Source organism: Corythoichthys intestinalis, chromosome 13 (assembly GCF_030265065.1).
Source record: "Corythoichthys intestinalis isolate RoL2023-P3 chromosome 13, ASM3026506v1, whole genome shotgun sequence".
In the NCBI taxonomy this organism is placed as follows: Eukaryota; Metazoa; Chordata; class Actinopteri; order Syngnathiformes; family Syngnathidae; genus Corythoichthys; species Corythoichthys intestinalis.
The window spans coordinates 16,953,542-17,205,627 of record NC_080407.1 but is presented as its reverse complement, the minus strand read 5'-3'; the positions used below and the strand labels follow the sequence as shown (position 1 = coordinate 17,205,627).

The 252,086-nt window shown below is 39.2% G+C and overlaps 3 protein-coding genes across 10 annotated transcripts; 1 reads left to right on the top strand and 2 right to left on the bottom strand.

Annotated features, from left to right (window-relative positions):
* Positions 1 to 14,116: 14,116 nt before the first annotated feature.
* LOC130927950 (trichohyalin-like) lies at positions 14,117 to 15,707 on the top strand. Its single transcript, XM_057854099.1, has 4 exons — positions 14,117 to 14,225; positions 14,300 to 14,375; positions 14,423 to 14,450; positions 14,550 to 15,707. Exons 1-4 carry the CDS (start codon positions 14,117 to 14,119, stop codon positions 15,705 to 15,707), a joined length of 1,371 nt encoding a protein of 456 aa, XP_057710082.1.
* Positions 15,708 to 16,308: 601 nt separating this feature from the next.
* LOC130928441 (plexin-C1-like) lies at positions 16,309 to 34,444 on the bottom strand. 3 transcript variants are annotated; one of them, XM_057855038.1, is made up of 6 exons: positions 24,932 to 29,910; positions 22,632 to 22,907; positions 18,161 to 18,308; positions 17,960 to 18,100; positions 17,819 to 17,893; positions 16,309 to 16,859 (listed from the first exon to the last, which is right to left on the bottom strand). In XM_057855038.1, exons 3-6 carry the CDS (start codon positions 18,251 to 18,253, stop codon positions 16,749 to 16,751), a joined length of 420 nt encoding a protein of 139 aa, XP_057711021.1. In that variant the 5' UTR covers positions 18,254 to 18,308; positions 22,632 to 22,907; positions 24,932 to 29,910; the 3' UTR covers positions 16,309 to 16,748. The 3 variants fall into 3 exon arrangements, 1 of the variants encoding a protein (XP_057711021.1); XR_009066686.1 differs by lacking the exons at positions 16,309 to 16,859; positions 17,819 to 17,893; positions 17,960 to 18,100; positions 18,161 to 18,308 and adding exons at positions 33,568 to 33,629; positions 33,699 to 33,902; positions 33,962 to 34,098; positions 34,194 to 34,444 and having other exon boundaries at positions 22,645 to 22,907; positions 24,932 to 30,236; XR_009066687.1 differs by lacking the exons at positions 16,309 to 16,859; positions 17,819 to 17,893; positions 17,960 to 18,100; positions 18,161 to 18,308 and adding exons at positions 33,568 to 33,629; positions 33,699 to 33,902; positions 33,962 to 34,094; positions 34,194 to 34,336 and having other exon boundaries at positions 22,645 to 22,907; positions 24,932 to 30,236.
* A 1,029-nt stretch (positions 34,445 to 35,473) lies between these two features.
* cald1a (caldesmon 1a) lies at positions 35,474 to 148,304 on the bottom strand. Of its 6 annotated transcripts, XR_009066685.1 has the most exons (16): positions 148,179 to 148,304; positions 90,321 to 90,406; positions 76,363 to 76,500; positions 72,730 to 73,099; positions 72,434 to 72,625; positions 67,731 to 67,864; positions 64,835 to 65,111; positions 61,440 to 61,577; positions 52,144 to 52,187; positions 51,922 to 51,997; positions 49,146 to 49,289; positions 48,967 to 49,062; positions 43,507 to 43,575; positions 43,329 to 43,379; positions 40,342 to 40,378; positions 35,474 to 36,664 (listed from the first exon to the last, which is right to left on the bottom strand). XR_009066685.1 is itself a non-coding variant. In XM_057855033.1 (15 exons), exons 1-15 carry the CDS (start codon positions 148,197 to 148,199, stop codon positions 36,651 to 36,653), a joined length of 1,836 nt encoding a protein of 611 aa, XP_057711016.1. In that variant the 5' UTR covers positions 148,200 to 148,304; the 3' UTR covers positions 35,474 to 36,650. The 6 variants fall into 6 exon arrangements, 5 of the variants coding, with proteins under 5 accessions (XP_057711016.1, XP_057711017.1, XP_057711018.1 ...); XM_057855033.1 differs by lacking the exon at positions 43,329 to 43,379; XM_057855034.1 differs by lacking the exon at positions 43,329 to 43,379 and having other exon boundaries at positions 64,835 to 65,108.
* Positions 148,305 to 252,086: the final 103,782 nt, after the last annotated feature.

Genomic DNA, 252,086 nt, shown 5'->3' with positions numbered 1-252,086 from the left:
TAAGCTTTCAGTTGTCAATTAAAAGCAAAAACAAAAATCACAAGGTTAATGAAATGTACTAGTACTACTGCATAATCTATGTCAGGGTTCACTAAATCCAGACCTCGGAGCCAGTTTTCCTGTCGTGTTTTCCATGTCTCCCTCCTCCAACACACCTGAATCAAATAATCGGGATCATTATCAGGCTTCTGGAGAGGTTGCTGATGAAATAATTTGATTCAGGTGTGTTAGGGGAGAGATGTAGAAAACACGACAGCATTGATGGCATCAAGCTCCAGATTTGGTGAACCCTGCTCTATATGCATTAAATTAGCCGCTTTGTTTTCTTAAAATTGGTGGGTGGGAAGAGATCATGTGTTGATTGCATTATAAAATGGAAAATGATGTATATCGTGAACGGTCAGGTTTAGGTGCCATTGACAAAGACATCCGATCAGTTTTAACCAGGAGGGTTTCTGGCCAGTCCTCCCGGTCAAATGGATCGGACGTCTTTTGCCGTCAATGGCATATTTGACAAAATATTAAAGCTGTTGGAATATACATATACTGCATATATTTTTGCCGTCAACGGCAGATTTTACAAAAGTGCTTGGTAGTGATTTTATACTGTTGACAGTGACAAAGTGTATAATCAAGTGTTAATAATGATAATAAATGCATGTGTTTCCAGGAGTTTTGGCCCAAGAGCAGATAGAGCACATCCAAGCAGAAGAAGCGAGCTTCAGTCTTCAACGACAGTGTGACGACTGCATCAATCCAGGGAATGTCACTTTAAATTGTCATTTTAAATAAGAAAAATAACAAGGCTAATTATATGCAGTAGTACTACTGCAACTGCTTAATCGGTGCATTAAATTAGCTTTGTTTTCTTACAATTGGTTGGTTGGGGGAAAAAGTGTTAATTGCATTATAAAATACAAACTGATGTCTAGTGAACAGTCCTGTTACAGGGCAATTGACAAACATTGGATCAGTTTTAACCAGGAGGGTTTCTGGCCAGTCCTCCCGGTCAAATGGATCTGACGTCTTTTGCTGTCAGTGGCAGATTTGACAAAATATTAAAGCTGTTGGAATATACAGAACATATATTTTTGCCGTCAACGGCAGATTTTACAAAAGCACTTGGAAGTGATTTTGTACTGTTGACAGTGTATAATCAAGTGTTAATAATAATAAATGCGTATGTGTTTGCAGGAGTTTTGGCCCAAGAGCAGATAGAGCACATCCACGCAGAAGCGAGCGTCAGTCTAAAACGACAGTGTGACGACTGCAGCAATCCAGGGAATGTCACTTTCATTTGTCATTTTAAATAAGAAAAATAACAAGGCTAATTAAATGCAGTACTACTGCAACTGCTTAATCAGTGCATTAAATTAGCTTTGTTTTCTTACAATTGGTTGGTTTGGGGGGAAAAGTGTTAATTGCATTATAAAATACAAAATGATGTCTAGTGAACAGTCCTGTTACAGGGCAATTGACAGACATTCGATCAGTTTTAACCAGGAGGGTTTCTGGCCAGTCCTCCCGGTCAAATGGATCGGACGTCATTTGCCGTCAATGGCAGATTTGACAAAATATTAAAGCTGTTTGAGTATACAGAATATACATTTATATATTTTTGCCGTCAACGGCAGATTTTACAAAAGCGATTGGTAGTGATTTTGTACTGTTGACAGTGACAAAGTATATAATCAAGTGTTAATAATAATAATAATAATTAATAAATGCATATGTGTTTGCAGGAGTTTTGGCCCAAGAGCAGATAGAGCACATCCACGCAGAAGAAGCGAGCGTCAGTCTTCAACGATAGTGACGACTGCAGTAATCCAGGGAATGTTACATTCAGTTGTCATTTTAAATAAGAAAAATAACAAGGCTAATTATATGCAGTAGTACTACTGCAACTGCTTAATCGGTGCATTAAATTAGCTTTGTTTTCTTACAGTTGGTTGGGGGGAGTAACATGTTAATTGCATTATAAAATACAAAATGATGTCTAGTGAACAGTCCTGTTGCAGGGCAATTGACAAACATTGGATCAGTTTTAACCAGGAGGGTTTCTGGCCAGTCCTCCTGGTCAAATGGATCGGATGTTTTTTGCAGTCAACGGCAGGTTTTACAAAAGCTCTTAGTAGGGATTTTTACTGTTGACGGTGACAAAGTGCAAATTTAACCAATTAGCAATTGTTCATAAGATAATAATAATGCATATGTTTCCAGGAGTGTTGGCCCAAGAGCAGATTGAGCAAGTCCAAGCTGTCAGCCTCAAGCAGGAGACGCGAGCGTCCGTCTCAAGTGTGTGACGACACTGCAACAATCCAGGAAATGTTAAGCTTTCAGTTGTCATTTAAAAGCAAAAAAATCACAAGGTTAAATGTACTAGTACTACTGCATTTGCTTAATACTGCTTAATCCATACTTTTCCTTACAATTGGTTGGGGGGGGGGGCAGTGTTAGTTGCATTCTAAAATGATGTACCATATTTTCTGCACTATAAGGTGCACCTAAAAGCCTTAAGCTGACAGTGCGCCTTATATATGAATCAATATTGAGCTGCAACATTTTTTTGACAGATTTATACAAATGTGAAAACAAAAACAGGCTTACTAAATTGCACCATTATAATAAAACCAAAAATGACATTCTCCATCATAACATACCCATCTAACACAAAAAGGGTGACTGGAAAAGAAGTTACCTCCACTATGTGGTATAAATGTTGCAATAGATGCTTTACCTTGCTGTTTTGTTTACATTTAGCGCAGCACCGTCTAATGGATGCATAAAATAACCCCAGCCTCAACTGTAGTGTTTTATGTCTTATATTGCGATGCGCCTGATGTATGGAACAAGTTTTAAAATGTCATTCATTTATAGTGCGGAAAATGTGGTATATAGTGAACAGTCTGGTTTCAGTGCCATTGACAAAGACATCTGATCAGTTTTAACCAGGAGGGTTTCTGGCCAGTCCTCCTGGTCAAATGGATCGGACATTTTTTGCTGTCAATGGCAGATTTTACAAAAAACTATTAGAAGGGATTTTTGTACTGTTGACAGTGACGAAGTGTATATTTCACCAATTAACAAGTGTAAATAATAATGCATCTGTTTCCAGGAGTTGGCCTCAGATTTGACATGTCTAAGCAGGAGAGGCGAGCGTCTCTCCAATGACTCTGAGCGTGACGACATTGCAGCAATTCAGGGAGTATTAAACTTTCAGTTGTCCTCCCGGTCGAAGGGATTGGACGTCTTTTTGCAAAAGTTGTTAAAATAAGTTTGACTTGTGACAGTGGCCGAACAATTGTTAGTCTCCTGAGTATATATACATAACGTTTGTAAAATACAATGTATGTATTGCATGAATATGGCAAAATATAACTAGATTTATACCAGGAGGGTTTCTGGCCAGTCCTCCCGGTCAAATGGATCGGATGTTTTTTGCTGTCAACAGCAGAGTTCACAAAAGCTCTTGGTAGGGATTTTGTACTGTTGACAGTGACTAAGTGTATATATAACCAATTAACAGTTGTTAATAAGATATCATAATACATGTGTTTCCAGGAGTGTTGGCCCAAGAGCAGATTGAGGAAGTCCAAACAGTCGGCCTCAAGGAGACTCGAGCGACCGTCCCAAACGACAGTGGGAGGACACTGCAGCAATCCAGGGAATGTTAAGCTTTCAGTTGTCATTTAAAAGCAAAAAAAAAAAAATCACAAGGTTAATGAAATGTACTAGTACTACTGCATAATCTATGCCAGGGTTCACTAAATCCGGACCTTGGAGCCACTTTTCCTGTCATGTTTTCCAGGTCTCCCTCCTCCAACACACCTGAATAAAATAATCGTCAAATAATTGGGATCATTATCAGGCTTCTGGAGAGGTTGCTGATGAAGTAATCATTTGATTCAGGTATGTTCGGGGAGAGATGTAGAAAATACGACAGGATTGATGGCATTGAGGTCCAGATTTGGTGAACCCTGCTCTATGCATTAAATTAGCCGCTTTGTTTTCTTAGAATTTGTGGGTGGGAAGAGATGATGTGTTGATTGCATTATAAAATGATGTATATCGTGAACGGTCAGGTTTAGGTGCCATTGACAAAGACATCCGATCAGTTTTAACCAGGAGGGTTTCTGGCCAGTCCTCCCGGTCAAATGGATTTGATGTCTTTTGCCGTCAATGGCAGATTTGACAAAATATCAAAGGCAGATTTTACAAAAGCGCTTGGTAGTGATTTTGTACTGTTGACAGTGACAAAGTGTATAATCAAGTGTCAATAATAATTAATAAATGCATGTTTCTCCAGGAGTTTTGGCCCAAGAGCAGATAGAGCACATCCACGCAGAAGCGAGCTTCAGTCTTCAATGACAGTGTGACGACTGCATCAATCCAGGGAATGTTACTTTCAGTTGTCATTTTAAATAAGAAAAATAACAAGGCTAATTATATGCAGTAGTACTACTGCAACTGCTTAATCGGTGCATTAAATTAGCTTTGTTTTCTTACAATTGGTTGGTTGGGGGGGGAAAGTGTTAATTGCATTATAAAATACAAACTGATGTCTAGTGAACAGTCCTGTTACAGGGCAATTGACAAACATTGGATCAGTTTTAACCAGGAGGGTTTCTGGCCAGTCCTCCTGGTCAAATGGATCAGATGTTTTTTGCAGTCAACGGCAGGTTTTACAAAAGCTCTTAGTAGGGATTTTTACTATTGACGGTGTCAAAGTGCAAATTTAACCAATTAACAATTGTTCATAAGATAACAATAATGCATATGTTTCCAGGAGTGTTGGCCCAAGAGCAGATTGAGCAAGTCCAAGCAGGAGACGCGAGCATCGGTCTCAAACGACAGAGTGCAAGGACACTGCAACAATCCAGGAAATGTTAAGCTTTCATTTAAAAGCAATAAAAATCACAAGGTTAAATGTACTAGTACTACTGCTATGGTTTAATACTGCATAATCTATGCATTGAATTAGCTTTTTCTTAAAATTGGTTGGGAAAGAAAAATGTCTTCATTGCATTATAAAATGCAAAATGTCTACAGTGAACAGTCCTGTTTCAGTGCCATTGACGGACAAAAATATCCGATCAGTTTTAACCAGGAGGGTTTCTGGCCAGTCCTCCCGGTCAAATGGATCGGACGTCATTTGCTGTCAACGGCAGATTGGTTATACGAAAGCTGTTAGAATAATTAGTGCTTTTTTACTATTGACAGTGACAACAAAGTGTATATGTATTCGATTTACAAGTGGTAATATCTTGTACATACATAACCAGTGTTAATAACAGCGTTATAATATAACGGCGTTATTTTTTTTCCAGTAGAGTAATCTAAATTTTCTCATCTTGGCAACATCGTTACTGAGGCGGGAAAGGCGTGCGTTACTATGCGTTACGACTTGAATGACGCGAGAAAAGTCACTCAGGGAGACGAGAGCAGAGGAGACTAGATGTGACGGTTGCAAACGCGAAGCATGGTGGCTCTAATAATACCTGACTGTAGCCGATAGCCTTCAAACAACGCCCACATCATGCTACGGTAGATATCACATAGAACTAGATGTAAATTTATGGCAAACACGGACGCATTAGCAACATGTATAAAGAACTGGATGCGTTGGTAAACAGCCGCCATCTTAAAGCAGTAGACCTCTCAGGAAGGCTCTGTTGTAGAGAACATTCCTAGCAAACCTAATTAACTTATCTAAAATGCTCCTAAATCGGCAAAATCTTGACTTAAATCTATAAATGATGAAACAGTTTTTAAACTTACACATGTTGAAGGTAGACAGAGGGGAACTAATGCAATAACGGGAGCAATTTTAACATTTATCAGTTGATTCACAACATAAAATGACTTCCACACATAGCAAAGGTTACTATCTAGTTCAGTTTAGGGTAAAGAATTGGGCTCGGGTCAATTGTCCCATAAACACTTAACAGGTCACACAATGTGAAGTTTTTTTTTTTTTTTGAGGGGGGGGAAACATGAAAATGATTACAAGTTACTTAGCCAAGTAACTAATTACTCTTAGAGTAGGATTAACAACACTCTACATAACGGTTGTAAAATACAATGTGTATACATTGCACAAATAAGGGAAAATTTAACAAGATTCACATGTGGTTTCAGGACTTGGCCAAAGAGCAGATTGAAGATGTTCAAGCAGAAGTGGGCATCAGTCTCAAACAGAGCGTGACTGCACTGCAGCAATCCAGGGAATGTTAAGTTTTCTTTTGTTATTTAAAAGAAAAATCACTAGTATGAATGCTTAATCTACCCATTAAATTAGCTTTGTTTTCTTATAATTGGTTGGGGGAAGGGATAATATATTAAATGCATTAAATAATACAAAACCTATTGGATGATGCAGTTTCAGTGCCATTGATGCAGTCTGCTCCAATTTGACTTGGAGGGTTTCTGGCCAGTCTTCCCGGTCAAATGGATCGTTTTGATTATTTTGTGGGCAGATTTATTTACCAAATAACATGAATTACATGGGTTTAAATGATGAATAAAATACAAAGTACCACAAAAACAAATTGATGCATACTTTTCCAGGAGCGTCAGTCTCCAACGATGCTGAACGCAACGGCGGGAATCAGTCTAACCCGCCCAGCTGCCGTCGATCTGGTCTGCCTCACCCCTCTGCAAGGGAACAACTTCACTCATATCAAGTTTCCTTTTCCAACTCCGCTGGTTAGTCATCTCAAAATATCCTGATTCCCGCCTTTTTTTTTTATTTTTTTTTTATGCATCTTAACTTTGTTTTCAGGAGAATCTAGTGACGAGAGCTTCGGTCCAGGTTGGATGGACAGCATCAACGGGTCTGTCAAAATAAGCTTGTTACTAAAAAAAGGTATAATTCACTGAGTTGATGAAATGTATTTGTGTGACTACAACCACCTAATAATCAGTACGTTAAATTAGCTGGTGTATTTTCCTACAGTTGGTCAATAAAATAACATACGATAGTGTTAATTGCATTATAAAATCTACACAGTGAACGGTCTTGTTTCAGTGCCATTGACTTAAAAAGACAGCCAATCTGTTTTAACCAGGAGGGTTTCTGGACAGGTCAAATGCATCGGACATTTTTAAAAAAAAAAAAAAATTTTTTTATTGCAGTCAACGGCAGATTTTGCTAAAGCTGTTAGAATAAGTAGGGATTTTGTATTGTTGAAAGCAGTGTTTTTGGCGGCCCTTTTTATGTTCGTCTTAGTCTTTTGGACAGTAATACTTATTAGTCTTAGTCATATTTTAGCCATCTTAAAATATTTTTTTTTGACAAACGCTAGACTAATTTTGTCTAGTTTGTCGGCGTTTTAATGTTCGTCTGTAAAATTTTGATTTATACCCACCTGGACGCCATGAACTATGGCTAACAAGTTGTCCGAGAGTTTGCGAGGACGTTGCCGTTAGCAATAGCCTGATGGTAATGCGAACACGAATGCTATGCTCTCTTGCCAAGATAATAAGACAAATCTCAGGGTGTGTGTCTCAAAATAAGCGATGGGGAGACTGGAGAGAACACTGGGGGGGGGGGGGGGGGGGGTTCGCACGTCACATGAGTGATACAACCACACACTGCTACGATGCAGGCTAACTACACATAAAATATCACACAATGTGAACGTGACAAACTAATTTTCGTCTTGTTCTCGTCTAGTCAGACGAAAACTGGCATTCGTGTTGTTACGTTTTAGTCTCCCAAGACACGTGTTTAGCTGTTATCGTCATGAAAAAAATTCGTAGACGAAATATTTTCGTTACTCATTGTTGACGAAAATACTGGTTGAACGTGACTGTGTATATTTAACAAGTTTTGATAAAATATGATAATGCATATGTGTTGGCCGCAGAGCAGATTTGGCACGTCCAAGCCGTCGACCTGAAGCAGGAGAAGCGAGCGTCCATCTCCGACGACGGTGTGACGACACTGCAGCAATCCAGGGAAAGTAAAGTTTTCAGTTGTCATTTTAAAAAAAAAATCAAAAGGCTAATGAAATGTACTAGTACTACAGCTATGACTTAGTACTGCATAATCTATGCATTAAACTAGCGGGTTTGTTTTCTTACAATTGGTGGGGGAATAAAGTGTTATTTACATTATAAAATGGAAAATGATGTATATAGTGAATGGTCCTGTTTCAGTGCCATTGACGTTGAAAGACATCCGATCAGTTTTAACCAGGAGGGTTTCAGCCCAGTCCTCCCGGTTAAATGGATTGGTTGGTTTTAGCCCGATTTGACAAAAGCTGTTAGAATAAGTAGGCCTTTTATTTATTATTTATTTATTTATTTATTTTAGTGAAGAGTGTATATTTAACCAATTAATAGTATCCAGAGTCTATACCTAACTGCTGTAAAATACAATGTGTATATATATATATAGCATGAATATGGCAAAATATAATGAGATTCATTTGTGGTTCCAGGAGTGTTGGCGCAAGAGATTGAGCATGTCCAAGCAGAAGCGTGCATTCGTATCCAACGACGCAGAGCGTGACACTACAGCAATCCAGGGAATGTTACTTTCAGTTGTCATTTAATATAAAAATCACTAGGCTAATTAAATGTACTAATGCAACGGCTTAATCTATGCATTAAATTATTGCTTTGTTTTCTTAGAATTGGTTGAGAAAAAAAAAAAAAAACGTATAAATTGCATTATAAAATACAAAACTTATATAGTGGACAATCCCGTTTCAGTGCCATTGACAGACTGCAGTCCGATCCAATTTAACAGGGAGGAGTCTGGCCAGTCCTCCCTGTCAAATGGATTGGACGGCAGATTGATTTTGCAAGAGCTTATAGGATAACTTTTGAAAATGACGTAATGAAGTGTATACTCAACCAATTAAGTGTTAATCTGAGTGTGATCGTAAAATAGAATGTATGTATTGCAGGAATATGGCAAAATATAACTAGATTAATGTTTCCAGAGTGTTGGTGCAAGAGCAGATTGAGGACGTCCCAGCCTCAAGCAGGAGAAGCGAGCGTCAATCTCCAACGACTGTGACGACACTACAGCAATCCAGGGAATGTTAAGCTTTCACTTGCCAATTAAGAGAAATTTCTAAACTAATGAAATGTACTAGTACTATTGCACTTGCTTAATCTAGGCCAGGGGTCAGCAACCCGTGGCTCTAGAGCCAAATGCAGTTCTTTAGTACTGCTCTAATGGCTCCCTGGAGCCTTTTCAAAAATGTTTGGAAATGGAAAAATATTGAGTCAAATATCTTTTGTTTTAATATGGTTCCTGTAAAAAGACATAAAGACCCTCAAGGGACATCGACAGAAATTCAAGCAATCTGGTGCGCACCAGATTGCTTAAATTGTTTTTGTTGTATACAATTGTTGTAAACATTTAGCATTAAAAAAGTGTTTAAACTAGTGGACATTTGCTGTGCAAGTTAGCCAAATGTAAACATCAGCATTACAGTATCTAGCATTTAAGCTAGTGGACTTTTGATACGAAAGTTAGCGAATTGTTGTAAACATTAGCATTATACAGCACTTAAGCTAGCGGACTTTAGCTCTGCAAGTTAGCCAATTGTTGCAATTGGCTAACTTGCATGGCAAACGTCCATTAGCTTTATTTATTTTCCCTTCAGGCATGATTCAACCCGAAAAGAAAAGGGCTGACGTGAGAAGCCGAAGCTTATTGAAACCCGTTCCCAGTATACCATATAGGACGCAGAAAATGTCGAATATCAATTTTTGACATTCAGATTTCGTAGTGATTACAAAGTTTAATTTTTATTTTTTTTAATTGTAACTATCCCCTCTGATTGTTCATTTTCCCAGTAGTCCATTGTCGATCGTGGTAATGTTCTCGTTATGTTGATTAGATCCAGTAGATCATGATTCAGTAGTTATTCAGTTGATTCGATCCAGAAGATGGGGAATAGCTGAGGACTGATGGTAGGCAGTGTCCGCCACCCTCCTTTTGTCTACTTAAATTCTGACTTCCGACGAACATTCATCTCAAGGTTGCGCAGCTTCGTAGTAGGTTGCAGCGCACCAAAAGGAAACATCCTCGATATCGTTCTACTTCGATTGTGGTCACACAGCGGCCGCCATCTACCCCAGCTATCCTCCACAATATCCAGACTTTGACTTAGCTTAAATGATATATAATGCTTATGTTTATCAGATAGTTACTGGTGCGCATCAGATAGCTTAAATTTATTTTCTGTCGACGTCCCCATATAGGCCTAGGGCGCCGTACGAACATGACACATTCTTCCAATTCATGATACTGTAATGAAGTTAGTCACGTGTTGCATCATTCTCCATAGGTCGGCTGCAGGTAAAATATTTAATCATGAAGGCTCATTATGTATCTGTAGCCAACCTAGTCATTTTGATAGTAGGCTAATATAAATAGTTTGTGTTGCCTTCATTATTGGGTTTTTAATGTTTGCGGCTCCGGACTTTTTTTTATTTTTTTTTTATTTATTTTTTTTATTATGATATGGCTCTTTCAACATTTTGGGTTGCTGACCCCTGATCTAGGCATTAAATTAGCTGGTTTTCTTCAATTGGTTGGGGGCGGGGGATAACATCTTAATTGCCTGATAAAATACAAAATGTTTATAGTGACTGGTGCGGTTTCGGTGCCTTTGACGGGGAAAGACATCGATCAAATTTAACCTGGAGGGTTTCTGGCCAGTCCTCCTGGTCAAATGGATTGGACGTCTTTTGCCGTCAAAGGCAGATTTGACAAAAACTTTGAATAAGTAGGGATTTTGTACTGGTGAGACACAGAACCAAGTGTATATTTAACCAATTGGCGAGTGATAAATGATGATGCGTATGTTTCCAGGAGTGTTGGCCCAAAAGCAGATTGAGCACATCCAAGCTGCCAGCCTCAAGCCGGACAAGTGACAGACCGTCTGTCAGTCTCCAATGACTCAAAGCGCGATGTCACGGCAGCAATCCAGGAAATGTTGAGCTTGTAGTTTGATCAACACGTCTATACAGTATATGCGTAATTGACATTGTTGTTTCAATAGGACTGGTGATACTTTGCAGAGACACGAAGATCAGCAATTCCTTGCAAAGCATAAAAAGTGGATGTTTTCTGCAGTCGACCTGAGTGACATTAGATGTTGGGAGACCAGAGGAGTCGCTGAAAGCACATCCTGACTGTAAATGTTGGTGTTTTAGATTGAGTATTCAAAAGCCTTACTCTCAATAAAATGAATTTTGTCAAATATAAAGTCTTTCCATTTTGATTGGAAAAATAGAACTGCTAAAAAGCCTTTGGCACTCCTGGTCCTTCATAGTTAATCAATGTTAAATAAATGGAAAACGTCATTAGAATGTTCATTTTTGAATATTTTATTCCAATATTGTCCCATCTTAAAAAGACTAGGATTTTTTTTTGTTCCCCAAAAATGGCATTTAAAAAAAAAAAATATTTACCTATTTGTTTGCCAGGAGGAATGAGATTCTCAGTAGGTGGTAATTTTTCAACTTATTGACTTGATCAATGACGCTGCAGTGAAATCTCAAAAAGCAGAAATAAATACTTGGCTATGGAAATATAGAAATGATACAATACAAATGAATGTAGGAATATAAAATGTATACAAAATGAAACCTTGAGCGATGAAAATCAGTTTTTTTTTATTTTTTTTTTTTTTCTGTAGTTGTGCATTTTTGAAAATGCTACTCCGGGTCCTCATAAATTGACAAATCTGATTCATTTGAGCTTGTACGGCTTTTGAATATCTTTCAGGGCTATTGACGGGGCTTGATATCCAATCAGTTTAGCATCATTTGGTGCCATTCTCATGTTTGTTTAACTGCATTATTAAATGCACATTGAGCATGTCGTCAAACCACGTATACAAGTCATTGACGAGGATGGGAAATGTCATGGCACGCATAGCATGTTTTAGTGCACTTGACAACGATGGACATCCAAGCTGTTTTGACCAGGAGGCGACTGGCCAGGCCTCCCAGTCAAGGAGTTGGATGTCTTTAGTTGTCAGTGGCAGCTAATAGATTAATCATACACAAGGGTGTAGGTTTGCATAGGGACAGTAGGGACATAACACCACCGACTTTTAAGGATGCTCAAATTGTCCCCACCAACCTTATTTGCATTATGAGTTCAGTTATATATTAGATAGGTAATTTAAATTGTCTACCCATAAGTTGTAAGGGTAGAAATATTATGTTCAGGCTTACATTTACCCCTTTTCATTTGCTGAATGTGCTGGTCCATCCCCCCCCCTTCAAACCCACGTTTGATCGGCTGATGACTGGAACCCCCACATTCACACAATCCCGAAAGAGCTACATGTCGACATGCCTACGCTTCCTTTGAAGAGGAGGAATGTAAGGTTTTTTTTGGCCAGCAGCAGCCACTTTAATGTAAAAAGACGTTAGTTGCGAAGGTGGGGAACACACCCATAATTTTGCAACTAAGTCCAACCTGCATCCGAGTTGACATAACATAAAATTGTTTGAACTTGCTAACCTGTAAAACTACAGGAAGACCCATCTCCAAGCAGATTTCTACTAATCTTTCTACTGTTAACGTTGATTCAACTGTGCATTTTGTACATTTATTCCCTAATTAAAATGCATTTTCTACATTTAAAAACAATTATTTGCAGCTGATGCATTTTTTTTTTTTTTTTTTTAAATGACCTTCTCCCATGAAAATTTTACTGTAACTTTTTTCATTTTTGGTTGATTTTAGGTATGACGATGGCCAAAAGCAGTAGTTTTATCCTTGACTGACTTCCATTGATCCTTGACTGTTTTCCATGGGAACCAGCGAGCGCACTTGCGCAGTGTCATAAAATTATGATCTCCCAGTTGCCTGCAGATGGATTTGACCTCAATCCAGCAGCTGTGTAAAGGATGAATAGTAAAAAAAAGTACAGTGATACCTCAGCTCACGAACATAATTGGTTCCCAGAAAGTGTGTGTAAGGCGAAAAGTTAGTCTTCCGAACATTTCCCATAAGAAACCATTAAAATGAGTATAATCCGTTCCCAGGTCCCCATAAAAAATAATTTTCTATTAAATAAGCCTTAAAACTACGCAAAAATATACCTTATTTTCTTTAATGTCTTAGGCTTAACACTAGCCTGTGGTGGGGTCTTTTTTTGGTCCCATAATAGCAAAAGTACACTCAATATGGTCCAAAATGTCTATCAAACACAAACCACGTCCGCACTCAACGAAAGGGAGAGGATGAACTGGGACGCTGTGAGCGTGTGCGTCAGCTTCTCGTGGCGCTGTTCGACCACGTGGTTTGGTTCGTCCGCCGAAAACTAGTTCAGCAGCAGAGACTATATGCTCGTGAATTTAATGTTCTTGAGGTGAAAAGTTTGTGAGCTCAGGTATCACTGTAATGCTATTGTTTGGCCACAACTGAATTCATATGACGGTTAGCAACTGTCTGGCTTAGCGTGGTTCACTCCCTACCTGAAATGTTCACGAAACTATGTAACTGAGAATTTCTGTGATCACTGATGGCTGTTAATGTGACCCAATAAACTGATCAAGGTGTGGTTTATTTTCCAATGCACTGCCAGCATTGGAAAATCTATGAACTATTGCCTTAAATGCATGGGCTGATATGAGATTCCAATGGCATGCTCCTCATGAGTATCAGAGCTTGTTAAGGGGTTAAGAACCTAAAAGTTGGGAAAGCTCCTGTACAAAAATTTGGCTAAGTTTACCTGTTTGGATGTGAATGTTGTTGCAACACTAGACGTGGCTGCCATTTTATTAATTGTTGGCCTGTGCCTATATCGTTTTGAAACATTAGTGACCATTGAAACGTACGTATCTGTTGAATTTTGTCAAATGTCTATATGAGGCATGTTTGTCACAAATATGTTTAAAAATGAGGCAAAACCCAAAGTGAGCATGTTCACTTATGGTTTTCTTGTCCCTGTAGTCTAAACCTGGGGTATCTGAGTAGGTTCTTAAGGGTATATCAATTTAGTACAGGCAATTCAATGACGTTCCTGCTAAACAAAAATTACAGAAGCAGCACCTGCCTGCCAATTGATTACACCGAATTGGTGAAAAGATGTTTTGTTGGACTGAAAGCCAGCACCCACTGTGGAATTGGATGGGCGCCACTAGTCTTGATGCGGCTGTTTTAGCAGTATCTCGGAGCAAGTGCCTGGCAGAAGCATCTCAGCCTGGTACAGTCGTAGGACATTGGACTATCCCCCAGAGTGAGCTGGTTCAAATCACATCTTCTCAGAATGTACTTTTCCTGGTGTAATACTCCATTCTGTGGTTTAAATAGTGGACATAGAGGTTCTGAGCAGTGATTCTCACTGGCTGGTTGGTCCAGGGGTAGTTTCACTGGACTTGAATCCAGAGTCAGTGGGTTCAAACATTGTGTCTGCTTTTGTTTTCCTGGTTTTAGAACAGAGGACAAATACAAGTTCCAAAGAGTGAATTCCAACAGCTGGATGGAGCAGTGATAGCACAGAAGGCTTGAAAGCAATAGTGACTGGGTTCAAGTATAACCATGAACAACTGGGCTTGAACAGAATATCCGCAAGGAGCGCAAGGAGCGCAAGGAGCGCAAGGAGCGCAAGGAGCGCAAGGAGCGCAAGGAGCGCAAGGAGCGCAAGGAGCGCAAGGAGCGCAAGGAGCGCAAGGAGCGCAAGGAGCGCAAGGAGCGCAAGGAGCGCAAGGAGCGCAAGGAGCGCAAGGAGCGCAAGGAGCGCAAGGAGCGCAAGGAGCGCAAGGAGCGCAAGGAGCGCAAGGAGCGCAAGGAGCGCAAGGAGCGCAAGGAGCGCAAGGAGCGCAAGGAGCGCAAGGAGCGCAAGGAGCGCAAGGAGCGCAAGGAGCGCAAGGAGCGCAAGGAGCGCAAGGAGCGCAAGGAGCGCAAGGAGCGCAAGGAGCGCAAGGAGCGCAAGGAGCGCAAGGAGCGCAAGGAGCGCAAGGAGCGCAAGGAGCGCAAGGAGCGCAAGGAGCGCAAGGAGCGCAAGGAGCGCAAGGAGCGCAAGGAGCGCAAGGAGCGCAAGGAGCGCAAGGAGCGCAAGGAGCGCAAGGAGCGCAAGGAGCGCAAGGAGCGCAAGGAGCGCAAGGAGCGCAAGGAGCGCAAGGAGCGCAAGGAGCGCAAGGAGCGCAAGGAGCGCAAGGAGCGCAAGGAGCGCAAGGAGCGCAAGGAGCGCAAGGAGCGCAAGGAGCGCAAGGAGCGCAAGGAGCGCAAGGAGCGCAAGGAGCGCAAGGAGCGCAAGGAGCGCAAGGAGCGCAAGGAGCGCAAGGAGCGCAAGGAGCGCAAGGAGCGCAAGGAGCGCAAGGAGCGCAAGGAGCGCAAGGAGCGCAAGGAGCGCAAGGAGCGCAAGGAGCGCAAGGAGCGCAAGGAGCGCAAGGAGCGCAAGGAGCGCAAGGAGCGCAAGGAGCGCAAGGAGCGCAAGGAGCGCAAGGAGCGCAAGGAGCGCAAGGAGCGCAAGGAGCGCAAGGAGCGCAAGGAGCGCAAGGAGCGCAAGGAGCGCAAGGAGCGCAAGGAGCGCAAGGAGCGCAAGGAGCGCAAGGAGCGCAAGGAGCGCAAGGAGCGCAAGGAGCGCAAGGAGCGCAAGGAGCGCAAGGAGCGCAAGGAGCGCAAGGAGCGCAAGGAGCGCAAGGAGCGCAAGGAGCGCAAGGAGCGCATTCCCCAGGTTCAAGTCCAGTTAGGTTTGGCAATTGTCTCACCCAAATAATAACGTAGGCTGGCTGATTGCAGTTTGCATTTAAAAAAAAAAAGTGTGTGTGTGTGTGTGTATATATATAAATATATATATATATATGTGTACCACTGGCAAACAAACACCCAGAGTTAAGAGTTAAGAGTTAAGAGCTACCTAAATTTCATAGTAGAGAAGCACTCAACTCTGCTTTTGTCTTTTATACAAGCAGCACAGACCTTCATTTTTGATGTCACGAGGAAAACGTAAATTTAGGCGTAAATAGTACTACCTGATACATTTTACTTTACCAAATTTATGTTTAAAAAAAAAAAGATATTAAAACCAGTGCTTCATGTAGGTTACCCAAGCCCAATTTCAATACATTTTATAAGGAGCAAGATGTAAGAGGTGCGCTTGCATTATTGACTAGCTTGCAAGCTATTAGTCTTCGTCTAGGTTGCGGCAGCTGTCGGCTAGGGTAAAGATACTCAATGATTTTTTTTATCTTGGTGCACCAACTCGAAACCGTTAAAGACTAGCTTCCAATACTTATGTAGTATAAGTGGGTCGTGGATGAAAAAAAATATGCACATGATCATAGCAAAAGTATTTTATTTGTCAGTCTTTTCTGATTGAAACGCAACACAGCATGATTCACATTTGAAAAGTTTTTTTTTTAAATCCTGGTGGCCACCAGTCCGTACTATTTTTGCACAGGGGTAACATGCCGTCACAGTCACTTAAACACCACCAAAACCTGAGAGTATTTTCCAACACTGGCTGCGCGTTGGAAAGAAACACTCACTCCTTAATCAGTTTATTTGGCCACATTGGTGGTAGAGCACACAGAAACATCCAAAGTGACATCATGGCAAAACACACAACTCTGAGTGAACAGTTATACTGGTGAGCAATATATATTTACATCAGTTGCCCGCCGTTTGTCAACAGTGTTTACATTCTTTAGCATTGAATGTCAACTGCACCTGCACCATCCAAGTTGAACAAACATTTTACAAGCATTTTGTATTTATCTTGGCCAGAGAAATAGGAGTCATCCCATTTTGTCTTGAGTTACAACACTCCTTCTGTACTCCAGGGGCAGCTCTTCATCCCCTCGAAGAGGTCCCTCCCCTTCCTTAGCCCCTCCCCCAGGAGGCCAATATGCTCCAGCTCCGCCTCCACCTGCAACGAAAGAATAAAGGGTGGGTCAAGACACCGCAATCTGAGAGACAGCAAGAACCAAAAGTGGTATTTGGTATGTGGCAAAATAGATTTTGTCCTGTTGCATATTCTTCCCATGCGGCAAAATGGATTTTGCCATGTGGCATTTTTTTCCCCATGTGTCAAAATTAGATTTTACTATGTGGCAAAATGGATTTTGCCATATGGCATTTTTTTTGCGATGTAGGAAAATTTTACCTCATATGAAAATCAATTTTGCCACATGGCTAATAAAAAAATGCCACATGCCAAAATCAATTTTGCCACATAACCCCAAAAATGCCACATGGGTAAAAAACAAATGCCACATGCCAAAATCAATTATGCCACATGGCTAATAAAAAAATGCCACATAACCCCAAAAATGCCACATGGGTAAAAAAAAATGCCACATGGAAAAACCAATTTTGCCAAATGGCGAACAAAATGCCACATGGAAAAAGAAACGCCACGTGCCAAAATCAATTGTGCCACGTGGGTAAAAATAAAACAAACTAAAAAAGCCACATGCCAAAATCACCACATGGCTAAAAAAAAAAAAGGCCACATAGCAAAAAAAAAAAAAAGCCACATGCCAAAATCAATTTTTCCATATGGCTAAAATAAAATAATGCCACATGGAAAAACCAATTTTGCCACATGGCTAAAAAAAGAAATGCCGCATGCCATAAACAATTGTGCCACATAACCCCAAAAATGCCACATGGAAAAAAAAATGCCACATGCCAAAATCAATTGTGCCATATGGCTAAAAAAATAATGCCACATGGCAAAATCAATTTTGCCACATGGCCCAAAAAAAATATGCCACATGGCAAAATTCATTTTGCCACATGGCAAATACCACTTTTCGTTCTCGACCCTGCTGCTCTAATGAATGCTTAATTTGTGGTGCGAAAAGCTATTGCAACAATATTGACCTCTGGAAAGTATCGCTGGATTATCTTGTAGCGTTCCTTCAGCGCCGCTCCTTCATTGAACTCGGTCTCGTGCTTCTAAAAGATGAAAACACCCATAAGTTCACTCGGATGTCCTTGAAACATAGTCTCGTATCCAATGACCTTTGACTCTTCGCGGAAGAAGTCCTCAAACTCGGCGCGCGTGATGGCCGGCTGCTCCGCGACCAGCCGGTAGTACTCTTTGACTTCCTGCTTGTACTTTGGAATGTCTTTGGCGTACAGCAGCTTGTTGGTGGGCGTGTGCTAGGCAGAGAAACCAGTGTGAGGAGGCGGGCGCCCGAGCCGAATGGGAATGAACCTTACCTTGCCCAGCTGCGTGTCGCTGAGGAAGAAGGAGTCCATGAAGGCCTGAGCGATAACAGACAAGCTGCCATCCAGGTGCGGACTTTTGTCCATGTCGAAGACAAACTGAGGATTCTTCAGGATGTTTACCCAGAAGCGCAGTGGTTAGCTGCAAATAGGAAAAAAACAGAAGACTTGTTATCCATGGTTATATATGGTCTTTTTACAGCCTGATATTAATGTTCATTATTTACTAGACATGGTCATTATTTATTATACATGGTATGAAACTACACCCTGCTATGAATGATGATTGTTTTGTCTTGCTAGACATAGTTATTGTTTACTATACATGGTGTAAAATTATACCTTACTTTAAATAATCATTATTTACTAGGGCTGCAGCTATCGAATATTTTAGCAATCGAGTATTTGACTGAAAATTCAATTGAGTAATCGAGTAATTGGATAAAACAATTTAAGGTAAGGAGCAATTCTGAATATACACGAGAAAAGACATTTCATCTAATATTGAACCATTTTCAGTCAATCAATTTCTTTATTTTCGATGTAAATTGTTAAAAACAGCCAACAATTACATCTCAGAAATGACTACAAAAAAAAATTTTTTTTTTTTTTTTTTTTTTTTTTACTGTTTTCACTCAAAAACTTCTAGATCTTATGGGGAAAAAAAATCTTATTTCTTACCTAAAAAACTCATTACGCTTGATAACACCCTAGGGCTGCAGCTATCGATTATTTTAGTAGTTGATTAATAGAGGAACTAGTTAGTTCGAATAATCAAGTACTCGGATAAACATGAAAAAATTTAAATACCTGAGCTGGGCCTCAAATGATATGGAAAAAAATAAGGATCTACATATGTACATCTAAAGAACAATTGGCTAACCTACATAGCAAAAGTCCACTAACTTAAATGCAATAAAATACTTTTTTTTTTTTTTTTTTTTTTTACAATGCTCTTAAATGGTTCAGACACAACATTAGCTCAAACAAAAACCTAGCTTATGTTGGTCTTAACAGGGAGCAGCTGGATTTGGCCATGTAAAATGAGGCAGACTAGAGGGCAGTGTATCCACCCAAATCAATGAAACTAAATGCAAACACTTTCAAAAACAAACCATGACAATGCCACTTTAATTAAACGACTACTCGAAGCAGCAAAATTTAATTTGAATCTTTTTTTCCTAATCGAATACTCGAGTTCATCTAATAATCGTTGCAGCAAGCACTATTATTTATACATGGTGTAAACTTATACCTCACTATACGTGGTCATTATTTTGTGCCTTGGTCATTATTTACTATCAATGGTGTAAAATTATGCCTTGTTATACATGTCGTTATTTATTATACATGGTGTAAAATTATACCCTAATATAAATAGTCATTATTTTGTGCCTTATATACATGGTTATTGTTTACTATTCATTGGGTAAAATTATGCCTGAATATGCATGTTTTTTTTAATATTCATTATGTAAAATTATACCTTACTATACTATACATGTTCATTACTTAATATACATGGTATAAAACTACACTCTGCTATTAATGGTCATTTTGTGCCTTACTATACATGGTTATTATTTACTATACAAAGTGTAAAATTATGCCTTGTTGTACATGGCCATTTCTCACTCTGCATGGTGTAAAATTATACCTTCGTATACTATACTATACTATACCATACTATACTATAAAGAGTCATTATTTTGTGCTTCGCTATACATAGTTATTTTTTACTATTCATGGTGTAAAATTATACTTTACTATACATGGTCATTACTTATTATACATGGTATAAAACTACACCCAGCTGTAAATATTCATTATTTTGTGCCTTGCTATACATGGTCATTATTTACTGTACAAAGTGTAAAATTATGCCTTGCTATAAAAGGTCATTATTTCTTAAACGGTGTAAAATTATGCCTTACTGTGAATGGTCATTATTTTGTGCCTTGCTATACATGGTTATTGTTTACTATTCATGGTGTAAAATTATACCTTACCATACTATACATGGTCATTACTTTCTACACATGGCATAGAATTATTTTCATTCTTGTATGCCTTGTTATAATTCGACAAATTAATCAATTTTTAATACATGTTGTTTAATAACATGACACTTGGATATCCAATTTTGCCTTTTTATAATTTAACAAATAGTCATCATGGGTCTTATTTAATACTTTGTTATACTATTGTAATATTCGGGCTTGTTATACGTGGTCATTAAAAAAAAAAAAAAAGACACTCAATATATGGCGGAAAACACTTAAAGCCAAAAGAACTATTGTGTTTGATAGAACGATATGTCTAAATGCTGCCATGGCAGATTCATGGCGTATTAAGTCCCCAAACTATTTTTAATTTGTCCGTTTTACCCGTTTACAGACGTCGCGCAACCGCTTTTGTTTCAACCTAGCCATAAAAACAAGGTATATAATCGTATTTATTATTCAAAATGTATGTCATTTTTAGCTTAGAATCATGAATTGATGTTTAATGTTTATAAAAAAAAAAGAAACGACTTTAAAAATTATTCACTTGCGTATTTTAAACAAATTACGTCACAATGAAAAAATTAGCGTCTGTAAAAAGTCACAGATATCTACCTCATAACAATCACTTTATTTTTTTTTTCGTTCGTGTCGCATTTTCCCCAATATTTTAGATAATAAATAACTGATCCAAAATAATTTTGGAAAAAAAAAAAAAAAAAACATTTTAAAGGGTAAATACATAAAAATGAATATCTCGACCACTCCTTGATGTCTGCAAATTCTGCATCGCGACCCTTGTTATATTATAGGGTTTTGCTGTTTATATAAAAAAAAAAAAAAAAAAAAAAAAAAAAAAAAAAAGCCCTCCTGTTAAAACCCCTTAATGCCTAAATTTATTTCCAATAATAAAAAAAATGTTTTGGGTGTGTTTTTACCTTCAAATAGATGCTAAATTAAGTTGAAAGTGATAATTTGAATATAGCCCATAAAATAGGCATACATTTAGGTATGATGCCAATTAGCGACAACAGGCAATTAAGTAAAACAAATGGCAAAAACGGCACATGTTCCCATCTCAGGTCTGAACACACTTTTATTGATACATCTTTTTTCACTGCTAGTGAAATTATTGTTTCTGTTTAAGCACAGATGTACATTGCACTTTTCACATTTGAAAACGCTCGCTCTGCCCCTTACAATTTGGGAGTTTGCAACGTTGCTGCACATTTTGGGCATTCGGCACCAGTGTTGTTAATCTTACTGAAAAAAGTAATTAATTATAGTTACAAATTACTTCTCCCAAAAAGTAATTGCCTTAGTAACTCAATTACCTGAATATAAGAGTAATTAGTTACTTGGCAAAGTAATTGGTGATAATTACTTTTTTTTTTTCCCCTCAAAAAAAAAACAACAAAAAAACAAAAAAAAAAACAACAAAAAAAAAACATTGGCTACACTATGTGAAGTTTTTTGTGAAGGTTTTTGGTACAATTGGCCCGAGCCCAATTCTTTACCCTAATTTACCCTTTACCCTGAATCAACTGTTAAAAGTTGTTAAAATTGCTCCAATTATTGCATTAGTTCCCTTCTCTCTACTTTCGACATATGAAAGTTTTAAAACTGTTTCATCATTTAAAGATATTCAAGCCAAGATTTTGCCGATTTAGATGTATTTTAGATAAAAAGTTACTTAGGTTCGCTAGGAAGGTTCTCTACAACAGAGCCGTCCTAAAAAGTCTACTGCTTTAAGATGGCGGCTGTCTACTAACTCATTTAGTGCCACGTCTGTCATTTTGCATCTAGTTATATCTATGTACAGTACATGTGATATCTACCATGTCTACCATAACATGCGGGCGTAGTTTGTAGGCTATCAGCTACAACATGTATTATTGGAGCTACCTAGCATCGCGTTTGCTCGGCGTCACAACTTTCTTGCCTCCTCCCTACTCCTGCTCTGCTCTGTCGTCTCGGAGAGTCCGTCTCCCTCAGACTTTTCGACCAATATAGTAACGCATGCCTTTCCGTCTTCAGTAACTGTAACGGCGTTGCCAAGATGTGAAAAGGAATTAATTAGATTACCCACTACTGAAAAAAATAACGCCGTTAGTAACGCCGTTATATTGTAACGCCGTTATTAACAACACTGTTTGGCACAATGTTACCACTGGCTCCTATGTCTGGTTGGCTCAGTATCGGATCTATTTTCCCTGTGAATACATCAAATGAGTGCACCAGACCTCTTGTGTTGCAAAGCACAAAAATATCTGTATCCCCATTTGTATGGCTTTTAGGGGATGTATTGTTTTCAGCTCAATCTGACCTTGAACCATTTGTTCATCTACACACAACATTTGGGAGAGCTTGAAATTTGGGGAGAAGTGTGTCAATTAGTAATCTAATTTTGTAAATCTTTGTTGGGTGCCATGTTGTCACATAAATGAAGTGTTATTTCTTACCATCTGTCTCGGGTCATGGCATCTGCTACTATCGGAATTCGAGTTACACTGGACCAGTACAGCATGAACAAGTTTTGCAGAGTTCTGCTGTTTTTCAGTTCTCCAAGGTATCCTGTTTCTTTTTGATGTAGTAGCTCTTGCAGGTGCAGCACTGGTGGTTGGAGGTGGATGAGGCGGCCCATCAGCATCTGCCCTTTCACTGAGAGCACTCTCATCATCAGTTTTGGTCAGATGTGCTTGCTTAGCGTAAAAAAGCCGCTGCATTCATTTGTATTTCTGCAGAACAATAAGGAACAGAAATTACGGTTATAATTTCAATATAAAATGTGTTGAAAACCATCAACTAGGCCTGTCGCGATAACAAATTTTAGTGTGCGATAATTTCATAAATTATTGCGATATGCGATATTATTGCACCCCCCCAATTAGAATTTTTTTTTTACAACAACACTGTGAGAATACAGTATATATTAATAGATCATGTACACCCATTTAAATGCAATAAATGTTTACTCTTAAATAGAGCTGTCCCGACTAGTCGACATAGTCGACGTCATTGATGACGTAAATCCGTCGACGAGCACAACATCCCGTCGACGGTTGATGAAGGGTTAAAAAAATATATGCGCGGAAAGTTCAGAATGTCAGATGCTCTGTATGCAAGTGGGGAAAGCGGCACAAAGCCAAAAAAGCGCACCAGAGTGTCCAAAACATTGACTTATTTCAAAGAAACAAAGGAGCGTACACTCTTCCGTCCTGTCTCTTCAATGCCAAGCTTGGCTGCACGCAGGCCGTGAATAAACACCTCAAGCGCCGTAACCCAGTTTTTTTTTTCTTTTCATTTTTTGTACACCAGAGGGTGCTGTCGCCTTACTAAATAATAATGTTTCATTGACAATGGGCCTATAAGTGCTATTAGTATTGTTCTTAATGCTAACTGAAAGGTTTATTTCATGTTATGGTTTATTTTATGGTATAGAAAATTATATAAGGTTAAAAGGTCATAAATATATACAGTACATACAGTGATTGCACTTAAGGGAGAGATTGTTAATTGGTAATAAATTAAGGTAAAGGCAATTCATATAGGCAATTTATTGATATATAAATAAGGTTTAAAAGGAAAAAGGTGAAAAGTTTTCGTTAATTTCTAATTGTGTTGTTTTATTTGTGTGCACCGTAGCTTTTACAGTGTGATTACATCAAGGATGGAATAAAAGTTGTAAACCATCAGTTTAAGAGACCATCTTTTCAATCGGGATGATACACTAGTTAATTCTATCAGCATTTGAACTCATTGTTTATTTGTGATTTATTATTGTTATTTACGAGTTTATTTGTACTTTAATAAATAATTTAAGTGTTCCAATATGTTTTTTTGTGAATTGATAAGCGTCAACAAAAATTTCATTGCTAAATTAGAAAACAAAAAACAAAAAAATATATTTTTTTTAATTATTAGATTAGTCGACTAATCATAAAAATAGTCGGCTGACTAATCGGGAGAAAATTAGTCGTTTGGGACAGCCCTACTTCATTTCAATGGTAAGCGTCACCTTTTTTTTTTTCTTTCTCCACCTGCACTAAACTTAAACTGCACTAAACCAAAAACAGAACTAAAATGCATTTTGCGTAGTTAGTAACAAGGAAGCCGAACTTTTAAAAGCACGTCAGCAGCACACGGGCACGCAGGTGCACGCGAGGCGATAAATCGCAGCTGAAAAATTTTCGCCTTCATTTTTAATTACCGTGCGATAAATGGAATTATTGCATATTGCGACAGGCTTACCATCAACATACGTATACTTCTGTTTGATAGTTAGCAGCACATGCTGTGTTCATTTTTCATTAGAGAAATAAATCAATAGCAATTACATTGTTTATGCAACACGTTATGTTTGTTATGTCTACAAATGATATAAAACGTGAAAGAAATAAAACGTGTCTAAAAGCACACGTGACGTGTGCACCGTTGCATACAAAGGATGCGTTCATTTTTTTGTTCTTTAGAAAAATAATCACTACAAATGCCCTTTTTTATGCAACACGTTACTTTTGTAATGTTTACAGATGATAACGAGAGTGATAGTTTATAGATAAAACGCGTGCGAGTGTTGCAGACCGGCGACAAACAACGCATTTACGTTTGCGGGGTGGCGGGAACACCGGCTGTGGCGAAAACGCTACAAACCAAAATCGTCATAGAGCTTCAAAAATACTCATCAAAGAAACTATCTCATCGTGTTAGCAACACAAGTACACAATAAGACGGTACATATTTTTTATTTCAGCTGACTTACCATGAATTGGACGAATTAGTCAAGTTGGTGCGCAGGAGTTCGACGTAACTTTCATCTTGAATGTCGCGGTGCGGAAAAGGAAGTGGTGTTGTTTCTGGTCGGACCCGACTGAAACTAATGCTTGAAAAAGGTTCCCAGGCATGTGTTTGCAATTAATCTACCGGCAGTGAACAAAGGCAGACGATATTTTGGCCGCTTTCAAAGCGGGAACGGTATGATGCCGAATCGCCACATACGGCGTTAAGGGGTTGTTAAAAATCTTTCTTCCCCCAGAAAATTGAGATTTTAAACTGTCCAGTGATGCATCACACATGCATATAGGACAATTTTCAAATTTGGCCAAATTGGTGATACTTTTCCAGCCGTTCTTCACATTCTAGTTGGGCAAACTACGATACAAGGAAATATATTTATTGATATATATATTTAAAAAGGCGACAAAACAATAGATATCTTACGTAAAACTAGATTTCTAATACGCGCATTCAGCCAGTGGGAATAAATGTCATCTCATAAATGTTGCCCTTGTCGGCCATTTTGCGTCAGAAATGTTCGATAAGTATTACTCAAGTGTACATACTTTATAATAGACTTTAGTTACTCAGTTTTCGAACAATTCTTAAAACAATTTTTATTTCAGGCTTTTTTTTTTTTTTTTCTTTGACAGTAAGAGTTGCTCCGGTCCATTTGACTGGGAGGGCAGCCCAGCCCCCTGCCGTTCAAAATGGTTCGGACGTCCATAGTTTACAATGTACAGTGGGGCAAATAAGTATTTAGTCAACCACTAATTGTGCAAGTTCTCCCACTTGCAAATATTAGAGAGGCCTGTAATTGTCAACATGGGTAAACCTCAACCATAAGAGACAGAATGTGGGGAACCCCCCCCCAGAAAATCATATTGTTTGATTTTTAAAGAATTTTTTGGGCAAATCATGGTGGAAAATACGTATTTGGTCAATACCAAAAGTTCATCTCAATATTTTGTTAATTACCCTTTGTTAGCAATAACGGAGGTCAAACGTTTTCACAAGCTTTTCACACACTTTTGCTGGTATTTTGGCCCATTCCTCCATGCAGATCTCTACAGCAGTGATGTTTTGGGGCTGTCGTTGGGCAACACGGACTTTCAACTCCCTCCACAGATCCTCTATGGGGTTGAGATCTGGAGACTGGCTAGGCCACTCCAGGACCTTGAAATGCTTCTTACGAAGCCACTCCTTTGTTGCCCTGGCTGTATGTTTGGGCTCATTGTCATGCTGAAAGACCCAGCCACGTCTCATCTTCAATGCCCTTGCTGATGGAAGGAGATTTTCACTCAAAATCTCTCGATACATGGCCCCATTCATTCTTTCCTTTACACAGATCAGTCGTCCAGGTCCCTTTGCAGAAAAACAGCCCCAAAGCATGACGTTTCCACCCCCTGCTTCACAGTGGGTATGGTGTTCTTCGGATGCAATTCAGTATTCTTTCTCCTCCAAACACGAGAACCTGTGTTTCTACCAAAAAGTTCTATTTTGGTTTCATCTGACCATAACACATTCTCCCAGTCCTCTTCTGGATCATCCATATGCTCTCTAGCGAACCGCAGACGGGCCTGGACGTGTACTTTCTTCAGCAGGGGGACACGTCTGGCAGTGCAGGATTTGAGTCCCTGGCGGCGCTTTGTGTTAGTGATAGTAGCTTTTGTTACTGTGGTCCCAGCTCTCTGTAGGTCATTCACTAGGTCCCCCCCGTGTGGTTCTGGGATTTTTGCTCACCGTTTTGATGCCAAGAGGTGAGATCGAGGGAGATTATCAGTAGTCTTGTATGTCTTCCATTTTCTAATAATTGCTCCCACAGTTGATTTCTTTACACCAAGCTTTTTATCAATTGCAGATTCAGTCTTCCCAGCCTGGTGCAGGTCTACAATTTTGTGTCTCGACAGCTCTTTGGTCTTGGCCATAGTGGAGTTTGGAGTGTGACTAACTGAAGTTGTGGACAGGTGTTTTTTATACCGATAATGAGTTAAAACAAGTTCCATTAATACAGGTAACGAGTAGAGCTTCGTTACACCTCTTTGACAGTCAGAAATCTTGCTTGTTTGTGTAGGTGACCAAATACTTATTTTCCACTCTAATTTGGAAATAAATTACTTCAAAATCCATTTGATTTTCTGTTTTTTTCCCCCACATTCTGTCTGTCATGGTTGAGGTTTACCCATGTTGACAATTACAGGTCTAGTAGTAGAACTTGCACAATTGGTGGTTGACTAAATACTTACCGTAGATATGCTTTTTAGGAGAAATCAACAGTCAAAGGCAGCCCTTAACTAAATGGATGCCTAAAAATAAAAATTGACTGCTTTACGCATGTGTACATGAGATTATATTTTAACAAATATTTTGTACTGTCGTTTATTTGAAGCAACACTAGGTAACTTTTCAGTTCTGATCAGTGGACAAAAAGTTGCAGTGTTTTTGCTTTAAGAAAGACAGTTTCCCCATTAGGACAAGCACACACCCGCATGGTGTTGTGAAATCATGGTCGCCTGCAGATGGATTCAATGACATTTCTGTTTCCAGCGGCTGTGTGAATGATGAAGAGTAAAAAGGTAATGAATCCAGTTGTGGCTAAACAATAGCATACGACAGTTAGCAACCATGTGTGTGGGTGCTCCGCCATCGAGTGAAAGCCGGATCTAAGTCGCAGTAAATTTGTTTTTTGTTTTACATAAAAGCAACAAGTTTTATTTTTACATACCTGTTATTGTTGGTGCTTTCCCAGTCCTTCGTTAATCTCGCGTTGGGCAAAACTAATATTACACACCTAGAAAACCAAAAAATACTTTGGTCCGACAAGGAAAAAAAAACAAAAACAGTAAATCTCATAGATGAAACTACATTCTGATATACACTTTGACCTATTCGGACCTTGTCAGCCATTTTGCGCCAGAGAGGTTTCAGACAGTATTAATATTGTCGTTAATGGAGTTCAACTAAATAGCAACTACATCCTTAAAATTTGTCATAAATTCAGGCTTCAGCTTAGCAAAGTGCCACCTTCGACAGTCTTTGGAAAAAAAAAAAAAAAAGATGTCCAACCCATTTGACTGTCAAGGCTGGCCAGCCCCCTCCCGGTCCAAACGGATCAGACGTCTATCGCTGCCAGTATAAAAATGTTGCTTCTAATGTGACCCCTGACACACTAAAACATGATCATTCAATATATACTGTGGTATTAAAACTTATCTGAACCTTTTGAAATTTCTCACATTTCTGCATAAATTCACCGTCAAATAAGATCTGGTCTTTGTCAAAATCACACAGATGGAAAAAACAGTCTGCTTCAACTAAAACCACCCAAACATCTATAGGTTTTCATATTTTAATGATAGCATGCAAACAATGACAGACAGGGGAAAAATAAGCGAACCCTCTGCCTAAGAAGACTTAAAGAGCAATTGAAACCAATTTTTACCAAACAATTTAAGTCCAGTGCCAATCCCCGGTGAGTGGTTCAAAGCATTATAAAACACACACCTAGTAAGATTTGTCCTAAAGAGAAGCATTGTCTGATGTGAATCGCGGCTCCGTCAAAAGAGCTGTCTGAAGACCTGCCATCAAGGACTGTGGATTCGTATAAAGCTGGGAAAGGATACAAAACCATCTCTAAAAGTCTGGATGTTCATCAATCGACAGTCAAAGAAGTTGTCTACAATGGAGAGTTTGGCATTGTTGCTTCTCTCCAAAGGAGTGGCCGTCCACCAAAGATGACGCCAAGAGTTCAGCGCAGAATACTCAGATAAAAAAAGAACTCGTGCGTGCCTGCTTAACACTTACAGAAATCACTGGCACAGTCTGATATCTATATGCACACATCAACTATACGTAAAACTGGCCAAGAATTGTCTTCATGGGAGGACTCCACGGAGGAAGCCACTGCTGTCTAAAAAATGTTGGTCGTTTAATGCTCGCGAAAAGGCACTTGGACACTCCACAGAAGTTTTTGGCAAAATATTTTGTGCACCGATGAAACCAAAGTTGAATTATTTGGGAGTAATACACAACATCATGTGTGGAGGAAAAATGGAACAGCTCACCAACATCAACACCTCATCCCCACCGTGAAGCATGGTGGAGGGAGCATGATGATTTGTGGCTATTTTGCTAGTTCAGGGCCTGGACACCTTGGAATCATTAATGGAAGAATGATTTCAAAAGTATCAGGATGTTTTGCAGGAAAACCTGAGTTTGTCTGTCGGGCAGTTAAACTTAACAAGAGGATGGATGCTCCAACAAGACAATGATCCAAAACGAAGTAAATCAACTTCAGAATGGTTTCAGAAAAACAAAATACACGTTCTGGAGTGGCCAAGTCAAAGTCCAAACTTGAACCCCATTGAGATGCTGTGGCATCACCTAAAGACAGCGATTCATGCCAGACATCCGAGGAATCTGACTGAACTAAAGAAGTTTTGTCAAGAAGAATGGGCCAAGATCATTCCTGATCGATGTGCTAGACTGATCTGCAGCTACAGGAAGCGTCTGGTTGAAGTTATTGCTGCCAAAAGGGAGGGACACTAAATATTAAACGTGTTGGTTCACTTATTTTTCACCTCCTTCTGTCATTGTTTGCATACTATCCTCATTAAAATATGAAAACCTATGAATATTTGGGTGGTTTTACTTAACACATTTTTTTCATCTGTGTGATTTTAACAAAGTCAGACAACATTTGATGATTTTATGCAGAAATGTGAGAAATTCCGAACGGTTCAGATACTTTGTCATACCACTGCACATTGGATGTTAAATGTTAGTCCAAATAGACAGTGATGGTCACAAATTTTAGTGGACTAAATAATTCCCCTTACAGCCGCTGCAATAGAAATCTTGATGCAAGACTCCATAAACTTTCGCAAAGTACTCATGTTTGTTGTAACTGTTCACTGACTTCCTGCATTTATCATTTTGGATATTAGATAGTGGTAATCTTGCTTATTGACTGTACACATGGTCGGGCACGGTAGTGATCTTTGAAGGCGTTCTGGCGGCGAGGCGGTGCCGTCTTCCAGCTGATGCTAACTTGCGTCCAGCGGACAGGGGTAACTTGCGTCGGGCGCTTCTGCAGAAGGCTCTGGATTTCGCCGATGGCTCGCGGGCAAACGAACGCAGGGCTGCGGCGATCTTAGATGGATCGCCTTCAATTTTTTTAAAGGCCTTCACTGCAGCCTGGGCCGAGGCGGTGAAGGACTTGTCGCTTTTGACTAGAGCAGACAGCTTCTGGCACATGGTATTAAATTCAAATGCGGCGGCTTGATGCGACGCTGGAAATAAACACCCGCTAATATTAGTCATCAGATCTTTGAGTTAAATGTGCAGGGGTGTAACGGTACACAAAAATCTCGGTTCGGTACGTACCTCGGTTTTGAGGTCACGGTTCGGTTCATTTTCGGTACATTAAGAAAAGGAAAATGTAGGGTTGTTCCGATCATGTTTTTTTTTCTCCCGATCCGATCGTTTCAGTATCTGCCGATCCCGATATTCCCCGATCCGATTATTTTTTTTTTGCTCCCGATTCAATTCCAATCATTCCCGATAATTTTTCCCGATCATATACATTTTGGCAATGCATTAAGAAAAAAATGAATAAAACTCGGACGAATATATATGTATTCAACATACAGTACATAAGTACTGTATTTGTTTATTATGACAATAAATCCTCAAGATGGCATTTACATTATTAACATTCTTTCTGTGAGAGGGATCCACGGATAGAAAGACTTGTGACTTTGTATATTGTGACTAAATATTGCCATCTAGTGTATTTGTTGAGCTTTCAGTAAATGATACTGTAGCCATGGCCAAATGCATGATGGGAAGTGGAACCATGACTGTGCATTAGTGCTACCAATTGATATATCTTCTCTGCATTGGGAAATAACATAAGGTGTTAAGAAAAAGATCAATTGCTACCTTGCTTCCCATGATATTTCTAATCGTAGGGAGAGGGATTGTAAGGCTTTAGCCAATTAAAAAAAGGCTCCAAATGCTGCCAAAATTCACTCTACTCATTTTACGCTGCCTTTTATCTCTATATAGGTAAATCGGCGCCATTACAGGTTGAGCGCGACAATGCGTGAGTGGGTCGTGCAGTGCATGCATTAATTATATTAAATATTTTAACGTGATGCATTTTAAAAAGAATGAATTACCGCCGTTATCGGGATACATTTGATAACCCTACCTTAAGCCTACACTAAAGCCTCTGGATGAGTGTATCATATTATGTCTGTAACGTTAAATACAATTAGAAAACGATTTAATTAAAATATATATATATATTAAAAAAAGGCATGACCGATAATTTTTTGCCAATTCCGATACTTTGAAAATGACATGATCGGACCCGATCGACTAGTTGTTGATTACACAACTTTGTGCTTTCAACAATAAGAACATTAGCCTACACCAGTGCTTCTCAATTATTTTCTGTTACGTCCCCCCGAAGACGTAAACCTTCCGCGCCCCCCCCAATTCTCTGCCACCACTGTAAGTATACTGTAGTATCATTTGTATATAAAATTCATATTATTAAAAGTACAACTCTGCATAACATTGTGTTCTTTCTAATATTAAAGTAAAATGTAATATAGATCAACTTAGAATGCATAACATTGTGTTCTTTTCTTATATTAAATTAAAATGTAATATAGATCAACTAACAATAAAGGGAAAAAAAACATCCATTCTGTAAAAATTAGGGCCGTCAAAAATATCGCGTTAACGGGCGGTAATTAATTTTTAAAAATTAATCACGTGAAAATATTTGACGCAATTAACGCACATGCCCCACGCAAACAGATTAAAATGACAGCACAGTGCAATGCCAACTTGTTGTGTTTTTTGGAGTTTTGTCGCCCTCTGCTGGCGCTTGGGTGCGACTGATTTTATGGGCTTAAGCACCCATGAGCATTGTGTAATTATTGACATCAACAATGGTGGGCTACCCGTTTATTTTTTGATTGAAAATTTTACAAATTTTATTCAAACGTAAACATTAAGAGGGGTTTTAATATAAAATTTCTGTAACTTGTACTGACATTTATCTTAAGTACAAGTCTTTCTATCCATGGATCGCTTTAAGAGAATTTTAATGTAAATGCCATCTTGTTTTTTTGTTATAATAAACAAATACAGTACTTATGTACCGTATGTTGAATGTATATATCCGTCTTGTGTCTTCTTTCCATTCCCAGAAAAATTTACAGAAAAATATGTCATATTTTATAGATGGTTTGAATTGGGATTAATTACGATTAAATAATTTTTAAGCTGAAATTAAATCGATTAAAAATTTGAATCGCTTGATAGCCCAAATAAAAATACACTCGATACATTTTTTGACTGTTTGATGCTGAAAAATAAAATTTAATAAAATCAATAAATAATAATAAATTCAAATTGATCAGCAATATTAACTCATTAGGACAATCAGTCAAACAATTAGACCGAAAAAAACAAAAATTAACACAACAAAAGGACAGTGTCATTGGAGAGAGGGACAGTATTTATTTTTGCTGCATGCAGTATTAGCGCCTTTGCTATGGTGTGGGGTTATTTTGCACTGAGCAGCTTGGTATGCCACCTTATATGATGCTGACAGTGCTCGCTGGTTTACCAATGTAACACTTACAAAGCGGGAGAACTGTTGGCAATATTTGGCACTCGCTGAAAAAAATAATTCCTGCTCTCCGCTGCAAAAGTAAACAGTCTGGTCTTTCCTCATCTCCCACTGTATTAAAAGTCAAAGCCAAAAGCTAAATGCTACATATGCTTCGTCATATTTCCTTGTCTAATCTTTTCATATCTCCAGAGCTCTTTGCTGTGTGCTCGTTTTGTTCAAAAATACTGCGCACACACTAAAAATTAGTGGCACTGCCACCCACTGAGTGGATGTGACATTACACTTGATGTAGTATTCATTTATATTGTATATTTTATGTTGTATAACTTTAGTTCCTACATGTTTTGTTGTGGTAGGAGGGTTTTGTATTGAACACGGGGCCGTGTTGGTTATTATTATAGCAGAGAAGACAACAGTAAATCAACAAAGACAAGTCAACTGTGCCCCAATCTACAACTGAAGAGATCTGATGGACTCAAAAAGTGGGTTACGATTGCATATTAGTTTGAAAATCGACCGGATCCACCGTATTTTTACACGAGTGACTTCCGGTCTGCCCGATCCTAGCTACCGGTAGTAGTATTGACGCAGGAGGGTCGCGTCTCGCGTCAAATAATAAACTCTGCCGTTCTTTTCGCGTGCGTCGCGCTTCTGGGACGCGTTTAACACGTACCTGATTGGTGGATTGACTTTAACGCCCGCCTTTCACGGCGGCCATGTTTTCGCGCCGTTGACGTTTCTGGTTATACTGTCCTACCGTGTTGGTCCTCATTATAGTAGAGAAGACGGAGTAAATATAATCTACACAAAGAAACTGTAACCCGATCGACTCACAGCCTTGAAAAGTAAGGGTTACATTACGTCAGAAACTGGTTCGGTACACCTCTGTTCCGAACCGAGCACCACGTACCGAAACGATTCAATACAAATACATGTACCGTTACACCCTTAGTGAATGTTGTAATTACCTTCTGGAGGATCCTGATTCACTTCTTCTACCGCTACCTCCAAACCTGGTTCTTCTGGCCAACTGTCATTGGTCAGACAAATTAATTTAAAATCTAAAAATTCACCCGCATTTGCAAGAATCTCAAATTACCTGGAATAGCACTCGATAGTCGGGCAGCAGTCTGTTGCGGCGTACACATAACCGTCCCCGTCTCCAGTCACGAGACCGTATTTGACCACATTCAAATGTAAACCAGGCGTAGGTCCCGCTTCACGGGTTGCGTGGAGGATGTGGTTATGCTCGTTGCAGATGCTCACCATTGTCGGGAATGTGGGCAGATGACCGTCCGCGCTTCTGAGATGGACAAAAATGTTAGTGACTCTTTTAAATCATTTTGGCATCATGATACTCACAGACTCTGCCTGCCTCGGCTCACTTGAGTACGAAGCAGCGTCACGTTCATTTTGGCGGGACAGTCTGTGTTTCTGCTATTGCCAGGCACTTTTTCAGGGCCTCGTGGCCTTGTGTTAAAATGGCACCTGTAGTCTACCTTAAAAGACAATACAAAGTGCTCTATAGGCCTGGCGGGCCGCCACTTTTTGTATAACTAAAGTATACTTCCTGTACATACATGGCCGACGTTACCTTAAAAATAACTTTCTGACCCTTAGTTGGGTACGTTCGGTCCACCCTCCAGGTGACAGAGTGCAATTTCAGCCAACGCTGAATGTCGTCTTTCGATGACAAGACCATCCGAAAAGTGGCCTTAAAGTCGACGTGATCTTCAGACTTTCCGATGGTGTCGAAATCACAGACGTGATAATCGTAGTTACCTGGCAAATAGGCCTATGAAACACGAGCAGGTTAACATGACCACTTTTAATCGGACTATAAAGACAAGCAGAGGAAAAAGGGAACCTTTAATGCAGGAAACTCGGAAATATTCTTGCTTATACTGTTGCAAGTAAATCTCTTCATCTTCTCACAGGATCTGCTTGTTTAAAACCACACAAACATTTGTCAACTTCACATGGGAAAACTACATTCATAAAATACTAGTTCACGTACGCTACGTAAAAGTGGGATTCGCTGTCACATGAAGGCCAAATACAAAGCTAGCTAACAAGACAAACGTTGCATGTCCAATGATGCTAGCACCATAAAACCATTCTCAGGGGAAAACTATATTCATAAAATATTCATAAACTACCAGTTCGCGTAGGTTAACATAAAAGCGGGATTCGCTGTCATATGAAGGCTAAAAACAAAGCTTGCTAACAAGGAAAACAGCATTTCAAATGATTCCCGCTGCTCCTTCTCCCAAGCTAGCATCATTAATGTTGAAATCAGCGATAAACCATTTTAACTTACCTGTGAAAGGTATTTCCTCCGAATCTACGCATGATTTTTTGGCGATTTGGAGAAAGCGGTTGCTCATTTTGCAGCTGCGGCATGTCGTCAGGGCTCGAGATAACGGAAATAGCACTTTTTACAGCCCGGCTTACTCCGCGTCGACGTGGCGGCCATGTTGGAGGGGGCAACACTCCCAATTAAAGCTATGGACTCACGTTGAAAATACATCAGAACTTGTTAATTTCTCGACACGTAGCTCATATAACTTCATTTTACAACTCATATAACTCCATTTTACAATCACAATTCATTATTTAATGTCAATAAAAACATTTTAATCAAGCAAACGCTGCCCTCATGTGGTCAAATACACATTTTCATCAACCAAACGCTAAAAGCTGCCCTCAAGTGGTAAAATTAATGAACTGATTTACATTAATTTCATTTAAAAAAAAATCTTTCATATGAACGCTTGCGCACTGACCTGCTCCGAGGATATTCTGCCGTTGGCACTGTGGAACTTTGTCGACACCTAGTGGACATAAGCGTAAACTGATTTCAACAACCCAACGTCAAATCTCAATGTTTTTATTTCCGTTGTTGTGTGAGTGGTACAATGCTTGGAAAACATTCATCCACTTGGAAGCGTGCTCAACATTGGGAATGTTCTTCACAGAGACTAACATATAACAAAGTGTTCGTGTGTGTTGAAGCATTATGTCGCTGACACAAAGTTTAGGGTTAAACATGGAAATCAAACAGACAATAGGTAAAAAAAAAAAAAAAAACGTACATAAAATAGAAAACATTTTGGTCGAGGCCCCTCCTGCTCTTTTTCAGGGGCCGTGGAATGTGATTGTCTGCCGTCGGGAGCAGGAACAAATCAATTAACAGACATCCTCATTCAAAATCTTGCTGCGAGGCGTTCGCGGACGCCGCCTCGGCGGTCGTTCGGCTTCTCGTTGCAATCCTAAGGCCTGATAAAGTACATAGTGGCTCGTCCTTGGACTAGCGGAGGCACCCTGATTTCTACTAGAGCTTGCGTAAAAGCATAAAAGAAGATATAAAACGGCGGCTTGGCTTTTGTCTCTACATTGAAGGCATCACGTGCACCGGCTTAAAAGAGGAATGTCCGAAGCGACAAAAAACAAACATAAATAGGAAGAAAAAGTCATAATGGCCTTTCGTATAGTCAACACTGCCTGTTGATGGAATGTTCATGGATACAAAAAAAAAAATATAAAGCAAAAAATAGTTTTCGTTAAGAGTATATGTTAGATAAGATACTGTATGATGACCATATATTGTTGCTGTGCTATTGTAAGACATAATAATTGTGACTTGAGCTAAATTCTACAAGTGCTTATATTTCTATCCTGGAGTGGTTGGAATAAAATAAGTGATTTTGCTTTAAATATAAATATAAAAAAAAAAAAGACAATGATTTTTATGAGCGATGTCACCCTGGGAAAATCTGTCAATCTGCTCTCTCGACTTTACTTGAATTTCAGTCATAATATCCAATTTTCACAGCATTTGGTTTCTTTTCGAAAGCAAATAGTAACGTGCAAAGGCACCGAAAGTGGCCACTGTACAAAAACAAAGTGATGTTTGTTCAATGCGGAGATGTGTCCCTCGTTTTTTTTTTTTCTTTTCTTTTGTTCCTGGGGTCCCTCTTTGGGATTGTGGTCGTTATTTGGTCATCAAGCCAAAGTCTGGGAGTGTCGTGGCCCGGACTCCTTCAGCACATTAGTGGCCCATACCTTTGGGGTGGAACAGAGACATCAATGGTTATCGTGAAATGTGAAAAAGTCGACTCTCTTCTTCCACTAGAAAGCAAAAAAAAAAAAATACAAAAAAACTTTCTTTTGGAATTCTGAAAAAAGATTTTTGAAAAAAATGCAGCAGTTTCTCCCACTAAAACTAGAATGGTTAACGTAACTCACTCACTTTTCGTGAATGATTTAGCACTTTTATTTGAAATGTTCTGCCATATTCATGAAATATGCTTTAACATACACTTAATAATATATTGATGTGACACATTCCCCATTCACTGCGTCACGCCGTCCCACACTCCGCTTCATTTATTAGCAGCAACCTATATATTTTGGGTGGTTTTAGTCAAAGGAGACAGTTTTTTCATCTGTGTGATTTTGATAAAGATCAGATCACATTTGATGGTGATTTTATGCAGAAATGTGAGAAATTTCAAAAGGTTCAGATACTTTTTCATACCACTGTATAACACGGTTATACCAAACAAAAATTGGTATCTGTGTAAAAACTCATTTTTACACTGTATTTTGTATCGCTTAGCTTAGTTTAACCCTTTAACACCGAACGTGTCGGCAGCGACGCGTTTACACATATCGTCTTCGTCACGCTGTAATTATGTCACCCACGTGCCGCTGGCTAGTCTCATTTGAAAGTGCGGAAGATGATGTCCACACCAGTTTTTATTTGAAGTCAATCGACCAAGAAAAATGGGAGATAATGTCATTTGAGTTTTATAGTTTTATTGCACTCATAAATATGCATCAAAACGCTGCATGGACCATGTATCTATGTTCATATATCCATCATTTCTTGTCCTTTTTTAAAACCGAAAGCAGCACAAAAGACTACATATCCCAAGAGCCGTTCTGATGTCAAGAAGGATGAACTGAATGTGATCATTTTTAATAAATTTCCGAGCGAGGCGCCAACTAATAAAAGGGAGGCATGCCAAGCAAGCAACGGCCGGTTGGTTTGAGCGAGTGACTTTGAAACGTGCAGAATGAATCTAAAACTACATTTAGCGCAAGCTAATGCATTATTTCATTAACTCAAGGAAGATGATGAGCTGTATTTGTCATTGTTTTCTTTGGATCAGTTGGCATCTCGGCGAGTAGAAGTGACAGCAGCGCGCAAACGGCGAAAGAGTAGGCTGTGTGACGTTGTGTGTGACACAGCTCCTTGAGCTGTTCAAGAAGAAGCTTTATTGAGTGCGCCAAAAAAAAACTCTATTGGGTCGCATGCCTGAAAAATTTGAATTGAACTGAACTACTTGTCAATATTTTTTAAAATACTTTTTTTCAATGTTATATATATTTTTTTCTTCACTATAATCTTTTCAATTTTTATGTATTCGAGAAGCTTGATTGCATGTATGTATATACTTTTGATAAGGTGATGGATACAACATCTAACTTCACAAAGAGATATCCTCCAAACCCTTTTAGTGTTAGATGATATATATATTTTTTCCTCACTATTTTGCACTGTATATAACCTGTTTTGACCAGCCAAAAACGCCTATGACCATATCAGCTGTTTGTGTTGAATTGTCAAACATAAAACTATTCAATCTTATTTTTTTCGATTGAATGTTTATCTTAACAAGTCAAATAAATATTATCAAGCTTCAAAACGGTTGGTCAAGCATGTTTGGTTGTCAATGGGACATCAACATTACAAATGTTGAAAAAAGATTTTGGGATTTTTTTTGTCTTTTTGGGTCCAAAATGTGGATTATAATTGGTCAGTGAAGAAAACAACAGTTTGGACGTGAAATTCAAGGTGTCCTGAAAAAAGGGACCCGACTTGGCCATTGTAAACAATTTTTTCTTTGAAATATAAAGGCAACATCAAATATATGCAAATTCAGCCAAAATAGGCTTAGGTGTTAAAGGGTTAACTGCAATCAATGACATTGCTGTACACACAGTCCTATACCAGATGAAAAAGTGCTTTTATTTGCTGCTATATCAAAGAAATCGTCATTTACAGTGGGGCAAATAAGTGTTTAGTCAACCACCAATTGTGCAAGTTCTCCTACTTGAAAAGATTAGAGAGGCCTGTAATTGTCAACATGGGTAAACCTCAACCATGAGAGACAGAATGTGGAAAAAAAAACAAAAAAACAAAACAGAAAATCACATTGTTTGATTTTTAAAGAATTTATTTCCAAATTAGAGTGGAAAACAAGCAAGATTTCTCGCTGTCAAAGAGGTCTAACTTCTTCTAATGAGGTCTAACGAGGCTCCACTCGTTACCTTTATTATTGGCACCTGTTTTAACTCATTATCGGTATAAAAGACAACTGTCCACAACCTCAGTCAGTCACACTCCAAACCCCACTGTGGCCAAGACCAAAGAGCTGTTGAAGGACACCAGAGACAAAATTGTAGACCTGCACCAGGCTGGGAAGAATCAACTTTGGGAGAAATTATTACTAAATGGAAGACATACAGGACCACTGATAATTTCCCTCGATCTGGAGCTCCATGCAAGATCTCACCTAGTGGCATCAAAATGATAACAAGAACGATGAGCAAAAATCCCAGAACCACACGGGGGGGACCTAGTGAATGACCTAGAGAGAGCTGGGACCACAGTAACAAAGGCTACTATCAGTAACGCAATGCGCCGCCATGGACTCAAACAATGCACTGCCAGACGTGTCCCCCTGCTGAAGAAAGTACAAGTCCAGGCCAGTTTACGGTTCGCTAGAGAGCATTTGGATGATCCAGAAGAGGACTGGGAGAATGTGTTATGGCCAGATGAAACCAAAATAGAACTTTTTGGTAGAAACACAGGTTCTCGTGTTTGGAGGAGAAAAAATACTGAATTGCATCCGAAGAACACCATACCCACTGTGAAGCATGGGGGTGGAAACATCATGCTTTGCGGCTGTTTTTGTGCAAAGGGACCAGGACGACTGATCTGTGTAAAGGAAAGAATGAATAATGCCATGTATCAAGAGATTTTGAGTGAAAATCTCCTTCCATCAGCAAGGGCATTGAAGATGAGACGTGGCTGGGTCTTTCAGTATGACAATGATCCCAAACACACAGCCAGGTCAACAAAGGAGTGGCTTCGTAAGAAGCATTTCAAGGTCCTGGCGTGGCCTAGCCAGTCTCCAGATCTCAATCCCATAGAAAATCTGTGGAGGGAGTTGAAAGTCCGTGTTGCCCAACGACAGCCCCAAAACAGCACTGCTCTAGAGGAGATCTGCATGGAGGAATGGGCCAAAATACCAGCAACAGTGTGTGAAAAGCTTGTGAAGAGTTACAGAAAACGTTTGGCCTCCGTTATAGCCAACAAAGGGTACATAACAAAGTATTGAGATGAACGTTTGGCATTGACCAAATACTTATTTTCCACCATGATTTGCAAATAAATTCTTTAAAAATCAAACAATATGATTTTCTGTTTTTTTTCCCACATTCTGTGTCTCATGGTTGAGGTTCACCCATGTTGACAATTACAGGCCTCTCTAGTATTTTCAAGTGGGAGAACTTGCACAATTAGTGGTTGACTAAATACTTATTTGCCCCACTGTATACATTATAGGAACTCATTGAGAATGAGTTAATGCACAGTTAGAAGAACTGACCTTGTTAATCTATGAGTTAACTTGCTGAATGATTCTATCTTTGTTTAGAATGGTACTCACCGTTCGTGAATGATTTGGTCTCGCTTCTTCCCGCCACCTGCCAAACAACCAAAACAAGCAATGATTGCATTCGTCGATCTTAAGTACAGCGATGACCAAGTGAGCCCAGAAACCAGGAAGGAAGGAAAGGTGACCCAAACGTGTACTTTAAAGGAACCTCTGAGTACCTCACGATGTTAGGTGAATGCTCTCAGAGTGTAGGGAAAGTTCAGCTTCCCCCAAAAGTGATTTTTGGAAGATTTGTCAGGGGCTCTTTTTGGTTAAGAGCGAAATGAGCGAATCGATGGTCTTGTTGTATTAAAATCCGCTGGAGGCATTTTCTCATTTTCATTTCGTTGTTCCGAGTTGAACCTGAGACTTTCCTAATCATCCTATCGACACTTGCTTTGTTAAAAATTGAGCTCATCTCTGGTGTTTTTTTCCCTATTTTAGCTGCTTGTGTTTGGAGACCTACTTCTGGCACTCTAGTTTCTTTCCCTACCGAGCAGCGGGTGCCGCTGAGCCCCTGCGCTGTCGCAAAGCACTCACAGGCGGACAAGTTTTGAGCTTTCCCTAAATGAAAGACCAACAGCCGCCACTGCTCACGATACGATTGGCGATACAGCAATTATCGGAGTCAGAAAATGATTTTACGGTACTTTACAATACAACTAATAAACAGAAATACGAGCTATTTTGATCCTTCTGCTCTGAGTTTATCACATCAATGGCAGCAATAGAGTTGATTTTGGGGCAGTTCAGGTCATTTCATCTTGATTTTGGCGCATGTACGGGTCACGTCCTTTTGATTTTTTTGGTAGTTAAACAGGGAATATCCCAAAATGAATAGGAAATACCCTGAGAATATTCCAAAAACAATAGGAAGTGACCCGTGAATGCCATAAAATGAACAATAATTAAGCTGTAAATGCCCCCAAAACCGGGAAGACTGGCCGAAAAATGCTCATCTTTCATTATCGTTGACGGCAGTAAACGTCGAAATGGCAGCCAATGAGTTCACGTAGACGCTATTTTAGTGGCAATTAAAAAAAAATGGTGACACCTCTTAAAAATGTAAGATTTATTCTTTACATAAGAGCATATCGACATATCACGCATAGTATATTTGCGTCGCGTGACATACACTGCTGGGCAAAAGTATTGGCACCCCTGCAATTCTGTCAGATAATTCTCAATTTCTACCAGAAAAGGATTGCAATTACAAATGCTTTGGTTGTAATATCTTCATTTATTTTGCTTGCAATGACAAAAGAGAATGGAAAAAAATAAATCGATATAATTTTACACAAAACTCCAAAAATGGGCTGGACAAAACTATTGGCACCCTCTCTTATGTGTGGAATTAACAGCACCTGTTACTTACCTGTGGCACATAACAGGTGGTGGCAATACCTAAATCACACTTGCAGCAAGTTAAAATGGATTAAAGTTGACTCAACCTCTGTCCTATGTCCATGTATGTACCACATTGAGCATGGAGAAAAGAAAGTAGACCAAAGAACTGTCTGAGGACTTGAGAAGCAAAATTGTGAGGAAGCATGGACAATCTCCAAAGACCTGAATGTTCCTGTGTCTACCGTGCGCAATGTCATCAATAAGTGTAAAGCCCATGGCACTGTGGCTAAACTCCCAAGAGTTCAACGAAAGATTGTGCAGATGGTGGATAAAAAACCTCGACTAACACCCAAACAAGTTCAAGCTGTCCTGCAGTCCGAGGGTACAACAGTGTCAACCCGTACTATCTGTCGGCGTCTGAATGAAAAGGGACTCCATGGTAGGATACCCAGGAAGACCCTACTTCTGACCTAGACATAAAAAAGCCAGGCTGGAGTTTGCCAAAACCTACCTGAGAAATCCAAAAACCTTTTGGAAGAATGTTCTCTGGTCAGATGAGACAAAAGTATAACTTCAACAGGCATCAATATAGAGTTTACAGGAAAAAAACAAAGCCTTCAAAGAAAAGAACACGGTCCCCACAGTCAAACATGTCGGAGGATCCCTGATGTTTTGGGGTTGCTTTGCTGCCTCTGGCACTGGACTGCTTGACCGTGTGCATGGAATTATGAAATCTGAAGACTACCAACACATTTTGCAGCATAATGTAGGTCCCAGTGTGAGAAAGCTGGGTCTCCATCAGAGGTCATGGGTCTTCCAACTGTGACAATGACCCAAAAAACACTAGAAAATGGTTTGAGAGAAAGCACTGGAGACTTCTAAAGTGGCCAGCAACGAGTCCAGACATGAACCCCATAGAACACCTGTGGAGAGATCTGAAAATGGCAGTTTGGAGAAGGCACCCTACAAATCTCAGAGACCTGGAGCAGTTGGCCAAAGAAGAATGCTCTAAAATTCCGGCAGAGCATTGCAAGAAAGTCAGTGATGGATACTGGAAGCGGTTGTTCGCAGTTATTTTTTCTAAAGGTTGTGTCACCAAGTATTAGGATGAGGGTGCCAATACTTTTGTCCGGCCCATTTTTGGAGTTTTTTGTAAAATTATAATGATTTAATTTTTTCCCATCGTCTTTTGTGTTTTTTAATTTCAAGCAAAATTACCACCAGCGTTTGTAATTGCAATCATTTTCTGGGAGAAATTGAGCATTATCTGACATAAATGCAGGGGAGCCAATACCTTTGGCCAGCGGTGTATTTGCAAACGCGAGGTAATGCTAGCAACCCAAAGTGCAAATTAGTCACAAAGGAAGCAGACGTTGTAAAGAACGGCTCCATTAAGGCAATAAAAAGTGAAAGAGTGCAAGATTTGTGCTTCAAAAAAGGCCAACGTGTGAAAAGGTGAAAAGCCCGCAGTTGCACAAACTCGAAATTAAACTGTTCAAATTGACAGGATTTACACAAAGCTGGTTTTACGGCATTAATGGAATTATTTCAAACAACTGCGCACTTCAGCGATAGAAAGAAGTCTTCCTTGAGTGCAAAACGGGTAAGGAGAAAGTGCAAAAAAACTAAAAACGAAAACTATTTTGTTTTACCTTGCCAGGATTTTTCCAGATTGTAAAGTTGATATCAACTAGCTATGACTTCTTTTGGGGGAAAAACAAGCACATACTGATGTACAGTGTGATTAAAAATATCCCAGACTTGATGCAACGTACCCCAAAATATGGTTAGTTCATTTATAACAGACTTGGATATTGGCGGGAAAGTTACCTTCGCTGCAGAAGAGCCTTTGTTTTCCCATAAACTCCTCTTGTTGGTTACATCCACAGGTTTCAGGTCCTGGAGAAAAAAAAACTAGGGCTGTCAAACGTTTAAAAATTTTAATGGAGTTAATCACAGCTTAAAAATTAATTAATCATAATTAATCACAATTCAAACTATCTATAAAATATGCCATATTTTTCTGTAAATTATTGTTGGAATGGAAAGATCAGACACAAGACGGATATATACATTCAACATACATATGTACTGTATTTGTTTATTGTAACAATAAATCAACAAGATGGCATTGACATTATTACATTGTGTTAAAGCGATCCATGGATAGAAAGACTTGTAGTTCTTAAAAGATAAATGTTAGTACAAGTTATAGAAATTTTATATTAAAACCCTCTTAATGTTTTCGTTTTAATAAAGTTTGTAAAATTTTCAAACAAAAAATAAACTAGTAGTTCGCCATTGTTGATGTCAATAATAATTATGGTGCTGAAACCCATAAAATCAGTCGCACCCAAGCGCCAGCAGAGGGTGACAAAACACCAAAAAACACAAGTAACAAGTGGAAATGACACTTTGCTGTAATTTTAATTAGGGTTGTTCCGATCATGTTTTTTTGCTCCCGATCCGATCATTTTAGTTTGAGTATCTGCCGATTCCGATATTTCCCGATCCAATTCCAATCATTCCCGATAATTTTTCCCGATCATATACATTTTGGCAATGTTTTAAGAAAAAAATGAATAAAACTCGGACGAATATATACATTCAACATACAGTACATAAGTACTGTATTTGTTTATTATGACAATAAATCTTCAAGATGGCATTTACATTATTAACATTCTTTCTGTGAGAGGGATCCACGGACAGAAAGACTTGTGACTTGTATACTGTGACTAAATATTGCCATCTAGTGTATTTGATGAGCTTTCAGTAAATGATACTGTAGCCATGTCCAAATGCATGATGGGATGTGGAACCATGACTGTGCGTAGTGCTACCAATTGATACATCTTCTCTGCGTTGGGAAATAACATAAGATGTTAAGAAAAAAAAACAATTGCTACCTTGCTTCTCCACATTGCTTCCCATGATATTTCTAATCATAGGGAGAGGGATTGTAAGACTTTAGCCAATTTAAAAAAGGCTCCAAAGGCTGCCAAAATTCACTCTACTCATTTTACGCTGCCTTTTGTCTCTCTATATAGGTAAAACGGCGCCATTACAGATTGAGCGCGACAATGCTTGAGTGGGTCGTGCAGCGCATGCATTAATTGCGTTAAATATTGTAACGTGATACATTTTTTAAAAAATTAATTACCGCCGTTATCGGGATAAATTTGATAACCCTACCTTAAGCCTAAACTAAAGACTCTGGATGAGTGTAACATATTATGTCTGTAACGTTAAATACAATTAGAAAACGATTTAATTAAAAAATATATACAGTATACATTAAAAAAAGGCATGGCCGATATTTTTTTGCCGATTCCGATACTTTGAAAATGACGTGATCGGACCCGATAGATCGGCATCCCGAATAATTTTAATAATTTTTCTAATTTTAATCTGTTTGAGCGGGGCATGTACGTTAATTGCGTCAAATATTTTGACAGGATTAATTAAAAAAATGAATTAACGTCCGTTAACGCGATCATTTTGACAGCCCTAAAAAAAAAAAAAATTAAGTTGGACTATGATTACAACTATTATTGTAAAAAGGTAAAAAAGTTCCATTTCAATAAGGATTAAAAAAAAAAAAATGACAGTACTTTTCGGACTATAAGGCCCACCTGACTATAAGCCGCTACCCACCAAATTTGAAGAGAAAACGGCATTTGTTCATAGATTCATGTTCTGTGCTAATTATTGCTTCAGTTACTGTTCCAGTTGTTTCATGAATTGCTAGTTATGGTATTTGGTATCACTTTAATTGACAGTCGTGCCATAAGACTGTCATAAGACCATCTTAAGTATGACATGACACTACCATGAGCGAATGCTTATGACAGATGTCATTTTGTGTCATTCGGCAAATTATCTCACTTTTGATTGGATGCAAAAGATCCGAGCTGGACATAAATGACATAATTTGCCAGATGACACTTCATGATATCTGTAATAAGCATTCATAATGCCCATGATAGTGTCATGTCATAAATATGACCGTCTTATGACAGTCTTATGATGCCACTGTCAAATAAAGTGTTACCAAATACCATAACAAGCAATGAATGAAACAAATGGAACAGTAACTGAAGAAATAATTAGCACAGAAGATGAATTATGATTGTTATTTACATCTGTAGCACCACAAAGCATGCTAGGAGGCATGTGTTGCCTATGAACCTCAACAAATAAGCCGCACTGGACTAAAATGAAGGAAAAAAGCAGCGGCTTATAGTTCAAAAATTAATAATCGCATTGTCATACACACAATAGAGCATAGCGCAATAAAGGATGATTTCGCACTTTTATTTGAAATATTCTCCCATCTTAATGAAATATGCTTTAATTTTATGAACTCACGAGTAATGAGTTGACTCGAGTTAAGTTGCCAGCTTCAATTAAAAAAAAAAAAAAGTGGTATCGGAACATTAGGACTTTTATTTTATATTTGCTGCCGTAGTAAAGAAATATTCATGTCATTCTTATTTGGAATGAGGTAATGTCTAGTTAGAATAACTGACATTGTTAATTTGTGAACTCAGAGTTGCTTGCCGAGCTTTATTTATTTATTTATTTTTAAAACGTGGGATTGGTCCTTTATCGGTGTAAATACTTTTTTACAATGTGTCCGTATGGCTTGCTGTCAGAGGACCAGGAAATCCAAACATTGTGTACCGTTTACAATCTTGAATGGATGTAAAAGATCCGAGCTGGACGTAAATGGATTTAGTGACATAATATGCCATATGACACTTAATGACATCTGTCATTAGCATTGATTATGCCAATGATAGTGTCATGTCATAATTATGACGGTCTTATGCCAGTCTTATGATGCCGCTGTCTAATAAAATGTTACCTATTAACCCAAATAAATCCACAAATAAGCTGTACTAGACTTAAAGCAACAGGATTCAAAATGAGGGAAAAAAGTAGTGGCTTATAGTTCGAAAATTATGGTACTGTTTTCTCCTATGATACTTTTATTCTATTTTTCGACGACAAGTCACTCGGGAGTTTAAGTCGCATTTTTAGGGGAGATTTAATAAAATTCAATACCAAGAACAGACGTGTCATCTTGAAAGACAATTTAAAATACAAATAGAATGGAGTACAACAGGCTGAATAAGTGTACAGTATGCTAACGCGACATGACGCATAAACAACAACCTGAGAATGTGCCGAGATTTTCACGTAACATAGCTATTAAGAGATTTTCAGATAACTAGAAACTGCAATTTCTGGAGAAATTACTCTGGGTGTTTCCTGTGTGGAGATACAGATCTTAACCCCGCCCAGGGTGGTTTGTGGACATTTCGGGGACAATATTAGCTCACTTCCTGTTGATTTGGGGACATTTGGTGGGCGTGGCCTGGTCATATCAGGTCATTTTGGGACAATTATGGGGGCGTGGCCTGGTCATCTCAGGTCATTTGGATAAATTTGGGGGCGTGGCCTAACCATATCAGGTCATTTGGGACATGTATGGGGTGTGGCCTGGTCATATCAGGTCAGCTGGGGACATTTGGGGGGGTGTGGCCATGACGTGGTCAGGTCATTAGGGGGCGTGTCATATTGATATCTGGTCATTTTCTGTTGATTTGGGGACATTGGGGTTTTTTTGCCATTGAAAATGAATGGGAAAAAATTCAGATAACTAAACCATAATGAACACAGTGCCTTTAGCGCCCTCTTGCGGTTGTGAAGTGAGATAATAATGTGCTCATAATTTCACACATCAGTCGTCCCACAGAATAAACCACTCTCTCCGTTCAAACTATGAAAAATAAAATTGCGACACATAAAAGTACGTTAATTTCTGTCTTTTTAGTGAGGGAATAAAAAAAAAATTGAGATCTTAAAACAATTATAATAAAAATAAAATTTAAAAAAATCAAAAGAAGTCAATGAAATGGTGACTATCAGTGTTCCTATTTTATAATTTAAAAAAAAAGTTATTATAATGTAAAAAAATGTAAAAATACTAATAAATTGTAAAATGGTTAATATATATACATGTATACATACATACATATATGTAATGTAATAAATGTAAACTTATACATTTACAAAAAAAAAAAAAAACTTTTCTCCCATTATTTTAATTATTATTTTGGGGTGGGAGGGCATTTTAAGGAAAAGATAATAAAATATTTCCTTTTTGCCTTTGAAAAACAAATAAAAACCAAAATTGTAAGTATGTATCATTCTTTCTATTTTATACATTCATAAATGTTTAAAAATAATTATGGGGAAAAAAATACTGTTTTTTTAATTTTATATAATTCGGCTTTTTAAAAAAAAAAATTATTTTATTTTTAATTTTCACCTTAATCATAAAACTGACTCACTTTTTTCCTATTTTATGATTACAAAAAAGCCTAAAAGTTGAACAAAACTACAAAGTTTTAAAACAACAATAAAAATGGGTTGAATAATAAACTTAACTTTCCATAATTTTCCTTTCATTTCTAAATTGCAAAATTAAAGAAAAAAAAATCTAAATTAAAAAAGTAAAATGAGCTAATGTCTTCAAAAATTGCTAGCCAAAAAAATAAAACAACCATCTCTATCATACATTTTTTAAATACAATTACAAATTGCTAGAATAAAATACATAACATATTATTTGTTATCATGAGATATATATATATATATATATATATACACACCTAATTTTCACTGAAATTTACTTTAGAACCCTCCAAAAATGAACAAACTTGAACAAAAAGAATCATATTAACAGCTCAAAAAGAGGATATTAACCTTTTTGAGGTCAACGATGTCGATTATCAAAAGTTTGTGATTAATCTTTCAAGATCAATTGATCAAAAAATGTATGTAGCCAATATTGTAAATATTTACTGAATGAAAGTCATAAATCTGGAGAGGCAGCGAGAACCAAAAGTGGTATTTGCAATTTGTCAAACCAATTTATTTTTTGCCACATGGCAAAAAAAAAAAAAAAAAATGCCACATGTCAAAAACCACTTTTGGTTTTGGGCCTGCTGTAAATCTGATGCACATTATCAAAACAGCCAGCAGGTGTCAGCAAAGAACACCAAACAATACTGACAAGAAACTATACTGTATGGACAATATTCACTAAAATGACAAGGTGACTCAATTTATAAGCCCAAAAAATAAAGATATGATATTGCGCAAGATGAAAGCTTTGACGCTTTTACGCTTCTTCGAACTTGACATATTGAGCTGCTGCGATATGAAGAAAAATGACGGCAGAAAGGCAATTTAAGCGTTGTCGTGGAGACGACCTACCGATGGCCTTCCTCCCGACGACTTGGCGCTCTCAGGGGTTTTATTCAGCCAGTCGTTGATGCGGCCCGCCACGCCTGGGTTTATCACAGTTGCTTCCTGTTCGGACAGGTCGAAGGTGAGGATTGCGGCACTGAAATAAAATAAGAAAAACAAAAAAAACCCCCGGAACCGTTCACTACCTTGAAAGCGCTGCTGCCGCTGTTTCCCGGCGCGCTGAAGACACTGCCTTTCTCCCACATGCTCTTGATGTTTCGTATGCTGTCGGTCGCCGCCGGGATGTCCACGGCCGCCGAGCGAGGGCATCGCAAGTCCTTGGTCTCTCGCTGCGGCGACATTTTTGAATGGATATTTTAGTTAATATATATGAAATGACAAGGCTGGGTAATGAGTACACCTTTTAATTGCGATTAATCACATTGTGCTGGCTAGAGTCCCCAGTGCTTAGAGGTAGTTGACATTTTACAGTACGTTACTGCCACCTTGCCACATATCCACATCCACGTATACGTACATGTACAGTGGGGCAAATAAGTATTTAGACAACCACCAATTGCGCAAGTTCTCCTACTTGAAAAGATTAGAGAGGCCTGTAATTGTCAATATGGCGAAACCTCAACCATGAGAGATAGAATGTGGAAAAAAAACAGAAAATCACAATGTTCGATTTTTAAAGAATTTATTCCAAATTAGAGTGGAAAATAAGTATTTGGTCACCTACAAACAAGCAAGATTTCTGGCTGTCAAAGAGGTCTCACTTCTAATGAGGTCTAATGAGGCTCCACTCGTATTAATGGCACCTGTTTTAACTCATTATCGGTATAAAAGACAACTGTCCACAACCTCAGTCAGTCACACTCCAAACTCCACTATGGCCAAGACCAAAGAGCCAGACACCAGAGACTGGCTGGGAAGACTGAATCTGCAATAGGTAAAACGCTTGGTGTGGAGAAATCAACTGTGGGAGCAAATATTAGAAAATGGAAGACATACAAGACCACTGATAATTTCCCTCGATCTGGGGCTCCATGCAAGATCTCACCCCGTGGCGTCAAAACGATAACAAGAATGGTGAGCAAAAATCCCAGAACCACACAAGTGGTTCACATAGTGAATGACCTAGAGAGCTGGGACCGCAGTAACAAGGGCTACTATCAGTAACACAATGCGTCGCCAGGGACTCAAATCCTGCACTGCCAGATGTGTCCCCCTGCTGAAGAAAGGAAACGTCCAGGCCCGTCTGCATTTCGCTAGAGAGCATTAGGATAATCCAGAAGAGGACTGGGAGAATGTGTTATGGTCAGATGAAACCAAAATAGAACTTTTTGGTCGAAACACAGGTTCTCATGTTTGGAGGAGAAAGAAGACTGAATTGCATCCTAAGAACACCATACTCTCTGTGAAGCATGGGGTGGGACCAGGACGACTGATCTGTGTAAAGGAAAGAATGGATGGGGCCATGTATCAAGAGATTTTGAGTGAAAATCTCCTTCCATCAAGATGAAAAATGGCTGGGTCTTTCAGCATGACAATGATCCCAAACACACAGCCATGGCAACAAAGGAGTGGCTTCGTAAGAAGAATTTCAAGGTCCTGCAGTGGCCTAGCCAGTCTCCAGATCTCAACCCCATAGAAAATCTGCGGAGGGAGTTGAAAGTCCGTGTTACCCAACGACAGCCCCAAACCATCACTGCTCTATAGGAGATCTGCATGGAGGAATGAGGCCAAAATACCAGCAACAGTGTGTGAAAAGCTTGTGAAGAGTTACAGAAAACGTTTGGCTTCCATTATTGCCAACAAAGGGGACATTGAAAGTATTGAGATGAACTTTTGGTATTGACCAAAGACTTATTTTCCACCATTATTTGCAAATAAATTCTTTAAAAATCAAACAATGTGATTTTCTGTTTTTTTTCCCCACATTCTGTCTCCCATGGTTGAGGTTGACCGATGTTGAGAATTACAGGCCTCTCTAGTATTTTCAAGTGGTATTTTCAACTTGCACAATAAGTGGTCGAAAAAAATTTGATTACTGACACCACATGCGATGACAAAAAGCTTTTTTTGTGGATTGTAAAGCTTACGGTTAGCGGTTTAGCGAATGTACTTTCGTTGAACATTTCAAAATAAAAGCACGTCATGTTCGGCATATAAATAACGATTTCTGGAGTGAATCCCACCCACTTCAGGATTCAGATTCTACACTAAGAGTAGCTTTAAAATGACACCCTTTATGAAAAATCTGATTGGCAATGAATAATTATTATACAACTATTATTTATAGTAGTATACTACAATATTATTGCAAGATCTTTTTTTAAGAATTGTTTTGAATCATGTTGGAAAGGCGAAGTCAGTGTTCTGAATCTGTTTACATTCCATTTTTTTGCACTAGTTAATGGTATTACCATTTGATCTCATTGTTTACTTGCGATTTATTGTTGTAATTTACGTGTTTATTTGTACTTTAATGAAGAATTTAAGTGTTCCAAAATGTTTTTGTGAATTAATAAGCATCTTTAAAAAATGTCATTGCTAAATTAGTAAACAAAAGGAGGGGGGGATTATTAGATTAGTCGACCAATCGTAATCGGCTGACTAATCGGGAGAAAATCGTCGTTTGGGACAGCGTACAGTGTACCGGAACATATTTCCTCGACACTCTTCTCACCTTTTTTACCCCTGACCCATTTTCATGCCTGGTTAATGCATAGTTTGAATAACTGACTGTGTAAATTTGTGAGTTAACTCAGAGTTGCTTGCCGAGCTTTAATTTTTTTTAAAAACGTGGTATTGGTCCTGTCTCGGTGTGAACACTCATTTTTACACTGTATCTGTATGGCTTGCTGTCAGATGACCAGCAAATCCATACATTTTGTACCGTTTACAGTAGAGCTTAACAAAAATCCACCTCCAATAAGAAGTGTTTCTTTCATTTGGATTCATAAAAAAGCTCACCTGAGCTGCAGAGGTGTACTGCTCCAGTCTGTTGTCAATCTTGGACACCACATGGGATGGGGACGCCTTTGCTGTGCTGTAGTATTTAGGGCGGATGAGAATACAAAATAATGAGAACTTGTTTGAAAATTTTACACCTTGCCGACGGGCATTTAAATTCCTTTCTAGCCAAAAAGCGAATAAAAGCTTGTTTATTGATCTGAGCCGTTTGATTAGTTCTACCTTTTCTGTGCCGACTTGTTGAGAAACTCGGCCCGCTCGCCAATCTGGAAGGAAAATGCGACAGGTAAATATTCCGGCTGTGTTTTATTCTGATGATACAACAGATGCCTTATAAGTACACAACCGATTTTTCCCAGCGAGTATCGATTCGAAGACACGCACAGAAAAAACAGCAGGCGTTTCCCTATTGCTGCTGGACTGTGAGAATCTCCGTGGAGAGTTTATGAGGCTAATAATACAAATATAACCTAAGAGACAACTTGTGTGAATGTGGGAGTTCCCGAGATCCTCCCTGACAGGAAATTCCCCATTCTCCCGACGCATTTTTCGAACAGCTGCGGCCATGCGAACGGCGTTACAGTAATCCTGTTAACCCTAATCGCTTTCCTGCATCCTCGTGTCCCGACAATACGTGTTATCTTTCGCGCACGGAGCACGTCAGGCAGCCGGGCTTGTGCTGTTTAAATGCAGATAATGTGCACAAAACCTCAAGGGACTGTGTTTATACCAGTGGGAGATGACAGGAGCTAGTGATACATATTCTTTAGGGTTCTAAAAAGTACAGAAGAGTCGAGTATGCAACATTAATTGCAGAAACTGAGCCGTGATCCTGTAAATAATTAGTAGTTGAAACCTAAGGAAGGAAAATGGAGGTTATGCATTTTAATGAGAATAATTAGCATCAGAGGTGGGTAGAGTAGCCAAAAATTTTACTCAAGTAAAAGAAATCATTCAAAAAATGTACTCAAGTACAAGTAAAAAAAGTACTCGTTAAAAAGAACACTCTTCATGAGTAATATTGTGAATAACTGCTAAAAAAACTGCAAAAAAAAGTCCGATTTACGCATCTACGGTATATGAACTGCTAATTAGAGATGTCCCGATCGATCGGGTCCGATCACGTCATTTTCAAAGTATCCGAATCGGCAAAAAAATATCGGCCATGCCTTTTTTTAATCTACAGCATATATATCAGAGGTTGTGCTAGACTTTTGCGTTGTCTGTCATTTTGACTGAGTGTCATAAAAATCCGGTCATAATCTATTTTTACCCGTCACTTACATTTTTAAAATGATAATAATGACATATTCAATAGTATTTAGTTTTCATTCATTTTTAATTAATATTCTGTCCGAACAAGCTTAACAACAGGCAAACAGACAGCGGAGTGCACCAATCAGCGACAGGCAGACGTGCCGTTAGCAAAGCGACGAGGGCAGGACGAGGGACTTGCGCGCGGAAGTAAACATACGAGGAGAACGGAGTTTATTCAACATGGCTCGCGCGAGACAGACTGTTGTCAATGACTCGTGTCGATGTGTTTTAGCTCATTTAAAACTGAATTTACCGTGAATTGGAACATATTCTCGGCTCTCCCGTTCGCCATCCGTGTTGTTGTAGAGACAACTTTCGGCGCGCAAGAGTGACGTTGCTCGTGAAGAACACGTCACGCAAATAAACAAATCTGATTTGTCGATTGATTTTGTACCTACTCGAGAGGCTGGTTCCCAGACTTTTCTCTCAGTGTTTGAAAAATACAGGGAGAACAGTCTGGCCGTGCCAGGCAAACACTCAGTTGCCTTGACATTTTTCCGAGTAAGGCCAACGACGTCATGCATCAAGAGAGACAATCGCTAATTAATATGCTCACTCGCCACCTTGTGGTCTGGGGTGTGAATTGCAACCTGTCAAAATGACAGCTGGACTTCAGTTTTTTCCGTCACCGTTTTAAAAAACCGGTCAACGACGGAAAATATTCGGTTAACGCGACCCCTAATATATATATATATGTATATATATGTATTTTAAAATTAAATCGTTTTCTAATTGTATCTAACGTTACCGACATAATATGTTACACTCACCCAGAGTCTTTAGTTTTGACTTAAGGTAGGTTTATCAAATTTATCCCAATAACGGCAGTAATTAATATTTTTAAAAATGTATCACGTTAAAATATTTAACGCAATTAATGCATGCGCTGCACGACCTCCCCATGCATTGTCGCGCTCAATCTGTAAAGCCGCCGTTTTACCTATATAGGGAGATAAAAGGCAGCGTAAAATAAGTAGAGTGATATTTGGCAGCCTTTGGAGCATTTTTTTAATTGGCTAAAGCCTTACAATCCCTCTCCCTACGATTACAAATATCATTGGAAGCAATGTGGGGAAGCAAGGTGGCACTTGATCTTTTTCTTAACACCTTATGTTATTTCCCATCGCAGAGAAGATGTATCAATTGGTAGCACTACGCACAGTCATGGTTCCACTTCCCATCATGCATTTGGCCATGGCTACAGTATCATTTACTGAAAGCTCAACAAATACACTAGATGGCAATATTTAGTCACAATATACAAAGTCACAAGTCTTTCTATCCGTGGATCCCTCTCACAGAAAGAATGTTAATAATGTAAATGCCATCTTGAGGATTTATTGTCATAATAAACAAATACAGTACTTATGTACTGTATGTTGAATGTATATATTCGTCCGAGTTTTATTCATTTTTTTCTTAATGCATTGCCAAAATGTATATGATTGGGAAAAATTATCGGGAATGAATGGAATTGAAAAGTGAGCAAAAAAATCAATCGGATCGGGATCGGCAGATACTCAAACTAAAACGATCGGGATCGGATCGGGAGCAAAAAAACATGATTGGAACAACCCTACTGTTAATATTACAGTACAGTATACCCAGTACTCCGCAAATAGTGGGGGACTCAGAGCTATGGGGGTGGCGCATGTGACCTCGGGAACATACTTTTTTGCCTTAATAGACCCAATGTAATTCCACATCCACTCAGTGGGTGGCAGTGGTGCTCTCATTTTCAGAGTGTGCAGTACTTTTAAACCAAACAAGAGCACACAGCAAAGAGCACTGGAGATATGAAGAGCTAAGACGAGGAAATATGACAAAGCGTATGCAGCGTTTGGCTTTTGCTTTGACTTTTAATACAGTGGGAGACGAAGAAAGACCATTCTGTTTACTGTGTCTAAAAAAAGGTTCGCAGCAGACAGCCAAATCAATTATTAAAGACATTAAACCCTGTACCAAAAAAATTGATTATTAGATGCATCGCGATTCAACACGTGACGATTCGATTACGATTTATAAATGTTCAAAAACGATGATTTTCCCTCATAACTTTATGACAGCCGCTAGTAGCGGAACGAAATTCAAGACATGCCTTGAAAATAAATTTGTGTATGAGACAGGCAGGAACCCTGCGGTCACGCTTCTGTGCGAAAGTTATTTTTTAGAGCGAGAGGGAAACAGATAGTTCGTTGCTCCTTGTCTTGAGTTGTAGCAGTAGGATCAAGTCGTGTTAATTGGAAAATGTCCCGAGTGTGTTGCTAAGTCTCATGTGAGTCATGTGAGTATAAGAGGTGAGTACATGAACCCTCTTGTAATGTTTAGCCATTATTGTTGTTTTTGAGATGTTACTAGTTAGCGCCGACCGCTATGCTAATTAGCGACTTCGCTAACATGTATTTCCATGTCAAGTTGTGCGTTGTTTGGTGGTGTACAAAAGTTATTCCAGATGCAGAACGTTTAAAATCAGGATTCAGTACAGCGGTAACACTACAAACATGCGAAATAGTACAGAAATCTGTGAAAACAAAGTACACTGGTCATATTTGGAGAGACACTTTGTTTCCAGAAAATGTGGAATTCATTCCACCAGTGTAAATTCTATTGTATTGTTGAGTGAAATAAGTAATGCCTTTGAAACAACTAATGTTTTTGCACCTTCTTGTGAAAAAGAGCATTTCGAGGTCAACTGTGTGTTGTATCGGCATGTTGAGAAATAAGTACTGCCTTTAAAATGTTTTCTTGTTTTCGCACTTTTCTTGTAAAAAAAAATGGGCATGTTACCATCGTTCCTGTTGAATCACTAGGATACTTTAAATAAATAATGGACATAAATTTGTGTGGCTACTTTATTAATTAGCAATGTACGATGCGTCGATAATCGTGATAACCACGACCATCGACAATACTATGATCGGCACTCAATAATCGAATCGTAGCACCTTGAATCGGGATCGAATCGACTCGTGGGGTGCCTAAGATGGCACACCCCTGTGCCAGAGCTATGGGGGTGGCGCATGTGACCTCGAAGAACATAAAGTGGGGCAAATAAGTATTGAGTCAACCACCAATTGTGCAAGTTCTCCTACTTGAAAAGATTAGAGAGGCCTGTAATTGTCAACATGGGTAAACCTCAACCATGAGAGACAGAATGTGGAAACCCCCCCCCCCCCCCCCAGAAAATCACATTTTTGATTTTCAAAGAATTTATTTCCAAATTAGAGTGGAAAATAAGTATTTGGTCACCTAAAAACAAGCAAGATTTCTGGCTGTCAAAGAGGTCTAACTTTTTCTAACGAGGTCTAACGAGGGTCCACTCGTTACCTGTATTAATAGCATCTGTTTTAACTCATTGTCGGTATAAAAGACACCTGTCCACAATGTCAGTCAGTCACACTCCAAACTCCACTATGGCCAAGACCAAAGAGATGTCGAAGGACACCAGAGACAAAATTGTAGATTGGGAAGACTGAATCTGCAATAGGTAAAATGCTTGGTGTAAAGATATCAACTGTGGGAGCAATTATTAGAAAATGGAAGACATACAAAACCACTGATAATCTCCCTCGATCTGGGGCTCCATGCAAGATCTCACCCCGTGGCGTCAAAATGATAACAAGAACGGTGAGCAAAAATCCCAGAACCACACAAGGGGACCTAGTGAATGACCTACAGAGAGCTGGGACCACAGTAACAAAGGCTACTATCAGGAAGACAATGCGCCGGCAGGGACTCAAATCCTGCACTGCCAGACGTGTCCCCCTGCTGAAGAAAGTACATGTCCAGGCCCGTCTGCGGCTCGCTAGAGAGGATTTGGAGGATCCAGAAGAGGACTGGGAGAATGTGTTATGGTCAAATGAAACCAAAATAGAACTTTTTGGTAGAAACACAGGTTCTCGTGTTTGGAGGAGAAAGAATACTGAAAAGCATCCGAAAAACACCATACCCACTGTGCAGCATGGGGGTGGAAACATCATGCTTTGGGGCTGTTTTTCTGCAAAGGGACAAGACACTGATCTGTGTAAAGAAAATCGAGAGATTTTGAGTGAAAATCTCCTTCCATCAGCAAGGGCATTGAAGATGAGACATGGCTGGGTCTTTCAGCATGACAATGATCCCAAACACACAGCAAGGGCAACAAAGGAGTGGCTTTGTAAGAAGCATTTCAAGGTTCCGGAGTGGGCTAGCCAGTCTCCAGATCTCAACCCCATAGAAAATCTGTGGAGGGAGTTGAAACTCCTTGTTGCCCAATGACAGCCCCAAAACATCACTGCTGTAGAGGAGATCTGCATGGAGGAATGGGCCAAAATACCAGCAACATTGTGTGAAAAGCTTGTGAAGAGTTCCAGAAAATGTTTGGCCTCCGTTATTGCCAACAAAGGGTATATAACAAAGTATTGAGATGAACTTTTGGTATTGACCAAATACTTATTTTCCACCATGATTTGCAAATAAATTCTTTAAAAATCAAACAATGTCATTTTCTGTTTTTTTTTTTCACATTCTGTCTCTCATGGTTGAGGTTTACCCATGTTTACAATTACAGGCCCTCATATTTTCAAATGGGAGAACTTGCACAATTAGTGGTTGACTAAATACCTATTTGCCCCACTGTACTTTTTTGCCATACTAGAATAAAGTGTAAATTCACATCCACTCAGTGAGTGGCAGTGGTGCTCTCATTTTCAGAGTGCGTGCAGTATTTTTGAACCAAACAAGTGCGCACAGCAAACAGCACTGGAGTTATGAAGAGCTAAAACGAAGAAAAAAAATCATTTATCTAAAATCAATCTAAAAATCGTCGCAGGCGACAGTGGGAAGCCAAATAAATTAAGATGACACTTAAAGGCATCAAACCCCAATCACATCGATAGCCGGTTGATTTTTTTCCCTAGCGAAAACGTGCGAAATATCGCCAAAAATTGTCCTGCTTTGTCAATGTTACATCAGTAAACCAGCAAGCACTGTTAGTATCATATAAGGTGGCATACCAAGTTGCCCAGTGATGAATGATTCTATAGTGGCGGCAGATGGGGGTGCGGGAAGTTTAAAATTTACGTGTTCTTGGAGGTGGGGGGTGCGTAACAGAAAATAATTGAGAAGCACTGCTATAACCTATTACACAACCAAATTAGCCCCACCCCCCCGTCCCCCCCCAAAAATAGACGAAAACATAGAATTTAAAACCTAAACCCAAAAACTGCCAAATACAAACTGGGAGAAACATGCAAACATGCGCTTTCGAGTTGTGTTAACTGTCAAATAGTTATATTCTTACGGCGCTTTAAAGACGCCACGTGATTGAACAGGCCGCTGTGATCATATGACTTCTGACTGCAAAGCTGTCTGGTCATGGGACTGCATTGTTACGTCAAGAAGAAGGTATAATTGGGTCATGTGATTATCGTTGCGACATCTCAATAGTGAAACTGGTAGTCAAAGCCGGCATCTCTGGCACAATATGAAGTCAGATTTAATATGTAGAATAAAGAGTAAAAACGGAATGACTCCTGTGTAGCGCAAAGTTGCGTTTTATATTTATAAATACACTCAAGTAAAAAATATGGCGTAGGAATACTACTCTTCAAAGTACATTTTTCTCAAAAACTTACTCGACTAAATGTAATATGCTTTACTACCCATCTCTGATTACAATAAAAAAAATTAACAATACATTTGACTGCATGGAAGAATATGAGATTAATCTTGTGATGAAAAATTGTGATTAAACTAATTTTCACATAACCCATTGATAAATATGACTGCGTATACAACTCAATAAATTGACTGTATGTATAAAAATCAGAGTAATCGCCTCACTTTACCTGCGATTAATCTTATTCAATCGAATAATAAATTTGAGTGCACGTATGAACGAGATTAATTGCGATTATTCCCATTTTTACACCGACAATTGAATAATTTGATTGTGATGAAAATTAAGATTAATCATGTGAGATTGTGATTAATGTCATTTTTCACATAAACTACTCAAATAAATTTGACTGCATGCATGAACATGAGCTTAATCATAATTTCATTTTCACATGCGGTAAAACAACACTTAAAAGTACATGTTTCACAAAAGCTTACTCAAGTAAATATAACATGTTACTACCCATCTCTGATCACCATTAAACCAAAAAATTAACAATACATTTGACTGCATGGATGAATATGAGATTAATCTTGTGATGAAAAATTGCGATTAATCTCATTTTCATATAACCCATTGATAAATATGACTGCGTATACAACTCAATAAATTGACTGTATGTATGAAAATCAGAGTAATCGCCTAGCTTTACCTGCGATTAATCTCATTCAATCGAATAATAAATCTGAGTGCATGTATGAACATGAGATTAATTGCGATTATTCCCATTTTTACACCGACAATCGAATAATTTGATTGTGATGAAAATTAAGATTAATCATGTGAGATTGTGATTAATGTCATTTTTCACATGAACTACTCAAATAAATTTGACTGCATGCATGAACATGAGCTTAATCGTAATTTCATTTTCACATGCGGTAAAACAACACTTAAAAGTACGTTTCACAAAAGCTTACTCAAGTAAATATAACATGTTACGACCCATCTCTGATCACCATTAAACCAAAAAATTAACAATACATTTGACTGCATGGATGAATATGAGATTAATCTTGTGATGAAAAATTGCGATTAATCTCATTTTCATATAACCCATTGATAAATATGACTGCGTATACAACTCAATAAATTGACTGTATGTATGAAAATCAGAATAATTGCCTAAATTTACCTGCAATTAATCTAATTTTTTTTATTTAGACAAGCTAATAATAAATTTGACTGCATGTATGAAGATAAATTTGATTGTGATTAACCTCATTTTCATACTGACAATCGAATACTTTGATTGTGGGTATGAAAATGAGATTATCATGACAGAATCACTGCAATTAATCTAATTTTTCGCACAAACTAACCAATAATAAATTTAATTGCGATTAATCTCACGTTCATAAACACAATTCAATGATGAATTTGACTTTTTGTCTGAACATGAGATTAATTGCGATTCATCTCATTTTCATACTGACAACCGAATAATTTGTGGGTATGAAAATGAGATTATCATAACAGATTAAATGCAGTTAATCTCATTTTTCGCACAAACTGACCAATGATAAATTTGACAACATGCATGAACATGACTTTATCGCGCTTAATCTCATTTTCATGCACACAAATCAATTATGAATTTGACAGTGTATGAACCCGAAATTGCGCTTGATATAAATTTCATACAGAAAATCCAATAATAAATTTGATTGCGTGTGTGAATATAGATTAATCGCTGGAATTTACCTGCGATTATCTCATTTCATTCAGATGATCCAATAATACATTTGACTGCATGTATGAACATGAGATTAATTGTGATTAATCTCATTTTCATACAGACAATCCAGGTTTAGTTTACCTGCAATTAATCTCATTTGTTTTCATTCAGAAAATCCAATGATAAATTTGAATGTGTGTATGAACATGAAATAATTGGGTGAGATCAACTGCGATTAATCTCATTTTAATGCACATTCCCAAAAAATCCTTTTGTAGTACTATTTGACACAGATTAACTTGATGGCGTGTATGAACACCGACATTAATTGGTATTAATCTATTTTCATACAGACAATCCAGGTTTAGTTTACCTGCAATTAATCTCATTTGTTTTCATTCAGACAATTCAATGATAAACTTGAATGCGTGTATGAACATGAGATTAATCGGGTGAGATTAACTGCGATTAATCTCAGATTCATGCACATTCCCAAAAAATCCTTTTGTAGTAATATTTGACACAAGTGCATTTGAAACAGTCATATTAATGAAATATGAATTTATTTTAATTCATTGGCTGCCATTGTGGTGATAGACCTCCAATCCATTCGAACTGAGAGAGGCTGGCAGCGAATGATCGCTTCCAGCCCTCCCAGTTCATTTACAAGTGCAGCCATTTTGTCACATCACTTATACCAATACACATTATTTATACAACAAAGCAACAACCACAAACACCCTTTTACCTACAGTGAACACGATGCCAAAATAACGCTGCGTCTAGGGCGTCCAAAAGGGGGAGAAACCAGATGAGTGATGTGACACGCGCCTATGAACCGACACAGGCGGGAAATCAACTGACCTTGAGGGGGGAGCCGCGAGGGCTGACGCATTTGAAGGGCTTGCCTTCGTCGTCCACGGGCTCCTCGACTTTCTGCCGCCTCTCGGCCGCCTCGGCCCTCCTCCTCTCAATCTCCTCTTTCATCTTTCTCTTCTCCTCCTGAACAACACACACAGGGCAAAAAATTACTGTTATACTGTCAGGCTACGGTTAGCGCTTTTTTTTTTGGTGATGAATGGGGATTCACTGCACAGCAACAGTGGTCTTCAGTTAATGTGCCCGCTATGAACTGCCCTTTCAAATTATTGGCGTATGCACCATTTGTACATGTACGCGGAAAGGATAGCGCTTGGTGGCGCGTCGCCCGTCTCCGAGCGGCCTCGTCTTGCTTAATTAGTCTCTCTATCCCCGGGCCCTCTTTTAATTACAAATCAAAAGGCCTCATTATCATGACACAAGACGAGGAGGATGGGGCGGAAGGAAGGGCCACCTCGTACGCGGCCAAGACCAACAAAGATGAGCGGTCGGGCTAACGAGGAAAATGTGGAGCTGAGAGTGATTGTGGGAATGAGAAACAATGTAGCATGCTAATTGATGGCCAAAATGGAGAATAAAAAAATAGAAATGAAAGGCTAGAAGACTCCACAATATAATGAGAACATATAGACTCATTCAGAGCATGCTGCCTGGATACAACGGATAGACTAGTAAATATGCTACCTCGCTATAAATATCATTACAAGCTCATAACTTCATTTAGAGGAGACACCATGTACGTTTTTTTTTTCAGTTTGGCCTGGGGTGCGACTTATTCTCCGAGTGTACAATTATTACCACATTATTGTATCATTTCTAGGGCTGTCAAACGATCAAAAATTTTAATCGAGTTAATCACAGCTTGAAAATTAATTAATCGTAATTGATCGCAATTCAAACCATCTCTAAAATATGCCATATTTTTCTGTAAATTATTGTTGGAATGGAAAGATAAGAAACAAGATGGACGTAAACATTCAACCTACTGTACATAAGTAACGTATTTGTTTATTATAACAAGAAATCCACAAGATGGCATTAAACTTATTCAAATTCTTTCTGTTAAAGGGATCCACGGATAGAAAGACTTGTAGTTCTTAAAAGATAAATGTGAATACAAGTTATAGTAATTTTATATTGTAACACCTCTTAATGTTTTCGTTTTAATAAAATTTGAAAAACTTTCAATCAAAAAATAAACTAATAGCTCGCCATTGTTGACGTCGCCGAGCCGGATGTCACATGGGCTCTTCTACTTCTTTCTTCCACAGTGTCTTTAACTACGTAAGGTAGTGACTGAAATACACCACAAGGTGTCAATGGCGAGTTTTAAATTAGAGATCTAGCCAAGGCAAAGTCTGAGTAAGTTTTATGTGTATTTTGCATAGCTATTTTGATTGGGAATGCCAGTTCTCTGTGCACTGAGTGCTTTTCGTTTTGTGAACATTATTATTTTTTTAAAGATAGGAATATACAGTGGGGCAAATAAGTATTTAGTCAACCACTAACTCCCACTTGAAAATATTAGAGACCTGTATTTGTCAACATGGTTAAACCTCAACCATGAGACAGAATGTGGGGAACCCCCCCAACCCCCAGAAAATTATATTGTTTGATTTTTAAATAATTTATTTGCAAATCTAGGTGGAAAATACGTAAGTATTTGGTGAATCTCAATACTTTGTTATGTACCCTTTGTTGGCAATAACGGAGGCCAAACGTTTTCTGTAACTCTCCACAAGCTTTTCACACACTGTTGCTGGTATTTTGGCCCATTCCTCCATGCAGATCTCCTCTAGAACAGTGATGTTTTGGGGCTGTCGTTGGGCAACACGGACTTTCAACTCCCTCCGCAGATTTTCTATGGGGTTGAGACCTGGAGACTGGCTAGGCCACTCCAGGACGTTGAAATGCTTCTTACGAAGCCACTCCTTTGTTGCCCTGGCTGTGTGTTTGGGATCATTGTCATGCTGAAAGACCCAGCCACGTCTCATCTTCAATGCCCTTGCTGATGGAAGGAGATTTTCACTCAAAATCTCTCGATACATGGCCCCATTCATTCTTTCCTTTACACAGATCAGTCGTCCTGGTCCCTTTGCAGAAAAACAGCCCCAAAGCATGATGTTTCCACCCCCATGCTTCACAGTGGGTATGGTGTTCTTCGGATCCAATTCAGTATTCTTTCTCCTCCAAACACGAGAACCTGGGTTTCTACCAATAAGTTCTATTTTGGTTTCATCTGACCATAACACATTCTCCCAGTCCTCTTCTGGATCATCCAAATGCTCTGTAGCGAACCGCAGACGGGCCTGGACATGTGCTTTCTTCAGCAGGGGGACACGTCTGGCAGTGCAGGATTTGAGTCCCTGGCGGCGCATTGTGTTACTGATAAGTAGCCTTTGTTACTGTAGTCCCAGCTCTCTGTAAGTCATTCACTAGGTCCCCCCGTGTGGTTCTGGGATTTTTGCTCCTCGTTCTTGTTATCTTTTTGATGCCACGGGGTGAGGAGTTGAAAATCCGTGTTGCCCAATGACAGCCCCAAAACATCATTGCTGTAGAGGAGATCTGCATGGAGGAATGGGCCAAAATACCAGGAACAGTGTGTGAAAAGCTTGTGAAGAGTTACAGAAAACGTTTGGCCTCAGTTATTGCCAATAAAGGGTACATAACAAAGTATTGAGATGAACTTTTGTTATTGAACAAATACTTATTTTCCACCATGGTTTGCAAATAGATTCATTAAAAATCAAACAATTAGATTTTCTGTCTTTTTTCTCCACGTTCTGACTTTCATGGTTGAGGTTTACCCATGTTGACAATTACAGGCCTTTCTAATATTTTCCAGTGGGAGAACTTGTACAATTACTGTTTGACTAAATGCTGTAAGTACGCAATAATATCTCGTTAAAATCATGGTATCTTTAATTATGCTCTCATGCTCTCACCTCGAGTTAGGGTTCAGGGGTTTAAAATTATTAACTTTTTTAAAAACGCCATCCTGTTCAAAAAAATTTTCCCTCTGAAAATTGAGATTTTAAGTTTTTCAATGATGTACCACACATGAAAATAGAAAACATTTTGAAATTTGTCCAAATTGGGGGTCTCAGAGCGGAACTGTTTTTTCCGCCACTTACCATTCACAACCATTTTGATAAAAGGTCCACACATCTCGGAAACTCGGGTTATCATAATAAAATCCCAATTATCCAGTCGAAAATTCGATTTGAAAATTTTTGACCCCATGATTGGTATTCACGTGAAGGCAGCATTATAACCAATAGGACTGGAAGAGGGAAGTCAGGACAGATTTGTGTATGACTATTACTACTTTTGAGTTTATTATGATGACAAGCTATCAATCGCGATTTAATTTTGAATACCTCCTCTCTGGCTCTCCTCTCGACCTCCTCTTGCTTCCTCTGCCTCTCCTCCTCCTCCAGCACCTTCTTCCTCTCCTCCCTCTTCCTTTTCAGCTCCTCCAGCTGCGCCTCGGCCTCCTGCTGCTTCTGCCGCATGCGCTCGAACTCCTCGCTTTCGGCGTTGTCGCGTCGGCGCTTCAGCTCCTCCAGCTTGAGGTCGGCCTCCAGGCGGACGGCGGTGTCCTCGTCCCGCTCGTCGCCGAACGACGCCTCGGGGGAGCGCGCGTTGCTTCGACTGCTGCAAAATGTTTGACACCTGATATAACCTGAATTTTTCAACGCGCACTTCAAGGATTTGGAGCGTCAACGGCAAACACCTTTCAAGATAACGTTACCGCTAATCTCTGGTTTCACGCTTGAGGCGTCAGCTTTTTCTCCTCCATTTAGTTGCTTAAAATCTGATTTCAATCGTCCTTTTAATTATTTTGTTGATGCCGTTGGCAACGCTTAATGGCAGTTTTTATTTTTAGGTTTATTTTGGAAGATAATTTTAGTTTAAGTAATCGGTTGGTCTGACCTTTAAGGAGATTACAGCAGCATTTTCCCACAACTGATGAGGTACATTAATCACGCACTACTTTATCAGCTTTTCAACGTCACAATTTCTCACAGCATTTAGATTTTTTTTTTTTTTTTGCACTGGGTTCAACTACATGTTATGCATATTTAATTGGGATCCATATTTGGTAGTGGGAGTTGACATATCTACTTTTGTAGTCTTATTGCTTTAGTTTTTGTTTAAATACTGACTCATAACTGCAGGAATATTGGTTTTCAGAAGCATATTTCAAAATATTTGGAGAATATGTGTCCAAAACATGCATGAAACCCTGTTAGCATAACCGTTTTAGCATAGCAGAAGAAACGCTAGACGAGTACTCAGGGGTGAAAGTGGGCCAGAACGGTCAGGAACGAAGTTCCGGTATGAGATTCAGGGCCGGAATGCTGTTCTGGTACATGGCGCTTTGATTCCGAAAAATATGACAGAAACGCTAGACGAGTACTCAGGGGTGAAAGTGGGCCAGAACGGTCAGGAACGAAGTTCCGGTATGAGATTCAGGGCTGGAATGCTGTTCTGGTACACGGCGCTTTGATTCCGAAAAATATGACAGCAACTGTCAAAACGCTATGTAAAAAAAGAAAAAAAAAAAAAAAAAAAAATATATATATATATATATATATGCTAAGCTGCCACACATGCATTTTATCTCCAAGAAGAAAACAATCTAGCAACATCAGATTTACATACACAAGTGTTAACAACAAGCATAATAAAGTGCGCAATCTTCAAAATATATTCCATTTCACTCCGCGTAATAGAAGTCATTTGTACTTATTTTTCTGAATGTATGTTACTTACATCTTTATTATTATTTAAAAAAATGTTTATATGAACTTCAGTTTTATTATAAATCCTATGTTCTCAATTAGTTAAAATTTAGATTTGGCATTTAGTATGTGAGAAAATGAGGGAAAATAAAAATTAGGAGATGGAGGTGGGGGTTATTTCTGTTTTTGTCAGCTTTTATTTTGCAAATCATTGAAAAAATACAATTTTGAATAAAAATCAGTTGTTGTATGTGTTATAGAAATAACTGTGCTAAAACAGTTTTCTTTGCATTTCAGTAGCTTAGGAGGTTTGACCCTCCCACCCCCCTAAAATGAAAGAAAATAAATAAATTAGGGCTGTCAAACGATTAAAATTTTTAATCGAGTTAACTACAGCTTAAAAATTAATTAATCGTAATTAATCGCAATGAATCGCAATTCAAACCATCTATAAAATATGCCATATTTTTCTGTAAATTATTGTTGGAATGTAAAGATAAGACACAAGATGGATATATACATTCAACATACGATACATATGGACTGTATTTGTTTATTATAACAAGATGGCATTAACATTATTAACATTGTTAAAGCGATCCATGGAAAGAAAGATCTGTAGTTCTTAAAAGATAAATGTTAGGACAAGTTATAGAAATTTTATATTAAAACCCCTCTTAATGTTTTCGTTTTAATAAAATTTGTAAAATTTTCAAACAAAAAATAAACTAGTAGCCCGCCATTGTTGATGTCAATAATTACTTACACAATGCTAATGGGTGCTGAAACCTATAAAATCAGTTGCACCCATACGCCAGCAGAGGGCGGCAAAACTCCATAAAACACAATTAACAAGTGGGTATTTCACTATACTGTCATTTAAATCTGTCTGAGCGGGGCATGTGCGTTAATTGCGTCAAATATTTTAACGTGATTAATTTAAAAAATGAATTACCGGCCGTTAACGCGATAATTTTGACAGCCCTAAAATAAATAAATACATAAATCAATCAATCAATCAATCAATCAATAAAATTTCTGGACCTTCACGTCGGGGAGTTCCGGCAAGAAATTCTAACCACTTTCACCCCTGCGAGTACTGCAAAAAAGGCTAACATTGCAAGCTGTCATCATTATTTGAAAATAAGGGGTGTAACAATCACTTCCTATTCATTTCGGGAACATTCTTGAGTCACTTCCTTTTCAGTGACCCAAAATAAACCTGTAAGTGCCCCGAAATCAACAGGAAGTGACCTGTAAATGTCCTAAAATTAAAAGGACGGGATGGAAAATCAACAGGAACATTTTGTGAAATGCCCGAATGTCCTAGTGATAAACTTTTGTAGAATAACCTAGAATGATTTCCTGGCCCATATATCAACAATTTTTACATCGCTATATCATGAGCCTTGTATTGCAAATCGTGTCGTAAGGTACCTAGAGGTTCCCACCCATATTTGTAAACAAATAAATAATGCGACACTATGTTAACATTGATCTATAACCTGTACAATCTACATGCTAGTACCTTGACATTCTCTCATATTTCCTGTGCAGCATGGTGGTAGCTTCTTCTTGCTCTTGTTCCTCTCCCTGCTGCTCATCATCGTACAGGCTTCCGTTTTGCTTCCTCTCGTTCCTGCTAAAGCTTTGCTCATTCATCTGCGCCCGCGCACACACAAGCACCAGATAGATTCGGTCAATCTCGAGCAAGGAGCACCAAACAGGTAATAACATCACACGTGAATGAGTATTGTAATTTTCGGACTAGAAGGCACACCTGACTATAAGCCGCCACCCACCAAATTTGACACGAAAGCAGCTTTTGTTATAAAAGCTATAAGCTGCAACTGTCCTAACAAGTTAAGATATTATCAAGCAACACTTTATTTGACAGCGGCATCATACGACTGTCATAAGACCAAATGAACTACCATGAAGCTTTGAAGCAATTGGCTGCAAAGCTTCATTGCTTCAAAAAGTTTCATTTGGCCATCAATGCTCCCTTAAGGGCGGCAGTCAACTTCTGTTGCCACCTGCTGACGTCCAACATGCCTTCTAGAACGCATTGCAGCGCTACAGATGTAAATAACAATTAAAATTAATGTTTTATGCTTATTGTTTTATTAATTGCTAGTTATTTGGTAAAACTTTATTTGACAGTGGTGCCATAAGACTGTCATTAGACAATCAGAATTATGACATGACACTGTCATGAGTATTTATGAATACTTACAACACATGTCATTTCGTGTTATCCTGCAAATAATCCCACTTTCAAATAGATGTAAAAGATCCAAGCTGGACATAAATGGAGTTAGTGACATAATTTACCGGATGACACTTAATGACATCTGTCATAAGTAGGGCTGTCAAACGATAAAATTTTTTAATCGAGTTAATTACAGCTTAAAAATTAATTAATCATAAATCATCGCAATCCAAACCATGTCTAAAATGCGATATTTTTCTGTAAATTATTATTAGAATGGAAAGATAAGACACAAGACGGATATATACATTCAACATACGGTACATAAGTACTGTATTAGTTTATTATAACAATAAATCAAGAAGATGGCATTAACATTATTAACATTCTCTTAAAGCGATCCATGGATATAAAGACTTCTAGCTCTTAAAAGATAAATGTTAGTACAAGTTATAGAATATTAAAACCCCTCTTAATGTTTTCGTTTTATTAACATTTGTAAAAATTTCAATCAAAAACTAACTAATAGCTCGCCATTGTTGAGGTCAATAATTACACCATGCTCACTCATGGTGCTGAAAGCCATAAAATCAGTTGGACCTAAGCGCCAGCAGAGGGCGCCAAACACCAAAAAACAAGTAACAAGCGGACATTACCCTCTGCTGTCATTTTAATCTGTTTTTAGTGGGGCATGTGCGTTAATTGCGTCAAATATTTTAACGTGATTAATTTAAAAAAATAATTACCGCCCGTTAACGCGATAATTTTGACAGCCCTAGTCATAAGCATTGAGTAATGCCTATGATAGTGTCATGTCATAATGATGATTGTGTAATGACAGTCTTATGGCGCCGCTGTCAAATAAAGTGTGACCAAACACCATAACTAGCAATTAATGAAACAACTGGAACAGTAACTGAATAAATAATTAGCACAGAACATGAATTTTGATTGCTATTTACATTTGTAGCGAAGCCATGACTGCTCCCTTGGGGGAGACAGTCAACCTCTGAGGTTAGCTGCTGTCAACACTAGAGGCGTGTGAAATTTCTGATTCTTAGATTATTCGCGATTCGGCCGTGGAAGATTCGAGAACGATTCACAAACATCCAAATTCCGATTATTGAATTATACCAGGGAAAACAGAAGTAAAACACAGTCAGCGCGGTCTTTGGGACGCAGTGAGGAACGGACCGAGAGTAAATATCATGTTCAACTCATGCCACTAGATTAGGGCTGCAGCTATCGAATATTTTAGTAATCGAGTAATCAACTGAAAATTCTATCGATTAATCGAGTAATCGGATAAAACAAATATATTTTTAGGTGAAGAGCAATTAGGAATATACACGAGAAAACAAGACATTTCACCCAATCTTGAACCATTTTCAGTCAGTCAATGTCTTTATTTTCGATGTATATTGTTGAAAACAGCCAACAATTGCATCTCAGATGTAACTAGAATAAAAAAAAGACTAATTCACTGCTTTCACTCAAAAAACCTTTAGATCTTATGTATATACCTATCTGTGTCAAGCCATTTTTAAGTTCTAGTTAAGTTTTAAGTTAGTCTACACTGTAAGTCCTGATAGGATTTTGAGTTTTTGCAGTGTTCAAAATAAATGTATGATATAGGCTGTATTAGAGCACATTAGGGACCAGTGCTACTTGGTGTTTTATCCAGCAATGGCTACGGAGCTAAAATTGATAGTTAGCATTGTTGAGTTTTTATTTTACACCCTCATCACTCCACAACACTATGTTATGTTAAAGCCTGTATGTAAGACACGTTAGCCACGCATCGACAGTCGTCATAATTAATAGAAACCTAGCCCTCCGCAGGGCTAACGTTACCTGAGCTCGTGACAGTAACATTAATCTTATTTATTAGCGCTTAGCGCTCTTTAGTAGCGCTTAGTGCTCTACTGCTTTAAGATGGCGGCTGTTGACTAACGCTGCCCAGACGCGGCCGAGTCTGTCATTTCGCATCTAGTTCAACATACATGTGATCTCTATGAGACTCATCAGACGTTACCTGCTATCAACGTAGCATCCTTCGGGCTAGTATTTAGCAACGTCGGCGTTGTTTGTAGCGGCTGTCGGCTGATCTAAGTTTTTATTTTTTGCTTCTTCCTATACGCACGTGACATCAGCGCGTTGTACCGCATTAAAAGTAGTCCGAGCAAAACGTGATGCTTAGAGCTGTCAAAACAAACGATTACTCGAGGCGAATAAAATTACTCGGATCAGTTTTTAAACTCGAGTTGCTCGAGTATTCGTTTCAGCTCTACACTAGATAAAAAAAAACAATCATACCAGACTGCGGCCGACAGCCGCTACAAACAACGCCCAGTTGCTACAAACATACGGCTCTAGTAGATATCATATATATGTAGAACTAGACGCAAAATGACAAACGACGGCGGTGTTAGAACATGTATTATTGAACAGAGATGCAAAATGATAGACTTTCTGGCGTGAGTAGACAGCCGCCATCTTAAAGCAGTACTAAAGCAGTGACTTCTCTAAAAGGCTCTGTTGCAGCGAACCTAATTAACTTTTTATCTAAAATACTCCTACATCGGCAGAATCTTGTCTTGAATCTATCTTTCAATTTGAAATAGTTTTAAAACATTGACAAAAGTAGACAGAAGGGAAATTGTGGAATAACGGGAGCAATTTTAACAACTGTAACAGTTGATTCACAACATTAAATTAATTGAATGTAGTTTATAGCTGCTGATACAGAATAGGGACTGAAGTATTTTATTTACTGTTATTTATGTGTATTTGTTTACTGTTATATGTTAACTTGAAACTGAAATAGTAGTTTGGTTTAGCCTGAGAGGATTTTTGAACAATTTTGGAACAAAGGTAAAAAAAAAAAAAAAAAAAAATTAATTGTAATTGTAATCAAATCGTTAGTTGCCCAACGATTCCCAGCTCTAGTCAACACTATTGTCGTCAAACATGCCTCCTAGCAGGCATTGCAGCACTACAGTTGTTAATAACAATCAAGATTCATTTTCTGTCCTAATAATTTCTTCGGTTACTCTTCCAGTTGTTTCATTAATTGCTATTTATGGTATTTGGTAACACTTTATTTGACAGTGGCGCTATAAGACTGTCATAAGACCATCATAATTATGACATGACACTGTCATGAGCAAATTATCTCACTTTTGAATGGATGTAAAAGATCAAGCTGGCCATAAATAAAATTGGTGACATAATTTGCTGGATGACACTTAATGACATCTGTCATATGCATTAATTAATGTCCTTGATAGTGTCATGTCATAGCTATGACGGTCTTATGACGGTCTTATGACAGTCTTATGACTACCCTGTCAAATTAAGTGTTTGCTATTAATAAATCAACAAATAAGACACAATGGACCATAAACCACAGGATTTAAATAGGGGGAAAAGTAGTGGCTTATAGTCCGAAAATTACGGTACATTAAGTGCATGTGACAGGAGTGCACTTTCTGCAGTGAAGACATGCAAGCCAAAATATAAAAAATAAATAAATAAATAAATAATAACAAGAGTGACCAATACGTGAAGCGTCGCATGAACCTTGACGCCAAGCATCTGGCTAATTTCAACATCTGGCACCAGAGTTGAACAAATACTTCAGTAAACCCTGCAGTTAAACTTGCCACTTAGTGTAAATAATAACGTTGAACTCAATTTTAGATTATTTGTAGATATAAACACCAAAATATCCCACTAAGGCGTATAACGCTAACAAATGTTGCCTAGCTTCATGCTAACAAGCAATGCAAGCCCATAGAAATGATCACTGATGACAAAAAAATATAAGCTGTACAATCGAACAATGTTCGACCCGAACAAAAGTAAGCTAACTTAAAGCTAACGCACTGCTAGTTTAAGTTGCACACAAATAAACTGTGCTACACCTTCACAGTATTAACTGGCTAAGATGCAACTAAAATTTCCTAAAGTGACTTGGCGTGCTCGTGTTCAGACACCTCTACTCAAACTCGTCTTACCGCGTCAGATACCTCTTTGTCCTCTGAGTACAGCATCTCAAACACCTCAATGTCCGCTGCATTGTCATTTCTCAGAACCCTACATGTTCTGAAGTCTAGAAAAGCGGTCTCGGTTGCCTCTTCAGCCACTATATCTGCTGACTCAGCCTCATATCTATTGACTACTGAATGAGTTGCTTCTTCTGCTTGCTCCTATGAAAAAGGGCCATCATCACACTTGTGGTCTATTGTTACGTTGGTTTACCATCCTAGCAATTCCAGCAGTCAAATCCTTAAAACAAGACGAACAACCTCACCTCTTCTATGAAGTAAGACCTCCTTGGCTTCTCCTCCTCCACTTTCTCCACCACGGGAGCAGGTTCCTCTTCCTGTCTGACCTCTTCCTCTTCCTTCTCTTCTCTTTCCAGGCTATACATCTTCTCCCGACGCCAGGAGGAGTACTGAGGCCTCTGCTCTTCTTCTCCGTACTCCTGCACCGGCTTGCTCTTTTCCACGCTGCTCACATCCTGGCCTTCCGTCTCATCCGACTGCTTCTGTCGTTCCAGCGCCTCCTTCAGGCGACGCTGCCTACGTTCCTCACGCTTGGCCATGCGCTCCAGAAGTGCTTGGTCTTCGTCCTCGCAGTTGCCGCCGTAAGAGCTGCTTAGCGAGACGCTTTCTGTGACGCTGTCAGGAGACACAGTGATGCGACAGTGTATAAGTCCCAGATTCAACATAACTAGGAAAGAACAGTGCAGTTTATATTGCCTTGACATGTGTGAGATCTAGGTTAAGCTGTTAAAAATTGCTACATACGCTCAAGTAATAACAGCTTTTTAAAACAATGCTTGTCCAGGTTGATGTGAAAAGAAGTGCTGTTAAAGAAATCATAGAAATCACAGACATTTCTGTGGCGCGGACCTGTCCTTTCCAGCCAAACGTTGACAATTTGGCACCATTGACAGGTCCTCGCCACAGAAATGCTTGAAAATATATCCACGGCTCTGGCCGAAAATAAATCTCAAGTTAAGGACGGAAAGCATGAATAGCTGTATTCTCCAAGATAGCCACGAGCCACCGTATCTTTTCAGAAGAAGACCACAACAGCTGGTCGGGTGAGGTACTCTCTTGGCGTCGCACTTTTGTTGTTCTGCTATATAACTACATCCTGCACTAAAGCAGCCTCCACGATGACAAAATGAGATTCATCATCTACATCATTCAGTGGTGCTTTTTTTTTTGCTATGGCATAAATCTGAAGGAGTGACACTATATTGCGAGTCACAGCATCTAACAACACCTTCAAGAAATTCTCCATTCAATCTTATGGACTCCAGTTGGACCGACAAACACAAACTAAACATATATTGAAAAATCAAAATCAAAAGGAATTGACCTTAAATCAAGAGGTGACCAGGAAATGCCCTCAAAGAAACCGGAAGTGACATGAAAACTAAATGAAACCAATAAACAGGACGTGGCGTGGAAATGCCCAAATCAACAGGAAGAGATCCACAAATGTCCCTCAGCACTAGAACTACCAAGGGTGGATCAGTTGATACAAATCCATTTAGTATCCAGACAAAGGTCATCTGACCCTACTCAGCATATCTTTTGTGAGCATTGAGGTCCTCATCAGTCATTCCCATTCACACTCGCGAAACCACAGGGCTGGATTGCTCCAATTAGCATCTTGAGTATTTGCAGGGCAGGGCTGCCTTGGCTTTGTCGGACAGTGGACTGCTCCGGCAGGCAATTGGGCGGACAACCTTTTTACATCTTCCAAAAGCTGCAGTTTGCCTACATACAAGGGACGGTTAATAAATAACAAAAAGCATTTTTATGTGGTGACATGACACTTCGCTCTTTCCCCGGGGCTAGATGTTGGAGTTTGTTGCCGAAGCTATTTTTCCTTCTGCGCCTTCTTTGCTCTCACATGAGAGTGAGCCAATTTCTTTGAAAGACCCACCAAGAAGTCCACCCGTCTCTCTTGCCTTCCGGTGCATGCCTGATACACATATGCATTGAGTGCTGCCATGTCAGTCATACGGCGACTGGCCATCTCAGAGTTCCTCCGTGTTTGACAAAGCCAAGGGAGTCCCGGATTTGTGAATATTCAAGATGCTAATTGCAGCTATCCAGAGTGAAACCTCCCCTTCACACCTAGGCAGCGACTCCACAGGAGTGTGCAAGCGGGGTTGTCTGCTTGATTGCTTATTTCAGTGGTCTATGGATTGACGCCTTTCTGGTCTTTATTTTTCGCCAATAAAAACCCTGGGACTTCCAGTACTAAACAGGAAGTGACCTAAAATCAGGGCGCGACCTCAACTTATCACCCAAATCAATACAAAGGGACTTGCCTCAAAATCAACAGGAACTGACCTGAAATTAAAAGTGACCTGGAAATGTCAAAATCAACAGAGAGTGATCCACAAATGTCCCCAAACCACAAAGTGAATTAAAATCAAGCGGAAACTATCTGAACTTATACCCCCTAAATCAAGACAAAGTGACCTGGAATTGCCTCAAAATCAACATGAATTGAGCTTAAATAAACAAGACGTGACTTGGAAATGTCCAAATCCACAAGAAGAGATCCACAAATGTCCCTAAACTGGAAAGTGACCCAAAATTCCAGGCAATAGGAAGTAAGCTGAAATAAACAGGAAGTTGCCTGGTAATGCCCAAATCAACAGGAAGAGATCCACAAACGTCCCATAACCAGAAAGTGAATCAAATCAACAGGGAACGATCTGGACGTATACCCCCAAATCAATACAAAGTTACCTGACTTGCCTCAAAATCAGTAAGAATTGCCCTGTAATTAACAGGACGTGACCCGAAATGCCCAAATCAATGGGAAAAGATCCACAAATGTCCCAAAACCAGGAAGTGAATCAAAATCAACAGGGAACGATCTGAATTTATACCTCCAAATGAATAATACAGCTGGAGAAGTCTGAAATGAGCAGGGTGCAATGTGGAAATGCCCAAATCAACATGCAGTGACCTGGAATTGCCCCCAGATTAACTAGAATTTACTCAAAAATCAACAAGTGTCCCAGAAATGTCCACATCAACAGGATGAGATCCAGAAAGTGACCCAAAATCCACAGGGAGCGACCTGAATTTATCCTCCAAATACATACAAAATGACTTGGAATTGCCCAGAATTGCCACAAATATCAATAAATACTGACATGGAAATGCCTCAAAGTCAACAAGAATTGACCTTAAATAAACAGGACGTGACCCAGAAACGTCCAAATCAAAAGGAAGCGATCCACAAAAGTCCCGAAACCAGAAAGTGACCTAAAATCAACAGGGAGGGACCTGAACCTACCCCCCAAATAAATACAAAGTGACTTGGCATTTCCTCAGAATCAACAAGAGGAGATCCACAAATGTCACTAAACCGGAAAGTGACCCTAAATCAGCAGGGAGTGACCTGGAATTGCTTCAAAATCAACAGGACGTGACCTGGAAATGTCCAAATCAACAAGAAGAGTTCCACAAATGTCCCTCAAAAGTGACCCCCAAAAAAGCAGGGAGTGACCTGGATATGCCTCAAAATAAACAGGAGAAGCCTGAAATGAACAGGACATGACGCGGAGATGCCAAAATCAACAGGAAGTGACCTGGAATTGCTCCCAAATCAACAGAAAGTAAACTGGAATCGCCCCAGACTTAAATAGATTTGACTCAAAATTAGCAAGTGAGCCGGAAGTGATCCAAAAATCAACAGAAAGCGACCCAGAAATACCCGAAACAGTATTTGACATGGTATTGACCCAAGCAGAACTTAAGGACAGACACTTAGGGATGTCCTATTACTTTATTAGCCTGGCGGGTAACCAGGCTTTTTTTGCTTTCTATCCTTATTTGATCTATTTATGATAGATCAGTGGCTAATAGGTGTGCTAGTTTATCTTTTTGTAGTACTTGTTCACCTGTAACAGTTGGTGACCACCGGACATTCGGGCTGCGCGGCGGCTTCTTCAAGCTCCCTGGCCCTCATTCTCTCCTGGCGAGCCCGGCGCCTCCTCTCACGAGCCGCCTCCTCCTCGTCATCGTCGTTCTTAGACATCCTGGCAAGAGGTAAGGAAGAAACGTCAATAAAAGCCAGTATTTCCTAAAAGGAAGATATCACACATTGGATTAGAAAGCGAATTAGGTTTTTTTTCCCCAAGCCACCTGACATCCGCGAAGTTGGCTCGGCGCTTGATCTGCGCGGCTACCTAACATCACACGGGTGCCTTTGAGCCCGGGCGGCCGAGCGTGCCGTTACATGTTAATTGCAACATGTGTGGTGAGCCGCGCCAAAGCCGCTTTGGGTTTATGTGAGGTTTCGCGGCTGGTTGACAAGTTTCTCATCGTCGAATGTGGTCAAAACAGAGCAGATGTGCGCGACCGGAGGGACGGTCGCATCGTGAGCATTAATTAAAAAGTATTCTTACAGTTTTTAGGGGTGAAATAGTTTTGGGAATGGATTTTCTGGGAGTACAAGTCCAGTTTTGAGTTGTGCGACGTCAGTGTGGGCATTGCACAACTAGAAAAAATTACCTAACACAAACCAGAGTATTATGTGTTTATTTATATAATTACTAGGGCTGTCAAAATTATCACGTTAACGGGCGGTAATTTTTTTTTTTCATTAATCACGTTAAAATATTTGACGCAATTGTCATGTCCACTTGTTACTTGTGTTTTTGTCTCCCTCTGCTGGTGCTTGGGTGCGACTGATTTTATGCACCATGAGCATTGCGAAATAATTGACATCAACAATGGCGAGCTACTAGTTTATTTTTTTATTTTTTTCAATCATCATTATGACATGACACTATCATAGGCATTACTCAATGCTTATGACTAGGGCTGTCAAAATTATCGCGTTAACGGGCGGTAATTGATTTTTAAAATTAATCACGTTAAAATATTTGACGCAATGAACGCACATGCCCCGCTCAAACAGATTAAAATGTCAGCAGAGTGTAATGTCCGCTTGTTACTTGTTTTTTTGGTGTTTGGCGCCCTCTGCTGGCGCTTGGGTCCAACTGATTTTATGGCTTTCAGCACCATGAGTGAGCATGGTGTAATTATTGACATCAACAATGGTGAGCTATTAGTTTTTTTGATTGAAAATTTTACAAATTTTATTAAAACGAAAACATTAAGAGGGGTTTTAATATAAAATTTCTTATAACTTGTACTAAAATTTATTTTTTAAGAACTACTAGTCTTTCTATCCATGGATCGCTTAAACAGAATGTTAATGTTAATGCCATCTTGATTTATTGTTATAATAAACAAATACAGTACAGTATATATCCGTCTCGTGTCTTATCTTTCCATTCCAACAATAATTTACCGAAAAATAAGGCATATTTTATAGATTGTTTGAATTGCGATTAATTACGATTAATTAATTTTGAAGCTATGATTAACTCGATTAAAAATTGTAATCGTTTGACAGCCCTAATAATTACTATTATTATTAAAATGATCTATACATTCATGAAATAGTATTCATATTTTGAAATTGATGTTTAAATATGGACAAGTATTGATATTATTTATATTATATGAGTACTGTAGTTCTACAAATGCAATGTAAATAAAAAACATGTTATTTGTTAAAAAACTGATACTTTAAAAGTATTTCTTGAATACCAAAAAATATCTCCAGTTCTTTATTAACTAAACAAATGTGAACAAATAAAAACCCCCAATCATTAAAAAAGTATACATAATTTCTATTAATCATATTTATTCATATTTTGTGCTTTAAATGTATTTTTTTATTTTCCTAATTATGTAAAAAATCACTTAGAAAAATAACCCTGACCATTAATTTTTTAATAAATAAAAAAAGGTTTTGCTTTTTTAACTCGCGCATTCGTACGTACGTAAAAAATATTTAGTGCTTTTTTTTTAGTTTTTTTTTTTTTTTTTTTTTAAACTTTGTAATTTATAAAAATAAAATATTTTCATTTTTCCATTTTTTAAATGACAAAAATATTGTTAAATAATTCAATTTAAATGTGTACCGTAATTTTCGGACTATAAACCGCTACTTTTTTCCTTAATTTTGAATCCGGCGTCTTACAGTCAAGTGCAGCTTATTTTTTTGACTTAAAGTTGGGTTAACAGGTAACACTTGCTTCCAAGCATGCATTGCAGCTAATTATTCAGTTACTGTTCCAGTTGTTTCATTAATTAAAACTAGTTACGGTGTTTGGTAACACTTATTTGACACCGGCGCCATAAGCGTGTCATTAGACAATCATAATTATGACATGACACGATCATGGGCATTACTCAATACTTATGACAGATGTCATTAAGTGTCATCCGGTAAATTATGTCATTAACTCCATTTATGTCCAGCTTGAGTCTTTTACATCGATTTGAAAGTGAGATAATTTGCAAGATAATGCTACATGACATGTGGTATAAGCATTAATTAATGCTCATGAGTGTCATGTCATAATTCTGATTGTCTAATGACAGTCTTACGGCTCCACTGTCAAATAAAGTGATACCAAATACCATAACTAGCAATTAATGAAACAACTGGAACAGTAACTGAGGAATTAGTACAGAACATGAATTTTGATTGTTATTTACATCTGTAGCGCTGCAATGCACGCTAGGAGGCATGGTGGACGACAAAGGTGTTGACAGCAGGTGGCAGCAAAGGTTGACTGTCTCCCCCAAGGGAGCAGTGATGGCCAAATGAAGCTTCTTGAAGCAATGAAACTTTGCAGCCAATTGGTTCAAAGCTTCATGGCGGCTCATTGAGTCTTATGACAGTCATATGACGTCATAAGATGATGTCTGGTAAATATCTTTTGGTGTAAATATCCCATAACGCAATGAGGACAGCTGCAGTTTATAGTCCAGTGCGGCTTATCTATGAACAAATGTCATTTTCATGTCACATTTGTCAGGTGGCGGCTTATAGTCAGGTGCGCCTCATAGTGCGAACATTTTGGTACATAAAAAAATTCATGAAAAAAAAAAACGTTCAAAATTAAAGATAAACATTTCAGATATATACACACAATACAAGTTAAAATTCAAGACTTTTGACGAACCCTGAAAACAACGCTGTAATCCTAACCCCCCTTCAACTCCCCCTTCAAAGTACAAAGAACATAATTAAAACGCCACTATGTCGTCTCCCCACGCACGCACGCACACACAGCAAAAACATGACGCCACCACTGCCTAAACTCCCGCAGGACTTTGCCGTCCCAGAAAACTGCAGCAAATGTCATGAGAACCAAGACGACAACAGCTAAAAATGGCATAAAAGAGTCCCGGGGTTCAAGATTCCTCGGTAGGAGAGGAGAACAAACTCCGAAAAGCTGAATTAGCATTCCTGTCAATCACCAAAGCCCTGCTTTAATATCCTCTTTTCCCTCGCTTAGGCCCCTTTATGCAGAGAAATGAAAAACGGCAAAGGTTAGAGGTGAGCGGAATCGACCGATTTCATCACAGGCGACAGAAAACACGGTTTACAGCAGGGCGCTAAAAAGGAATGTGCTGAAGTATGGAGGATGAAGTATGTCTAAATATTTTCCTTTACAGCGACACATTGCCTCCCAAAGCCTGGGAGAAAAGACTTCTTCACCCCTACTTGGTGAAAAGAGGGAAAAAATGAACATGCGGAGGAGGAGGGAAAGAAGGGGGCGGAGTTTCCCACGATTTTCTGGTAGAATCCCCCTCGATGAAGTTTCACCGATAGTAGTATCGGTCCGGCGCTAAAATGACAACATGATTGAGTTTATCACGAGTCTATTTGAAGCGGAAGCCATCCCTCCCACTAAAATGGATTGGACATTTAGCACCGTCAAGGCAGGCAATGAGTTAAGCAGTGTCTGACCAAGCCATGATAGCAATTACAGTCATACAGCAATAATTTGAGAATATATTTTTTTCTAAAAGGCATTTTAATCGCATGAGATTAACCACGATTAATCGCATTGTCATTTACACAATCTGCTCATGAACTGAAACGTAGCATCAAGCTAAACAGTCAAGTGACTTTGTCGAAATTTAGCATTAAAAGAAGAAAATGTATTTTTCTGATCATACTACATTTTAACCGCGATTAATCGCATTGTCATTCACACAATCCGATGATAAACTCAAACGTAGCATTCAGCGAAACAGTCGAGTTTGTAGTAATTTAGTATTAAAAAAAGTGTAATTTTTCGGATGAAGCATTTTAATCACGAGATTAACCACGATTAATCGCATTCTAATTCATGTAATCAGACCATGAACTCAAACGTAGCGTTAAAATAAACAGTCGAGTATGTAGTGTTTTAGCATTCAAATTTTTTTTTCTGATGAGGCATTTTAATCGTGCGAGATTAACCGCGATTAATCGCGTTCTCATTCACATATGATCATGAACTCAAAAGTAACATTAAGACAAACAATCAACCATGTACTAATTCAATATTGAAAGAAAAAAATGTATATTTTTTCCTAATGAGGCATTTTAATCGTGCGAGATTAACCGCGATTAATCGCATTCTCATTCACATATGATCATGAACTCAAAAGTAACATTAAGACAAACAATCAACCATGTACTAATTCAATATTGAAAGAAAATAATGTATATTTTTTCTGATGAGGCATTTTAATCGTGTGAGATTAACCGCGATTAATCACATTCTCTACTCACACAATCTGAGCATGAACTGAAAAGTAACATTAAGCTAAACAGTCAAGTCGAGTATGGAGTAAGGGTTAGGGTTAGTGTTCATTTTTAAAAGAATAAAAGTGTAATTTTTCTGATGAAGCATTTTAAACACGAAAGGATTAACCGCAATTAATCGCATTCTCATTCACGTGATCTGGTCATGAACTCGAACGTGGCATTAAAATAAACAGTCGAGTATGTAATAATTTAATATTAAAAGGAAAAAAATATATATATATATCTATTTTTTCACACATTTTAATCACGTGACATTAACCGCGATTAATCGCATTGTTATAGACACAATCCAATCATGAACTCCAATGTAGCATGAAGCTAAACAGTCAAGTTGAGTAGGTAGTAACTTATTCTTCAAAGAAAAAAGTAAAATTTTTCTGATGAAGCATTTTAATCGCGAGAGATTCACCGCGATTAATCGCATTCTTATTCACATAATCTGATTATGCACTCAAATGTAGCATTAAGATAAATAGCTGAGTATGTATCAATTTAGTATTAAAAAAAGTGTCATTTTTGTGACGAAGCATTTTAATCGCAAGAGATTAACCACGATTAATCGCATTCTAATTCGCGTAATCTGACCATGAACTCAAACCAAGGGCGTAAATTTGGTCTCGAAATTGGTAGGGACGATATAACAGCATGACCTGCATGTACACTTTTTGTTGGGGACGGGACGGGGGTCAGGGCTACACTTCTCACCAGTATGAACCTAATTAATTGATAGGCTAAATGATCAATGCAAAATAAACCTGTTTTGACATATACTAACTTTCATGTGTATTGCTTCAGGTGATACACCGTTCGATTCAAACCTTGGTTTTCAAAAACTACTAAAGAAACATTTTGAAAACTTCCAGAATAAATGTCTGGATTTTGTTCGCAAATTTCAATTGCAATATTTAAACACAAATTATATTAACATACACAACTACTGTATCTATGAGGTAATCCTTAGTTCACTACATTTCGTACAGTTTAATTAACGTTAACAGTAGAAAACATGCAAGAGGATATTTCTCAACACAGCTTCCTCCTCGAGTTCGAGAAATTCTGATGGAGGTCGGACTTTCAATCGCAAAATTAGTGGTGTGTTCCCCACCTCCACAACATTGACGTCTTTTTGCTGGCGGGAAAAAAAACTTCTAATATCCCTCATCTTCGAAGGGGGCGGAGGAGGCGGCATGTTGTATTTCTATCGGGCTATGAATGTGTGTGTGTGGAGGGTGGGTTCAGGTCATCAGCCTATCAAACGTGCGTTTGAGGGAGAAAAATGGACTGGCACATTCAGCAAGTGAAAAGGGGTCAATGTAAGTCTTAACATAATGAAAGTACTGTAGTTCAGTTAATAATGGTCGGGTCAGTTCTATTCTTAAAACATATGGGAAGACAATCTAAATAACCTATATCACTGAAGCCATATATAATGCAAATAAGGTTGCTTAAAAGTTGGTGGGGACAATTTCAGCATCCTCAAAAGTCGGTAGTGTTATGTCCCCACCCTCCCTATGCAGACATACGCCCTTGACTCAAACATAACATTAAGATAAAAAGTCAAATCGAGTATGTATTAATGTAGTATTAAAAGAACAATAATGTATATTTTATTCTGATTAAGCATCTTAACCGCGTGACATTAACAGCGAAAGAGTGCATTGTCATTCACACAATCCAATAATGAACTGAAATGTAGCATTAAGCTATACAGTCAAGTGAGTTTGTACTAATTCATTATTAAAAGGAAAAAGCTGGTAGTCCGACGTCTCGGAATGATTAATAATTATCAAAATAGTTGTCAATTATTTTGATAACCGCTACACCTCCCATGTCGCCATAGGCAGAGTTTGACTTTTGGGGCAGGGGGGGGCACAACATGTTGATGACCCCGAAATGCAGTGTCAGCAATAAAATGAACTTACAAGAATATTTATAATAATAAGTTGACAATGAGCGTATTTTGTTTCCCATCATTCTTGAGGGGGATTCTAAATCAGGCTGCTTCGGCAATTTTTTTCACCAAGATTTTCATCCATTGAATAGGGTACGCTTGCCGGTGTCGTGCCAATGTAGTTACCACAGTCAAAAATTGTATCCCCTGGGCGGAGCCATATGGAGGTAGATTTGTGTCTTTATTATTCAACCCACAAAAAAGTTTCTTCAATCAGAATATATATTTTCAATCAAAAAAAGTCGCTTCAATCAAAAAAATGTGTTTCATTGCAAAAATAAATTTGAAACTCAAAAAAAAAAGCATGTGGAAGCTATTTTTCCTTGATTTTTTTTTTTTTTTTTTTTTGATTGGAATCACGTTTTTTTTTTTTTTTTTTTTTGAAGCAACTTTTTTGATTGAAGCAATGTTGATATGTGTTTGGGCCACATTTTGGCTTGGACTTTTTTGTCTTTATGATTCAATAAAAAAATAAGTTGCTTAAAAAATAAAAAAAAAATTTCAAAAAGAAAAATCACTTCAATCAAAAAAAAGAAAAATTTCAAGTTTTTGAGTGAGAAAAAATATTTGAGATTGAAAAATTTGCATTTGAACACATAATTTTTGATTGAAAAGGTTTTTCTATGATTGAAGCAATCCTTTTTGTGTTAGGGCCATTTATGGGTAGGACATTTGTGTCGAAATCATTCAATCCCCCCCCAAAGTTGCTTCAATCAAAAAAAAAAAAAAAAAAAAAAAAAAAAAGTATTTTTAATCAAGAAAAAAAAATCATTTGGAAAAATAAAATTGCCCTCCCCTAATTTAATTTTTTAAATTTTATGCAAGGCAAATGACCATCTAAGGTGTTAGTGACATGATCTGTTTGAAAAGTAATTTTGACCCATTATTAAAATATATTTTTGTTCATTTCATTCATTTTTGTTGCAGTTTTATTGCTTTACAACTTTGATATACCCGTAATTTTCGGATTATAAGCCGCTACTTTTTACCTCCATTTTTATACCTGTGGCTTATAGTCCAGTGTGGCTTATTTGTTGATTTTTTTAGCTAACACTTTATTTGACAGCGGTGTCATAAGACTGTCATAAGATCATAAAAATTATGACATGATACTATCATGGACATTACTCAATGCTTATGTCATTAAGTGTCATTTGGCAAATTATGTCACTAACTCAATTTATGTCCATCTTGGATCTTTTGCATCCATTCAAAAGTGAGATCATTTGCCGGATAACACTTAATGACATCTGTTATAAGCATTCATGAATGCTCAGAACAGAGACATGTCATAATAATGATTGTGTAATGACAATCTTATGACACCACTGTCAAATAAAGAGTTAGCAAATACCATAACTAGCAATTGATGAAACAATTGGAACAGTAACTGAAGAAATATTTAGCACAGAACACGATTTTTGATTGTTATTTACATCTGTAGTGCTGCAATGCATGCTAAGAGGCATGTTGGATGACAACAGTCAACAGCAGGTGGCAGCAGAGGTTGACTGTCTCCCCTAAGGGAGCAGTGATGGCCAAATGAAGCTTCTTGAAGCAATAAAGCTTTGCACTAATTGGTTCAAGTTTAATAATCATGGTTCATTTGGTCTTATGACAGTCGGTCGTATGATGCCGCTGTCAAATAAGGTTGTACCCGTTAACATCTTTTGGTGTAAATATCCCATGATACAGTGAGGACAGCTGCGGCTTATAGTCCAGTGCGGCTTATCTATGAACAAATGCCGTTTTGGTGGGCTGCGGCTTATAGTCAGGTGCACCTTATAGTGCGAAAATTAGGGTATATAAGTCAAATTTCATGCAATGACTGTTTTCGTCCACCCTGCCTCCCCCTTAAAATCCCTTTATGCATATCGCCCATATTTGGAAGCCCCCCACGTGGTGAGGGTCATTCACAAAAGGATGGGTGTTACTTCCTCAACCCTTCCTGTATCGCACAGGTGGAAGGGCAGCGGTCTTGTAAAACAAGAGGAAGAGGAAAGGAGTGGACACAAATTGACAGGACTTTGCAGGATGACTTCCAACCGGAGCAAAACTTTGGCTCCATCAAAACGAATGTTCTTCGTCAAGCCTCCAACATTCGATCCAAACACACTCGGCGGTTAATTGAATGGCTGCAATAGAGCTAAGGCAGTGACATGTGGTTTCGACTAGGAGGTTGTGTAAATATATGTTTTGCTATCTTGGCAGAAAGGGAAGCAATGCGTGGATGTCATCTTTTTAGATTTTTCTTGATCAATAGCAGGAGCGGGATGTCACCTGCCAGCTCGGTTATAAGAGGAGCGCAGCCCGCCAAGTTGAATTTTTGATGTGTACTATGATCCAAACCATCCCATTTGGTGTCTGACAACGTGCCTAACCTCAACTTCAATCAAATCAGAAAATACAGCGCTGATTTACAATATATTTGCCGTTTTAAAATACGATACAAGCAATACGTGTTGCATGACAAGTATTTTTCGGTGCTGCTGACAGCAATAGGAATCCAAGAGAGGAGGACAGGAAAGACTATAGTATGACAGGGCAAGGGTGAGTGTAATCCATTTCGACAATCTCCGAATACCTTATAATGCGATGACTGGCTCAAGATAATGATCTCACAATATGGTGTAATAACAATAATCAATACACGAGTCAGGAAATAAACAAAATTTTACGATACAACTACAGTAATAAACAAATTGAAAAGAAACAAGCTCTTTTCATGCTTCTGCTGTCAATTGAATTGCTTTTAGACATCTATAGAGGTCGATGGCAACCATTGAGTTTAATTTTGGGGCATTTCAGGTCGTTGATTTTTTAATTACCGTAATTTTCGCACTATAAGAAGCACCTGACTATGAGTCACCAGCCACCAAATTTGACACTTCGCACTGGACGATAAGCCACAGTTGTCCTCACTGTATTATGGGATTTTTACACCAAAAGATATTAACCGGCAACACTCAATTTGACAGTGGCATCATACGACAGAATGAACCACCATTAAGCTTTGAACCAATTGACTACAAGCTTCATTGCTTCATAAAGCTTCATTTGGCCATCACTGCTGCCTTAGGGGAGACAGTCAACATCTGCTGCCACCTGCTGCCAAACCTGTTGGTGTCCAACATGCCTCCTAGCATGCATTGCAGTGTTGATGTAAATTACAATCAAAATTCATGTTATGTGCTAATTATTTCCTCAGTTACTGTTCTAGTTGTTTCATTAATTGGTATTTATAATATTTAATAACATTTTATTACACAGTGGACAGTGGACTGTCATTAGACAAACATTTATGACATGTCACTGTCACGAGCATGAATGAATACTTCTAAGCGATGTCATTTAGTGTTATCAGGCAAATTAGCTCACTTTTGAATGGATAAAAAAGATCCGAGCTGGATTTAAACCGAGTTAGTGACATAATTTGCTGGATGACACCTCATGACATCTGTCATAAGCATTCAGTAACGCCCATGATAGTGTCATGTCACAATTATGACGGTCCTATGACGCCGCTGTTAAATAAAGTGTTACCTATTAACCCAAATAAATAAACAATTAAGCCGCACTGACTGGAATATAAGATACAGGATTCAAAATAAAGGAAAAAAGTAGCAGCATATAGTCCGAAAATTATGGTACTTACTGTTGATTTTGGGGCATTTTTGGGTCACTTTGTTGATTTTTGGGCAACGGAACAGGAATTGACCTGTGAATCTGAACTGGGAGAGTAGCAACGAATTCGTTGCCATCCCTCCCTCTTCAAACGGATAGGTTTCCATCTATGAGTTAATTTTGGGGCATTTCACGTCATTTCCTGTTGATTTTCGGTCACTTCCTTTTCCTTTTGGGGCATTTGCGGGTCACTTCCTATTGATTTTGGGGGTTACTGAGAAGGAGAGGACTCGAGAACTACACCAATTCAATGGTAAGTGACCCAAAATCAACATGAAGTAGCCTGTAAATGCCCGAAAATGAACGGGAAGTGACCTTTCTATGCCCACAAGACATGCTCTGGTTTCAGTGCCATTGACGGCGTCAGACGTCCAATCCAGTCTAAATGGATTGGATGCGTGGCGCCATCAATGGTAGTTAACGACCTAACACTGTTCTAGTGGAAGATTTTGGAAGTAACTTGTTGGTTCCTTTTTTTTTTTTTTTTTTTTTTTAAAAACAGTGACACCTTTTTAAAACAATATATCAATTCCGTGCTGGCTAACTTGCTAACTTGCATTGCAAAATTCCGCTAACTTAAATGCGATAAAATGCTAACTGTTTTTTTTTTTTTTTTTTACAAAACTCTTCACAAATTGTTCAAACACACATTCCCACAAACAAACAGCTAAATATACCTATAAACTAAATTATGAAAGTATTAAAATAACATATTATCTCAAACAAAAACTTACAACCTTGTGTTGGTCTTAACAGGGAGTGGCTGGATCCAGTCATGCTGGATGAGTTATGTAACATTGACTGTTGCCACGTGAGGGCAGTGTATCCACCCAAATCAATAACACTAAATGCAAAAACTTTTAAAATAACCATTATTAGCCATCATTACCCACTCCTAATTAAACGAATACTCGAAGCAGCAAAATTTGAATGACCGTAATTTTCGCACTATAAGGCCACCAAATGTGACACGAAAATGGGATTCGATCAAATATAAGACGCAGCTATCCTCCTTGTATTTCGCTTTATTTGACAGCGGCATCGAACCACTGTCATGAGACCCAATGAACCACCATGAAGCTTTGAACCAATTGGCTACAAAGCTTAATTGCTTCAAGAAGCTTCATTCGGCCATTTCTGCTCCCTTGGGGAGACAGTCAACCTCTGCTGCCACCTGCTGTCAACACTGTTGCTGTCCAACATGCCTCCTAGCATGCATTGCGGCACTACAATTAAAAATAACAATCATAATTCATGTTCTGTGCTCATTATTTCTTCAGTTACTGTTCCAGTTGTTTCATTAATTGCTAGGTATGGTATTTGGTAACACTTTATTTGACAGTGGCGCCATAAGACTGCCATAAAACCCTCGTAATTATGACATGACACTGTCATGAGCATTAATGACTGCTGTTGTGTCATCCGGCAAATTATCTCACTTTTGAATGGATGTAAAAGATCCGAGCTGAACATAAACGGAGTTGGTGACATAACTTGCCGGATGACACTGATGCTAGGTTCATACTACAGCTCTTAATGCACAAATCTGATTTTTTGCCATATCTGTTTTTTTGGCATGCCCGTTCAAACTGCCTTTGTCCATTGAGGCCGTTCAAGTATCACGCATGCGCACTAATTCGCAGTCCGAGATGCGCTTAGCAAAGAGACCCGCATGTGCAGAAGCATCAAAACAAATTACACATGCTAGCTATGTGTCATTCCAGAGAGATCATATTTTGATTTCCAAAAAGAGGACACAAATAACGACATTAATAATCCCCGTTTAGTCTTATATTCAAAGTTTATATGGACTGACAGAACGCATACACACACACACACATAAGCCTTGACGTGTGTGCGTGAAGTGACGTGGGTGCGTCAGTTTGCCCCGACACCGCCATGTGTGCAATAATGAAATATTGCTCATTCGGCGCACAGAATCAAAATCGAAACTTGTACGGCTCATTCTTTTCTTCATTTTATTTTTTTATGACTGTGGTCAAGCCCGCTTCGTGCTTAAAAGCAGAGTTCATGCTAGGCGCTAATGCCTCCATGGCTGCTGTCCTCTATGCCCCTTGCTCTTTGCTGACATAATTGCTGCATGAATTCCGATTTGGAGTCTTGACAGCTCAGACCGCCAGTCACGTTCTGAAAAAATGTGGCCCAGATCGGATTTGTACCACATACGAAAGTGACTCGGATCGGATTTGAAATACTCCACTTCTATGCGACTTGTCTCGTTCAGAACGTCAAGTTAATGCCTGACTCGAGTCGGAAAAACACGAAAAAATCGGATTCGTGCATTAAGACCTGTAGTATGAACCTAGCCTGAATGACATCTGTCATAAGCATTCGTGATGCCCATGATAGTGTCATGTCATAAATATGACCCATCTTATTACAGTCTTATGACGCCACTGTCAAATACAGTGTTGCCACATACCATAACAAGCGATTAATGAAACAACTAGGACAGCAACTGACTACATGATTATGAAAGAACTTGGATTTTGATTGTAATTTAACATCCGTAGCACTGCAATGCATGCTAGGAGGCATGTGTTGCCCACTAACCCAAATAAATCAACAAATAAGTCGCACTGGACTATAAGCCGCAGGATTCAAAATGACGGGAAAAATTATAGTCTGAAAATTACCGGACTCGAGTTAATCGATTAATCGTTGCAGCACGACAGTTTATATCACCATTTCAATGTTTAGTCACACCCCCACCTCTAATCGTCAGGAAGTTACCTGATATCATCAGGAAGTGACGAAGAAAAGCATGAAAGCATGAGTTAATTTTAGAATCGTCAAATTAACATCATAATTAACAAAGTTAAAGCTTATTTTTCTTTAATTACTTGCCTTATACAGGTTTCAATGAGTTCACTTCATGTGGTTTGATATAGTGAGACACTTCTCTGAGATAGAGGAGAGGACTGACCTTGGCTGTTATTTCCATCCTTATCAAACTCTTCCTAAGTGGTCTAATGCTGCCGCATTGATGAGGAAACTTTTGTTAAAAAAAAAAAGGAAGGAAAGGCTTGGCACATTGTTCTATTATATAAGAAAAAAAAAAACCTTTTCGTACAATCTTTTATGCCTGCGCTTGGCACGTTACCACTCAATCACTTGTTGGAATGGGCTTTAGTTTAATCAATTTGGTCTATTGAATCACAGGGAAGTTCAGAGGGCCTGAGATATAATTGAAAGGAAGAGCGGGAGGGCATGATTGAGCGTTCCCACTTAAAGGTCATCAAAATGCTTATCTGATTGCTTATCAACCTTTTTTTTTTTTTTTTTTTTTTTTTTTTTTAAATTATTCTCCTCCTGTTTGCCAAAATATGCTTTTAAAAAGCGCTCAAGGAGGCCTTGAGCATTTTTAATACAACACTGGCATCTCGTCCAAATTGGCATCCACATCAGACGAGCAGTTTCGCTCCACTGAGTTCTCTCGAGTGGGATGATTTTAAATGGTAACTGGGATTCAGGTGATCACTTTTGGGGAAAGGGTGACAACAGTGGGGGCTTACCGTTCAGCTTCCAGGCGCATCTCCTCCCGCTTCTGCCTTCTCAGCTCCCGGCGGCGCTCAAAGTCCATTTCATCCATGGTTGTACCCTGGGAGGTGACAGGAAAAAAAGGTTGTAAAAAATGTATAAGCCAAAATAGGGCTGCACGACTAGCTGATTAATAGATAACTATCCGACTATTGTTATACTTTTTTAAGGCTCCTAATAATATATTTCAGACATATTTGACAAATATTTTTTTTTTAAATAACCAACTTTATTATGCTTAAAATTTTTTTTTCAAACACATCATTTCTTAAATGTTTATAGTCATATATTTATTTTTACCATTTTCTTATATCTTGAATGTTTATATTCATATATTTATTATTTTTACCATTTTCTTATCTTTATTGTTTTTAAGAAAAAAATCCTAAAAATATTTTCTAAATATGGGAAAACAATCATTTAAAAATGAGATAAGTGTATGGTAAGGTAAGACAAATTTTTAATCGTGGAAAAAAAAATCTATTTTGGAAATATATACTTTATATTTTTTATCCTTTAACTTTAAAAAGTTAAAAAAAAAAAGAAAAAAAAAAGAAAAAAAACTTTTAAAAAACGTTTTTTCCATATATTTTTAAAATTTGTTTCATTTCTGTATGTACAGTAGTTTTTGATACATATATATTTTAAATATGTTAAGTCATTTAAAAAAAAAAATATTTTTTTTTTATTTGAATTTTTTAAAAATGGGAAAAAAAGGAAAACGATAAAATATATACAGTACTTTAAATTTAGTATTTCTTTATTCTAAATTTTTTAAGTTTTTAAAAATAAAAACATTACAAAAAACTAACCCATTTCTTATACGTTTTTATTCATATATATATCCTATTATTTTAATTTTTTTCTTGATAGCTTTAAATAAAAACAAAAAAAAATATCCTAATTATAAAAATATTTTTTCATGTTATTTAAAATTTCATACTTATAATTTTTATTTAAACTTTTTGAGATCAAGCAAAAATTCTACTTATGAAATCGATACTTTAAATCAAAGATGTTTTTTATCCTTAAATTTTAAAAAAGATTTTTTAAAGTGAAAAACGAGAAAAACGCATTCACTTCTTGTTTTGTTCACATTTATTATTTATATCATTTGCTTGATAGTTTTAATTAAAATAGGTAAAATGAAATATCTTTTTAGAAATAATTATATAAAATACTTTTAATTTTTACATATATTAAAACAAAATCATTAAAAAAGTATTAACTCTATTTTATTCTATTTTTTAAAAATATGCTGAAAAAACATTTTAAAATTATTACGACTGCAATTTCATATATCTTCAATTGATTTTTTTAAATATTGTTTTAATAAAATGTATGCATTTTTTTGGATATAGTATGTATTAAATAGATAAATGTAAAAAAAAAAACTTTATAATATTAAAAAGATATTCAGAAAAAAAAAAACAGTAGATTAAGTATATACAGTGGGGAGAACAAGTATTTGATACACTGCCAATGGGAAAACCCATTGGCAGTGTATCAAATACTTGTTCTCCCCACTGTATGTACACACACATATATATATATATACTGTAGATATGTGGATACATACAACATACAAATACGAGTTGATAAGTCAATTGATTCGTCGATAATCAAAATAATAGTTTGCGTCAACTGTAAATCAAACATCTTAGCCCAACCCGTGTTGGAAACTGTGCCAACACTGAACGGAGCGCCGACCGGACAGAATAAGCGGAAGGACAAGTCACCGCAGGACGTTAAAAGCATTCTCCTGAAAAATACCCACTGAGGGGGGGGGGGGGGGGGGGGGGTACGTGTGCGGCCGGGCGGGGAGACCACCCAGGAGCCGCCGGGCTGAGCGTCATCCGTCTGTGATCTCTGCTCAACCACCGGTAGAATAAAACAAACTCTAATTAAGCACTCGAAAAGAAGACAACGGAGTGGCATAAATACAGTGCCGTTTCTCCAAAAGTACAATGTGATGGTGCAGAACAAAAAGGATCAGATAATACCTTCAAAAAGCGAGCCAACAAGAGTCTTTTCCTTTACGCAACTGACATAACAGCTACGTTTTCTCCCACAGAGCCGTCTACAAAAATTCCTGCCCCCTTCCCCTCCTAGTTTCTTGTCCCTCCTTCTATCCCTCAGTGACCTCCTTCCTTCTCCCCCTCTATCGGTGCAGCTTATGCTTCCTGTGTTGTTTACCCAGAAAAACGCTCTCTGAGGACATGACTTGGCTCTTCAGCCTAACTTCCGGCGCCTTCTTTTCTGCCTGGCTAGCTAGCAAGCTAGTTTGTACTCATGTGTTCAAGATTAGAACAGGATTATTATCGAAACTTGCAGTGTATGTTTAATTTGAGACAAAAGGCAATTTGGGGTTCATAAGGTCAAAAGTCACAGGGGTCAGAAATAGGGCTGCAGCTATAGATTATTTCAGGAGTCGATTAATCTATTAACTAGTTGAATCATATGCAGGCACTAAAGATGTCCCGATCGATCGGCATCAGATCACGTCATTTTCAAAGTATCGGAATCAGCAAAAAAATATCGGACATGCCTTTTTTTAATATATATATACTTTTAAATTAAATCGTTTTCTAATTGTATTTAACGTTACAGTAGGGTTATTACATTTATCGCGTTAACGACAGTAATTATTATTATTTTTTTAATTAATCACGTTAAAATATTTAACGCAATTAACGCATGCGATGCACGACCCACTAACGCATTGTCGTGTTCAATCTATAATGGCGCCGTTTAATCTATATATAGAGCTAAATGGCAGCGTACAATGAGTAGAGAGAATTTTGGCTGCCTTTGGAGCCTTTTTTTAATTAGCTAAAGCCTTACAATTTCCCTCTCCACAATTGGAAATATTGTGGGAAGCAATGTGGGGAAGAAAGGTAGTAGTTGATCTTTTTCTTAACACCCTAAGTTATTTCCCAAAGCAGAGAAGATATATCAATTGGTACCACTACGCACAGTCATGGTTGCACTTCCCATCATGCATTTGGGCAGAACAGTTAAATGGCTACAGTATCATTTACTGAAAGCTCAACAAATACACTAGATGGCAATATTTAGTCACAATATACAAAGTCACATTTATCCTTTAAGAATTACAAGTCTTTCTATCCGTGGATCCCTCTCACAGAAAGAATGTTAATAATGTAAATGCCATCTTGAGGATTTATTGTCATAATAAACAAATACAGTACTTATGTACTGTATGTTGAATGTATATATTCGTCCGAGTTTTATTCATTTTTTTCTTAATGCATTGCCAAAATGTATATGATCGGGAAAAATTATCGGGAATGATTGGAATTGAATCGGGAGCAAAAAAAGCAATCGGATCGGGAAATATCGGGATCGGCAGATACTCAAACTAAAATGATCGGATCGGGAGCAAAAAAACATGATCGGAACAACCCTAATTGGCACCCTTGCAATTTATGTCAGATAATGCTAAATTTCTCCCAAAAATGGTTGCAATTACAAATGCTTTGGTCGTAATATCTTCAGTTATTTTGCTTGCAATGAAAATATACAAAAGAAAATCATTTATTTTTTAAAATCATTATCATTTTACACAAAACAAAAAATGGGCTGGACAAAAGTATTGCCACCCTTAGCCAAGTACTTAGTAACACAACTTTTAGACAAAATAACTGCAAAAAACCGCTTCTGGTATCCATCAATGAGTTTCTTACAATGCTCTGCTGGAATTTTGGACTGTTCATCTTTGGCCAATTGCTCCAGGTCTGAGATTTGAAGGGTGCCTTCTCCAAACTGCTATTTTCAGATCTCTCTACAGGTGTTCTATGGGATTCAGGTCTGGACTCATTGCTGGTCACTTTAGAAGTCTCCAGTGCTTTATCTCAAACCATTTTCTAGTGCTTTTTGAAGTGTTTTGGGTCCTCCTGGAAGACCTATGACCTTTGAGGGAGGCCCAGCTTTTTCATACTGGGCCCTAAATTATGCTGCAAAATTTGTTGGGAGTCTTCAGACTTCATATTGCCATGCACACGGTCAAGCAGTCCAGTGCCAGAGGTAGCAAAGCAACCCCAAAACATCAGGGCACCTCCAGCAAGTTTGACTGTGGGGACCGTGTTCTTTTCTTTTAAGGCCTCGTTTTTCCCCCTGTAAACTATGTTGAAGACTTTTACCAAAAAGCTCTACTTTTGTCTCATCTGAGCAGAGAACATTCTTCCAAAACTTTTTTGGGTTTCCAAGGTAAGTTTTGGCAAACTCCAGCCTGGCTTTTTTATGTCTCTGGGTATCCTACCATAGAGTCCAGTCCATTTCATTCAGACGCCGACGGAGAGTACAGGTTGACACTGTTGTACCCTCGGACTGTGGGACAGCTTAAACTTGTTGGGATGTTGGTTGAGTTTCTTTATCCACCATCCGCACAACTTTTCATTGAAATCTCTCGTCAATTTTTCTCTTCGGTCCACATCTAGGGAGGTTAGCCACAGTGCCATGGGCTTTACACTTATTGATGACACTGCGCACGGTAGATACTTGAACATTCAGCTCTTTGGAGATGGACCTGTAACCTGAGATTGCCCATGCTTACTCACAATTTCGCTTCTCATGACCTCAGACTGTTCTTCGGTCTTCTTTCTTTTCTCCATGCTCAATGTGGTACACACAAGGACACAGGACAGAGGTTCAGTCAACTTTAATCCATTTTAACTGGCTGCAAGTGTGATTTAGTTATTGCCACCACCTGTCATGTGCCACTGGCAACAGGTGCTGTTAATTACACAAATTAGAGAAGCATCACATGATTTTTCAAAGGGTGCCAATACTTTTTGTCCGGCCCATTTTTGTGTAAAATGATAATGATTAAAAAAATTTTCATTCTTTTTTTGTGTTTTTTCATTGCAAGCAAAATAACTGAAGATATTACTACCAAAGCATTCGTAATTGCAATCATTTTGGGAGAAATTGAGCATTATCTGACAGAATTGCAAGGGTGCCAATAGTTTTGGGCACCACTGTAACTGAAATCATGATATCATGCAAATAACGTTGCTTAAAAGTTGGTGGGGACAGTTTGAGCATCCTGAAAATTTGGTAGTGTTGTATCGCTACTTTTCCTATGCAAACCCTTACGCCCTTGATATATTTGTACATGAGTGTTTTAAATTATGTTTTTAAATGGCCAAGTTTTCCAAAATAGCACTTTTAAGTTTGAAACAGATATTTTTGCTCAAGGTTACCATACGGTGAGAAACTGAGCTGTAGGCTAGCGTTCCCCTTTATTTAAAATACCACTGACAAAACATACAAGAGAACTTTATTCTAACTGGTCATTGCCGACTGGTAATTTAAAAGCTAAAGAAGAAGCGTACGCATTCCTAGAATCGCTACGCGAACATCATGTCAAATGAAGAGGTAAGTTAGCACAATTAGTGTAAGGGTTTTAGTCGGGGAAAAATACACATATAATGTATTTTAATTCCTGATGCATTCATTCATTTGGAGGTCAAATTGCATTGCTTATTCTACTCCAAGGCTTATCATTCATTATCACTGTGTGCCATTCTAATGGCTTTCGGAAAATGATTCTATGCCAGCGAAATCACGTTTTGCTAAATCTGTCACAGGATGAGAATGGTAGGGACGATGGATGGGAGCCGATTTCAATGCTAGCTGACAGGAAGGGAGTGGCTGGGGGAAAAAAAAAAACGTCACCAACTTTGCACTTTAGGTTGCTCAAGACTATGAAATGTGTTCCTTTTCTCTCTCTCATTCCGACTGTTATTATTTGCAAAAAATGTGGGTGGTCTCTAGTGCTATACACATCATTTCATGCAAGCCAGAGGCCTCCCTCTGGGTTCTTTACTTTAGCGTTTTCCATTTAAAAGCCCTAAATTCTCCTGATATTGCATTTATTCAATAAAACCTATTTAACGTATCATTAGTTACAGCCACAGCTGGAGTATATCTCCTTTTCTTGTTAAGTCTTGCTATATGATCCGTATGTGTTGGTTCTGTTGATCAACCTTATCTTTTAGTCGTTACATTCACGAGCATATTTTTTTTTCAAGAGACAGTCTGGAGTAACTAATGTACTGTGTCTCCCTTGGCGTACCCCGTATAGTGTGTGATTAGACTGGTGCTGTTTGGAGGCCTTGTCACTTGTGCTTAGTGTTCTCGGCTCGTTTTAATTACAGTTGCATGCGTAGCCAGCGCTAATTGGCCCTTGCCCACAGTCACAGACAACGCTATCTTAACATCCAAATATAGAGATAGTGAATTACTGCAGTGTTGAGAAATCTAGCTCATTATTCTGTCACAGTGGTTGTGCAACGGTTAGATCAGCCTGTACTTAATGTGGTTGGTTATGGATGCATCTCCTATTTACTGAATTCAAACACTAGGCAACACTGTTTATCACTCATCACTGTACAGTGGGGCAATAAGTATTTAGTCAACCACTAATTGTGCAAGTTCTCCCACTTGAAAATATTAGAGAGGCCTGTAATTGTCAACATGAGTAAACCTCAACCATGAGAGACAGAATGTGGGGAAAAAAAACAAAACAGAAAATCGCATTGTTTGATTTTTAAACAATCAAACAATTTTTGGGGCCATCTTATCTCACCGATGCTCTGGTTCCATACTGCCCCAACAGACCACTCCGCTCTCAGAATGCAGGTCTACTGGCAGGTCCCAGGGTTTCTAAAAGTACTGTCGGAGCTAGAGCCTTTAGCCACCAACCCCCTGTTTTATGGAATCAGCTTCCAGCTAATATTAAAGAAGCCGAGACAGTCTGCACATTTAAGATTAGATTAAAAACGTTCCTATTCGACAAAGCTTATGGTCAGGCTAGTTGAAGTCGGAGTAGACTCACAGTTTAGTCTAAGCTGCACTAGAAGCTATAATGCTGGCGGAAGTACAGCCACTCCTTTTTCTCACTCTACCTACCACTTGTCTTACTTTATTTCTATTTTCCAATGTTAATATCTAGTTGTCTAGTCTCTTCATCACTAGTCACCTGGGGAGGGGCTATTTTTCAGCTGCAGCCTCCTGACTGTCCGGACCCCTGGCTGGATGGACGTCCTCGTTGCTACCCCCATCTCATCTGGCTAGATGGACCGCTTCTTGTTCCTTTACTTCACTGCATCTTTACGGACTGTAACTTCGCCTGCTAATTCCCATTTGCAGTCCTGGTGCTTCATGTCTATCCGTCCTGGGAGTGGATCTCTCCTGACTGTGGTACTCCCCAAGGTTTCTCATTTTCTCCCAAAGACTCTGGAGTTTTTGGAGTTTTTCCTTGCCGACATGGAGGGTCTAAGGATGGGGGATGCCCAGGACTTGAACTTTATTTATTCATCTTTGTTGCTTCATTTGCCGTTTCTGATTGTGTATCATATTGCCTCTGCAAAGCACTTTGAGACAACCTTGGTGTGATTTAGGGCTATACAAATAAATTGAATTGAATTGAATTAAATTCATTTCCAAATTAGAGTGGAAAAGAAGTATTTGGTCACCTACAAACGAGCAAGATTTCTGGCTGTCAAAGAGGTCTCACTTCTAATGAGGTCTAACGAGGCTCCACTCGTTGCCTGTATTAATGGCACTTGTTTTAACTCATTATCAGTAAAAAAGACACCTGTCCACAATCTCAGTCAGTCACACTCTAAACTCCACTACGGCCAAGGCCAAAGAGCTGTTGAAGGACACCAGAGACAAAATTGAAGACCTGCACCAGGCTAGGAAGACTGAATCTGCAATAGGTAAAACGCTTGGTGTAAAGAAATCAACTGTGGGAGCAATTATTAGAAAATGGAAGACATACAAGACCACTTTGATAATCTCCCTCGATCTAGGGCTCCATGCAAGATCTTACCCTGTGGTGTGAAAATGATAACAAGAACGGTCAACAAAAATCCCAGAACCACACGGGGGGGACCTAGTGAATGACCTACAGAGAGCTGGGACCACAGTAACAAGGGCTACTATCAGTAGCACAATGCACTGCCAGGGACTCAAATCCTGCACTGCCAGACGTGTCCCCCTGCTGAAGAAAGTACACGTCCAGGCCCGTCTACGGTTCGCTAGAGAGCATTTGGATGACCCAGAAGAGGACTGGGAGAATGTGCTATGGTCAGATGAAACCAAAACCAGGTTCTCGTGTTTGGAGGAGAAAGAATACTGTATTCCATCCAAAGAACACCATACCCACTGTGAAGCATGGGGGTGGAAACATCATGCTTTGGGGCTGTTTTTCCTGCAAAGGGACCAGGACGACTGATCTGTGTAAAGGAAAGAATGAATGGGGCCATGTATCGAGAGATTTTGAGTGAAAATCTCCTTCCACCAGCAAGGGCATTGAAGATGAGACGTGGCTGGGTCTTTTAGCATGACAATGATCCAAAACACACAGCCAGGGCAACAAAGGAGTGGGTTTGTAAGAAGCATTTCAAGGTCCTGGAGTGGCCTAGCCAGATTCCAGCTCTCAACCCCATAAAAAAAATCTGTGGAGGGAGTCGAAAGTCTGTGTTGCCCAACGACAGCCCCAAAACATCACTGCTCTAGAGGAGATCTGCATGGAGGAACGGGCCAAAACACCAGCAACAGTGTGTGAAAAGCTTGTAAAGAGTTACAGAAAACGTTTGGCTTCCGTTATTGCCAACAGAGGGTACGTAACAAAGTATTCAGATGAACTTTTGGTATTGACCAAATACTTATTTTCCACCATGATTTGCAAATAAATTCTTTAAAAATCAAACAATGTGATTTTTCTGTTTTTTTCCCCCACATTCTGTCTGTCATGGTTGAGGTTAACCCATGTTAACAATTACAGGCCTCAAATATTTTCAAGTGGGAGAACTTGCACAATTAGTAGTTGACTAAATACTTATTTGCCCCTCTCTATGTGTAGCTGTACCATGTACAATCACAATAAAGGCTTTCTACTGTATTCTAGTATTATATTCTAAGACTAGTTTTCTATAGAATATCTATGGAGTCATAGCTGTGCAGGTGTCCAGGTGAAGACAGGCATTCAGGCTATGTGAAATGCAAGCAAACGCGCTAGCACAAAGCCCGTCTTTCAGTCCGTGAAGACATTTCGCTGTGGTAAATGACAGGCCCCGTGACCTGATCCCAAAGGGTAGCCGACCAAGCGTGTCCAATGGAGGTTTACGGGCTGAGATATCGCGGTAATGCACAGTATTTAATCATTAGTTCATGATAATAAGACGATCTTACAGACGATAAGGCTGGTGCAGTAAGAGAGGAAGAGAAAGAGGGAATAAAGACAGCAATAGGCCTAATGCATGCCTGTAGGCGCTGAAGATGAACAGCTGTTTTGGCAGAGGCTCATGAGACAGTTTGAGTTGTGTAAACGTTTTCTGCGGGCGAAGTAGTCTCCTGACAGTAGAGCAGAGAAAGATAACAAAACAAAACTGCACTTAAGGGTGTCTGTGCTTCATTTATTACACCAATTAGTGACAAATTTACATTTTTACGACGCTTAAAGTGATACCGCTAGTAACAACGATACAACGAGGGTCCATGTCTGGCCCGCGGTCCTTAAGTTTGACACCTGTCGAGTGTATTACGGACTCGAGGGGATTAGATTGGAAGGGAGTGCACATGTGTGATTTCCATCAGTGCCCACAGTGGTCTGGCTTGGAACGCGGGCCGAGTGGTTGCGGTCGTTTTTGCTATGCACCTTCGGCAGCATAAACACTTTGACGCTGATCTGGGAGAAGAGCATTCATGAACTCGCTGGAGGTTTTTGGGCGGCCCGGCCAAGATATTGCGTTCTTTCCATTTCTGCCTGTGCCTCTCCGGGCTTCATTTGTCATCGGCTTTTCTCCGCCTCCCACTTAAAGGACGACCTATACATCGACGGGATGATTTATTAGCTAATCTGATTGTGCCTTAGCATATCTGTGGTTGGCTTGGGACAAAATGGTGGGATTTTGCCCCTAGAATTTGAGTTTACAGGCTCGGGCTAGCACAAAAAAAAAAAAAAAACAATGTTTAGTAAAGATGTCCCGATCCATCGGCATCCCGATCGATCGGGTCCGATCACGTCATTTTCAAAGTATCAGAATCGGCAAAAAAATATCGGACATGCCTTTTTAAATATATATATATATATATATATGTATATTATATTTATATTTTATATTTTTAAAATGTGTTTTATTTATATACATATATATATATATTTTTGAATGAAATCGTTTTCTAATTGTATTTAACGTTACAGACAAAATGTCTTACACTCATCCAGAGTCTTTAGTTTTGGCTTAAAGTAGGGCTATCAAATTTATCGCGTTAACGGCAGTAATAACTTTAAAATATTTAACACAATTAACGCATGCGCTGCACTACCCACTCATGCATTGTCGCGTTCAATCTATAATGGCACCGTTTTACGTATACATAGAGCCAAAACGCAACGTAAAATGAGTAAAGAGAATTTTGGCAGACTTTGAAGCCTTTTTTTAATTGGCTAAAGCCTTACAACCCTTCCCTCAACAATTAGAAATTTCGGGGGAAGAAATGTGGGGAAGAAAGGTAGTAGTTGATCTTTTTCTTAACACTATGTTATTTCCCAACGCAGAGAAGATATATCAATTGGTACCACTACGCACAGTCATGGTTGCACTTCCCATCATGCATTTGGGCAGAAGTTAAATGGCTGCAGTATCATTTACTGAAAGCTCAACAAATACACTAGATGGCAACATTTAGTCACAATATACAAAGTCACATTTATCCTTTAATTACAAGTCTTTCCATCCGTGGATCCCTCTCACAGAAAGAATCTTAATAATGTAAATGCCATCTTGAGGATTTATTGTCATAATAAACAAATACAGTACTTATGTACTGTATGTTGAATGTATACTGTATATTCGTCCGAGTTTTATTCATGTTTTTCTTAATGCATTGCCAAAATGTATATGATCGGGAAAAATTATCGGGAATGATTGGAATTGAATCGGGAGCAAAAAAAAAAAAAGCAATCGGATCGGGAAATATCGGGATCGGCAGATACTCAAACTAAAACGATCAGGAGGAAAAAAACATGATCGGAACAACCCTAATGTTAAGCTCAGTTTTTATGTGCAGAGTGTCCAATTTGAATACTTAAACTGAACTCCTATTTACTTAGAATGATGCGTTGGAATTCTTTACATATATTTCCATTATATAGTTGTTATGTTTTGCTATGACAATCATAAAAATCCAGACTATACAGTCCGAGCACATTTTCTGTCTCCCTTCAGTGTGTCCTGGCACAGAGTGCGGAAGGCTATCCAGTTACGGTATATGATTATGCAGCTAAAATATGAAGAGAAATTGAATTTTTTTTAGTCTGGATAATATTGCGCGCATCGGGGATTCAAAAGATTCTTTCTTCTTCATCGGTCTATGTAGGACCGCCACGGCGTGAAAATCAACCACAATAGCTTCTGTTGTCAACGCCACGTCCAGACGGCTCGGCTCGATCTCAATACCATCTGCTTCCTGCTTGCGTTGGCTTCCAAGCGTCCCGAAAAGCGAGGCTTCAACCCCGATGAGGACACGTCGAAATTCGCCCGAACGAGATGCCATTTGGGATTTAACGGGAGCTGACCGCACGCACCGAAATCACCCTAAACTACCCCGACTAATCCGACGGAATTGAGGAAAAATGAAGTTGGGGAGATGTAAATTTTCCACTGAGTGAGGAAAAATGAGGTTCCTGCATTCCTAGACTATGTTTCACATTCTATAAGGCCTGTCTGTGTGATAGTGAATCACACACACATACACAGACTAGCGAAAATCTCAATGGAATACCTTGGATGCATTGTACTTTAAGGGCTACAGGCTGTGTGATGCGCCAAGGGATTAGCAGAGCGCACGCGTCATCGCTGAATCAGTCAGGCGAAATATTACGTTTCGAAAATCAAAGTGGCAATTAAATTGCATCGAAACAGCAAATCTGAATACTCTGACATATAAGGGTCAATATTTTTTGGACTATGCAACAATTATTAAAGTGTGACTTATACACCACAAAATACAGTTTGAAGTGAATAGTACCCATTCCAATATTTACTGTTTGATTGTTTGTATGACTCAAACACACCCAATACAAAAAATAAATCGCAATTATATCATAGTTTAAGAAAAACAAGCAGAATGTATTTGGTATTATGAATAGTTGGACTTGATTGGAATTTGCAGCGTCAAGGCAACGGGCAGATAAGGGCATAACGGATACAGGACGCCTTGTGACCATGGAAGCCAAACGCGCGTGTCATGTAGCTGACTGAGCAAGACTGACGCTGCCAAGCAGGTAATAGGCAAGATAAAAATCCATAACTGTCTATACAGTGGGGCAAATAACTATTTAGTCAACCACTAATTGTGCAAGTTCTCCCACTTGAAAATATTTATATACTGTATGTATGTATATATATATATATATATATATATATATATATATACACTGTATATATATATTTATACATATTAATTATTTATTAAGTTCATCTCAATACTTATTTATGTCCCTTTGTTGGCAATAGTGGAGGCCAAACGTTTTCTGTAACTCTTCACAAGCTGTTCACACACTGTCACTGGTATTTTGGCCCATTCCTCCATGCAGATCTCCTCTAAAGCAGTGATGTTTTGGGGCTGTCGTTGGGCAACACGAACTTTCAACTCCCTCCACAGATTTTCTATGGGGTTGAGATCTGGAGACTGGCTAGGCCACTCCAGGACCTTGAAATGCTTCTTACAAACCCACTCCTTTGTTGCCCTGGCTGTGTGTTTTGGATCATTGCCATGCTGAAAGACCCAGCCACGTCTCATCTTCAATGCCCTTGCTGATGGAAGGAGATTTTCACTCAAAATCTCTCGATACATGGCCCCATTCATTCTTTCCTTTACACAGATCAGTCTTCCAAAGCATGATGTTTCCACCCCCATGCTTCACAGGGGGTATGGTCCAATTCAGTATTGTTTTTCCTCCAAACAAGAGAACCTGTATTTCCACCAAAAAGTTCTATTTTGGTTTCATCTGACCATAACACACTCTCCCAGTCCTCTTCTGGATCATCCAAATGCTCTCTAGGAACTGCAGACGGGCCTTGACGTGTACTGGCTTCAGCAGGGGGACATGTCTGGCAGTGCAGGATTTGAGTCCCTGGCGGTGCCTTTGTTACTGTGGTCCCAGCTCTCTGTAGGTCATTCACTAGGTCCCCCCATGTGGTTCTGGGATTTTTGCTCACTGTTCTTGTTAACATTTTGATGCCACGGGGTGAGATCTTGAATGGAGCCCCAGATCAAGGAAGATTATCAGTGGTTTTGTATGTCTTCCATTTTCTTCTTTACACCAAGCGTTTTACCTATTCCAGATTCAGTCTTCCCAGCCTGGTGCAGGTCTACAATTTTTTCTCTGGTGTTCTTCGACAGCTCTTTGGTCTTGGCCATAGAGGAGTTTGGACTGTGACTGACTGAGGTTGTGGACAGGTGTCTTTTATACCGATAATGAGTTAAAACAGGTGCCATTAATATAGGTAACGAGTGGAGCCTCGTTAGACCTCTTTGACAGCCAGAAATCTTGCTTGTTTGTAGGTGACCAAATACTTATTTTCCACTCTAATTTGGAAATAAATTCTTTAAAAATCAAACAATGTGATTTTCTGTTTTTTTTCCCCACAGTCTGTCTCTCATGGCTGAGGTTTACCCATGTTGACAATTACAGGCCTCTCTAATCTTTTCAAGTAGGAGAACTTGCACAATTGGTGGTTGACTAAATACTTATTTGCCCCACTGTATATTTCAATCTATTTGCTTTCTTTTCCTCTTGTGCTTCATCTCCATTGCTGATTTCAATTATTATTCGTAATAGTAGTATTTTATTAATTTTTAAAAATTTATTCTTTTCATGATTAAATGTGATTTTTAAGTACAATTCTATTTCCTGTTCCGATTGTATTTGTTTTTATGTGCTCTTGATTTAATGTGATTTTTATGACCTTCATGTGATGTAAAGAACTTTGAATTCCCTTGCGTTGAATTGTGTTATATAAATAAATTTGCCTTGCCTTGCCTACAATCCCACTTCTGCCAATTCCTGCAATCAGCTCTTCTGGACAGTCCAGAAGAAATGGCGGGACATCCTGTTTTGCCACAAGGAAGGCCTGACAACCAGAAGACTCCATGGCTGAGAATTTGAACACTCAGCGCTAAGGCTGACAAAATCTCCAACTCCAGTTGCCTTGGCAACAGTGACGCACAGACTAATCAGCCCAACCTGCAACGGAAAATTACCCTAAACAACGCCCAAACACACCCTTCTTCCGGACTACAGCACGCCCCACCAGAGTCTTCAAAACACTGAAATCGTAAGCTAGCGTTGTCTTTTCTCGGGAAAATCTTTTGTTGACTTGTGATATGGTGACCCTTAGAGGTGGGAATCTTTGGGCACCTAACAATTCGATTATGATTACGATTCAGAGGCTATGATTCGATTATAAATCGATTATTGATGACACCCTCCCCCCCCCCCCCCCCCCGCTATTAGCTGCTTTTAATGTTTTGTACATTAGTTACAAAAACTGTAAAAACAAAAAAAAGCCTTGTAGGCTTAAATAAACGACTATATCAGTATCAAGTTAACAGTTGAAAACAATAGATAATATACTCAAATCCCCATTCTGTATCAGCAGCTTTAAACTAAATTCAATTAATTTAATGTTGTGAATCAACTGTTAAAGTTGTTAAAATTGCTCCCGTTATTCCATAATTTCCCTTTTGTCTACTTTCAACATGTGAAAGTTTTTAAACTATTTTAAGGATAGATTCAAGTCAATATTTCACCGATTTAGGAGTATTTTAGATAAAAAGTTAATTAGGTTCGCTTGGAAGGTTTGCTACAACAGCCTTGCAGGGAAGTCGACTGCTTTAAGATGGCGGCCGTTTACTGACGCCCGTACCTAGCTTTCTCTACATGTGCTGCTAACGCAACCGAGTCTATATTTCATCTAGTCCTATATAAATATATCTACCGTAACATTATGTGGACGTACTTTGTAGCAGCTGTCGGCAGCTTTCAGGTATGTTGTTTTTTTTATCTCGCGGCATGAGTTGAGCTAGAGCCGTGAGTTGAGCATTGGCATTACCCGAGGGGCCGGGTAATGACAAGCATGATGTTTAGCTACTCTCGCTCCGTTCCTCATTGTGTCACGAAGACCGCGCGGCGCGCTGAGTGTGTTTTAATTCCGCTATACTTGACATATTTCAATAATCGGAATTTGGATGTTTGTGAATTATTCTCGTATCTTCCACGGCCGAATCGCGAATAATCTAAGAATCGGAAATTTCGCACAGCTCTAGTGACCCTGGAGCCAGCGTGCCTGCTCGTCTGGGTCTGATTGCTGTCGATTTGGACTAAATTGTGTTTCGAAGCCTTTTTCCAGCCTTTAAAATGGAGTCAGTACAAGTGAAGATTGGCCTGTTGGCCGGGTTGTTGGATTGCGCTAGCATGGTTCTGGTGAATCGGCTGGTGTGATTCCGGCACCGTAGCTAAAAGGTCAACTTCCAAAAAGTGTATAGTTTTAACTTAAACGTTTTTTTACCCCGATCCATTTAATTCGGAATTAATGTGATCACTTCCTGCAGGTTTATTTTCCACCAATCTCCCTCATTCGTCACTCATTCTGTCGATGTTCTTGTAAAATCGCTTAGCGCGTGAGGCGCTGCTGTTGTTAAACATCTGAAGGCGGCTCGAAACACCTGCGCTGGCTTGGAGTGACTGTTTATATAGTCTCCAACAGCACGCTTGGAGCTAAGTCACACTTAAATTGCAGTGAAAACAGTGCGCCAACACGGCGTATCCATCACCTCCCATCACGCGGCCCTCAAACAGAACATTTCAAATGCAAATATTTGGTCCCTTAAAAAAAAAAAAAAAAAATCTAATTAATTCCAGCTGCACTGTTTCACAATGAAGCGCTACGGTGAATCAGCCAGGACGATAAATCTCAAAGGTCAACTGCTAATCCAATTCCCCAAATTAAAGTGCAGTCCAAAAAGAGCAGAATGGCTTTTAAACTCTTCTCTTTTAAAAAGGGACAATTTGTATTACAGGTCGCATCTCGACTTCTCATATCATAAATCTTCCGCTTTGGACTTTTTTCAAAATGGCATCCAAATCCCCTCGCAAACTCTGTTGCAGGCGCATCAAAAGACTGCTCGCTGCTGGTGCTGGTCCATATGACCAAATATGGAAGGAAAAAATGCTGCCTTTCCCGTAACCAAACAGGGCGAGGGACGGAAAAAAAGGTTTCTTGCATGCTGTGTGCATAGCGCGATAGGAGCGCTCTCACACTCACGACGCAGTGGCTGGAGTTGGCTCCCACTCAATACTGCGTGACTGATGGCATTGCCGGACCCGCTGTGACACACATGCACACTCTACGACTAACACACTGATTATTTCACCGCGTAGACATTTCATCTACAAACACGCAGTCTCGATACTGCAGTCTCAGCCTTGCTATTTGAATCCCGGCACTGTAGTAGGCAACATTCCACTCAATTGAAAAAGTTAGGAACTCTGCACCTCACAAGCTTGGATCGAATAAGCTAACACACCAGTGGTGCAACCACATAAAATAGGGGTGTCAAACCCATTTTGGTTCAAGGGCCGGACTATTTCTTTTTTTAGCCAAATCATTAACTGGCTGACATTGACTGCACTAGACGTCCAATAGCGTACCGCATGATTTTTAGACCATGACGTTGCCATCGTAATGCAGACGTGGGACATTAGAGACACGCTCTCGCATACAACCCATGTTATTTCTGCTTGTTTTCTCTGGTAATCTTTCAAAAAAGAACATACCGATCAAACACTGCTGCTATGAAACTTGTAGAAATGACTCTAGATGTTACGGTATATGAAGGATGTTTTCTTCATACGTTTCCCGAAACCAAAAACTCAAAGGAAACAATGTGAAGAATGGATTGACTCGCGCGGACGTCCAAAAGACCAGAGTAACGCGAGCAAGGTGAAGTCATTCACGTTTCATATGTAGTAAACATTTTGTTGGAGGTCATGAAATTTACACTTATACCAGGGACATCTTTTTCAGACAGAATTGGTAGGTTTAGCTCAGTTCAGTAAACATCTTATTTAGGGTTGTCCCAATCCGATATTTGGATCGGATTAACCGCTGATATGCGCAAAAAAATGCACATCGGTAATGCATGTCGGTCGGATCGGCCGACATGGAAAAATTCCGATCCAGTTTTTTTGAAAATCTGGTCCGGGTTTTCCACCGCACCGATTTACATAATCCATTCCAGTTTTTGCTTTGGTTTCCCTAAAATCCGGTCCGCATTTTACGGCACACCTTCAGCACACTAGCATTACAGTCTCCCAATTTACTGCCGTGGCATCTCCTACATTATGACTGCAATGTAAATTTAAAGTTTATCAGCTGTCACCTGAGCATCTTGAAATGCTTGCCTTTGTCAAAAAAAAGTCTCCCCATAATGCTGGGACTGCATCCAGGGCAAACAGCTAAAGGGAGTGTGTAGAATAGATGGAGATGGAGCAACAAAGTGTGGAGAAGATTGGAAAGTAGGAGCCATTTTTGGTTTAAAATAGTATTATTTGCACTGATTTTTTTTTTTTAAAGCCTTGGTACATTTGTTCAAGAGCAGAGAACTGATGCTGAGTTAACAGTTTATTTTCCACTTAGGTTGTTCGTGTGTTTTGCTTTTTTTAAGACAGTTTACAATATTATTTACACGTTTTACTGACTGAAAATGCCATTTCTGTTTGTTATTTATAATGTTTTGTTTATCACAGGTGAGTTTCTTGTTACCAACCATTGTGCGTTATTCAAACTCACCTAATTAAGCTGGCTAGTTGTTATCAAGAGTACTAAAACCCTTTTCAATATGAGTCTGACAACTAAGTAAAGAGGCTAAATAACTTTAAACTTAAATTCATGCTCAGATAGGGGGTATCGGCCAGTATCGGTATCGGATCGGAAGTGCAAAACAATATCGGGATCGGATCGGAAGTGCAAAACCCTGGATCGGGACATCTCTAATCTTGTTAGGATACTATACTTATTTTTTAGCATGGCGTTTTGCCGTGCTGCTTCTGTCTGACAATGAATGACCTGAAAAAAATTAAAATGATACCTGACTGCCACTGTCACCTTTTCTGTTGTAAAAAAAACTTTAGTCAGAGGGAAGAATAAATAATTATAGAATTAAGATTTGTTGTTGATGAAACAGTTAAAAGTGTTCGTTGGCTGTCACTGAGTAGCATTTGCGATCACTACACAAAAATAGCTATGAAAATTAACCCCAAGACAGACAGGGCATATGGTATTAAAGGATAGATTGTTGAAATGGGAGACTTTCATTGTCAGTTACGTTAGGCAATGCACACAACAAAAAGGTGTCGATACAAAAGCTAACTCTGGATCAGGTCGGCTCTTTTCCCAGTCTTTTTCAACCCTTGACAATCAAGCCATCTCTTTAACTGAAAATTTGTATGTTCTTCCACATCTTTACCAGTGAATTTGGCACCAAAGACATCATTTTGGGACAGAATTGGTAGGTTTAACTCAGTAAACATCTCGTTGGTACACAATTTCCATTCATTTACGATTAGGAACAAACGGGAGGTTGACCCGCCTAGCAACAACTGCTAACGTCATGAATATTAATGAGCTAAATTGACATGTTGATTGCGGTACGCCATTCATTTTGAATGGGCGGCAGGCAGCGTCGTGGTTGAACGCGCAAAGGAGTTCCACACGGCTCAATCTTAGAACCCCTTTTGGTCATATTTATCTATCACCATTAATGCTCATGTTAATGTCCATTCACCCTGCCCAGTCAAAATGGATTGGGCATCGAGCGCTGTAAATGGCACTTAAAGATGAGCATTCACAAACAGTCCTTCCAGTTTACGTGAATTGGACGTCTGTAGTTGTCAAAGGCAGGGCAATGAGTTAGTTTTGCGTCACTTTCATGTAATTTAAGATACTTACGGTATAGGTGACTGTAATTGACACGAAAGCAAGCAGTAGTGCACGCATTCAATCACACAAATCACAAATTTACGGTTTTATGGCGCTACTGTCAAAATAAAAGCATCTGATTTTGTATGTAAAGTATGAATGAACGACAACATACCTGTCAGGCAGAACAACACCGCAGGCCGTATGTTTGACACCTCTGTCATAAACAATACATGTTTTCCTGACATTGAATTTCATCATTCATCTCCATGTGCTGCAAATTTTAGCATTAGCCTGAACGGCAGTTAGCCAAGAATAAAAATGTATTTATCCTGCCTACGCTCGCTGCATTAAAAGGTCCTCAGTGTTAACGACTTATAAAACTATGAATGAGTCATTTTTCATGAACAAAACATGTTAAACTCTTAGTCTTAGCATGCTAGCAGTTAGCCATGTTAGACAGAAAAGTCCACAATTCTCCAAGCTATTCAATTGAAAACTTAAACACTACTCACAAAAAGGTAGGGGTATTCAGGACTCAGGTGGAATGTCTGGATGAACCTAAAAAGTGAATTTCTGTCCAACTGTTCAGCTTTTCATTGCTGAACAATGCGGTGTGCTGCCGAAAAGCATCATTCCCGTGAAAAATAATCGATCCAATTTCAGCCACCCTCCCAATCTCTCTGTATCGCTGATGCGACCCGCTGATGACACTCTGTGACAAGTGGTCACCTCCCTCTGACATCGTCTTTGAAACCTCATAATGGCGAGGTAATCAACTGTTATGTGTCATCTGGGTCTCATGATGTTACAATGTGGAAAGATGGAGAATATCAGTACTAATGTAACCATTTATTAATGAGTAGTTTGATTTTACTTGGATTTCTGCTTGCTTGAAATGTCAGAATCTTCATCAAAAAATATTTTGTATACTGAGAGCTCCTGAAGATGTAAGATGATCTATACAGCAGGGGTCCCCAACCTATTCCACAGAGGCCCGCTGTGGGTGCAGGATTTTATTCTAACCAAACAAGATGACGACACATTTTCACCAATCTGGTGTTTTCCAAGTGCAATCAGTTAATTGCAGTCAGGTGTGGCTTGTTTTAGCAGAAGCCTCATTGGTTCAACTGTCCGTGCTGTTTCGGCTGGAATAAAAACCAGGACCTATCAGGCCTTGAGGACTGGGTTGGAGACCCCTGCCGAAGAGGGTTTGTATATGGCAAAATTCAAACACGTTTTAAGGACTTTCAAGACCAGTCTTCGTTTTTCCAGTACCTTTTAAACAATATCCCAATGTTCATTTTTTTACGATTACTCGAAAATAAAATAAACAGTGGGGTAAATAAGTACTTAGTCAACCACTAATTGTTTAAGTTCTCCCACTTGAAAATATTAGAGAGGCCTGTAATTGTCAACCATGAGAGACAGAATGTGGAAAAAAAGAACAGGAAATCACATTGTTTGATTTTTAAAGAATTTATTTGCAAATCATGGTGGAAAATGAGTATTTGGTCAATACCAACAGTTCATCTCAATACTTTGTTATGTACCCTTTGTTGGCAATAACAGAGCCCAAACGTTTTCTGTAACTCTTCACAAGCTTTTCACACACTGTTGCTGGTATTTTGGCCCATTCCTCTATGTAGATCTCCTCTAGAGCAGTGATGTTTTGGGGCTGTCGTTGGGCAACACGGACTTTCAACTCCCTCCTCACCCCGTGGTGTCAAAATGATAACAAGAACGGTGAGCAAAAATCCCAGAACCACACAGGGCGACCTAGTGAATGACCTACAGAGAGCTGGGACCTCAGTAACAAAGGTTACTATCAGTAACACAATGCACCGCCAGGGACTCAAATCCTGCACTGCCAGACATGTCCCCCTTCTGAAGAAAGTACACGTCCAGGCCGGTCTGCGGTTCGCTAGAGAGCATTTGGATGATCCAGAAGAAGACTGGGAGAATGCGTTATGGTCAGATGAAACATGGTTTGGGGCTGTTTTTCTGCATAGGAACAAGGACGACTGATCTGTGTAACGGAAAGAATGAATGGGGCCATGTATTGAGAGATTTTGAGTGAAAATCTCCTTCCATCAGCAAGGGCATTGGAGATGAGACGTGGCTGGGTCTTTCAGCATGACAATGATCCCAAACACACAGCCAGGGCAACAAAGGAGTGGCTTCGTAAGAAGCATTTCAAGGTCCTGGAGTGGCCTAGCTGGTCTCCAGAGCTCAACCCCATAGAAAATCTGTGGAGGGAGTTGAAAGTCCGTGTTGCCCAACGACAGCCTCAAAACATCACTGCTCCAGAGGAAATCTGCATGGAGGAATGGGTCAAAATACCAGCAACATTGTGTGAAAAGTTTGTGAAGAGTTACAGAAAACGTTTGGGCTCCGTTATTGCCAACAAAAGGTACATAGCAAAGTATTGAGATGAACTTTTGGTATTGACCAAATACTTATTTTCCACCATGATTTGCAAATAAATTCTTTACAAATCAAACAATGTGATTTTCTGTTCTTTTTTTCCACATTCTGTCTCTCATGGTTGAGGTTTACCCATGTTGACAATTACAGGCTTCTCTAATATTTTCAAGTGGGAGAACTTGCACAATTAGTGGCTGACTAAATACTTATTTACCCCACTGTATGTGTTTTACATAAAATCAGTTTTATATTACATGGGTTCTTGTTCTAATGTTGAGCAACTTGAGCTGTGGCTGTGGCTTTAGTCTATCAGTCAGTTCTATTTATTTCATTTTTTTTTGTTATTCCATTTATTTATTCTAACATATTCATGTTGATGTTACATGTCAATGTACATTTGTGTGGAACTGTAGTTCACAACAACAAAAAACTACTAAGTTCTCGCCGAAACTAGTAAAGCTTTTTCGAAGACTATTACAATCTCTCCTACTGCTTAAAATAAGTTGCTGTTTTCTTGTGTAACAAGGTTAGGCCATAGACTTCATAATATATTGACGTGGCACGGGGCCAATAAATAGGAGGTCTGAATTGTCAAAGCTGTCCGAGTGGAATCACAGACAAAGCTTTTTTTCGTTGAAAATTCTTGTGAACAAATGCTTACGGTAAATCCCCGAATTCTTTATAGATACGGACATAAAACAGTCTCGATTCTTGGTAAAAAGAAAAAAAAAACGTTCAGTTAGCATTTATTTTACGTAAATATGGCGTAGTACAATGCTAGTCTTTTAGTAAATGTAGCTAGCGGCAGCCTTATTTTAAAAGAGATTTTCCGCCCAAATTCTTAATCGATATGGACGTAAAACAGTCTTGATTCTTGTGTAAAAGCAACAAAAAGTGCAGTTAGCATTTATTTTACGTAAATATGTCGAAGTACAATGCTAGTCTGTTAGTGAATGAATGAAGCTAGCGGCTAGATATGGACGTAAAACAGTCTCGATTCTTGGTTAAAAGCAAATTTAAAAAAAAACATGCCGTTAGTATTTATTTTACGTAAATATTGCGATCTATGATGCCAATGCAGTAGCGGCTAATTTCTCCCATTTATTTTTTTCACAACGTTTCAAAATGAATGCATGGTATGAAAAATATAATTACCTTGAATCCTCGAATAAATCACTCCTGAGACAATCCTTACTGTTTGTATGCGGTACAGCTTTCGTACTTTTTCAACAGAAATCAGCCATTAGATCGCTGCGTGCGTGTTTGTGAATCGCTCCTCTTGATTTGGGCGGCCCACTTGAAGGCGAGGCACAGTGCATGACCGATCTGACCCGTAATACCATTATGAAGTTTATGGTTAGGCGATCGAGAACCAGGCGAGTCCTAGCGGCGACAAAGTGTCTCCCGGGCGGATTAAACGGCTGTTCGTGGGATAAAAAGTATTGTACTAGACTAAGGCAAATACACTGGTATGCATTAAAATACTAATTTTTTTTGGATAATGTTTTGCGAGCATGTAGCAGCAATGAAGAAAATCTATTTTCCTTCATTTCTTTCATACTATATGGAGACAGGGTGCAGAGAAATATTGTTTGCCTAACACTTCCAAGCATTTTTAAAGATTTCAAGGACCCGTGCAAAACCTGATCAAAGCATTGTAGAGTCGTTCTAGTAGTAATCAACTCCTGACACTCTTGTAAACAACATCGTAAATAAGTAACGCTGCACCAAAGAAGCTCTTAATGCAGGGATGTTAAAACGAAATTCCAAACTGCTGTGAGCAGTTAAAAAAAAAAAAACTTCATCCCTTCTGTGGTTTTTGCTGGCTTCCTTTTGACACCTGCCTTGTGTCAGAATAAATGAGACCCTGCCAGGAGTCTGCGTCTCCTCAATGGGACATTAATCTGCTACTAGTGAGTGGGCCGCGGACGCCGGTGTAACCAGGCACTGATATATGGTCGGTTTTAAACCCGTCGCTGCTACTGCCAATGGACGATGGGAGTTTGTCCAGCCGACGACAATATAAAACGGAATCCAATGGAAAAAAATAAAATTCGAATGGAACCAGACAACCTTCCGCTACGGCTAAGTTGCTTTGTTTGGTCTCATAACCAGGCAACTAAAAAGTATCCTAAGAACGAACGCAAGCCACAAAGATAGCTAATACAGGGGGGTAAATAAGGATTTAGTCAAACACTAATTGTGCAAGTTCTCCCACTTGAAAATATTAGAGACGCCTGTAATTGTCAACATGGGTAAACCTCAACCATGAGACACAGAATGTGGAAAAAAAACCCAGAAAATCACAGTTTGATTTTTAAATAATTTATTTGCAAATCAAGGTGGAAAATAAGTATTTGGTCAATACCAAAAGTTCATCTTAATACTTTGTTATGTACCCTTTGTTGGCAATAACGGAGGCCAAACGTTTTCTGTAACTCTTCACAAGCTTTTCACACACTGTTGCTGGTATTTTGGCCCATTCCTCCATGCAGATCTCCTCTAGAGCAGTGATGTTTTGGGGCTGTCGTTGGGCAACACACTTTCAACTCTGTGACGGCCCCTGAGACTCTTCCAGTCAGCTGATTGTCGCTTCCACCAGCTGGCTGCTTCCCCTCCCACTGTGACGAAAGCTGATCGACGCCGGACGGACCGACGACGTCACCACTGCTGATTGGCCACGAAAAAAGGCGCCAGGCTTCAAAAACCTGCCGCTGTCAAGGCTCTGGGAGGTCGCATTTGACAGCATTCTGCCGCGGTCCTCCTCGCCAGCTGTTTGCTCGCCATTCACTCTCGTTTGCATTTGATCGCTAGTTTGATACACTCACGCTTTTTCGGTGAGGTCTATTGTGTTTATTCGTTATTGGATCGTTTTTGTTCGCCATTTCTGTTTAACCCATTTTCTCCTGTTTTGTTTAGCGTAGGAAGCTAGGTTAGTGGCTGTCTTTTCTTTGTTCTTTTTCATGATCAGGGTTTAGTTAGCGGGTGGGGTTTAACTGTAGATTCCTTTTTGTTGTTTTGGCCTGGGCTTACCCTGAAGCCGCGCTTCATCCACATTTTGTACATATTCATTGCGAGTTTGATTGTTGTGTAAATAAATTTGTGTCCACTTGTAAATTTGTGTGGCTCGTTTTATGTTACGCCGTTAGCGAGCCGTCCGTGGGACGTAACAAACTCCCTCCACAGATTTTCTCTGGGGTTGAGATCTGAAGACTGGCTAGGCCACTCCAGGACCTTGAAATACTTCTTACGAAGGAGTGGTCCTTTGTTGCCCTGGCTGTGTGTTTGGCATCATTGTCATGCTGAAAGACCCAGCCACGTCTCATCTTCAATGCCCTTGCTGATGGAAGGAGATTTTCACTCAAAATCTCTCGATACATGACCCCATTCATTCTTTCCTTTACACAAATCAGTCGTCCTGGTCCCTATTCAGAAAAACAGCCCAAAGCATGATGTTTCCAAGCCCATGCTTCCCAGTGGGTTTGGTGTTCTTCGGATGCAATTCAGTATTCTTTCTCCTCCAAACAGGAGAACCTGTGTTTCTACCAAAAAGTTCTTTTTTGGTTATTCTGACCATAATACAATCTCCCAGTCAACTTCTGGATCATCCAAATGCTCTCTAGTGAACCGCAGACGGGCCTGGACGTGTACTTTCTTCAGCAGGGGGACACGTCTGGCAGTGCAGGATTTGAGTCCCTGGCGGCGCATTGTGTTACTAATAGTAGCCTTTGTTACTGTGGTCCCAGCTCTCTGTAGGTCATTCACAAGGTCCCCCCGTGTGGTTCTGGGATTTTTGCTCACCGTTCTTGTTATCATTTTGATGCCACGTGGTGAGATCTTGCATGGAGCCCCAGATCGAGGGAGATTATCAGTGGTCTTGTATGTCTTCCATTTTCTAACAATTGCTCCCACAGTTGATTTCTTTACACCAAGCGTTTTACCTGTTGCAGTTTCAGTCTTCCCACCCTGGTGCAGGTCTACAATTTTGTCTCTGGTGTCCTTCGACAGCTCTTTGTTCTTGACCATAGTGGAGTTTTGAGTGTGACTGACTGAGATTTGGACAGATGTCTTTTATACCGATAATGAGTTAAAACAGGTGCCATTAATACAGGTAACGAGTGGAGCCTCGTTAGACCTCATTAGAAGTTAGACCTCTTTGACAGCCAGAAATCTTGCTTGTTTGTGGGTGACCAAATACTTATTTTTCACTCTAATTTGGAAGTAAATTCTTTAAAAATCAAACAATGTGATTTTCTGTTTATTTTTCTTTACCCATGGTTTACCCATGTTGACAATTACAGGCCTCTCTAATCTTTTCAAGTAGGAGAACTTGCACAATTGGTGTGACTAAACACTTATTTGCCCCACTGTACGATTTGAAGAGTAGTTTAAAGAAATGCAGTAAAAGTGAAGCTTCTCCGACAATTTTTGTGACGTACTTCCCATCGACAAAAAAAAAAGTCATTTGCACAGAGGACGTATTTGTTGAAATCTCGCCGAAACGTGATAAATCTTCATCGGGCTTGTCTTGTTTGCGCACACGTCGCTAAATCACATAGCGGAATGCCATTTTTTTTTTCCCGTCCCGTTTTTGTGCTGCGAGGCTGCTTTTCAAGGGTATTACATGACAAGGTATTTTTCAAAATAAGGTGCTGCATTCCATGAGAGAGATAGGAGGGGATTAAGAGGCGGTTTGGGCCCAGGAAGGGTGGTGGCAGCGTGCGAGACGACTGGACCGAGAGACTCTATTACTCACAGTAGATGTAGAGTGATCCCATGACGCTGTTTGGAGTTTGCTTGGATAGCAGCAGAGAGATTGGAGGGTTTCCCGAGAGGGAAAAAGACATGGTAATGTTCATATACTGTACGTATATAAGATGGTAGGCACCATTATATAAACTACCAGCTAAAAAAATAACATCAAAACCAAGTCAACAAATCATGAAAAGAATCAAGTTTGGAAAATACAGGGGTGGAAAAAAACTATATGCTACATTGCTATCGGTAGCATTACGATCTCATCACGACTTCATTAAAAGAAGATACACATATAGTAACTGATAGAACACAAAGACGGAAGGCAGGACAGATTTGTGTATGACTAATACTCAATTTATCACTTTCTCTGTGCGATTAATTGAGATTCCATTTTTAAAATGTTGCCCAGAAGAGAGGCCTCTTGATCAGCTAGGTTTTTAGCTAGCTTCTACTGAGAAACATCTAATAACTGCCCAAGCCTAATCATAGGTCATCAAAAGTATTGACACAAGTGCTTCAATGATTAATCGATTAACTCGAGTAATTCGATTAGAAAAAAGATTCGATTTGCTACTTCGAGTATTCGTTTAACTAAAGTGGCGTTGTAATGGTTTCTTTTGAAAGTGTTTGCATTTAGTTTCACTGATTTGGGTGGATACACTCCCCTCTGGTGGCATCAGTGAATATGACATAACTCATTTCGCATGGCTGAATCCAGCAGCTCCCTGTTAAGACCAACATAAAATTTTGTTTAAGCTAATGTTTTTTAAATTTGGATTCGTTATGTGGTTTATAGGTATATTTAGCCGTTTTTTGGTGGGCATATGTGTTTGAGACGTTTGGTAACTCATTTACTCCCAAAATGTATAAATACGTTCTATTTTTAATTGTTTCAGTGTCCCAAAGACATATTTATACGTCTTTTACGGTTTGCGGAGACATCTCTGGGTTCTGATTCAACTTAACTTCGAAGCACAAAGCTGAAAATCCAAAGCAATAAAACTGGCCACTGGAGGGCAGTAACGCATTTGTTAAGACCCGCAACCCGATTCAATGGAACAAACGGCCGGGCCGCATGGCCGGGGCGCCGGAGGAAGTAATAAACTTTGTAAAATTTTCAATCAAAAAATAAACTAGTAGCTCGCCATTGTTGATGTCAATAATTACACAACGCTCATGTGGTGTTGAAACCCATAAAATCAGTCGCACCCAAGCACCAGCAGAGGGCGAAAAAACACCAAAAAAGACAAGTAACAAGTGGACATTACAATGTGCTGTCATTTTAATCTGTTTGAGCGGGGCATGTGCGTTAAATACGTCAAATATTTTAATGTGATTAATTTAAAAAATTAATTACCGCCCGTTGACGCGATAATTTTGACAGCCTTAATATATATATATACACAGTATATACACACACAGTGCTGGCCAAAAGTATTGGCAGCCCTGCAATTCTGTCAGAAAATGCTCAATTTCTAACAGAAAATGATTGCAATTACAAATGCTTTGGTAGTAATATCTTCATTTATTTGGCTTGCAATGAAAAAACACAAAAGAGAATTAAAAAAAAAAAAATTAATCATTATGATTTTACACAAAACTCCAAAAATGGGCCGGACAAAATTATTGGCACCCTCAGCCCAATACTTGGTAGCACAACCAATCCATCAATGAGATTCTTACAATGCTCTGCTGGAATTTTAGACTATTCTTCTTCGGCCAACTGCTCCAGGTCTCTATGATTTGAAGGATGCCTTCTCCAAACTGCCATTTCAGATCTCTCCACAGGTGTTCTATGGGATTCACGTCTGGGACTCATTGCTGGCCACGCTAGAAGTCTCCAGTGTTTTCTCTCAAAACATTTTCTAATGCTTTTTGAAGTGTGTTTCAGGTCATTGTCCTGCTGGAAGATCCATGACCTCTGTGGGAGACCCAGCTTTCTCACACTAGGCCCTACATGCAAAATTTGTTGGTAGTCTTCAGACTCATAATGCCATGCACACAGACAAGCAGTTCAGTGCCAGAGGCAGCAAAGCAACCCCAAAACATCCGGGAACTGCCGCCATGTTTGACTGTGGGGACTGTGTTCTTTTTTTTTGAAGGCCTCGTTTTTTCCCGTTAACTCTATGTTGATGCCTTTTCCCAAAAAGCTCTACTTTTGGCTCATCTGACCAGAGAACATTTTTCCAAAACGTTTTTGGCTTCCACAGGTAAGTTTTGGCAAACTCCAGCCTGGCTTTTTTATATCTCTGGGTCATAAGTGGGGGTCTTCCTGGGTATCCTACCACAGAGTCCCTTTTCATTCAGACGCCGACGGACTACAGGGCAGCTTGAACTTGTTTGGATGTTAGTCGAGGTTCTTTATCTACCATCCACACAATCTTTCGTCAATTTTTCTTTTCCGTCCACATCTAGCGAGGTTAGCCACAGTGCCATGGGCTTTACACTTATTGATGACACTGTGCAAATTCGACGCAGGAACATTCAGGTCTTTGGAGATGGACTATAGCCTTGAGATTGCCCATGCTTCCTCACAATGTTGCTTCTCAAATCCTAAGACATTTTTGTCTTTCTTTTCTCCATGCTCAATGTGGTACACACAAGGACACAGGACAGAGGTTCAGTCAACTTTAATCCATTTTAACTGGCTGCAAGAGTGATTAAGTTATTGTCACCACCTGCTTTGTGCCACAGGTGTTGTTAATTACACAAATTAGAGAAGCATCACATGATTTTTTTCAAAGGTTGCCAATACTTTTGCCCAGCCCATTTTTGGAGTTTTGTGTAAAATGATAATAACTTAATTTTTTCCCCCATTCTCTTTTATGTTTTTTCATTGCAAGCAAAATAAATGAAGATATTACTCTCAAAGCATTTGTAATTGCAATCTGGGAGAAATTGAGCATTATCTGACAGGATTGCAGGGGTGCCAATACTTTTGTGTATATGTATATATATATATATATATGTACTGTATATATATTAGAGCTGAAACGAATACTCGAGCAACTCGAGTTTAAAAACTGATTCGAGTAATTTTATTCACCTCGAGTAATCGTTTATTTTGACAGCTCTAAGCATCACGTTTTGCTCAGACTACTTTTAATGCGGGACAACGCGCTGATGTCACGTGTGTAGAGGAAGAAGTAAAAAAAAAAAAAAAAAAATTTACTGGAGCCGACAGCAGCTACAAACGACACCGACGTTGCTAAATACTAGCCCGCACGATGCTACGTTGGTAGCAGATAGCGTCTGATGCGTCTCATAGAGATCACATGTATGTTGAACTAGATGCGAAATGACAGACAGCGGCGTTAGTAAACAGCCGCCATCTTTAAGCAGTAGACCGCTAAGCGCTAATAAAGAGTGCTAAGCGCTAATAAATAAGATAAACGTTACTGTCACTAGCTCACGTAACGTTAGCCCTGCGGAGGGCTAGTTTTCTATTCATTATGACTACTGTCGATGCGTGGCTAACATGTCTTACATACAGGCTTTAACATAACATAGCGTTGTGGAGTGATGAGGGTGTAAAATAAAAACTTAATAATGCTAACTATCAATTTTAGCTCAGTAGTCATTGCTGGATATAACACCAAGAAGCACTGGTCCCTAATGTGTCCAATACAGCAGTTATCATACATTATTTTGAACACTGCAAAAACTCAAAATCCTATCAGGACTTACAGTTTAGGCTAACTTAAAACTTAACTAGAACTTAAAAATGGCTTCACACAAATAGAAATTCAATTGAAACACGTGGGAAAAAATCCTAACTTTTAAGTGATGTTATCAGCGTAACGGCATTTTTAGGTAAGATATATATATATATATATATATATATTAGGGCTGTCAAACGATTAAAATTTTTAATCGAGTTAATTACAGCTTAAAAATTAATTAACCACAATTAATCGCAATTAATCGCAATTCAAACCATCTATAAAATATGCCATATTTTTCTGTAAATTATTGTTGGAATGGAAAGATAAGACACAAGATGGATATATACATTCAACATACGGTACATAAGGACTATTTGTTTATTATAACAATAAATCAGCAAGATGGCATTAACATGATTAACATTCTGTTAAAGCGATCCATGGATAGAAAGACTTGTAGTTCTTAAAAGAAAAATGTTAGTACAAGTTAGAGAAATGTTATATTAAAACCCCTCTTAATGTTTTCGTTTTAATAAAATTTGTAAAATTTTCAATAAAAAAATAAACTAGTAGTCCGCCATTGTTGATGTCAATAATTACTTACACAATGCTCATGGATGCTGAAGCCTATAAAATCAGTTGCACCCAAGCGACAGCAGATGGTGGCAAAACTCCATAAAACACAACAAGTGAGCGTTTCACTGTGTACTGTCATTTCAATATCTCTGAGCGGGGCATCTGCGTTAATTGCGTCAAATATTTTAACGTGATTAATTTAAAAAATTAATTAACGCCTGTTAACGCGATAATTTTGACAGCCTTAATATTATATTTTAATAAGATCTAAAAGTTTTTTGAGTGAAAGCAGTGAATTAGTCTTTTTAAAAAAATTTTAGTTACATCTGAGATGCAATTGTTGGCTGTTTTCAACAATATACATCGAAAATAAAGACATTGATTGACTGAAAATGGTTCAAAATTAGATGAAATGGCTTGTTTTCCCATGTATATTTATAATTGCTCTTCACCTAAACATATATTTGTTTTATCCGATTACTCGATTAATCGATAGAATTTTCAGTCGATTACTCGATTACTAAAATATTCGATAGCTGCAGCCCTAATATACACACATATAAATTAATGTTTACCAACTGGTTATTTATTATTGATTATTGTAGGTATACATATACAACGCTATACAAAAAAATAAAAATAACAAGATCGAGTCTGTGCCAGATCAAGATATGTACCAAACTATAGCTGTTGGCAATCGCCCCACCCCCAATTCATAGTTACACACACACAAATGCAGAACTAAATAACATCTTCACCACCACATCCCTCGTTTGCATCCTGACTCGTGATGCATGCCATTCCCATCTATTCCCGTCATAGCACAATAGACACTATCTAGTGAAAACAGAGCGCAGCCTGAAATGAATTGAATTGGCCGATAAGTTCTTTGAATGACATTGAACTGCAATGAACTACGTGACTTGTGTGCCGCACGACAGTGAGTCAGTAAAAATGGCAGCGGCACATTCCGGGGAAGAAGGAACGTAATAGCAAAGTGTCAGTTTTTAATGGGAATACTGCACAAGTCAGCAGAAAAATTCCGGGGTGGAAGCTAACCCACCCTGGTTGACAGTGTGAAGCAAAAATGACACACCTTTGTTGAAAAAGCACATTTTGTCTTCGTGAGACCAGAACTTTTTCATCCAGAAAACACATTCCAGTCATGTCCTAGCTAAGGATTTTTTTCTCGGCGAAGGTGGCATCTATTGTGCATAGTTCTTATTAGCATGGCAGCTAGCCAACGTGTTTCAAAAGTGGTCAATGTTAACTATTCCTCTGCATCTAGGGTCTTTATTTGTAGATGTCACCCTATACCGCAGGTGTGTGCTCATTGTTCCGGACAGTTTCGGGGACAAAATGACCACCAGTGCAAGGACTGGAGACCCTCATATCTGCCCTACCGTGGTGAAATTCCGCGAGAAGTAACAAAGCTCTCTTTTACTGGACTGTCTGATAACTGAGGCCACAGAGTTCATTTAATTCACCGGGAAATTGACTGGTGCCGTTTCTTCGCTAACATTGCGTGCGCTAATTTTAGACTACAGCCTATTAAGAGTACGGAATGCCCAATCATCTTTGAATTCCATTAGCATGATGTGGTATTTACCATTAAATTGAGGATAAAATTCAGCTTTAGAGGTTAATATATGTGCGGTATTTAAGCCTACTAATTCCTAAATTTATTGGAATAACACATATCTCAGACAGCCATGAAATTGTAAATAATTGAGCGGCGCTCTTCGGAGGCTGCTTGCTCCGCCGAGGTTGTTGCTGGAGCTTTTTTAGCTGATGGCATAACTGGAAATGAGATTTGGTTCACAAAGCAGCAGTGCTAAATGGGAATAAATCCAAAAGTGCAGTTATCCCCCCTCCTAGCGCTATCCACAGGGGGTTAGCCAATCTGGTTTCTAGCATCTAAACTGTCACATTAGTCAACGAAGAGTGATTTTAAACACATACCGTAATTTTCAGACTATAAGCCTCAGCTGTCCTTACTATTATGGGTTATTTACACCAAAACGATATTAACCGGGAACACTTTATTTGACAGCGGCATCATAAAACTGTCAAAAGACAAAATGAACCACCATGAATTCAATGCAAGAAGCGTCATTTGGTCATCACTGCTCCCTTGGGGTAGACAGTCAACCAATGCTGCCACCTGCTGTCAACACTGTTGCCGTCCAACATGCCTCCTAGCATGCATTGCAGTGCGACAGATGTAAATTGTAATCAAAATTCATGTTCTGTGCTAATTATTTCCTTAGTTACTGTTCCAGTTGTTTCATTAATTAATAATAATAATTAGAGATGCCGGGATGCCGATCGATCAGGTCCGATCACGTCATTTTCAAAGTATCGGAATCGGCAAAAAAATATCGGCCATGCCTTTTTTGAATATATATAAATATATATATATTTTTTTAATTAAATCGTTTTCTAATTGTATTTAACGTTACAGACATATGTTTCACTCTTCCAGAGTCTTTAGTTTAGGCTTAAGGTAGGGTTATCAAATTTATCCCAATAACGGCAGTAATTAATTTTTTAAAAAAATGTATCACGTTAAAATATTTAACGCAATTAATGGATGTGCTGCACGACCCACTCACGCATTGTCGCGCTCAATCTGTAATGGCGCCGTTGTAAAATGGTAGAGTGAATTTTGGCAGCCTTTGGAGCCTTTTTTTAATTGGCTAAAACCTTATAATCCCTCTCCCTACGATTAGAAATCTCATGGGAAGCAATGTGGGGAAGCAACATAGCAATTCATCTTTATCTTAACACCTTATTTTATTTGCCAACGCAAAGATATATCAATTGGTAGCACTACGCACAGTCATGGTTCCACTTCCCATCATGCATTTGGGCATGACTACAGTATCATTTACTGAAAGCTCAACAAATACACTAGATGGCAATATTTAGTCACAATATACAAAGTCACAAGTCTTTCTATCCATGGATCCCTCTCACAGAATGTTAATAATGTAAATGCCATCTTGAGGATTTATTGTCATAATAAACAAATACAGTACTTATGTACTGTATGTTGAATGTATATATTCGTCCGAGTTTTATTCATTTTTTTCTTAATGCATTGCCAAAATGTATATGATCGGGAAAAATTATTGGCAATGATTGGAATTGAATCGGGAGCAAAAAAAAGCAATCGGATCGGGAAATACCGGGATCGGCAGATACTCAAACTAAAACGATCGGGAGCGAAAAAACATGATCGGAACAACTCTAATAATAATGATAATGCAATATCTAGAGGGCTTTTCAAGACATGAAAAGACGCTATACAAGAACAATGGGAACATAATAGCTCAACAGGAATAACAAAATGATCATAAAATTAGATTAAAAGCAGGATAAGAGTAAATAAAAAGTTTAGGAGGTCAGGATAAAACCGAGATAAGGATAATGTTGGATAAGAAAGTGTAAATAGGTGTGTTTTGAGTCTGGATTTGAAAAATGAGAGGGTAGATATATTGCGAAGATCGAGGGGTAGGGAGTTCCAGAGGTGGGGGGGCACAGTGACTAAAAGCTGTGGAACCGAAGGTGGCGAGCCAGACACAGGGGACCGAAAGGTGGAGGATAGAGGAGGAGCGAAGTGAACGGGGGGACAGTTAATACAGAGGAGATTGCATAGGTAGGGAGGGGCATTCAAGGTAATGTCATTAAAGGTAATGACAAGGATCTTGTAATTGATTCTTAGTTTGAGTGGGAGCCTGTGAAGTTGACGGAGGAGTGTGTGGTGGGGGTCCGAGTTATGAGGCATGCTGCTGAGTTTTGTAGGAGCTGTAGTTTCTGGAGGGACTTATTTGGGAGACCGAAGAGCAGTGAGTTACAGTTATAGAGCCGGGAAGTGACTAGACTACAGACAAGAGTGGAAGCGGGATTGCGGGTGAGAGAAAAGAGGAGTCGAGAAATGTTGCGAAGGTGAAAGAAGGCCGATCCGGTGATGTTGTTGATATGGGAGCGGAAGGAGAGCGTGCTGTTGAGGATGAATTGATCGCTATGGTATTTGGTCACACCTTATTTGACAGTGTTGCCATAAGACTGTATTAGACCATCATACTGATGACATGAGACTGCCATGAGCATTAATGAAAGCTAATGGCAGATGTCATTTTGTGCCATCTGGCAAATTGTCTCACTTATGAATGGATGTAAAAGATCCAAGCAGCATATACAGTGGGGCAAATAAGTATTTAGTCAACCACCAATTGTGCAAGTTCTACTACTTGAAAAGATTAGAGAGGCCTGTCATTGTCAACATGGGTAAACCTCAACCATGAGAGACAGAATGTGGAAAAAAAAAAGAAAATCGCATTGTTTGATTTTTAAAGAATTTATTTGCATATTAGAGGGTAAAATAAGTATTTCGTCACCTACAAAAAAGCAAGATGTTTGGCTGTCAAAGAGGTCTAACCTCTTCTCACAAGGTCTAACGAGGCTCCACTTGTTATCTGTATTAATGGCACCTGTTTTAACTCATTATCGGTATAAAATACACCTGTCCACAACCTCAGTCAGTCACAATCCAAACTCCACTATGGCCAAGACCAAAGAGATGTCGAAGAACACCAGAGAAATTATTGTAGACCTGCACTAGGCTGGGAAGACTGAATCTGCAATAGGTAAAACGCTTGGTGTAAAGAAATCAACTGTGGGAGCAATTATTAGAAAATGGTAGACATACAAGACCACTGATAATCTCCCTCGATCTGGGGCTCCATGCAAGATCTCACCCCGTGGCATCAAAATAATAACAAGAACGGTAAGCAAAAATCCCAGAACCACACGGGGGGGACCTAGTGAATGACCTACAGAGAGCTGGGACCACAGTAACAAAGGCTACTATCAGTAACACAATGCGTCGCCAGGGACTCAAATCCTGCACTGCCAGACGTGTCCCCCTGCTGAAGAAAGTACATATCCAGGCCTGTCTGCGGTTCGCTAGAGAGCATTTGGATGATCCAGAAGAGGACTGGGAGAATGTGTTATGGTCAGATGAAACCAAAATAGAACTTTTTGGTAGAAACACAGGTTCTCGTGTTTGGAGGAGAAAGAATACTGAATTGCATCCGAAGAGCACCATACCCACTGTGAAGCATGGGGGTGGAAACATCATGCTTTGGGGCTGTTTTTCTGCAAAGGGACCAGGACTGATCTGTGTAAAGGAAAGAATGAATGGGGCCATGTATCAAGAGATTTTGAGTGAAAATCTCCTTCCATCAGCAAGGGCATTGAAGATGAGACGTGGCTGGGTCTTTCAGCATGACAATGATCCCAAAGGAGTGGCTTCGTAAGAAGCATTTCAAGGTCCTGGAGTGGCCTATGCAGTCTCCAGATCTCAACCCCATAGAAAATCTGTGGAGGGAGTTGAAAGTCTGTGTTGCCCAACGACAGCCCCAAAACATCACTGCTCTAGAGGAGATCTGCATGGAGGAATGGGCCAAAATACCAGCAACAGTGTGTGGAAAATTTTGTAAAGAGTTACAGAAAACATTTGGCCTCTGTTATTGCCAACAAAGGGGACATAAAGTATTTAGATGAACGTTTGGTATTGACCAAATACTTATTTTCCACCATGATTTGCAAATAAATTCTTTAAAAATCAAACAATGTGATTTTCTGAGTTTTTTTCCCCACATTCTGTCTCTCATTGTTGAGGTTTACCCATGTTGACGATTACAGGCCTCTTAAATATTTTCAATTGGGAGAACTTGCACAATTAGTGGTTGACTAAAGGCCCACTGTAAATGGACTTAGTAACATAATTTGCCGGAAGACACTTAATGATATCTGTCATAAGCATTCATTAATGCCCTAATTAATGCCATAATTATGACGGTCTTATGACGCCGCTGTCAAAGTGTTACCTGTTAACCTAAATAAATGAACAAATAAGCTGCAGAGGACAATAAGCGGCAGGATTCAAAATGAGGGGAAAAAAATAGCGGCTTATAGTCCGAGAATAACGGTAACTATTTCTCTCCAACCACTACATTTATGTACGGAGTTAGTTGACTGCTATTTCATTTCAGGCCCAGTTTAGCTTTAACCGGTGTACGGTTTGTGGTCATTATTATGCCTAACCTAGACTAATAAGGCTCCATTTTCCAAGTTGGTGTCCAAGGTGGCTTTCACAGGACTGAATAGTGATGTGACAATTGCAAGCCATGCGAGCCAGACGACATCTTTGAAAACAAGAAACATTGTTCAATTGCGGGTGTGAGTGCCTAATTGGGTATTTTTTCCTCTAATCAAGTTCCTGTACTTTTAACGAGGCCACTCATTTCCCACCGTTGCACTCTATTGTATGTGTGCCCCCTTCAACTTGCCCTGCTGAGCCCAAAAACAACAATATGCTAATGAGTATTTCTCAATAAAGCCAATAATGAAACAGTGCTACTACCAAAGGCAATAATACATTTCAAGTTTTTAGGTTTTAGGTCATTAAAGAGCAATTACAGGGTGACCACTCATACTTTAAATCTCCCTTGCGTGACATGTGCCATCTTTAATCCGGAGAGGAGTAACCGTTAGTCTTAATACGGTTGCTAATTAAGCTTTGCCGCCATTCCGTAAGAAGTAATGCTTAATTTGTATACAAGAAGTTTCAAGCAGCTACACATGAGTGACAAGGCCTGTATTGTTTTTGTGATTTACATAACTCATCTTTACGCGTATGTTTTGAATTGATTGTTGAAAATACAAGAGGAAAGAAACATTAAAGCTGAACCATAAGCCACCAAGAAGGTTAAACTACAGCGATGCACATCGTATGAATCAGCCCTTCGTTTAATAAGTACCATTTGGCTGTCACCTCAGTGGCTATACAGCTGCTCTATTACAGTAAAGCCCCTCCGGTCTAGGGCTAGGGTTATTCAATAAAACCTGACTGAGTGTTTCTTCCAATCACCACTGGCAGGGCTCTGATGAGGTAAAGAGATCTCCCATGCCAACCTCTGCCTTTGCAGAGCACTGTGATTAAAATGTTTTTCCAAAGCCATATTTCAGTTCTCCCCGCGCCCTTGCCAGATATTAGAACAGAATGCAGAGACTAAATTACAAAACACCCAATAGACGGTGAAATTAATCCAAGCAAGATTCTACAGTGGCATGAAAAAGTATAGGAAACTTTTGTATTTGAAACTCTAATTTCTCCATAGAATCACCAGCAGGTGTGAGCTGATCTTTGTCAAAATCACACAGATAAAAAAAAACTGTCTGCTTAACTAAAACCACCCAAAATTTTATAGGTTTTCATATTTTAAAGAGGATAGCATGCAAACAAGGACAGAAGGGGGAAAAATAAGTCAGTGAACCCTCTGTCTGAAGAGACTTAAAGAGCCATTGGAACTAGTTTTTTCCAAACATTTTAGGTCAGGTGTGTGCTCAATCACTAACAAGTGGTTTAAAGCTGCCCTGCCCACTATAAATCACACGCCTGGTAATAATTGTCTTGGTGAGAAGCATTGTTTGATGTGCATCATGGCTCAGTCAAAAGAGCTGTCTGAAGACGTGCGATCGAGGATTGTTGATTTGTATTAAGCTGGGAAAGGATACAAAACCATCTCTAAAAGTCTGGGTGTTCATTAATCAACAGTCAGAGCAGTTGGCAACAAATGGAGAGAGTTTGGCACTGTTGCTGCTCTCCCAAGGACTGGCCGTCCACCAACGATGATGCCAAGATTTCAGCGCAGAATACTCTGAGAGGTAAAAAAAAAAGAACCCTAGAGTTTCTGCTAAAGACTTACAGGAATCACTGGCACAGTCCAATATCTCTGCACACATCAATTATATGTAAAACTATGGTCAAGAATGGTGTTCATGGGAGGACTCCACAGAGAAAGCCACGGCTGTCTAAAAAAACCTATTTGCAAACAGGCACTTGGACACTCCACAGAAGTCTTGGCAAAATATTTTGTGGACTGATGAAACCAAAGTTGAATTGTTTGGGAGTAACACACAACGCTATGTGCGGAGGAAAACTGGAACAGCTCACCAACATCAACACCTCATTCCCACCATGAAGCATAATGGAGGGAGCATCATGATTTGGGCTGTTTTGCTACCTCAGGGCCTGGACAACTTGCAACTGCAATCATTAATGGAAGAAAGTTTATCAGGGTGTTTTGCAGGAAAATCTGAGGCCGTCTGTCTGACAGTTGACACTAAAAAGAGGATGGATGCTGCAACAAGACAACGATCCAAAACACAGAAGTTAATCAACTTCAGAATGGTTTCAGGAGAACTAAATACACGTTCTGGAGTGGCCTAGTCAGAGTCCAGACTTGAACCCCATTGAAATGCAAAAGACATGCTAGACATCCCAGGAATCTGACTGAACTACATCAGTTTTGTAGAGAAGAATGGACCAAGATTAGTCCTGATCGATGTGGCAGACTGATCTACAGCTACAGGAAGCGTCTGGTTGAAGTTATTGCTGCCAAAGGCGGGCCAAAAGATATTAAATGTGATGGTTCACTTACTTATTTTCCCCCCTTCTGTCATTGTTGGCATACTATCCTCATTAAAATATGAAAACCTATAAACGCTTGGGTGGTTTTACCTCAAGCAGACACTGTTTTTAATCTGTGTGATTTTGACAAAAATCAGATCACATTTGACTGATTTTATCCAGAAATGTGAGAAATTCCAAAAGGTTCAGATACTTCTGAAGCTCCTGAATTTGTCTCAAAGTCTAAGGAAGAGTTTGCCAGAACTCTCCCATTTGTTTGGGGTGTTGATGGACGAATGGCTTTGCGTTTGATCTTCAGCCTTAATCACTTTCACCGACCCCCTTCCACCTCGTCTCAACAGGGCAGTGAAACGTGAAGTGGAAAGTAATGGCAACAGCGGAGTGTCTCAGCCGCCGGCCTCGTCGGTAAAGCATTCCTGAGCGATCCTCGGAGGCTCGTATGCAAATCTCTGCGAGTATGCTTCTGATTAGGAGGCACAAAAGGCTACACTCTATAAACGTGCTCTTAAAACAATTACCGCTACCCCTGACTGCCACTCTGCATGTAGGTCTACCGCAGGCAGAGACGTACAGTACATGCAAGGGCACGGTTAACCATGAATTACACCCTCATTCCAAGATTGTCCCTGTCTGTTAGAACGCCAACACCACCTTCTAATCCATAGCCATTCATTGAATCCATCTGGTCCAAGGCCTTACAAACTCAGGACAGACGATTTCTACCTTCACATATTCGCATTCCGGATATGCGCCGCTCTAATAATAGGAATGTCATCAATATGCTCACTGGCTTGCTGCGAACTCTCTGGAATAACAACCACCTACGGTATATTCATACTTGGGCTGAGCTGAACTTTACACAGTCTTCCCACTCAAGTCATGATACTTCAGTTTTGGAAGATGCCTTAGTTTATACCAGTCTCTTCCGGGAAACAAAGAATAGAAATTCCTGTGGCTGGGCAACGACCCAACAAAAGCAACACCAAAAGACCCTCTTACCATCCTAATTGCCGCAATCGACTCTTCCCGAGTGTCTACGAAAATATGGTAATGTTTGTAAATCTATCGCGATAGCGTCACGTTTGTTTAGATTGGTTAAACGAAGTCAGAGGGCAAAGTAGAACCCAAAAACGCTCTTGGTTTTGAAGTCTTTCCAAGGAACACAAGCCTATTTCAAATTGCCTCATGTGCATACCCATTTAAGGACAAGGTGATTGTTTTTATGAGCATGATGTCACCCCTCGCCGTCGTTGGACAAATCTCACACATAATGGCGGGTGTCCAACATGTCCTTCACTCTTGCCAAGGAAACAGACGCACACACACACATAACCTCTATAAGCCACTAGCATAAATCCAGCAAGCCTATTAGTGACCCACACACTGGCCTGTCTGTCCCTAACCCCTGAGGCACTCTTTTCCTTGTACAACTCAGAGTGGTTAACCTTGCTCGCTGTGTAAACACATGACCTCACTGATCATGTGTTTACACTCAAAGGTATTTTTCACACACACACCTCGAAGATTTACCTCACCCTATTACCTCCACGCTCCTTTAACTCCCTATCAACACAACTTAAAATATTTTATTTGACAATTTTGCATTCCCGACGCAAATGATTTACTTTTGCGGACCACACAAAACGATGTGGCGGGCCAGATTTTGCCCACAAGCCGCCAGTTTGAAAGTGGCAAAAAGCTATTGCTTCCACTGAGTACAGCAGTGCACGTCTGCAGTCCCGCTGGGAGGACGCAAAAGGAAAGCACAAGGCCAATCAGCTAACAGAGACATTTCCTGTGCTTGTTGTATCAGATGAGAAGAAGCCTGAAGGCTAAATGTTGCTGTCAAAAACACTGTACACGTCTCCCAATAACCTGGAACGAACGAGAATCGTTGGGGAATGACATCACAAGGATTGACCTCACTCTCACTCAATCAATTATCCACGTAAAAACCATGAAAAGTGTTTTCCCTTTGAAGAAACAAAGCAATCCTGGGATTAAAATCATCACCCACTTAAAGAAAAAAACAAGGAAAATGATTACAAATGTCTTGTTTCACCGCTTTGAAACTACTGGCAGAGTATGGCATCTGGCAGCGAGCAGACGGTGGGCCAACACACCAATTACAAACGTCGACATGCCATGCTGCTTATTTAGCAATCTGGCTCGGAGTGATAGCACTTTAAAAGGCAGAAAAAACACCTGAATGAAAGGTCGCTCGCGCTAGCATGTTCAAAGTGTGACTAAAGCCCAAGGGCGTAGGTTTGGTCTTAATATTAGTAGGAACGATATACCAGCATAACCTGCATGTACAGTGGGGCAATTAAGTATTTAGTCAACCACCAATTGTGCAAGTTCTCCTACTTGAAAAAATGAGAGGCCTGTAATTGTGTAATTGTAAACATGGGTAAACGTCAACCATGAGAGACAGAATGTGGAAAAAAACCCAGAAAATCACATTGTTTGATTTTTAAAGAAGTATTAAAGTAGTAAGTAAATAAGTATTTGGCCATCTACAAACCAGCAAGATTTCTGGCTGTCAAAGAGGTCTAACTTCTTCTAATGAGGTCTAACGAGGCTCCACTCATTACCTGTATTAATGGCACCTGTTTTAACTCATTATCGGTCTAAAAGACAACTGTCCACAACCTCAGTCAGTCACACTCCAAACTCCTCGATGGCCAAGACCAAAGAGCTGTCAAAGGACACCAGAGACAAAATTGTAAACATGCACCAGGCTGGGAAGACTGAATCTGCAATAGGTAAAACACTTGGTGTAAAGAAATCAACTGTGGGAGCAATTATTAGAAAATGGAAGACATACAAGACCACTGATAATTTCCCTCGATCTGGGGCTCCATGCAAGATCTCACCCCGTGGTTTAAAATAATAACAAGAACGGTGAGCAAAAATCCCAGAACCACACGGGGCGACCTAGTGAATGACCTACAGTGAGCTAGGACAAGAGGCTGCGCTAGACTTTTTCGTTGTTTGTCATTTTGACTGACAGCGCCATAAAAATCCGGTCATAATCTATTTTTACCCGTCACTTACATTTTTAAAATGATAATAAGGACATATTCAATAGTATTTAGTTTTCATTCATTTTTAATTAATATTCTGTCCGAACAAGCTTAACAAGAGGCAAACAGACAGCGGAGTGCACCAATCAGCGACGGGCAGACGTGCCGTTAGCAAAGCGACGAGTGCAGGACGAGGGACTTGCGCGCGGAAGTAAACATACGAGGAGAGCGGAGTTTTTTCAACACGGCTCGCGCGGGACAGACTGTTGTCAATGACTCGTGTCGATGTGTTTTAGCTCATTTAAAACTGAATTTACCGCGGATTGGAACATATTCTCGGCTCTCCCGTTCGCCATCCGTGTTGATGTAGAGACGACTTTCGGCGCGCAAGAGTGACGTTGCTCGGGAATGTCACGCAAATAAACAAATCTGATTTGTCGATTGATTTTGTACCTACTCGAGAGGCCGTTAATGGGCTGGGTCCCAGACTTTTCTCTCAGTGTTTGAAAAATACAGGGAGAACAGTCTGGCTGTGCCAGGCAAACACTCAGTTGCCTTGACTTTTTTCCGAGTAAGGCCAACGATGTCATGCATCAAGAGAGACAATTGCTAATTAATATGCTCACTCGCCACCCTGTGGTCTGGGGTGTGAATTGCAACCTGTCAAAATGACAGATGGACTTCAATTTTTTCCGTCACCGTTTTAAAAAACCAGTCAACGACGGAAAATATTCGGTTAACGCGACCCCTGGCTAGGACCACAGTAACAAAGGCATCTATTAGTAACACATTGCGCCGCCAGGGACTCAAATCCTGCACTGCCAGACGTGTCCCCCTGCTGAAGCCAGTACACGTCCAGGCCTGTCTGCAGTTCGCTAGAGAGCATTTGGATGATTCAGAAGAGGACTGGGAGAATGTGTTATGGTCGGATGAAACCAAAATAGAATTTTTTGGTAGAAACACAGGTTCTCTTGTTTCTCGGAGGAGAAAGAATACTGAATTGCATCAGAAGAACACCATACCCACTATGAAGCATGGGGGTGGAAACATCATGCTTTGGGGCTGTTTTTCTGCAAAGGGGCCAGGACGACTGATCTGTGTAAAGGAAAGAATGAATGGGGCCATGTATCGAGAGATTTTGAGTGAAAATCTCCTTCCATCAGCAAGGGCATTGAAGATGAGACGTGGTTGGGTCTTTCAGTATGACAATGATCCCAAACACACAGCCAGGGCAACAAAGGAGTGACTTCATAAGAAGCATTTCAAGGTTCTGGAGTGGCCTAGCTAGTCTCCAGATCTCAACCCTATAGAAAATCAGTGGAGGGAGTTGAAAGTCCGTGTTGCCCAACGACAGCCCCAAAACATCACTGCTCTAGAGGAGATCTGCATGGAGGAATGGGCCAAAATACCAGCAACAGTGTGTGAATAGCTTGTGAAGAGTTACAGAAAACCTCCGTTATTGCCAACAAATAATTTGCAAATAAATTCTTTAAAAATCAAACAATTCATTTTCTGTTTTTTTTTTTTCCACAATCTGTCTTTCATGGTTGAGGTTTACCCATGTTAACAATTACAGGCCTCTCTATAATCTTTTCAAGTGGGAGAACTTGCACAATTATTGGTTGACTAAATACTTATTTGCCCCACTGTATACAACTGAAGTCTTGATATAATGCAAATAAGGTTGCTTAAAAGTTGGTGGGGTTAATTTGAACATCCTGAAAAGTTGGTAGTGTTATGTCCCTCCCGTCCCTATGCAAACTTTGCTAAATCCTTGCTAAAGCCAAAAGAAAGTCAAGTCAGCCCACATGATTGGCTCAGTCATAAGAACACGAGTCACAGTTCATTCTCAATGAAATGTCACTTAGTTGTGCTTACGCTAACAACAGGCAAGACTGCTTGACTCAACAGGGACTAAAATGAGTCAGCATTTTCCTTCAAGAGACAGCACAAGTCCAATCGTAGAAAAATGTCGGATGTTCTCCTATGGAATTGCGCCACGTCACCTTGGCCATGACGAAAAAACCATGACGCTAAGTTACTCGAAGGGAATTGACATGGTAACGGAGGAGTTATGTTAGTGCTAGGGAGGGGGTCTCCCCTTAAAATGTCAAAAAACTGGATTTATATATCACAAACATCTGCAAAGCTCTTACCGTAGATTTTCCAGGACCTAGCTAAACACCATCTAATGTTTCACTAGCAATCCAGCCATCCGACTACTTTCACTTGCTACCCAGTGAAGAGTTAATATTTCTTTTTCCTAGTGCAGATCTGTCTGTGGGTCTGGATGCAGAGCATTCAAATTACATGCTATCCAATTCACAAGAAGAGGGAATAGCCGCAGACCCAATAAGCTTGTCAAATGGCTATCACCAACCTTACTTGAAGCCACAAATAGCGCTGCAACAATTAATCGATTAACTGGAGTAATTCGATTACAAAATTTCGAATCAAATTTGCTACTTCGAGTATTTGTTGAATTAGAGTGGTGTTATAATAGTTTGTTTTTAAAGTGTTTGCATTTAGTCTTAGTTATTTGGGTGGATACACCACCCTCTCGAAGCGACAGTGAATTTGACATACTCATTTAACATGGCTGAATCTAGCTGCTCCCTGTTAAGACCAACATAAGCTAATGTTTTTTCATGCATTCGTAATTTAGTTCATTAGTATATTTAGCTGTTTTTTTTGTGGGAACATGTGTATGAAAAAAAAAAAAAAGCATTTTATAGCATTTAAGCTAGCGGACTTTTGCAATGCTAGTGAGCCAATTGTTCTTTTGTTGTACTTAGAACGTTATTTATTTAATTTTTCTTACTGTTTGAGGCTAAGCTCAGGTTATTTTAATTTTTTTATAATAAAAGAGCAAGTCTGCTAAGTTTAAATAAACACTCGGAAGTTTTATTATGTGTTCACATTTGATGCTCTTTTGAAAGTGCAATCTTCGCAAGCCATTGTTTTACATCTCCTAAGATTGATTCCGCAACGCATTAAATGTTCCTAATCCGATTACTCCAACTAACAAGTTTAATTATGGCTGCAACTATCGATTATTTTAGTAGTCGATGAATCAAAGAACTAGTTAGTTGGAATAATCGCGTAATCGAAAACTGAACGTAAAAAAATTAAATACCTGAGCTGAGTTTCAAATGGAATAAAAGACTTAATAAATCTGGATCTAAGTACAACAAAAGAACAATTGGCAAATTCACATAACGAAAGTCAGCGATCTTCAATGCTATAAAATGCAAAGTTTTTTTTTTTTTTTTTTTTACAATGCTCTTAACAAATGGTTGAAACACACATTCCCACAAAAAAACGGCCCAATACACCTATGAACTAAATTACGAATGCATTAAAATAACATTAGTTCAAACAAAAACTTAGCTTATGTTGGTCCTAACAGAGAGCAGCTGGATTCAGCCATGTGAAATGAGTTGTCATATTCAATGTCGCCAAATCAATAAAACTAAATGCAAACACTTTCAAAACAAACCATTACAACGCCACTTTAATTAAAAGAATTTTTTCTAATGGAATTACAAAAGTTGATTGATTAATCGTTGCAGCACTAATCACAACACAAAATTTAAACAGGGCGAGTTAACTCAGAGTTAGTTTTACAAATTAATGTACACAGTTAATTATATTAACCATGCAATTAACTCATTGTGAGTTGATATATTGTTTCATTCAGATAAATAAAAGTGCTGAATACTTTTGAATGACTACACAGAATGAAATAAATCATCATTAAAGTCAAAGTTAATTTAACTGCGCATTAACACTCTAATGAACTAACTGATCACTTCAATATGGCAGTAGATTTAATATAAATGTTTGCTAATCACTACATTTGAATTCATAATGATGCAGAATGTGACTAATTGAGATTAAAATGAGTAAGCACTGTCCAGCCTTAAAATTTATTTAGGATTTAGAGGTGACAGATATAAAAAATTCTTCAGTACTATTGAGGGACTTGTTAGTTTGAGTCTTCATAACTCAGTTTATCAAGTTGTAAAGTCAGCCAGGGTGTTTAGCGCAGATGTCTGCACACTTAGAGCAACTTATTTATGAAACTGAAGTCCAATTCACTAAAAATGGTCAATTCAAATGACTTCACAAAAGTCCAGTTTACTTACCGTAATTTTCGGGCTCTGAGGCTGAGTCTAAGCCGCCACCCACTAAATCTGACACGAAAACAGTTTTGTTCAAAGATAAGCCGCACTGGACTATAAACTGCAGCTGTCCTCACTGGATTATTGGATAGTTACAACAAAGATATTAACCGATAACACTGTACTTGACAGCGGCATCCTTAGACTTTCCTCAGAACAAATGAACTAACATGACGCTTTGAACCAATTGGCTGCTAAGCTTCATTGCTTCAAAAAGCTTCATTTGGCCATCACTGCTCCTTGGAGGAGACAGTCAACATCTGCTGCCACCTGGTGTCAACACTGTTGTCGTCCAACATGCCTCCTAGCATGCATTGCAGCGCTGCAGATGTAAATGACAATCAAAATTCATGTTCTGTGCTATTATTTCTTCAGTTACTGTTCCAGTTGTTTCATTAATTGCTAGTTATGATATTTAGTATAACTTTTATGGCAAGCCTATCATATCATAATGATATTTAGTAAATCTTTTACGGCAAGCTTGTCATACCATAACGAGCAATTAATGAAACGAACAGTAACTGAAGAAATAATTAGCACAGAACATTAATTTTGATTGTTATTTACATCAGTAGCGCTGCAATGCATGCTAGGAGGCATGTGGGACAACATAAGTGTTGACACCAGCTGGCAGCAGAGGTTGACTATCTTCCCCAAAGGAGCAATGATGGCCAAATGAAACTTTTTGAAGCAATGAAGCTTTGTAGCCAATTGGTTCAAAGCTTCATGGTGGTTCATTTGTTCAAACAAATGACTGAATTTGTTCAACAAATTTTGTGTTGAATACCTCTAAATGTTCAGTACAACGAGAACTTGTATATTTCGTAAAATTTTTATGGCAAGCCTGTCATTTCATAACTAGCAATTAATGAAACAACTAGAACAGTAACTGAAGAAATAATTAGCACAGAACATTACGTTTGGTTGTTATTTACATCAGTAGCACTGCAATGCATGCTAGGAGGCATGTTGGGCGACAAAAGTGTTGACAACAGGTGGCAGCAGAGGTTGACTGTCTCCCTCAAACGAGCAGTGACGGCTAAACTAAGCTTTTTGAAGCAATGAAGCTTTGTAGTCAATTGGTTCAAAGCTTCATGGTGGTTCATTTTTTCAAACAAATGAATGAATTTGTTCAACACATTTTGTGTTGAATACCTCTAAAAGTTCATTACAATGAGTACTCGTATATTTCGTAATTTTTTTATGGAAAGCCTGTCATTTCATAACTAGCAATTAATGAAACAACTAGAACAGTAACTGAAGAAATAATTAGCACAGAACATTAAGTTTGGTTGTTATTTACATCAGTAGCGCTGCAATGCCTGCTAGGAGGCATGTTGGGCGACAAAAGTGTTGACAACAGGTGGCAGCAGAGGTTGACTGTCTCCCTCAAACGAGCAGTGACGGCCAAATGAAGCTTTTTGAAGCAATGAAGCTTTGTAGCCAATTGGTTCAAAGCTTCATGGTGGTTAATTTTTTCAAACAAATGAATTTGTTCAACAAATTTTGTGTTGAATACCTCTAAATGTTCAGTACAACGAGAACTTGTATATTTCGTAAACTTTTTATGGCAAGCCTGTCATTTCATAACTAGCAATTAATGAAACAACTAGAACAGTAACTGAAGAAATAATTAGCACAGAACATTAAGTTTGGTTGTTATTTACATCAGTAGCGCTGCAATGCCTGCTAGGAGGCATGTTGGGCGACAAGTGTTGACACCAGCTGGCAGCAGAGGTTGACTGTCTCCCTCAAACGAGCAGTGACGGCTAAATGAAGCTTTTTGAAGCAATGAAGCTTTGTAGCCAATTGGTTCAAAGCTTCATGGTGGTTCATTTTTTCAAACAAATGAATGAATTTGTTCAACACATTTTGTGTTGAATACCTCTAAAAGTTCAGTACAATGAGTTCTCGTATATTTCGTAAAATTTTTATGGAAAGCCTGTCATTTCATAACGATCAATTAATGAAACTGTAACAGTAATTGAAGAAATAATTAGCACAGAACATTAAGTTTGGTTGTTATTTACATCAGTAGCGCTGCAATGCATGCTAGGAGACATGTTGGACGACAAGTGTTGACACCAGCTGGCAGCAGAGGTTGACCATCTCCCCCAAGGGGAGTATCCCATGATAGTGCCTTATCATAATTATGACGGTCTTATGACAGTGTTACGACGCCGCTGTCAAATAAAGAGTTGCCTATTAACCCAAATAAATCAAGAAATAAACCGCACTGGACAATAAGCCGCAGAATTCAAAACGAGGGAAAAAAAGTAGCGTCTTATAGTCGGAAAAGTATGGTAAAATGTTAAATTTAAACTACTTAATTGAAATGCTGCTGTTTAATCATTAGAAACTTGACTTGAAATGTCAATTTCTGCTCACTTTTTTAAATCTCCAAAGAAAATGGTTTCACAGGGTCAAACAGTGAATCCATAGGTGATCCATAATGAAAAGAAACCCGGATAACTAGTGCTAGCGCCTGCTGCGCGGAAACAATTTACGCTTAGCTGATACGTTAGCATGCAGCGACTGGAGAGTGGATTTGGAGGAGAACATATTGTACATCAAAAAATATGATATCCCAGCCTATTCCATTTCAGTTGGCAGCTGTTGCGCCGCAATGTTCAGAAATTCAGGATTTCTTCTTTGGAACTCTATATGCCACTGGATTAAGGTTCGCACGTGTGGACGCATGTTGATGATGACGTTAATGAGGTGGAGGAGGTCACCTGATCTAGTATTTTTTGGCTTTAATCAAACAGAAGAGGGAAGGAGAGAGCTTGTGGGAAGGAGGGAGTGAGCGTACAGTAACAAGAGGCCTTCAACCGCACAAGTCCAGACTCCGGAAATGCATGGCAATGTTCCCTACATCCTGCCTGCCCGGCCCAAACGCCAACACAGCCAAAGCCCTGTTATCACCCCGTGCAATTACCTCCACATTTCATTGTGTCTGCACACTGACAATTACACAATCCTGCTACGCATTAAGCATTACTGGCGGTGCATTCTCTCAAAGGGGGACCCCTACTTTTAACAGCAATATACTTTACCGCCTAGTTGAGGACGTCAAGTATCGGAAGGTAAAAACCTCGCAAGGTGCAAAGAGTTCAACTCAAGTCCAGGTTAAATGGTGCGTTTTAACTAAAATTAAACAAAAGACTGCTTTTTTAGCAGCTCCGCACACTTCATTAGCAACACATGCACAAACAAGTTAAGAGTTAAATGAACAAATCCGCCTTTTCAAACGAGGCCGCGCTGTCAGAGATATAATTGGATTTATTGTTGTGGTTGCAGTTTACAGCGCTGGCCAAATATGAAAAACAGCTGTCAGTATGATGCAATGCAGTTCTCCGTCACTGCAATCCAGTAAATACAGTAGAGGGGAACGGGGTTGGTTGTTACACTTGGTAAGAATCAACCACTAGAGGGAGGTGTTCAGGAAAAGCAGTCTTTAAATGATCAAAATTGCGCTAAAAAACGTCACGAACTCTAAAGTAATAGACAATTATTTTCTAGCTAGCTAGTTGCTTGCTAGCTACAAGTCTAGCTCAGGGGTCGGGAACCGACGTCTCCCGTCTCTCCTGGTTGTGGTTTCCACCTCCAGGAAATAAACTCAAGGCCACGCCATGTTTCTACTTGTTATTTTCCAAGTGGTGCATGCACAACTGAGTAAAAACTAGAGATGTCCCAATCGATCGGCATCGTCCGATCACGTCATTTTCAAAGTATTGGAATCGGCAAAAAAATATCGGCCATGCCTTTTTTAAATGTATATATAGTTTTTAATTAAATTGTTTTCTAATTGTATTTAACGTTACAGACATAATATGTTACACTTATCCAGAGTCTTTAGTTTAGGCTTAATATAGGGTTATCAATTTTATCCCAATAATGGCGGTAATTAATTTTTAAAAAAACGTATCACGTTAAAATATTTAACGAAATTAATGCGTGCGCTGCACAACCCACTCACGCATTGTCGCGCTCAATCTGTAATGGTGCCGTTTTACCTATATAGAGAGATAAAAGGCAGCGTAAAATGAGTAGAGTGAATTTTGGCAGCCTTTGGAGCCTTTTTTTAATTGGCTAAAGCATTATAATACCTCACCCTATGATTAGAAATATCATGGGAAGCAATGTGGGGAAGCAAGGTAGCAACTGACCTTTTTCTTAACACCTTATGTTATTTCCCAATGCAGAGAAGATATATCAATTGGTAGCACTAATGCACAGTCATGGTTCCACTTCCCATCATGCATTTGGGCATGGCCTTCAGTATCATTTATTGAAAGCTCAACAAATACACTAGATGGCAATATTTAGTCACAATATACAAAGTCACAAGTCTTTCTATCCGTGGATCCGTCTCACAGAAAGAATGTTAATAATGTAAATGCCATCTTGAGGATTTATTGTCATAATAAACAAATACAGTACTTATGTACTGTATGTCGAATGTATATATTCGTCCGAGTTTTATTCATTTTTTTTCTTAATGCATTGCCAAAATGTATATGATCGGGAAAAATTATCGGGAATGATTGGAAATGAATCGGGAGCAAAAAAAAAAAAGCAATTGGATCGGGAAATATCGGGATCGGCAGATACTCAAACTAAAACGATCGGGAGCAAAAAAAAAAACATGATCGGAACAACCCTAGTAAAAACTGTAATATATAAAGTAACGATGTGTTTTTTCAAGATTTATTTCAAATCGCAACTCGGCAACTGCTGGTAAGAGTCGTAAAAAACTCACGATTGCTCCCGTGTGGTGCGTTCAAATGCATTCACGAAAAATTCACAAAATGGACTGACAAGCTAGCAACAGAACATGGACTTTTATATGCACATGTATAAATGTATATATATACACACATACAGTGGCCCCTCGTTACTTTTGCGCCATCAGTGCATGGTAGATTTTTAAATCTTGTTATAAGAAAAGACTTCTGAAAACATTTTTTTACACTGAATTTACATCTACATATGGCAGAAAAGACAGACAAGACTGAAAAAGCAGTTTCTGCTCTTGCACTCCTCTTTAAAAGAAGAAACTGCTGTATTTTAAGCCAAAATAAATGTGTTTGGTAGAAAAATATGTCTATATGCTGCCATATCAGATTCATGGCGCATTAAGCCCCCGAACTAATTTTAATTTGTCCATTTTACCCTGGAAACCCCCTCCTACAGACGTCGCGCAACTGCTTTTGTTTCAACCCAGCCATAAAACGAAGGTAAGTAATCATATTCATTATTTCAAAATGTCTGTCATTTTCAGCTTAGAATCATTAATTGATGTCTAACACTTCGTGAAAAAAAAAAGATTCAAAAAATTATTCACTCGCATATTTTAAACTTTTAAACAAATGACGTCACAATGAAAAAAATGGTGTCTGTAAAAAAAGTCACAGCTATCTACCTCATAACTATCGCTTAATTGTATTTTTTTTTTTGTTACCGTCGCATTTTCTCCGATATGTTAGATGATAAATAATGGATCCAAACAAAGAAAAATTGAAGAAAAAAAAAACGTTTAAAAGGGTAAATATATGAAAAAGAACATCTCAACCACTCCTTGATGTCTGCGATTTCTGCATCGCGACCCTTGTTATATTACCGTGTTTCAACAATAAAATCCCATAAAAATCCAGCTGTAGCCATTCACAGCTGTGTCTTGACACTCAGTGATACATGGAGTTTCTGAATCGAAACAAGGTAGGTACGCGATAATATCTCGTTAAAGTCATGACGTCTGTAATTCTGCTCTCGCGTGCTCTCACCTCCAGATAGGGTTTTGCTGTTAAAAAAACTTTTATTAAAAAATGCCCTCCTGTTCAAAATTTTTCTTCCCCCAGAAAATTGAGATTTTAAGCTTTCCAATGCTGTATCACACATGCATATCGGACAATTTTGAAAGTTGGCCAAATTGGGGGTCTCAGAGTGGAGCTTCAAGTCACCTGAGTGTTTTCCGCCATATATGTACACTCACACAATGAATGTATGAATGTACAGTACGTATTAGGGGTGTAACGGTACACAAAAATCTCGGTTTCGGTACGTGCCTCGGTTTTGAGGTCACGGTTCGGTTCATTTTCGGTACAGTAAGAAAACAAAATGCAAAATATAAATGTGCTAGTTGTTTATTACAGAGCTTTGTGCTTTCAACAATAGGAACATTAGCCTATACGAAGCAAGAATTCTGCTCAAAAAGTTCTGGGTATTTCAAGATAATCCAACAACAATTTGCCTTTCAGACCCCGCATATTGGTCAGCATTCTTTCTGAAAGAAAAAACGTCCTGTGCTAAAGAGAAAAGCAATCCCAATGACAAATTTTAACATGTATTTTACAAATGAAATGCTTCAATTAATCTTTTTTTTCTTTTCTTATGAATGGTTTTCAAAAGCTTTATTGGTGGACTTTCTCAAGTTAAAGCGCCACACAGAAATTAATAAATTTAATTGTGTAAGCAGGATCTGTGTATTATTCTTATTATTTAATTATAGGGGTTTTAGCTCATTTCAACTTATTTTATTTAAATGGGCTATTATTTTATTATGTGTTTTTTATGTTTATATTTTACAAATGTGATGTAGTATTCATTTATATTGCATATTTTATGTTGTATAACTTTAGTTTTTATGTGAATATTAGTTCCTACTTGTTTTGTTGTGGTAGGAGGGTTTTGTCTTGGACACGGGGCCGTGTTGGTTATTATTATATCAGAGAAGACAGCAGTAAATCAACAAAGACAAGTCAACTGTGCCCCGATCTACCACTCAATAGATCTGATGGACTCAAAAAGTGGGTTACGATTGCATATTAGTTTGAAAATTGACCGGATCCACCGTGTTTTTACACAAGCGACTTCCGATCTGCCTGATCTTAGCTACCAGTAGTAGTATTGACGCAGGAGGGTCGCGTCTCGCGTCAAATAATAAACTCTGCTGTTCTTTTTGTGTGCGTCGTGTTGAGCCGCTTCTGGGACGTGTCTAACACGCGGCCGCATTGCGACTGGTGTGCATTGGCTGATTGACTTTAACGCCTGCGTTTCACTGTGTTCTCGTGGCGGCCACGTTGTCGCGCCGTTGACGTTTCTGGGTTATACTGTCCTACCGTGTTGGTCCTCATTATAGTAGAGAAGACGGAGTAAATATAATCTACACAAAGAAACTGTAACCCGATAGACTCTCAGCCTCAAAAAGTAATGGTTACATTGTGTCCGAAACTCGTTCGGTACGCCTCCGTTCCGAACCGAGCACCACGTACCAAAATGATTCAATACAAATACATGTATCGTTACACCCTTAGTACGCATTGATACATATGATGTACTGTATGTTATTTTATTAATATTCTATTTATGTTTAAAACTATTCTTTAATGTTTTCATGCTAACACATGCATTTATAGGGTTTTATATGCACTTATTGATATACCGTAATTTTTGGACTATAAGCCGCTACTTTTTCCCCTCATTTTGAATCCTGCGGTTTATAATCCAGTGCGGCTTATTTGCTGATTTATTTGGGTTAATAGGTAACACTTTGACAACGGTGTCATAAGACTGCCATAAGACCGCAATAATTATGACATGATTATGACATAATCATGGCCGTTAATAAATGCTTATGACAGATGTCATTAAGTATCATCTGGCAAATTACGTCACCAACACTACATATATGTCCAGCTCGGATCTTTTGCATCTATTCAAAAGTGAGATAATTTGCCGGATGACACAAAATGACATCTGTCATGATGTCAATAATGCTCATGGAAGTGTCATGTCATAATTATGATGGTCTTTTATGGTGCCAGTTTTATGGTGCCACTGTCAAATAAAGTTTTACCCAATACCAGAGCTAGCAATTTATGAAACAACTGGAAGAGTAAATGAAGAAATAATTAGCACAGAACATGAATTTTGATTGTTATTTAATACTTGTAGCACTACAACAGTGACGACAACAGTGTTGACAGCAGGTGGCAGCAGAGATTGACTGTCTCCCCCAAGGGAGCAGTGATGGCCAAATGAAGCTTCTTGAAGCAAAGAAGCTTTGCATCCAATTGGTTCAAAGCTTCATGGTGGCTCATTTGGTGTTACCGGTTAATATATTTTAGTGTAAATAACCTATAATACAGTGAGGACAGCTGCGGCTTATTGTCCAGTGTGGCTTATCTATGAACAAATGCTGTTTTTGTGTAAAATTTAGTGGATGGCGGCTTGTAGTCAGGTGTGCCTTATAGTCCAGAAATTACGGTAATATAAACTAGAGCTGTCCCGACTAGTCAACGTAGTCGACGTCATCGATGATGTAAATGTGTCGACGAACACAACATCCTGTTGACGGTTAATGAAGGGTTAAAAAAATATATGCGTGAAAAGTTGTGAATGGCGGACGCTTGGTATGCAAGCGGGGAAAGCGGCGCAGAGCCAAAAAAGCTCAAACGAGTGGCCAAAACTGACTTATTTAAACGAAAGAAAGGAGGGTACACTGTTGTGTCCTGTCTCTTCAATGCTTGGCTGAACGTCGGCCGTGAATGAACAACTAAAGCGCCGTCAACTAGTTGTAATTTTGGAAGATGACAGGAGACAACAAGCTGGCAGATCGTAAGTCCATCTACTAACGAACGACATTTTTCATGAAAGTTGCTAAGCCTGTCGCGATAACTCGCATGGTAAATAAAAATGAGGGCGGTAATTAGAGCTGAAACGAATACTCGAGTAACTCGAGTTTAAAAACTGATCCGAGGAATCGTTTAATTTTGCCAGCTCTAAGCATCACGGTTTGCCCGGACTACTTTTAATTCGGGACAACGCGCTGATGTCACGTGCGTAGAGGAAGAATCAATAATAAAAAATTTAAAAAAAACCTTAATGCAGCTGACAGCCGCTACAAACTACGCCGACGCAGCTATGCGCTAGGCGTAGCGGCTGATGCGTCTCATAGATATCACATGTATGTAGACCTAGATGCGAAATGACAGACTTGGCAGCGTTAGTAAACAGCCGCCATCTTAAAACAGTAGACTTCTCAGCGCTAATAAATAAGATTAACATTACTGTCACTCGCTCATGTATCGTTAGCCTTGTGGAGGGCTAGGTTTCTTTTTATCATGACCACTGTCAATGCGTGGCTAACGTGTCTTACAAACAGGCTTTATCTAATCTGTGAAAACATAGCGCTGTACAGTGATGAGGTTTTAAAATAAAAACTTAATAATGCTAACTGTCAATTTTAGCTCAGTAGTCTTTGCTGGATAAAACACCAAGTTGCAATGGTGCCTAATGTGCTCCAATACAACAGGTATCATACATTTATTTTGAACGCTCCAAAAACTCAAAATCCTATCAGGATTTACAGTTGAGACTAACTTGAAACTTAACAACTTAAAAATACTTTGACACAAATGGAAATTCAATTGAAACACGTGGGAAAAACACAAACTTTTAAGTGATGCGTGTCATCAAACGTCATGACATTTTTAGGTAAGAAATATGTATATTTTTTATAAGATCTAAAAGTTTTTTGAGTGAAAGCAGTGAATTAGACTATTTTATTTGAGTTATATCTGAGATGCAATTGTTGGCTGTTTTCAACAATGTATATCGAAAATAAAGACATTGATTGACTGAAAATGGTTCAATATGAGATGATCTTGTTTTCTCATGTATATTTATAACTACTTTATTACTCGATTAATCGATCGAATTTTCAGCCGATTACTCGATTACTAAAATATTCGATGGCTGCAACCCTAGCTGTAATTATCACGGCTGCGTTTTATCACCGCGTGCGTGCACAGATGTTTATTCGGCATCAACGCGCCATGGAATTACTGTTCAAACATACAAAATAAGGAATTACATCTATATTAAACAGTGTAATCGTTAGCATTGCTAAATTGAGGCTAACAGGGAAAAAAATACAACCTACTAAGCACTTTAGTCTGCTATAAAACATTGGCAGTCTTCTCCAAAACGCAAACTTGCGGTTAAAAGATGACACTTCAAACATGAAACATCGCTGGTTAACAGCATTTGCAAAAAAAAAAAAAAAACCAAAACAAAAAATCTATTGCTGACAACACATGCAATGATGAAAAGTGCACGTTTTTGTGGAGCGTAAAGCTTACGGTTAGCGGTTTGGCGAACGCACTTCTGCTGAGCATTTCAAAATAAAAGCACGCCATGTTCAACACATATATAACGATTTCTGGAGTTAATCTGAGAATTCAGATTCTATACTAAGAATGGCTTTAAAATGACAACCTTTATGAAAAATCTGACTGACAATGGATTTTTCGAATTATTATAATATATAGGAGTATTCTATAAATAATGCTAGATAATTTTTTTTTTTTTTAAGAATTGAAAAGGCAAAGTCAGTCTTCTGAATCTGTTTTACATTCCATTCTTTTGCACTAGTTAATGCTATCAGCATTTGACCTCATTGCTTATTTGTGATCTATTATTGTTATTTACATGTTTACTTGTACTTTAATAAAGACTTTAAGTGTTCCAAAATGTTTTTGTAAATAAGTGTCACCGAAAACATAATTGCTAGATTAGTCGACTAATTGTTAAAAAAAAAAAAAAGTCTGCTGACTAATCGCAAGAAAAATAGTCGTTCGGGACAGCCCTAATATATACATAAAAAATGTTAAAATTGGTGGAACGACACTACTTTGCCCCATTAACAGCTATAAATTCTGGATTACTTTATATACTGTACATGCATATACGTAGTATACATACACATGACTGTATTTAAGGACAATATGTTTAAGTTCAGTTCCGGACTCAAATTTTGTGTTGAATACCTCTCAAAAGTTTTTTTAGTACAATGAGTGTTTTTTCCCCCCAAAAACAACATTTAAAAAATGTGTTGTGTTCCGATGAAAGAATAAAAATTCTGACAACCAACCCTGTTCCCCCCTTTATAGATTTAAGTTATGACTCCATTTCAAGCTATAATGAAGATGTCAACCAAAACTGAGACTTAAATGGGCTCTAATACTAAGTTGTACAGTGTACTTCATGTTGTAGTGGGTTAATTCCCTCATTCCCAAGACATTTGGGAATGCCTGATCCCACCACTGCATTGTCGACTCCTCCCTCTCATCAGATACACTTTCATTTTCAATCACAGTTCCCGCCTGTGGCCTAAAAACCATAAAAAAGACAAATGGCACCAGTGCAGCCTCCGCCAGCACCCCCGTCCACTCATGCATACATTTCACACATATTAGTGTGTGACAAAAGCTGCAATCAAAGCCTTGCAGGCCAACTCCAGTTCAGTATGAGTAAGGGGACGCACTTTTGATCACAAAAAATTGATTTTAAGCGGATTTATATGAATTTAAGAATGACATACGCGACTTTTTTTTTTGCTTCAGATTGCGCAAATGTCAATCAAACCCGCAACTCGCGTTTACTTTGTAAACCGTGTTTTTCATATCGCTTGTGAAAAAGACATTCTAAACCTTCCGCGGCTGACACAAAAGTTCTCTGCAGCTCATGAAAAGTTCTGCGAGCGCACAAAGGAGGGAGCGGCTAACGGGCCAAACATTTTCCGCAGAAATATGCGCACAATCGAAGTTTGAACGCGTCACAGAAAGTCAACGATTACGTTTCATTTTTCCTTATTGTTGCCGTCTTACCTGTGAATCGTAACGGGACATGATGTCTTAAGTCGAGTGCGAGGAGAGAAGAAGGAGAAGAAGATACAGTCAGCCTGATGTCGCTCCTCCGTTCCACGCAGCGCTGATACAAGTCCAACTCAAGCCACGCCCACTTTTACAACAAAAAAAGCCAAGACTAGATCAAAACTTTTTTTTTTTTTTCCCCCAACATTGCTGCCGCACTTTTCGGACTTTCTGTTCTTCTTTCTAAAAATAAATACGATGCAGCATCTTTAAACTCGCGTGGATTGCGCTATGACAGGCAGGAGTGCGCACATTCGGCATGACGTCATTCATTGTTGAGCATTAACAAAATGCTAAAATACTACTAAAACATATTTTCACACACAAATCCCGTTTATCATTGAAGAAGCTTTCCAAGGTTGGTTAAAGTAGTCAAAAAAAATATTTATTTATAACAGGGAAGTTTAAAGTGCATACGACAGGATTAAAAAAAAAGTCTTAAATAGCACAATTATGTGAATTACACTCATATTTTGAGACGATTCGACTATATGCAAACAGAAAATCAAATTGTTTGATTTTTAAATAATTTATTTGCAAATCATGGTGGAAAATAAGTATTTAGTCAATTCCAAAAGTTCATCTCAATACTTTTTTTTATGTACCCTTTGTTGGCAATAACGGAGGCCAAACGTTTTCTGTAACTCTTCACAAGCTTTTCACAAACTGCTGCTGGTATTTTGGCCCATTCCTCCATGCAGATATCCTCTGGAGCAGTGATGTTTTGGGGCTGTCGTTGGGCGACATGTACTTTCAACTCCCTCCTCAGATTTTCTATGGGGTTGAGATCTGGAGACTGGCTGGGCCAATCCAGGACCTTGAATGCTTCTTACGAAGCCACTCCTTTGTTGCCCTGGCTGTGTGTTTGGGATCATTGTCATGCTGAAAGACCCAGCCACGTCTCATCTTCAATGCCCTTGCTGATGGAAGGAGATTTACACTCAAAATCTCTCGATACATGGCCCCATTCATTCTTTCCTTTACACAGATCAGTCGTCCCGGTCCCTTTGCAGAAAAACAGCCCCAAAGCATGATGTTTCCACCCCCATGCTTCACAGTGGGTATGGTGTTCTTCTGATGCAATTCAGTATTCTTTTTCCTCCAAACACGAGACCCTGTGTTTCTACCAAAAAGTTCTATTTTGGTTTCATCTGTCCACAACACATTCTCCCAGTCCTCTTCTGGATCATCGAAATGCTCTCTACCGAACCGCATATGGGCCTGGATGTGTACTTTCTTCAGCAGGAGGACATGTCTGGCAGTGCTGGATTTGAGTCCCCGGCAGCGCACCGTGTTACTGATAGTAGCCTTTGCTACCGTGTTCCCAGTTCTCTGTAGGTCATTCACTAGGTCCCCCCTGTATGGTTCCGGGATTTTTGCTCACCATTCATGTTATCATTTTGACGCCATGGGGCGAGATCTTGCATGGAACCCCAGATCGAGGGAGATTATCAGTGGTCTTGTATGTCTTCCATTTTCTAATCATTGCTCCCACAGTTGATTTCTTTACACCAAGCATTTTACCTTTTGCAGATTCAGTCTTCCCAGCCTGGTGCAGGTCTACAATTTTGACTCTGGTGTCCTTCAACAGCTCTTTGGTCTTGGCCATAGTGGAGTTTGGAGTGTGACTGACTGAGCTTGTGGACAGGTGTCTTTTATACCGATCATGAGTTAAAACAGGTGCCATTTATACAGGTAAGGAGTGGCGCCTTGTTAGAAGAAGTTAGACCTCTTTGACAGCCAGAAATCTTGCTTGTTTGTAGGTGACCAAATACTTATTTTCCACTCAAATTTGGAAATAAATTATTTGAAAAAATCAAACAATGTGATTTTCTGTTTTTTTTTTTTCCACATTTTGTCTCTCATGGTTGAGGTTTACCCATATTGACGATTACAGGCCTCTCTAATCTTTTCAAGTAGGAGAACTTGCACAATTGGTGGTTGACTAAATATTTATTTGCCCCACTGTACCATTATAGGGCTCTATACAGTGTCCCCAACAGGAGGATGACGTCGGCATGGTTTCATCTGATTTAGAATTCAGGGGGAATTATTCTGAACGAGGAAAATGCGACAAAGAGAGCAGCAAAATGTCGTTGTTTCAGTCTCTCTACTCCAGTATTTTTACAGGATATTCTTTTTATCGAAGTATTTTTTCCCCAATTGCTAAATAAATGGTATGGTCATAACAAATACAGTCGTGTGCTAAACGGAATATGAAATAATAAAAATACATTTATTCAGTACCAGTACGAAGCGAAAAATCACACAAACCTAGTCCGGATCATGTCACACAGCAGCGTTGTCGTCAATTGTCTTAACCGATCGGCAACCTGCCCGGCGGCGAGCAAGTTACAGCTCGTTCCCCTGCTGCGGACAGGAGAGCTCGCTGGGGAAGCAGCTGGGGAGTACTGACGGACAAACCGGCCGATGTCAGAGGAGCGCGTAGCTGCCACATGGTCAAGACTAATATGACGTAAAAAAAAAGCTTTACTACACGGCGAAGACATAAACAGTGAGAGAGCGGTCTGCAGTTGTGCAGCTAACATGGCCGGATGTGTCTGAGGAGAACTTTTCTACCTGTCCGTCCATGATCAAACGTAAGTAAATAGTCCTTTATTTCAAGAATGTTTGTAGTGTTTACTTTGTAATCGCTGTATCATATAAGTTGTCATTTCTGATAGGGTTGAAAATTTGACAAAACACTGAGCACACGAAGAGGGCAATAAGCCGAGTATAGAGGGGGATGTGCAAACAAGCCACAAAATGCAAGTCACCTCCGTATTAAAACGTGTGCCATGATCCCAGTATTTGACATATTACAAAATAAGATGTTTACTCACTTCCTCGTTAGTCCAATGGTCCCATAGTACAGTAGTAGGGCTTGTTTTGGCCAATATCCGCGCGGTGAATGGGAACCTTTGGAAACCCAAAAAGGCTCACATGCCTCTCCCTGGTGCAGCAACAATTTTCTGCAGCCGTTTAGCTGGCGTGATGCGAAAAATAAACGAATTAATCCGCAAAATCAGCTGCATCTGCATCAAAAATTAAATATATAAAATGACCGCTTCCACACAAATCCAAGCGGTCCATTTCATTCAGGAGCATAAAACACCGCGTGAAATATGAAATAAACATGCTTTTTGCTGTCATACGCACTTTATACACATCCTGAAAATGCTCTTTTATTCTTACCTCAACTTATTTTAAAATTGCTGAGCTGCTTAAAACATACAGCGCTTTGTATGTTACCTGCAGAGTGACCAAAAATTTTACTCAAGTTAGAGTAGTGTGACATCAAAATAATTACTTAAGTAGTCATTCAAAAAAATGTACAAGTAAAAAGGTATTTGGCGAAAACAATATTGTACTCCAGTAACGAGTAACATTGTGAGTAACTGCTAACAATGTTTTTAATTGTTTTTTTTTCTGAGCACAAAGCTATCTATATGAACTGTTGTTATTACACTGTACTATAACATATTACATAACCTCATCAAGCCAAACAAATACAAAAAAGAACAAGAAAATAATACATGATATGTGTATGCTAAATGTCTTTTAAATATGTTTATTATGCTTTTCAAATAAATTTTCCGGTGCATTTTCTGTTACCACGTGTAAATATATCTATTTAGATTTATTATCTTTTTTTAATCCACTTGGATCATTCATTGCTTCGTTATCGATTCCTCCAATTTCTTTTCTGTGCTTTTTTTTTTTTAATGGTATGACCTTCAAATTGGCCATTTCATTTGCTATGAAAGAGTAATAACAACCACCTAATAATAATATTGATAATTAAATTGGCCATTTTCATTTGCCATGAAGAAGCCCTAACCCTAAGCCTAAACACCAAAAAACGACCAACTTTGGTACATCGCACAGGTCAGGCCCGTGAATGAAAACTAACCATTTTGATATGTGCAGATTTTGTTGAGTTTTTAAGCATGTTCAGAAATTCAAATTGGACATTTTCATTTGCCCTGAAGAAGCCCTAACCCTAAACCCTAAACCCTAACCCTAATACCCAAATAACGCCTGACTTTGGTACCCCGCCCAGGTCAGGCCCCTAAATGAAAACGTACCATTTTCATAACTTCAGATCTCATATGTCTCATGAAGAGTCTCAGCAATTTTGAGGAGGATCCAACAACCTGCCTCGGCGCAATGGTCTCAAACGTGCACTCTGGTTTTCGAAAAAAATCGCATGTTTTTCAACATTCAATCCAAAATACCCGATTTCCTTTTGGGTTTGGAATATGGGTGCAAGAGACTTTTTGAAGCATTTTTGCACAAGGTATCGACTTCCCAAATTTCATCGCTCTACGTTGAAAAAACCTAAACGGAGAGGATTTAAAAAAAAATTCCAGCAGGCGCCACTGAGCCATTTTGTGATTTTTTTTCACAACGTTGCCAAATTATCGAAATTTTTGCGAAGCCGCACGTGTGTGCAAATTTTGGTGAGTTTTTGAGCATGTTAAGACCTCCAAATTGGCCGGTTGGTGCACGGGCCCTATTTCTCACAGTGCTTTAAAGACGCCTGCGAAAACAAAAACTGCAAGCTTGAGTCCAATTAGTGTAATGGAGTCATGTGATTATTGTTGTGACGTCTCATTGGTGCAACTGGTAGAGCCACTGTTGGCATATCTGTCAAAAATAACTCATGTAGCCCAAAGTAGCGGAGTAAGAATGGCGTTTTTTCTTCACAAATCTGCTCAAGTAAAAAGTATGGCTTTGTAAAACTACTCTTAGAAGTACATTTTTCTCAAAAAGTTACTCAAGTAAATGTAACGGAGCAAATATAACACGTTACTACCCACTCCTGGTTACCTGTCAGTCATTTTCCTCCACATTGACAAAAACAATGGCAGCACTGTTCCTTTATTCCTTCCCTGTAAATTAACAGCAGCACAGCTTTGTCTTTCCATTAAAAACAATGATGCGCCGAACAAAGCCTTGAACTTAAGAGCATTAAGCCACTGGTGCAGAAATGAGCACCATATGCGCCGCTCTTTTTTTTTTGCATGTGTCTATTTCAGATAAAGGGGTAGAAAAAAATATGAATGCGGCATGTTGATTGTGTGCATGTGCAGAAGTAATTGCGTGTGCGGTAAAATCCAAAGCCGACGTGCATGAGAAGGAAGAGAAACAAAGACGAGAGGGGCGGGAGATCCGCAGCTCGTCTCATTCCTGAGTCGAGTGATGAATTTCGAGATAAACCCGCGATCCGTTGCGCACGCTCTTTCACAACTTTCATCTCGGATCGTGTTCGCACAACTTGGCTCTGAAAAGCTTTGTAAAGTCGGTGCCAAATCACTTTGTGCGTTTGCCAGAAATTATTCGACAGCTTAAGACAAGGTAATGTAAACACTATTGTCGTCAAAGGCAGCCAATAAGTTAACGTAATTTTTCGGACTATAGACTGAGTATAAGCCGCCACCCACCAAATTTGAGACAAAAACGGCATTTGATCATAGATAAGCCGCACTGGACTATAAGCCGCAGCTGTCTTTACTGTATTATGGGATATTTACACCAAAAATATTAACCGGAAACACTTTATTTGACAGCGGCATCAGACGACCGTCATAAGACCAAATGAACCACCATGTAGCTTTAAACCAATTGGCTGCAAAGCTTCATTGCTTCCAGAAGCTTTATTTGGCCATCACTGCTCCCTTAGGGGAGACAGTCAACCTCTGCCGGCACCTACTGTCAACACTGTTTTGCATCCAACATGCCTCCTAGCATGCGTTACCGTGCTATAGATGTAAATAACAATCAAAATTCCTGTTCTGTGCTAATTACTTCAGTTACTGTTCTAGTTGTTTCATTAAATGCTATTTATGGTATTTGGTAACACTTTATCTGACCATAAGACTGTCATTAGACCATCATAATTATGACATGACACTGTCATGAGAAGATAAACAAATCCCTTAAAGTGTTACTTATTAGCCCAAATCCAAATGAACCACCATGAAGATTTGAACCATTTGGCTGCAAAGCTTCATTGCTTCAAGAAGCTTCATTTGGCTGTCACTGCTCCCTTGGGGGAGACAGTCAACCTCTGCTGCCAACACTGTTGTCGTCCAACGTGCCTCCTAGCATGCGTTGCAGCGCTACAGATGTACATGACAATAAAAATTCATGTTCTGTGCTAATTATTTCTTCAGCTACTGTTCTAGCTGTTTCATTAATTGCTAGTTATGGTATTTGCTAACCCTTTCTTTGACAGTGGCGCCATAAGACTGTCATTAGACAATCATAATTATGACATCACACTGTCATGAGAATAATAAATTCTACTAAAGTTTACCTATTAACATAAATCCAAATGAACCACCATGAAGCATCGAACCAATTGGCTGCAAAGCTTCATTGCTTCAAGAAGCTTCATTTGGGCATCACTGCTCCCTTGGGGGAGACAGTCAACTTCTGCTGCCACCTGCTGTCAACACTGTTGTCGACCAACATGCCTCCTAGCATGCATTGCAGCGCTACAGATGTAAATTACAATCAAATTCATGTTCTGTGCTAATTATTTCTTCAGCTTCTGTTGTAGTTGTTTCATTAATTGCCAGTTATGGTATTTGGTAGAACTTTATCTGGCAGTAGTACCATAAGACTGCCGTTAGACAATCATAATTGTGACATGACTCTATCATGAGAAGAAAAAAAATCTACTAAAGTGTTATTTATTAACCCAAATTAATCAACAAATAAGCCACACTGGACTATAAGCCGCAGCTGTACTCACTGTACTTTTGGTATATTTACACCAAAAGATATCAAACGGAAACACTTTATTTGACAGAGGCATCATACGACCGTCATAAGGCCAAATGAACCATAAAGAAGCTTCATTTGGCCATCAATGCTCCCATGGGGGAGACAGTCAATGTCTGCTGCCACCTGTAGTCAACACGGTTGTCGTCCAACATGCCTCCTAGCATGCGTTGCCGCGCAACACATGTAAATAACAATCAAAATTCATGCTCTGTGCTAATTATTTCTTCAGTTACTGTTCTAGTTGTTTCATTAAATGCTAGTTATGTTATTTGGTAACACTTTATTTGACAGTGGCGCCATAAGACCATCATAACGATGACATGACAATGCCATGGGCATTAATGAATGCTGATGACGGATGTCATTTTGTGTCATCCGGCAAATTATGTCACTTTTGAATGAATGTAAAAGATCCCAGATGGACATAAATGGAGTTAGTGACATAATTTGCCGGATGACACTAATTGACAACCGTCATAAGCATTCATTAATGCCCATGGCATTGTCATGTCATCGTTATGATGGTCGTATGACAGTCATATGGCGCCACTATCAAACAAAGTGTCACATCTTAGATGCAATTGTTGGACGCTTTCAAAAATGTACATCTGAAATAAAGACATTGTCTAGAAATGGTTCAATATTAAGTGAAATGTCCTGTTTTCTCATGTACAGTGTATTTATAATTGCTCTTACCTAAAAAAAAAAATACTATCAGATTACTCTATTAATCGATGGAATTTTCAGTAGAATACTCGATTACTAAAATATTCAACAGCTGCAGCCCTAGTGTCCATATATTGCTCGTTACCACATCCTTAATAACACACAGTATTTATCTCTATCCTACCTAAAAGGAATGCTTGGATTTGATTTATGAAATCTGTATATTGCAACCGCTGATGGCAAAAGGATGATTGGAAACAGATGCATGTCAAAGCATTTCTTATTTTGCAGCATACCGGATGCAATATGCCGCGAGTGGCCCCGATGTGCAAGATAAGTGCATATGCGGAGAACTGCCTTTGATAAGCAGTAATCTTGGAAAGTGGGCTAAGTGAGAGAGGAGACGTCAGCTCCCATCACAGATGTTAAACAAAAGCACCGCAGTGACACCTGCCCCGACGAGGCTCTTCGTAATCATAGTATCACCACATCAACAAATAGCGAGGCTCTCTCTGGATGGATCTCCGCGGTAAAACTTTTGATATACGAGAGGCCCTTTTAGTGCCGAGCCATTTGGACGGTAACTTTAGCAGTTTGTGGTCCATTGGTTGCTTGTTCCAACTCGGCGACTGGCACAGGAGACGGTCGACTACAAACCTTTGAAATGATTTATATCTGGAAAGGCGAACGAGGGAGCATAAAATATTGAGTTCGTTGTTTGATATTACCCCATCTGTGGCCAATCATAGTCAGGTCATTTGTTCAACATAAGTAATAGAACACAACAAGATTAGGGCAGATTGGGACATATTTTGCACTCGCAATGATCCGACACAATCTGCCAAAATTCTTCAAGTCATTTAGTGGAGCTGCAACACAAACATGGTATACTAAGGCTTCAATGGCCAGTGGAGCAAAGGTAGAACGGACGGGTGAAGGGTGATGCTTGGACATCCCCTGGTGGAGACCAAAGCAGTACACATAGCATGACAGGGATTAACACTTGGTGAGTCATTCCATAATTGGAAGATAATTTACATCCAGCCCTTCAAAACCAAAAAACCAAAAAAACAAACAAAAAAACATGTACAAAATACTAAAATAAGCAGCTTCAGGGTCAATTCAATTTATGTTTGTCCAGCTAGCTAAACAGCTAGCTTCTACTCCTGAGAAAAAGCTAACATTAGCATGCATTTCCAACTCGATTACTTTGATTATGCCAAATATCAATTCAATCTATTAAAAATTTGACTAATAATCTGTAAACTGAGCTACTCAACACTATGAGTTTACATAGGGTGACCATATTTTGATCTCCAAAAAAGAGGACACTCAGCCCGGCCTCAAGATACTTGAATTTTACTCGAAGTTCACTCAAAATGTCTATATCACTTTAATATATTTAAAGTGTGGCCCTTCACTCTGGATGGGAAAATGCAGTTTGAAAATAAAAAAACAAATAATAATGACTAAAATATAATATATATATATAATGCAGACCCATGGAAATGTAGTCCAGTCAATACACATACACACAGTAGGCTATGTGCCAAGTGCCAACTAAACATTGTTATAAATTACTATCACGACAATTGTCCTTGACAAATTGTTATTCCCATTCAATTGATATTCTCATTTAATGTTCTAGATTGCACACAAACAATCACCGAAGTAAACTGACAAACTATTCAACCAGCATGTTTTGAAACGTAGCAGTTAAAAACTACGTTTCCCATAATGCCTAGTATGGTTTAGCTTCCTGATCGCTAGCTGAGGCAAAAATCAAACTTTGCTAGAAAAGTTTACAATCATCGGCAGCGCAATGATGCGACACCAAATGGGATTTTACAGTCAAAGCTCAGACAGAAGTCAACAGTTGCCTTTATTTACGTATTTATCGTTAAAAACTAGAGATGTCGCGATCGATCGGGTCCGATCACGTCATTTTCAAAGTATCGGAATCGGCAAAAAAATATCGGCCATGCCTTTTTTTAATATATATATATATTTTTTAATTAAATCGTTTTCTAATTGTATTTAACATTACAGACATAATATGTTACACTTATCCAGAGTCTTTAGTTTAGGCTTAAGGTAGGGTTATCAAATGTATCCCAATAACGGCGGTAATTAATTAAAAAAAAAAAAGTATCACGTTGAAATATTTAACGCAATTAATGTATGCGCTGCACGACCCACTCACGCATTGTCGCGCTCCATCTGTAATGGCGCCGTTTTGCCTATATAGAGAGCTAAAAGGCAGCGTAAACTGAGTAGAGTGCATTTTGGCAGCCTTTGGAGCATTATTTTAATTGGCTGAAGCCTTACAATCCCTCTCCCTTCGATTAAAAATATCATGGGAAGCAATGTGGGGAAGCAAGGTAGCAATTGATGTTTTTCTTAACACTATGTTAATTCCCAACGCAGAGAAGATATATCAATTGGTAGCACTACGCACAGTCATGGTACCACTTCCCATCATGCATTTGGGCATGGCCTTCAGTATCATTTACTGAAAGCTCAACAAATACACTAGATGGCAATATTTAGTCACAATATACAAAGTCACAAGTCTTTCTATCCGTGGATCCCTCTCACAGAAAGAATGTTAATAATGTAAATGCCATCTTGAGGATTTATTGTCATAGTAAACAAATCCAGTACCTATGTACTGTATGTTGAATGTATATATTCGTCCGAGTTTTATTCATTTTTTTCTTAATGCATTGCCAAAATGTATATGATCGGGGAAAATTATCGGAAATGATTGGAATTGAATCGGGAGTAAAAAAAAAAGCAATCGGATCGGGAAATATTGGGATCGGCAGATACTCAAACTAAAACGATCGGGATCGGATCGGGAGCAAAAAAACATGATCGGAAAAACCCTATTAAAAACTTAACAACTGGGCAGGCGTTGTGGCCAAATTGTCAACCCAGCAGATGGCGGTAATGCCTCATGATAGGGGTAAACTGCCAAAAAAAACAAGAAGAACTACTCCTTCCCTCCCTTCTAGTAGGAGCCATGTCAACTGCTGCCACCCAGCGGCCGGAGAGATTCTCTTCAAATTGGTCCCGTGAAAAAACATAAAAATCAGACATTTTTATGAATTTATAAAACCCGCCCGGACGACATGGATCCTACGTGAAAGTAGGACTTGTCCGGGCAAAAGAGGACGTTTGGTCACCCTAAGTTTACAACCTATTAGGGCTGCAGCTATCGATTATTTTAGTAGTCGATGAATCGATGAACGAGTTAGTTTGAATAATACAGTAATCCAGTACTTCTCAAATAGTGGGGCGGGCCTCCCCAGGGGGGGCGCAGAGCGATGCTGGGGATGGCGCATGTGACCTTGGTGAACGTACATTTTTTGCCGTACTAGAATAAAGTGTAATTGTACATCCACTCAGTGGGTGGCAGTGCCGCTCTCATTTTCAGCGTGTGCGCAATATTTTTGACCCAAAAAAGAGCACAGGAGATATGAAAAGCTAAGACAAGGAAATATGACGAAGCGTATGCAGCATTTAACTTTTGGCTTTGACTTTTGGTACAGTGGGAGATGAGGAAAGACCGGTCTATTTACTTTGTCTAAAAATGTTCGCAGCGGACAGCAGGAATTATTTTTTTCAGCAAAAACGTGCCGAATATTGCCAACAATCCTCCCGCTTTGTCAGTGTTACATCAGTAAACCAGCGAGCACTGTCATATAATCATATAAGGTGGCATACCAAGTTGCTCAGTGCAAAATAACTCCACAACATAGGAAAGGAACTGATACTGCCAGCAGCAAAAATAAACTGTCTCTCTGTCCAATGACACTATCGTTTTTGTTTTATTAATTGTTGTCTTTTCGGTCTAATTGTTTGGCATATTGTCCTCGTGAGTTAATGTTGCTAATCAATTTGAATTTATTATCATTTATTGACTTTTTTAAATTGTATTTTTCAGTATCAAACGGTGAAAAAATCTTGGGTGTATTTTTACAGTATGGATGAGTATCTTTTTTTAACTTTATTGTTCGTTGATCTATATTACTTTTTTCTTTAATATTAAAAAGAACGCAATGTTATGCAGAGGAGTATTTTATATGCAAATGATACTGCAGTATATTTACAGTGGCGGCAGAGAGTTGGGGGGGCGCGGAACGTTTATGTCCTCCTGGGGGGGGGCATCACAGAAAATAATTGAGAAGCACTGCAGTAATCGGATAAGGAACATAAAATACCTGAGCTGAGCCTCAAACTGTATAAAATAAATGTAAACAAGTACAACAAAAGAACAATTGGCTAACTTTCATAGCAAAATTCCATGAGCTTAAATGCTAAAAAAATGCTAACATTTTGTACTGGTAGGTCGCCATTGTTGTTAACGTCGCAGGGCGGTGACGTCACATGCCGAACTTTCACCGTGTCACTCTGTAACTACATGAACATGTCCTCGGTTCTGCCCTTTCAATTTGAACCCGAGTGGAACATTAATGTGATGGACGGCAAAAGGGATGAGTCGGGTAGCGAGTTTGCTAGTGACAGCACTCCCCTGCTCTAGTGATGAGAGCAGGCGAGTGATGTCAAAAACTGCAGATCTCCACGGTAAACTATTGTTTGATCCAACTTATTCCAATATTATTATGGAGATAGTTAGCATCCAGAGCTGCCGTGTGCTTTACATATGATTAGGTCAAGGTATAAAGTGAAACACAACAGTTTTGATTATTTTTGCTCATAGCCCGGGGCCGTGCATCACAACACGCGAAAACGTTTGCCTCTACTGAGACATCTAATGGCGTCTAATGACATCATACCTTACTTTTTGTCATGTAAAAGCAGATGTCTAGATTGTTGATCATCCTGCTGGTTGCTTCCCGATGAATAAGCGACACGTAAAACGAATAAATGTATTAATCGCCAACAGATTATAATGACACCTTATTTTCCACATTGAGATCTAAGCGGCAGAGAAAGGCGAGTGGACACAGGCGTTTATTGGACCTCGCCTTTTATTGGGATATGCTTCGGCAAATCCTTCAAAACAAAGATAAGTATACTATAGTGGAAATAAAAAATAATATTCAACCCTCAAAAAAATAATGCTCACAAAAAGAAAAGTGCTTCAATCTGTATTAATGAGGCGCTATTCTCACACGGTTATACAACAATGCAAAGAGAACTGGCATTCATAATCAAGTTATGCAAAATACACATAAAACTTACTCAGACTTTGGTAAAACTCTAAACATTTTAGCAACTCGTTTACCTCAACAAATACACTGGATAGCAATATTTAGTCACAATATACAAATTATGATGCTGGGAGCCATTATCAGGAGTGTTGTACGTTGTGAAGACACACACAAATGAACGTAAGGTACAATGAACCCGGAAACTATGGCATCCGTCGAGGGACAAAACACACTCGTTGGCTTGATCTCTAATTCATTTAAAACTCGCCGTTGACACCTTGTGGTGCATTTAAATCACAAACTTAGTGACACTGTGGAAGTACACCAGAGAGCCCATGTGACGTCAACAACAATGGCGAGCTATTAGTTAATTTTTAAATTTAAATTTTACAAATTTCATTAAAACGAAAAAATTAAGAGGGGTTTTAATATCAAATTATTATAACTCGTACTAACATTGATCTTTTAAGAACTACATGTCTTCAAACACATATTCCCACCAAAAAAAAAAAAAAAAAACGGCTAATTTTACCTATAAACAATTACGAATGCATAAAAAAAAATTAGTTCAAACAAAAACGTAGCTTCTGTTGGTCTTAACAGGGAGCAGCTGGATTCAGCCATGTGAAATGAGTTATGTATATTCACTGTTTCCACTAGAGCGCAGTGTATCCACCCAAAAACTAAATGCACACACTTTCAAAACAAATCATTACAACGCCATTTTAATTTAATTTTAAACGAATACTCGATTAATCGTTGCAGCACTACAACCTATTGATTGAAGTTTTCAACTATTTTGAAACCCAAATGTCCTCGAAAAGTAATGTAATGTCTTATCCAGTTTGTGTTTGGCAGGTTAGAATCCTACTAAATTCAAATCCAACAATAGCTGAGCCATGTTTTGTTGTCTGATCGCTGCCATTTTCCCTCCGCAAATATCCAACCTGCTGCAGACGAATTGCAAAACGGAATACTTTCCATTTTTCATCTTGCTGGATTAGAGCGGATCACCGCAGCCCTTGGAGTGTGCGTGTGCGAATACAATGCGACAGTACTCGTGGATTTTAATAGAAATCTCGGCGATTCCCTTCGAGATCAGACATCGGAGATAATCATTTCACTTTGGGTGTGCTTTCAAACGTAAACAGATCTTATCGCGTGCTGAGGAGGATTAAGATGAGCGCGTAGAGGTTGATTTTCAAAGTACACGCATGCGTGCAGGTTGCTAAATTTAAAAAGAAAAAAACTATTGGTAATTTCCATTACAAAGGAACACAGCTCATCCTATTAATCAAACATTCAGTAAAAAGGAGACTACTTTTACCTTATTTTTCTGTTTATAACTCGCGCCTGATGAAGGAAATACTTTAGTATCTTTACCCGTATTTACTGTTTGACTGTCTTACTCTAACACACTCAATATAAATAGCATTTAAATCATAGTTTAAGAAAACAAGTAGAATATATTTGAAATATGACTGGTTGGAGTTGGAGTGATTGGAATTTTCAGTGCCAAGGCAACAAGCCAATAAGGGAGATAACATCTACAGGAGGGTGTCAACCAGCTGACAGAACGAGATTGACGCTGACGGAGCAAGAGAAGCAGGGAATGGCTAAGACATCTCACAACCTCCCATCTGGACCACCAAATCCCATCATCAGCTCTTCTGGTAACCAGCAATGGACAGTCCAGAACAATGGAAGGACTTCCTATCCTCCGACGAGGTACAGTGGGGTAAATAAGTATTTAGTCAACCACTAATTGGGCAAGTTCTCCCACTTGAAAATATTAGAGAGGCCTGTAATTGTCAACATGGGTAAACCTCAACCACGAGAGACAGAATGTGGGAAAACTCCCCCAGAAAATCACATTGTTTTATTTTTAAAGAATTTATTTCCAAATTAGAGTGGAAAATAAGTATTTGGTCAATACCAAAAATTCATCTCAATACTTTGTTATGTACCCTTTGTTGGCAATAACAGAGCCCAAAAGTTTTCTATAACTTTTCACACACTGTTGCTGGTATTTTGGCCCATTCCTCCATGCAGCTCTCCTCTAGAGCAGTGATGTTTTGGGGCTGTTATTGGGCAACACGGACTTTCAACTCCCTCCACAGATTTTCTATGGGGTTGAGATCTGGAGACTGGCTAGGCCACCCCAGGACCTTGAAATACTTCTTACGAAGCCACTCCTTTGTTGCCCTGGCTGGCTCGATACATGGCCCCATTCATACTTTCCTTTACACAGATCAGTCGTCCTGGTCCCTGTGCAGAAAAACAGCTCCAAAGCATGACGTTTCCACCCCCATGCTTCACAGTGGGTATGGTGCAATTCAGTATTCTTTTTCCTCCAAACACGAGAACCTGTGTTTCTACCAAAAAGTTCTATTTTGGTTTCATCTGATCATAACACATTCTCCCAGTCCTCTTCCGGATCATCCAAATGCTCTCTAGCGAACCGCAGACGGGCCTGGACGTGTACTTTCTTCAGCAGGGGGACACGTCTGGCAGTGCAGGATTTGAGTCCCTGGCGGCACATTGTGTTACTGATAGTAGCCTTTGCTACTGTGGTCCCAGCCAGGGGTCGCGTTAACCGAATATTTTCCGTTGTTGACCGGTTTTTTAAAACGGTGACGGAAAAAATTGAAGTCCATCTGTCATTGGCCATGTGGTTCTGGGATTTTTTGCTCACCGTTCTTGTTATCATTTTGACGTCACGGGGTGAGGAGGGAGTTCAAAGTCCGTGTTGCCCAACGGCAGCCCCAAAACATCACTGCTCTAGAGGAGATCTGCATGGAGGAATGGGCCAAAATACCAGCAACAGTGTGTGAAAAGCTTGTGAAGCGTTACAGAAAACGTTTGGCCTCCGTTATTGCCAACAAAGGGTACATAACAAAGTATTGAGATGAACTTTTGGTGTTGACCGAATACTTATTTTCCACTATGATTTGCAAATAAATTCTTTACAAATCAAACAATGTGATTTTCAGTTTTTTTCCCCCACATTCTGTCTCTTGTGGTTGAGGTTTACCCATTTTGACAATTACAGGCCTCTCTAATATTTTCAAGTGGGAGAACTTGCACAATTAGTGGTTCACTAAATACTTATTTGCCCCACTGTACATCTTATCACGGAGGAACCCGTTGGATACTCAGGACTCATGTGACTGGAGCTGAGGCTGGAAAAATCCTCAACTCTCATTGCCCTCACAACAGGAACACATGAACGCCCCTGCCCAATCCACCATGGACAATTACCCTGAACGACGCCCGAACACACCCTTCTTCCAGCCCACGAAAGCCTTCAAAAGACTCAATTCTTTAGCTAGCGCTGTCTTGTCTCGGTACTCGTTTGTTTATTTGTTGATTATTGACCCTGCATCCAGCCTTCCTCTTCGTCTGGGTCTGTTTGCTGTTTTTGCCTTGCTGTCTGATTGCTGTCAACATGGAATAAATTGGCAACTTGTGTTTCAAAGCCTTTGCCCAGCATTTAAAAAGGAGTCTCAGTACAAGGGGTTATAACCAGTGTAGTCACAGATTACTTGAAAAAGTGATTTAATTCAGGATCCTTGAAACTAACAAATACCTAACAAAGTGCATGGAATTTATAGAAATTAACTCCTTCGACTAATTAAAGCCCCGCTAACTCAAAGATTAAGCCTAATGTCAATAATTCTGAACTTAGTGTTAGGACTTAGGGTTGACAGCATCTACGTTCCAATGCAAACTAGGCCTGCAAGCAGGACTGAACGGTCCCTCGCACTTTGGCGCAACTGGGATGGCACGCAGGTCAAGGTGGTGGCAGATAGTCTCCTTTTCATCATTTCCTTAGAACCTAACTTGCTCGGAACTCGCCTCTTTTTTGGAATTAGAAATACATTCACACACCTAGGTGAAAAAGCCCCTATTGAAGAGAGTCCTACAAAAAAGGAGGTGCTACTGAGCTGTGCAACCACACTCTTATTCAAAACCAAAATGAATCTTCTAATTCGGCCAATTCGACCAAGTGCACCAAATTTTGTGGGTCTAAAAGCTGCCTAGGTCCTTGCAAAAATCTACTTCCTTTCAATAGCGAGCAAAGGGTCGTCATGGCAACAGAGAGAGTGTGGACATGAGCCTTAAATAGCACTCTTTCAAGAGGTTTTAAAACTACAATGGCCAACCTGAAAAGAACTGGAAATGTAGAAGTAAAATGAGTGACTTTCTGTTGCCACTAGTTGGCGGTGTAGGGTTGATGTAAATGTCCCCTACAGGACCCTTCAGAGTACGACTCTCACCAAGCACGGGAAGTTTGGCGCAGATTTGTTGTATGTCTGCCAAGATATGACTTTTCAGAATTTGTGGCGAGACGAAATGGCGACGGTCATTTTCACTTTCCTGTTGGCCCCCCTCTGCTTCAACGAAACCTCAACATTTTTCATCAGGCACCTGAACACATGTCTTTTGGCTCCCCTGATGCAAGTTTAAGGTCAATAGATTTTTTTGTTTCCCTTACAGGAGGAGCCGGTCTCGTAAAAAAGGCCCTATCCGCCAGGCCTAATAGGTAAGATTTCAATGCAGTCATGTTCAGGCTGGGATACCTCACATACATGCCAGATATGAAAGAGATTGAACGTTATATGAGGGAGTTAATAGTCATTTTTTAAATTTGGTGTTTTGCCAAAAAAATCGCCAAATTTGGCACCCAGCCCAGGTCAGGCCCATGAATGAAAACACACCATTTTGATATCTTAAGATTTCATATGTCTCATGAACGGTCTCACCAAATTTGAGGATGACCCAACAAATTCCCTTGGCGCCATGTTCTCAAATATGCACCCTGTAAACCGATAAATATTTCACGTGTAATCCAAAATACATGATTGCCTGTTGTTGAGACTTTTTGGAGCAGTTTTGCACAAATTATCAACTGCCCGAATTTCATCACTCTACATTGAAAAAACCTAATAGGAGAGGCCTTTTTGAAAAATTCAAGTGGGCGCCACTGAGCCATTTTGTTATGTTTTTCCGCAACGTTGCAAAGTTATCGAAATTTACACAAAGCTGCATGTATGTGCAAAGTTTTCGAGCATGTAAGGGTCTCAAATTCTGCTGCCCCTATTTGGCGCTACAGAGTTGATGCAAATGACCACTACAGGACTCTTTAGGGTAAGACTCTGACCAAGCATGGAAAATTTGGCGAAGATATCGTGTACAGTGGGGAGAACAAGTATTTGACACACTATCAAATACTTGTTCTCCCCACTGTATATCTGCCAAGTTATGACTATTCAAAACTTTGGACCTCTCCGCTTCAACGAAACATCAATATTTTTCATCAGGCACCTGAACAAATGTCTCAAGGCTTCCCTGATGCAGGTTTACTACCTTTCTTCCCCACATTGCTTCCCACGATATTTCTACTCGTAGAGAGAGGGATTGTAAGGCTTTAGCCAATTAAAAAAAAGGCTCCAAAGGCTGTCAAAATTCACTCTATTCATTATACGCTGCCTTTTAGCTCTATATGTAGGTAAAACGGTGCCATTACAGATTGAACGCGACAATCGGTGAGTGGGTCGTGCAGCGCATGCGTTAATCGCGTTAAATATTTTAACGTGATAAAATTTTTTTTAATTAATTACCGCCGTTAACGGGATAAATTTGATAACCCTACCTTAAGCTTAAACTAAAGACTCTGGATGAGTGTAATATATTATGTCTGTAACGTTAAACACAATTAGAAAAGGATTTAATTAAAAAAATATATATATTAAAAAAAGGCATGTCCGATATTTTTTTGCCGATTCCGATACTTTGAAAATGACGTCATCTCTAATTAAAAATGTTCAGACTATCCGGGCACTTAGACTTCCATTCTCCGTGTCAAACAGCTGAACAGGACAGGTTAAAAAATAAAAAAAATAAAAAAAATTGAGAAGCACTGGATTACAGTAACACGTGACTGACAACACTGGTTATAACTAAGGCGAATACACGGAGTTTGGCCTTTTGGCCGGGTTGTTGGATTTGCGCTAGCCCGGGTCGTTGGAAATGCGCTAGCACGGTTCCAACACTGAGAATAAGCCAAATTGTGAAAACAAGTTCAAACGAATTAACGGAATGTATTTGAGCTAATGTTTCGTGATCCGTACAATACGTACAGTACATCCAGGGTGGAACTAAGGGACCCAGTTTGTGGGCGTGGTCAGGCCAGGGGAAGGGTGAAACAGAAAGGTAAGATGATGTGCCGAGCTGTAACTGTGTTTAATTGTTAAAATATCTCAGCCAGCTGCTTGGCCGGTTGTCTAGATCAGGGGTTTTCAACCCAGTCCTCAAGGCACACTGTGGGTCCTGGTTTTTGTTCCAGCCGATCCAGCAGAGACAGTTGAACCAATGAGGCTTCTGCTAAAACAAGCCACACCTGACTGCAATCAACTGATTGCACTTGTTAAACACCAGATTGGGGAAAAAGTGTTGTCATCTTGTTTGGTAAGAATGAAATCCTGCACCCACAGTGTGCCTTAGTGGAATAGGTTGGGAACCCCTGGTCTAGATGGAGTAGCAGCTATTTTAGCTATCTAAAAAATGCAATTTATCATCAGGAAAATACACGATATCATATAAAGTACAGGAGACAATACATATTCCCTCTATTTTGAGTGTTTTTTTTATTTTTTATCAAAGAGTGGGGACAGTGACTGCTTATTTACGACACACATCCTCTTTGCACTCGGCTTTCAAAGCAAAAACGTCCATTAGACTTTGGGTACCAGCGGATGCATTGCAGATTACCCCCTGAGTGACAGCCAGTAGGGATGCAAACCAGCCCAGTTAACTCATTTGGATAAGGACAAATAATGCCCTGGAAACAGGCATCTGAGCCCGAGTGGTGATCTTTTTATTTCTTTCTTTCCCTCTCGCTCATAGCGCGGAACTGTCAAAACACGGCGGCTAATTTCGAGCAAGAATCCCTTTGGATTTAAACTGCTGCAAGGGCCTATTTATCCCTGGAACCTCGAAGCAGAAGGCAGTGTGTCGGAGTCTATTGCCAGAAGTGCTAGCGGGGGAAGTGCATGTGGTGACACACACATGCACTATTTGCTGATGATCAGCTCTTTAAACCGGCAACGCTCTCATGTGCCAAATAATCTCTCGAAAAGGGTCAAGTGCCGCTGCTCTTATTAGTCGTTTGCAAACTGCTACACTGCTAGCAAGGAACGTCAGTCAGCGATTCATCACTCGAGCTAAAATGTACTTTTCATCGAGTGTATTGTTACAGAAACATGATGCGTCAAATCAAACGTGCTATTCCTGGGCGCGATACTTTGGCTCGTTTTTCATTAGGGCCTGTAAAACACAGAGCATCGATTGCGCACACGACCGCTATCAATACGCGTTCGACCTGTAAAACGGTTCCGACGCGTCTCTAATTCCACGCGCATTGATCGCAGGATCCCTCGGCTGAGGCGCCACTGATTATCAGGATGTAATTGTATTGGAGTCCCAAGGCTCGTCTCCTGTATGCTGACCTAAACCCCGACTGGATAGCCATTTCGGCAGTCCCTCTGGGGAGCGGCTTGACAAGATAGTCGCGGCTGTGGATGAAAAGACGCTGACCCCGTCTCTCTAATCAACGGACAGAAATGAGGCTAACTGAAAGGAGGACTAAGGTTCATCTCGAAGGTTAATAGGGTCGTATACGAGGAAATCTTGGGTAGGTTACAAAGAAAAACGAAGTTTTAAAAGATTCCTTCTTACAGTGGGGCAAATAAGTATTTAGTCAACCACTAATTGTGCAAGTTCTCCCACTTGAAAATATCAGAGAGGCCTGTAATTGTCAACATGGGTAAACTTCAACCATGAGAGACAGAATGTGGAATAAAAACCCAGGAAATCACATTGTTTGATTTTTAAAGAATTTATTTACAAATCAGGGTGGCAAATAAGTATTTGGTCAATACCAAAAGTTCATCTCAATACTTTGTTATGTACCCTTTGTTGGCAATAACGGAGGCCAAACATTTTCTGTAACTCTTCACAAGCTTTTCACACCCTGTTCCTGGTATTTTGGCCCATTCCTCCATGCAGATCCCCTCTAGAGCAGTGATGTTTTGGGGCTGTTGTTGGGCAACACGGACTTTCAACTCCCTCCACAGATTTTCTTTTGGGTTGAGATCTGGAGACCACTCCAGGACCTTGAAATGCTTCTTGCGAAGCCACTCCTTTGTTGCCCTGGCAGTGTGTTTGGGATCATTGTCATGCTGAAAGACCCAGCCACGTCTCATCTTCAATGCCGTTGCTGATGGAAGGAGATTTTCACTCTAAATCTCTCGATACATGGCCCCATTCATTTTTTCCTTTACAAAGATCAGTTGTTCTGGTCCCTTGGCAGAAAAAAAGCCCCAAAGCATGATGATTCCACCCCCAGGCTTCACAGTGGGTATGGTGTTCTTCGGATGCAATTCAGTATTCTTTCTCCTCCAAACACCAGAACCTGTGTTTCAACCAAAAAGTTCTATTTTGGTTTCATCTGACCGTAACACATTCTCCCAGTCCTCTTCCAGATCATCCAAATGCTTTCTAGCGAACCGCAGATGGGCCTGGAGGTGTACTGGTTTCAGCAGGGGACACGTCTAGCAGTGCAGGATTTGAGTCCCTGGCGGCGCATTGTGTTACTGATAGTAGCCATTGTTACTGTGGTCTAGAGCTGAAACTAATACTCGAGCAACTCGAGTTTAAAAACTGATCCGAGTAATTGTATTCACCATGAGTGATCGTTTATTTTGACAGCTCTACGCATCAAGTTTTGCTCGGACTACTTTTAACGCGGGACAACACGCTGATGTCATGTGCGTAGAGGAAGAAGCAAAAAAAAAAAACAAAAAAAAAAAACTTACTGCAGCCAAACGACACTGACGTTGCTAAATACTAGCCCGCACGATGCTACGTTGGTAGCAGGTAGCGTCTGTTGAGAATCATAGAGATCACATGTATGTTGAACTAGATGCGAAATGACAGACTCGGCCGTGTCTGGGCAACGTTAGTAAACAGCCGCCATCTTAAAGCAGTAGAGCGCTAAGCGCTAATAAAGAGCGCTAAGCGCTAATAAATAAGATTAACGTTAATGTCACTAGCTCACGTAACGTTAGCCCTGCGGAGGGCTAGGTTTCTATTAATTATGACTACTGTCGATGCGTGGCTAACGTGTCTTACATACAGGCTTTAACATAACATAGCGATGTGGAGTGATGAGGGTGTAAAATAAAAACTCAATAATGCTAACTATCAATTTTAGCTCAGTAGTCATTGCTGGATAAAACACCAAGTAGCACTGGTCCCTAATGTGCTCCAATACAGCCTGTATTATACATTTATTTTGAACATTGCAAAAACTCAAAATCCTATCAGGACTTACAGTTTAGACGAACTTAAAACTTAAGTAGAACTTAAAAATGGCTTGTCACAAATAGAAATTCAATTGAAACGCGTGGGGAAAAAATCCTAACTTTTAAGTGATGTGTGTTATCAAGCGTAACGGCATTTTTAGGTAAGTGTATATATATATATATATATATATATATATATATATATATATATATATATATGGTGTCCTTCGACAGCTCTTTGGTCTTGGCCATAGTGGAGTTTGGAGTGTGAGTGACTGAGATTGTGGACAGGTGTCTTTTATACCAATAATGAGTTAAAACAGGTGCCATGAAAACAGGTAACGAGTGGAGCCCTCGTTAGACCTCTTTGAAAGCCAGAAATCTTGCTTGTTTGTAGGTGACCAAATACTTATTTTCCACTCTAATTTGGAAATAAATTCTTTAAAAATCAAACAATGTGATTTTCTGGGTCCCCCCTCCACATTCTGTCTGTCATGGTTGAGGTTTTTCCATGTTGACAATTACAGGCTTCTTTAATCTTTTCAAGTAAGAGAACTTGCACAATTGGTGGTTGACTAAATACTTATTTGCCCCACTGTAGATGTTTTGAGGAGGAGCGCCAACAGCAACAGGGGACAGCGTTTTTGTCAACTTTAGACATTTAACAACAGAAAAAGGAAACGTAATTTTGAAGTACCGTAATTTTCAGACTATAAGGCGCCATTCACCAAATTTGTCACGAAAACGGCATTTGTTCATTCATAAGCCGCACTGGGCTAAAAGCCGCAGCTGTCCTCACTGTATTATGGGATAGTTACACCAAAAATATTAACCGATAACACTATTTGACAGCGGCATCATAAGACTGTCATAAGCACAAATGAACCACCATGAAGCTTTGAACCAGTTGGCTGCAAAGCTTCATTACTTCAAAAAGCTTTATGTGGCCATCACTGCATGTTTGAGGGGGACAGTCAACCTCAGCTGCCACCTGCTGTCAACACTGTTGTTGTCCGGCATGCCTGCTAGCATACATTGCAGCACTTCAAATAACAATCAAAATTCATGTTCTGTGCTAATTATTTCTTCAGTTACTTTTCTAGTTGTTTCATTAATTGCTAGTTATGGTATTTAGTAACACTTTATATGACAGTGGTACCACTTTTTAATGGATGTAAAAGATCCAAGTTGGACAGAAATGGAGTAGGTCACATAATTTGCCGAATGACACTTAATGACATCTGTCATAACCATTCAGAAATGCCCATGATGGTGTTATGTCATTATCATGACAGTCTTATGGCAGTGTTACAACGCCGCTATCAGATAAAGTGTTGCCTATTAAACCAAATAAATCAACAAATAAGACGCACTGGACTATAAGCCGCAGGATTCAAAACGTGGGGAAAAAGTAGTGTCTTATAGTCTGAAAATTACGGTAGTTTCACATTTATTTATGCTAATATTTTAGCTTGTTTGCACTGCTAACTTCTGTATGTTAGTTTGCATGATTAGACTAAAGCTCACATATTTACAAATGGCTATAATAGAATAAGAAAAAATAGAATAGGAAAAGGAAAATATTTTTTTGCCATTACGTGCACCATATAGAACAGACGTAAAAGCACAATAAGGCCAATATTAAAACACAGGTTACAGTGTACACAGATTGGTTATAAAGTGAAAAAGTGACTAACAGCAAGTGGTAACATAACCGTGCGTATATGACAATTTACAGTCCTATTTTTTATTTACAGTGTCACCAACTCCATTTATGTCCAGCTTGGATCTTTTACATCCATTCAAAAGTGACATAATTTGCCGGATAACACTGAATGACACCTGTTATAAGCATTCATTACTGCTAATGACAGTGTCATATCATAATTATGATTTTCAAATAAAGTGCTACCAAATACCATAACTAGCAATTAATGAAACATCTGGAACAGTACCTGAAGAAATAATTAGCACAGAACATGAATTTTGATTGTTTACATTTGTAGCATTGCAATGCATGTTAGGAGGCATGTTGGGCGACAACAGTGTTGACAGCAGGTGCCAGCAGAGGTTAACTGTCTCCCCCAAGGGAGCAGTGATGGCCAAATATAGCTTTGCAGCTAATTGGTTCAAATCTTCATGATGGTTCATTTGGTCTTATGACAATTGCATGATGCCGCTGTCAAATAAATATCCCATAAAACATTGAGGACAGCTGCGGTTTATAGTCCAGTGCAGCTTATCTATGAACAAATGCCGTTTTCCAGCCAAATTTGGTGGGTGGCGCCCTAGAGTACGAAAATTACAGTACTCAGTGTGACATTTGATTGGGGCAGCAGCCATCGATTATTTTAGTAGTCGATTAATCTATCAACTAGTTAGTTCAAATAATCGCGTAATCGGATTAGGAACATTTATTGCGTTGCAGAATAAACTTTAGGAGATCTAAAACACAGGCTTGCTAACATTGCACTTTCAAAAGAGCATTATATGTGAATACAAAATAAAATTCCCAGAGTGTTTCTTCAAACTATGCAGAATTGCACTTTCATTTAAAAATGAATTAAAATACCTCAGCTTAGCCTGAAACTAAAGATGTCCCGATCGCTGATCGATCGGGTCCGATCACGTCATTTTCAAAGTATTGGAATCGGCAAAAAAATATCGGACATCCCTTTTTTTTTTTTTACATATATATATATTTTAATTAAATCGTTTTCTAATTGTATCTAACGTTACAGACAAAATGTCTTACGCTCATCCAGCGTCTTTAGTTTTGGCTTAAAGTAGGGCTATCAAATTTATCACGTTAACGGTGGTAATTCATTTTTAAAAAATTAATCACGTTAAAATATTTAACGCAATTAATGCATGCGCTGGACGACCCACTCACGCATTGTTGCATTCAATCTATAAAGGCGCCGTTTTACCTATATATAGAGCTACAAGGCAGCGTAAACTGAGTAGAGTGAATTTTGACAGCCTTTGGAGCCTTTTTTTTAATTGGCTAAAGCCTTACAATCCCTCTCTCAACAATTAAAACACATCGTGGGAGGCAATGTGGGGAAGTAATGTAGTAGTTGATCTTTTTCTTAACACCCTAGTTATTTCCCAACGCAGAGAAGATATATCAATTGGTGCCACTACGCACAGTCATGGTTGCACTTCCCATCATGCATTTGGGCAGAACAGTTAAATGGCTACAGTATCATTTACTGAAAGCTCAACAAATACACTAGATGCCAATATTTAGTCACAATATACAAAGTCACATTTATCCTTTAAGAATTACAAGTCTTTCTATCCGTGGATCCCTCTCACAGAAAGAATGTTAATAATGTAAATGCCATTTTGAGGATTTATTGTCATAATAAACAAATACAGTACTGATGTACATGAATGTACATATTCGTCCGAGTTTTATTCATTTTTTTCTTTATGCATTGCCAAAATGTATATGATTGGGAAATATTATCGGGAATGATTGGAATTGATTCGGGAGCCAAAAAAAAAAAAGCAATCGGATCGGGAAATATCGGGATCGGCAGATACTCAAACTAAAACGATCAGGATCGGATTGGGAGCAAAAAAAAAACATGATCGGAACAACCCTACCTGAAACGGTATTAAAAAAAATATATATATAGTCCAACAAAAGAACAATTGGCTAACTTGCATTGCAAAAGTAAGCTAGCTTAAATGCTATAAAATGCTCACACTTTTTTTAAAGCTCTTAACAGATCGTTCAAACACATAATCCCACAAAAAACGGCTATATTTACCTCTAAAAAAATTACAAACGCATAAAAAAAAACATTAGCTCATACAAAAATCGACCATATGTTGGTCTTAACTGGGAGCAGTTGGATTCAGCCATGTTAAATGAGTTATATTCACTGTTGCCACTAGACGGCTGCGAATCCACCCAAATCAATAAATGCAAACACTTTCAAAACAAACCATTAAATGTGAATACAAGATAAATTCCCGAGTTTTTCTTCAAACTATGCATAATTGCACTTTCATTTAAAAATAAATCAAATACCTGAGCTTAGCCTCAAACGGTATTGAATAAATCAATGAGTACAACAAAAGAACAATTGGTTAAATTGCATAGCAGAAGTCTGCTAGCTTAAACGCATAAAATGCTTAAAAAATTTTTTTTTTTTTTTTTACAATGCTCTTAAATCGTTTAAACACATATTCCCACAAAACAGCTAAATATACCTCTTCGCTAAATTCCAAATGCATAAAAAAATAGCTCATACAAAAACCTACCCGATGTTGGTCTTAACAGGGAGTGGCTGGATTCAGCCATGTTGCCACTAGAGGGCAGTGAAAGCACCCAAATAAATAAATGCAAACACTTTCAAAAAAACCTATCACTATGCTACTCTAATTAAACGAATACTGAGAGCAGCAAAATTTAATTCGAAGCATTTATCTAATCGAATTACTCGATATATTCAATTAAACATTCGATTTAACTCGTCAAGTGTCGATATACACGAAAGTATCCCTTCCATTTTATCCATACGCCGTCAATACTCCCCCTGCGTTTTATTCCAACACATTGTCGTGGACAGCAAGGTACAAATGTCTGAGAACATTACTTTGTGACATGCATATGACAATGCTGTGGCATTAGCAGTGTAAGGACAGTGTCATTTCAATGCAAAATTTGACAGACTAATCGATATTTTCGGCCAATAGACTAGATGCAGACCGCGATGGTGTCGCGTTAAGAATGTCACAGTACTGACATTAAAGCAGGGACTGCACATGTCGACCTTCATTCTGACACGTGGTTGCTAGCGTCCCGGTGGCCTTATTAGCTCCCTTGAGTTGAAATCACGACGCGAGCCCCCGATGTGTGTAGTGCATGGCACATGGGAGGATCTTTTTTTAGAAGGTCACAACACCATACATCCACCTGCTTGACAAGAACACATTCCCCTCATTTCTCAGAAGGAAAATCAAGCCAACGCAGAATTTTAAAGACAAATTATGCAGCGGCCATTAAAAAAACAACAACAACAAAACACAATTTCTTGCTTGAAATACGACAAAAATGTACACACAAGCAAGAAACGAGTCAATTATAATGACTTGACCTATTTGTATTCGCTATCGCTTGATACGCGCCAGACAATTAACGTCGGGCAACATCAACCAAATTATGTTTCCGCTGTTGATTATTACAAAACCACTCGAAAATAGGAAAACAAGACGCTCTTCGAATAATACGTCGAGATTAATTACGCTTCATTACCCCTTAAAGTTGCTCTAAAGAGACGTGCTCGGCGAAAGGCTGCAAAACTGTGATAATATTTCACATAAATGAGCAATTCGTGGGTGGAGGAATATTAAATATGCGACGCAAACATTAAGATTAGCTCTTATTGCGAGGCAGAACAGAAGCGAAATGTTAAGTAAGGAACTTTCAAATTAAAATGTAAAACAGTTGTTTTTTTAGTGCGGGCATAGACGCCACCATCAGTTGACAAGACAGCTCCCACATAAATTGCGCCACGCCTTCCCAGGCAGAAGTTGAGTTATCTTTCACTGTGATAAACACGCTGCGTTCTAACGCCGGATTTAAGTGGAAATAGGACTAATGTTTTACTGCATACAAGCAGGCAGCATTGTCTCAAGAGTGATTTGGTCAACGATTCAAGGTAGGTATTTTATTTTTCGCACCATGCACGCACTTGTGAATACAACGAAATGAATAGGAAAAATTAGCCTAACTTTCACTTGAAATATTTACGTAAAATGAAGTATAACTGCCAGATTTTTTGCTTTTAACCAAGAGTGTAGAGCAGGGGTGTCCAAATTTTTTGCAAAGGGGCCAGATTTGGTGTAGCAAAAATGTTGAGGGCCGACCTTAACTGACGTCCTTTCAATAGAACAATATATTGAAGCAAATTTTAGCAAGCTATTCTGTGTGTCACATTTGCTTTAGTATGATTATTTTGTAGTTAATTTAGGGATGTCAAAATTATCGCGTTCACGGCTGGTAATTAATTTTTCAAATTAATCACGTTAAAATATTTGACGCAATTAATGCACATGCCCCGCTCAAACAGATTAAAATGACAGCACAGTGTCATGTCCACTTGTTACTTGTGTTTTTTGGTGTTTTGTCGCCCTCTGCTGGCGCTTGGGCGCGACTGATTTTATGGGTTTCAGCACCAGTAGCATTGTGTAATTCTTGACATCAACAATGGCGAGCTACTAGTTTATTTTTTGATTGAAAATTTTACAAATTTTATTTAAAACGAAAACATGAAGAGGGGTTTTAATATAAAATTATATATAAAAAAATATAAAACTCTTTTAAGAACTACAAGTCTTTTTATCAATGGATCGTTTTAACAGAATGTTAATGTTAATACCAGCTTGTTGATTTATTGTTATAATAAACAAATTCAGTAATTATGTACAGTATGTAGAATGTATATATCCGTCTTGTGTCTTTCCATTCCATCTTTCCATTCCAACAATAATTTATAGAAATATATGGCATATTTTATAGATGGTTTGAATTGTGATTAATTACGATTAGGGCTGTCAGACGATTAAAAATTTTAATTGAGTTCATTACAGCTTAAAAATGAATTAATCGTAATTAATCGCAATTAATCGCAATTCAAACCATGTATAAAATATGCCATATTTTTCGGTAAATTATTGTTGGAATGGAAAGATGGATATATGCATTCAACATACGGTACATAAGGCCTCTATTTGTTTATTATAACAATAAATCAACAAGATGGCATTAACATTATTAACATTCTGTTAAAGCGATCCATGGATAGAAAGACTTGTAGTTCTTAAAAGAAAAATGTTAGTACAAGTTACAGAAATTTTATATTAAAACCACTCTTAATGTTTTCGTTTTAATAAAATTTATAAAATTTTCAATCAAAAAAATAAACTAGTAGCCCGCCATTGTTGATGTCAATAATTACTTACACAATGCTCATGGGTGCTGAAGCCTATAAAATCAGTCGCACCCAAGCACCAGCAGAGGGTGGCTAAACTCCATAAAACACAACAAGTGAGCGTTTCACTGTACTGTCATTTAAATCTGTCTGAGCGGGGCATCTGCCTTAATTGCGTCAAATATTTTACAGTGATTAATTTAAAAAATTAATTAACGGCCATTAACGCGATAATTCTGACAGCCCTAATTACGATTAATTAATTTTTAAGCTGTGATTATCTCGATTAAAAATTTTAATCGTTTGACAGCCCTAAATTAATTATTTCAACAATCTCGCAACTAGCCCTTCGACTCTCGGGCTCTTGCGAAATACTGCAGCTGTAAAATTAAACTAGCTTCAAGTTGCTTCAATTTCTCGCTACGTATCTTACTTGTAATCTTGTCGTACATGTCAGCGTGTCTTGTTTGGTAATATCGCCTCACTTTGAACTCTTTGAAAACAGCGACTGTCTCTTTGCAAAAGATGCAGACACATCTGTTGTGTATTTTAAAGAATAGTCCAATTTCCACCTATCCTTTAAGCGTCAGCCGTCAAAGTCAACTTTTTTTTGTTGATTGTCGCCATTTTAGAAATGGGGAATAAAAGGTAACACGGGGTAATGTTGCTTAGAGTGCTGCTGCCTTTTTAGTGGGTAAATGAGGAGCAGCATTTAGTGTGTAAGCTACTTCATATGCTGGTAGCAGTACTGCTGACCAATTTATCAAGTCTGTGTGCGGGCCAGACGTTATTGATTTTATGACAGAGGCTGGGGGCCGGATGAAATTTGACCATGGGCTGCATTTGGCCACCGGGCCGGACTTTAGATATGTCTGGTCTAGAGTGTTTTGCGTTCATATCTGTAGAAATTCCACGATTCACGAGAACTACCAGGGGCGGATCAGTTGATACAAATCACTTTTGTATCCAGAAAAGGGTAATCCGACCCTAATCAGTATATCTTTTGTAAGAATTGAGGTCCTCATTAGTCATTCTCATTCACACTCGCAAAACCACAGGGTTGGATTGCTCCAATTAGCATCTTGAGTGTTTGCAGGGCAGGACTGCCTTGGATTTGTTGGACTATGGACCGCTCAGGCAGGCAATCGGGTGGACAACCTTGTTACATATTCCAAAAGCAGCAATTTGCCTACAGTACAAGGGACGGTGTAATAAAAAGCAAAACAAAACATTTTTTATGTGGTGATATATGACACTTTACCCTTTTCCTGGGGCTAGGTGTTGGAGTTGTTGCCGAAGAATTTTTTTCATTCTGCGCGACCCACCAAGAAGTCAACCCGTGTCTCTTATATTCAAGATGCTAATTCCAGCTATCCAGAGTGAAACACCCCCTTTACACCTAGGCAGATACTCCACAGGACTGTGTAGGGGGTTGGTAAGCTGGATTGCTTGTTTGAGTGGTCAATTGTTTGACAAATCCAAGTAGTCTGTTTGGTATCAGGGTCATTTGATGCACTTCGGGTCTTTCTTTATAGCCCAAAAAACCCCAGGACTTCCAGTGTGACTATTTATTTGCAAGAATTTTCAAATTAAAAAGCTCTGTTTCGTGACGGCTGCCATGTTGAATTACACAATACTGTAATTTTTGCTTGAAATATTTACGTAAAATGAACAATAACTGCCCGTTTTTTGCTTTTAACCAAGAATCTAGACTGTTTTACGTTCATATCTATAGAATTTTCGCCATTTCAGCATTTATTTACAAGAATTTTCAACTGAAAAAGCTGTTTTGTGACGGCTGCCATGTTGGATGACACAATATGTAACTTTTGCTTGAAATATTTACGTAAAATGAAGGATAACTGCACGGTTTTTTGCTTTTAACCAAAAATATAGACTGTTTTATGCAGAGGTTGCGCTAGACATTTTCGTTGTCTGTCATTTTGACTGACAGGGTCATAAAAATCCGGTCATAATCTATTTTTACCCGTCACTTAAATTTTTAAAATGATAATGATGACATATTCAATAGTATTTAGTTTTCATTCATTTTTAATTAATATTGTAACGCTTGCTTGGCGGGCGAAAAATTAGACACGGAAGACGTGGTATTTTTCTCCCTTTTTACTCTGCTTACCGCCAACAACTCCGCCCCCAAAGAAAAATAGGCAACGATATAGACCCCAATCACCAACGTCACACAATGATCTTAATTGTGGTTGTCAGCCCAAAATCTTCTAAATATATATTAAATGCATCTTACCAGATATAAAATGACTACTACATAGTCTGTGGTGATCGTTTGGTGCCCAGATTTCTTGTCGAATTACAGCAGTCCATCTCGCTCTCATCTTCGGGTCTCTCAGAATACGGTAGAACTTCAAGTCTCTCCGTCTATCTTCTCTGTTACTGCAACCAACCGCCACACACGCCTGCGGAGTTGTGACGTCATGTGATTGGGGTCTATACACAGGCGGCAATCTTGTCCATCAATTGGATGACGCGCTGGCACCAATAAGAACCTCGAGGTGATGTGTCAATCACGGTGCCGCCGCCAGACCCTGGTGACGCTACAATATTCTGACAGAAGAGCCAACGACGTCATGCATTAAGAGAGACAATAGCTAATTAATATGCTCACTTGCCACCCTGTGGTCTGGGGTGTGAATTGCAACCTGTCAAAATGACGGACGGACTTCAGTTTTTTCCGTCACCGTTTTAAAAAAACGGTCAACGACGGAAAATATCTGGTTAACGCAACCCCTGGTTTTATGTTCATATCTGTAGAAATTCTGCGATTAAAGCATTTATTTAAAAGCGTTTTCAACTGAAAAAGCTCTCTGGTTCGTGACGGCTGCCATGTTGGATTAGGCAATACCCTAACTTTTGCTTGAAATATTTACTTAAAATGAATGATATCTGCCCGTTTTTTTTTTTGCTTTTAACCAAGAGTCGAGAGTGTTTTACGTTCACGCGATTTAAGCATTTTTTTTACAAGAATTTTCAACTTAAAAAGCTTTGTTTAGTGACGGCCGCCATGTTGGATTGGACAATACCGTAACCCTAGCTTAAGATATTTACGTAAAATGAACGATAACTGCCCGTTTTTTGCTTTTAACCAAGAATCTATACTGTTTTACATTCATATCTCTGGAAATTTCGCCATTTCAGCATTTATTTACAAGAATTTTCAACTTAAAAAGCTGTTTTGTGACGGCCGCCATGTTGGATTACACAATAGCAACTTTTGCTTGAAATATGTACGTATAATGAATGATAACTTCCCGTTTTTTTGCTTTTAACCACAAATCTAGACCGTTTTACAGTCATATCTATAGAAATTTCGCCATTTATTTACAATAATTTTCAACTTAAAAAGCTGTTTCGTGACAGCTGCCATGTTGAATTACACAATACTATAACTTTTGATTGAAATATTTACCTAAAATGAACGATTACTGCCCTTTTTTCCCCCCTTTTAACCAAGAATGTAGAATGTTTTAAGTTCATATCTATAGAAATGTCATAATTTAAGCATTTAATTATAGGAATTTTCAACTTATAAAGCTCTGTTTCGTGATAGCCGCCATGTTGGATGTCACAATACCATAAGTGTTGCTTGAAATATTTACGTAAAATGAACAATAAATGCCTGTTTTTTTGCTTTTAACCAAGCGTCTACAGTATTTCACGTTCATATCTGAATAAATTCCATGATTTCAGCATTTATTTACAAGAATTTTCAATTTAAAAAGCTCTGTTTCGTTACTGCCGCCATGTTGGATTACACAATACTGTAACTTTTACTTGAAATATTTACGATTACTGCCCATTTTTTGCTTTTAACCAAGAATCTAGACTGTTTAACATTCATATCTGTATAAATCCTGCGATTTAAGCATTTATTTACAAGAATTTTAACTTAAAAAGCTTTTTTTTGGTGACAGCTGCCATGTTGGATTCTGTATCTCTACACAAGAGTGGAATTTAACCTAATTAAGTTGTGATTGTATATAGAAAAATGCAAATTTTGCTTTTGTTGACTAAAATTAAGATGCTTCAACATGCTTTCTCAAGTATTAAGTTTTCGATGTGAAAATTGAGTGATTAATTTGCTGTTGAAAAAAGAAAATTAGCTTTTTGGGCAAGCACTTATATGTTAAATATTGCTATTCATTCTGAAAATATAGGTGATTATCTCTGAATTTGGTGATTTGTGTGGATCTTCGTAAAATTTGAGAATTTTATAGCCATTTGATGGGGAAAATATTATGTGAGGCCTTAACATGAGCACAGTATGCCTTTGTGATGTATGATTGCTTCTGTGACCTAGATTGTGACAACTTCTATTGTTTTTCACCTTGGGGCCCATAGTTAGGAGGGAATCTCACGAGATAACTTGTTTTGCACCATAGTACGCGCTTGAGTCCTATAGTTAGGAGGGAATCTCACGAGTTAACTTGTTTTGCACCATAGTACGCACTTGAGTCCCATAGTTAGGAGGGAATCTCACGAGATTTAAATAAACATTCTATTTTGACCGCTGCGAGCCTCAACTGGGGGGAATCTCATTCCCTTGGGGGGCGGGGGGGGGGGTCTCACGAGTTCGGGTGGTGCTTTTTCGTGGGGGCAGGGAGTGGCCACCCATGTCCCCGCGTCAGACGTGCCTATAAGAGTCGGGAGATTCCCCTTCTCCCCGGAAGTCTGCCAGAGGATTAATGTACGGGTCGCTTGGCTTTGTTCCTTTGCTGCTTTGCCGGAGTGTTTCGCTCCCCGCTCATTTGTCAACGGTAAGCGATTTTCATTGTTAAGTAATATTTTGTTGTGCTGTAACGGTAACGCGGGGATTCTGGGATTGACAAACTAGATCTAACGTCATCGTTACCACTTCTTTGATACTTGTTGCTTGCTTTTGTGGGATTGTAATCAATAAATCTCATTTATTCAGCATTTTCTAATCAATAAACATCGTCTATTGTGCAAAAGTGTGCAGGTTGCTGACTCACCGCGAACCCGGAAATTTCGGAAAACACCATTTTAGGTTTTGTCGTACTTGTAGAGAAAAATAATCAGGATTTTATAAGGGAACGACTTCGGACTTTTTGATGTCGCTGCTCATGGAGACTCATATATACCTAAGGGGGGTTGCTGTTTTGATTTTAGGTCGCTCGCGGCTTTGGTTTTGAAAATATTTGAATTTCAAGTTTTTGAAAATAGGCCCCCTACGGATCGGCCCCGAGCCCCGTGTCCCGTCAACTGACAGTGAAGTCTCTGGTGGGGGATATTTTTTTCTAATGATTTATGAGTAAACTTCCACCCCAGAAAGTGTCACTTGGCCAACCAACAACTATCAAAGACAACTGTGACTGTCACTTACGGTCAGGAGGTGTCGTTATGAAACCTCATAATTGTTTAATGGAGCATTTTATGAGTCGGCGCCGCATTGATACCACGCCGGCTTTGGTAATGCAAGGTTAATCATTGTGGATATTGGATCTCTGTTGACTGAAGCTGAGGTGAAGCCTTAGGGGAAGTCACAATACCTTTTTTCTCTCTGTTATTTTTGGTGTGTCTCTTTCTCAGTCAGGTTGCTCATGCAATAAATCCGGAAAAGTGAACACAAGAGGAAACAACACCGGAGAAAACCGAACAGAAGGACACCAAAAAGGCCAGGCATGTACAAAAAGTGCAAGGTGAAGCCTCCCGTCTGCTGCTAGCACATAAAACAGTAAAGTCCAAAGTAGTAAATTCAGCGAGGCTAACATCCATGAGACAACCTAAGTGCTGCTTGAAGAAGGTCATTATAAAGCCAACCATGGGGAGCGTTTTAAACAGCCCCCAAAGAGGAAAGGAGGACACCATCTTAGTCATAAAATGGATAAAAACAACAAAACGGAGCAGCTTTAACAGGCCCAAATTCCACTAAACAATCAAATAAGAAATTGTATTATTTTTGGGACCTTTAGAAAGTTCTCTGGATCAAATTTATGAGCAAAAAAAAGCCGAGTTGATGGAAAAATGGGATGAAAAGTTAAAATGTAGTGAGCCAGGTAGACAAATATCTTACTGACAGCACCGTTAACGACATTTTTAGTGATTTGGAGGCTTCTAGGAACATCTAAAAGAGCATCAAAGATGTCCTCCGTTGACAGAAAAGTTGCCTGTGATGATCTTTTGCGGGCATTCAACCAAAGGTGTCGGTTTGGTCTTAACATTGGTAGGGAAAACATAAAAGCATAACCTGCATGTACACATTTGCTGGGGACGGGACAATAATAAGACAAAACAGACTGAACGAACAGGAGTCAGACTACATTTCTCATGAATATGAAAGTAATTAATACGTTAAATGATCAATGCAAAATACAGTGGTATGAAAAAGTATCAACCTTTTGGAATTTCTCAGGTTTCTGCATTAAATCACCATTAAATGTGATCTGATCTTTGTCAAAATCACACAGATGAAAATACAGTGTCTGCTATAAAGTGCCTGTGACACGAAAAAGCATGTTTATTTCATAATCCACGCGGTATTTTATACTCCTGAATGATATGGACCGCTTGGATGTGTGTGGAAGTGATCGCCATATTTATTTAGTTTTTTGAATCCCACGCCACGAAAACGAGTGACTTCCGACTTCGGTCTTGCATTGAGGAGGACGACGCTGTGACGTGTACGAGAGAAGGAGTGCTCTTCACTTTACAGTCGTACTGTTGTATGAGAAGGACTAAGGATTCATCTGATTTTGCGGATTAATTTGTTTATTTTTCGCATCATGCCAGCCAAACGGCTGCAGAAGGCGTGTGCGCCTTTTTGGAGTTTCAAAAGGTTCCCATTCACCGTGGATATTGGCTAAAAACAAGCCCTACTACTGTGGGACCATGGGACTTAACGAGGAAGTGAGTAAACATCTTGTTTCGTCAAATACTGGGATCATTTTAATACGGAGGTGGCTTGCATTTTGTGGCTGACATGCTCATTGTCCCCTTGGCCGACAACCGGCGGCTTGTCGCACATTCTCCCGTAGGGCGAGCACTATACTCGGCTCTTTCCCCTCTTCATGTGCCCGGCGTTCTGTCAAATTTCCCACCTGATCAGAAATTGCAACTTTGTGTTAAAAATAGCCGCGAATACAGCGATTACAAAGTAAACACAACAAACTTTCTTTAAATAAAGGACTACTTACGTTTGATCATTGATTGGCATGTAAAAAGCTCTCCATGGCACATTAGCTGCACGTTAGCTGCACAAGAACTGCAGCCGCCCTCCTCTGGGGAACGAGCTATAAATTGCTCTCCGCCGAGGGGTTTGTCGGTCCGCGAAGACAATCGACAACCCAGTGGTCATGTCAAATAATCCGGGCTAGTTATGTGTGATTTTTTCGCTTCGAAGACTTTGAAACATCACTCGGTTCGGGTTAGCATGTCGGCTAGCTGTCACGCCTCTTGGTTTGTTTACATTCTCCGAAGCCGGGGAAGGGAAATGACATATGTCCGATTTAGGTGTCATAAAATATCGTTCGGGAGGCTGACTGGTCCTTCTCAAGCCATTTATTTAGCTATTGGGGAAAAATACTTTGATAAAAAGAATATCCTGTAAAAATATTGGAGTAGAGAGACTGAAACAATGACATTTTGCGGCTCTCTTCGTCGCGTTTTCCTCGTTGTGAATAGTTCCCCCTCGACAGGCTGACTGGTCATTCTCCAGCCATTTATTTAGCTATTCGGGAAAAATACTTGGATAAAAAGAATATCCTGTAAAAATATTGGAGTAGAGAGACTGACACAATGACTCTATGTCGCGTTTTCCTCGTTCTGCATAATTCCCCCTCAATGGGCTGAATAGTAAAACCGATGAGCCCAGTCTCCCGCTGACGTCATCCACCTGTTGGGGACGCTAGAGCCCTATAATGGTAGGCGTGGCTAACCGGCAGATTAAAACACTAATTTCTCGTCATCTGCGCTTTGCTAAATTGTTGTACATTGCGAATCGTTTCAAAATATGATTCTAATTCACATAATAATGCTATTTAAGACTTTTTTCTCCTGTCGTATGCTCTTTAAACTATAGGTTTTCATCTTTTAATGAGAATAGTATGCAAACAGTGACAGAAGGGGGAAAAAAGTAAGTGAACCCTTTGCCTAAGGAGAATTAAAGAGCAAATGAAACCAATTTTCACCAAACCTTTTAAGACAGGTGTGTGCTAAATCACTGATGAGTGGTTTAAAGTAGAGCTGTCAAAATTATCCCTTTAGCGGGCGGTAATTAATTTTTTAAATTAATCACGTTAAAATATTTGCCGCATTTAACGCACATGCCCCGCTCAAACAGATTAAAATGACAGCACAGTGTCATGTCATTTTTTGGTGTTTTGTCACCCTCTGCTGGCGCTAGAGTGCGACTGATTTTATGGGTGTCAGCACCATGAGCGTTGTGTAATTATTGACATCAACAATGGCAAGCTACTAGTTAAGAGGGGTTTTAATATAAAATTTCTATAACTAGACCTAACATTTATCTTTTAAGAACTACAAGTCTTTCTATCCATGAATCGCTTTGACAGAATGTTAATGTCGATGCCATCTTGTTGATTTATTGTTATAACAAACAAATACAGTACTTAACCAACAATAATTTACAGAAAATATGGCATATTTTAAAGATGGTTTGAATTGCGATTAATTACAATTAATTACTTTTTAAGCTGTGATTAACTCGATCAAAAATTTTAATCGTTTGACAGCCCTAGTTTAAAGCTGCCCTGCCCACTATAAAACACACACCTGGTAAAAATTGTCTTGATGAGAAGCATTGTCTGATGTGCATCATGGCTCGGTCAAAAGAGCTGTCTGAAGGCCACCGATCAAGGATTGTTGATTTGTATAAAGCTGGGAAAGGATACAAAACTATCTCTAAAAATCTGGATGTTCATCAATCGACAGTCAGAGAAGTTGTCTACAAATGGAGAGTTTGGCACTGTTGCTTCTCTTCCAAGGAGTGGCTGTCCATCAAAGATGACGCCAAGATTTTTAGCGCCGAATACTCAGAGAGGTAAAAAAGAACCCAAGTGTGTCTGCTAAAGACTTACAGAGATCACTGGCACAGTCCAATATCTCTGTGCACACATCAACTATATGTAAAAGTATGGCCAAGAATGGTGTTCATGGGAAAACTCCACGGAGGAAGCCACTTCTGTTGTTTAATGTTCGCAAAAAGGCACTTGGACACGCCACAGAAGTTTGGGCAAAATATTTTGTGGACTGATAAAAACAAAAATGAATTGTTTGGGAGTAGAACACACTGTCATGTGTGGAGGAAAAATGGAACAGCTCGCCAACATCAACACCTCAACCCCAACGTGAGGCATGGTGGAGGGAGCATCATGATTTGGGGCTGTTTTGCTACCTCAGGGCATGGACAAATTGTCATCATTAATGGAAGAATGAATTCAAAAGTTTTGCAGGAAAACCTGAGGCCGTCTGTCAGACAGTTGAAGCTAAAAAGAGGATGCTGCAACAAGACAATGATCTAAAACACAAAAGTAAATCAACTTCAGAATGATTTCAGAAGAACAAAATACACGTTCTGGAGTGGCCAAGTCAAAGTCCCAGGAATTTGACTGAACTACAGAAGTTTTGTAAGGAAGAATGGGCCAAGACTAGTCCTGATCAATGTGCCAGACTGATCTGCAGCCACAGGAAGCGTCAGGTTGAAGGCCCACAAAATATTAAATGTGATGGTTCACTTACTTATTTTCACCTCTTCTGTCATTCTTTGCATGCTATCCCCATTAAAATATGAAAATCTATAAACGTTTGGCTGGTTTTAGTTATAGCAGACACTGTTTTTTCATCTGTGTGATTCTTACAAAAATCAGATCACATTTGATGGTGTTTTTATGCAGAAGTGTGAGAAATTACAAAAGGTTCGGATAGTTGTTCAAACCACTGTAAAATAAAAACGAAAATTGGGGAGGAGGGGGTAACCTCGGTTCACTACATTTCTCACAGTTTAATTAACGTTAACAGTAGAAAACACATACAGGACAACACTTTTCTCGAACCAGCTTCCGACTCGAGTTTTTCAGGTTAGCAAATTCACACATTTGAATGTTATGCTAACACTAATGCAGGTCGGACTTTGAGTAGCGAAATTTGTGGTGTGTTCCCCATTTCCACAACCTTGACATCTATTTACATTACTCACAGTGGCTGCTGCTGGCCGAAAAAAAACTAATAACCCTCCAATTTGAAGGAGGTGGAGGAGGCGGCATGTTGTATAAGTCATCAACCATTCAAACGTGTTTTTGAGAAAAAAAATGGACTGGCAAATTCAGCAAGCGAAAAGGGGTAAATGTCACTTAATAATGGTCGGGTCTATTCTATCCTTACAACATATGGGAAGACAATCTAAATCACTTATATGACTAAACTCATTACATAATGCAAATATGGTTGCTTAAAAGTAGGTGGGGACAATTTGAGCATCCGAAAAAGTTGGTCGTGTTATGTCCCTACCGTCCCTATGCAAACCTACGCCCCGGCTTTCAACCAACTCTTGTGCAACTAACTTTGCAGTTGAAGATGACACACCGTTTTCCCCCCTTCAAATTATGCAGCACCTTGAGGGTTTTCAATCCTCAGTCTCAGAAATTAGACTCCCGCGACTCTCTTTTGTACGTCAGCACCTTCGCGAGAAGAAGATGCTTGAGAAACAGATTGAAAAGTGCATTATGAAAAAGTACGTTTTCATGGCTTTCACTTCAAAGGCTATTTAAATGGGAGCGTGCGCTACTACTTTTGACGCTTTCGTTGATTGCGAATGACTGAAAAAAAGAAAAATCTTTGAAGGTTGTGCTTTAAAACAAACTTTTCTTACAATGCTCCCTCTTCAGCCCAGAGGAATAAAAACTGCTTTCTTCAGGAAAACTTACTGATTTGTGTATGTCAAAGCAAGGGAAAATTGCACTTTCTTAGATATGGCAGAAAACAGGTGACTTGAAGTTCCGCTCTGAGACCCCCAATTTAGCCAACTTTCAAAATTGTCTGATATTAATGTGTGATACAGTATGGGAAAGCTTAAAATCTCAATTTTCTGGGGGAAGAAACATTTTGAAGAGGAGGGCATTTAAAAAAAAAAAAAAAATTTTAAACAGGAAAAACCTATCTGGAGGTGAGAGCACACGAGAGCAGAATTACAGATGCCATGACTTCCTTGTTTCGATCCAAAAACTCCATGTAGCATGTATCAATGAGTGTCAAGACACAGCTGTGAATGTCCACAGCTGGATTTTTTGGGGATTTTATGGGTGAAACATGGTAATATAACACGGGTCGCGATGCAGAAATCGCAGACATCGAGGAGTTGTCGAGATTTTCTTTTTCATATACAGTGCCTTGCAAAAGTATTTGGCCCCCTTGAACCTTGCAACCTTTCGCCACATTTCAGGCTTCAAACATAAAGATATAAAATTTTAATTTTTTGTCAAGAATCAACAACAAGTGGGACACAATCGTGAAGTGGAACAAAATTTATTGGATAATTTAAACTTTTTTAACACATAAAAAACTGAAAAGTGGGGCGTGCAATATTATTCGGCCCCCTTGCGTTAATACTTTGTAGCGCCACCTTTTGCTCCAATTACAGCTGCAAGTCGCTTTCTATCAGTTTTGCACATCGAGAGACTGACATTCTTGCCCATTCTTCCTTGCAAAACAGCTCGAGCTCAGTGAGGTTGGATGGAGAGTGTTTGTGAACAGCAGTCTTCAGCTCTTTCCACAGATTCTCAATTGGATTCAGGTCTGGACTTTGACTTGGCCATTCTAACACCTGGATACGTTTATTTTTGAACCATTCCATTGTAGATTTGGCTTTATGTTTTGGATCATTGTCCTGTTGGAAGATAAATCTCCGTCCCAGTCTCAGGTCTTGTGCAGATACCAACAGGTTTTCTTCCAGAATGTTCCTGTATTTGGCTGCATCCATCTTCCCGTCAATTTTAACCATCTTCCCTGTCCCTGCTGAAGAAAAGCAGGCCCAAACCATGATGCTGCCACCACCATGTTTGACAGTGGGGATGGTGTGTTCAGGGTGATGAGCTGTGTTGCTTTTACGCCAAACATATCGTTTTGCATTGAGGCCAAAAAGTTCAATTTTGTTTCATCTGACCAGAGCACCTTCTTCCACATGTTTGGTGTGTCTCCCAGGTGGCTTGTGGCAAACTTTAAACAAGACTTTTTATGGATATCTTTGAGAAATGGCTTTCTTCTTGCCACTCTTCCATAAAGGCCAGATTTGTGCAGTGTACGACTGATTGTTGTCCTATGGACAGACTCTCCCACCTCAGCTGTAGATTTCTGCAGTTCATCCAGAGTGATCATGGGCCTCTTGGCTGCATCTCTGATCAGTTTTCTCCTTGTTTGAGAAGAAAGTTTGGAAGGACGGCCGGGTCTTGGTAGATTTGCAGTGGTCTGATGCTCCTTCCATTTCAATACGATGGCTTGCACAGTGCTCCTTGAGATGTTTAAAGCTTGGGAAATCTTTTTGTATCCAAATCCGGCTTTAAACTTCTCCACAACAGTATCTCGGACCTGCCTGGTGTGTTCCTTGGTTTTCATAATGCTCTCTGCACTTTAAACAGAACCCTGAGACTATCACAGAGCAGGTGCATTTATACGGAGACTTGATTACACACAGGTGGATTCTATTTATCATCATCGGTCATTTAGGACAACATTGGATCATTCAGAGATCCTCACTGAACTTCTGGAGTGAGTTTGCTGCACTGAAAGTAAAGGGGCCAAATAATATTGCACGCCCCAATTTTCAGTTTTTTATTTGTTAAAAAAGTTTAAATTATCCAATAAATGTTGTTCCACTTCACGATTGTGTCCCACTTGTTGTTGATTCTTGACAAAAAAATTAAATTTCATATCTTTATGTTTGAAGCCTGAAATGTGGCGAAAGGTTGCAAGATTCAAGGGGGCCGAATACTTTTGCAAGGCACTGTATTTACCCTTTTAAACATTTTTTTTTTTTTTCTATTTTTTTTGTCAGGATCGATTATTTATCATCTAACATATCGGAGAAAATGCGACAGTAACAAAAAAAATACAATTAAATAGAGATGTCCCGATCGTCCGATCACGTCATTGTCAAAGTATCGGAAACGGCAAAAAAATATCGGACCTGCCTTTTTTAATATACATATTTTTTAATTAAATCGTTTTCCAATTGTATTTAACGTTACAGACAAAATGTCTTACACTCATCCAGAGTAGTTTTGGCTTAAAGTAGGGCTATCAAATTTATTGCGTTAACGGCGGTAATATTCACGCATTGTCGCGTTCAATCTATAAAACGCCCTTTTACCTATGGATAGCGCTAAAAGGCAGCGTATAATGAGTAGAGAGAATTTTGACAGGCTTTGGAGCCATTCTTAATGTGGCTAAAGCCTTACAATACCTCTCTCAGCAAATAAAAATAACGTGGGAGGCAACGTGGGCAAGAAAGGTAGTAGTTGATCATTTTCTTAACACCTTATGTTCTTTCCCAACGCAGAGAAGATATATCAATTGGTGCCCCTACGCACAGTCATGGTTGCACTTCCCATCATGTATTTGGGCAGAAGTTAAATGGCTGCAGTATCATTGACTGAAAGCTCAACAAATACACTAGATGGCAATATTTAGTCACAATATACAAAGTCACATTTATTCCTTTAAGAATTACAAGTCTTTCTATCTGTGGATCCGTCTCACAGAAAGAATGTTAATAATGTAAATGCCATCTTGAGGATTTATTGTCATAATACACAAATACAGTACTTATGTACTGTATGTTGAATGTATATATTCGTCCGAGTTTTATTCATTTTTTTTCTTAATGCATTGCCAAAATTTATATGATCGGGAAAAATTATCGGGAATGATTGGAATTGAATCGGGAGCAAAAAAAAAAAGCAATCGGATCGGGAAATATCGGGATCGGGAGATACTTAAACTAAAACGATCGGGATCGGATCGGGAGCAAAAAAACATGATTGGAACAACCCTACAATTAAGCGACAGTTATGAGGTAGATATCCGTGACTTTTTTACAGACGCCATTTTTTTCATTGTGACAAAATTTGTTTAAAAGTTTAAAATATGTGAGTGAATAATTTTTTAAAGTCGTTTTTTTTTTAAACGAAATATGAGACATCAATTAATGATTCTACGCTAAAAATGACACATTTTGAATAATAAATATAATTAATTACCTTCGTTTTATGGCTGGGTTGAAACAAAAACGGGTGCGCGATGTCACGGGGGTTTTCAAGGTAAAACGGACAAATTAAAAATAGGTCGGGGGCTTAATGCACCATGTATCTGCTTTGGCAGCATATAGAAATATTGTTCTTTCAAAAACCACAGTTGTTTTGGCTTAAAATACAGCAGTTTCTTTTAAAGAGGAATGGAAGAGCAAAAACGGCTCTTTCTCTCTGTGTTTTCCGCCATATACATTTGGAAAGTACTGTAATTTTTGTATTATGAGACGCACATGACTGTGAGCTTCATAAATAAGCCGCACTGGACTACAAGCCGCAGCTGTCCTCACTGTATTCTGGGATATTTACACCAAAAGATATTAACCGGTAACACTTTATTTGACAGCGGCTTCATACGACCAAATGAACCACCATGAAGCTTCATTTGGCCATCACTGCTCTCTTGGGGGAGACAGGCAACGTCTGCTACCACCTGCTGTCAACACTGTTGTCGTCCAACATGCCTCCTAGCATGAACTGCAGCGCTACAAATGTAAACAATCAAAAATCATGTTCTGTGCTAATTCTTTCTTCAGTTACCATTCCAGTCGTTTCATTAATTGCTAATTATGGTATTTGGTCACACTTTATTTGACAGTGGCGCCATATGACTGTTATTAGACAATCATAATTATGACATGACACTGCCATGAGCATTATAAATGCTTATGACAGATATTTTGTGTCGTCCGGCAAATTATCTCACTTTTGAATTGATGTAAAAGAGGCGAGCTGGATATAAATGGAGTAAGCTCGGGGCCGGCCCAGCCTATACGCAGACTGTGCAGCTGCTTAGGGCCCCTGACCACTAATGGGCCCCCAATCTGGAATTTGTTTAATTTATATTCTATTTTGTTTACTACAGTTTGCTTTATTTGACTTTTGTGAGTTCTGATGCTTGATTACAAGCTTAAAAAAAATAAAAGTTCTTCCTTAACTTCTTTCTTTCCTCTTTTAGAAAAAGGTTTGGCGCTCTCTACTGTAAGTACTGACAATCATTTGGGGTGAGAAGTTTGCAGTGCAACAAAATCTGATTAATATACAAAATATGGACGTATGGGTTGGATTGCATGTATGGGTTTCACAGTACATTGTGACGAAATGGTGGGCCATAAATATGGGCCCCTTTTCCATTATTTTTCTTAGGGCCCCAAAATGGCCTGAGTTAGTGACTAACCCCGAGTTAGTGACAAAATTTGCTGGATGACACTTAACGACATCTCTGTTATAAGCATTCATTATCATGATCATGACAGTGTCATGTCATAATTATGATTGTCTAATGACAGTCCTATAGCGCCACTGTCAAATAAATTTTCCAAAATATCATAACTAGCAAGTAATGAAACAACTGGAACAGTAACTGAAGAATTAATTAGCACAGAACATGAATTTTGTTTACATTTCTAGTGCTGCAATGCATGCTAGGAGGCATGTTGGACGACAACAGTGTTGACAGCAGGTGGCAGCAGACGTTGCCTGTTTCCCCCAAGGGAGCAGTGATGGCCAAGTGAAGGCTGAATGCTTTTCAGTATTGACCATGATAGTGTCATGTCATAATTATAACTGTCTTATGACAGTGTTATGACGCCACTGTCAAATAAATCAACAAATAAGCCGCACTGGACCATAAGCCGCAGGATTTTAACTGAAGGAAAAAAGTAGCGGCTTTTAATCCGAAAAATACGGCATACGCAATCTAGTGCAGCCACTTTTATTCTAATGTGAGCATCAGTAACATTCTTTACATGTACTATACACACAAACACACGCGGAGTTAAACCTCCTAATCAGTCCCCCTGAATGGCATAATGGGATGCATGCTAATTGGTGCTCATTAATAAGAAGCAATTAAACTAATCCAAGCTAGGGGAGGAATCCAGTACTAGTCAGTTTTTGCGCATTTAACTATGGTTGTGTTTGAAAAGTAGGGGTTCGAAAATCCATCGAAAACGTGATGTATCACTACTACTACTTTGTAGCCTGAAAGGTTATCGACATGCTCCCACCAAGAATCCATATATTGTTTAAAAATGGTGTCAATGTTTTATCAACAAAAGGATCCAACAGGTTGCTAGCAAAAATATCCATTAGAATAGTGTCTATGTTAGCTCACTGGCTGCCATTGACGGCGCGAGACATCAAAATTAATTTTGATCGAATTAGACGTCTAGCGCCGTCAATGGCACTGAAACTAGAGCAGTCATTCGTTTACAGGTCACTTCCTGTTCATTTTAGGGCATTTACAGGCTACTTCCTTTTGATGTTTGAGTGACCTCCCATTCATTTGGGGACTTTCTTGAGCCACTACCTTTTCAGTAACCCAAAATCAACTGGAAGAGACCTGCAAATGCTCCAAAATCAACAGGATGTGACCCGTAAATATTCCGAAATCAACAGGAAGTGGCCAAAAATCAACCGGAAATGACTTGAAATGCCCTAAAATGAACTCCTTGCCTGGCATTGGCTGCCACTGACGGCCATAGACGTCCAATCCGTTCGCTCACACCCTCCCACTTCAAACCGATTGGATGTCTCCTTGTGATAAACTCATTCCAACTCACAGCAGAAGAATGAAAATAGCTTATTTTTCTGTTTATTCGTTGAACTGAATGACTCCCTGACCAATGCATGGATCATCGTTATTGTGACTCTTGTCTTGCAAATCGTATTATAAGAGACCCAGAGGTTGCCACCTCAATTTAAAAAGTGTCATTAAACACATTTTAAGTGGATGAATAAACTCTCACTTCAGATACTTTCATAACGGTTCGCATCATTATTGATTAAAACTAAAGTCACAAGTCTGTTCACTTAAAGCATGAAGGAGATAGTACCTTTTCTCGTAGGCATCGTCGAACTGTTTCCATTATTCTAACACCCTTAATATAATCAATCAGGGAATAGTATTGTTTCTCGTATTTACTGTTTGACTGTTTATATTACTCTAACACACCCATGACACCTTCTAATCACAGAGTCATGCAACTGACTGAGCAAGATTGCAGTGACAAGCCCACGTCTGCACCACCAACTCTCGCAATCGTTCTCCCGGACAGTCCAGAACAAATGGCGGGATGCCCTGTCCCAACACAAGGAACACCGGAGAACGCCAAATATCCAACTGATAACACGACTGACAAGACTCCAAGGGCACCTTTGAGGCTGAGGTGGCAAAATTCACAACCCTCGTTGCCCTGACAACAGTAACTCCCGAATCCTCCTGCCCAATCCACAAACAGACAATAATCCAAAACACGCCCTTCTTCCTGCCCACAACCCGCACCGCGAGAGCCTCCAAAAGACAATGTTTAACGAAGCTCATAAGCGGATCTTCTATTCAGGCGAAGTAGGCGATCGCCCTAGGCCCCCCAATCAGTAGGGGGCCCCCAACCAGCTTTGCCCCAACGAGCAAGGGCTTGGGCCACCGGAGCCAGCAGTTATTCCAACCAACTATTTGTCATGTATAATTATGTCAGCATACCAAACAAATAACAAAACAAAAAAGAAAGCTATTTGAATGCTGCATTTATATTACCCCCCCCCCCCCCCCCCCACACACACACACACACACACACGCACTACAATAGACTGTTCCACGACGACAGACTGAGTATCGGTCGCTTAGCTTCATTTATCGCCGTTTAGCTTCGCTTAGCTTCGCTTAGCTCCGCTTAGCTGTTCGTTAGCTTCACTTAGCTCTCCTGCATTTTTCACCCCGCTAAGCTCGCTTTTTTTACAACTCACTTGCTACTTTGCACGTCGGCTATCGTTTATTTCCAACACATGAGCGAACGTGCTCTCCATGAGAGCCAAAGTGCAGTAAGGGAGAAGTTGAGAACAGGCCTGAGGCAGCTAATGCCTCTTAACTTTCTTCTTCTTCACACCAAACATAAAATACATGACAGCACACCCTGTGGCGAAACAATGCAGTACAGTTCCAATCAGTTCCAATAACACTCAACAGCTGGTTAACAGCATTTGCTAAAAATTAAATCTATTAGTGACACCACAAGCAATGACGAAGAATGTTTTTTTACGGAGTATAAAGCTTTCGGTTAGCGGTTTAGTGAACGCACCTCCGGTGAACATTTCAAAATAAAAGCACGTCATGTTCGTCATATAAATAACGATTTCTGGGAGTTAATCCCACATACATCAGAATTAATATTTTTATATGTTGAGTAAATATTACAGAATACAGATTATACACTAAGAATAGCTTTCAAATGACACTCTTTATGACAAATATGATTGGCAATGAATAATTATTATAATTATTATACAACTATTATATATAGTAATATACTATGGTAATAATGCTAGAATTTTTTTAAAGAATTGTTTTGAATAATGTTGGAAAGGCAAAGTCAGTGTTCTTAATCTGTTTACTTTCCATTCTTTTGCACTAGTAAATGCTTTCAGCATTTAACCTCATTGTTTATTTGTGATTAATTATTGTTATTTACATGATTATTTGTACTTTAATAAAGAATTTAAGTGTTCCAAAATGGTTTTGTGAATTAATAAGCGTCAACAAAAATTTCATTGCTCAATTAGTAAAAAAAAACGAAAATTATTAGATTAGTTGACTAATCGTAAAACTAGTCGGGTGACTAATCAGGAGAAAATTTGTCGTTTAGGACAGCCCTAGTGTACCGGAACATATTTCCTCCACACCCTTCTCACCTTTTTAACCCCTGACACATGAAGAGGGCCGCTGGATATGTTCGCTTTCTGCCTCAAAATTGCCAAGTCCGCCACTGACTAAGCATTGCCGTATTTATCGGGAACCTTTTGTTGACTTGTGATATGGTGACCTTGCCTCCTCGCCTGAGTCCGTTTCTGTTTCGCCTTGCCATTTGATCGCTGTTGACCTGAATAAATTGTCAACTTGTGCTTCGAAGCCTTTTTCCAGCTTTTAAAAATTGAGTCAGTCCAAGCGGTTAAGACTACGGTGTTTGGTCTTTTGGCCAGGCTCTTGCCGGCCCAGGTCTTTGGAATTGCGTCAGTACGGGTCCGGCAGTTTGGCTACTGCGATTCTTGCAATCTGGCTAAAGGGTCAGATTCCTTCAAGCAACACTTGGTAACTTTTTAGTTTTGGTCGATTTTAGCGACGCCGGTGGACGAAAGTTGTGGTGTTTGAGGACCAGCGCACACTCGCACAGTGTCGTAAAATCATCAATCTCCCGGTCGACTGCAGATGGATTAAACAACATTTCTGTTTCCAGCGGCTGTGTGAATGATTGATAGTAATAAGGTAATAAATCCAGTTGTGGCTAAACGATAGCATTTGACGGTTAGCAACCGTGTGGCTTAGTGTAGCGTCTTTATATTGAATGAGGAAATGGGGAAGGGATGTATGCTGAATAAAGCACGATTGCTAAGTCCTTTTAATAGGCAAATATGGCTGATCGTTTAGTAAGAACTGTACTTTAATTCCACGTATTTTTGCAGTTTATTCTTTTGTCTAGTTTTAGTTTTCTTGAGGGAAACCATAACGACAATATGGCCCACTAGAAAAATGAGTTTGACACCCTTGGTTATAGACATATAAACATCATCAGAGCAGTGTAGTAGTATAAAACACAGTGTAATAACCTTGTGTCTTATATACGAGCCCAGTTATTTGTTTGGATTTACCCACTGACGCGTACAGATATAAGCCAAACTGCGAGACGAGGTATTAGGTTATGCAAATGAAGCAATAATGTGTATTAATATCTCTTCTCTCCAACCATACCTTACATTCGGCTCAGTTTTAATTAGATTGGATTTACATAACGATTTCCCATTAACTGGCTCCCTGGTGACCCCTTGCTGTTGGCGCCAACTGGAACTTTTACCCACTGGTAACGTCCTCTTGCGTGTTTGCATATGTAGGAACTAGGGACCAGGAACTCCAGTTCTGAGAACCATTTTAGTTCCTACTCTGATGTAGGGACTTCAAATGGGGCTGTAGGAACTATTATGTAGGTGCTTGGTGATACGCTGAAATGAACAGCTACTCTCCTTCGATATTCGCGCGTCATACTTCTGCAACATGAATACGGCGTAAACACAGTGGTATGAAAAAGTATCTGAACCTTTTGGAATTTCTCACATTTCTGCAGAAAATTACTGGCCTTTGGCCTGTGCCCCTGCTTAACACATCAATATCCCTGTCTACTCTAGATATAATACTACAGAATAGATTAGAATTTCTTCATTGAAGCCCATTGATTGGATTGCAAGCAATACATCTTGTTTTGTATATATAATATATCTATGTGAGCTTGTCCTTCATAATAACGTATGACTAGGTCGCGGGCACAGCACATTTGTTCCCCAACACGAGCGAAAATGACTGGAAAACCGACATCTTTGGAGTGATTTTTTTACGGCAAAAAAGAGCACCTGACGAGCCAGAAGATGAGCCTACAACCTCGAAGACCCACGAACTGTGATGGAGTGGATTCGTGACCCGTTTGTGAATATACCGAGCGACTCGAGCATGTCTGTGCAACAGGAGGATCAGCTTGTAGAGATCGCAAATGACGGCGACCTCAAACGTACATTTGAGACAATTAAAGTCATTCCGGAATATCCTGACAGGGCTACAAGAACACTGAAAACCTTGCTACACTTTCCAACATCGCATCTTTGTGAAATGAGCCTTTTAATTAATGCTTAACGACACGGCGAAGGCGTTAGCGGTGTGCTGCTAACATGGCAGGATGTGTCTGAGAAGAACTTTTCTACATTTCCATCCACGATCAAACGTAAGTTAATATTCCTTTCATTAAAGAAAATTTGTAGTGTTTACTTTGGAATCGCTGCATTCGCGGCCATTTTTACTGTTACGCGCATGCGCAGAACCGCATAGTTGTAGTTTTTGATGGGTTGCAAAATTTGTCAAAACACCGGTCCGTGAAAAAAAAAAAAGACCCAAATCACACCGGTCCGTGGTGCAAAAAAAGGTTGTGGACCCCTGGGTTACACTGTTGTACCCTCGGACTGTAGGACAGCTTGAACTTGTTTGGATGTTAGTCGAGGTACTTTATCCACATTCCGCACAATCTTTCGTTAAAATCTCTCGTCAATTTTTCTTTTCCGTCCACATCCAGGCTGCTTAGCCACAGTGCCATTTGCATTACAATTATTGAGGACACAGCGCACGGTATTGTGCTTCCTCAAAATTTTGCTTCTTAAATCCTCAGACAGTTCTTTGGTCTTCTTTCTTTTCTCTGTACTCAATGTGGTACACAGAAGGACACAGGACAGAGGTTCAGTCAAGTTTAATCCATTTTAACTGGCTTCAAGTGTGATTTAGTTATTGCCACCAACTGTTATATGCCACAGGTGCTGTTAATTACCCAAATTAGAGAAGCATCATATGATTTTTCAAAGGGTGCCAATACTTTTGTCCGGCCCATTTTGATATTTATTTTAGGGGTGTCAAAATGATCGCGTAACGGGCGGTGATTAAATTTTCTAATTAATCACGTTAAAATATTTGACGCAATTAACGCACATGCCCCGCTCAAACAGATTAAAATGACAGCACAGTGCAATGCCAACTTGTTACTTGGTTTTTTTTTTAGTTTTGTCGCCCTCTGCTGGTGCTTGGGTGCGACTGATTTTATGAGCTTAAGCACCCATGAGCACAACAATGGCGGGCTAGTAGTTTATTTTTTGATTGAAAATTCTACAAATTTTATTAAAACGAAAACATTAAGAGGAGTTTTAATGTAAAATTTCTATAACTTCTACTAACATTTATCTTTTAAGAACTACAAGTCTTTCTATCCATGGATCGCTTTAACAGAATGTTAATGCCATCTTGTTGATTAATTGTTATAATAAACAAATCCAGTACTTATGTACCGTGTGTTGAACGTATATAACCATCTTGTGTCTGTTCTTTCCATTCCAACAATAATTTACAGAAAAATATGACATATTTTATAGATGGTTTGAATTGCGATTAATTACGATTATTTAATTTTTAAGCTGTAATTAACTTGATTAGAAATTTTAATCGTTTGACAGCCCTAATTTATTTATTATTCCCATTCTCTTTTGTGTTTTTTCATTGCAAGCAAAATAAATGAAGATACTACCAAAAGCATTTGTAATTGCGATCATTTTCTGAGAGAAATTGAGCATTTTTTGACAGAATTGCAGGGGTGCCAATACTTTTGGCCAGCAGTGTAGGCGTCTATTTTCTCTGCAAAGAAAAAGTCAATTTCCTGTTGTTTGTACAGTTTCATGCGGGAAAAACTCCAAAACTCTCGACTTTACACCTATCAAACATATCTGAAATGAACTTGAAGATTTAAACCTTGGCCCAACTTTTTATATTCCGCCATTTTTACTTGCCCCAGGCGCTTTCATCCTACTTTCCGCCCCCCAAATAAGTCTATATTTTCCATGATATTAGCCATAAACATGATTTCTCCCCTGTAGGAGCGCATAAACCCTCCTCTTGTTTTATTCTTTGACACTACGACACAGATTCTTGATGCGTTTCCCTCTGAACTGGGGCATATTAGAAAGAAAAAATACAGCGATCACATTCCGTCCTTCTGTTTACACGTCGAGCACACGAAGAAGAGAAGACGAGCGGTCCTGACGCTGACCTAAAAACACGCCTTGGCGGATGTTCTTCATGTCTCTCGGCACATAGCTCCACCATCAAATATTTACCAAAAAACCTGAACACCATCACAGTGCATGGGTGTATATGGGATATAAAAAAAGTTCTTTGAAAATGATCCAAAAGCATCTGCAGTACATTGGAGCATGGTCTTCGTCTCTCTGCATTGCGATGCAGAAGCAAAGAAAAATACTTCCTTTTCTTCGTGCCCTCAATTCAGCTCAGTGATTATATGGGCCAGTATAGAGTCTTTCAGTGTGACGGATGCTCGCTGTAATTCTGTTCAATGCTCTGGGATCATGAGAGTGTATTTGCATATGTATGATCGGGACTGCACAATTACTAATCTTGCCAACACATGCATGGATTTACTTCACACCGATGACTTAAGCCCTCAAACCCAATTTCACATCCTTTCTGTAATTAGGGTGCTTTTTTCCCCCTGCAGGTTTTGCTATTTCGGAATGAGATTACTCAGCATGTGTTTGCCAAACTCCATACCAAATGGTTGGAGGGAATTCCAACCCTATATCATTCATAATTTCACATAAAAATTTCACGTATTGTCTATGTGACATAAGTGAATGAAAAATATAACCTTCAATAAAAATATCTTTTTTTTGGCAAACGTGGAAGCCTGATTTTAATCTTGTGAATGTAGGTTTTAACTCATTATCGGTACAAAAGACACCTGTCCACAACCTCACACCTGTCCACAACCTCAGTCAGTCACACTCCAAACTCCACTATGGCCAAGACCAAAGAGCTGTCGAGAGACAAAATTGTAGACCTGCACCAGGCTGGAAAGACTGAATCTGCAATAGGTAAAACATTTGGTGTAAAGAAATCAACTGTGGGAGCAATTATTAGAAAATGGAAGACATACAAGACCACTGATAATCTCCCTCGATCTGGGGCTCTACAAAATCTCACCCCGTGGCGTCAAATAAGAACGGTGAGCAAAAATCTCAGAATCACACGGGGGGACCGAGTGAATGACCTACAGAGAACTGGGACCACAGTAACAAAGGCTACTATCAGTAACACAATGCACCACCAGGGACTCAAATCCTGCACTGCCAGACGTGTCCCCCTGCTGATGAAAGTACAGGTCCAGGCCCGTCTGCGGTTCGCTAGAGAGCATTTGGATGATCCAGAAGAGGAGTGGGAGAATGTGTTATGGTAAGATGAACCCAAAATAGAACTTTTTGGTAGAAACACAGGTTCTCGTGTTTGGAGGAGAAAGAATACTAAATTGCATCCGAAGAACACCATACCCACTGTGAAGCACAGGGGTGGAAACATCATGCTTTGGGGCTGTTTTTCTGCAAAGGGACCAGGACGACTTATCTGTGTAAAGGAAAGAATGAATGGGGCCATGTATCGAGAGATTTTGAGTGAATATCTCCTTCTTTCAGCAAGGGCATTGAAGATGAGATGTGGCTGGGTCTTTCAGCATGACAATGATCCCAAACACATAGCCAGGGCAGCAAAGGAGTGGCTCCGTAAGAAGCATTTCAAGGTCCTGGAGTGGCCTAGCCAGTCTCCAGATCTCAACCCCATAGAAAATCTGTGGAGGGAGCTGAAAGTCCGTGTTGCCCAACGACAGCCCCAAAACATCACTGCTCTAGAGGAGATCTGCATGGAGGAATGGGCCAAAATACCACCAACAATGTGTGAAAAGCTTGTGAAGAGTTACAGAAAACGTTTGGCCTCCATTATTGCCAGCAAAGGGTACATAACAAAGTTTTGAGATGAACTTTTGGTCTTGACCAAATACTTATTTTCCACCATGATTTGCAAATAAATTCTTTAAAAATCAAACAATATGATTTTCTGTTTTTTTTCCACATTCTGTCTCTCATGGTTGAGGTTTACCCATGTTGACAATGACAGGCCTCTAATATTTTCAAGTGGGAGAACTTGCACAATTAGTCGTTAACTGTATACTTATTTGCCCAACTGTATGTAGTCACGTCCTTTAGTGCTGATGTAAAAGTTTATTTGTGACTTTTCAAAAGATTAAAAATTAAATATATGTTTTGATGTGCATGTGAAAGCCTGTTGCATGTAAATTTTTAAAATATCTTTCTTTGTGTTTTTGTGTGAGAAAGCCTGCTTTGACTTTTCAAAAAGTAAAAGAAAATGATTTAGATTATGTGGTGTGTCAGAAAGGCTTTTTGTGGCCTTAAAAAACAATTACAAACATTTTTGTTTCATTCCTCCTTTTATGGCGCATGTCAATTTCCATGTGCGTTCTTTCAAAAATTATCTTTAAAAAAAAAAAAAAAAAACTCCAATTATTACACTGACTTGCCACTAGGGGGTATAGTTTGGCTGTCGGGAGAAGCCCACATGACTTCCTATTGAAAGTAGAACACACACAAACACACTCAGAAGACAAAAAAGTGTCAGGGTGATCATGACAACAGCATCACTTAGAGAATGCATTAAGTCTCTGAAATTGAGCTTTCTTTTAGCAAATATTTTGAGGTTCCACCTTTAAGTAGCGGCCTTTGAATGTAGCGGTCCACTATCCTTCAAGTCCTTGACAGCGTAATCGCCTCGCTTGTTCCTGCAAGGCAATTATTGTGCTCCTAATTGGATTGTTGTGCAAAGTGCCATCTCTGCTCCTCCAGTGTGGCACTGGCTCGAGATGGTTTGTGTATATTTGGGAGCAGAGTTGCAATGACACGTTTAATCAAGCGCCTGCGCGTGGGTGGCGGCGGAAGGGAGGCGCTCACCGGCTTGTCACAGGGGGCTTGTTTGCCTTTTTTCGCCCCCCTGCAGGTGACACACGCTCGTCACTCACGGAGCGTGCGTCACCGTTGTTGAGCGATACTTTCAAGTCCTGCCTCCTCTGCATGGTATTGCTAGGAACTGTCATATGCGGGAAAGTGGACCAAGAGGTCAGCGTCTATATGGGCTGGCCCTGGTGAACCCCATCTTCAGCTGCCCTGAGGCCAGCTGAGACAAGATAGCGGATGGAGGCTGAGGGTTAAGCTATGAAAGAGTGTTTGGACAGGGCTTAGGTAGCAGCGCATACATTGCACTGCAGGGAGACCGCTGGAAGTTGATGGATAGAGATGGAGTAAAAGATAGGGAGCGGCAGAGAGAAGCGCAGATTGGCTCGGGGAAGATAATTTCATATGACATGATAAGGAAAGGAAGCTCTTATGGACAGAGGACGATGGAGAATTGGTCTTAAAAGTCCTAGCCGGAGGCTCGATAGCAATATGAGCAAGAAGGAAACGGTCATGCAGGCGGGCACAGGAATTACACTCAGTGGTGTCGTTAAATAGCGATCAAAGCTTGGTTATGTTAACTTGTTAGAAGGGGTGCACGATATCCATTTTTTGAAACCGATACCGATAACTTCCTGCTCCTCAAAGCCAATACCGATATCGATAACCGATAATAAATATATAATTTTTTAAATGTATAACCTGAGTTTTTGAACACCTGGAGGTTTAAAAAAAACCCCAAAAAAAACGTGGTGGATTCAACATAAATTTGCCTTTGATCACACCAGATTTTTCATAATGACATGAACAAAACAGTGCGTTTCACTTCTGCACTGCCCGACAGCCAGCTAAGAATGAATGGACTTCCATAAACCACAAGGCTTGGTCTTTTCTTGCTTTTATGGGAAGACACTCATCTTAATATTGTAAAAGTACAACAGAAAAATACACATATTCAATACTCAATATACAACAAACTGCACAATACACTTATATACACAACTATTATATGTATAGCATAGCACACTAGCTTGAGCTACTAAAGCATTGGCAGGTTTCTGTAACGCAACTTATGAAGTTCTGTACATATGACCCTTCACCACAGAAGTAAACATATATTGCACATCCATATGTTATAGTAAACATTATACTTACATATATTTCCGAGGCGGAAACATAACAGAAAGCATTCCCGACTGTCAATGCGACCGCTAGACACCGCAATGTGTAAGTGATTGAACCAAACTACTGTAACAAAAAAATAGATGCAGTGAATTATTCTGACCAGCAGGTGGGAGCAATGCCCCGCACATGGTCAACTAAGTTCCCATACTAGTGTGTAAACTTTAAAGCCACAACGGTCCTATTATAAATGTTATTGGATTTATCGGGATGATGTCATAATTCCTATTATCGGACCGATACTTGTCGTGCACTAGTACTTGTTAGCCAGGTCTGAAGACTGTTAACATGCCGATTTGGATTTGTATGAAATGCATCCATTTTGATTTTTGTGTAATCAACAGAGGTGGGTAGTTTTTTCATCTGTGTGATTTTGAAAAAGATAGATCACATTTGATTGGGATTTTATAAAGAAAAGTGAGAAATTCCAAAAGGTTGAGATTATTTTTCATACCATTGTAGCAGCGGAATGTTGCTTCAGTAAATCATCATAGGTGTCAAGACGTCCAATCCTAGGGCGTAAGTTTGGTCTCAATCTTGTTAGGGACGATATAACACAGGGGTCCCCAAACTTTTTCCTGTGAGGGCCACATAACTTTTCCCTTCTCTGATGAGGGGCCGGGTCAGTTTGTAACAGAAAAAGTGTGACGATTGCAGGAGTGCCTAAATGTAAAAAAAATATTTTTTCCCAGGAAGCCACAATCAAATAACCCTTTCTGGATTCTTCACAGAACAAAAGTAAATAAAATAGTAATAATAATAATAATATCATTAGGGCTGTCAAACAATTAAAATTTTTAATCGAGTTAATTACAGCTTAAAAATTATTTAATCGTAATTAATCGCAATTCAAACCATCTATAAAATATGCCATATTTTTCTGTAAATTATTGTTGGAATGGAAAGATAAGACAAGATGGATATATACATTCAACATACAGTACATAAGTACTGTATTTGTTTATTATAACAATAAATCAACAAGATGGCATGACCATTATTAACATTCTGTTAAAGCGATCCGTGGATAGAAAGACTTGTAGTTCTTAAAAGATAAATGTTAGAACAAATTATACAAATTTTATATCAAAACCCCTCTTAATGTTTTCGTTTTTATAAAATATGTAAAATTTTCAATCAAAAAACAAACTAGTAGCTCACCATTGTTGATGTCAATAATTACACAATGCTCATTCATGGTGCTGAAACCCATAAAATCAGTTGCACCCAAGCGCCAGCAGAGGGCGGAAAAACACCAAAAAACACAAGTAACAAGTGGACATTACGTTGTGCTGTCATTTTAATCTGTTTGAGCGGGGCAAGTGCGTTAAATGCGTCCAATATTTTAACGTGATCAATTTAAAAAATTAATTACCGCCCGTTAACGCGATAATTTTGACAGCCCTAAATATAATATAATATAATATAATAATAACACTATTAATTAATTAGATAATAACCAAATAACCCACTCTGGGTTCTTCACAGAAAAAGGCCAGGAAATAAATAACACTATTGAGGCGGGGGGGGGGGGGGGGGGGTCCTGGGGGCCGGACCAAATGTGGAGGCGGGTCATAGTTTGGGGACCCCTGATAAAACAGCATAACCTCCATGTATAATTTTTGCCTGAGACGAGACATCAATAAAACCAAGCAGCTTGGGTGAACGGCGGTCACGGCTACACTGGTCACCAATGTGAACCAAATTAATTGATAAGGTAAATTATTAATGCAAAATAAATCAACACAAATTTATTCAACTTCCGCGCTGCAAATTTATAGCATCTTAATCTGATAATTTTTCTCAAAACTAGTCGAATAATTTTCTCCACCTTGTTCTGAGTGTTAAAGGCTGCTTAACAGATTCATGCATCAGATTCTTCCGCTTACTTGAACAGTATTAGTGCTTATTAAGGGCATACAACTACAAGTTGGTCATTTTTTTACTTACCGTATTGGCCCGAATATAAGATTTTTTTTTTTCCCCCCACATTCTGTCTCTCATGGTTGAGGTTTACCCATGTTGACAATTACAGGCCTCTCTAATATTTTCAAGTGGGAGAACTTCCACAATTAGTGGCTGACTAAATACTGATTTGCCCCACTGTATATAATTGAAGTCATTATATAATGCAAATAAATGTTGCGTAAAAGTTGGTGGGGACAATTTAAGCATCCTGAAAAGTTGGTAGTGTTAAGCTACCGTCCCTATGCAAACCTACGCCCTGTAAGCTAATCTAGCTATGAGCTCAGTAGTACAAGATCCGGTTGTGTGTGTGAGCCCATTTTCTTTCTAACGTTACTGCTAGTCTGTCTTTCAAACAGGCGAGTGCTCCCACTGCTCTCATCAAAAGCTGCATTTAAAAAGCCATCATGTGTTGCATCGTTGCTGTCAGGTGCCGCCCGGGATAAGCTTTTTGTTCATGTGCCATATTTCCAATCTTTCCGTCAACTGTTTTTTCCTCCAGCTTTGGCAGTTGCTTCATCGTGTCTCTCAAGGTGGACACTATTTTTTAAAAAGTCCCTGCGCAGTCGCTTTGCTGTTTTCACTGCCAAACTTATGTTGATATGTCCTGTTTATTTTGTTTTCCAATGCAGCTCTACTGGATTTTCCCCAAAATGCTAAACAGAACACATAATTAGGTCTAATGTGTCATAATTTCCCCCCCTAGTGGAAAGGGAACTGCATTATGAAATCACTTCAAAGTTCCATACGAGAACAAAGCATACGGCACAAGCTAATTAACTTATAACCCTGAACAAATTGCTTTCTGTCTGCTCCAGATCCAACAGATTAAAATACTGCTTTTGTTTAAATTTGCAGGAGATGGAAGAACTGCAAAAAACCCCACCCCAACCTCCAATGATGAGTCTTATCAATCGAAGCACACGCAGTCCATTTAACTCGACGACTACTGTACTATTTTTGACGTCTAGCACAGTCTACGGCACTGAAACATGAAACTGTGTATCGCAATAAATGCCAGCCAACAATACATGAGTGTAGTAGGCCAAAATATTCAGAAAAATTGCAGAATTTTAGGGGGGAAAAAAACCCTCAAATGAACTACAACCACCTAATACTCAAACAAGATGCGACGGAATCTTTAGGATGAATGGAGTACAGTGATACCTCTACTTAAGAATGTATCTACACACAAAATTTCAGGTTAAGACACACCTCAAAGGGAAAATATTGCCTCTTGCTAAGAAAGAAATTTCAGGATAAGAAAGGCAAAATACAGTATGGCTGGTACTCACAACTCGCTACAGAGTTTACTGAACATAACATACAGTGGGGCAAGTAAGTATTTAGTCAACCACTAATTGTGCAAGTTCTCCTACTTTAAAATATTAGAGAGGCCTGTAATTGTCAACATGGGTAAACCTCAACCATGAGAGACAGAATGTGGAAAACCCCCCGGAAAATAACATTGCTTGATTTTTAAAGAATTTCTTTGCAAATCATTGTGGAAAATAAGTATTTGGTCAATACCAAAAGTTCATCTAAATACTTTGTTATGTACCCTTTGTTGGCAATAACGGAGGCCAAACGTTTTCTCTAACTCTTCACAAGCTTTTCACACACTGTTGCTGGTATTTTGGCCCATTCCTCCATGCAGATCTCCTCTAGAGCAGTGATTTTTTGGGGCTGTCATTGGGCAATATGGACTTTCAACTCCCTCCGCAGATTTTCAATGGGGTTGAGATCTGGAGACTGGCTAGGCCACTCCAGGACCTTGAAATGGTTCTTACCAAACCACTCCTTTGTTGGCCTGGCTGTGAGTTTGGGATCATTGTCATGTTGAAAGACCCAGCCACGTCTCATCTTCAATGCCGTTGCTGATGGAAGGAGATTTTTACTCAAAATCTCTCGATACACGGCCCCATTCATTCTTTCCTTTACACAGATCAGTCGTCCTGGTCCCTTTGCAGAAAAAAACAGCCCCAAAGCATGATGTTTCCACCCCCATGCTTCACAGTGGGTATGGTGTTCATCGGCTGCAATTCAGTATTCTTTCTCCTCCAAACACGAAAACCTGTGTTTTGACCAAAAAGTTCAATTTTGGTTTCATCTGACCATGCCACATTCTCCCAGTCATCTTCTGGATCATCCGAATGCTCTCTAGTGAACCGCAGACGGGCCTGGACGTGTACTGGCTTCAGCAAGGGGGACACGTCTGGCAGTGCAGGATTTGAGTCCCTGGCGGCGCATTGTGTTACTGATAGTGTTACTGTGGTCCCAGCTCTCTGTAGGTCATTCTGGGATTTTTGCTCACCGTTCTTGTTAACATTTTGACGCCACTGGGTGAGATCTTGCATGGAGCCCCAGATCGAGGGAGATTATCAGTGGTCTTGTATGTCTTCCATTTTCTAATAATTGCTCCCACGGTTGATTTCTTTACACCAAGCGTTTTACCTATTGCAGATTCAGTCTTCCCAGCCTGGTGCAGGTCTACAATTTTGTCTCTGGTGTCCTTCGACAGCTCTTTGGTCTTGGCCATAGTGGAGTTTGGAGTGTGAGTGACTGAGGATGTGGACAGGTGTATTTTATACTGATAATGAGTTAAAACAGGTGCCATTAATACAGGTAACGTGTGGAGCCCTCGTTAGACCTCATTGACAGCTAGAAATCTTGCTTGTTTGTAGGTGAACAAATACTTATTTTCTACTCTAATTTGGAAATAAATTCTCTGAAAATCTAACGTGATTTTGTGTTTGTTTTTTTTCCCCCCACATTCTGTCTCTCATGGTTGAGGTTTACCCATGTTGACGATTATAGGCCTCTCTAATCTTTTTAAGTAGGAGAACTTGCACAATTGGTGGTTGACTATACTTATTTGCCCCACTGTACTTATAGCTGCTCTGCTATTGGCTATTGCCGAGCATTCCTGGCATCCAATTGGCTAAGAGGGACCTCTGCGTTATGTGTATATCCCAGCTCTTCATTAGCCCATCTTGTTATGACAGCTTTTATTCTGTATTATTGGTTTTTGACATGATGCACAACTCAGATTTCATGTTTATTGTCTAAACATGTATTTGCGACATGTTTTGATGCATTTTTATGTATTATAAAAGATTTATGTCTGACTTTTGGATGGTTCGGAACAGATTAGGGCATTTACACGAAAAACGCGTCCCTACTCACAGAATTTTCAAGTTAAGAAACTACTTCCAGAACCAATTACAGGTACTACTGTAACTGCAACACATGTCTGCAATCAATCAATCAATCAATCAATCAATCAATCAATCAATCAATCAATCAATCAATCAATCAATCAATCAATCAATCAATCAATCAATCAATCAATCAATCAATCAATCAATCAATCAATCAATCAATCAAATCCATATTTAGTCAATCATTCTTAAAAGGAACCATGGACAGAAAGACTTGGCGTTCCTAAATGATAAATGTACGTATGAGTTTTAAAAATTAAGATTTTCAAAACTATTAATGTTTTCATTTTTATAAAATTTGAAAAATTACTTAAACGAGTAGGTAGCCATTGTTGTTACACAAAGCAATGCACTCTGGGCTTTAATGTCACTGGACAGCGCTGCCGTACTTCATCACTCGTAAATATCTCGGCAAGCCGCCTAGGATTGGTTTAAAGACACTGTCGATGAGTTGGAATTGAATGCAGGTACGATGTTGGGAACTCCACCCACAACTCTGTAACAAAACAATCGGCCCAGCAGCAGAATGTGACAAAATCATGCCAGTCGTCATACTAGCTTTGATTGCAAACTAGCGCAGCTTTTCTCTAAAAGAGAACAATTGTGGCTTATTAGAGCTGAAGGAGATGGTACCTTTCTCATCGGCACCGTGTAACTGCTTGCATTATTCTAATACACTCAATATAATAGAAAAGACATTTAACCATAGTTTAATATCATAAGAATTATAATATAAGTTTTTTCCACAGACGCACTTTTCACAAAGCAGGAGGCCAGCACTGAGTCATCAGTACATTCCATATCAGCCCTCGCTTGTTAAGCAAAGGAAAAGACGCCGTCGTCATCTCATCGGTGGGGCCAAGACACCCTGGCTTACCAAAGCAACACATGTGAACAAGAAGAACTAAGTTTGACAGCGCGGTGTCTCTCAGACGTCAAGGCAGGCCCAACCTCCCACCTCAGTTGCCTTAGAAACCACGACCCAGCAACGAAAAGTGACCCACGAACGTGACTGCCCAAACCCGCAACAGAAGAATTATCCTAAAACAACACCCTTCGCCTGGCCCATCCCACCGCAGCCTTCAAAAGACTGAATGTTTAACTAAGCGTTGTCATTTTTATCGCGAACCTTTTGTTGATGTGTGATATGGTGACCTTGGAACGAGTCTGCCTCCTCGCCTGAGTCCGTTTCTGTTTCGACTTGCCGTTTGATTGCTGTCGACCTGAATAAATTGTCAACTTGAGCTTCGAAGTATTTATTTCAGCTTTCAAAATGGAGTCAGTACAAGGGGTTAAGACTAAGGTGAACGCGCGGAGTTTGGCCTTTTGGGTGGAATCTTGCCTGCTCAGGACGTTGGAGCTGCGCCAACGCGTGTTCGGCGGGCGCGATTCTGGCAGTCCGGCTAAAGGGTCAGATTCCTTCAGTGGTGACGTCACTTGGCAGCGCTGCCGTAGTTCCACAGTGTCACTCGGCAAGCCGCCTAGGATCGGTTTAAAGACACTGCAAATGAGCTGAAATTAAATGCAGTTACGACGTTGGGAACACCTCCACCAACTCTGTAATAAAACAATCTCACCAGCAGCAGAATGTGACAAAATTATGCCATTCGTCATACTAGCTTGGCTTGCTAGCTAGCACAGAGAACAATTGTGGCTTCTTAGAGCCTACAAGTCTTTAAGTCTGAGGTTCCCTTTAAGATGGGAAAAAAAAAAATTCTATCAACTCTTTCACTTAAATTGACATCAATGGACGCCCAATCATGCGACTTTTAAAAACTAAATGAAAACACTTGAAATTTTTCACTATAAGATGTCATATCTCAGTCAATGGCGGCTAATGAGGTAAATATAAATCTTTCGCAATTTATGTTGAATACTGTATTTGAAAACTGTTTGAACATTAAAGTGTGTACGACACGAGAAAAAAAGTCTTAAACAGTTAACACTTATTATGTGAAGTACAATCATATTTTGAGACGATTCGACTATATACAACAATTTAGCAAAGCGCAGATGACGAGAAATTAGTCTTTTAATCTGCTGGTTAGCCATGCCTACCATTATAGGGCTCTATCGTCCCCAACAGGTGGATGACGTCAGCGGAGTCCCGATTTCATCTGATTTAGTATGCAGCCCATTGAGGGGGAATTATTCACAACGAGGAAAACACGACGAAGAGAGTCGCAAAATGTCATTGTTTCAGTCTCTCTACTCCAATATTTTTTACAGGATATTCTTTTTATCCAAGAATTTTCCCCAATAGATAAATAAATGGCTTGAAAAGGACCAGTCAGCCCGTTGAGGGGGAATTATTCAGAACGAGGAAAACGTGACGAAGAGAGCCGCAAAATATCATTGTTTCAGTATCTCTACTCCAATATTTTTACAGGATATTATTTTTTTATCCAAGTATTTTTCCCCAATAGCTAAATAAATGGCACGGTCATGACAAATAACAGTCTTGTGCTAAATGGAATATGAAATAATAAAAATCCATTTATTCAAGACGACATGGCAAAATTACTCCATAATGGTCAAAACTGTCGACTTTACCTTTACTGTCGCACCTCCCGAACGATGTTTTATGCCACCTAAATCGGGCTTATGTCATTTCCCTTCCCTGGCTTCGGAGAATGTAAACAAACCAAGAGGCGTGAACGCTGGTCGACATGCTAACCCTAACCGAGTGATGTTTCAAAGTCTTCGAAGCGGAAAATCACACATAACTAGCCCGGACAATTTCACATGACGACTGGTTTGTCGATTGTCTTCGCTGATCGGCAATATAAGTATTGAGAGCAATTTACAGCCTGTTCATAGCTACTACGGACAGGGGAGCTCGCAGGGGAAGCAGCTGGACAATGACTGCTGCCAATCAATGACATTGACATGCCAATCCATGATCAAACGTAAGTAGTCCTTTATTTAAAGAAAGTTTGTACTGTTTACTTTATAATCGCTGCATTCGCAGCTATTTTTAACACAAAGTTCTGATCGGTCGGAAAATTTGACAGAACACCGGTCGCATGAAGAGGGCAATAAGCTGAGTATAGTTGTCTCCCGGCGGGGGTATGTGTAACAAGCCGCCGAGGAGGCAAGAACCATGTCAGCCACAAAATGCAAGCCACCTACATATTAAAATGATCCTAGTATTTGACATAAAACAAAACACGATATTTACTCACTTCCTGATAAGTCCAATGGTCCCTTAGTAGTAGGGCTTGTTTTGGCCAATATCCACCAGTGAATGGGTACCTTTTGAAACCCCAGAAAGGCGCACACCACTCTCCCTCTTACAGCAAGATTTTTCTGCAGCCGTTTGGCTGGTGAAGGGAAAATGTACCGTTCTCGCACACACCATATTATTGTTTGCATTAGTCTAACACACTCATCTAACTATAGTTTAATATTAGGCAGACTTCACTCTGTGAAGTCTGACACAGTAAAGTTAATCACCTTATCGGCGCTCATGAGGGGGAAAAGGAAAAATGGTACCGTTTCTCGTAGGCACCGTCTAACCGTTTGCATTACTCGAACACACGTAATATAATCAATCAGGGAATAGTATCATTTCTCATATTCACTGTAGGACTGCACTACTCTAACACACCTAATGTAAAATAAATAGCACACCATAGTTTAAAGAAACAATCGATACACAACGCCATCTTATCACAGAAGCCCAATGTGGGCGCCACGAGCAAGATTGACACACCAACTCTGGCAATCAGTTCTCCCGACAAACGAACAAGGATAAAAACCAGCGCGCTTTGTCCTAAAACAAGTAGAGCCAGCCCGGATTAACAAAGTTGATAGCAGGCGCTTGTGACGACAAGAGCAGCGTCGGTCGCTGTGGCAACCACATCCCATCCACGCACCTAAACCTAAACAGCCCGAAACCGGCCAGAGAGGGATGATCCCAAAGCAACGCCCGGACACACCTTCGGCCGGCCCACGGCTTTAAAAAACACTGGACTCTGAGATAAGACAGATTTGCTGCTCGGAAACATTATCTATGTAGCCTTGCTTTGGATTCAGCATTGTTCCCGCCGTCGTCTGTTTTTGCCTTGTTTTTAACCAATGTCGACGAATAAATTGTCAATGAGTCTTCTTTAAAATTTTGAAACATGGAGTCAGTACAAAGGGTTAAAATAAGAAGAGAACGCGCGAAGTTCCGCCATCCCGGTTGGCGCACGCGAGGCAGCATCGGCCGAGCGGCACTTGTTTTGGCTGTCGCTGTTTCCGTACGGCTTGACTGGGGAGGCGAATTTCAACACTGGCGTCATGCGAAAAATAAATGTGTTAATCCGCAAAATCAGCTGAATCCTCAGTCCTTCTCATACAACAGTACGGCTGTATAGTGAAGAGGACTCCTTCCTCCGTACACGTCACAGCGCCCTCTTTCTCACCTCGAGACTGTTGCCGGAAGTCACTCATTTTCATGACACGGGATTCGCAAAACTAAATAAATATAGCGATCGCTTCCACACACATCCAAGCGGTCAATTTCATTCAGGAGCATAAAATACCGTGTGTATTATGAAATAAACATGGCACTTTAAACCCATTCAATTATTTGCGAGCACTAGTGGGCGCTCACGTGCCACAAGTGGTACTCATACCACACTTTGAAAACCACAGGTTTCAACTGTCGTTACCAATTGTTCTCTATTTTACCATTTTTTTGTTGTTGCTTTGTGCGACGAAATACCGTAATTGATTTTATCGGCTGAAGTGACGTGATGACCACAGGCACAAACACTAGCTTGTTAATTGAGTGGTACCAATGCCGTGCTCCTCACAGCGTTTGGCGGTTTCGGAGGCGGATAATCATCAGGGCCGTGCTCAGGCTCCTGCGCCCTGCCTCGTTGCCCTCTCAAGGGCTTAACCAGAGTCAGGAGCCCGTTTCATCCCCCAGCCGCGCTCTGATACAGCAGCCTATTAAACCTGCTTTATCATACCGAGCCCTGATATACACTCAAACAGCCTGGGAAGACTATCACAGATGCTGTTGGTTTTATTTCCCTTTTTTTTTTTGTGTGTGTTCCTCTCCATTTTTAAATGCTTAGCCTTGAGGGCCGCATCTCATAAACTGCTACCATCCTAACATTGTTATCCAAATATCACATGCAAATGCACTAGGGAATTGCGCACAGAATGGGCACATGCCGGCAGAAAAAAAAAGCAGGGTACGATTTGGCACAAAAGGCAATCGACGCGAGGAACCTATTTTTGTAAACGTGACTGTCATATGCGAATGGCGAAAGATAGGATTGGTCAAAGGGCGCGAGATGCAATATGCAGCATGTAGGAAATGGCGGAGTTGCATTTTACAACGGGAGAATTCATTAGCATTTAGCAGCAGAAGTGACAGTATGAATAGAAGTGCTTGTAATAGAGAGACAATATTGAAAGCCATCATGTTAATAAAGATTTACACTTTTGTGTGTCTATTTACAGTATAACACAAAACGTATTAAAAGAATATTATGCAGAGTTAAACAGCAACTACGCTGTTGAGAAAAAATTGAACTCAACATTTTAAGTCAACTGGACAACAGTTCAAGTCAGTGCTTCTCAATTATTTTCTTAAATGCCCCCACAATGGAAGACGTAAATGTTTTGCGCCCCCCCCCCCCCAACTCTCTGCCTCCACTGCAAATGCCGTATCATTTGTCTATAAGATTATTATAATCAGTACACCTCTGAATAACATTGTGTCCTTTTTAATATTAAAGAAAAAACCTATATAGATCAACTTACAATACGAGTTTACTAACATTGTTTTGTTTTGAACAGAAAAGACTTCAAGCACATCAATTTGCCTAAATTAAAAAAAAAAAAAAAAAAACACTTCCAAACTGTAAAAATTACACTCAAGGCACATTTGTTGACCGTTTGATACTGAAAAATAAATTTAATAAAATCAAAAAAATTATTATAAATTCAAATTGATTAGCAACATTAACTCTTGAGAATTAAATCCCAAACAATTTGACCGGAAAAAACAAAAATTAATAGAACAAACACGACATTGTCATTGAGCAGAGGGACAGTTTTTATTTTTGCTGTAAATTTACATATAATTATTGATAATAAATTATCCATATATGTGTTTTTTTAATATAGACCAAAAAATGACTAAGATTACAACATGAGAAAATGTGAAAAAAATTTAAATATTTAAAAAATAAAAAAAGGCGACTCATAAAAAATAAAAATGGAATTTATTCTGTTTAAAAATTCTTATAATTTTTCAAGTTTTTTAAATTTTTTAAAAAAAATTTTAATGTCCAATTTTCTATATATTTTTTTTTTACATGTCATAGCTGTTTTTTTGTTTTGTTTTTTTATTTTAGACCAATTTTTTTTAATTGGACAATTTTCATCCATAATAATTCCTGATTCATATTCATTTGTTTTTTTCCATTTAATTTTATTTTGATTAAATTGAGATGTCTAATGTCTTTATGTGACCTCTTAATTGATTTGGCATCCTGCTGTCCACTGCGAACATTTTTAGACATGGTAAACAGACTGGTCTTTCCTGGTCTCCCACTGTGCTAAAAGTCCAAGCCAAATGCTACATAGGCTTCTTCATATTTCCTCGTCTTAGCTTTCCATGTCTCGAGCGTCCAAAGCGCCACTGGCACCGACTGAGTGGATGTCCAATTACACTTTATTCTAGTACAGCAAAAAACGTATGTTCCCCAAGGTCACATGCGCCACCCCTGGCATAGCTCCGCGCCCCCCTTGGGTGGCCCGCCCCACCATTTGAGAAGTACTGGTTTACGTCAATATATCAAACCCAGGCCACCAAAACGGCAGCGTAGCGCAGACAACCTAGCTAAACGCCCTGGCTAACTCCCAATTGCTAGCAAAACTTCAGATCAATGTAGAATTTGTTGAATTTATTTCATGACTACAATGTTTTATGCGCGCAATGGACACTCGGGGTAGTTTGTCACTGTTACTAGATGAACACTACCGGTGTTCTGCAATTCCTTCCTACACGGCGAGACGTCCAACACATGCGCACATGGGTTAAAAGCGGCGAGTTCTTACTATTTGTGTTTTTATTGAGTCTTTTATTACCTTTTCATTGCCTCAAAATACGTTTAGCATGTGTTTCCCTCTCATACTTTTAAGCATTTGTTTTCTTGTGGTAGCTTTAAAGCAGATTGTTGATTTGTTGACCACATTAGCCACGTAGCATATTTAGTATGTTCTGTCTGTATGCATCTAAACAAAACAAGCTCAAAGCGGACGGTAGTACTTTGGGTGTCAAATTCGCCTCTTGTAGGACGTTTCGCCAGTGGTGCACATTTTAGTGCACCGGTTTTGTCCGACTCTCGTCTTGTCTTGTCCAGTCTTTCCTGTTCATTTTGCTTTTGCTGTTCGTTTTGTGAGATATTGACAGTGCTGTCATGCTCATTAATGTTCCTATCGGGTTCAAATTGAAAGGGCTGTGTCGCTAGAGTCATACTTTGGAAGCCCGGCAGCGTAACCCTGCGACGTCAACAATGGTGCCCTACTAATTAAACTAATTTTACAAATTGCATAAAAACGAAAACATCAAGAGGGGGACTAATATCAAATTATTTTAACTCGTAATAACGTTATCTTTTAAGAACTACAAGTCTTTCTACCTGTGGTTTCCTTTAATAAAGATTTACATTTTTGTGTATCCATTTACACTAGTGCTTCTGAAATAGTGGGGCGCGCCCCAGAGCGATGTCACAGGTGGCGCATGTGACCTTCAGCGAACATACTTTTTTGCCATACTATAATAAAGTGTAATCGCACATTTACTCAATGAGTGGCAATGGCGCTCTCATTTTCAGAGTGTGCGCTGTATTTTTTTAACCAAACAAGAGCACTGGAGATACAATGGCACCTGTTTTAACTCATAATATTGGTATAAAAGACACTTGTCCACAATCTCAGTCAGTCACACTCCAAACTCCACTATGGCCAAGACCGAAGAGCTGTCGAAGGACACCAGAGACAAAATTGTAGACCTGCACCAGGCTGGGAAGACTGAATCTGAAATATGTAAAACGCTTAGTGTAAAAAAATCAGATTATCAGAAAACGGAAGACATACATGACCACTGATAATCTCCCTCAATCTGGGGCTCCATGCAAGATCTCACCCCGTGGCGTCAAAATGATAACAAGAACGGTGAGCAAAAATCCCAGAACCACACGGGGGGACCTAGTCAATAACCTACAGAGAGCTGGGACCGCAGTAACAAAGGCTACTATCAGTAACACAATGAGCCGCCAGGGACTCAAATCCTGCACTGCCAGACGTGTCCCCCTGCTGAAGAAAGTACACGTCCAGGCCCGTCTGCGGTTCGCTAGAGAGCATTTGGATGATCCAGAAGATGACTGGGAGAATGTGTTATGGTCAGATGAAACCAAAATAGAACTTTTTGGTAGAAACACAGGTTCTCGTGTTTGTAGGAGAAAGAATACTGAATTGCATCCGAAGAACACCATACCCACTGTGAAGCATGGGGGTGGAAACATCATGCTTTGGGGCTGTTTTTCTGCAAAGGGACCAAGCTGACTGATCTGTGTAAAGGAAAGAATGAATGGGGCCATGTATCAAGAGATTTTGAGTGAAAATCTCCTTCCATCTGCAAGGGCATTGAAGAGGAGACGTGGCTGGGTCTTTCAGCATGACAATGATCCCAAACAGGGGATGGCCAGGGCAACAAAGGAGTTGCTTCTTAAGAAGCATTTCAAGGTCCTGGAGTGGCCTAGCCAGTTTCCAGATCTCAACCCCATAGAAAATCTGTGGAGGGAGTTGAAAGTCTGTGTTGCCCAATGACAGCCCCAAAACATCACTGCTCTAGAGGAGATCTGCATGGAGGAATGGGCCAAAATACCAGCAACAGTGTGTGAAAATCTTGTGAAGAGTTACAAAAAACGTTTGGCCTTCGTTATTGCCAACAAAGGATACATAGCAAAGTATTGAGATAAACTTTTGGTATTGACCAAATACTTATTTTCCACCATGATTTGCAAATAAATTCTTTAAAAATCTAACAATGTGATTTTCAGGTTTTTTTGTTGTTTGTTTTTTTTCCACATTCTGACTCTTATTATTGAGGTTTACCCATGTTGACAATTACAGGTCTCTCTAATATTTTCAAGTGGGAGAAAATTAGTGGTTGACTAGATACTTATTTGCCCCACTATATGAAGAGCAAAGACGAGGAAATATGATGATGAAGCGTACGTAGCATTTGCTTTGACTTTTGATACAGTGGTAGACGAGGATAGACCAAAATGCTTACTTTGTCTAAAAATGTTAATTAGAAATGAGACCCCAATCACATTGATAACTCGCCATTTTTTCAGCGAATACGTGCCAACGATCGTCCCACTTTATCAGTGTTCTATCAGTAAACCAGTAAACTTTTAGCATCATATAAGGTGGCATACCAAGTTGCTCAGTGCAAAATAATCCCACACTAAAGCAAAGGAGCTGGTACTGCCCGCAGCAAAAATAAAAATGGTCTCTCTCTCTCTCTAATGATGCTGTCATTTTTCTTCTATTAATTTTTTTTCGTCGGTCAAACTGTATGGCATATTGCCCCCATGTGTTAATGTTGCTAATTAATTTGAATTTATCATTATTTATTGATTTAATTAAATTGTTTTTTCAGTATTAAATTGTCAAAAATGTACCTTGGGTGCTTTTTTACAGTTTGGATGTCACGCTTTTTAATTCAGGCAAATTGAGGCTCTGTAAGTCTTTTCTGTTCGAAACCAATGTTAAAAAAGTTATTTTCGGACTATAAACCACTACTTTTATCCCTTGTTTTAAATCCTGTGGCTTATAGTCAAGTGCGGCTTATTTGTTGATTTATTTGGGTTCATAGGTAACACTTTATTTGACAGTGTCATCAGAAGACTTCCATAAGACCGTCATAAATATGACATGACACTAACATGGTTCATGAACGCTTATGACATATGTAATTAATTGTCATCCGGAAAATTATGTCACTAACTCCATTCATGTCCAGATCTTTTACATCCATTCAAAAGTGAGATAGTGAGACGACACAAAATGACATCTGTCCCAAGCATTTATTAATGATCATGGCAGTATGACACTGCCATGATCATTAATCAATCATTAATATCATTATAATTATGATGGCTTTATGACACTCTTATTGCACCACTGTCATATAAAGTCTTCCTAAATACCATAGCTTGCAAATAATGAAACAACTGGTACAGTAACTGAAGAAATGATTGGCAAAGAACAAGAATTTTGATTGTTATTTACATCTGTAGGGCTGCAATGTATGCTATGAAGCATGTTGGACAACAACAGTGTTGACTGCAGAGGTTGACCGTCTTCCCCAAGGAAGCAGTGATGGCCAAATGAAGCTTCTTGAAGCAAGTTTTGGAGCCAACTGGTTCAAAGCTTCATGGTGGTTCATTAAGTCTTATGATGCCTGTGTCAAATAAAGCGTTATAAGTTAAATTCTTTTGGTATAAATATCCCATAATACAGTGAGGACAGCCTCGGCTTATAGTCCAGTGCGGCTTATCTATGAACCGATGCCGTTTTCATGCCAAATTTGGTGGGTGGCGGCTTATAGTCAGGTACACCATATAGTACGAAAATTATGGTCCTTTATTGTAAATTGATCTATATTACTTTTCTTTAGGATTAAAAAGGACAATATTATGCAGAAGTGTACTATTATTGACAAATGGTACTATTTACAGAGAGTTGGGGTGGGTGAAATGTTTCTTTCTTCCTGGGGGGGTGGCTTAAGAGAAAATAATTGAGAAGCACTGATTTACAGTATCATACGAAAGCGCTTCAATAATATTATGCAGAGTTAAACAGCAACTATAACATCAAGAAAAAGGTTTCCAAACTCGAACTCAAGCAGTTTCACGAGATTGGTTCAATTAAAACTCAACATTTTAATTAACCTGGACTCCAGTTAAAGTTGGTGCGTGCTGACAAGCGAGCTAAACACCCTGGCTAACTCCCAATTGCTAACAAAACTTTATATCATTGTGGAATTTGTTGACTTTATGTCATGACTTAATCATGTGCATTTAACCCCAATTGTTAACCCTAAGAAAAAGCTTAGGTGAGGGGCTACAGTTAGGGAGGCGGTATCTCAAAGCATTCGTTAACTTTGAAATATAGCTTTGAAATTTAGCAATGGAAAAAAACTAAAAATGATGGTCAATAATCCGGACTTAATGCGGTTAGAAAAGCCATCTGAGTCTTCTAATGCACAATGAGTTCTCTCTCAGTCCACGAAGCTAAGTTTTACATTTCTTCTCAAGCTCAAACTTTGTCGGAATTTATCCTTTTTTAGGACGATTATGCCCTATGTTCTTATTTTGATCAAAAAGCAGCAGCGAGTTCAACTCTGCCTATGATGGCAAATCTGTCTTAGAATTAATCACAAGCTCACATTTGCAAGTTTAATTCAGTCGTTCTGAAATCCGGGCTGCAAACGAGAGGACTGTTTGGCCCGACACGAAAAGCACTATGTGTGGAAGGAGTGATTTTGAGTGTTCCTAATGGCCTATTGTCTAAATTTGTCAAGCGGGAAGAATTGTTTTGTTGCTGTCTAGTGCGCTAATTAGCTTAAGTGCAATGTCTCCTCGAAGGCCATGATAGTGACTCAGCTATTTTTGCACAATTAATCTTCCGTCACAACAGTAGTGGCTAATGAAGAAAATAGAATCGCAAATGCCTTCGAGAAAACTAAAAGTTACAATATCGCAACACCGCAAAATCTATGTTTACAAGCTATTTAGCCACATTATGCGTGTATTTTATGTGTACTATGAATAGATGATAGATTCCAAGTATGATAAAATGGCTTAATAATGAAGTCAATGCTAGCTAAACAGTACTGATTCGTATTCAATTACCAACATACAAAAAAATATTGATTTTAGTCATTAAGGAGCTTAATAAAAACTACTGAAAACTACTTGGTCTTGTGTGAAACCACCGTTGTTAAATCATGAATGAACTGAGGCTAATCACACTTTCTCGGGAAAAGTGAAGCCAAATTTACTGACGACACCCTAGCAGATACCGTTCAGACCTGTTCTATAAAAAAAAAAAAAAAAAAAAAAAAAAAAGAATTTATTCTAGCTGGCCTGTTGTCACATTCAAGCCCAGTGGACAGGTTGGTGTGAAAAAGCCACCATAAAATAGACCAAACTACTGACAGGATGTGACTTTTCTTTTTAAGTGTTAACTTGTCCCTTCAACTCTTCCAGTTTTATCCTCTGTGTAAACCAAATGGGACATACTAGTCCGGTTGTCTTTTTTTTAAGTTCATGCATGGAACCATACAGTGGTCAGACTTACAGTATGTCTCACATATATTGTGTGTGTGTGTGTGTGTGTAAACTGTATGGAGACAGAAAGGTGCCATTGGATGGTTGTGTTAGGCAATGAACACCTTGGGAGGTCATTTTCTTTCAACCCCCCCTCTTGAACAGGCTGATCCAGTTGGACAAAAAAGTTGTTGCTTGTCGGACAGTGGACCACTCAGGCAGGCAATCGGGTGGACAACCTTTTTACATATTCCAAAAGCTGCAGTTTGCCTACAGTACAAGGGACGGTGTTGTAAAAAACAAAACATTTTTTAAGTAGTGACATATGACACTTTGCCCTTTTCCCGGGGCTTGGTGTTGAAGGATGTTGCCGAAGTTATTTTTCCTCCTGCGCCTTCTTTGCGCCCACATGACAGTGAGCCAATTCCTTTGCAAGACCCACCAAGAAGTCCACCCGTCACTCTTATATTCAAGATGCTAATTGCAATTCACACCTAGGCAGCGACTCCACAGGAGTGTGTAAGGGGTGGCCTGCTTGATTGTTTGTTTGAGTGGTCTATTGTTTGACAAAGCCCAGTAGTCAGTATCGGGGTAATTTGACGCCTTTCTGTTATTTCTATATAGCCAACCCCCCCCCGGGACTTACAGTGTTAAAAGTGAGATAATTTGCCAGATGACACTAAATAACATCTGTCATAAGTAGGGCTGTCAAACGATTAAAATTTTTAATCGAGTTAATCACAGCTTAAAAGTTAATTAATCGTAATTAATCGCAATTCAAACCATTGATAACATATGCCATATTTTTCTGTAAATTACTGTTGGAATGGAAAGATAAGACACAAGACGGATATACGTCTACATATGTATATGGGCATACTGCACATAAGTACTGTATTTGTTTATTATAACAATAAATCAACAAGATGGCATTAACATTATTAACATTCTGTTAAAGCGATCCATGGATAGAAAGACTTGTAGTTCTTAAAAGATAAATGTTAGAACAAGTTATAGAAATTTTATGTTAAAACCCCTCTTAATGTTTTCGTTTTAATAAAGTTTGTAAAATGTTCAATCAAAAAATAAACTAGTAGCTTGCCATTGTTGATGTCAATAATAATTATGGTGCTGAAGCCTGAAACCCATAAAATCAGTCGCCACCCAAGCGCCAGCAGAGGGCGGAAAAATACCAAAAAACACAAGTAACAAGTGGTAATGACACTTTGCTGTCATTTTAATCTGGTTGAGCGGGGCATGTGCATTAAATGCGTCAAATATTTTAAAGTGGTTAATTAAATAAATTAATTAACGCCCGTTAACGCGATAATTTTGACAGTCCTAGTCTTGAGCATTCATTAATGCACTGCTAAAGGCAGTGTCATATCAGAAGTATGATGGTCTTATGACAGTCTTATGGCACCTCCGTCAAGTAAAGTGTTACCAAATACCATAACTAGCTATTAATGAAACAAATGGAACAGTAACTGAAGAAATAATGAGCACAGAACATGATTTTGATTGTTATTTACATCTGTAGCGTCACAATGCATGCTAGGAGGCATGTTGGACAAGAACAGCATTGATAGCAGGTGGCAGCAGAGGTTGACTGTCTCCCCCAAGGGAGCAGTCATGGCCAAATGAAACTTTTTGAAGCAATGAAGCTTTGCAACCAATTGGTTCGAAGCTTCATGGTGGTTCATTTGGTCTTATGAGTGTCAAATAAAGTGTTACCGGGTAATATCTTTTGGTGTAAATATTCCCATAATACAGTGAGGACAGCTGTGGCTTATACTCCGGTGGAGCTTATCTATGAACAAATATTGTCTTTGTGTCAAATTTGATGGGTGGTGGCTTATAGTCAGCTGTGCCATTTTTTTTTTTGTTTTTTTTTGTTTTTTTGTTTTTTGGTCGTCTAACAGTGTCTCATCCGTCACCTCTCAGCATTGATAGTAAGACAGATTATTATTTGTCGTCTAATTTTGTCATTTATTAAATCTTATTTATCTAAATTGTTGATCTAGACAGTAATTGCTTTGCATCCCTGGTATATCATTATACTCCAGAAAATATGCGGTCCGCTTTCCTTTGTAACACTCAGACTTGTTTGACGTCACGCCATCGCTATTTTTTGTTAGTTTCAAGCGTTGCTTTCACGTTAGAAAGCGAGGGTGAACGCCAGTTAACATTTCAAAAAGGCAGAGAAATGGTAAATGGCGCGGGCTCAGCGTTAGCTCGCGAGCTTTTTGGGCAGCGTTTGTTTTCACCGCTGGACCGGTGCCACTAACAGCTGTCGTTTTTCGAGTTGAATTGCCCAAGATTTGGACTGTATTTCCTTCGGTTTTATTGTGCAGCCATTAAGGTACAGTGCCTTGCAAAAGTATTCGGCCCCCTTGAACCTTGCAACCTTTCGCCACATTTCAGGCTTCAAACATAAAGATATAAAATTTTAATTTTTTGTCAAGAATCAACAACAAGTGGGACACAATCGTGAAGTGGAACAAAATTTATTGGATAATTTAAACTTTTTTAACAAATAAAAAACTGAAAAGTGGGGCGTGCAATATTATTCGGCCCCCTTGCGTTAATACTTTGTAGCGCCACCTTTTGCTCCAATTACAGCTGCAAGTCGCTTGGGGTATGTTTCTATCAGTTTTGCACATCGAGAGACTGACATTCTTGCCCATTCTTCCTTGCAAAACAGCTCGAGCTCAGTGAGGTTGGATGGAGAGTGTTTGTGAACAGCAGTCTTCAGCTCTTTCCACAGATTCTCGATTGGATTCAGGTCTGGACTTTGACTTGGCCATTCTGACACCTGGATACGTTTATTTTTGAAGCATTCCATTGTAGATTTGGCTTTATGTTTTGGATCATTGTCCTGTTGGAAGATAAATCTCTTTCCCAGTCTCAGGTCTTGTGCAGATACCAACAGGTTTTCTTCCAGAATGTTCCAGTATTTGGCTGCATCCATCTTCCCGTCAATTTTAACCATCTTCCCTGTCCCTGCTGAAGAAAAGCAGGCCCAAACCATGATGCTGCCACCACCATGTTTGACAGTGGGGATGGTGTGTTCAGGGTGATGAGCTGTGTTGCTTTTACGCCAAACATATCGTTTTGCATTGTGGCCAAAAATTTCAATTTTGGTTTCATCTGACCAGAGCACCTTCTTCCACATGTTTGGTGTGTCTCCCAGGTGGCTTGTGGCAAACTTTAAACGAGGCTTTTTATGGATATCTTTGAGAAATGGCTTTCTTCTTGCCACTCTTCCATAAAGGCCAGATTTGTGCAGTGTACGACTGATTGTTGTTCTATGGATAGACTCTCCCACCTCAGCTGTAGATCTCTGCAGTTCATCCAGAGTGATCATGGGCCTCTTGGCTGCATCTCTGATCAGTTTTCTCCTTGTTTGAGAAGAAAGCTTGGAAGGACGGCCGGGTCTTGGTAGATTTGCAGTGGTCTGATGCTCCTTCCATTTCAATATGATGGCTTGCACAGTGCTCCTTGAGATGTTTAAAGCTTGGGAAATCTTTTTGTATCCAAATCCGGCTTTAAACTTCTCCACAACAGTATCTCGGACCTGCCTGGTGTGTTCCTTGGTTTTCATAATGCTCTCTGCACTTTAAACAGAACCCTGAGACTATCACAGAGCAGGCGCATTTATACGGAGACTTGGTTACACACAGGTGGATTCTATTTATCATCATCGGTCATTTAGGACAACATTGGATCATTCAGAGATCCTCACTGAACTTCTGGAGTGAGTTTGCTGCACTGAAAGTAAAGGGGCCGAATAATATTGCACGCCCCACTTTTCAGTTTTTTATTTGTTAAAAAAGTTTAAATTATCCAATAAATGTTGTTCCACTTCACGATTGTGTCCCACTTGTTGTTGATTACTGACAAAAAAATTAAATTTCATATCTTTATGTTTGAAGCCTGAAATGTGGCGAAAGGTTGCAAGATTCAAGGGGGCCGAATACTTTTGCAAGGCACTGTATGTTTTTGGGAAGAAATATGATTTTACGGATTTATTTTATAGCATTATTGTACACCCTCATCATTGTATTTTATTTTCTAATAGTGTGTTCATAGTTTGACGCTGACAAATTATTCTAATTGTAAGAAGAACTATGTTGTGATCTGTGTTTTATTAATACAATTCATTATACACGTTTTTGGATAGTTATTCTGGATGTGACAAAATATCGAAATGGTGATATATCGTGATACTTTGTATCCCAAAAGGTTATCGATATGCTCCTGCCAAGAATCGAGATATCGTTTTAAAAAGGTGTCAGTGTTTACTGAGGGAATTTTGATGTCTTATTCAGGCAATCATCTTGTTAAATCTCACTGGACCGGCACCAAACAAAAGTTCCAGCATCATCACCTTGTCAAGAATCTGCATTGGACAAGGTGTCAAGAGTCAAGAATCTGCATTGGACAAGGTGATGATGCTGGAACTTTTGTTTGGTGCCGTTCCAGTGAGACTTTAAATGGCCCAAAAATTACCTATTTGCCTGGTATTGACTGCCACTGACAGCCATAGACGTTAAATCCATTTGAACTGGGAGGGATGGCAGCGAGTGAACGAGGTAAGGTTGGCCAACCATGTTTTTGAATAATATCAATGGCTAAACAATTCTAAGCATATTTTCGTTATTTTTTTTAACGCAACCCTTCCAGATTCTTTGTTTAACCAATAGCAACGCCCTTGACAACGAAAATGCTTTTCTTCGAGAATCTTCGGAAATGACGTCACACTGAGAACTGCGAGGGAAGTCTGAAATACACACAGTATTGTTGCATTGCTTCTTGGTAAGATGCCCCGGCGGTGTGTGGCGATGTATTGTTCTCAATCTAAAGAAAAGTTGTATTAGTGGCTGAAGGATAGCAGGGCATGTAAATGGACATCTTTTGTTCGCACTAAGCGAATGAATTTCACGCCATCATCGAGTCGTGTTCTCTGCTCCAAAGACTTCGAAGATGCCTGCTTCCTCAACCGGTCTGCTTATGATCAAGGATTTGCCAAAAAAGTAAGTGTGATTTTTGGATAGATGACTGATGACTTTGTCAAAGCAGAGCTGCCAACTGTTGTGGAACAGTGCTTAATTTGTAAATCATAAGGTGCCGGAACGCAAAGTACATATGACAGCGCAGGGATGACGGCATGTGGACAGGTCCTGGAACATATTGTAATAGCCCGAATAGGGAAATAGAAAGGAGAGGAGTGAATGATGGCTTCCTTCACTTTATTGTGGCAACAGTTAAATAACAAATAACAAAAATAACAGCGGACTGCTGCGACCGCCAACTTCGCTCTCACGCCGCACTCTTCTCCTCACTTCCCGCTACGTCACCACTCTGCTGTCCGATGGCCCCTTCATGAGCCCGCACCCAGTTACGGACATTACATTATGCAGAAAATGGTGCTGAAAACAAACCGCAAATGCCCACTTGCTATGCTGTGGGACTTTCCTTTTTTTCTTTCTTTTCAATGTGCTTTTCTGACTGAACCATCTTCCTTCTTTTTGAAAAAAGACAGTAAATGCAACAGTCTTTTTAGCATGTTGAAATACCGTTTGATCCTGGCTGCTTGCTCCCAAGATGCCGCAAATTTCAAGTTTTTTTTTTTTTGTCAGGAGTGTGATTTCTTGGTCCAGCTTCACAGTGCATCAACAAATCTCCGACTCTTTCATATGTAATGCTCTGATATAATGTTTTTCGAGGCACCCTGAAGTGCACGCAACGTTACTCTTGTTTTGGTCACGTGACGCGGGAGTGTGATAGAGAGGCACAGGCTCTATCTATCGCTCCGCACAGCATGCCGAGAGCCCCAAGCTGTATTCGTACTGTTAGCTCCATGTGTTAATAAAGAAACAAAGTTGTCAGCATGTCGTGTGTTCGATACCTTTGTCAACAAAAAGCTCATAACAAGACACTATGCACGATCCGTATAAGAGACGCTGGGACTGGAGAGCTGTGAGTAGTAGGAGGCGAGGGGCAGATGAGCGAGAAGCAAAACTTTGCGGTCGAATGTGGCGGCAGTCCACTATTATTTTGTTTTCTTATTGTTGCCACAATAAAGTGGAGAAAGCCACCAACGACCCATCTCTTTCTTTTCCCCCAATGTTTTAATATTATTATTATTTTATATGCACGAGAGCTGCCGGATCTGCCAAAATGAACATGAAGTTTGATTAAAAAAAAATTTTTTTTTAAACAATGTCATCAGATAGACACAACAAAATTATATGCAAATGCCTGCATCTTCAAATCATGAAAATAATAACAGCCTATATTTTACCAATCTTGTAATCTCGATGGGTCTTGTCTCCATTCCATGTCAGGTAGTCTAGGCACATTGTTTGCATCCTGATTAGCGTCTAGCTAATACATGTTAGGTCCAACATAAAATTCCAACCTCTTCGTCTTCCTCCAACTCTTCAAAAACTTGGATCTCCTCCCTTGCGCTCGATCTATCGCTTAAATCGCTGTTTGAATCATTGTTTGAAGGGCTTTGTTTGGCGGCCGTATGGAGCACTGCCATCGCTGTTCTCGGTGTGACGCATCACTTCCGGGTTCGTCCCCTTTCAGGCTCGAACTTCGGACACGCGATTATTGTGTCAAATATACAACATATAGATTATTTTTTTCATGCTTTATTTGTTGGACAATTTTTAATTACTTTAATTGTGACCCTATTTGGAATGTTATGAAATTACTACACATTTGGTCTTTAAATCTCAACGGAGATGTTTGTAAGAAATTCCAGAATTAATGAACAACGTAAATGGAATCTGTCAATCTGGGGCTGCTTTGCTTCTTCAGAACCTGGACGCCTTGCTACGATTGATGAAACCATTCTTTGGCAAACCATAAAAATCCCAAAAACCACGAGTTCGGCAGGTAAATTTCTCTAGAAATGAAATAATTTTAGAGTAAATCCGGATTTGAATCTGAGCTTGAACATTAAAGTGAATTTTTGGAATGTGCAAGGACTGAACCGAACGTACGGATTGTACAGTACGTACAGAATGATAACGTCTCCCTCTTTGGAGATTATGCCGCATTGAGAAACCAGCAGCAAGAGGCGGTCCGATCGTTGAAATTGTCTCTCTCCAGATTAAAAGCTTATAGCAATGATATTTCTGCCGCACACATAAACAAGGCAAGCCACATTCCCCCGCAGAGAAGCGCCGCTAAGTAGCTTTACAAACACAAGGGTGGAGAAGCGCGCAAATTGAAGCCGGTTTCTCGCAAAATGAATGCGCAAAGACGTAAATGGATTATAAATTGTGGAAAAACAAACGTGCTCATTGTTTACGTAATCTGATATTGATATCAATCAATTCTGCTGAAATTAGAATAGAAAGAAAAAAATATTTCTAGTTAAAGTTTGGCATTCGTTCCATCAGTGTAACCAGTGTCTCGCATTTACTCAGGAGAAGAGTTTTAAGATCATTCCAGTGGTTGACAGGTTTTTCTGCACAAGTTCGACTTCAGCAACGAGGCACCAGCAACTACTTTGTGAAGCAGCATTGTCAGGGAAAGTTTCACATGAATATGCAAGAGCTGACACTTTCTTGCAAACACTGTCGATAGCAGCGAGACGCCGGCCTCCGATCTGCGAGTGCAGATATTCGCACTGACAGCTAGTTGCCGGCGTCTACTGCCGAGCTTCCTGGATTCGCATGCGTTTAGCAGACGACCCATCCCCGGAAGGTTCAACGGGAATAAATAATCAAATATCACATCGGGGTGTAGGAATTATTTTAACGAGATGCCGTTCTGGTCTTACTGAGCCTTTAAAAACAAACTCATACACATTTAAACCATCTGCGGGGCTTTTCTTAGTCCATGTGCAAAGCAAAACAATATTAATATATGAATTATCACAAGTTTTTTAACACACGGAGGTGCAAATTTTTACCATGACAAACCATGACAGTCTGCTGCTCTACTTCGTCTGGACAGAAATGGGGATGTATCCCTGTAAAGCAGGGGTCCCAAAACTATTATATTACTACTATTACTATATTACTACTATATTAATTATTTGATTAATAGTGTTATAATATTATATTTAGGGCTGTCAAACAATTAAAATTTTTAATCGAGCTGATCACAGCTTAAAAATTAATTAATCGCAATTCGAACCATCTATAAAATATGCAATATTTTTCTGTAAATTATTGTTGGAATGGAAGGATAAGACACAAGACGGATATATACATTCAACATACTGTACATAAGTACTGTATTTGTTATAAAATAAATCAACAAGATGGCAATAACATTATTAACATTCTGTTAAAGCAATCCATGGATAGAAAAACTTGTAGTTCTTAAAAGATAAATGTTAGAACAAGTTATAGAAATTTTAATGTTTGCGTTTTAATAAAATTTGTAAAATTTTCAAACAAAAAATAATCTAGTCGCTTGCCATTGTTGATGTCAATAATTATACAATGCTCATTCATGGTGTTGAAATCCATAAAATCAGTCGCACCCAAGCACCAGCAGAGGGTGGAAAAACACCAGAAAACACAAGTAACAAGTGGACATTACACTGTGCTGTCATATTAATCTGTCTGAGCGGGGCATGTGTGTTAAATGTGTCAAATATTTTAACGTAATAAAAAATTAAATTAAAAAAAATTAATTACTGCCCGTTAACGTGATCATTTTGACAGCCCTAAATATAATATAATATAATATAATATAATTTAATTAATTAAATAGATAATAACCAAATAACCCTCTCTTGGTTCTTCACAGAAAAAAGCCAGGTAATAACACTATTGAGAAAAAAAAAATGTTCTGGGCGTCGGACCGAATATGGAGGCGGGCCGTAGTTTGGGGACCCCTGGAATAGGGTAATATAACCACATTAAATAGATGCATTCTGTAGATTGTGTTACGTAGACTTAAAACTCCAAGGTATTTTTTTAAAATTTCCCCCATGGTAAAAATTATACTGGGGCACTGCAGGTCAATACTGGGGCCAAGCCCCAGTGAAATATGTCTGGCGACGTCCATGCATGACAGTGATTAAAACGGACTGCCAATGACAAATATTTGGATATACAGTGAAACTGATACAACAGCAGCTCTCAAGGACAGTTAAGAAAATGGTAATTAAATACGTTTAAATAAGTAATGATGATAAATAGTGAATGATAATGAAATTAAGTCAAAATATTTAAACAAAAACACAATTTCTGTGAGTGCACATTACATTTGTGTGTTTTCTGTCATTGTTCAAGCAGGCAATTTCATAGCCGATGGATCATTTAGACAATGTGGAGCTACACATTTTACCTTCTTATGAATTAAATTGATAGTGTTAGTTCAATTTAAAATAATTTTATACAATCGTTGAGGAGTAAAGTACGTAAGTAACTGTAATCGGTCAGTCTGGGGTTGCTTTGTCAACTCGGGGCCTGGATAACTTGCTATGATTGATGGAATAATTCTAGATTAAATATATTTCAATAGTTTCTTCAGTATTTTTTTTTTTTTAATTTACATATATTTTCTTAAAAATACTTTGTTTTTTCAAATTTGATTAAAAATTTTTTTTAAAAGTAAACAGTATTTAAAAAAAAAAGTTTTGTCTAAAATATTTTTAAATTTGTATTATATTTATTTTCATTTGTGTGTATTATTTATTTTTTTGATTGAAAAATGGAAAATGGAATACTTTATCCTATATAATATCTTTTGCGGACGACACAACGCACTGGATCTTGAGTTTGACATCTGTGGGTTAAAGGTTTAATTAGATTATATGGAAATGTATGTTTTCGAGTTGTCTAATAATGACTTTGTAACCAATGTCACGATATTGTCCAACTCCAAAAATCCTATATATGCAGTCCTGGACTTCATATTATGCCTAATTGTATTTCGATGCCCCACTGGATGCTTTAATAATGATAAATGTAACAACTTCAATGTTTTCCAAATAAATATTCTGTGAAAAATAAGTGAACAACTTCAAGAGTAGTTATTGAAAAAGTGCCAAAAGGGCACTACTATGTTTATTGTTGAAATTACTCTGCTCACATAACAAATCCTAAGCACCTTAGTTTGGACACATCTAATGGTCAATAAGCATAACTGCTGTGCTAAGCTATGACCAGCCTATGTACAAAGACAGAATACATTCACTTTGAAGGCAATGCGCACACTGGCCCAAAACTGATCATGACCACCCGATGTCGATATCCGATATTATTTTATCAATTTACATACTCTAGTATGTATGTATTGTATTAAAATCTAAAAACCCAAGCGTGTTAAACACGTTTTGCTTATCTCAAATGGTTTTGGCAAAAACGAGTGCTGACATTAAAAGGGATTGTCGTGAATGTGTGCGTCGCCTAAACTGAGCGATTCCTTCGACGTGTAGGTCTTGCATTTGCCTTTTAAGACGCCCTTATCGCTGTCATGCTGTCTTTGTGAGTGCATTCAGATAGACTGTAGCACCAGTCAGATGTGACAGCTGCTGATAAAAAAAAAAAAAAGCACTTAAAAAGCGACATTTTCCGTGAGTGTCAAAAATGAAGAAAAGCTCACTGCGACTCAGGGTGCATTTCTGTCTTATAATAAACCCAAAAAGTACCACTTCTCATAGAGTGGAAACCAAACATATTCAAGTTCTGCTTGGGATTAATGTTGAAACCAAGACAACGAAATGAAGTTCTTTCCGTATAAACTTTGGGAGAAAGGATAGAGAACATCGGGAAGGTGATGGACAGGACGCGGAGACCGAGGGAGGCGTCGGTGACAGCTGGCGGCGGCAGAAGAAAGGCAAAGTAAGAGGAAGAGACAGGCTGCTGGTTCCAGCACAGTGCACACTGTAGCTTCCCATCAACTCTGAGCTGGATAAGACTGCACAATGTATTAATACCTGTTGAAAATATCCCCACTGCTTGATGGACTCCCGCAGGAGATGTGAAGAGCCACAGCTCCATATCAGCTTCTCGTCTAATTTGACAAATGGATGGCTATTATACAATTTTCTATGATAGGTGAACTAGGCTCGGGTGGCGGGGCGCTGCCACTTTAGATTTAAAAATAAAACCTCCCCTTCTAAAGTCCTCCACCCCGTCTGTATCGCTTCCTGCACATCTTACCAGGCTATCGCTACGACGACTTCTGATTGAATTCCAGCTAAAAGCATTTTCGATGCATCTTCATCAAGCCGAAAATAGCTTTCGCCTTTAATAAATAAAGCATTTATTTCTTGGGAATTGACAAATACAGTGGTATGAAAAAGTATCTGAATCTTTTGGAATTTCTCACATTTCTGCATGAAATCACCATCAAATGTGATGGAACCTTTGTCAAAATCACACAGATGGAAAAACAAGGTCTGCTTTGACTAAAACCACCCAAACATTTATAGGTTTTCATATTTTAATGAGGATAGCATGCAAACAATAACAGAAGGGGGGGAAATAAGTGAACCCTCTGCCTAAGGAGACTTACAGTGGGGCAAATAAGTATTTAGTCAACCGCTAATTGTGCATGTTCTCCCACTTGAAAATATTAGAGAGGTCTGAAATTGTCAACATGGGTAAATCTCAACCATGAGAGAATGTGGTAAAAAAACAGAAAATCACATTGTTTGATTTTTAAAGAATTTATTTGCAAAACATGGTTTAAAATAAGTATTTGGTCAATATTTATGTACTCTTTGTTGGCAATAACGGAGGCCAAACGTTTTCTGTAACTTTTGACAAGCTTTCCACACACTGTTGCTGGTATATTGGCCCATTCCTCCATGCAGATCTCCTCTAGAGCAGTGATGTTTTGGGGCTGACGTTGAAAAACACGGACTTTCAACTCCCTCCACAGATTTCCTATGGGGTTGAGATCTGGAGACTGGATAGGCCACTCCAGGACCTTCAAATGCTTCTTACGAAGCCACTCCTTTGTTGCCCTGGCTGTCTGTTTGGGATCATTGTCATGCTGAAAAACTCAGCCACGTCTCATCTTCAATGCCCTTGTTGATGGAAGGAGATTTTCACTCAAAATTTCTCAATACATGGCCCCATTCATTCTTTCCTTTACACTGATCAGTCGTCCTTGTCCCTTTGTAGAAAAACGGCCCCAAAGCATGATTTTTCCACCCCCATGCTTCACAGTGGGCATGGTGTTCTTCGAATGCAATTCAGTATTCTTTCTCCTCCAAACACGAGAACCTGTGTTTCTACCAAAAAGTTCTATTTTGGTTTCATCTGACCATAACACATTCTCCCAGTCCTCTTCTGGACCATCCAAATGCTCTCTAGCGAACCGCAGAAGGGTCTGGATGTGTACTGGCTTCAGCAGGGGGACACGTCTGGCAGTGCAGGATTTGAGTCCCTGGCGGCGCTTTGTGTTACTGATAGTAGCCTTTGTTACTGTGGTCCCAGCTCTCTGTAGGTCATTCACTAGGTCCCCCTGTGTGGTTCTGGGATTTTTGCTCACCGTTCTTGTCATCATTTTGACGCCACGGGGTGAGATCTTGCATGGAGCCCCAGATCAAGGGAGATTATCAGTGGTCTTGTATGTCTTTCGTTTTCTGATAATTGTTCCCACAGTTGATTTCTTTACATCAAGCGTTTTACATATTGCAGATTCAGTCATCCAAGCCTGGTGCAGGTCTACAATTTTGTCTCTGGTGTCCTTCGACAGCTCTTTGGTCCTGGCCATAGTGGAGTTGGGAGTGTGACTGACTGAGGTTGTGGACAGGTGTCTTTTATACCAATAATGAGTTAAAACATGTGCCATTGATACAGGTAACGAGTGGAGCCTCGTTACACCTCGTTAGAAGAAGTTAGACCTCTTTGACAGCCAGAAATCTTGCTCGTTTGTAGGTGACCAAATACTTATTTTTCACTCTAATTTAAAAATAAATTCTTTAAAAATCAAACAATGTGGTTTTCTGTTTTTTTCCCCCACATTCTGTCTCTCATGGTAGAGGTTCACCCATGTTGACAATTACAGGCATCTCTAATCTTTTCAAGTAGGAGAATTTGCACAATTGATGGTTGACTAAATACTTATTTGCCCCACTGTAAAAGGTAAAGAATAGAAATTTGACAAAGCTGAGATGTTGCAATAAAGAAGAACCAGTTGCAACACACGCAATCCTCTTTCAGCTTTAGATGTTTGCATTATTCATATCTTGTTCCCTTTGTCCAACAAAATCTAGTTTCAACACACTTGACGTGCTAAGTGTCGGACGATGATGAGAGCTTCTTAAAAGCGTCACAAACATAAAAGCCCAACTCGTCTTGTAGAGGCAATTAATCACCGATGAGTCTCCGGTTTTGAGTTCTACTTGAGGCCTTCTCAAAAATCCGGCTCGCCACTGTAATTTTTAAAGCGTCAGATCCCTGATTTGAAATAGGACGCTTCCCGTCAAAGGTTAAAAAGTTTCCAGTCCTACCCAGTTACAGTTTGTCAATGTCATGGTTTTAAATATTCATCGGCGATACCGGTTAATGGGAAAGAGAAGGAGGGGCGTTTAATATCCTGCAATTTCTTTTAACGAACATCTGCCAGCACTAAATATGAGAACGCGCCATTAAATGTTGCAGCAAATTTATGTTACTTCATTATCTTTGCACAACTTAGGATGTTTGACTTATTAAATTTCATCTAAATACGCAGTCTCTGAAGAAAATCGGCGGAATAATCTTCGCCTGTGGTGAAAAATAATCAACTCGCCGAGTGTTTTGTAATGCCGAGCATTAAACTTAAGAAACCGCCTTCTAAAAAGTGCAACCTTGGTTGGTTTTTAAACAAATAAAAACTGAACGATAAGATTTTCCAACAATACCCGCAAATGCCAACGAGTTAACATGTCTCCACTAAATCCAGTCGTGGCGTGATTCGCCGAGGTCTAACCTTTTCTCACATATTGGCATGAAAAGAAGCAATTACAGATGGGAACAAAATGTGAGAGAAAGCCATCAGCGCATTGCGGTTGGGCCTTGTTTCACAATAATGGAGAGTTAATCCCATCAAAAGAAAGAAGCGTTAACATTTACGAGGTCAAGCTTGCGTTTTTTTTTTTTTTTTTTGGTGTGTGTTTTGTTCTTGGTCTCTAAAATAAAACCCACCCCTAAAATGCAAGTAATACACCAGAGCGACATATACTGTAATTTTCCACACTATAAGGCACACCTGGCTATGAGCCGCCACCCACCAAATTTGGCATGAAAACAGCATTTGTTCGTATATAAGCCGCACTGGAATATTATGGGGCGCCGTTTGTAAAGCAGCACATGCTGAAAGTTATGACGACATTTTCTCACATTTAACACAGCAGTTTTTAAAATGTGTGAAAATTTTAGAGTCACTTTTTTTTGCACATTTAATCTAAATCTTAAATCTAAATCTTAAATCTTAAATATAAATCATTAATGTAAATGTTAAATCTAAATCCTGAATCTTAAATATAAATCTTAAATCTTAAATCTAAATCTTAAATCTAAATCATTAATGTAAATGTTCAATCTAAATCCTGAATCTTAAATATAAATCTTATATTTAAAATGTAAATCTTAAATATACTGTATATCTTAAATGTAAATCTTAAATCTAAATCTTGAAACAGGTTAAACTAAATATTTTGCTAATATGCAAACACAGTCTGAGCTGCTCCAACTTTTTTTTTTTTTTTTAACTTCTGGTCACCAGTCATATGAATTTACATGTTACATAAAGAATTTAGGATTTACATTTAACATATACGATTTAGATTTGAGATTTATAGTGAATATTTACATTTAGGATACATAGTTAAGATGTAGATTTAAGACATATATTTAAAATGTAGATTTAAGATTTAGATTTAACATTTAGATTTAAGATTTATATTTAAGACTTATATTCAACATTTAGATTTAGGATTTATATTTAACAATTTAGATTTAACATTCAGATTAAGGATTTATATTTAACATTTAGATTTAAGATATATATGCAAGATTTACATTTAAGATTTAAAGATTAATTAGTTCTGGATTTAAACATTTAAGCCTCATACTTTAAAAACAAATATTCAAATTGCTAAATAATGTCGTAAATGTACAAAAAAAGTGCCTCTAAAATTTTCACACCACATTTAAAACACTGATGCGGCGCTAAATGTGAGAAAATGTTGTCGTAATTTTCAGCATGTGCTGCTTTTCAAACGGCGCCCCATAGAATATAAGCCTCAGTTGTCCTCACTCCATTATGGGATATTTACACCAAAAGATATTAACTGTTAGATGCACAAGTGGACCCTACACTCTTCCATAAGTGGGTCAAAATGACCCATATTAGAACCAATGTGTTTTTAGGCCATTTTGGTGAAGAATGTATATACTTGTATATTAATTAGCATTATATTTACAGCCACACAAGGCTTGAAATATCTTTATGATTCAATTAACATTTTTTGGGGGAAAAAAAGAAAAAACAAACAAAAAAAATAGAACAGTAATAGACTTTATCCTTCCTTGTATTTTATCATCAATGATGAAGAGCTCTCATGCATCTTTTTGGTGAGGCACTGACCGATTTCTCAGGATATTGTGGTTTTGTGTTCTGCCCTGGGTGGGAGGTAATTCTCTCTAGTAAGAGCCCTACCAACTCATTCTGTTGGCCATGATTTGGACACTTTCTTCTTCAGAGGACACATAAGTGGAATCTTATGAGTCAGATTGATCCTGTTCAGTTGGATTTCCAGGTGGACAACTGCCACTGCCACCTGGACAATAGTCTGGGTCCTCATCATCAGAAATTTATGACACTTGAGTCCAACCCCGTCACTGCCTCTCCATCATCCAACATCTGTAGGACCATTTCAGCTGTAAACTGAACAGAAAACAGAAGACTGAACAGGAAAAGTCACATGAAAGTGGACCATTTCAAATTCGATTGAGGTCACTTTCGTATGTGGTTAAAATCCCATCCGGGCCACATTTTTCCAGAATGTGGCTGCGGTCCGAACTGTCAAGTCCCCCAAATTGGATTTCATGCAGCAATTAACATCAGCAAAGAGCCAGAGAGACCGGGTGCTACGGGAGCGGTGCAGCTGTGCATTAGCGCCTAGCTTGACGGCGGCTTTTGAGGAAGGAGCGGGCTTGACAACAGTCATAAAAAAAATAAAATCGGTTGAGGATAAGCCTGACAATGCTCAGCTTTCTCTCTACTCCAATGCTCCTGCACATGAGGGCCAGGTTACTTAGCTCATCTCGGACTGCGAATTAGAGCGCATGTGTGATACTTGAACAGGCTCAATGGACAAAAGCAGTCTGAGCGGGTACGCCAAAAAAACAGATATGACAAAAAAAATCGGAATTGTGCATGAGGACCTGCAGTATAAACCTAGCCTTATTAGCTAGCTACTTATGAAGTAGATTAATTTGTTGATAAATAATAATAAAAAGAGTCATGAAAGACACACAAACACAAAATACTATATGGACATAATACTTACAGTTCACGTATCAGCTCTTGCTGTGTAAAATAATCTCCTTAAGGGATGTCACTTTTTATATACCTAGTCTGTGTGGTCCACGGTAAATTTATTCCTGACAGCCTAAGTTGATAAGAATGAAAGATTCCCGTTCGATTCCATAGAAAATGCATGTGGGTCATTTTTGACCCACTTGTGGAAGCTTAGGGTAGTAATACAAAAATGACAATTTCTTAAAATGTATAAGAAGTGAATCGAAAATTTGAATGGCATTATGTCAAAAACATGTTTTTTGAGGAATACCTGGAATATGAATTCATAACAACTTTTCATTCCGAAGATATTTCAAGAAAACCTCACCGGGTCATTTTTGACCCACTTATGCATCTAAGGGTTAACCGGTAACACTTTGACGGCGGCTTCATATGACTATCATAAAACCAAATGAACCACCATGAAGCTTTGAACCACCTGGCTGCAAAGCTTAATTGCTTCAAGAAGCTTCATTTGGCCATCACTGCTCCCTTGGGGTGGACAGTCAATCTCTGGTGCCACCTGCTGCCAACACTGTTGTTGTCCAACATGCCTCCTAGCATGCATTGCAGCGCTACAAATGTAAATAACAATCAAAATTCATGTTCTGTGCTAATTATGTCTTCAGTTACTGTTCCAGTTGTTTCGTCAATTGCTAGTTATGGTATTTGGTAACACTCTATTTGACAGTGGCGCTATAAGACCGTCATAAGACCAACATACTTACAACATGACACTGCCATGGGCATTAATGAATGCTTAGAACAGATGTCACTTAGTGTTATCCGGCAAATATCTCAATTTTGAATGGATTTAAAAGATCCAAGCTGGACATAAATGGAGTTCGTGACATAATTCGTAATGTCATTAATGCCCATGATTGTGTCATGTCATAATTATGACGGTCTTATGGCAGTCTTATGACGCCGCTGTCAAATAAAATTTTACCTATTAACCCAAATAAATCAACAAATAAGCCGTACTGGAATATAAGCCTCAGCTGTCCTCACTGTATTATGGGATATTTACACCAAAAGATATTAACGGGTAACACGTTATTTCACAGCGGCATCATACGACTATAAGACCAAATGAACTACTATGAAACTTTTAACCAATTGGCTGCAAAACTTCATAGCTTCAAGAAGCTTCATTTGGCTATCACTGCTCCCTTGGGCTAGACAGTCAACCTCTGCTGCCACCTGCTCTCAACACTGTTGTCATCCAACATGCCTCCTAGCATGCGTTGCAGCGCTACAGATGTAAATAACAATCAAAATTCATATTCTGTGCTAATTATTTCTTCAGTTACTGTTCCGGTTGTTTCATCAATTGCTAGTTATGGTATTTGCTAACACTATTTGACAGTGGTGCTATAAGACAATCATACTTACAACATGACACTGCCATGAGCATTAATGAATGCTTATAACAGATAGGGTTATCTGGCAAATTATCTCACTTTTGAATAGATTGAAAAGATACAAACTGGACATAAATGAAGTTGATGTCATTAATGGCCGTGATTGTGTCATGTCATAATTATGACTGTCGGATGGAAGTCTTATGACGCCGCTGCCAAATAAAGTTTGATCTATTAACCCAAATAAATCAACAAACAAGATGCACCGGACGATAATCAGGATTAGAAATGAAGGCAAAAAGTAGCGGCTAATAGTCTGAAAATTACGGTACTCAAATGCGATTTATAGTCAGATAAAATGTGACATAATTCAGAGCGACCTATACTCAGGTGCAACTTATAGGCAGAAGAAATGCTGAAAAAAGTTTGAAGATCTGCGATCAAAGATAGTTGATTTGTATAAAGCTCGGAAAGGATACAGAACCATCTCTAACGTCTGGATGTTCATCAATCTACAGCCAGAGAAGTTGTCTACAAATGGAGAGAGTTTGTCACTGTTGCTTCTCTCCTAAGGAGTGATCGTCAACCAAAGATGACGCTAAGAGTTCAGCGCAGAATACTCAGAGGGGTAAAAAGAACCCTAGAGTGTCTGCTAAAGACTTACAGAAATCACTGGCACAGTCCAATATCTCTGTGCACACATCAACTATATGTACAACTATGACCAAGAATGGTGCTCACTACGGAGAAAGCCACTGCTGTCTAAAAAAACATTGTTGCTCGTGTAATGTTTGCAAAAAGGCACTTGGTCAATCCACAGACATTTTGGCAAAATATTTTGTGGACTGATGAAACCAAAGTTGAATTGTTTGGGAGTAACACACAACGTCATGTGCCGGGGAAATATGGAAGAGCTCACTAACATCAACACCTCATCTCCGCAGTGAAGCATGGTGGAGGGAGCATCATTATTTGGGGCTGTTTTGCTACCTCAGGGCCTGGACAACTCGCAATCATTAATGGAATAATGAATTCAAAAGTTTATCAGGATGTTTTACAGGAAAACCTGAGGATGGATGCTGCAACAAGACAATGATCCAAAACACAGACGTAAATGAACTCCATTACGTTTTCAGAAGAACAAAATACATGGAGTGGCCAAGTCGAACTCCAGACTTGAACCCCATTGAGATGCTCTGGCATGGCCTAAAGACAGCGATTCATGCCGGTCATCCCAGGAATCTGACTGAACTACAACAGTTTTGTGGAGAAGAATAGGCCTAGATTAGTCCTGATCGATGTGCCAGACTGATCTGCAGCTACAGAAAGCGTCTGGTTGAAGTTATTGCTGCCAAAGAAGGGGGGCCACAAAACATTAAATATTAGGGTTGTTCCGATCATGTTTTTTTGCTCCCAATCCGATCGTTTTAGTTTGAATATCTGCCGATCCCGATATTTCCAGATCCGATTGCTTTTTTTTTTGTTGCTCCCGATTCAATGCCAATCATTCCCGATAATTTTTCCCAATCATATACATTTTGGAAATGCATTAAGAAAAAAATGAATAAAACTCGGACGAATATATACATTCAACATACAGTACATAAGTACTGTATTTGTTTATTATGACAATAAATCCTCAAGATGGCATTTACATTATTAACATTCTTTCTGTGAGAGGGATACACAGAAAGACTTGTAATTCTTAAAGGATAAATGTGACTTTGTATATTGTGACTAAATATTGCCATCGAGTGTATTTGTTGAGCTTTCAGTAAATGATACTGTAGCCATTTAACTGTTCTGCCCAAATGCATGATGGGAAGTGCAACCATGACTGTGCGTAGTGGTACCAATTGATATATCCTCTCTGTGTTGGGTAATAACATAGGGTGTTAAGAAAAAGATCAATTACTACCTTTCTTCCCCACATTGCTTCCCACGATATTTCTAATCGTAGGGAGAGGGATTGTAAGGCATTAGCCAATTAAAAAAAGGCTTCAAAGGCTGCCAAAACTCACTCTACTCATTTTACGCTGCCTTTTAGCTCTATATATAGGTAAAACGGCGCCATCACAGATTGAACGCGACAATGCGTGAGTGGGTCGTGCAGTGCATGCGTTAATTGCGTTAAATATTTTAACGTGATACATTTTTTAAAAAATTAATTACCGCCAATAACGGGATAAATTTGATAACCCTACCTTAAGCCTAAACTAAAGACTCTGGATGAGTGTCACATATTATGTCTGTAACGTTAAATACAATTAGAAAATGATTTAATAATAATAAAAAAAAAAAAAAAATTTTAAAATTTAAAAAAGGCTCTGATATTTTTTTGCCGATTCCGATACTTTGAAAATGACATAATCGGACCCGATAGATCGGCATACATCTGTATTAAATATGATGGTTCACTTACTTATTTTTCCCCCTTATGTCATTGTATGCATGCTATCATCATTAAAATATGAAAACCAATAATGTTTGGGTGGTTTTAGTTAAGCCAGACACTTTTTTTTTCATCTGTGTGATTTTGAAAAAAATCAGATAACATTTGATGGTTATTTGATACAGAAATGTGAGAAATTCCAAAAGGTTCAGATACTTTTTCATACCATGTACTCAGAAGAATACGGTAATTAAGCCTCAAACCTCTGAATAAGGAGTTCCAACAAAAATGCTGATCAAAAACCAATGTGACCCCCCACCAAAAATGTCCCCCATCTGCCGAGCAGTAGGACAGAGCAGCCATCTGTGACGGAATCTGTTTTACGATTTAAAAGAAGACATACACTCTGATGATTATGTAATCTACTATCAGTCATATTATACAACATGCACAGAAGACGCGCTGTTGGAGGGGAGGTAATTTCATTTAATTTTCAACGCTCTACTTGCTCTAATATTTCTCTGAGACACTATTTCATCATTAACAGAATTGTTATTGTTTGATCCTTTAGTCTGGCCATGACTGTGATCCCAGCCTATTTTCCATATTAGCTTTATCTGCAAATCAAGCATTAGAGAAACTGCAAGAATTAATACTATTTTGAGGACTAATCACCTCCAGAAGATGAAAAGTCACGACTGCCTGGGTACATGACTAATATCTCCTGCTTTTGCTAGGAACTGCTTCCCGTAAATTGCCACGGCAATGAAAGACTGATGAGGTCGCGGAGACTTTCCGATGTCGAGCCACTCTGTGAAGCCTAATTAGTCATGCTCGCAGGCGACAGGAGACAATAGACTGTCAATATAATGCAGTCACAAGACGCAGGCCACATCACCTCCGGCTGCACAAAAAAAGCGGGCGGGCTCGGCATTAGTCATTGACAACCAATGGCAGGAGAGTATTGATAGATGCGCGAAACAGGACAGCGTTACCGTGGTAACCACAGTCTCGCATGTCTGTAATATCATCTGCCAGGCTGGAGGCGACAAGCGAATTCCTTTTTTTACCCCTTTTCTCATAGGTGAGGCTTTGCACATGAAGGGATTCACGCAGTGTTGCACCAACCATGCCATAAATGTGTAAGCTCTCTGTAGCTACTATTTGACAGAAACTAGAATTCATATCAGTCACATGAGTGCAGAGATTCAAGAATGACACCAAAAGGACCCGGCGTGTGTTTTGTTCCACATAAGTACGACAATCCACACTTGAACTTCAGTGATTTGACTTGACAGCCATTGTGCTGTTGACTACTCTACACATTTTTGTGTTGCAAAGTTGCACACAAAATAGGGAAGTGCATAGGTTTATCCGGCAACCAATGAAGTTGGGATCTTCTGCAACATGTAAGTATAACATAAATACATACATATAGTATTTCCAACTCAAGACAAGGAGAATATTCTATAAAGACATGATGTGGCAAGGTTCCCCACTTTGTGAACAACTGCGTGAGTATAACAGTCTTAAAGTTTACAAACAACTCAGTGTATAATAGCAATATTTTCCTCCAAAGAGTCCAATAATATAAAAACATAAATCCGTACATTTACCGTCATTGTCGCACCCACCAAATTTGGCACGAAAACAGCATTTGTTCATAGAGAGGCCACACTGGACTATGTCGCAGCTGTCCTCACTGTATTCTAGAATATTTACACTAAAAGATATTAACCGGTAACACTTTATTTGACAGCGGCATCATATGACTGTCATAGGACCAAATGAATGAAGGCAATAGTATCTTTTCTCGAATTTACCGATCGACTGTTTGTATTACTCTAACACACTTAATATAATCAATCAGGGAATAGCATATTTTCTAGTATTTACTGTTTGACTGTATTACTAACACACCCAATATAAAACAAATAGCACTTATACCATAGTTTGAGGAAAACAAGCAGACTATATTTGCCACAGGGCATAAGAGATACATGACGCCTTCTTATCACGGAAGCCCAACGTATGCGTCATGCAACTGACTGAGCAAGATTGACGTTGACGAGGCAAGACATCTACAGTACAAGTCCACGTCTGCACCACCAACTGCCGCAATCAGTTCTCCTGGACAGTCCAGAACAAATGGCGGGACGTCCTGTCCAAACACAAGGAACACCGGAGAACGCCCGATATCCAACTGATAACAAGACTGACAAGACTCCAAGAGCACATTTGAGGCTGAAGTGGCAAAATCCACAACCCTCTTTGCCCTGACAACAGTAACTCCCAAATCCTCCTGTCCACAAACAGACAATATTGAACAACACCAAAGCACATCCTTCTTCTGCCCACAGCCCGCCCCGCGAGAGCCTTCAAAAAGACAATGTTTAACTAATTGTTGTCATTTTTCTCGGGAACCTTTTATTGACTTGTTATACGGTGACCTTGGAACGAGTCTGCCTCCTCGCCTGAGTATGTTTCAGTTTCGCCTTGTCGTTTAATCGCTGTCGACCTGAATAAATTGTCAACATATGCTTCGAAGCCTTTTCCAGCTTTCAAAATGGAGTCAGTACAAGGCGCGGAGTTTGGCCTTTTGGCCCGGTCGTTGGGGCTGCGCCAGCGCGGGTCTGGCGGTTCAGCTGGCGTGATTCTGGCAATCTGGCTAAAAGGTCAGATTCCTTCATGAACCACCATGAAGCTTTGAACCAATTGGCTGCATGAAGCTTTATTTTGTCATCACTGTTCTATTGAGGGAGACGGTCAAAATCTGCTGCCACCTGCTCTCAACACTGTTGTTGTCCAACATGCCTCCTGCATGCATTACAGCGCTACAGATGTCAATAACAATCAAAATTCATGTTCTGTGCTAATTGTTTCTTCAGTTACTATTCCAGTTGTTTCATTAATTGCTAGTTATGGTATTTGGTAACACTTTATTTGACAGTGGCACCATAAGACTCATTAGACAATCATAATTATGACATCATACTGTCATGAGCATACATGAATGCTTATAACTAGGGCTGTCATAATTATCACGTCAACGGGCGGTAATTAATTTTTTGACGCAATTAACGCACATGCCCCGCTCAAACAGATTAAAATGACAGCAGTGTAATGTCCGCTTGTTACTTGTTTTTTGTTGTTTGGCGCCCTCTGGGTCCAAATGATTTTATGGGTTTGGGGAGTGAGCATGGTGTAACTATTGACATCAACAATGGCGGGCGAGGTAGTTTATTTTTTGATTGAAAATTTTACAAATTTTAATAAAACGAAAACATTAAGAGGGGTTTTAATATAAAATTTCTATAACTTGTACTAACATTTATCTTTTAAGAACTACAAGTCTGCCAGAGAAGAAAGTTTTTCTATCCATGGATCGCTTTAAGAGAATGTTATTAATGGTAATGCCATCTTGTTGATTTATTGTTATAACAAATACAGTACTTATGTACCGTATGTTGAATGTATATATCCGTCTTGTGTCTTATCTTTTCATTCCAACAATAATTTACAGAAAAATATGGCATATTTTATAGATGGTTTGAATTGCGATTAATTATGATTAATTAAGTTTTGAGCTGTAATTAACTCGATTAAAAATTTTAATCGTTTGACAGCCCTACTTATAACAGATGTCATTTAGTGTTATCCGGCAAACTCTCTCACTTTTGAATGGATGTAAAAGATCCGAGTTGGACATATATGGAATGAGTGACATAATTTGCCCGATGAATATGCATTCAGTCATGCTCATGATAGTGCCATGTCATAATTATGATGGTCTTATGACAGTCTTATGACGCTGCTGTCTAATAAAGCGTTAACTATTAACCCAAATAAATCAACAAATAAGCCGCAGGATTCAAAATGAAGGGAAAAAGTAGCGGCTTACAGTCCGAAAATTACGTTAGCCGACATGTTTGAGAACCCACACTGAATGCTGCTGATTTTTGATTAGCAGTTCATCAGGAAATCAACTAATATTCCTAAAACTCCAGGCAATGGAGAATAGATAGATGAACTGTGGTTCCTTAGTGTTTTATATATACACTGTGGCCCAATTTCTTCCTAGAACATGTAGCAGTGAGCGACGACCTGGTTTCAGCGCGAACCAGACTGCCGCCTCATACTGATGAGTCACATCGTGCAATCCAATTACCTTTGTGACATTTGCTTTGAATTGCCTTACCAATGACTCTTTTGAGCAGCAAAGGTCGTTTCCTGGCACATGTCAGTCCTCTCCTATCTAGACAGTATATTTCAATAACGTTCTCATGACTGACGGGTTTAAGATATTGAGATATTTGTGGAATTCACAAGAACTTTGGTTGCAGTTTTTACACTTCATCTACAGTCCCTGACAACAGTCTTGTCGCTTATCTATTTTGTAGAAACAATTGCTAATAACTTGACTTTTAATTGTTCAATTGGTTTCAGGAATGGTTCATATGAAAGCTAAGACCCTCTCAAATGATGTTGAATGAGCAAAAATCTATTTGTTTCACTGAAAAAAAAGATTTATCATCTATTGAAGACATAAAGGTCAAATTTTGGCAAGATAAACGTTTTGTCGCCTTCAGAAATTAGTGCGAAAATTGAACAAAAAATGTACTCCAAATTAAAAAAATATGTTTCATAACCTAAGTGAATTAAGTACTGGTGCTGTGAGATCAAAATGTAATATTTTGTATGACTTCCATGGGGTTCGGCAAGGATTCATACAATTTATTGATGAAGTCATCAGGAACATCAAAGAAAGCAGTCTTGCATGCCTCCCAGAGTTCATCAACGTTCTTGGGTTTCGTCTTCCATGCTTCCTCTTTCATTCTACCCCAGATATGCTCAATGATGTTCATGTCTGGTGACTGGGATGGCCAGTCCTGGAGGATCTTGATCTTCTTTGCCTTGAGGAACTTTGAGGTAGAGCTTGAAGTATGCGATGGAGCAGCATCCTGCTGCAGATTTTGTCCCTTTTTATGGTTAGGAATGTAAGAGGCAGCTAAGATCTGTTGATATTTCAGACTATTTATTTTGCCTTCCACCCTGCAGATCTCTTGCACCCCCCCCCCCCCATACTGGATGTAACCCCAGACCATGATTTTGGTAATGATGTAACCACCAAACTTCACTGTTTTCTGAGTGAATATTGGATCCATGCGGGCTCCAGTAGATCTCCTGCAATATTTGTGGCGACTGTGGTGTAATTCAATGGAAGATTCATCTGAAAAATCCACCTTTTGCCACTTTTCTAGCGTCCGTCCTTTTGACGGGCTGTGGACCTTGGCAAATGCCACACGTTTTTTTATTTTTCTGCACCCTGAGAGATAAATAGTCTGAAATATCAACAAATTTTAGCTGCCTCTTACATTCATAACCATAAAAAGGGACAAATTCTGCAGCAGGATGGCGCTCCATCGCATACTTCAATCTCTACCTTAAAGTTTCTCAAGGCAAAGAAGATCAAGATCCTCCAGGACTTGCCAGCCCAGTCACCAAACATGAACATCAGTGAGCATAGGATGAACATAGGATGAAAGAGGAAGCATGGAAGACGAAACCCAAGAATGTTGATGAACTCTGGAAGGCATGCAAGACTGCTTTCTTTGATGTTCCTGATGACTTCATCAGTAAATTGTATGAATCCTTGCCGAAGCCCATGGAAGTCATACAAAATATTAAATTTGGATCTCATAGCACCAGTACTTAATCCGCTCATGTTATGTAACATATTTTTGTATTTGAAGTACTTTTTTTGTTCAATTTTCACACTACTTTCTGTAGGCGACAACACATTTGTCTTGCCAAAATTCGACCTCCATGTCTACATTAAATGATAAATCTTTTTTCAGTGAAACAATTATATTTTTGTACATTCACCATCATTTGAGAGGGTCTTAGCTTTCATATGAGCCGTTTCTGAAACCAATTAATTAAAAGTCAGGTCATTAACAATTGTTTCTACAAAATGGATAAGCGACAAGACTTTTGTCAGGGACTGTACAATACTTCATGTTGAGCCATTGTGATTTTCACCGTCCTTATTGCCAACTCAGGCGCCAACAGTTATGACTTCACTGTGGCATTGATTTAGCTCAGCACAGCAAATGCAGCCACTAATTAGCCACCTCAGGATTAGCACATACTGTACAGTATTGGTCACGCACTGATGCTCATTACAGCCAAACCGTTTCATTTGGTTTGATAATATCAAAGGACAAACAGTATCTCTAAATATTAAGGTGTTCCTGCCTTACAGTTTATTTGAAAACGGGAATATTTTTGTAGTTGTTGAATGTTTAAACAGATGAACATTTGGGAAATTGCACCCATGGACAATGTTCCCTCGAATTTTTCATGTGTCTGAGCAGACAAACCAGCTCCCTGAGCACACCGCGGACCATGGTGAGCAACATCAGATGTGTACCCTTGGGTACACACGCCTGTTCAAAACCTTGGATCATAGCAAGTTACATGGCTTTTTAAAAGAATGAAACTACTAGTGGTGTCAACAATAATCGATGCGGCGATGCATCCCGATGCGGGGCATGGACGATTTGATTCGATGCGGGCAAAAAACCGAATCGATTCAGCGCATTTTAAAATGTTTAAGTACGTTCAAAAATCTTTCCTGCGCAATTCCAGTGATGCAACGGATTTGGTTTCCCCATTTGTATTATTATTCTCATGTTGCATTTTTTACACCGCCGGACTAATAAATTATAAAAAAAAAAAAAAAAAAAAAGGGATAAAACCGAGAGCAGGCTCTCTGTATTGTGCACTTGCTTGTGCACGCACATGAACGCTGTGGCCAGCATGTTTTTTTTTTGTTTTTTTTTTTGTACATTAAACTTTCCCAGTGTTATTTCGTTGTGTAAATGCTTTTATAATGATCATAAAAATATGTAGACCAATTAAACACTAAGAAAACTTGCATTTTTTTCTGCCAACTGAGAATTCGTTACGAAAGACATTTATTTATGCACACAAAGGCAACACAAATGTGATCCTTTTGAATCTTCTCCTCTGTGTGTCTGCAAAACCCAAGGTTTTTTTTTTTTTATATATTAAACTTTCCCAGCGTTATTTCGTTGTGTAAATGCTTTTATAATGATCATAAAAATATGTAGACTATTTAAACATTGAGAAAACGTTTTTTTCTGCCAACTCGAAGAAATGAAAATATTGTTGCTGCTGCCAACGGGCTTACACTCACAAGGGATTCACATGATTACTGGCTTTTAGATCACAGAGCTGATTTGTGTACACTCTACCCCTTTCAATCACTTAGCTTATAGACTCCCCCACCCCCGTCGCCCTCTTTCCCTGGTCAACAGGCCCCCCACATGGTGTCAACCGGAAATACATCTAGCTGACGATAGCACCAACATATTAGTAGTTAGTGTAGACGTTCAATGTATTTCTTGTTTGTGTTACTTTTCTTTCTTGTGTTTCTTTTCTTCTGTTCCCTTATAACCCCTTCCTGTTCCCTGCTTTGTCATAATAAACGAGGTATGTTGAATGATCACAATGGGAGTATGTCAGACTCTCAATGTGAAACATTGGGGCCATTCAAGACGGTTTTCCAATTTGTGGGTTGTGGGCGGTGCTAGCGGAAAATTTTCTGCAGGCAACAATCATTCAAGCAAAGGAGGCAAAGGTGTGTTAGATATATTTTATATATTCCGGCTTCGAGCACAATTTACGTTTATGTTTAACCCTCCCCTAACCGTGCCCGATTCACGCCAGCAAACTGGGCCTCGGCGGGGGGCAGGGAGGTTAAATTTCAACACTTAAAAACGAGATTACAGCGCAGCGCATTATCGTACTATTCGGTTTGACTGTCCCCTCGCCCCACCATGCCCCTGTTACGACCGCAAACCAGTCCCCCTAGAGGCCTGGGCCGGGTGCCGCCACACCACCAACACCCCCCTCAAATTCCGCCCCTGCAACAATATACAAATATTTGGTGAAAATAATTGTGTAGTAGCCCTGTTGGAAACTGCACATTCGTATACCACGTTGGACAAATACAATCCAGACTTTACTAGAACCATGCATTGAAATTCACCGCGGAAGTCAAGCGTTGTAAACTACTGATGACTATATTCCCCAAGTATGAAATATCCACTAATACTCCCGAGTTCACTGTAAAATGTTATTTCATTTGACAGCACACAAACACATCTAATTGGAGCGATAAAGATTTGCCGTTGATCTTTTATTACTGCAGTATATCACAATTTAATCACACATGGCCTATTCTCACCCTAGTTTTTATGAGCTGTACATGTAGGCTCCATGTCGCTATATGCTAAGTTCACCCGCTCTTTCCCTTTGAGCCACAGACTGCTCCTTGTAAAGCAAGTCATCAAGCCGTCGTGTCAAATTATGTAGCAACAACACATGCGGCGTTTTGATTGGCCCCCCGCGACTACCCTAATGAACGTAGCTCACCGTCAGATTAATGGACAATCACTGTTTTATTGCAAATCACCGCCATGGTCAAGTGGACTGCTGGGGCGCTGTGAAATAGCATTGCGCAATGGGGGAGGGGTTTCTTGTAGATCGCTTCCATATGTGACATTTTTCAACGCAGGAGAAATGTTGACAATTATTCACATGCAGCGAGAGCATCTCCACACTGCTGCGGCGCGAGATTGGGACGTTATTCTTGGAGCTTTGAAGTCAATTCCACACAAACGCTATCAGTTCCATTGGCTGCTTATGACTTGACAAGACAGAATAAACTTATCATTAGTTTAAGAAGTTGAAAAGTGATCCTGACTTGGAACAAAGCTCGGCTGTGATCAATTTTAGTCCTCCCAAGAGGAGGCTGGCTCCTTGTCCTTGTGTGATGTCTTGACAACAAACTTCACGGGCGCCTCTGATGTTTGCGCCGCATATGCGTGCGAAAACACACGTTTGGGAGCCTTTGGGGGCGATGAGTCTGCCTACGTTTGTTTGTGAGTGTTTTCTAACGAGGCCTGGGAGCAGCAATGACTTTTTTTTTCTGGTGCGGGTGTGTGAAATGACAAATCTGAAGATGCCTTGGATCTCCCTTTGGCATTGGCTCCCTCTATAAAATCACTCGTGTTTGGAGATTACACTGAATGTTGCTGTCTATAAGGTACGGGAATGAACCATTATAACTTTTCTCCACACATACAGTGGGGCAAAAGAGTATTTAGTCAACCACCAATTGTGCAAGTTCTCCTACTTGAAAAGATTAGAGAGGCCTGTAATTGTCAACATGGGTGAACCTCAACCATGAGAGACAGAATGTGGGGAAAAAACCCCTGAAAATTGCATGGTTTGATTTTTAAAGAATTTATTTCCAAATTAGAGTGGAAAATAAATATTTGGTCACCTACAAACAAGCAAGATTTCTGGCTGTCAAAGAGGTCTAACTTCTTCTAACAAGGTCTAACGAGGCTCCACTGGTTACCTGTATTAATGGCACCTGTTTCAACTCATTACCAGTTGTGACATCAGGCGGGGACAGGTAGTGGAGGGCCGTTACATTCCTTTTGCAGAGCTGAAGAATCAAGTCAAAATGGCCGCCAGCCCAAAGACTACACTTCCCAGCATGCCGCACAACGCATCCAGGTGTGGCTCCTTAAGCCACTTAATTGCAGCTGGCCTGGAGGACAAGATAAAAGACGACCAGAAGAAGCGAAGGGGAGGGCGGAAGGAGACTGACAGAGAGATTTGGAAGAAAGTATTTTGAGAACAGACCTAAGTTGCCATTTCAAGACATTTGAGAATTTTGATGAGAACAGACCTAAGTTGCCATTTTTGAGACATTTTAGTTGATTGTTTACTGTTTGTGCCACATTTCGGCCTTTTTCTTTTGGGGAAAACCCGCTGTTTTTCTGATTAAAGAACTGTTTGGTTGGACACGTTGGCGTCTCAAGCTCCTTCCTGGCCAGGCCTACCTCGTGTGCGGTCACACAGTATAAAAGACACCTGTCCACAACTCAGTCAGTCACACACCAAACTATGGCCAAGACCAAAGAGCTGTTGAAGGACACCAGAGACAAAATTGCAGACCTGCACCAGGCTGGGAAAACGCTTGGTGTAAAGAAATCAACTGTGGAAGCAATTATTAGAAAATGGAAGACATACAAGACCACTGATGATCTCCCTTGATCTGGGGCTCCATGCAAGATCTCACCCCGTGGTGTCAAAATGATAAGAACGGTGAGCAAAAATCCCAGAACAACA

What these genes read in the sequence shown, in the direction of transcription:
- LOC130928441 (XM_057855038.1), bottom strand. Translation starts at nt 18,253, where the DNA reads ATGGACAAAAGTCCGCACCTGGATGGCAGCTTGTCTGTTATCGCTCAG. An exon ending in GCGACACGCAGCTGGGCAAG is followed by an intron (nt 18,101 to 18,160) that starts GTAAGGTTCATT and finishes TTCTCTGCCTAG; the next exon opens with CACACGCCCACCAACAAGCT. An exon ending in TCCAGCGATACTTTCCAGAG is followed by an intron (nt 16,860 to 17,818) that starts GTCAATATTGTT and finishes CTTTCGTTGCAG; the next exon opens with GTGGAGGCGGAGCTGGAGCA.
- LOC130927950 (XM_057854099.1), top strand. Translation starts at nt 14,117, where the DNA reads ATGGGCGCCACTAGTCTTGATGCGGCTGTTTTAGCAGTATCTCGGAGC. An exon ending in ACATTGGACTATCCCCCAGA is followed by an intron (nt 14,226 to 14,299) that starts GTGAGCTGGTTC and finishes TGGTTTAAATAG; the next exon opens with TGGACATAGAGGTTCTGAGC. An exon ending in ACAAATACAAGTTCCAAAGA is followed by an intron (nt 14,451 to 14,549) that starts GTGAATTCCAAC and finishes GGGCTTGAACAG; the next exon opens with AATATCCGCAAGGAGCGCAA.
- cald1a (XM_057855033.1), bottom strand. Translation starts at nt 148,199, where the DNA reads ATGTCCCGTTACGATTCACAG. An exon ending in AGAGGAGAGCCAGAGAGGAG is followed by an intron (nt 61,578 to 64,834) that starts GTATTCAAAATT and finishes TGTGTTGTTCAG; the next exon opens with GAGGAGAAGAGAAAGATGAA. An exon ending in GCGGCAGCAGCGCTTTCAAG is followed by an intron (nt 49,063 to 49,145) that starts GTAGTGAACGGT and finishes CTGTCCGAACAG; the next exon opens with GAAGCAACTGTGATAAACCC.